Here is a 272,777-nt window from a genome sequence, read left to right on the forward strand (position 1 = left end):
CTCTCTCTCTCTCTCTCTCTCTCTCTCTCTCTCTCTCTCTCTCTCTCCAAAGGTCCTGACCCTGACTGTTTTAAACGTTCCCTAATATTATCCCTGGATACAGAATGAAAAGGGTGTCTGGGGGGGATTGATTATGAAAGCAAAGCCCCCACAAAAGATTCCTCATAGCTCAATTGTACAAGAGCAGAGGAGAATCTGCCCCTCGTGCTACTCTAGGTCTGAGGAAGAGACCTTTGGTTTTTCTCAGAGATCCATATATTTATGCTTTTAATTCATCCCTATGTTGGGTGCAGAGAAACATGAGGACCTGAGCCATACAGGATATATTCACAAATCAGTTTGGTAATGACTTGGAATAATCAAGTTCGATACTGTTCAATGCTGTAAGGGCTTATTGGATGACAAGAAACACCTTCACTCAGTCCCAGATCACAGAATGAGGGCTCGTGTTCCAAAGGGGATAGGCAGGAAGGGGCACTCAGTGTCTGGGGACAGTATACACTGCCAACATCAGAGAGGGGTGGAAGCTCCACATAGAAAGTGCTTGATTTAGTTGTGGCACATGGTCACCAAAGGACCTGCTGCCAGAACCAGCTGGTTTTCTCTACTGGAGAACTAGATGCCACCGTAGGTGCCTAAAACTACCAGTAGGCACCTGAAGGAAAATGGTACTCCTTTCTGAACCTCTTGGGAAACATGGGGATTTGCAGAGGTTGCCATGCCAAGGATTTATTGCCCCCTCAGGAAAATATGATTCCCCAAAGGGCAATGTCTAAGTCAGACTACAGAAAGATAGCTTTCTTGAATTGACATGTCTTTCTACCTCCCCTTTTCCAGAGCATCTCATCAACCTCTTCCTAATGCAAAGATGGCTAACCTCACATGGGGGGCTGTAAGTAAGGCCAAAGAAGTTAAGTGACATGCCACATGGCAAGTTAATGGCAAAGACATGAGGACAGAACCTAAGATTACTGAGTAAGTTACATATCCATGCACAGACTCTTGAGAATTTGGTGGACTTCACTTCCCTCTTTCCTTTTTGCTGCTTCACAAATCAGAAAAAAGACAATTCCGTTCCCCAAATGCAGATACAGATCTTCCCTTTCTCTCCACCCACCTCATTTTGTTTCGGTCTTTATTCTATTGTCATTTTGCTCACAATGCCCAATGTAACCTTTTCAGGTTCTCTGGAGAGGCAGTATGTGTAGTGGAGAGCACCCTGGACTTGGAGTCAGGGGATACTGGTTCAAATCCCAGGTCGGGCACTCACTGCCATCTGGCCTTGGGCAAATAACTTTTTTTTTCTCCCTTTGTGGATAACAATGCTTGTAGTACTTTACTTGGAGGAGAAAAGTGCTTTGAAAATCTAAAAGCATTGTCATCATGTGATTTATCATTACTTGTTATCTAGGAAATTGGTTCTAACCCAACTCATATTAACTCAACATTCAACAAGCATTTATTAAGCATTTACTATTTGTAGTGCGCTGTGCAAGCAATGAACGTCACAGGAATGTTTATGGTCTAAGAAGCATTTTCCAGCTTCTCTTCCACAGACTTTCTCACGGTGGTGTACCTGACCTGTTCAAGAGCTAGTTGATTTTAAGATACTGAGAAAATAGGTCGGTAGAAATGAAGGGGGAAAACAACTTCACTCTCAAGGCAGCCAATGTCCATGTCATCAGAAAGTGGAAAGCCTTTGGTCTTTTTTGAATTAAAGCCAATCTTGTCTGAGGAAGAACCCTGGCATTTACTAACTGTGGGATCATGGGCAAGTCACTTAACCTTTTAGCCTCAGTTTCCTCATCTGTAAAATGGGGACAGTAATATTTGTAGTAACTACCTTATGGACTGTGGGTTTTAAATGGCATATACATATATGTATGCATGTATGTATATGTGCCTTTTGTAATCTTTAAAACACCACCCATTACTTACTAGAATTTGTGTTTAGAATTTGTATCAGAAATTGCGTTTTCTCTGAGGACTGAGTGGGGCTTCAAATACTGTCACTAGATTTCTAGGGAACGATGCTATCACTTTCAAAGGCTTAGATTTCTCTCCCTAACAGAGGTTGCCTTGGAGAATTCCTGCAGAGATAGCAAGCACATCTACTGGTCTATGTCTGCATTATATATTTTCTTTTCTAAAATAGACAATAGGGAGATTCTTGTTAGCATTTTTATAAAGGAGGAACAACAAGCTCAGAGAGGTTAAGCGTTTGCCTAATGTCATGCAGATACTAAGCAGTAGAGCTTGGATTCTGTACTTCTAACTCCAAGCTCAGGACTTTCTCCCCAACACCAGGCATGCTGCACTTTGGGGAAGAAATATAAATATAGGCAAGTAGCTCATGGGGACCAGAGTTAGTCTGTTGTGCTGGAAAGAACCTATTATTAGGGTCAGGAGCCTGTGTTTATGTCTAGGCTCAAACATTCTCTAGCCCTGTGACCCTAGGCAAATCACTTTACTTCTGAGATTGTTTCTTTATCTAGACAATGGGATAATCATACTTGAAACTACTTATCTTCTATAGAATAGGAATTATTTCTAAGTTTGGGTCACGGTTTAATATCTATAAGCATATAATGGAATGTCTTAATTTTTGTACCATTTTGGAGGAGATGGGATCCCTGTCTTTACCTGTTTTGAATTTATTTGCTTTCCTCGTGGCTTGGGAAGAAAGGAAGTTAAGTCAGTGATTAAGAATGCAGGTGGCACTCCCAAGACTAAGTAAATCACTAGATTTCCTGATTAACTGAGAATGGGCCTGGAATTGCAAACTAGACCAATGAATCCTCAATCAAATGCAGTCACTGTAGTCAGTTGTAAATGACCCAGCCTTGGAATCAACCGAAAAGGCTAGGGAGAACAGCAAAGCCCTTTTACAGAATATGTCCACCGGACCATGGAACCTCCCTGCTTCTCTGCATTAGAAATAGCTGCCTAGACAAGATCAGAGATGTCTAGTGATAAGATTCATGTATGACCACCAATAAATACTGATTACAGTCAATGAAATACCTCAAATGTAAGAAGACCATACAAACAGAACAGAATTAAATTCTTACAAAGTAGTTGGGAAATAGCTAATTGAAAACAGCCAATTCTTCCCTTCAAAAGAGTAATGTTGGTCATACTTGTCAATGCATTTGGTTGGTAACCCCACCAACATAGTCAGATGATTCATTTTGTGGGTAACATAATTAAAATAAAGTAGCTTATTTCTCTCTTATGAAGTTTCTGAGGGAATGAACTTCCTAGTTCTGGGGGAAAAAGTTAACTCCACTAACATCACTGGGGAGCCTTATAAATATAGCAGGCAGCCCTGGGATTTGCAAAACAGAAATATACTTCCTTTATCCATGGGATGTCTATCCCTTTAGCCAATTTCCTGATTCAGCTGTAGAATCCCTCTGTAACTGTTCAAGGTACCCAGGGGCTGTACCAGGTGGTACAGAAGCAGAGAAAGGGCATCAGAAAGGGCTCCAAGGTAGCTTCCTCCTCAGGAAGCTACTGAGACCCAGTAACTCATTTACTGGCTCCCCTGAGAAGCACCTGTTGCATGGCTTAATCCCAATATTTTATGCCCATGGGGCCATAGTACTGGAGTCACTGAATGCCATCGGAGGAAGCGGCTTTGCAGTTAGCCCTGGCTCAGGGGACACTGCAGTTCAGAATACTTCAATTCTTAAGGGAGTGGCAATTTCATCAGTGTGGGTAACCCATCCCTCTCTACCCATTCAGTTTGAAACCTCTTTACATATTAATAGTGAGGGTCTTTGTGGATGGCTGAGGCTAAAAAATAATCCTTGCCTGGTGGTCAACTATCTGATGATGAGGCACACTTGGATAGGCTGATACTGACTGTCACTGGGAAAATGGGGTCCAGAATAAGGACAGTAAGAATGTGATAAAAAATGAGGGATTACTGAAGTTAGTTTGTTGCTTAAATAGCTTTCCCTCCACCACCCTCATTTGGATTCCTTTCCTTTCTCCAAGCACAACTAATTTTCTTGAAAGAAATTCTTAAATAAGATGGACATATTTTCTGTTGATAGCCACTCTGCTGGTGATACAACAGCCAATCTGGTAACACTGCAGAACCAGAGAAGAGTCCTAGATGGGCAAATCCAACTCCTAGAGAGGAAACCATACCCAGCTCTGCTCTGCTCAGAGGAATTTGTTCCATAGGGAGTGTGGATGAGGCATCCAGTCCAGTGGTGTGAATGGTAACTGAGTTTTCCCTGGGCAAGAGTTCCTTTAGTCCAAGGAATCACTTGAATTCAGGAATGACACCTTTTAGTTACATGTCTTCACTGTTGACTTTTTCAGGTCCATTCCATCTCTCCAGTGAAGAATTTGGTATTCTGCACACAAGTGTGTCTGCACAGAAAGATGGCCCTCATTTTCACAAAACTGAGGCTCAGTTTGAAATTAGAGGTTAATCTAAATAGCTCTCCTGAAAGAGCTCCCTAGGTACTGCATAGCTAACAATTACTGAGAAACTGAATGAATAGCTGTCTTTCCCACCCAGGAAGGACCCAGTAAAAGTGAAACTGGATGGCTGGTCTCCCTCACCCCCTCCCTATAACTGAACTTTGACTGTTGTTGACTTTGCTCTGAAATTGCCCACCCACAACATCAAGCTTCTCTTGCCAAAACTGTGTTCTGTTTACAAAAATATTCTACAGTATAAGGACCACAATAAAAAGAAAGGAAAAAAACAAACAAAAAACAATCAGACCACATCTAGCTTAGTCAAGGTAAAAAGAATGAAGCTGTTAATTCCTTAAAAGTCTGCCTTGCTCCAGCCTCAAACTGTCGAGAGGAGATTGTGGAATTAGGTCAGGGAAGGCTCTTCACTTCACCAAGCGTTTTGGTTGAAACCGAGGGTTTCATTTGTGTTTAAGTCACAGCCTCAACACATTATATAAAGTAGGACACATGCTAAAAATGACTGGTTGCATATGGAAAAACAGCAAGTACCCCTCTTCAATTTATGCTCTACAGATTCCATAAAAGTATCTCAGAGGAGTCCTTTCTTTGGGTTCCTTGTTAGAACTAAGTCAAGATGTATATAGATTCAAATTTTCATTCACATAATGATACAAAAGCATTTGTAACTTCCCATACAGTAACTCTGATTAAAATGGAGAAGCAGATTAAACAATTATAGCAAAAGGTGCATAGATATGTTGGGTTGATTCACTCATCAAAGGATGCTGGCAGTTATGTGTCAAATACCCACATACATATCTTTCTTGCCTCTAACCTTATTATTTTTGCTTTAAAAAAGCATTTCCTTTTTCTCCTGCTGGACAAAATACAAGATGCCTCCTTTCTGTATGTCTATATGTAAGCTTCCCTGTTCATCCTCTTTTGCTGTCTTCATTCTCATTATCAGGACTGGCAGGAGGGAGACTGTTGTTACACCAAACCACAGGGAGTGGTATTCATTTGTTGTCATACCAGAGAATGGTATGGTTTAACTCTACAGTGAAAAGAATCACCTAACCATCACTCATCCTGTGTGAGATCTGAGTACTTAGGAACCAACCAAAAAAGAACAGGGATGTTTGCCCCATCTCCCTTAGAATGTGGGCTGGCAGGCACAGCTGGAGTGACATTCCAGTGACTGTAAAAGTCACTTCATGCTCAAAAATGGAAGTTGGAAAATGAACATGTGGATGACTCTATTCTTCATTGCTGGCACCTACTGCCACCACCCATCATGGCTCTAAGGACAGGCCACTTTGCAGGAGCACAGCTGCTCAGTCATGTGGTAAGGACAAAGGTACATGCCCTTTCCCCAGTCCTTTCAGAAAGAGGGCTTGTCACAGAAAGAGAGAGAATGGAGAGAGATCTAGGTAGGCAGCTCATGATCCTCTTAACTGGAAAAAAAAAACAAACCAAAAAACATCACCTGGTAGACTTGGGCACACAATGGAACTTGATCACAAGGACGATTAGAAAGGCAAACTCCACTCACACAGAGCAGTACATGCTTATTAAAAAAAAAAGACATCTTCAGTACACAATGAACCCTGGGGAGCCAGGGCTAAGCCTCTTGTATCCAGATGTAGCTCACTACTCGTGTGAGATTGGCCAACCTTGGAAGGGCAATGTGCGATGGTGCATTGTTGCAGGGTAGTCCCATCTTGGGGGAACTTTGGATCTTAGCCTGAAAACCCAACCCCCATGTGGGAAATGCAGCAGCTCCTCCGCCAGGACAAGACACCAACAGAAGAATACAAAAGAAGAATGATCAGAAACCAACAAAAGAGTGACCCCAAACATCAAGGTTTCTTCAGGTTTTGTTGTCATCGTACATGTCCAAGGAAGGCTCAATCATGGAGAATTCGCTCTCGTAAACCAGGCTTCGAGGGGACAAAGAGTTCCGATGAAAGAAGTGCCCACCTAAAAAATAAAAAAAAAGAGCAGAGCAAAAAGATTTGATCAGAAAGTAGGCATAAATGTCACAGGGACAGAGGGGAGAAAGAGAAATGTATTCTCACTGAAGCATTACGTTAGTTCAAATATCCATTTCAGTTGCTTTTCACATGGGGACAACACAGAACTTATCTACACCAATACAATATAAGCATGCCTGCTACATTCATGACCCAACAGCTCACAAAGACTACTAACTCACAGAAGAACTGTGATCTCTGTTGGAGGAGAGAATGATCACACTGACAGAATCACAGAGCCTTGAAGTAAATGACATATACTAAAATCTCTAAGTCAGGGGGTGACCATTCAGCTTTACAAAAAGATTTATCCTTGCAGCCCTTTAAACAAGCAGCTTCTCTAGTGTCTTTAATGCAATTCAATTCATAAATAAGGTCTGCTCACACACCTATTTTGGCATATGTGGATCATGTAAAGTGTAACACATATACTACATTTCTGTTTCACCAAGTAGCAACTTTCAACATGCTTCCAAGGAGACACTGGGACCTAACATTGTATCTGTTGCATGTTATCCTAATAACCAGGTGAATGGGAATACCAATATTGGCTCTTTTTGTTATTATTATTTTTTTAAAGACTGGGTCTCTCTATCTTGCCCAGGCTAGAAGTGTAGAGCTACTCATGGGTCCAATCCCATCACTGATTGGCATGGGAGCCTTGACTTGCTCTGTTTCTGACCTGGGCTGGTTTGCTTCTCTTTAGGCAACCTGATGGTCTCCTGCTACTGAGGGCTCACTCTTTTAATGCCAAACTTAGGGCAGACACCTGATCAGCATAACCCATCAAAGTTGAGAACTCCCACGCTCAAGAGATCTGCCAGCATCAGGCTCCCCTCCCCTCTTTCCTTCCGGTAGCTGGCATTTACAGGAGTATGTCATTACCTGCAGCCTGTCATTGCTTCTAGCACCAGCTATGTTTTGCATTTCAGCTTACAAGGTGAGTTTATACAGAACTGAGAAGAAAGTTCTTCAATGAAGTTGAAGATCTTGGTGCCTTTCTTTTAGATCTATCAGAATAATCACTGTGCATGAACCATTTTTTCTCTTGGCGTATTCTGGGAGACTGCACACTATAACCCAATATAAACACAATCTCAAGACACTTGCCCTTTTATTAAAGAATATAGTTTCCACTGGAAATATCAAGGGAAAAATGACATTTTCATGCATATATTATTGTGCATGTTTAGTATTCAATGTGATGAAGAATTAAATGCTTAACAATGATTCCTTCAATGTTTAAAAGTCTATAGATTGTCTTTTTCCAATCATGACGGAAACAATCAAACTGCTTGAGCCCTTTGAGAGGTCTGCTTTGAGGGATATGCAATCTCATCAGGGTGGGTAGTTGTTTCACTGATGCATATTATAACATTATTTTGTGCATTTTCTGTTCTTGTCTTTCCATAAATTTTCCACCAAGGGACCACTCAATATGCTGAAGGTCTTCCTCTGGTTCTTTTATTATTTTATGGATACCAGTGTATTACTTGGGCTGTCCAGTCTTCACTTTTGCCCTTCTACCTCCTTTTCTGGCCATATACACCCTCCATGACATCATTTACATTATGTCTCACGTGCAAGTCATTTTTGGTAATGTCTGAGAGGTCATCAGACAAAAATGTGGAGTAAATCAGAACATATATATAGCTTTTGGAGCTGACTCCAAGCATAAGGTACATCTTGGCTATGTCTACTAAGGCACTTACACCTCAAGGTAGAGTGGTAGCCTCCTATAGGATTCACTACCAGTTGTAAATAGTTGGTGAGGACCAAAGCCAGGATCAACATACATCTCCCAAGACTTTTTTTTTTTTTTTTGGCATGTTCAACTTTTGAAACAAAGTCTAACCATGAAGATCTTATTTAGTAACATATACTGTAATCTTCCAATTGGGCACAGTTGATGTGTACAAGAAGAAAATAATTTCCTTGTATTTCTCAGGGATGGAGCAAGTGGATAAATTTTACAGGGAGAGGTGGGAGGTTTTATCAGGAAGCACAGACTATTTTTAGGTCCAAGGAAATATTGGAATGAGTACAGATCAAACTAAAGATTTCATGCTTGGTTTATCTTTAGCAGCTTAGCTTTATGGAACTGCATAATGTGGAACTTACGATAAAAATCATGAGGTTAGTAAGGCGGCAAGTATGCAAAGTGCAAGTACGATTAAGTTTCCAGATTATATGCCATATAGTGCTTCAATACATTGGCTATTTTGAGAATTTAGGGTCTTCATAAAAGCAACGGGCCCTTTTAAACTTAATCACCTAGATGCAGAGGTTCTAATACACAATCTATAAATGGTATTTATTACAAATTCTGGACAATGAAACTACTAGTTGTATATACCATTTTCTTATTTTAGACTCCTAGATGAAAAGAAAATGGCAAGACCAAAGTTTGCATCCAATGGGAGCACAGTTCCCATCCAGACTCTGTCATAGCATTTCTATGCATTTATCCAACCTAAAACATGAAGAATTAACATCCAAAAATAGCTCAAGGACTTTTTGAAGACCCTACGTATCCTACTCTTTACTCTCCTGAAGAGAGCAAGAAAACTAAAGAGAATGCCATCTACCTCATCTTTTCTTCAGGTATTTTTCTAGAGATTTTCTCTTTTGGCACCTTAGGTATATTACTGACAACCAAAACCTACAATGAAATAGGGTAGCTTATATAGGACACAAGGATTTCCAGAGGTCTGAATCAACTGCAATCAACTGGCTTAAGAAAAACTTCCACATTTCCCCAATCCCTAACTAAACACAAGAGGTTTGTTACATTTCAGAGTCCCTTCCTTTGTGGGCATCTTGTTTGTATTTGATTTGACAACTCCCTTCCCCCATTATTGCTTTGTCTGAAGGCATAGACTCTGCTGCACTTTCAAAATGCCATCAGTCTTTTGGTGCTCTTGAAGCCCACCTAGGCCCACATGAGATAGTTACATCTGCCTAGGCATAATGTGGTTTGGGTCCAACATTCTAGGGACTTGGCCTGAAACATGGTGGTGAAAATAGTTGACATTTAAAAATAAGTATTTTCTTAAACAGAAGCCTAGTTTGGGCCTTATTCTGTGAAGCCCTGTGGTTAGGGGGCCACCTAAGACCCACCTAGGGGTAGGGTGATGGTAGCACTGTCTTGCATGTATTTAACCTGTCGATTGGCCACACGGCCACTTATTTCATTCTCCTGGTGAACTTTCTCAGAGCATGACTTCCTAAGGGAGTGTTTCTTTTTCTTTCTGCAGAACTTGAAAGGTTCAGTTCTTGATCTTTTTCCACCAAAGTTCAGAACAAGTTGAAGCTGGCAAAAATAACAATAACTCACATTTCTATGTGATTTAAGGTTTACAAAGTGTTTTCCTCACAATTCTGTGAAGCAGAGTTAGACACTCCCATTTTAGATGAAGAAATGCCTATGGACAAAAAAAAAAAAGATTGAAAAGGATTGGCTAAAGGAATTTGTCATGTTTAGTTTGAAGAGAAGCCTTGGGGGGGGAAGGTAACATGATTGCTAACTACCTGCAGGTTTGTCATCTAGAAGAGGGATTGTAGATTTAGAGCTAGACCTTTGAGGTCATCTAGTCCAACCCCCATCTTTTTAAACATGAGGTCTAGAGAGTTTAAGTAACTTGTTCAAAATTACATAGGTATTAAGTGGCACACCGAGAATTTGAACCCAGGTCCTTTGACTCCAAATCCAGCACTCTTTCTATTCTACTAGACTGCCTTGGAGATGTTTTGCTTAGCTCTGGTGGGTAACTCTAGAAGCCACGGAATAAATTGCAGAGGGGAAAATGTCAAGTTGGTGGGGAAAAATCTTCCTAAAAATTATAGCTGTCTAAAAGTGGAAAGGCCTCAAGACATAGTGGATCTGCCATCCCTTGAAGCCTTCAAATGCAAGGTGCATGCTTACTTGTAATGCTGTAGGGCAATCATGTCAAACTCAGCTAGAAATGGACCACCTATCCACACATGAGGATGTAGCCTCTGCAGCTGCAATACTGACAGTTTTAAATGCAGCTATGTTTTGTTGTATTTTTATTTATTTTATTGAATATTTCCCAATTGTACTTTAATCTGGTTCGGGCTGCACATTTGCTGCCTCTGCTCTAGGGGTCTTGCTGTACAGCCGGACTGGATGACCTCGGAGTTGATGATCTGGACCCTAGCAAAGCCACGTATTTCAGCTGCATACAGGCTAAGAAATCATTATAATATTTTCTTATTGTGACCTTAAACTTCTATGGTCACAATCTCATTGCCAACCTATCAAACCCATTAGTGCAAGGCCCACATCCTAATTACTTTTGTAACTCCACCATCACTGGGCACAGTGCACTGCCCTGATAAGTGAATTCATTTGTCAGAGAAATGACATTTCTTCCTCTCCTGATTCACTTTAGTTATCTGAGGCTGCTGATTGGCATAAAATGAACTTTTTTCCTCCTGTGAACCCTGTGTAACATTACAACCTCTCAGTATAGGTACACCATGCAAGAGCACCCTTTCCTGGCAAAGACTACTCATTTTTAAAACACTGCACTTTGCAAGTATCTGGTCCTAAATTGTGCTAGGTGGAAGTCTCTACAAGCTGGGCCTTCAGATAAGAAACAATTTTATTGTGTTAAATGGATATTTAATTCTCTCACTTAAAAATGTTAATAATTATTGAACCTCACACATTTTGGTTCTAATTATAAGGCTGCCTCCTCGACTGATAGCATCTCATCTGTTCTGAATTAAGCAACAGTATTTAGATGTAGATTTTGGCTGCCATCCGGAATTTCCATGGTGCCAATTCAAAAAAATCTATCTCCATTACATTTTAAAAATTAAATTCTATCTCCCAAAAAGTTTTCTTGGCTACCTGAAAACTAGAATAAGCAAAAACTAAAAACCTGATAACACATTAAAAAACCCAAGAAGCACCTGTGGCGTACTGGAAAGAGTACTGGGTTTGGAGTCCAAGAACCTGGAGACATAGGATCATGGATTTAAGAGCAAGAAGGGACCTTGGAGGTCATCTAGCGAGAGGTGTCAAATTCACTGGGGATGGGATGGGGAGGAGGGTACCTAAAATGTGTTCAGGAACAAATTAAAATACAATTGGTAAATGTTTAACAAATTAAATAAAAATTCAATACAGCACAGTGTTAATTTGTGGTTTTCTAAGTCAATATACCGCTACAGAGATGCTTTTATTTGAGTTTAACACCACTGATCTAATTCATCTCCATTTCATAGATGGAAATAATTGAGGCCCAGAGCGGTTGTGACTTGTGCAAAAATCACAAAATAAGTGGCAATATTGGGATTCGAACCCTGGTTCCTGGATTCCAAAACCAGCACTAGTTGTGTAAACTTGGGAAAGATACTTCATTTTCCCAACCAAAGTCACAAACGACAGGTTCTAATTTTGATTACTGATAATTCTGTAGCCATGAAGTAGGTGAAGTAACCCCATATCATTAAGACTCATGCCTTACAGCCAAAACACTGAAGTTTTATGCTCAGACCTGAAGACAGGCCAAGCATATTTAAAGTTTGTTTACCTCTTGTTTACCTCTTACTCTCTGCTCAGATCCTAAAATTCAGGCATGAATACTTGAAATACTGTGAAAAAGGGAATGTTAGTCCTTCTCTGACAATATCATTAAGTATCATTGTTATCTTTATCAACAAGTTACCTTACTGAGGTTTGGTTTTATCATTTATAATGAAAAGAAGATACTTTAGTTCTCCATATGGTAGTGTAGGAGGGAACAGCAAAGGGAATAACACCTTGGCTTTCCATGGAAATAAAACCAGGTGTAGGAAGAAGTCGATTTGCTACTGACAACACTTCAAAGGACAAATAGATAGTGCCGATCTTCTGTGGTTACTGATGTAAATGGAAGAACTGTTGATTCCATTTGTATCATAAAGTCAAATGAATTCAAGATGGTCCATCAGCATCCTCCTGGTTGGCATGTGATAAGAACTACTAAGCCCCATCATTGACTGTATTGATTTCCACACAGGTACATAATTCAACAGAATAGAAGGAAAGGCTGACTGACCACTTGTTACAGATGCTTTAGAAGGGAATTTTAGGGAGGTCAGGTTGGGCTAGATGACCTCCAAGATCTTTTCCAACTGAGATTCTATGAAACTGGGAATATTTCAACTCTTTTAATCACCAAGAAGTTTCCCCAACATTGCATCTACTGGTATGAGAATGGATACAAAATGGTTCCAAATCAGACACGGTAAAACCTAAATTTTCTTGAATAGTGAAACTGCAGATACAAGTATGACAAAACATTGTACACAGCTGGAAATTTTTGTTATAGCTGATCACAGAATCACCATTTCTTTGAGTCATATTTGGCACAAAGTAAAAGTGAAAATGCCCCAAATGGCCGTGTAGATGGTCTTCTAATGATGGTCATAAACACATTCTTTCACAGAAAAACTGAATTAGTAATGTCATTTTTGACACTGCAATATCTCAAAAAAGGTGAGTAAAAGAAAATCCAACAGCAGCAGTTTTATTTTATTATTTATTTTAATACAAAGCTTTGGCATTAGCAATTTTATGAAAAAATAAAATGTACTAAAAATAAATGCTTGTGTGGCATGTTTGGTAAATGATGCGCATAAAAATAGATTCTCTCTCCAAAGCTGTCAGAAACCACTTCTTCCTTCAAAACCATTCTGCTCTGTGGGATGAAAGAAAGAGGGACAGAAGACAAGGATTAGTCAAAGAGTGGCTGACAACAATTAAAATAACAGAAACTGCCCAAGCGAAAAGTGAGAATAAAATTAATGCTAAAGGGGTGTGTGTGTGTGTGTGTGTGTGTGTGTGTGTGTATATATGTGTGTGAGAGTATATGTTTTTCCAGTACTAACTGCCACCATTTCTTAGCAAGTGATTATCTCTGGGTCTGATGCCCAGCGTCTTAGTAGCTTTAGGATACTTCAAAGATTTCCTGAGGGATTAGGAATATGATTATGAGTATTATAAATAGAGCAACATTTTCCATAATTTAAAATATACTTTCTTGCACAGAATATATTTTGCTCCGGGTTCCCATCATTTACACCATATCTCCTGAGATGAATACTTGTTTATCAAAAACAGTGGGTTAAGATTTGAAAGGTTTCAGTGGCAAACAAATTTATAGAATACAAAGCTCCCCTATAGCTATTCTACAGTCAGAGCTCTGTGCAGAGTTTAAAACACCCTTGGAAAAGTTTCCTAAGCTGATGCTCATGCTAATATTGAGAAGGCAACGGGAAGAGGGAAGTTAGTCCACGGTAACCACTTTGTACATCACTTGCCATGTGCTTGATTACTGTTGACATTTTAAATCCTAGTTCTAATTTCATCACTTCCCTGTTAACAACCCTTCCCTGGCAAACCGCTGACTACAGGATGATGTCTAAGCCCCTCGACTCGGTACTTAAGGTATACTGCACTCTGACCCTAACACATCTCCCCAGACTCATCTCCCATTTATCCTCTATACACCCTGGGGTCCAGCCAAACAACTGTGCACTCTCTGAATATTTCTTGGGCTTCGGCTTACACGTCATTTCTTTTGCCTGGAATGCCTCGTCACCATGAATATCCTATTCAGCCTTTAAGGCCCTGGATAGGATCTCTTTGATTCCTCTGAACAGCCTTTAACACTTTGTACCTCTCTTAAAGCATTTATCAAGTTTTGACTTTTACTATTACTTATGTGAATACTTGTTTTAACCCCTCTACTAGTTCTTAAAGTGAAAGGACCGTGCTTCATTTATCTTTGTATAATCTCACAGTATCTAGCAGAAGGCCTGGCAGAGAACAAATATGTTGAAATTTAACAAGAAAACCTTCATTCTTTAATTCCTCCATTTATGCCTTGCCATAACTTATGCTAGTCCTTTCCTCCTTCTGGGAAAGATGTTGAAGAAAAATGCCAAAGAAAGTGATGTTCTTCTGTCTGACTAAATGTAAGTATTTGAATACTAAGAGCTAAGAGGCTTTTTTAAGTTGGGACTGAAATTTGTAAACTTCCTCTGTTATCATGACACTGCTTTAAAATTAAAAATAAGTAATGTAGTTATACCATTTAAGGTGTTTCTGAATAATTTGTTATAGTTTGGGTGGCAAAGGAAGTACAACTACTATCTGGTAATTGAACAATATTACCTTTTACTCCCATCTTGTCATCATGTACATAGAACAAAGGATTCTCTTTCACTGTATTATTTCAAAGTGCTTGAAAAGCGATCACATGGTTTTCATGGGCCATAAAAGAAGCTTAGTGTTTTGAAAGGATCATGTTCACAACTCAAAATTCTAAACTTTTCTATGTGTAGAAAAGTTCTATGTGTAAAAGAAGCAGTCGACTCCTGACCCTCCCTCCCCCATATCTGAGCCTGTGGTGGGACAGCTACCAAGTCAACCTTAGGATGCCTGAATCATTGTGGTGAGGCTCTTCATACCACCCAACATTTTCATAGTATTCCATACTCTTTAAAGTGCTTTTACCTATATGATCTTTTCTGTGGGCAAATGAGCAGAAGGAAATGATTATCCATGTACTTCTTCATGACTGGAAGAAAGAAGGCCAGGGCGTTTTTGTGTTTGTGCATACGCGTGTGTAATCACACAATCTTCAAACTGGAATGGATATTGTAGGTCTAATCCTCCCATTTTTCCTTTTCTGGTGCAGACCTGTGTACTCACAGGTGTGGTAACTTCCCACTGATGCACTCTGGCTGCTCTTCTATAGCTTCTATTCTTCTGACTTGCCCAGGGTCACACAGCCAACCTGTGTCAGGGGTGGGACTTGACTTTAAGGCTGGCCCTTGGATTCACTATGCCTGATTGACTCTCCTAAGGCAATTAGTCACAGATAAAGAGCATCAATAATTAAAATAAATTCATTTTAAAAATCTGTCTTTCCTAAGAGTAACCGAAAGAATACGTGGGCTGATAAGTTTGGAGTGTTCAGTGGACAGAGTGCTGGACTTGGAATCAGAAGATCTGAATTCAAATCCTGCTTCTGACACCTACTTAGCTGTGTGACACTGAGCAAGTCACTCAACCTTTCTCAGCCTGTGTTTTTTCATCTATAAAATGGAGATAATAACAGCACCTGCCTCAATGGGTTGTTGTGAGGTCAAATGAGATAATATATGTAAAATACTTTGCAAACCTTAAAGCACAATATAAATGCTTGCCATTATTACTTATTAAGTGTTGTGATAATTAAATACTGAAGCAAGGGGAAAACTCCCCAATAACTTTCTTTGGAGGTGGCACACAACCTTTCTTTCTGGAGTCTTGGGGAAAGAAACTAACTAATTCTAATAATCATATGTATTTACCTCAGATTCCTGTGCTTGCACCCTATCATTAAGCTACCTTGGTTAAGTATTTCACTACTGAAGCCAACAGTTTCAAAATCAGAGAAGATTTCTGATATAGATGGTCAATGAAATTAACATTTTTGGCAATTAAATGAAAGCTGTATATGATTTTCATTTTATTAAATTAATTGCTAATGTCATTTCTAAGTGGGGTGCTTAATAATAGGGATCTAAATACAGAGATTTATAAAAATGGGTTCTATTTCTTTACCCAAATGGTTGATAAAAATGTTGAATTGGACAGGGCGAGCTGAAGATAGAGCCCTACATCCAGGGTGATATTGATACTTTCTGTATTTAGTCATTTAACCAGCTACAAAGAACCGAGATGACCTCTTCACCTTGCCCATCCCACCCACCTCTGGCACTCAACCAGCTCTGTAACCATGAACAAGACACTTAATCCAAGTTTTAGTTTCTTCACCTGTAAAATTGGGATAATAATACCAGTAGTACCTACACTTAGAAGGTTGTTGTGAGGCTCAAAATGAGATCTAGTATGCAAAAGTATATGCAAACCTTCAAGTACCATACAAATGTCAGCCATTACTACTATCATTGACCTCACATTGCTGTAGTGATTCTATCAAACACTTTGCTGAAATCAAGGTACACTGTTTGTTGTTAAATGTTTTCCCCATTTCCATTTAAACTTACTGTAGACATTATAAAATATTTAAGAGTCTACCTCCTGAAACAAACCCAGGAACTATATGAACACAATTACAAAACACTTTTCACACAAATAAAATCAGATCTAAATAACTGGAAAAACATCAGTTGCTCACGGGTAGGCCGAGCTAATATAATAAAAATGACAATTCTACCTAAGCTAATTTACTTATTCAGTGACATACCAATCAAACTACCAAAAATTATTTTATAGAGTTAGAAAAAATAATAACAAGATTCATTTGGAAGAACAAAAGGTCCAGAATATCAAGGGAACTAATGAAAAGAAATGCAGGGGAAGGTGGCCTAGCCATTCCAGATCTTAAATTGTATTATAAAGCAGCAATCATCGAAACTGCTTGGTACTGGCTAAGAAATAGACTGGTGGATCAGTGGAATAGGTTAAGTATGCAAGACACAGTAGTCAATGACTATAGTAATCTATTATTTGATAAACCCAAAGACCCCAGCTTCTGATATAAGAACCCACTCTTTGACAAAAACTGCTGGGAAAACTGGAAAAGAGGATGGCAGAAACTAGGCATAGATCAAAATCTCACACCATATACCAAAATAAAGTCAAAATGGGTTCATGATTTAGATATAAAGGCTGATACTGTAAGCAAACTGGGAGAGCAAGAAATAGTTTACCGATCAGATTTATGAAGAACAGAAGAATTCATGACCAAACAGGAGATAGAGAACATCATGAAAAGCAAAATGGAAAACTTTGATTACATTAAATTGAAAAGTTTTTGCACAAACAAAGCCAATGCAACCAAAATTAGAAGGAAGGTAGAAAGTTGGGAAAGAATTTTTACAACCAGTCTCTCTGATAAGGGCCTCATTTCTAAAATATATAAAGAATTAAGTTAAATTTATAAGAATACAAGTCATTCCCCAATTTGATAAATGGTCAAAGGATATAAACAGGCAGTTCTCAGATGAAGAAATTAAAGCCATCTATAGTCATATGAAAAAATGCTCTAAATCACTATTGATTAGCAAAATGCAAATCAAAACAACGAGGTACCACATCACACCTATCAGATTGGCCAACATGACAAAACAGGAAAATGATAAATGTTGGAGAAGATGTGGGAAAATTGGAACACTAACGCATTGCTGGTGCAGTTGTGAAATGATCCAACCATTTTGGAGAGCAATTTGGAACTATGCCCAAAGGGCTATAAAAATGTGCATACCTTTGACCCAGCAAAAGCACTTCTAGGGCTATATCCCAGAGAGATCATACAAATGGGAAAAGGACCCACATGTACAAAAATATTTATAGCAGCTCTTTTTGTGGTGGCAAAGAATTGGAAATTGAGAGGATGCCCATTGCTTGGGGAATGGCTGAACAAGTTGTGGTATATGAATGTAATGGAATACTATTGTGCTGTAAGAAATGATGAACAGGCTGACTTCAGAAAAACCTGGAAAGACTTGTATGGTCTGATGCTGAGTGAAGTGAGCAGAACCAAGAGAACACTGTACACAATAACAGCCACATTGTGTGATGACTAATATTGATAAATTTAACCCGTCCCAGCAATACAAGGATCTAAGACATCTCCAAAGGCCTCATGATGGAAAATGCTATCCACATCCAAAGAAAGAATTATGGACTTTGAATGCAGATCGAAGCATACTATTTGCTATTTTTTTTTTCGTCTGTTGAGTTTTGTTTCCTCTTTCTGGTGGATTGGTTCTAATTCTTCCTTACAACATCACTAATGTGAAAGTATGTTTAATAGGAATGTATATGTATAGCCTATATCAGACTGTGTGCCATCTTGGGGAGGGTGGTGGGGAGGAAGGGGGAGAAACATTTTAAACTCAAAAGCATATGGAAGTGATTGTTGATAAATCAAAATAAACTAATAAAAAAATGTTTTCCCCAAGCTACCAGTTTGATAATGCTACTGAAAAAGGAAAATTAATTCTATTATTTTCTTCTATGGTAAAGTACTTTAATTTCTGATGGACCTAAGAGGAATCCAGACAACACTTAAGATAACTTCTATTGCTGGGCATTATTTATTCTTACAAAAGAATATATCTGAATGTATATAGATAAATTTTTCCTGGAACTAAACTTAAGTAGGAGTTTACCAGGTGGGTTCTGATATAGAGACATTAGATAACATAGCAGAGAAGGTCTTTGATGAGTTTTACAAAAGACAGTAACATTGTTTAAATGTTTGATTCTTATGGTAACTCAACGAAGTTGTTTGTGTGTGTGTGTGTGTGTGTGTGTGTGTGTATGTTTATGTAAGATGGTACCCCTCTACAACTTAGCACACAGGCTTTGTTGGTTGTAGTGGTTGAAAAAAATCTGATGGCAAAACCTCTGGTGTGTCCATTTTAAATGGGCTGGTCTTTGAGTAACAAAGCTCATCTCACTAGACCTGCATGCAAAGCTTTTAAATTGACAGAATTTGGACTGTGTTGCCATAGATGTTGAGAATCATAATAATCACCATTTGCATAGGCCTTTAGAGTTTTCAAAGTGCTTTATATAATCTCATTTGAGACTTAGAGTCCTTTACCTCATAATAGGCCAGCTAAGTAGGCCCTTTGTGGAGGCTGATTTCTAATCATTTAATTCAATACAGAAATTGATCTTGGAGGATTTAGAAAAATGAATAGCTACCATGTCCATTAGACTGACACTCTTAAATATCAACTGTCTTTAATGGGCCTTTCACAGCTGCTGGGTGTCCATTGATTCATAATTAAATTCTCTAACAAATTTGCAGATAGTTTTTTATTTCTCAAGGCAAGGACAATATGCTTTGGATACCAGACATGAGGTAGTTACTCTTATCATGCTGCTATTTTAAGTCTAGCCAGAACTCTTACTCAAACAAAAGACTAATCTATTTCAGCATGTGTAGGCAGAAGAAGTAGGCCTGAAAGTAAACCTAAAACTTACTTAGAAAAAAAGCTCAAATTCTTAAGTACTTGTACAATTATGTGGTTAAGACCCGGGAGTTCTACAACTCTTCTGCAGTAAAGAGATAACCTTAGTTTGAAGGATGTTTTAAAAAGCAAGTGTTACTGACTTGTTACTTGCCTTATCTATAAGAGAACTTCAGTATGGCTATTATGGAATGTCTGATTTTAACTAAAATCACATCTTGTGGAGCCTGCCCAGCTTATGTGTTAGTTTCATATGTAATTCAAAATAAGCAAATTAATTGAGCTGGTAAATCTTATTTAAGATAGTCTACTTAAATGTTGTAAGATCCCTACCAAATAGCAATTGTGGTTTTGATATAACTAAAGAAAATTTTTCTTTTAAACAGTACAGACAGCCAACTGCTTAAGCCTATTTTTAGCTGAAAGAATAAAACCAGGTCATTTAGCATAGAGGAGGATGCTTATCTTCCTGGCTGCTATAGCAGGATGACATTCTTATATCTAATTAGTTTACTTAGTTGTTTGGATGTAAATGATGAAGTAGGATTAGGACACAGCTAACCTAAAATTTTGAGAAATTAGTTTTTATCCTAACCAACATGGGGCAAATGCTGAGCAATGCACAAATGTTGTTTTCATTTGTAAATGAGTCACATGGATGTTGGTAACAGTTTATATAGCATACCACTAATCACAATGAATAAAATAAAAATAACCTCTTGCTGTGGAAGGCTGTTCTTGGAAAATCACAGTATCTCAGAACTGGAAAAAACTTAAAGGAATTCTAGTTTGACTTCCCACCCAACACACACACACACACACACACACACACACACACACACACACACACACCCCACCCCACCCATTTATAATACCTCTGACAGTTTCTATTTAAGTCCAATGACAGGAAATTTGCTTATGACTACAACTACTTGAAACTTAGGTAGCCCTTTAAAGTTTGCACCAAGTTTTACAAATATGATTGCATTTGAGCCCCACAACCGCCCTGTGAAGTAGGTTGTTCTATAGGTATTATTATTCCCATTTTAGAGACTCCAGCCCTGGGCCTCCTAGCTCTGAGACGGGAACCTTTGCATTACCTTGCTGGGACCTTCCTTGATTCCACTAATCCCTGGGATCCCCGACTCTAACAGAAGTAAACCTTATTTTGCCAGGATGAAGACCTCCATTCCACTTCCAGCAGCCTGCTTGCCATGCCCTACATGTTACCCTTCTGCCTTGTTCCCTGACTGCTAGCTACCTTCTAGCTCCTTTTTATGTGCTATCTTCCCCCATTAGAATGTAAGTTCCTTGAGGACAGACATTGTCCTGCTTGCCTGCATCTATCCCCAGTGCTTAACATGGAGACTGGCATATAGTCAGCATTTACTAAATGATCCAGGAGTGACAGAGAATTTAATGATCATCTAATCCAAAGCCCTCATTTTAAAGGTAAAGAAACCAAAGCCCAGAGAGATGAAAGAGTTGACCAAGGTCACAAGACAGCAAGTGGCAGAGCTGCAGTTCTAACCCAGATCTTCTATCTGCCACTCCAGTGTTCCTTCCCCTACCTCACAAAATCGTTCCCAGTTCTCTATTGAGAGGTAAGCAATGTGTGCCCAATCCCTCCCTCATGCTGATGAGGGACCTGTAAGCATTTTAAGATTATCCTGTGCTCCCTTAGCCATGTTCATCTCCTGGTTTCCCAAGCATCCTTCAAGTCTCAGCTAAAACCCCACCTTCTATAAGAAGTCTTTCCTGATCCCCTTAATGTCAGTGCCTTCCCTCTGTTGAAGATCTCCAATTTATCCTGTGTACAGTCTGCTTGTACGTAGTTGTTTGCACGTTACTTCTACTATTAGACTGTGAGTTCCTTGACAGGAGGGACTGTTTTTGCCTTTCTTTGTATCCTTAGCACTTAGTACAGGGCTTGGCATGTAACAGGTACTTAATAAATGCTTGTTGCCTCAACTTCTCTAGGCTACTCATCTCCAATTCCCTTGCCTATTCCTCAAATGGCATTAATTGCAGATCCCCCTAACCATTTCAGAGGCACTGTCATTTTCTCCGTTTGTCTTCTAGTAATGCAACACAAAAAAGCACTAGTATTTTTTGGCTACTGCATCACATTACTGGCTAACAATAAGTCTGTGATGAACTAAAACCTTTAGGTCTTAACCACATTAACTGTCACACCAAGTCTCTTGAATTACTGATTTACGAACTATGCTCATCATGGTTTTATTAGCTATGTTGCCAGTGGTATCAGTTTGAAAATGGTGCTTGTGTTATGGAATCATGTTTTCTCAATCATTAAAAAAAATCATCCATATTTTTCTTATCACCCAAAAATGTAAACCAGAAGAACACAAACTGAACAATCATTACTTACTCATTAGCTTTCAAGCTAGCTGTGGCTCTGATGATCATGTAGCAGAGAGTGAAGGCGCTGAGGAGGCCAAAACTGGCAATAATAAACCATTCTTCTGTTGACAAAGGAAAGGGAGGCAATCACTCGTGGGAGAAGGCTTATGTCAAATCGATGTCAATATTTCTCTCAAATGCCATTGGTGGAGGCAACGCAGGTGTAAGCCATAACTGGCACAAGGAAGTGTAGCAGAAGAAAGTTTGCCAGAAAGTTACTAACTGGAAGAAGTTGTGGTGAGAAATACAAGGGGAAAAGGAAAGCAGGGCCCAGCCATTTCTGTCTGCCAACACCCTGAGGCTTGTGAGAAGGATGTAGTCACCAAACAGTGTGAAGTGAGAAACGTAAAATAAGAAAAAATATTCGTGGAAATAGATTTTTGTTAATTACAACTAAGTCAAACTGTCCAGCCAAGTTTCCGATTTTTTCCCTCTTCGGTGTGAAAACTCCATGCAGTCACCCCCACTTAGAGAAGACTTCAGCTGCAGAGAAAAACAATTCTCAAGAGCGTGGTCCACGGAGACTCCGGGCAGTCTGTGGCCTGAACTTTCCTTAGCTTTCATGATGACATTATGATAATCTCTATTATTTTCCCCTCCATATGCACACATTTACACTATTGAACAAAACCAACACAACATCTTGGTGTTTCATCAAAAGCAGTTGTCATTCATCCTGATTATTTTGGTGAGGTTTTTTTTTTTTTTGTCATGGGAAGTAGAAACTGATAAGGCAGATAGCCTGAAAGATAGCATGTAAATATTAAAAAAAATGAAAACCACCAGTATACGATTACAGAGTTGTTCAGATAATCAATATGTGAGGATTTTCTTTAAGCCATTTAATAATTTTCTTAATCTTGTAAGAGTCTGCATTTTATTGAAATGATATTCTAATACTCTCATAAAGCAGAGCCTCCCTATACATCTAGAGGCTATCAGAGGAGAGCCAGTCCAAATCAGTAAAAAGTTTCAAGCACGACATTCTCTTAAAGAAATGATGCTTTATTATTTTTAAGGACATACATTATCAGGCCTGGGCTAAAAAGATGTTGCTTGGTATAGGGCTCCTTGGAGACCTGCTCTAATGAATGGAAAATAAAGATCTGGGATGAGAATATCAATTGTTTGTATGTAAAAGTTGGTTCTATGGTATTGGATGACGTTCATAATATTTTTGGTTAAACATTTTAAACATTCTTTCAAAATTTTTGTTTATATTATTAAACTGCTCGATAGACTCTACAGAAAGGAAAACTACCACTTAGCTCTTGTAATTCACTTGAAGCTAGTAAATATTAAGTGCCTACTGTGAGTATTCCAAATTAGTAAAGTGAATTAATGAAGTTTTAGCGGATTGCTAATTCCCATTTTTTCACTAGTTAATTTCTGAAATTAGGAAAAGCTAGTTTGATAATCTTAAAAATGAAACAGTAATATTTAATAATACCAAGGAAATTAAGAACTTTTTTCTATGACTTCTGCATATGTAAAATATATAGATTTTAAGAGTTGTGATTCTGTTTAAATTACTTGATTCTAAATGAATGATACTCATTCGTGGGGCACAAATGTACTAAAAAAAAATCAGCCCAGATAAAGCAAATTTGTCTGTAGCTGTATCCTAATACAGTTGTATGATAGCAGCACCACAATGTACCATGAGCATACTTCATCTCTATCCTGCACAGAATGATTTCATGAAAAAGTACCACCTACAAAGCCACAGACTTTTGGATAAACCTTTGTCTTTTTTTTTATTGCTACTGGATCAGTGGCAATTAAAAAAATATAGACTAAAAAAAACCTCCTGCATACGATAATATAAGAAACAGGAAAAACAAAACAAAACATGCAATCCACTAATCTAGTAGTTTGTGATAAAAACTGAGTCTGGCTCCTTCTTTGTGATGGATGAATAAAGGATGCATCAATATCAGGCAATGATACTACAAAATGATAGTGACAGTAAAAAAAAAACCTGGAACTAGGTCTTATAGTGAGACATGTTACCAAATCAAATGGCACACATGCTTTATGGATCTGGATAGTTTAATAAAAAAAAAAGGCTTTGCTTTCTTCCTACAGAAGCGACCATCACATTGTGCTGACAGGCCAAAAAGAGCAATAGTCCTCACTAAAAAAAGTACACTCAACATACAGGGGAATATTATGAAATGTGCAGAGGGAAGTAGAAGTTGTTCATAAAAATTATGTGTAAGGAGTAGGGTAGGAAAGTGGCTGTCTTGGGACATGGATAAGTTTTTTGTGATGTCAAAATCAAATTCTTTGCTGTTCTCTGAAAATTTGCTTGTGGCTGTGACCATCTCGCTAACATTTAGGAAACCAGGAGATGTACTCAGCTCTGCTCAGTTGCCCAGCAGACTGCCCTTTCTTTTTCTACTGAGAGGGTCTTATAGAGAGCTAGATCAAAGGGTGTATTGCTAAGGGACCTGTACCACTTCAAGTCTTCTAATTTGGAGACTTTAATATCAAGCCAAAAAAGAAAGAAAGGAAAATAAATTAGCATAAAACATCAAAGCAAGAAACAACAAAGACTTTGCTAACAATTCCCAAAGATACTGAGAACTCATATTACATAAGCTCAAAGTCTAGACTCAACTCTTCACTGATGGGTCTTCTTTTAAAATTTATTTTTGGAAATTTGAGGTAACGATGCTAATATTTATAAACCATAACGGAAAAAAAGGAGGCTGGTGAGAGTTTGAAGTCATTTTCAGTTCTAATAATATTTTTTCACAATTTATTTTGAGAAATAATGATTTCAAAACATCAACTATTCATATATGTATAGAACTTTACAACTTCTAAAGCACTTACAATACATATTAGCTCATTTGACCCTCACAACAGCCCTGTGAGGTAGGAAGACAAGGTATTTTTCTTTCCATTGATGGGTGAGGAAACTGAGGTTCAGAAAAGTGAGTTGCCCAAGGTTAATATGTGGTAGAGCTGAGACTTGCCTTCAGGCCTTTTGACTAAGTCTACCATTCTTTCCACTACATCATTCACTCTGCCTCATATTTATAAACCAACGATTGTTAGGGACAACTAAGACTCCTACATTCAATACTAACACAATTAATTTCTGTATAGACTCAAAACTCCCATGGATTCAAGTGGGTCTTAAAATCATGTTATGCAAAGCATACACAGAGGATCTGTTTCAATGAAAGCATCTAAAAATTCCTCAAGTGGTTGAAGACATAGAGATATGTATTCAAGAAGCCCCAAGAATACCTGAATTGTCTTGCAGGGTTGTGCTATGTTAAGCTGAGGTTCCTGAACAGTGAAGGAAAAGCACTCAGCGCTTGAAGTGAAAGATTACCACTTACTTGTTACTGCAATGTTGATTTCTCCTGTTCGAGGAGTGAGCTCCCCATCCTGAGGAAGTTGAGACATCCCAGAAGTGCGAAGTGGCTCAAGGCCAAGGGAGCTGTCACTGGCAAGGTCACCAAGTGCTGATCTTCGATTAGCAGCTTGGCTTCTGGTAAGCCTTTCCATGTCAAAAGCTACATTATCAGTACATGGCAAATTTGGCTGAAAAATATTTTCAGATTAAAAATTACATATATTTATTTTTATAAATATGAATAAAATAATAAGATTAAAGATAAGAAATCTTAAACAGGGTTTTAGAGAATCAGTTTCTAAGTTATCTGGTGGGAAAAATATTCTCCCACCAACTTTTTTCATGTTTTCATCATTCTTTCCTTAAGAGAGCTTTGAAAATAATGAATTCTTTTAAAAGACCTAAAAATTTTTCAACAAAGGCACATTACTACAAAGTAACATCGCTATGCATTGCAGCACTGATAAAATTAGTTACTACACCTTTATAAGATGGTTACAGGCTTTTTTGGGGAATAAAACTAGAGTTCTGGCCCAAAGGTAGATTAAAAAGAAGCTGGAGTCTTCATTACAGAGCTGAAACCCAATGTGAAAAGCAAGAATTATACTAATTTGGCTAAATTATTTAGTTTGGTGGTGAATAATAAAGTGTTATTTAAAATATTCAAATTCATTCTATGATTTCTTTATCAATATAGATTTAAAGTAATGATTCATTTAGGGTGGTTAGACAAATACAACCATCCAAAACAAAAATTATAATGTGAAAAAGAATTCTGAGTGAGAAAAATAGCTGGTCCAAAGTCAAGGTAGTGGAATGAGAGACGTTGGAGTCAGGCAAGACCGGAGGCTGAATCCTACCTTTGAGACTAGCTTGTGTGAACATGCTTTCTGAGCATCAGTTTCTTAATTCTTAAAACAGGGATAGCAGCACCTGTAGGAGCTACCTCACAGGGTTGTTGTAAGGATCAAATGCAAAAAATATGTGTAAAGTGCCTTCCCAACCATAAAGTACTATATAAGTGGACTATTATTATTATTGTTATATTATACTGAGCTTGTAGTCCATGAATTTCTGAATTTCACAAAAACTGCTGTCTATTTCTGTCTACCCCATCTTGTACCTATGCATTTGATTTTTTTAAACCTAACTGTATCATTTTACATTAATCCCCATTAAATGCCATCTTATTGGATTTGGCCTATCATGCAAATGATCTAAAAATACCTTTTTAGATCCCAAATTTGTCATTCAGTATGTTAGGAATCCCCTATCAAGCTGCCTATCATCTGAAAGCTTAGTAAGTATTTCAACTATATCTTTATCCAGACCATTGATTAATATGTTGAACAGAGTAGGGTCAAGAATAGATAGAGTCCCGGGGCATTCCACTAACAATCTCCAAGAACACTGACATCAATCCATCATTACTATTTTTGGCATAGTCACTTAATTTATCTAACTTTACTTTCAGTTTACATCTTTCCATTTTACCCACAAGAATATCATGACATCCTGTCAGATCTCATGGAAATCCAGATATCCTATATCTAAGGTATTTACCTAACTCTAGTAATTCTGTCAAGAAAGGGAATGAGGTTAAATTGGATATGATATATATTTAATGAATTCAAGCTAGTTCTTAGTGCTTTTCGATTCCTTTCTTAGGACTCACAGACTATTCTTTAATAATACATTTTAGAATTTTGGGAGGAATTGAAGTTAAATTACCAGCCCCTGGTTTGAAGAATCCATTTCATTATTTAAAAAAAAAAAAACAGTGCACTTGTAATGTACTGTGACATAATTTTAAAAATATTATCTGTAGTGGCCCAACAATCACACATCCACAAGTTTTCACTTCTCTGAGGTATCTGATTCTGATGACCTAAATGCATTGGGGTCAACCAGGTAGTTTGGATTGCTTGTGAACATTTTTATTTTATATGTTTCATTGCCTTTTCTCCCTCATTTGTTGTCATCCTCCATAGTCATCCTAATTTTCTTTTCGCTCTTCCTCCCCCTCTCCCCCAAGGTACTTAAAGATTATTTGCTGTCCTCAATATTCACTGCAAACCTTAACTGATTCTGGGCTTTGGCATTCTTAATATTCATAGAAAACCATGCTACTTGTTAATAAAGCCTTAGTTTTCTGTCCATGCATTAATTTTCTATACACACTTTTCAGAAATGTGTTTTGGTTGATGAGTTCCTGCTGTAGCTACACATATCTCTTTGGCAACTCACCATTTTCTTCCTCAGATCCATCTGTTTGTTTTATCAGAATTTTGTTCTTAAGAACATCTCTCTTGAGCCAACTTTGACAGAATTTTAGGACGCAGGATCCTATCTGAGCTCTTTGAAATTGCCATTACCTGGCCATCCCCAAGCCACAGTGCCTGGTTCCACCAGAATTCATACTTATTCCCTTGGAACCCTGGGCTCTGGTGAGCTTTCATCTTATCTTACCAGGTCTTGGGTCTATAGTTCCACTTCCTGGAATTATGCTGCCAGGAAGTCTAACCTCCAGCTTCCTCCCCTTTCAGACCTTGTACTCCTGCCCCTGAGCAGGACCCTAGGCACTGATTGGTAAGCTTTCACTTTTTCTTACTGCGTCTTGGGCTACTATATAACTTCTTGGTTATCTCCAAGTCATGATAACCCCCACGCCCCCTTCCTTTTTGCTTTCCAATTTGTGTTTCTCCTCTACACAAGTTGTCTTCCTCATTAGAATATAAGTTCTTTAAGGGCAGAAACCATTTTGCTTTCTTTGTATTCCCAACCCTCAGCATAGTTCCCTAATAGCTGCTTATTCATTTATTCTTCTAAAACTTAGGGTGAAAGCCAGATGCTTGGCATTTGTTTATCATGAACGTTAAGCTGGTGTGGTTGCTTCCTTCTGAGTTTTTCATCCTTTCTCTTCTGGAAATCAGTAAATTTGTTGGTCAGAATATGGTTTTGTCTTCTAGTCTTTAAAAAATAAAATCAATATTGATGTAAATCAAGAATTTGTAGACTGTTCTATTTTTTTTTAAGCAAAATGAGGTTTTTGACAGAAGACTGATTAATGGCAGCCTCTTGCTGCTACTATTATGCCTCCTTATTTGTGATTTTCCATGAACTCATGCCTGTTTTCCTGGTCAGGTGGCCTTTTACCACAACATTGCTTTTGTTTCTCTCCTTAATTATATTTATGCAAATATTTTCCATTGCCCTTTTCCTTTTTTAGTTTGAATTTTCTCACAAGAGTATACCTTCTTGACATATAACACTATTCTACTATTGCTTTCATTTAATATGTTCACTGTAAATTATTTCCTTCGATTGTCAGATTTTATTCATGAAATCATATAATACCAAGGGTCAGTGATACCTATGAGACTGAATTTCACCTCCTTTCACTAAGATTTCTAGTTCAATCACCTAAACTCTATTAATTTGTACAGACACCTGAAGCCATGAGTATTTTTATTGTCCCATTTCTTGAATATTGTCTTCTCTAAATTACTACACCTTCTCATACCTGCTAGAATAGTTCTTTGTCCTTTTAACATTTCCTTGCAGCAACCCTGTCTGCTTATAGGACTGTGGGTTCTATCAAAAGGGTTCACGAACAAGTAATTTAATATCAGAATTCTCTACACAATGCTTAAATACAATTGTGCAGGTTTGTCACAGTTTCTGAGTACCAAAACCTTTTTGGTTTACTCCTTAAATGAGAAAATGCTCACCAGCTTAGAGCTAAGCTCCCCACTGGAGACTTTCTTTCAAGGTTATGTCAAATCATTAATGGCTGCTTTTAATGTCTATTTATTTCACCTAACTGTATTGTCTAGGTCATGGCACTTCATCATGTTCATGAGACAAGCATAATAGACTTTGAAGAATGCTTTGCTAAAAATCTAGATAAATTTTATTTATAGCATTTTCAAGTAATGGATTACCTGTACCTAAAATTCGTCTTCCCATTTTATTTGCTGCTTTATGTTTATATGCTGACCATGGTCTAACTCAACATACAAAAATGTTTCCTGTGCTAGAAACAAGAAAGACCTGTTTGAACTGTTTTATACTTAAGAAAAACAAATTTATTCCTATGTACAAACTTGCAAAGCCTGCATAACTGGTTTCTTAGATATCCAAGGCCAATGGGTTTCCACAGATGTTACAAGAGATGGGCTCCTACCCTCCAAACATGACTGAGCAGCTGGAGGAAATAAATATTGAATAACTTGACTGTTAACCTAAAAAATATCTTGCTTGTACCACAATACTCTGATCTATCAGCCCAACTCCTAAAAAAAAAAAAAAAAGGAAATAAGGCTAGTCTGGCACAACTATTTAAGCTATGCTGGCTTTTTGTAATCATTTCATCTTTATCTGGATGTTCACTAACTATCCCATTAATGAAATATTCTAGGATCCTTTCAAGAATCAAAGTTAAACTCACTGTCTAATAGTCTGCAGACTTCATTTTCTTCTCATTGAGACATGTTCTTTTCCAATCCTCTGGTACTATCCATAGCTCTCCAAGATGTTTCAAAGATCACCTCACAGCTTAGTGATCATATCTTGCAGTATCCTACTGTAGTTCATTGGATCCAAGACACTTGAATTTATCAAGGGCTGCTACCTGCTTTCTTAACATTTCCTTGTTTATTTCAGTAATTTAACTATTATTACCCATTTTAATTTTGTCTGTTTTAGTCCAAACACAATTTTCCTTGAAGAGAAAACAAGCAAAGTTGTCTTCTCTCCATTTAAATTGTCATCATTCTATCTATTCAAAGCAGCAATTCTACCTCTCCTTTGATCCTTTTCCCCGCCAAAGCCACCCTCCCCTGACAATTTTATTATCCTCATCTTTCCTTGCCAGTCTTGAGTCACTCTGAGCACTGGCAGGCCAAGATACCTTTCTTTAAGAACCATGTCACACTTTTATCTTCAACTTCCTTTACCTGCCTTTGATTCCATCTTCTGTACCAACATTTTTTCAACCAACAGTGGTGTATGAATTAATTTGGAGAAAGTAAAATAATTAAATTTACTTATATACAATAAACCTTACAAATTAAAAGATTTTTCAATATATACTATGTCCTTTTGCTGCAACTACTTTTTTTTGGTAACAATATTTGGCACTGAATTCACAAGACTTTAGCACATACTCTTTAATTCTTTATCATGAAATCACACTTAGTACACTGGAGATACTAAGTATATTTTTGAGGAATAGTCCATTTTCCCAAGTCTAGCCTTGATTAAATCCCACAGATTTCCAAAGTGGTTTAAATCAGGCAAACTCCCTGGCCACTAAAGCATGTTTATCTCCACCTCTTGCATCTTAACCTTTCATGACATGTCATGGTGCAAGGCTGTGTTGCTGTACTCTATCTCCATTTGGGAATTTCTATAATAATCCTGCTTCTCAATACATCATTATATTTAACTGGAAACAGTACTTACGGGCCAACTGGAAGCAAAAAAAATCCCCAAAGGATTTTTTGGGTGGATGTTATACAATCTGATGAAAATGCCCAGCTCTTAAAGATTCATGACAACAACTTGTTATAAAAGCCTTGAATGAAAAAGTGAATTTTATCAGTAAAAATGACCTTTCCCCAAACTTTAGTACTCTCATCTTTGTACTGTTATATCTACGACCACGGTTTTTTTCCTTCGCAGTAATAGTTGGCAGCTGTTTTATGAGTCTTCTTGCTGTTTTTCCAACTCTAATAAGCCTATGTGACATTGTAAAGGAATCAATAACAACCGCTCCAACTGCTAGGTCCTTCCAAAGATTTTTGCTTGTTTTCTGAGGTTTAATTTTTTTACAGCAATACTTTGTCATTTATTGGCTGTATTTTTCATTTTTGACCATACCTTCCTTTAAAAAGTTTTAGTGCAAATGGGTTTGAATGATCCTTGAAACACTTGATTTCCTCATACCAACAGCCACTGCAATACCTCTAACAACCAATGAAGTGTACTCTTTAAAAAGCTCCAACTTTTGCAAGTTTCCTCAGAATAACATCCAATCTTTAAGATCAAAGAGGTGGGACAGCTAGTTGGTGCAGTGGATAGAGCACTGGCCCTGGAATCAGGAGGACGTGAATTAAAATACAGCCTCAGACATTATTAGCTGTGTGACCCTGGGCAAGTCACTAGCCCCAATTACCTCCAAAAAAAAAAATCAAAGAGTTAAAAACATGAGATCAATGGCACAAAATCCAGCACTTAACTGATAGAGAGCTAACTGCAAGTAGGGAAATCAGCTCAATCTTGTTTCACTTGGTCAAGGACAAATGTCTCGTGACAACCTGGTGTCAGTAGAAGCAAACATGCATGACTGTTGCTTTCACAAAATGAAACCATATCAAAATCACTGTTTGTGCCAAGTAATTTGTATACCACTGTAAGCTGTTGATGAGTTCCCTGTGCATCCACATTGGTCTCTTGAGACAACTCCCCCTTTCTGTTCTCATCAGAATTGTTTTTCTTCTTGTCTTCAGAATTTCATCGTTGAAAGCTTTCTATCCCTCTTAGACTGGCTTCTCTTATAGAATTTTAGTCCACAGGATTTCACTTATTCCCTCTGTGAACCCGTTAAAATCTTCTCTCTCCAAATCTAGGTTACATATTAGACTATTCTTGGTTTTCCTCTCCTCTTTTACAAATTCTAGGGTAGAGTGGTCACTTGCTTCTATGGCTCCCATCATTTCTATACCAATAGCCAGTTCATCTTGAATAAAAGCTCCCGTTCTTGGTTACTCTGACTTTTGAAGGATGAAGTTATCACGAAGTCAAGTCAGGCTGCAGTGATTTTTGTAGAGATAGCTTGAATAGATGTCTGGATAATTGAAGTCCCCTACCATTATTCTATTATGCTTCTGTGCTAGGTTTGTGATGTTTCTCAACTTTCTTTCCCTTTTCTGTCTGAGTAGTCTATAGCAGTGATGTCAAACTCAAAAAATACAAAAAAAGGATCCCTGTGAGTTATGAGTTTGAGATCTCTGGTCTATTGTTACTGATGGCAATATCACTTCTATTTCTGCTTCTATTGATATTTACACAAGGACTTTCCCTTGTTCCCACATGGCTCCTGCTTTGGTTCCTGAATTTTCTGACACGAGTACATCTTCTTAACATACAATGCTACTAATACCCTTGCCCCCGCTTTATCAGATTTTTTTTGAATGAAGTATGTATGTGTACACACACACACATGTACATATATGTATGTATAGACACATATCTATAAAATATGTATATATACATATATATCAATCCAGCATCCTGTTCCAGTCATAGATTTCATCCCATCACATCTCAAGTGATACCTTCTCACTTTAAGCTCATCTTGCTTATTACTCATTCTATGGAAAACACTCACCAAGATTTGTATCTTTGTTCCAGTTTTACTTTTTTCTTGATGTCAGATTTAAGAAAGTCACATTTGCCCATTCTGTATTCCAGGCATTCCTGCCCTTTTCTTCTTCAAAGTGATATAATAGCTGTCAATGCTCTTCGGTGAGTATCATGAGATTAACTCGAGCTTTAAGTTACTTGGAAGAAAAGTGCTATGTAAATCTAATTATGCAGTTATGTGATAAACATTCTATTTCCCACTACTTGATGGAAAATTTAGGGATATTAAATGAATTTATCAAATAACTCTTGGAGTTTCCTGGTATGCCATTTATCCTGTTTCCTAAAAGTATCATAACCACTGTCTTCAAATTGAATTAATGAATGTGGAACACTTTTAAAGTACTATACAAATATAAATTATTATGTTAAATATAGAAAAGAATCTGGATACAAGAATCCATTAAGAAACATACCATAATTCCCAAAGCCTTCAAAATGTTCAGTTTGCACATAGGACAAGTACAATGTTCACTAAGCCAGGGGTCCACACAGGATTTGTGAAAAACATGCCTGTTAAATAAAAAAGAATCATATTACAGTAATCATATAGAATTAAACGTTAATAACCAGAAGTCAAATAATTAAATATGCAGTTAACTTTTTTGCTCCTTTTTGGAGAAAAAGGCAAGTCTTAAGAAGAGTAGTGTTAGGCATTCACTAAAGAAAAATTCTCAAGGAAATGTCTTGGGGTCAGAACAAAGGACTATCAATTTCCTTTATCTTCTACATTTGGTTTTGTAAAGGAGAAATGAAGTTCAAAATGATGATAAAAACCCTTTTAGAGAAGAGGCCCACTACTAGAATCAACTGTTGACTAACACTGATGGAATAGGCCCACTAGCTTAGCTGAAGTAGCAGGTCACCATAGGTGAGAGATGGGAAGCAGCTGGCAGCACACGCCAGATAGTTGAAATCCTTCAGTCCTTGACACCAAGCCTAAATGCCTAGGGGATAAAAGGGCCTGCCAAACTACTACCACTGCTTCTAGCCCAGCCCCAGCAGCCATACTCAAGGGGAGAATGGGTTACCATTCACTAGCACCAGCTACTGACCAATTACCACTTTGGGGACAGAGAAGTCGGCCTAGATGAAGTGGCAAGGAATTCTGAGGGAGAGAGAGGAGGGTGCTGCTATGTGCCAGGCAAGTCAAACCACCTTGACTATCACCTCTCCTCAGATGCTGGTGTAGACAGCCCAAGACCCTGAGCCCAAGAGCCCCTGGATTTGTAATGCCCAACAAACCAAGACCCTCTTTCCAGTTTGGCTCTTGTAGGCATTATCAAGGGGAACAAATCTTCTGAAGAAGGGGTTCAACCTCTGTGCTCCCAATACCATCAACCAGTGAACTGCCATGGATGAGCAGGTGGGCCCAAGAGCCCTAGGAACAGTAGCACCACAGACTACCAGTTCTGCTTCCAGTCTGGACCCTGAAGCCATAGTCAAGGAAGTAACTCTTGCGAGCATGCAACCTGGTAACTTCCTCTGCAAGGCGCTGCACCTCCCATTCTCTTACTTTCTTAGTAGCCACAGCTACTGAAGAGCCAGAAAAGCAAATCACCAAAGTTCTTGCCACTGACAAATGATTCAACACCAGAAGCTGATAGCTTTATTAATGGACATAACATTAAAGAAGATCTATTATCATCCACTTTGTTGCTGCACCCTAAGGACCATGGAGCCTCGTCATTTGATTTGCAGCTAAAACTCCTACATGTGTTATCTTCTCTAATTGGAATGTGAGCTCCATGAGAGGAGGAACCATCTTGCTTTTCTATTTGTATTCCCAGAGCTTAGCAAAAATACTCTGCATACACTAAGTGCTTGATGCTTTTCCATTTATAGTCTTGAGATAATTAAAAAGAAAATTCTGAACTTAAACATCAGAAAAGAACATTTCCATATGCAAAACAAAAGGCAAAAGGAGTATTTGATATGAAATCATGAATCTCCACTTCATATAGCTTGCTTTTAAAATACTTAAGAAATAAATCCTACATATTAATTTTTAAAAAATTTTTTTTAGGCAATTGAGGTTAAGTGACTTGCCCAGGGTCACACAGCTAGTAAGTGTCAAATGTTTGGTCTGAGGCCAGATTTGAATTCAGGTCCTCCTGACTTCAGGGCTAGTGCTCTATCCACTGCGCCACTTAGCTGCCCCATCTACACATTAACTTCGAAACTGTCCTGCTTGTCTGTGATTGCTCCTGAATTTCCTTTTGTGCACTGAAAAAATGGGATTTATTTTTTCTGGCATCACTATTGCTAACCTCTTTTCCCTGGTCCTCTCCTACCCTTAAAAAATTAGAGAAGAAGAAAAAGCCCCATAACAAATAAGCATGGTAAAACAAAATGAATCCACACAGTGGCCATGTCTAAGAATGTACATCTTTTTCTGCACCTTGTGTCCATCATCTCTCTGTCAGGAGGTAAGTAATATGTGTCATCACAGATACTCTGGAGACACTGCTAATCCTTCTTTGCTTTCCTATACAGTGTTGCTGTTCTTCTGGTTTTGCTCACTTCCTTCTGCATCTGTTCACACTACTCAGGATTCCCTGAAATCGTCTCTTTTATCATTTCTTATGGTATAATAATGTTCCATTACATTCACATACCACAAATAGTTTAGGCATTCCCTAACAGTCTAAGAGGAATCTGAGGCATTCCTTTAGATTCTAGTTCTTGGCAATATTTTTTTTCTTTTTACTTCTTTTAATCCCTCTCCTTCAAAATCAGGAAGTTTGTTTTGCTTGTGACTATTCTTTCCACAATATTGTCCTTCCTCCCTTTCTTTTCCCACCCCTTTTGTTTCTCCACTGAATCTGATGTATTTTCATACCAAACTATTTATGAGAGTGAGTGCTCAACCCTCTGTTTCCTGTTTCAGATAAAAGTGAGGTTCATCTCTTACTCTCCTTATCCCTTCCTTTCTGTTTGTATATTCTTCCTTCTCTCTGTCTCTCTAATTTTGAGAAACAACAAGTTTTTCCTTCTTTTTACACTCCCCAATTCCTCTCTTTACTCTCTCCCTCTTCCCCAAACCCTCAGCACAGAACCGATCCAACCCTAAGACCTACATTTTTCTTATTTGATTTTATCAATACCATTTGAAGATACTCAGGTTCTGAAGAGACACTTCATTCTTCTCCCCCTCCTCCCAACCCCAGAATGTCAGCACTACATTGTCTGCTTCCAGTCACTTAATTAATTTTACTTTTCCAGGTTTCTCTTGACTCATGTTTGTATTTCACTGTTCTTATGCTCAGCTTTGCAGGGTAAATTATTCTCAGTTGCAAGCCTCTCTTGTCTTTTGGATATATTGTATTTCAAGATGTCTTCTTGTTTAGAGTGGAAATTGTCAAATATTAATGATCCTGACTGAAGGTCCTTGGTACTTGAACTGATTCTTTCTGCTCGCTTGCTTTGATGTGAAAGCCCCGAATTTTAGCTGGGACTTTTCCTTTTGGGGTTCTTTTCAGAAGATTATTGGAAGATTCTTTCTATTTTCTACTTTGTCATTCTGAATATTTATCATTTATGGTTTTGTGAAATACAGTATTTAGGCTTTAAAAAAGAATCATGGTTTTTAAGGTAGCCAATGGTTCTTAAATTATTTTGCCTTCATTTGTTTTCTAAGTCTGTTGTTTTTGATATTAGATAGTAGAATGGAGTAGATTCGATATTGGATAAAGTAGTAATCATTATTATACATGTTTGTTGCAAGGGTTTTGTTTTTCTTTATCAATGGGGAAAGGAAGTGGGAAAAAGAGAAGATAGATTTTTAATTTTAAAAAAGTAGTCATAATAGGTTGATATCTAATCAGAAAGAGGTTGCTAACAGTGAAGATCTATCCTTCACCCTGTGCTATTTGATACTTTGGTTACTCAGATGAAGTCATAAAGGCATACTTTTCAAATATTCAGATGACACAAAATTGGGAGGGGCAGCCAACAGATTGGATGACAGCATCAGGATCCAAAAAGACTTCACCAAGCCAGAATGTTAGGTTATAGTAAATAAAATGAAATTTAGGAAGGATAAATGTAAAGTTCTATACTTGGGTTAAAAAAATCAGTGTCACAAGCACTAGGTGGGGGAGATTTAGTTAGATTATAAATAGTTCCCATGAAATTGATATTTTTCATGAATCATAAACTCTATATGAGTTATTTATATGACATGGCAGCCAAAGAAGCTAATGACATACCAGGCTGCATCCACAGAAGTAGAATCAAGGGAGGTTAATTGTTTCATTATACTTTGTCCTGGTCAGGCCACATCTGGAGCACTATGTTTGTTCTGGGAACCACATTTTAGGGCAAACTGAAGCTTCTCCAGAAAAGGGAAGGCAGAGACGACTGGAGATGTTATATGAGGATTGGTTGAAGGAACTGTGGGCATTCACCCTGGAAAAAAAGATGACTTGGGAAGACATGATAGCTGTCCTCAAATATCTGAAGGGCTGTCATATGAAAGAAGGCTTATATTTGTTCTTGACCCCAGAAGGAAGAACTATGAATAATGGGTGAAAATTAAAACTTTAGACATCATGTAAGGAAAAGCATTCTAACAATTAAAACTATCTAAAAGTAAAATGATCTGACCTAGGAGAGAAATCTCTGTCACTGGAGGTCTACAAGCAGAGGTTAGATGATGATTTGTTAGGAATGTTGTAGAAAGGATTCTTGATCAGGCATGGGTTGGACTGGTGGCCTTTTAGGTTTTTTCTAACACTTAGATACTGTAAATAACACTAAAAATTCATCCTCTAGGGCCAAGTGGAATGATTCTAATTCCTTTTCTATTTGACATCTCTTCAAACACCTGAAGATAGCTTTCATGTTCTTCTAAGCCTTTTCTTCTCCAGGATAAACATCCACAGTTTATAGTGTGGTTTATTTATAGTATGGTTTATGTCACTTTAATCCCTTTAAAAAAAAGACTAATTTATATAGCACTTTAAGATTTACAAAGTATCTTCTTAATCACAAACACTTTATGCTCTGGGGCAAGTTATAATATTCACCAACCTCCAAACCTGTCCCATATTTTCCCACTTCTCCATCTTTTCCCTTTATGTCTCCAAAACCTGGAATGCTCTCATTTCTACTTGTGGCAACATTACCCATCTTTCTCTTCACCCTAGCACCATGCTACCTTCTCTGTGAAACTTCTGATCTCAACTGAAAGTAATTTTTCAGTTATGATCTCCCAATATTTTTTTTTTTTTGGGTGAGGCAACTGGAGTTAAGTGACTTGCCCAGAGTTGCACAGCTAGTGAATGTTATATGTCTGAGGCTGGATTTGAACTCAGGTCCTCCTGACTCCAAGGCCGGTGCTCTATCCATTGTGCCACCTAGCTGCCCCAGATCTCCCAACATTTTGTACGTTTCTTAGGCACTTCTAATTTTATCATATTTATCTGTTTATGTACTTTATCGTGCAAAGCTCCTTGAGGAAAACAGACTTGTTTTTATCTAAACTTTGAATTAAGTCCATGAGCATGCTGAGCATAGATAGGATCATAGATTTAGAGGTGGAAGGTATCTCAGAACCCTTTTAGCTTCATTCCCCTCCCTTACAGACAAGGAAGTAGAGGTCCAGAAAGTTAACTGACTTGCTCGGGGCATTGTACTACACTGTCTGCCTTAAATGTCATAGCAGGCACTTATAATTTTACCTCTCTAGGACCCATGTGGAAAAATGGGTTGGGGGCTGGACTAAATAAATAGTGTTTAAGATCCCTTTCCAGCTTTAACATTTCATAGTCTATCATCTCAAAAGTATTCTTAATTTAAAAATTAAATTTACTTCCACAACAGGTCAAAAAGGGCTTACTTGCAGGGCAGAATTCGGACGATATCATTTTGCTTGTAGCTCTCTATGCACACAGCACAGTGATCAAAGTCTGGGTCTGTTTCCTGAAACAAATAGCACAACAGCAATAAATAAGGTGCCGAAATTACATTAGCAATGAAAGTGACATGGTTATTAGCAGACTTAGGATTCTCTAGTGGCTATAAAATATGCAAGTTGGTTATGAAACAAGATGCTATAAAAAAGGATCACAACCACCATTCCTTCACCATCAATTTTTTTCTAAATAATTTTCTCCATTTATTGGTTCTACTTTCTTAAACAATCTCAACTCCTTTAACCCTTGTTGTCTGGCTTCTGCTTCCATCATGGTAACAAAACTGCTCTCTAGAACACCAATACCACTTTAATATCAAATCTACTGAATTTCTCTCAGTCTTCACCTTCAACAACACCACTACAGAACCTGATACTATCAACCATTCTACTAACCCCTGCTTTGGCTGCACTTTCTTGGTGGTTCTAATTTCCTGACTGCTTTTTCCTCTATTTACTTCATCAGTACCTCCTCCTGTTCCCACCCCATAGATGTAGGTGTTTTCTAAAGTTTTAGGACTTCTTTCCAATTCTCTCCCATTTCTATAGCTTCAACTGTTACTTTTCTGTGAATAACTTCCAAATTGATATCTCTAGTACTGACCACATTCTCAGATTAATATTTACAACTACTTACTAGATGCTTTCACTTGGGTTTCCTACCAGCATTTACTCTACTTATCTAAAACTAAACACTAGACCATTAACTAACTTTTCCACAAATTAATTTCTTTAACTGAAATTTCTACTTTTATTACTGGCACCATGATTCTCTTTGTCAACCAGATTTGAAATAATCTTTGATCTTTCTTTATGCCTCTTTTCAACCATTCAACCAATCACCAAGCCTATCAATGCTTTCCCATTCCTTCCTATTGATTCCTCCCAACACCACCATCCTCACTTCATACCTGAGATGGGACCAAGAAAAGAGGCAGAGAGGGCCTGACTATTCCCCATAAAATGCAGCCTGGCTGACTGGCTACAAATCTGTCTGTTCTAATCATCCATTCAGCATGGGTTCTTGTTCTGTCAAACAAGATTGCCTTGGGGAGCAGTAAAAGATGGCACATATTTGTGAAGAGACAGATGGAGAGAAATACTGTTGGTAGAAGATCACAGAGTCTCAGAGTTGAAAGAGACACTATCTACCCCCATTTCCATCTCTTGCTCTGGGCACAGTTATCAAATCAATAAAGCCACTGATTCTGGAAACGGTATGTCAATCAGCCACCTTATGGATCAACTCACCATCTCTGTGACTTCTCATTCCAAAATTCCCTTACCTGGCTTTCACATTCTCTTTTATGTGTTGCCTCTCCCTATTAGAATATAAACTCCTAGTTTACTGTACACAGTAACAGCAATATTTGTGATGATAATCAATTGAGAAAGACATAGCTACTCTGATCAATACAATGATCAATAACCATTTCAAAGAACTCATGATGAAAGATGCTATTTATCTCCCAAAAGAAAAGTGATGAACTCTGAGTGCAAACTGAAGCATATTTTTTACCTGATTTTTCTTGCACTATTTATTCACTCATTTATTTATTTGTTCATTTATTTGTGTATCTACTGTAGTGTGGGTAGCATGGAAATATGTTCTGCATGATTTGATATGTATAATGGGCAGTGTATTTTTTACCTACTCAATGGGTGGGGAAGGGGTGAAAGGAGGGAAAAAGTTTGGATCTGAAAATAAAAATTAAACAACTAAAAAAAAAAGAATATAAACTCCTTGAAGGTAGGAACTATTTCATTTTTTGTATGTGTATTCCCAGCACTTAGTACAGTACCTAGCATACAATGCTTAATTAAAGCTTTATTTTTTGTTCATTTATTAATGTCCTCCCTCAGACTTTTCTTTTCCAGGATAAACATCCCTAGATCTTTCAATAAATATGACACGCCAGCATTTGATATGTTCTCTGGTCTTCTCACCATTTTGGTTTACCTTCTTCTGTATATGCTTCATTTTGTCAATGTTATTCCTAAAATGTAGCACCCAGAATTGAACTTCAGGTATGGTCTGAAGAGTGGAGGTTACAGCTGCCTGAGCTACCTCAGAAACTTACAGTAATCTGTACATGGTAGATATTTATTTCGTCAGAGAAAAACAATGTTTTCCAGAAAGAGGCAAATATAAGGTATAGACATTTGAATAGCAACACTCAAAACTACAGAAACATAGATTCGTAGATTTAGAGCTGGAAGAGACCTCTTAAACCCTTTAAACCAATCCTCTTAGCTTATTGATTTTTTTTTCAAATAACAAGGCATTTATTTATTTCTCCCTCCTACCTCCTACTGTTTTAATGGAAAAACAAAATCAAACCCTTAAAAGGAATATACATATTTAGGTAAAACAAATTCCAGCACTGGCCAAGTCCAAAAACATCTCATTCTACATATTGAATCTAACAAAGACCAAACCAACCCTCCCCTCTGCCAAGAATAATAAAGCAAAAAAAAGTATGCTGTCAAGAGGTAGGTAGCACAGATCCTTTCTGGAATTGCAGTTAATCATAGCACTGATCAGAGTTCTTAAGTCTTTCATAGTTTGACTTGACAATATTATTGTTATGAAAATGATTCTTTTAGTTCTATTCACTTAATTCCTTATTGGATTATACAAATTTGTAAAAATTTAATTACATTTATTTTCTCTTCCTCCACCCTACTCCCCATACATAGTCAAATGAATCCAATCCATTCACTGGCCATGTCAAAAAAGTATGGACTTTGAATCCATCATCTTTCTCTCAGGAGGTGGGCACTGTACTTCGGCTCTAGAATTGCCATTTGTTATAGCATTGATCAGGGTTCCAAAGTTTTTCAAAGGTTTTTTTCCCCTTAAATTACGTTGCCATCACTGCATAAATTGTTCTCTTGTCTCTGCTCACTTCCCTCTGCACTTGTTCACGCAGGTCTTCTGTTTCCTTTAAATGGCCCATGACTCATTTCTTACAGAACAACAATATTCTCTGTTATATTCACATGCTGTAGTTTGTTTAACCATTTTCCAGTAGGTGGGCACCCCCTTTGATTTCCAGTTTTTTACTACATAAAAAGATCTGACATAAAATTTGTACAATGGGTCCTTTTCCTGTTTCTTTTATATTTTGGGGGTATAGGCCTAGTAGTAGTATAGTAGGTCAAAGAGTTTAGTGACTTTTGGGTCATAGTTCCAGAATAAATGGAACAAATCACAATTCCATCAACAGTGCTTCAGTGTGCATGTTTTCCTATAGCCTCTCCAATGTTCATCATTTTCTTTTTATGATTTAATTAAAATTTAATTTTTTCTCAATTACATGCAAACAAACATTTTTAACATTTGTTTTTTTAAAATTTTGAATTCCAGGGACAGCTAGGTGGCGCAGTGAATAGAGCACCGGCCCTGAAGTCAGGAGGACCTGAGTTCAAATCTGACCTCAGACCAAACACTTGACACTTACTAGCTGTGTGACTTTGGGCACTTAATCCCAATAGCCTAAAAAACAAAAACAAAAAAAATTTTGAATTCCAAATTTTCTCCCTCCATCAGCTTCCCTCTCCTTGGGAAGGTACGCAACCTGATACAGATTATATATGTATCGTTACACAAAACATTTCCATAAAAGCTATGCTGCAAAAGAAAACAAAGACCAAAAAACCTCCCAAGAATAACAAAGCAAAAAAAAATATGCTTCAATTTGCATTCACATGCCATCAGTTCTTTCTCTGGAGGTGGACAGCATTTTTCATCCCAAGTCCTTCGGAACTGTTCTCTATCATTGTATTGTTGAGAATAGCTAAGTCATTCATAGCTGATCATCATGCAATATTGCTGTTACTGTATACACCATTCTCTGGTTCTGCTCATTTCACTTTGCATCAGTTCATGTAAGTCTTCCCAGGTTTTTCTGAAAGCATTCTGCTCGTCATTTCTTATAGCACAATAATATTCCATCACAATCATACACCACAACTTGCTCAGCCATTCCCCTATATTTACCATTTTTGCCAATCTGATAGGTGTGAGTCGAACCTCAAAGTTGCTTCAATTTGCAGATTTTTTTTTTTTTTTTGCTTTTTTGGTGAGGCAATTGAGGTTAAGTGACTTGCCCAGGGTCACACAGCTAGTAAGTGTCAAGTGTCTGAGGCTGCATTTGAACCAGAATTTCTTTAAAGATGAAGAAACTCAGGTCCAGGGAGGCTAAGTGGCTTGCCGAAGGTCACAAAAGGCAGAATTTACACCCAAGTCCTCTGAATCAAGAGCCAGTGTGTATTCCAATATACTACGCTACCTTCTTGTTGAGCCCTATCGAGGCTAGCCTTGAGGATCAATTGTCCAATTCATAGTTTATAGGAGCATGGAAACTGAGGCCCAGAGGAGTGAAGGGACTTACCCAAAGCCATAGAGACAGAAAGTGCCAGAACCAGGATCGGAAGTAATAAAATGTTATTAATTTGAGTTACAAGGGAAAACAGTCTGAATTAATCTGAATTACAGAATATGATTGGCAAGAAATGAATTTTTTTTTAACTTTCAAATTCATATAGTAAAGTGAAAGCAATGAGAAATTCTTGGGGGAGAATATACTTTAATGAATGGATGAGAATGAATTGTCTACACATAATGGGTACCTTTTGAGTATTTGGAAATAATTTTCCCTACTAAAGTGGGAGATATCTATTTCAAATTTGTGTACAGTGTCCCTTTAGAAGATATTTCTTCCAAATTGAGATAAGGTTGTGACCTCAAATCAACCCAGTCTGAATTACTCAATTTAATAAATTAAATGTCTTTAATTTGACAGGCACTGGGTACTGGGGATAGAAAGACTCCAAATAAATTAAGAATGCTGTATTCTTATTAGCTTTCACTCATAGAAGCTATGACAAGTTATTATGACAAATTTTGTTTAAAATTAAACTCTGAAGTCTTAAGTAAAATTATAAAACGAAGAAATATTTGGAATACGTCCAAATACACTATACATAATGAAGAATAAAAATGGTACATTTCTTTATAGATTTCAATGTCCCAAGAGCTTACACACACACACACACACACACACACACACATTATGTAACAAGCTCAGTCTGCAATTAAGAATTTTGGTATAAATTGACATTAAGAACAATTGCGAGCAGAGGAAGAGGAAGTACAAGGTATAATACATCACAGCACTAACAGTACAGGATAAGTATTTCTATATTTCAAAATAATTCTCTTTTCACATGTAGTATACTTGTACTCCACATATGTTAAGCCACATTATTGAGGAACACAAGTGGCTTTTTTTAAGGAGGAAAAATTAAAATAGTCAAATTAACAGTTTAATTAAAATTAAAATAGAAATTAATGGCATATTTTAAACTTTAGGTTAACAAATTAAAATAATGATCAGACTATAATCTAAGACTCGAGACCTCTTCTTTCAGTAAGGTTTCCATTATATCCTTTTATACTGAATCCCCTCAGCATAAATATATGATATAAACTAAATGTGTATTTATATACTACCTTAAAATGGATCTCTAGATTTTCCATGCATAATGACTACAAAACAATGAGCACATTTTTCACCCTATCGAGGACATAATGGATAGTACTAGGTCTGCAGTCAAGACCACCTGGGTTCAAATCCCATCGCTCATGCTTAGTGGTTGTGTTCCGTGGCCGAGTCATTTAACTTTGCTGAGCCTCAGTTGCCTCATCTGTAGAATCTAGAGAGTGGTATAATGGATGATTTATTTCTTCCTTCACAGGATTGTTGCAAGGGTAAATGACTATACATGTAAAACATTTTATAAGAAAAGCATGATATAATATTAGATGTTACAATCATCCCCCCATCTAGAGCGTAAGTTTCTTAAGAATACTAGTTTTGATGTTCCTTATATCATACCTTCCCAGATGATGCATATACAGTTAGACTAAAAGATCACTGAATTGCATTTTCTAACTTAAATTCCTGACAAAAAGACCCTTTTCTGATTTTGAACCAGGTTGCGTCATGGAAATCACTCTGTGATAACGAATTTTTCTATTTTAAAGATTTGTGGATAAAATGGATATCTGGTTATAACAAATCCTACTGCTCTTTATGACCAGCCTATTGCAGAAGAGCATCAAGATGCAGCCATCTTGTGGGACTATGTTATTCTTTATAATGTCATCATCTACAAATACATGCTTTCACAATGAAATGCTTCATTGTAGCCAGGGCCTTCTAACTTTCTGTCCCCTCCTCCACTCCACTGCCACCTCTCCAAAATTTTGTCTTCTGCCTTACGACCTAAACTCACCCTTCTCCTTTCTATTCCCAGAAATTCTTTGACCTTCCACCCCTTCTAGACTTCTGGAATACAGCATGATATAGAAGAAAAGAGTGATGGATCTGGGAATCAGATGATTTGACTATTTGAATCCTGGCTCTACTTTGACCACTGGGAAAGTCAATTATTTTCTCTGGGCCTCAGTTCCTCATCTCCATAATTAGGAGGTTGAACTAGATGACCCCTTTCAGGTCTAAATCTGTGATGAAGTTAGACATGTTTGATTCCCCATATCAACAAAGGAATGGTCTTTGTTAATAGTGAACATACACTTGGGCTAGATCAAATCAACAATTTTTAGGGGGATTGGAAGCTAATGTATTTACTGTGGTACATTTAATGGATTATGGGTAATTTCTGCATATTTTTTGATATTGGAATTTAACCTTTGCAACTATAACTTTGATACTGTTCTTTGAGTGAAGAACGCAGAAGGCCTTCAGTTGTGTATTTACCTCCCTGGGCTTAAGTGAGCAAACTAGGAACTTGGTTTACTTAAGTGTACCTGTAATGAAATCCACCCTTAGGCTCTCCTACCTAGCCCAGACTTGAAGAATGTTTAAGTAGTTCCCTCCTTTCAATGGTAGCAGGGAAAAAGATTATAACATAAGCTCTGACATGGTTTAAAGCAAGCAGGAAGAGAATTAAGTTCTCCTATCTGCCCAACAATTCTACTGTTATAATTATTTTAAAAAGAATATCAAACTTTAGCAGAAGGAAAGCCAACTCTACTTGGGAAAAAAAAAAAAGGAGTCAGAGAAGAGTTCAAATCTGGCCTCAGACAATTATCAGCTGTGTCACCCCAGGGCAAGTCACTTAGTTTGCCTCAGTTCCTTCATTTGTAAAATGAGCTGCAGAAGGAAATGGCAAATTACTCCAGTATTTTTATCAAGAAAAATCCAAATCAGGTCATGAAGAGTCAGATATGTCTGAAAAACAACTGAACAGCAACAACAAAATGGCAAGAGAATTAATCCTCTGGGAGAGCTAGAGACTTCTATGAAAAGTTTCTGAATGACACAATGGAGCCAAGACTTGAAAGGGATATGGAAAGGATATATTATATCTTTAAAAATTATAATAAATCAAACTCAAACCATAACAGAAGTATTTTTGCATACTAAAACAAAACTTAATTTTCATTTATTATATGACATTATAAAATTCCTTCATTTCATACCTTATCACCCTTCTTTACTGTTCTTGTTGTCAATTTGCTGATGGCTTTCTTGGCTGCATCTCCAAGGCGACGCTATAAAAATTGAAAAGAAAAGGCAGGTATTAAAATGTTAAGGCTTCAAACGATTTTTTCTTTTAAATAATTTAATTTGTTCAGGTACTAATATCCTGCCTCTTTCTCTCTGCCACATCATTCAGGTCTCAGAGTAGAAGATTCCTAAAAGAGTTTCAAATTTAGAAATGGGCAACAGCCAGAGTCTAGGAGTCAGATGAAGACAGACAGCAGCTGTGGCAGAACATCATTTATCCAGCACTGCTGTGACAGCAGACATCCCAAAGAAGTCAATTATTAAGAGAATCAAGTGTCAAGAGTTACCACTACATACATGTCTGTCTGGATTTTTTTGGATTCAAAATACCATGCCATGTAAAATATTTTTTTTGATATTATAAGAACTGCTAACACTATCCTAAACTCCATAAATTTTATTTACTTTCACTGCAAAATGGTAACACTAAGCACTATTATATAAATAAACCTTGTTTTAATAAAATGAAATTCCTAACACTCAGATTCTTTCCCATTGGAAACTACCCTCACTCTACGATTTCTAAAAACCATATGAGCCCTTTCTCTCTTTTTTTAAGGCAATTGGGGTTAAGTGACTTGCCCAGGGTCACACAGTGAGTAAGTGTCAAGTGTTTGTTCTGAGACTGGATGTGAACTCAGGTCCTCCTGACTTCAGGGCCGGTGATCTATCCACTGCGTCACCTAGCTGCCCCGAGCCTTTTCTCTAACAACGTTCTTTTCAATCCTTCAAGATGCAGTGGGCACATCAATCATTCTCATCTAAACAATCATACTTGTTTTAATTTTCTGTAGTACTATTCTCTCCTGGGTTTCTTTCCTATTTTTCTAATCTTTTTTTTTTGTCAGTTTCTTACGAACCTTATACATTGGATGTTGTCCAGGAGCCTTTATACCATTCCTTCTGAAAGAGGTCATCTACTCTTGTGGGTTTAACTATCTTTATGCAGATAACCTCTCTAACTTGAAATTTACTTTCTAATTTGAAAATACTATCAAATAGATATTCTATTATATATCAGAAACTCCTGACTCTGCTCTCTAAGGCACTGCTTTATGCTCCTCCCTTCTCCATATTTCTCCTATACTCCTATCCTCACATAGAATCCATTTTTTCCTTCTTCTTTTTCTGAGCTAAACTCATCACTCACAGACCACTCTGTCTCTTGACTTCTTCTGCCATTCCATATATCGCCAGGGAAGCTTCCCTGATCAATTCAGACATGATTCTATTGTACCTAACCTACTCCTTTTAGGTGTATATAACAATTATTTTTCTTCTAAGTATTTATTCTACACATCTATTTCTACTCTGATAATAATAGCTAGCATTTATATAATGCTTCAAGGTTTGCAAAGTACTTTATAAATATTGCTTTATTTCTCACAACAATCCTGGTAAATAGTAATAAGTATTATTACTATCTTCATTTTACAAATGGAGAAATTGAGGCAAAGAGAGGTTAAATGACTTAAACAGGGTCACACAGCTAGTGAGTGTCTAAGGCCGGATTTGAACTCAGGTTTTCCTGACTCTACATCCAGCACTCTATCCATTATGCCACTTAGTTGTCTATATTTGTCTATATTGTTTTTGTGCTAGAAGAACATTAGTTTCTCAATTGCCTGGATCACAACTACACAACTATACAAAGGAAATTAATTAGGCTTTCATAGAATTGAATAAATTCAAAAAGGAGAAATATAGACTAAGTATCCTGATGAACAGAACATTTTCAGTCAAGGGGATCAAAAAAGGCTATTTAGAAAAGGTAGCATCTATGCCAAGTGTTGATGGAAGATAAGGAATTTTTAAGGAAGCAATTACATTCCAAATTCTGGGAGACATATTGTAGAAATACAGGATGCCAGTGATGACATGTCTAGTTTGTGGAACAGCTAGTAGTATACAATTTGACTGAAATAGATTATATGAGGGAGAAGAACATGAAATAAAAGTGGAGAGGTAGGCTGATGTTAAGTCTAGCACTTTAGAAAGGGGTGGGGAACCTGTGGCCTCAAGGCCATATGTGGTCCTTTAGGTCCTCAAGCACGGTCCTTTGAATCCAAACTTCACAGAACAAAGGGCCGCACTTAAATAAAGACTAATAAATAGAGTAATAAATTTAGGATCTTAAATAAGAAGCTTTTATTTTATACATGAGGTAATTGAGAGCCAATGAAGATATTTGAGCATGGGAAGGGCATGGTGCCTTAGGAAAGTAATTTTGGAAGCTATGTAAACGACGGTTTGGAGAGACACTGAAGGAAGATCAATGAGGGGGCTGTTATAACAATGTGGGTGAGAGTTTATAAGAGTCTAAACTACAATAATATCAACTGGAGTAGAGAGATAGGGATGGATGCATGGGATATCATGAAGGTGGAATCTCAAGTGCTTACCAAATGACTGGCTACAGTGGGATGAGAGAGGGATGAATCAAAGGTAACTTAGGTTTTACCCCAGATGGAGATATTATCAACAATAAATGCTGAGTACTGTAATGTTGGCAAAATTTGCAAGCTATGCAGTTGGAGCTGTCCAGCACGCAACCAAAGTAGCAGGAGTAGTTTGGGGGCAGGGATCTTACACACACACACACACACACACACACATACACATGCACATACACACACTCACACCCCTCAGAGTCACCTTGTAGAGATGATAATGGAACTTATGAAAGAAGGTAAGATTACCAAAGTGGAGAGAGAAGAGGACAGGGCTCTGGGGGACATACATTTTTAAAGGGATGATATAGGTGATGGCCCTGGGACATGCCCACTCCTGATAGGGATATGAGACTCCCTGGAACACCCTTTCTCTTGTTCAGGCCTGCCATGAAGTGGGCTTCCTGAGCCTCCTCACCCAGGACACAGATACATTGGCTATCATGAAGTTAGAACCTTGAATCTTCTAATACCTGCCTTCTTTTAGTCAAATTCTCCTTATCCGCTGATACTTTGCTTAGACTTAACTCCTCATAGTTATGCTCTTATCCCTCCCTCCCCATCCCAGTGATACTAAGCCCCAACTGCCAAAGAATTCCACTCCCTAACTCTTGCTATCTGTTCTCTCATTCCTGTTCCCCACAACCGTTGACAGTGTTCCACTACAGTTTTGCTCACCCCTCGCACTGGGCCCTCTAGAATGCCTGCTCAACAATTAAACTTCCTCTCATGCTGAACCTCATTCTTGCTCCTTCCATCTTCTGTCACTCAATAATACCTGGCTCCCTCTGGAGGACACTACTTCTCTAGCAATCCTTTCCAGGAAGGGATGTACTTTCTCTCATAGCCATGAACTCATTAATTATGGTAGGGGAGTCAGGATACTCCGTGCTCATCATCGTACTTCCATACACTTCTACCACTATTGTTCAGTGATCTCTTTCATGGGGTTCACTGAGGTTCCTGCTATCTAAATTTACCTTCCAGTCTAGAGGCTGGTGGCCATTATCAATTGACAACCACCATCCTCTCCATAATGCCCCCCTACCCCAGAAATTCTTCCTTATTTATCTCAATTCTTGCCATAATACTAGGGGTGCTTCAAATATCCTAACTTCCTGGTTTCTCAATCTACTCAACTCTTATAACCTCCATTTCACCTCCACTCCACAGAAGGATGATACCACCATCACCCAAAAGTGTTCCACTTCTATGTTCAAAAACTTCAAAATTCCTTTATGTAATCATAATCTTTTATCATTCCATCTTTTTTTTTGTGTGTGTGTTGGGCCCCTAAACCTGTTCTTTATATTCACCATGACCTTCAAACTCTTTACCTCTTAGTACTTTCCCAGACATTCCTGTACTGGCTATATTCCCCTCCTTCCCAACCCTGATATCAACACCAGTTTAACTCTACAGTATGTTCTACCCTTGAATTCCTTACCAATCTTCTTGCCAAATCTTAATTCTGAATTACTCCCATTATCCACATCCTTTGCTCCTACTTACATATAGCTAAGTGAAGTTACAAAACCATGCTGACTGGGTCCATGGATCTTTGCAAGATTTATGTTATCTAATCTCAACTGGGCCCTCAGTGGTAAAAGGAAATGCTTCATTTCCCTTCTTAACCAATCCTCTATACCATTCACTTAAGCAGCTGTTCCAAACCTTCTCTTTTCTACTTGAGCCTTTCCCAGGCCTCTCAAAGAGGACCATGTTTTATATTTCACTCCCCCCACCCCAAAATTATGATACTATAGACAAGATCCAAGAGTTCTCTCTCTTCTACCTTTCTCCTTCATCTCATATTCCTTTGGCCCAATCCCCTACTCATTCCTCCTTCATTTCAGTCTCTGATGAAGTGGCCCTAATCCCTGTCAATGCCAACCTCTCTACATGTACCCTTGATACAATCTTCTTCTGCTTTTTCTAGCAGACTGCCCCCACTCTTTCTCTAATCTTCAATCTTTCCTTAGCCGTTGTCTTTTTCCTTATGGCCTATAAACATGCCCATGTTTCCTTTCTTAAAAACACCCTCACTAGATCCTGCCATTTCCACTAGCTATCAACCTATATCTTTCTTTGCAATCAAATATACTTTTTCATGCCACAAGTAAAAATCAAACTGAAAATATAAATGTAGGAGAGGAGTCTTTGGGTATTTATAATAAATTATTATCATTTTATCAACAAATGTTTTGATGCTATCTATTATATATGAGGGGCAACTAGGTGGTGCAGTGGATGGGCCTGGAGTCAGGAAGACCTATCTTTGTGAATTCATATCTAGTCTCAGACACTTACTAGCTGTATAACCCTGGGCAAGTCACTTAACCCTGTCTGCCTCAGGTCCATTTCTATAAAATGAGCTGGAAAAGGAAATGGCAAACCACTCCAGCATCTTCGTCAAAGAAACCCCAAATAAGGTCATGAAGAGTCAGGCATGACTGAAAAAAGACTAAATAACAACACTACATATATAAGACTCTGGGTGGGAAGAGGGTGGGTACAAAGACAAAGGCAGGGACTACTTTTTATAGGCCTTACAGGTTAGAAGAACAAGATGAATACGGGCACAAATAATTGCAATAGAAATCAAGAAGTAAAAATATAAGTCTGGTACAAAGAGCTATGAGACTTTTAAGACGGATGAGATTTTTTCTGGTTTGGGGGAAAATCAAACAATGCCTCAAGAATAAAGTACTTGATCTGGACTTGGAAAGTTTGAGTAGCAACTGAGCAGGTGGATTCAGTAGGTAAGAAAACAGCTTGTGAAAACATAAAAGTCAGGAAAACATGGACTATACTAAAGGAATAGTGAATTATCTCAGTTTGGTTAGACACAAGTAACATGAAGGGGAGTGGTGGTAGGTGCTAAGGCTGGAAAGGGATGACAGGGCCAAACTGTAGAGAGCCTTAAGTGCAGACAAAGGAGTGTGGATTTTATTTGATGAGCAATAAGGAGTCACTGGAAGTCTGAAAAGGGAAATGTGTTTTTGGGAGGATTAATCAGGCGATTTTGAAGAATGGATACTGAAAACAGGAACTCAAGAAATATTAGTTTAATGGAACTGAACCCAGTATTATCTAATTGCCTCATATAAGAAAGAAGTCAAAATTCCTAGGGGTTTTCATAGTATGATTAGCTGTATGCTTTCCATTTGTTATTCCCCTTAATGAGAACATGAAAATGTTTTCTTCCTACCTTCTGATATAAAAAGTCCATTTTCAAAGAAATTCTCCCCCTTTCTCCACATAGATAAGAAAAATGGATTCTATTTCAGTGAGTTTGAGACTCGTTTTTAAATTCTCTGAATACCACACACACACTGTCCTATGTATCATATCCCTAGCTTTACCAATATGTTTGAAAGTTCTGTTTAAGTATATTTGAAAAATATTTACTCAAAACCAGGATTTAAAAATCACTTTCGTTAAGGAGAAATTAAAAGTACAGGCTTTGATAACTGCCTCGACAACTGATAAGAGGAGATTTACTTCTTAATATCAAGGGATATTTTGGGATACTTTAGGATTAAAGGAAGATATCAGAAACAAATCCTCAAATAATTCATAAACAGAAGAAAAAAATGAAAATTTTAGAAAACTGAGACAAATTTCTAGAAAAATACATATGCTGTTCATCTTTATATCTAAAACGAGGACAACAAATTAGAGACATTCAATTTTACTTCAGTCATTATCTACTCTATGCTAAATTTCAAAATCTTTATCATAAACCTTTTCAATATTCTTATAAGAACAGCAAAATATTCAAACTGAACAATTAACTGAATCACCAAAATTTGTTATTTCTGCTTCCCTTCTATCACACACAAAATGCTTTCCATTCTCAACTGGGTTGTAGTATCTTAACGGGTTTTTCTTGACCCTTTCCCCCCTTAATTTCACTCTGCAATAGATTTGGTATAAAAAAAAATATCTGCTTCACAATGACATTTTGTCAGGGGAAGTCTAGCTTTGAACTCACTTCTCCCACTACTAACAGCCCTGGCTTCTCCTTTACAATACCCAAGTGTATTAAACAGAGTCTAGCTGCTGCCACTTTCTCATTAAACTTTGATAAGCTAAGCTTTTTAAACCACATAAAAATTTCATCATCTTTCTTCTGACCTTTGGAAAAACTAAAGGAAAGGATAAGGTCATAAAATTACTTTGCAGCAGAGTGGTAGGGCTTTCAAACGAGTCTACAATTGGTTGCAAAACAAATGCCCTAAAATAAATTCTGTACTTTTGTGGCCTGCACCAGATGGCAATTATATTTAATCCTTCATCATCCACAGGCACCATACTGAGTGCTAATTAAAGTACTATCATAGAATGACAGACTCCTGGGACAAACCATGACTTTCTTTTAAAGCTCCTTGGGATTGAATGCATCCCACCCACTGTTTTGGGATTCTACTGTTAAGACAAAATTTCCACCTCTGCTCCTAGTTTTACTTTCAGGGAATGATTCTAGAGAATTAAAGCTCCCCACTCTTCTTTGTAGAATCAGAATTAAGTTACCAAAATCCTCCACCCAAGTTGATGGAAGTCAGGAGCAAATCATTTGCAGTATAGTAAAGCACAACCCCCTCCACGCCTTAGTAGACAGTCATAATGTGAACATTCATGGCCAAAAATGTTTATCACCTGGTAACCAATCTAGTAAGGAGACTCTCTTAACCTTGCTGCATTTGGATGACTGACACACAACAGTCCATCACTGAAACAATATTTTTAAGACTTTCATATCTGGTAGACCCTGCTAGATTTTATGCTCCATTGGAACAGCCTCTTGAGAACTCAAGGGTTGCCTCCATGCCATGATGAGGCACCACAAAAGAACTTATAGTAGTACCTAAAAATAAATCCAAGAGTCCATTGTTTTTAACTTTTCTAACCAAAAGAAAAATCACCTCCCCTAACCTACTTCTAATGAATATATATTATAAAGAAAAACAAAAACAAAATATGCATATTTTCATTGATAAATGATTAAAATGGGCATTAAAAATAGTTTCTGATCTTCTATGACAAATTTAGGATACATCTTAATCTGCCATAACTGATGAAGTATCTAGGAACAAAGCATTGCTTGCTTGGATATCCTTCTATCCGTTTACTATACCTATCTTGTGAAGTGCAGTTCATTTTCGCTAACCTTTATTTCTAAGCTGACTGCCTAGATTCTGGAATGCTATGGGAGAACATATCTTTCTACTTAATGTTAAGTGTCACTTTTTAGGCAGATTGATCAAGTCAAGATATAAGTTCAAATCTAACCAGCACATGAGAATTTAGACATGGATCTTTAGACTTGATTTTGGTTGGCATCTATATTAAAACTTAAAACCTCCATGTTATCTGTTAGTTTTCCCAAGAAAGCTCTTCGTGACTATACCTCCACAATAACTCTCATATCCATCTCCTTTTATACACTTGCGCTGCTACCACCCTAATTTAGGCCTTCATCGCTTCTTAAATGAATTGGTGTAAGAGTTTATTTTCGTTTCCCTACCTCTAGTCTTTTCCGTCTCCAAACCATTCTGCTAAAATGCAAGGGTGACAATACATACCTCGCTCAGAACCTTAAGTGGCACTTCATTACACCAATGGGTAAGACATAGATGCTTTTGCTTGACATACAAAAGGCTCTATATAATCAGGATTCAATCCACCTTCTTAATCTTATTTCACAGTATCACCTCTAGGCTCAGTCTTCACCCGAGACTTTCCAGAGAACCCTGCATCAGCACTGAGTCCAGGCCACCTGCTTATGGCCTTTATCTTTGCTCAATGGTGATCTAGTGGCCATTCTTGGATCACATCTACCTCAAATTGTCAGGTCCTACCCTCCTGTCTGTACTCTCCCAGGCTGTATCTTCCCATACTCTGGTCTGCTCTGAATTGGCCCTCCTAGGACATAACATCACAACTTGCCCTGAGTTTAGATCTCAAAGGAGAACCTTGAAGAGTAATTACCTGTCTCCTTCAACAGACCCTTAACCAACGACTGATACTCTGCCAGGATTAATTCCTCAGTGATTAGTATAATTCCATCATACTCTCTCCATCCCAGTGATTCTGACCCCCCTCTGGCTATCTCTGTACAAACCTTGTTCCCCCCATCCCCCACTGCCTGTTTTCTTACTTCCATTCCCCTCAACTCTACCCTCCAAATATCCCTTACCATATCTACTCACCCCTTTCACTGTGCTCTCTGGAATACCTGCTATAGTTAACAAACTTGCCTTCATCTTCTACAATGTTGTTGTATAAATTTTTCTGGTTCTGCTCTCGATCCTGAATCATCAATTCACTAGTCTTCCCAGGTTTATCTGAATCCATTCCTTTTGTCATTTTTAATGGCACAATAATTCCATCATATTCATATACTATAATTTGTTCAACTATTCCCCAAATGGTGGGTACATTTTTAATTTCCAATTTTTTGCTACTTCAAAAAGAGCTGCAATAAATATTTTTGTACAGATAGGTATTTTTCTTCTTTCTTTGACCTCTTTGGCATACAAGCCTAGTCAGGAGTGGTGCTGCTTGGTCGAATGGTACTCAGTTTGGTGACATTGGGGATATAGTTCCAAAATGTTTTCTAGAGTAGATACAACAATTCATAGCTCCACCAGCAGTGCATTAATGTGCCTGTTTTTGTGTAGCCCCTCCAATATTTATCATTTTCCGTTTTTGTCAACTTTACCAATCTGATGGATGTGAGGTGGAACTTCAGAGTTGCTTTAGTTTGCATTTCTCTATAGTGATTTGGAACTTTTTTTTATATGGTGGATGATGATATCTTTGAGAACTGTTTCTTCATATCCTTTTACCACACATCAAATGGGGAATGGTTCTCATTCTTTATAAAACGGAATTAACTCCTTACAGATCTTGGAAATGAGATATTTATCAGAGAAATCTGCATCAAAGACTTCTTCCTAGTTAACTGTTTTCCTTCTAATAATAACTGTATTGATTTTTCCTAGACTCTACGATTAAAGGAATGATTAGAGGTTGCTGACAATTTAAAAAGGAAAAACGTGTGAGAGAGTAACTGCAAACAAAAGAAACTACCTAGTCCTGAATGAGGGAGGAGAGAGCAAGAAACGAACAATAATCTAAGGGAGTATGCATAATTTGGGGAACAGCTAGCCTGTGTATATGAATATAATGGAATACTACCATACTGTAAAAAATGACAGATGATGCCAGAGAATCTGAGGTAGTATAAACTGATACAAAGTAAAGTGAGCAGAACAAGGAGAACAACTTGTACAAGCACAATAATATTGTCAAGAAAAATATTTTTGAGAAAATTAAGAATTCTGGTCAATGTTACCCATTTCCTGACAGATGGGTGATGGACTCAAGATAAAGAATGAGTCATACTTTTTTGGACAGGTTCACTTAGGGATTTCTATTGCTTGACCATTCATATTTATTACAAGGGTTTTTTTTCCTTCCTCCAGGTTTTTTAATTGGAGGTAGGAGAGGTTACCAAGTGATGTTCCCACTCCCCTTTCCCCAAAAGAACCACTTAAATTTTTTTTAAAAAATACAGAGAAGACAACAGAAGGAAGTTCAGAAGGAAGCAGAGACAAGCAGGACAGTTTTGAAAGTAATGTGTGGAAAAACATACAATATGAAATAAACAATATAAAACAGAGATTCATAGTTTCACCTACAGTCCTTTTTTTGTGTTATGCTATATATGTGGAAATATTCTTTTTTGGTGTTTAAATTCAGAATTGAAAATAATATAAAATTAAAAGGGAAGTAGAGAGCCAGAGTTCAGTTTGGACAGGTCATTCTAGACCTACTTGATTTTTTCCCCCTTTTTTTGACATAGTTATTAGATTGAGAATGAATGAAAAAACATTTATTAAATGCTTACCATGTGCTAAGCACTGGTGACACAAATACAAAAGCAAAGAAAGTCCTTTTCTTCAAAGAGCTTACATTTGAAGGGGGAGAGGAGAAATCACATGTAGTAGAGTGGTAGGGAAGGAAGGAGGGGCACTTTGGTCCAGAAAGTTACAGGCAAAAATGAAAGGGGCTCTGAAGTAAGTAGCCTGACATACTCCATCCAGGAAAAATGGTAGAGGTGATTTGATCATATTGTAATTCATGGTTCTAGAACTCTAGGGGGATGGGGCATGGTTTTGGGGCACTTTCCTCATAAACCCCTTAAGGCCCACAAATGAGGAGGAAATACAGTAAAGCATAGGTGAGAGTTTCCTGAAACAGCATCCAAGGAGAGGCAGCTATCAATCACTGGGGATGCAGGGCAGAAGTTTCTCCTGAAGGGCACATTATTTATGGAAGTACATGGGCTCCAGGGACTTTCACTTACACCCCAGACTTAACTATTATTATTAGAGATCATAAGAAAAGAAACATTTATGTTTGCATGGCATTTTAAACTTTCATATCCATTACTTCATTTGATCTGATTCTCAAAAGAGTCCTATGAGGCAGACAGGGAATGGATGTTATCCCCATTTTGTAGATGGGGAAAACTGAGGCTCAGAGATATTAAGTAAGTTGCTCTGGGCTTTTGATTAGTAAAAAGCACAGCCAGTAGTAGAACCTAAGCCTTATAAGGTTTTATCAAGTTGTATTTCCATTATATTATGTTTACTCTTTAACTAATAGCATGGCAGCTGCCTGAATCTAAATGATATAACAAATTAGTCAAAAAAGGCCTTATTTTCTTAAGGGTCATAAGTTGAGATTTCTAAAGCAATTTAGCTTTAGCTGGTCTCAGTCAGAAAGGGAAAGAAATCAGGTTTGGGGGTCATAATTGATAACTTTTATTATAACTGTTATCAATGTGACTTGTGAACACAACAACTACTAAAATTGCTTGCTGAAAGGTTACCAATAATCTCTTGCTAAATCTGATTCAATCTTCTCAGGTCTTTGTCCTTCTTGATTCGTCAACACTTTTGGCACAGCTAACTACCTCTTCTGTCCAGATATTCTCTGGCTTCCCTGTCTATACCCTCTGTTACATTCGGTCAATTTCAATTTTTAAGGAGTTAATTTCTATTCAGTCATGAACCCAGGTCTGGTCCTAATCACATCTTGCCTGGACTACTGCAATAACCTCCTGATGGGTCCCCCTGTTTCAAAGTCTATTCTTTATCTGAAGCCATCCTCCATAATGCTGTCAAAACAATTGTTCTAAAGCAAAGGTCTAATGATGTTATTCCTCTGATCAAAAATCTTGAGCATCTCCTTGCCTACGGGACAAAATACAAATGCCTCAATCTGGTAGGCAAAAGCCTTCTACAATTTGGTTCTAACCAACCATCCAGGATTAAGTCACATCTTTTTTCTACATTCAATGTTCCAATCAAACTGTTCTATTTAGTATTCCCTCCAGAGGTGGGGAACCTGCCCCCTTGAGTGCAGCCTTTTGACTGAATCCAAGTTTCACAAACAAATCCTTTTATTAAGGGGATTTGTTCTATATGGCCTCAAGGCGGCAGGCTCCCCACCCCTGCCACCTGGACTCAACAGTCTACCTTCTTCCCTTTGCAAAGGCTGTCCCTGCCCAATACTCCCCCTCCCCAGATACTCCTTCTTGTCTCAGTTCAGATGCCACAAAGTCTTTTATCTCTCCAGTTGTTAGTGCCTGATTCACTCCCACCTCACCTCAGCCTCTTAGATCCTGGCTCAAATAACATCTTCCTGAGGCCTTTCCTGATCCTCTAAGCTACTAGTGCTCCTCTTTCCCCTACTTAAAAATTACCTTGTAATTGACTTGATATATACTTATTTAGGTAGACATTTTCTCCCCTAACAGAATGTAAGCTCCTTGATTACATGCACTGTTTTATTTTTGTCTTTGTATTCTCGGTACCTAACACAGTGCCTGGCACACAGTAAGCACTCAATAAATGATTATTGATTGATTTCTCCTGAAATTATCTTATATTTAATTATCTGTTTGCATTTGTATTCTCCAATAGGACACAAGCACCTGTCAGGAGGATTATTTTTTGTTTGTTTTTGAATCTCCTGCTTTTTGCACATACAAGTTATTTGATACATATTTGTTAAAATAAATGGTTGATATAGTAAAAAGATCTGGAGTCAGAAGACCTGGGTTCAAGTTCTGACTCTAGCCTTATGGTATGAATTCCTGTATGTTATTCTGAACTTCATTTCCCTCATCTGTACAATGAAGAGGTTAGACTAATTTATTTCTAAGCTTTTCCAGCTCTAATATTCTATAAAATTTGATCTTTTTCTTCATTGTAAGGCTAAAAGGTAGCCAACAAAGAAAGAAGCAGCAAGTGCTTCATATGACCCAACCTTAAATCAATGAAAATTTGCCATGTTTTAATTTAGTATCATGTCTAGACGTAATATGGAGCTAGATATGACTGTGAGGTTAATTTTTATAATGAATTAATCAGTAAATTATTTTTAATGATAAAGTCTGAGAGCTATTGGTCTATTAACATTCTTGTGGATTCAGAACTTCTAAGACTAATACAAGTTATTTAATAGGGATCTTAATAGAATGCTTTAAGGTTTACAAAATGCTTCGATGTCAAGGAACTTATACTCTGCAAAGAAATAAAACCTGGGTGGCTTGTTTCTTTGAAATCACATCTTCATATTAAAATTAACACTGTTACTGTATCATAAGTAGTTTGGTATAGAGGGTACAGGACCAGCCTTGGAATCTGAAAGGAAAATCTGAGATGTGTACTGGCCGTGTGACCATGGAGAAGTCATTTAAACTCTTAGTGCCCCTTTAGACTACAAATTACATAGAAGGGTTTAAAAAAATCTGTATCATGTGTCCATCAATTAAAGAGTGGCTAAAGAAACTGCAGTATGTGAATGTAATATTACTGTGCTATAAGAAATAACGAATGTGATGAATACAGAGAAATATGAAAAGATCTAAATGAACTGATGCAGAGTGAATTAAGTGAACTGGGGAAAAATATCACAGTGACAATGTAAATGGAAAGAAAAACAACTACAAAACAATAAAAAAATGAATGCTGCAAAATTATAAAGAACAAGCTGGACCACAAGGAAGAAATATGATATGACAATTCCCTTCATATTTTTACAGAGATGTGGGAGGTATCCATGCGTGTGGAACACTGCATATAATGTTAGATTTTTTCAACATATTAATAGGTTTTAATGAATTTTTTTCTCTTCTTTTCCTTAAAAAAAAAATTCTTTGCATTAAATGAAGACTCTCTTGGAGGAGGAAAGAGGCAGGATACAAGGGGAAAATCAAGGCACCATAAAAACAAAAGATAGCAATAAAAACCTATTTCAAAAATAAAATATATGCTTGATTTTAAAAAATCTTCGTCAGTTGAAAAAGTCTCCATACCAGGAATTCCCCATAATGATAAAACCACAGATAAATGACCCAATTACTGGGTATTTCTCTAGGCACAAAGGTATCTTTTGTTGACCTCCGAAGGGATTTATAGGCTGTATCTCCTTAATAAGGAGGGTAAATTTATTTATCAGTTTTTGGCAACAAACGTTTTTCTTTCCAAATTAATTTCTAGTGTGGAATAATATTTCAATGATCAATTTCAACATCAATACCCAATACTGAATGAGAAATGTTTGTGTTTAGTATAAACTACTTGCCTTCATATACATTAGCATTTATTTTCTAATCCTTAGTTGACTGTATTTCATGAGAATTGATAAACCAATCTCAACATAAATTTACATAAATTATAACATATAATAGTTCAGCTGAGGAGTGGTAAAAAATTAAGTCAGAGCACTTTTCTAGATGTATTAATCTTTAAGATCTATCTATTTATCTGTTTGTTTATCTGTCTGTCTAGTTAGCTAGCCATCTCCACCCTAAATCCTGCTTCCACACGTTTCTATGGCATAAAGGTTCTTAAGGGCTATACCAACAAAATGCAAATTCTGAAAGGTCCTATCAAGCTGGAAGGGCTTTGAAGGTAGTTTCAATAATGTACTATGTCTAATCTACGGAGGAACCTAAGTGCAATGAGGCTCATTACCAAAATACTGGCCACTGAGTAATGAAGTTTTTGGTCACAACAACTCAGAAAGATGGTTTAATGTATTCAGGAGTCGCAATCTGTGTTGGTGGAGGGAATCTGCACACTGATGAACTCATGGAACTCAAAGTACTAAAGTGAAGATAAGTCATACTTAAGAATAAAATTATTATTTTCTTCCAGAAACTAAACAGTGACTATTATTATTTCTAATTTATTGAAATATTTTTTATGTATCAGCATCCTTTAAAATAGGTAGATTTTGAATTTTTTTTTAAGTTACAGATGCAGAACAATTAGAGCCTAGTTGTAAGTTTAAAAACAGAAATAAAAAAATTTAACATTCTTTGTCACATAACATGTTTACATGGAACATGGCTCTCAAGCATTAATCTTGTAGAGAACTGGCAGCTCACCTGGTTCCTGTCCCGGGCATTTGTGTACCTAATCTTCTGTATGAAGTAAAATATCAGCCATGCTGAAGAAATAATCATCAAAACAATAAAGGATATTGACACGAAGACTAGAGAACCACGGCTGAAGTTCTTTGCTGGTATACGAGTCCCAACAGCTATTGTCATTTGTACAGAGATGTTCTTCTCCAGATAACTCAAAATGTCCTTACCCCTCAATTCTGTAATCATCACAGCAACGATATCTCCAGTTCCTGCAATATAAAAAGATGTGTCACTGAGCTGACATCTAGACTCAACATCAAGTTATAAAATAAACAAGTTATTTAAATTACTCTGCCATTTGCTGTCACCCTTTACAGTTTAAAATTTCAGATTAAATATTCAAAAGAACTGAAACTGTGATTAGTGTATTCTACTATGAAGAGGCAGTTTTATATTTGCTACCAGAGAGAGTAACTGAAAGGATAGACAGGAAGAGTATTTAGAAACCTCTGAGAGTAATAAAGCCCATGGAAGGTATAGAGCACTGAATTCATCAAGGAAAATCTTGTCAACTGGACTCTGAAGCCAAACTATCCTGAAATACTAGAATCATGGCCCAGTTTTAGGAGAAATAATACTCCAAGCTAGAAGCACAATATCAGAATGGGAATAACCTCAGACGACAAATACAGTGTCCAAACCAAAGTCTACCAGGCATCTTCTCTAAATTATCTTCAACATGCAGCAATAAATCTTCCACTGAAGACCTACAGCAATGGGGAATCTAATCTCTGCTGAAGAAGCCCAGACAGCTCTGTTAGGATTGTGCCTTATATCCACTTGAAATCTAAATATCTGAAACTCATATTTACTGCTCTCAGTTCTGCTCTCTTAGACCAAACAAAAGTCCAGACACCAGGGGTTCTTAACCTGAAGTCTGTGAACTTAAAAAAAAAAAAAAAACACCACCAAAAAACAACCCAACGATATCTGTATCTCAATATAATGTCTCCTCTGTAATCTTAAATATTTAAAAAGAATATTCTGAGAATAGGTCCATAGACTTCAACAGACTGTCAAAGAGCCTGTGGTCAGGACCTTCCACAAAAGCCTCCAAGATACTCCAAATACTCATTTTAATTTTAAATTAAATTTTTTTTCAATTAACTAAAAATTTGTTTTTCCTCTTTTCCCCTCCTCTAACTGAAAAAGAAAGAAAAGCTCTTGTAACAAATATGTATAATCAAAAGAAAATACATTAATGTATACTTTCTTGTATTCACTGTATTTCTTCTTTCCCCTCTTCAATCCCTAAGAACATAATCTACCCCCCATGACTGCCTTTTTTATTTACTCCCTCAATACATTTAGATTTTGAAGGGATACTTGATTCTTATCCTCTTATTAAAATGTTAGCATAATATCATCAAACAACTCCTTCAGATTATTCAAATGAATTTACCTGTCTAGGTTTTCCTTGATTCTCATATTTGCATTTCAAACTTCCTACTCAGTTCTGTTCCTTTCAACAGAAATTCTTGAAAAGTCCTCGATTGAATTAAAGATCCATTTTCCCCTGATAGAATTATACTCAGATTTGCAAGGCACGTTGTTCTCTGTCGTAAAAACATTATATTCCCAAATCTGCTCTTATTTAGGATAAAAACTGCCAGGTCTTGTGTGATCTTAACTATAGTTTTTTGGTACTTAAAACTATTTCTAGATGATTGTGGTATTTTATTTGACGCAAGAGCTCTGGATTTTGGCTATGACATTAGGACTTTTCTGTGATGGATTGTCTAATGTTGGCTACGTGCTATGTGGGGGTTGTGGCAAGATGGGGCAGGGACAAGATATTAGGAAGTAACCGGAGCTCACGCTCCCGAGGCAGGGGGCTGTGCCATGTGGAGTTGTGGTGAACTGGGGTAGGAACAGGATACGGGGAAGTAGCTGGAGCATGTGCTCCTGAGGCAGGGGGCTGTGCCATGTGGGAGTGGGACGGCAGAGAATGAGCTTCCTTTGTCATGTCCTCTCCCTAGGTGTAGCGCTAACCCCAGACGTCTCCTTCCTGTATCCGGGCCTAGCTTCCTGTCACGTCCTCTCCCTTGGTGCAGTGCTAACCCCAGACATCCCCTTCCGGTATCTGATCCTACAATCAATGACTGGTAGGCGGGCTGAGGAGGAGGGGCTAGGAAGGCATATAGGGGCGGTAGGGGTCGGAGCTCGCTCTCTCTTGCTCCTGCTCTCTTGCTCTTGCTTTCCTGCTTGGCCTTGCTGTGATGGCCTCTGAATAAAGCTCGAGTGTTTGCACCTCCTGATCAGCTCGTCTCTGTGTTTACCTGGGTGGGCTCCGAAGACTGGTAAGTATGACCCTGGCAGCCTGCTCCTTATAGGAGGAGAGTGCACGGCACGACCGGCACACTTTTCCTTCTGGAGATTCTTTCAGAAGGTGGATTCTTTCTATTTTCACTTTGTCCTCAGGTTCTAATAAATATACATAGTTTTTATTTATGATTTCTTGAAATACAGTGTCCAGGCCTTTTTTCTTTTAATTAAGGGTTTAAAGGAATTCAGTGATTCTTACATTATCTTTCTTTGATCTGTTTTCCAAGTGGCTATTTTTGATTAGATCTTAGATTTTGTTTTATTTTCAATCTTTTGATTTTGCTCTAATATTTCTTGCTGCCTCATGGAGTCACTGATTCTGTCTGGTCTATTTTAGTTTTCAAGGAGCCTGTTACTTGGGTAAAGTTCACCATTTTCTCTTTTAAACTATTTATTCTCCATTCAATTCTTTCTTTCAGAAGCTTTTATTTCATTTTTTAATTTAGTTGTTACTGTGTTACTATCTCTCTTTTAGGATGATCTCTAGTATTTACAATAATATTTCATCCTGGTCAGTATCTTCTTTGGTTCACTCTTCTCTACAATTTTAGTTTCTGAATTGAACCCTTATATAAAAGTCAAGTTCCACTCTCTGCTTTGGTTTTGGATTGGATAGTCAGCCCTACTTCTTCTCATTCTGGGTCCTTGTACTGACCTCCGTCTTCCAGAGTTAGGTCATCCTGGACTTCTGTGAGGTCTAAGCATTATTTCTTCAGGGCCCTTTATTATGTCTCAGGACAGAGTGCTAGGGAATTCACTTACAGCGGGGCGTAGGGGTAACCCAGTCTGTGCACTGCTATACCACAATGGTCACTGCTATTATGCTTGAATTCTAAGCCTGCCCTGGGGATTTCTCAGGGTGAAGTGCTATCCCCACTTGCTGTACTTGGAAAGAGAACCTTGTAAATTACATATGTCTCTGGCCTGTCTCTGGTTGCACTGGGGGATTGCTGGTTTATTTGCCAGTGCTGGTGCTAGCTTTGCTATCACTTCCCTTTCCTACTGGCTATGGTCTTTTGACTGCCTTTTCTGTGTGCAGTTTTGGGATAGAAAAAAATCATGTAGTCTCTTATTGAATTTCCTGGTATTATTAGGTCTGGTGAGAATTTCAGGTTTTTGTTGGAGTAGTTATGTAGGAGGAGCTGGGTAGTCTGCCTCTCTGTTCAGGCAGCCATCTTTGCTGGAAGTTGATGACTACAATACTGTAAAGTATAACTTAATCATGACCTTAAAAGACTTATGGTGAAACATGTCTGCCACTTCTTGGTAGAGAGGTGGATTAAATGTACAGAATGAGATATATATTTTAGACTTGACCAATGTATTGATTGGTTTTGCTTGATTATACTTATTTGTTACAAGGAAGGGCTTCTATTTGGCAGATTCATAGTGGTAGAATGTGAAAAAAATTGTAAAAGGAGGAAAAAACATCAATGAAATAAGAATATATGGAAGAAAACAAAAAATTAAGAGACATAAACATATGGAGTAATTATGTTACTACTTTGTTAAATTTAATACGCACTTAAAAATAAACTGTACAGCATAGAAACCTACAATTCCATAAACAACTTCTTTCTGGTGTGTGTTGTTTGTATTCTGAAATGTTTGTCAATTAGTCAACAAGTATTTATTAAGCACTTACTATGTGTCAGGCAATGTGCTAAGATCTGAGTATAGATTAAAAAAAAGTCCTTTGTCCAAGAAAAACTAATGGCAGACATAGCATGAAAATAATGTATATATGAAATACATAGAGAGCAGATGGAAAACAACCTAAGAGGGGAAGACACTAGCAGCTCTGGGGATTGAGGAAAGCCTAATATAGTAGGATTTCATCTGAGTCTTGGGAATCTAAGAGATAAGCTAAGAGAGTTAGGGAATCTAAGAGGCAAAGGAGGGCATTCTAGGCATGGATGACAGCCAATGCAAAGGCACTGAGAAGGGTGATGGAGCATCCTGTTCAAAGAATTCTGAACATTTGGATCAGTGTAGCTAGATCATAAGAACATATGGAGGGGGTAAAAAGTGCAAGATGACTAGAAAAGGAAGAAAAGGTCAATTATGAAGAGCTTTCATAGGAAACCACTGGAGGTTATGGAGCAGTGAAGTGACATGGTAAGACCTGTGCTTTAGAAAAAATTACTCTGGCAGATATATGGAGGACGGAATGAAGTGGAGAGACACCTGAGGCAGGGAGACTAATTAAAAGGCTTTTTCAATAGTACAAGCAAGGGGTGAAGAAGGTATAAACGAGAGAGATGTGAATGGAGAGCAAATACACAGAAAACATTGTGAAAGCAGAGACAATAAGATGGATATGGGGGGTGAATTAGAGTGAGGAGTCAAGGACCACTCTGAAGTTAAACTTGGTAACTGGGAAGGCAGTGTTGTCCTTCACAGAAACAGGGACGTTCTAAAGAGGGGAGGGTTTGAGGGACAAAATACTGAGTTCTTTTTCGGACACGCTGAGTTTGAGATGCCTACGGAATACCCAGTGTGAAATGTCAAAAAGACCTAAGTCGACATGAGACGGTGGCTCCGGAAAGAGACTAGAGCTAGATATACGGGTCTAGTAATCATCTGCACTGAAACAGTGAATGAATCCCGGGAAGCTGATGAGATCACTAAGTGAAACAGTACAGATCAAGAAGAGAAGAAGAGCCTTGGGGGGTACTCTTGGTTAGCTGGAATGACATGGATGAAGAACCCAAAAAGGAGACTGTGAAGGAGTAGTTGGACAGACAGAAGGAGGACCAGCAGACAGCAGTATAACGAAGACCGAGAGAAGAGAGTCTAGGGGAAGAGGGAAATCAATGGCATAAAATGCTGCAGCAAATTAAAAAAGGATGAGGATTGAGGAAGAGTCATTGGATTTGGCAATTAGGAGATCATTGGTCATTTTGAAGAGGGTGGTTTCAGCTGAATGATGGAGTTGGAAACCAGACTGCCATAGAGTTTAGAAGGTAATGAGAGGAGAAGTGGAGTCACTAAGCATAGAAAGCTTTTTCAAAGAGTTTAGCCACAAAGAGAAGGAGAGATATGACAAGAATTGTTAGGGATGTCAGACTGAGTAAGGGTCTTGTAAGGATGTATCTGTTGATTATGGTTAACAATACAATTAAAAAATAGTTGAGCCATTTTGTCTTCTCTCTGTTGTACATATTCCACTTCTGATTCATCACAAGCAGGGATCCTCCTTCCTTTTACTTCTACCATAGTCTGTTAGAAGCCCTTCAGGTTTTGAACAGTCAGTGTGTAAAATTCAGCCCATTCTGGTCTTTAGTATTCTTGATATCATTATAGAACTATGCCACTCTCTTTCGTTCATTCTTAAATTACCTATCTGCTTCTATTTTCTTTCTTTTTTCTTTTTTTATTCAGCCAGTTGGGGTTAAGTGACTTTCCCAGGGTCACACAGCTAGTGAGTATCAAGTGTCTGAGGCCCTATTTGAACTCGGGGCCTCTTGACTCCAAGGCCAGAGCTCTATCCACTGTGCAATCCAGCTGCCCCTGCTTCTATTTTCTTAACAGATCTTTTTATCCATCTAAATTGGTCTATGATACAACTAGTGTTCTCTCTTCTTGTACCTCTTTCTTTGGTCATTTGTTTTTGGACTATACGAATTTTGTTCTTGATAACTTTCTGTTCCTCTTCAGCAAACTGCCCCCTGTTTTGGGCCATGAAACCTACCCTTTCTCCACAGAACTGTAGATCTAGGGTTGAAAGGTATATCAGAGGCAATTAGTACACCTCATTCCCATTTTTAAAATGGGGAAACTGAGACCCCACAAGTACTGAACTCTCTGAAATTCACTCTCAAAATCTAGTAAGCACTTCCAGTAAAGATAATTGATCAGTGAGAAAGCCAGGTGACTCTATTCTTGAAACCCCTTCATTATCATGAAATACCAAGCAAACTTCTCAATGTCCCACTAAGCATAATGACAGAAGAAACAAAAAACAAAAAACAAACACAAAAAAGTAAAGTTGAAATAATCACTTGAACACAGGGAGGGACTGAAATGACAGCAGCTCCCTAGGGAGCTAGGGCAGTCTCATAGCCCTGGAGCTAAATCTAGCATGTGGGGCACTTCTATACATTTCCACGCCTATGCCCTCTCCTATTTCTCTGCTGTATCACTTTGGGGCATAGGGCAGGGACAAAGATTCTTGTTTCTTTTCACACTCCATTCTACCCCACTTCTTGCCCATAATTCATCAGATTTATTTGCACCAGTAATAGGACTGGCCCAGACCAAAGAACTAGGATTTAACCTCAGGGGAGTACAAAAGAATCAAATACTAAAAAAATATAAAGTTTTTGTCACTAGCTATGGTCATCGAAACAGTTATAGAGGAACTAAGATAGATTTTACTTCCTCTATAAATAAGAAAATGGCAAAAAATTACTCATTAAAATAAACATGAATTTTTTGGTCTGTCAAAAGAAAAAGATGTACAAAATGGTTCAAGAAACATGACCTATCAGTATGATGCTTATAGGTATCATAAAATAAAAAAATCTGTAATTAAACTTAAGAGTTTGGTCTAAATTATATCATGCTTCAACTATAAATTTTAAAAAAAGGAAGGGTGGCAGCTATGGTATCTGATAAAATGGAATTCAAGGAAGAAATTTTTAATAAGAAAACAAGGGCATTTTATAATGGTGAAAAATACACATATAATACGTAACAATTTACAGGCATGAAACAATTCAATACTTAAATTTATATAAGAAAAATTAACAGCATTTAGTAAGAAAAAACAAATATAACAGCAAGGAATTTCAACACTCTATCAAATGTGACAAAACACATAAAATGATTAAGAAAGAAATCAGAGAACTGAACTGCTTACTTTAAAAAGTTATATAGATATATGGAGAAAACAAAATGGGAGAAGCAGGAAATATAGATTCTTTTCAAGTATACATGGGAGGCCTAAAACAATGATCAATAGTAGGCCATGGAGAAGCCCTATATGAATTCAAAAAAAGGGAAACGATATACACTGTGTTTTCAGACTTTAATGCAAATGCAAAAAAATGAACAAGAATGAAGTTTGTAAAATTCTATGGAAACTGAAAAACAACTCAATAATGACTGGATTTTTAAAATGAGAAAAATAACATAATATTTAAAAGACATCAATACCATATATCTCAAAGCTTATAGGATGTAGCCAATGTTTTTAGAGAAAATTTTATATTGCTAAATGCCTAGAAACAGAAAAATATATATTAAGTTTATGCTGACAGCCTTGAAAAAGGAAACACAGCAATCCAAGCAAAGGAAAGTAAACAAATTATGAAAGAAAGATCAGAAAGAAATGTAATGGAGAAGGCAAGAACAAGAAAATGCAGTTGTTTTTTTTTTTTTAAAGAACAACCAAACTGACAAACTATTAGCAAATTGAATTTTTTAAAAGGAGGGAAAAATATAAGTTGGCAAAACTATAAATGAAAAGGGGGAAAAACAGAACAGAATCAAGAATATTATTAGGGAAATTAGAATACATACGTGTGTGTGTGTGTGTATATATAACAAAATAATTTCACTGAAACAGATGACTGTCTATAAAAACATAAACTGACCAAATTGATACACAAGGAAATTAAAATTTTAACTAGACCAATCTCTGAAGAAGAATAAGATATTCAAATGGCTCTGTGATCTTATTGATTTAGGAGTTCCCTTCAATGATGAATGAATGAATGAATGAAAGAAAAAGCATTTATTAAGTGTCCCAAACACTATGCTAAACTCTAGAAATACAAATACAAAAACAAGACAGCTCTGGCTCTCAAGGAGCCCACATACTAACAAGGAGAAATAATACAGACAGGAGATTTGGAAAGGCCCAATGACTATTAGAGTGCTGCAGCAAAGCAGAAGATAATGCATCTTCTTAGTGTCATATTTTCACGGATAAACCATATCACATTCTGATGTTGAGTCATCTGACAATGCCAAGGACTGATACAGATTGCAACCAACTCCCTGTAACTCCTGTTCATGTCTTCCCATAAGTTTGCTACACATAAGTACACTCAATGTGCCGAAAACTTTTCTTGCTTTTTCTTTCCTTGTTTTTTTTTTTTGACATCAAAATGATGTCAGTGTGACTGTCCACCAGGCATTTCTCACTCTCATCTTGTGACATGCCCATCTTCTCTTCTCATTATATCCTTTCTTGATGGGATTTTTTGTTTCTATTCTTCAAAGTTCTTCATTGGTTACATGGTATAGGCCCACTCACACACATTTATGGGCCACTTTATTGCCCTCTGAGTAATATTAAATTTTAATTTTTTATAGACTGTTGTATTCCATATTGTATTGCTTTTCCAAAAGAAAACACAAAATGGTCCTTGGTCATGTTGGAACCTTCTTCTACAGTGAAGATGGCAGAGTGGTGGAAAAGTGAGTCAAGGTATTAAGAATTACAGTTTTTAGATCAGTTATAAATTTGAATGACAATTTTAAGTGTGAGATATCTTTTCAATGATCAGTAACAATGGATATATATTGGAGGACCAGAATATCATATTGATTAACAATCTAAATCTTCAAATAATTACTCCTAAAACACATTTAGCCTAGATGGATTCAAAGAAAAATTCAAACTTTACAAGAACAAATAATTGCTATTATAGGTTACTCATAAAAAAGACAGATTATTCCCCAGTACTTTTTAATTAATTGATTTTTTTTTTTTGATGAGGCAATCGGGGTTGAGTGACTTGCCCAAGGTCACACAACTAGTACGTGTCAAGTGTTTGGTCTGAGGCTGGATTTGAACTCAGGTCCTCCTGACTTCAGGGCCGGTGCTCTATCCACTGCGCCACCAAGCTGCCCCTTCCCCAGTACGTTTTAAGAAATATGTAAGTTTGGCGACTTTTAAAACCAAATAAAATTACACTGAAAATTATAAACTGATTTCCCTAATGGATATAGATACAAAAATACTAACAATAAATATGAGTCAAAAGAATACAGCAATACATTAGGAAAATTATTACTTATGACCAAGCAGGGCTTAAACAAGTCAATCAAAGCTAGATCAACATCACAAAAACTACCAACATTTAAAAAAGAAAAAAAACACTAAGAACATAAGACAAACAAAATAAAACCCTCAAAAAACCCCATAAAATTTATATCAATAGATGCAGAAAAAGTCTTTAACAAATTTGAACACTAATGACAAAAGCAAAAAAATGGTAGTTATCAAGGGATTTTTCCTCAACACATAAAAGATATCTCTTTTTAAGCCAAGAGCCACCATAATATGCAATGGAAAATACTAAAAGTATTCCCACTAAAAATAGGTAAAAAGATGCTCATTCTCATTGCTTTTATTTGACACAGTATTGGAAATCTTAATAACTGTAATAAGCCAAGAAAAAGAAATTCAAGAGATTAACATGTGAAACAAAAAATTAAAAATATCATTACCTGCAAATAACATGATAATTATCTAGAAATCCAATTAGCTCAACCAAAATATTAAAGGAGAAAATAGGTGAGTTCCACAAGTTGTAGGACACATGATTAATCCATAAAATCAAGTAAATTCTTATTTATTTGTAATTAGACAAAAATATAAAAAAAATTCTCTTTTACAATAACTAGAAACTTTCAAATGCTTGGAAATTAACCTACCCGGGACACAAAGGACTTGTTTAAGGACAACTATAAAACTATAATGACCAAAAGAAAAGAGGACCTAATTAAATGGAGAGACACTCATTCATGGACAGGTAAGATTAACAGTAAAAATAATAATATTCCTCAAACTAATTTGTATAAATATATTTCCATATAATATGTATCCCATCATTTTGCAAGATTTTACAAATAAGTCATATTCTAAAGCGGTACTGATTCCAACACCCATTCCTCCCAGCTTGGTAAGTAAATTAAATGACGGAGGGCAGGAAAGGGAATGAGTTAAAGTGCAACCAATGCTCAAAAGGGTGGTAATGAGGGAGGCTGTGTCATCAGGAGAGAGCCAAGTCTCAGTGAAGAATCCGAAAATGTAAAGAATGGGAAGGGAAAAACTTTAAGATGAAACTAAGTTTGCTCCTATGGAGGAGACATTACAAAAAACACAGTGGGGGGCCGCTAGGTGGCGCAGTGGATAGAGGACCAGCTCTGGAGTTGGGAGGACCCAAGTTCAAATCTGGTCTAGACAAATAACACTCGCTAGCTGTGTGACTGGGAAAGTCACTTAACCCCAATCGCCTCACCAAAACAAAACAAAACAAAAAACCAAAACCAACCAAACAAAAAAAAACCCCAAAACACAGTGTAAGGGGTGGACAGTATTAGAGTAGGATGTTGGGAGGGCTGGTGGAGGGGGATGAAGATAAAGGAGCATGAAGAACAGGGTCTGATTAATGACAGCCAGGGGTTCAGAATCATTGGGATAGGCAAGGTATGAATGGGTAGGAGGTTGTTAAACAATGAAAGAGTTTGGTCAGGTAACTTATCAAAATCTCAATTAACTAAAAAAAAAAAATCTTTGTGGCAACTTTCTCCAACAAGGTCTCAAATTCCAAAATATTTAAGGAAATGATTCAAATTTATAAGAATAAAAGCCATTTCAGAATTGATTAGTAGCCTAAGGATATGGACAGGCAGTTAGAAGAAACACACACTGTCTACAGTCATATGAAAAAATACCGCAAATCATTACTAACTAGAGAAATGCAAATTAAAGCAATTCTGAGATACCTTCTCACAATAATGGAAAAGATGTCAAAAAAGTAGAATGATAAATTTTGTAGGGGCTATGGGAAAATAGGCACATGGATGCACTATCAGTGGACCTGTGAATGGGTATAACCATTCTGGAAAGCAATTTGGAATTATATACAAAAAGTTTCTAAACAGTGCACGTCCTTTGATTCAACTACGCCACTGCCAGGCCTATACTGAAAAAGGATCAAAGAAAAGAAAATATCCATTATGTACAAAAGTATCTACAGAAGTTCTTTTAGTGGTGTCAAAAAACTGGACATTAATAACTGAGGAATGGCTGAATATGTTGTGATATACAAATGTGATGTAGTACTATTGTCCTGTAAGAAATAAGAAAAAGACTTGGAAAGATTTATATGAATTGATTTGGAGTGAAGTGACGAGAAACAGAACAATTTATACCATAACATCAATATTATGAAAATGAATAACTTTGAGGACTTTTATAAACCGATAAAAAGTGAAATGAGTAGAAGCAGGAGAACAATTTATATAATGACAAAAAAGTGTTAAAAAAAAAATTTGAAAGCTTTAAGAAGCATGCTCAATATCCAAATCATTCACAATTCCAGAGGGCTAATGACAAAACATGCTATTAAGACAAGCGATGGATCCAGGGTACAGAATAAAGCATATATATTATTGTGTACAGTCACTGGGAAAATACATTTTGCTTGATTATGACTATTTGTTAAAATAAATTTGGTTTTTTTCCTTCTTTTTCAATGAGAGGGGGGAGGGAGAGATAAATATTTCCATTTATTAAAAAAAGAGAGGTGAGGGGTGCTATAGATGTGAAATGTGGCATGAACTTTTAGAGAGGTCACCATAATACTTGTTTTACTTATCTATCTTGCTTTATTACAAGAAACCTTTCATGAAGCAGGAATAATCTGTTAATGTATATAATTTGTACTTAATTCCAAAATACATCAATAAAATTGAAAGTTAAAAGAAAACAACTAAACTTCATTAATCAAAGAGATAAAAATTAAAACAATTTTGAGATAATACCATATCCCATCAAATTGGCAAAAATAATCAAAAGCAGGGAAACTGAACGGGTACTTATTCATTTCTGGTGGAAAAGCAAACTTGTTGAATCTTTTTGAAGAGCAATTTTGTAGTACACAGTAAAATTTGTAAAAAATAATCATATTCATTAACCCAATAATTACTCTGGGGAAACCATCTTGAAAGTATTTGTTCTCTTTTTGATTTTGATATCTTTTCAGAAATTTTTGGGACTGCTTCTAGAGCTCTTGGTCCACAGACAGAGAGGGGATCAAGTGGCTGATCAGAGAGGGACTGCAGTGATCTCTTTGCTGGTGCTGAGGCAGGATTATCTTGCTTTGCCAGTGCTTGAATCTGGGTCACAGTCCTGGGTGGTGGTCCTGGGGTAAGAAGGAGTGTTGGCGTGGTGGAGCTTGTGGTCGCAGTGGAGAGGGAATCCTCCTCACAGTTCCAAGGCAGAAAAGGTTGCTTGTGGTCTCTCATAGACCAGAGCCCAGGCCAGGAAAAGAGTAAACACCTTGCCCTTGATTGTACCACCTTGGAAGAACTGAAAATTTACAGGTCCCTAGAAGTATCTCTAATGCACAAAACCTCCAAATCTTGGGACAGTACATTCTCCACACTGGAAGCAGACTCCTACCTTAACAAAGAGTTTAAAATGCAAGTAATTGACTGGAATCGTGAGCAAAAAGCACAAAAAAAGTCAGACCATAGAATCTTACTTTGGAGACAAAAAAGATCAAAATATATAACCAGAAGAAGACAACAAAGTCAAAGCTCCTACAACCAAAGCCTCCAAAAAAAAGAAGAATCAGTCCCAGGCCATGGAAGAGCTCAAAAAGGATTTTGAGAAGCAAGTAAGAGAAGTAGAGGAAAAACTGGGAAGAGAAATGACAGTGACACAAGAAAATCATGAAAAACAAGTCAACAGCTTGCTAAAGGAGACCCCAAAAAATACTGAAGAAAATAACACCTCAAAAAATAGACTAACCAAATGGCAAAAGAGCTCCAAAAAGCCAATAAGGAGAAGAATGCCTTAAAAAGCAGAAATGGCCAAATGGAAAAGGAAGTCCAAAAGCTCACTGAAGAAAATACTTCCTTAAAAATTAGAATGGAGCAAATGGAAGCTAGTGACTTTATCAGAAATAAAGAAATTGTAAAACAAAACCAAAAGAATGAAAAAATGGAAGACAATGTGAAATATCTCATTAGAAAAAACAACTGACTTAGAAAATAGATCCAGGAGAGATCATTTAAAAATTACTGGACTACCTGAAAGCCATGATCAAAAAAAGAACCTAGACATCTTTCAAGAAATTATCAAGGAAAACTGCCCTAATATTCTCAATCCAGAGGGTAAAACAGAAATGGAAAGAATCCACCGATCACCTCCTGAAAGAGATCCCCAAAGGAAAACTCCTAGGAATACTGTAGTCAAGTTCCAGAGTTCCCAGGTCAAGGAGAAAATATTGCAAGCAGCCAGAAAGAAACAATTCAAGTATTGTGGAAACACAATCAGGATAACACAAGATTTAGCAGCTTCTACATTAAGGGACTGGAGGGCTTGGAATATAATATTCCAGAGGTCAAAGGAGATAGGATTACAACCAAGAATCACCTACCTGGCAAAACTGAGTATAATCCTTCAGGGGGAAAAATGGACATTCAGTGAAATAGAGAACTTTCAAGCATTCTTGATGAAAAGACCACAGCTGAATAGAAAATTTGACTTTCAAATACAAGACTCAAGAGAAGCATGAAAAGGTAAACAAGAAAGAGAAATCATAAGGGACTTATTAAAATTGAACTGTTTACATTCCTACACGGAAAAATATTTATAACTCATGAGACCTTTGTCAGTATTAGGGCAGTTGGAGGGAAAAAATGCATGTATAAGATAGATAGATAGACAGGTAGATAGATAGAGGGCACCGGGTGAGTTGAAGATGAAGGGGTGATATCTAAAAAATAAAATTAAGGGGTAAGAGAGGATTATACTGGGAGGAGAAAGGGAGAGGTAGAATGGTGTAATTATCTCACATAAAAGAGACAAGAAAAAGTTTTTACAGTGGAGGGGAAGTGGGGGAAGGTAAGAGGGTATGAGTGAATTTTATTCTCATCAGATTTGGCTTAAGGAGGGAATAACATGCATACTCAATTGGGTATGGAAATCTATCTTACCCTACAGGAAAATAGGGAGGAAGGAGATGGGGGGGCGGAGATGATAGAAGGGAGGACAGATTGGAGGAAGGGGTAATCAGAAGCAAACACTTCTAAGGAGGGACAGGGTCAAAAGAGAGAATAGAATAAATGGAGGGTGGGACAGGATGAAGGGAAATATAGTTTTTCACAACATGACTACTATGGAAGTGTTTTGCATGACTACACATGTATAACCTGTATTGAGTTGCTTGCCTTCTCAATGAGGGTGGTGGGGAGGGAGGAAGGGAGAGAATTTGGAACCCAAAGTTTAAAAAACAAATGTTAAAAACTGTTTTCACATGCAACTGGGAAATAAGGTGTATAGGCAATGGGGTGTAGAAATCTATCCTGCCCTACAAGAAAACAGAAGGGGAAAGGGATAAGAAAATGGGGGGTGATAGAAGGGAGGGCAGATTAGGGGAAAGGGTATTCAGAATGCATGCCATCTTGGGGAGGGGGGAGGGTAGAGATGGGGAGAAAATTGGGAACTCAAAATCTTGTGGAAGTGAATGTTGAAAACTAAAAAAATAAATAAATTAAGAAAAAAGGGAAAAATTTTTTATAGCAAAATTACATGTGACTCAAAAAAATAGAAACAACTTAAAAGTACAATAACAGAATGGTTAAATAAATTGAAGTACCTTAATGTAGTAGAGTATTAAAATGCAACTAAGACTGAATAAGCATGTGAAATATAAAGCAATCTGTAAAGATCTTTAAGAAATAATGTAAAGAAAAAAGGAGAACCAGAAGAATGGCATATACACTAACTACAACCAGATAAGTGGAAAAGTGAATGAGAAAAAAATATACAAAGACATCTGATGAGGATTTAGAGATTTAGTGAATAAGAAAAAAAATATAAAGACATCTGATGAGGATTTAGAGAGAGTGATTTAAAAATTGTGACACTTTTAATGTTGTAATTAATCAATCTAAATGTCAATAGTTACTAAGCAAGTTCAGTTAGTTGTACTGATGTTCAATATTGAGCTTTTAATAAACATTCAATTTAAAATGAAAGGCATCTCTATCTATCTTAAGATAGAGAGTTAGCCCTACAGCCAGGAAGACTTAGGTTCTGTCCTGTCTCTGAAAGATACTGTCCATTCAAACTCAGGGCAAGTAATATAACCCTCAGTGTCTCTAAGCCACTCTCTAAGACCACAGATCAGGAGTCAAAAGACCTGGTATAGGGAAGTTTCCTTATTGGAAGTTACTTAAACCAGTGAACCTACAGGATTGATTTTATTATTATTTTTTAACCCAAGGCAGAAGTTAACATTATGCTATACATATCTTTTTTCCTCATCTGTCAATTCTAAGATGTTGTTACCACTTCTCCACAGGACTTAGATCAACTATATTCTGGGCAACTAGATTTTCCTTATTGGTCAGAATCAGGTCCAAAATGCAAGTTTCCCCCAACTTTTTTTTTTAAGGCAATTGGGGTTAAGTGACTTGCCCAGGGTCACACAGCTAGTAAGTGTCAAGTGTTTGGTCTGAGGTCAGATTTGAACTCAGGTCCTCCTGACTTCAAGACCAGTGCTCTATCCACTGGACCACGTAGCTGCGCCTCCCCCAACTTTTAAAGAATAAAATTTGAACAAGTCAATTTATTACCTGTTCTGCAATCTAGCTTCTGACCTTATCACAACTGAAACTTCTCCACAGTTATTACTGCCAAATCTAATAATCTTTTTTTCAGTCCTTATCCTACTTGACTTCTCTGCAGCATTTGACACTGTTGACTAACCTCTCCCCCCCTGGGTTTTCAGGATACTGCTTTTAGTTTTCCTCCCAACAATCTGATTGTAGTCAAAGTTTCCCTAACAAGATCATCAACATCCATGTCACACCCACTAACTATGGGTGCACCCTAAGGCTCTGTGGGGTTCTCTTTTTTTTACTCTATAATCTCTCATTTGGTGACCTTACTAGTCTCCATTGAATCATTTATCATCTTTATGTAGATGACTCCCAGATCTTTATATACAAATGAAGAATCATTTATTTGGAGTTTACTATATGCTTACTTGCTATGCTAAACAATGGAGGTACAAATAGAAAAGTAAAACAGTCTCTGCTTTCAAGTAGCTCACATTCTAACTGGAAATGGCAATGTGTATGAGGCAGTGTCACAGAAGATAGAAACGACTAATGGTTCTTGGGGTGCACTGTCAAGCTGTATGAATAGCAATATCTGAGGTCCTGAGGGCACAACATCAGGGCAAATAAGGCTTAATGGTCTATTATCTTACTGCAAAGACTGCAGTTAATGATTCCTTCCTTATCTAAACAATGTAAGGAGCCAGTATTCCCAACGCAGAACTGTTGGGAATTGGGCAGCACTCCAGAAGCTGGGGTGAAGCTGAGTCTTTTGGTTACTTTTTCTAAGGGTAGGATGAGGGGAGAGGGTCAGCATCCAGCCAGGATGGGATGTACAGAACCTGATGGAAACTGGACAGTGGGAACTGAGGTGGAGGGAAAGGGAAAGGGTTTTCTAGGATCTTCTCTTGCTGGGCTTCTGGATATCCATGGGGATATGAATAGCAGGCAGTGAACTGAAGGATAGAAGGAGGTCTTAGCTATCTGAAGTACTTACTCCTAAGTGTCTCTTCTGAACCTTAGTTCTAAACCACTAGCTTCCTATTAGATATTTTTAACTGGATGACCTACAGGCATCTCAAACTCACTATCTTTAACTCCCCTCCTCCCCTTCCTCAAACCTAACCCTCTTCTGAACTTTCCTATTTCTGTCAAGGGTACCACCAACCCTCCAGTCACCCAGGTTCACAATCTTGGTTTCATCCCTGATACCTCATTTTCTTTTACCTCACACATCCAATCAATTGCCAAACAATATTGTTTCTATCGACAAAGTTTCACAATCATCCCCTTCTCTACACTTTTACACAGCCCCATCACTTTAGCTCAGGCCCTTAACATCTTTTACCCAGGCCATTCCAACAGATTTTTGATTGGTCTCTTTGCGTCAAAAGTCTTTCCTTACTCAATATTACTCTCTACACAACTGCCAAAGTGATTTTCTTAAAGCTGACAATATTGTCCTCCCACTCAATATAACTCCAATGTCTCTTTATTACTTCTAGGATTGAACAAACTTTTATCTGTCATGTTTCTAATCCTTCAGTCTTCTTATGCATTACTTCCCTTCACACATTCTATGATCTAACCATACTGGTCTGGAACTTACTGTTTCTCACAACACTCCACCTCCTTTTCCATGTGTTTGTACTGGCTGATCCTCATGCCCCAAAATGTTCTCTCTTCCCTTCCATCTCTTAGAATTCCTCTTTTCCTTCAAGTCTCAATGCAAGGACTACCTTCTGCAGGAGGCCTTTCCTAGTTCCTCCAAGGTGCTAGTGGCTACCCATCCAAGGTCTGCTTTTATATATCTTGCATGTACATAGTATATGTGAATACACACACACACACACACACACACACACAAACACTGTCTCCTCCAGTCAACAGAATAAACGCTCAAGGATTGTTTTTGCCTTATCTCTCTACTAAATCCATCAACAAGCATTGGGACCAGGGACGTAAATTAAAAAAATGAAGCAATTAATTCCAAGACAACTTTTCCTTTATGACCCCTCACAAAAATGTTATTTTAAAATTCATTAAACTCATCATTTTATAATGTGTTAGTGGGATACTACACCTTCAGGAAAGGTAGAATTCTAACTCTTTATGGTATGATCTGCAACTTTAACCAAGAAGAATAGAATCAGGGATTGGGGGCGGGGTGGATGGGACGAAAGGGTGCATCTATACTTCTAAATAAAAATTATCAGTATTATTAACTGCACTGGTAGAGGAAAGTAAAATGGTCTTCCACAGTGATTCAGTTTAGAAAATAATAGTTATATAAGTTCTTTCTTAGTTTTGAGGAAAAGGGAGAAATATAAGGTAATTCAAGGCCCTATGAAGGGCCGTGTAAGGGGCTACACTAACAGTCACATAAGGAAAATGTAATTTAAATGAAGACTGGAAATAGTTGTTACCTTTTATGGCTGTGAGCTCTATTTTAGAGTAGAAAATCTGAACATATTTGAACATAGAGTAGAACAATTTGCACATCTGAACATCAGGGAATGAAATTCTTAGAAACGTTACAAAGTCAAATTCTACATGCCTTATTAAAACTACCATGACCCACCATAATTGAGTGGGTATAAAGTAATTTTTTCAACTCTTACAAGCTATGACAGTTTTGAAATTAGAACTTCTATGATATTTTTGGTAATAAATAAGGTTAAATAGGACCATATTGGATTGCTCCTTAGTAATGATGTTTTATTGGCACTCACCAAAATAAAAAGTTCATTGGCTCAATACAGCAGACAAATGATACATGGCCAATGACTTTTGTTTCTAATTCTTCTTTAAAGTGATGTTTAACCACTGTTAAAACTGTTTGAGGTACAGGGCAAAGGTAATATCTTCAAATATTTAAAGACTCTCATATGCAAGAGCAAGTGGTCATTCTCTTTAGCTTCAGAGAGCATAACTAGGAACAATAATGGGGAAGGAGTAGGGGAAGAAGTAAAAGGTTGCCAGATTTTGGCTAAATATAAACTAGAGTTTCATCTAGGTCTAAATCTATGAGCCAATGAGTTTTGTAACAATTTTTAGAGCTACCCAAAAGTAGAATGGGATGCTATATAATAAACTCCCTAAAAAAGACATGTTTAAGCAGGGGCCATAAAACCATCTATCAAGGATGGGTTGAGGAAGGTATTTTGTATTCTGTCCTCAGCCTTGGTGAGGCTCATATAGGAAACAGTATTCAGTTATAGATAACACATTTTAGGAAGGATATAAGCAAGCTGGAGAGGAATCAGAAAAGGACAAAGATGACACTGAGAAGACTCAAAACTATGCCTTCTGATGACTGGCTGAAAGAGTTGGGGATATTCACTCTTCAAAAAGAAAGATAAATCATGCGTAAACATTGTAGAGGGAGATTCTTGCTCAATATAAGAAAAAAATTCTAATTGAGATCACTGGAGGTCTTCAAGCAGATGGTGGATGATCACTTCTAAGGAATAGTCTAGAAATAATTCCTGTTCAGATAATTCTTGGTCTAGGTCTCATGGAATCTTTCAATGAGGTCCCATGGAATTTTGTGATTCTTTGATTACAGTGGCAATTTGAGGCATATCAATTTTAAAATCATCTGCAAATAGGAGCATGTGGTAAAATGTCATTGTAAATAAAGAATCCTTCTGTTTGGACTCTGTATGAGAGCCTCCGCAACACTGGCAAACCCCTTAGTTGAGCATATGTCTTCCTGTTTTATGACTTGTTTAGTGTTAATTCTCTGAAGGTTGTCTCCCTAATCACACCTGTCACAGACTCCAGTATTATTTGAATATATTTGTGGTTCTTTTTGTTTAAGAAGAGCTACATTTTATCCTAAGTCAAAGAGACTTTCAAAATCCACAAACAATAGACAAAATGAGATCTTATATTTTTCTATACCTTTTAGCCACTTAATCAAAATACTGTTTTTAAAGTTTTCTCTATTTTTTTTTTTGGTGGTTATAGTGATGGAAAAGAGAAGGAACAGATAAAAACAGTTTTCCCATTCTATGGGAATATTCCCCCCTCTTTAAAACATCTTGAAAATTGATCTCCAAGTAACTTTTAAAAGTGTTTCCTCCAGAACACTCTTCTATATATCTTTACTCAGGTTCAGCTACTTTTCCTGGGTTCACTTTCTTAACTGCCATAGACAGTTATCAGATGGTGTATCTACTACTGAAGGTCAGATATATAGCTCCACATGTATGGCTCCAAAGTATGATGGCTCCATACTGTCACCAATAAGAAAGAGAAATGATAGTACATAATTTCTTTTTTAAATTCAATTTTATATTTGGCAAGAAAAACAAAACCCATTACAAATATGTATAGTTATGAAAAACAAATTTCCACAGTAACTCTATCAAAAAAAAAAAAGAAGAAAGAAAGAAGAAGAAGAAAATGTACATCAATCTGCACTCTGAGGCCATCAGTTCTCTGTTGGGAAGGGGACAGCATGTTTCCTCATGAGCCCTTTAGAACTGTGGTTGGCACTGATTGGATCACAGTTATTAAGTCAAAGGTGATTATCTTTATATCACTGCTGTTACTATATAAACTATTTTCCTGGTTCTACTCGCTTTACTATGCATCAGTTCATATAAGTCTTCTCACATTTTTCTGACACCAGCCCCTTCATCATTTCTTACATCACAATATTATTTTATCACGTTCATATACTATAATTTGTTCAGCCATTCCCCAATGGATGGGCTTCTGCCTCAGTTCCCAATTCTTTGGCATATCTATTTTAAGTTTATCTGGTGTCCTCCTTCAGGTTTCATCTGTAAATGATCTCAGGCTAATCTAGTTAGATTTCATGCTAAGTTTCCTACAAGCTCTTTCCCTCAAATGTTCTTTGCAATTTTGTAAAGGTTATATTTCATCATCACCATCACCGTTATCATCACCTGTAATGTTTGTAAATGAAAGCTCTGGAAGAAGAATTAAGTACTTAGCACAAAAAACACAAAAAGTCACCCAAGCAACAGTGTCCCTGAAAATTAAAATGGTTCCAAGAAAAGTTAATGACCCTATGAGCCAATAAGAAATATTAAAAAAAATCAAAAGACTGAAAAAAAGAAGAAAATGTAAGGCAGCTCATATTAAAAAAAAAACAAATGACCTAGAAAATATATCAAGGAAAATAATTTCAGAATCACTGGACTACCTGAAAGTCATGACCAAGAAAAGCCCATAGACATCATATTTCAAGAAATCTTAAAATAAAATGGCCACATCTATTAAACCAGAGGGCAAAGTGAAAATAGTAAAAATCTACCAGTCACTTCAGGAAATAAATCCCAAAATGAAAATTCCCAGGTACATAACAGACAAAATCCAGAGCTCTTAGGTCAGAGAATACTTCAATAAATAACAAAGAGGTAAAATCATGATTACATATGATTAGCAGCTACCACCTTAAAGGGGGTAGAAAGCTCGGAAGACAGTATTTCAAAAGGCAAAATACATATAGACTTACAACCAATAATAACTTACCCAGTTAAACTGAGTATAATCTTACAGGAGGGAAAACAAAACTTTAATGAAATCAAGGACTTCCAATTATTCCTTAGAGAAAGACTGGAACTGAGTAGAAACTTTAAAATACAAAGAAGTCAAGAGAAACATGAAAAGGTAAATTCAAGTGAGCAATTGAAGGAACAAAACAAAGGTAACTGTCTGTATTCTAGTACGAGGAAATGAAACAAGTATCTCTTCAGAACCTTACTGGAATGGGGTTTACTGAAAGAGTTAAATGCTTAAGTGCCTAAGAATCATTGTGTTGTTTTGATGATCTTAAAAGAAGAAAAGGGAAGGGAAAAGAAATACACTAAGAAGAAGGGGAGGACAGGTAAGGGAACTTATCTCACAAAATTGAGGTACACAAGTGGAAGACTATACAAACAAGGAGGAAGATGTGGAACAGGTGTAACTGAACTTCACTTACATCTGAACTGATCAAAGGAGGGTAGAATACCCACACAAAGTTGGGTAGAAAAATACATAAAACTCAGTAGGGAAATAGGAGTGAATATGGAGGAGGAAGAAAGGGAAATAAGAGGGAAGGCATATTCAGTGAGGGAGTAGCCAAAAGCAAAACAAACTCTAGCCCCTAATGGTGGATTATGAAGAAGGATATAAAAGGAAAGAAAGAAATGTCTTTCTGTGATTAAGCTCTGGGCAGGTAGAGAGTAGGGAAGAGAAAACAGATTCCATCTTTTCTCTTATCTCTCCTTTTGTAAGGAGGGGTCAGGGAGCAAAGAGTATAAAAAGAAGGAAAAAGTATAAAATAATAGGATGGAGGAAAAAACATGAAGAACAAGAATAAGTATGACTGAATGGAGTGAAATCACCCATAAAACAGAAGGGGGTAGCAGAATGGATTAGAAAGCAGAATCCAGCAATATATTGTTTATTAAAAAAAACACACTTGACACATAAAAGTTCACACAGTTAAAATAGGTGGCTAAAGTAAAATCTTCAGCTGAACTAAAAAAAAAGCAGAAGTAATCAGAAAACAGCAAAAATAAACAATTAGAAGAGATACACAGGGAAATTATATTATGCTGAAAGGTACCATAGAAAATTAATATCAATACTTCACATATATTCACCAATAGCACAGCATCTAAATAATCAAAGAAAAAGCTAAATTATAGGGAGAAATTGACAGTAAAACTATGATAGTAGGGGATCTCAATGTAGCCCTTTCATATTTAGACTGCTCTAACAAAAAAACCAAGAATTTAGAAACTTCAATAGAATTTTAGAAAAGTTATACATGATAGACCTTCTACAGTTGTTGAATAAACATTTATTAAGCACTTACTATGTTCCAGGTACTGTGTAAATGTATTATAACTATCATCTCATTTGAATGAATGATAACAGAAAGAAATATACATATTTCTTAGCTGTACTTAGCACCTTTACAAAAACTGACTATGTATTAAGACAAAAAAAACCTTACAAAATTCAAAAAAAAACCCAAAAAACCAAGAAACAAGAATGAAAAGACCTTTATCAAAGAAATGTTCTGTAAAGATTTTCTCCCCAGTTAACTGTTGTCCCTTCTAATTTTAAATATGGTTTTATTTGGGCAAAACCTCATTAATTTTATGTAATTAAAATTGTCCATTTTATGTTTTGTGATCCTCTATCCCTTGTTTGGTCATGAACTTCCTTTCTACTCATAGCTACGAAAGGCGCTTCCTTGTAAAAGATAAGATCTTTTACAGTTAAGTAACGTATCAGTTTGGAACTTATCTTGGTATGTGGTGAGAATGATCTTAAAATGATCTAGGTCCCTGGGTGTGGCCTTTTGACTGAGTTCAAGTTTTACAGAACATTTAAGGTTAGAGTCGGAGGATTAGAATCCGTGAAGCATTTAGGGTTAGAGTCAGGACCTCAGAGGCCACATGTGGCCTTGAGGCTGCAGGTTCCCCATCCCTGGATCTAACCTGTGCCAGACTACATTCCAGTTTTTCCAGTAGACTTATTGAAAATTGAGACCTTAGCCCAGGAGTTCGCATCTTAGCGTATTAAACTATATGGCACTAAACTAAAAATAAAATTTATTTTTCTATATATTGTGTACTTAATCTGTTTGATTTATCTATTTTTTAAAATCAGTACCAAATAGTTTTGACTGTTATTGCTTTGTAGTATTGTTTGAGACCTGGTACTATTAATGCTCCTTTCTTTTATACTTTTCTTTTTATTTATTATTTCCTTTGAGATCTTTGATATTTGGTTCCTCCAGATGAATTCTGTCATTTTCCCCCCTAACTCTACAATGTAATCCCTTGGCAATTTGATTGATAGCAGCTGGGTGGCCCAATGGATACAGTGACAGGCCTGGAGTCAGGAAAACTCACCTTCCTTAGTTCAAATCCAGCCTTAGACACTTACTAGCTATGGTGACCCTGGGCAAGTCACTTAACCTTGTGGGTCTCAGTTTCCTCAATTGTAAAATGAATTGGAAAGGGAAATGGCAAACCATTCCTCTAGCTTTGCCAAGAAAACCACAAACGGGGTCATGAAGAGTTGGACATGAACAAAAATGAAAACAAAAACAAACAAAAAAAAGAGTTGGACATGACTGAAAAATGACTAAAACAACAACAAATTTGATTGATAAGGCACTGAATAAGCAAATTACTTTAGATATTTAGGATTTTTTTTATTGGTGTGGCCTATTCATGTGAAATTAATGCTTTTCTAATTACTTTGGTCTGTTTCTATATGGAGAATTTTATAATTTTTTCATATAATTTCTATGTGTTTCTTGGTAGATAGGTTCCCAAATAGTCTATTCATTATGCAGTTACTTTGAATAGAATTTCACTTTTAGCTATTCATGCTATGTTTTATTGGTAATATAAAGAAATGCTGATGATTTATGTGAATTTTAAAAAATAAACCTTGCTGAAGTTGTTTTTATTAATTTCTTGTTAATTTTTTTGAATTCTCTATATAAACCGTTATGTTATTTTTTGCTTTATCCTTGATCTTACTGGAAAAGCCTCTAGTTTTTTCCTTATTGCACACAATTGTCTCTGGGCTTTTGATAGGTTCTACCTACCCAGATTAAGGAATGGCCATTTATTCCTATACTTTCTAATTTTTAAAAAACAGAAATGGATGTTGGATTTTGTCAAAAAGCTTTTTCATCACATATTGTTATACTCACATGGTTTTTATTATTGATATTGCCTATTATGTTTACAGTTTTCCTTAAAGTAAATCAACTCTACATGCCCAATATAAATTCAACCTGGTCATGGTGAAAATCTTTTTAATGTGTTATGTCCTCTTTGCTGATATTTTATTTAATGTTTTTGCATTAATTTAAAAAAGAAAGCTGGCCTATGGTTTTCTTCTGCAGCTTTGTTTCTCCTTGCTTTAGGTATGAAGATCATTCACAGAAAAAGTTTGAAAAGCTCTCTTCTTTCCAGTGTTTGCTGTTTATGTAACATTGGAATTAATATTTCATTTAATGTCTGATAGAATTCACATATAAATCTATGTGGTCCTGGTCCTCCCAACCCCCACTAGAGTTTATGGATTTTTTTTTCTGATACTGAGTTACTTAAATAATGCATTTCTTATTCCATTAAACTGAGTATCTTATTTTTTTTATTTTGGTAAATATTCATCTACCGTATCCAATTGATCTGTTTTAGAGTATATCATTAGGCAAAATAATTTTTGATAGTTTATTTCACCTTCAATTGCTATGAATTCCTTTTCACTTTTGGACATGAACAGTTTGGTATTCTCTCCTTTAAAAGGTTTTATAAGTCTAAAAAAAAAAAAACCAAACAGTACCCAGCTTTATTTGTCAATACAAAGGGCTTTTTTTTTTCTGCTTTCAAATTTTTTAAACTCTTCTTTGATTTGTGGATTTCTAATTTAAGTATTTATTTGTTGGTTTTTTGGTTTTTTTTTTTTTTGGCTAGGAAATGGGGTTAAGTGACTTAACCGGGGTCACATAGCTAGTGGGTGTTATGTGTCTGAGGCCAGATTTGAACTCAGGTCCTCAGGACTCCAGGGCCAGTGCTTTATCCACTGCTCCATCTAGCTGTCCCAAATGTCTACAGAGTCAAGTGGGGAGAAGTCCTGTTATATTTTACGGTGGCTTTTTTTGTTTGTTTGTTTGTTTTGTTTTTTAGTGAGGCAATTGGGGTTGAGTTAGTTGCCCAGAGTCATACAACTAGTGAGTGTTATATGTCTGAGGCCGCATTTGAACTCAGGTCCTCTTGACTTCAGGGCTGGTGCTCTATCCACTGCACCACCTAGCTGCTCCTGGTTTGTTTTTTTTTTAAATGTGTTGCTTTTCTAGTTTTTAGCTACATGTCAGATTCCTTTATCTGTTCTTTCTTTTGTGATAAAAGTATATAGCGACAAACTTTTCCCTTAAGAACTGTTTTAGCTACAACTCGTAAGTCATGGAACACTGACTTGATGTTTCTTCTGGTATAGAAGCATACTTAAAGAAGGTTTTGGGGTCAGTGCAGAGCTAGAGTACACATAGCTCAGAAGATAATGGTGGAGACAGGAATTTGTCTTGATTAACTCAAGACTTATAAATTTTGGGTATCCTGAGATGATATGAGTATTGCTTTTCCTGACTTCTGTTTTCTTTCCCTCTGTGTAGGTGGGAATGCTAACATTATTAATGCTAAACAGTAAATTCCAACGTGAATCTTGCTGGCAAATGAGTCCGCTTAAATGAAAACAGTTCACGGTGCTTCTGTGACCAGACTGAAAAAATTCCTAATGACTTTGCCACTGCAATTAACATTCATTTAAACACCTTAGGGACTGATGCTTGCAACCTAACTACATGCTATGATAAAATTAATCCAATGCACTGAGCAACAAATGGAGACTAAGCAATAAATAAATTCTCAATTCTGGCAGTTTTGAGCAGGCTTCTCATGATTCTAGCAAAGCTACCAGGATGGGTCATTAGCTATAAAGGGAATGGGAATTTCTTGCAACTCCCCTGACTTGAGTCAAAAGATATGAAGTTGTTACACTAATTATTTAATAACCATCTCAGTACTTATTATTTAAAATGTGTATTGTCCCTTTTAAGAGAAAAATCTTGGGGGAATTAATTTAATAATGCTGCCACTGCTTAAACCAATTGTAATGCCCCCTGGGGGGCACAGTGGATAGTGTGTTGGACTTTGAAATCAGGAAGATTCAAGTTTCAATGCTACCTCAGATATTTACTGACTATAGTTAGTCAATTAATGTCTCTGAACCTCAATTTCCTAATCTGTAAAGAGGGGATAATAATAGCACCTATCTCATATGATTACTTTGTCAAACGAGATAACATATGTAAAGCATTTTGTAAATTGTAGAGTTACATAAATACTAGTTATTTTTAACTACCTAAAAAGCCTGCCACAAATTCCTTCAATATCCCTCAGTGGTGGAAAAATCTTCATTTTTTAAATACTCAAAATGCATTTTTTAGCTAAGTCTGATGAATATGTTGGGTGATCAACATAGACCGTTTTGGGTTGGGTTGAAGAAGAAATGTGACAATAAATGATCAAAAATGATTCTCTCTCTGGTAGAAATTTCCATACATGAATTCCAAAAACATTTTGGCAATGGCAGCAATATACTTTGCTGATTTTTGGTGTTGTGCTGTCGTGTCTGACTCTGACCCCATTTGAGGTTTTCTTGGCAAAGACACTGGAGTGGTTTGCCATTTCCTTCTCCAGCTCATTTTATAGATGAGAAAACAGAGGCAAACAGTTAAATGACTTGCCCAGGGTCACACAGCTAAGTAAGTGTCTGAGGCCAAATTTGAACTCAGGTCTTCTAGACTCTGGATGTGGTACTCTATCCACTGTGCCATCTAGCTGCCCACACCTTGCTGATAACATCCCCATAATGTGAGGCTCAGGTAGGGACAGTATATTACATGAATCTGTAAGGATATTGTGATCTTATTGCTGCCTCATCAATAAATAGATACCAAATATCTTTGGGAGTTTAACCAATAGTAATAAAAAATGAGGTACTACTTCTTGCATGGAGCAAAGATTCACTTCTCCCCTGCTTCCCTGATTTTTAAGGCTTGAGGGAAATATAAAAAGAAAGGTCAGTATTGGCTACCTTTAATCTGACATTTTTTCCTATAGGACTAGACAGAGTGTTAAGACTGACTTATTTCATATATTAAAAAAAGATCCCTAACACTCTGTATCTATCAGATGTAACAAAAACAATTTGAACTGAAGTTTTGGGTTTAATCTTTATCCAGGCCTCCATGGCACTCCTAAACATCTCTGTAGTCACATCTTTCCCACTTGGACTTTGGCCTATCACCTCCAATTCCTTCCCACAAGAAACTTTTCCCCAGAACTTCCCTGGGTCAGCTCTGGCCTTCCCTTACTAGGTTTTAGGCATCCACAGCTCTCCCTGGACATTAAAGCCAATCCACTTCATGTATTTCCTAAACCCCTCCCCTGCCATGTTGCACCACCCCCACCCCAGCCTCCAGTTCCTGTTTATATATTGTTTCCTCCATCAGGACATAAGGTCTTTGAGGGCAAGGACTGTCTAACCTGTTTTTTTATTTGTATCTACCATGCTTAGAACAGTGCTTGGCATATAAATATGAATGTAACAAATGCTCTCTCTTTCTTTCTCATTCTCCTCTCTCTCCTCATAAAATTTCATGTTCTTAGGTACGGCCCATCATTCTGGATTACCAAGATTCTGTTACTGAACAAATAAGCAATCTTCAGCTTCATGTCACCTACAAATGTGAGAATCAGAGAAACAGAAAATATTGAAGCTAAAAGGGGCCTTAGAGATAGTCCAATGATATTATTTTGCCAGTGAAGTAAATGAAGTCCAGGGAGTTGAGATTTCATGAGTAAATAACAGAACTGGGACTTGAACCAAGGTTTTCTGATTCTAAAGCTTTTTTTTTTCTTTTTTTTTTTACTATGACTTGCCAGCTATGTATATGCCATGCAACTAAGGAAGGTTCAAACAATGTGACACCACCTGGAGCTTCAGGCAAAATATACCTAAAACTTTACTTATTGTTTGGTTCTAGGGCTTTGGCGCATTATTGTAACATAGTAATGTTCTAAATAAATATCAGGTTCTGTTTGTTTAAGAAATTGAGAAAATTCTTTTAAAAGAGAAACAAGATGTGGGGGCTACTGGTATGGAATATTGTGTATCGTCGCAAAGAAGGCTGGAGTATTGGTTTTGCTGCACTGTTTTCTTTCCTCTTTCTTTTTAACCTATTTCAAGGAATAACTCACTAGATAGAGGAAGGAAAAGGGATATATTTTTAAATGAAGGTAATGTAAAAGGACAAGTTATCTATAAAAAATAAAAAGAGGAAAATGAAATGAACAATAAGCATGTCATTCTACACTATCCATTTTCTTAACATACTCATTTTAAGAAAATAGGGCAAAAGTAATTACTAATTAGCAGAGAAAATGTAATTATCTTTTCATATATCTTGCAATACTTTCATTCCTGATAGTTTATAAAAAGCTAAGAACCCTTTTGTGTAATATCACTTCCCCTCCTTCAAAAACAAAGCAAAGCATCTACAGTAGGTTCTCTATCTGGGGAATTTGGTAAGGAAGCTAATTTATTCTCTTAAATGAACCAAAAGGATACTAAGAAGTACTAATGTATTGGGATACCAGCACACATTATTAGAAATGACACTATTGTGGAATACATATATTTTATTGTATATTCCTCTGAACTAGATTTTTTTAAATAAATGAAGAAAACACCTACAGACTCTACAGAATTGAGATATAGAAAGAACTGCAAAGAAATTTTAATTTTAGCAAAAATTTTACCCTAATTTCTTCCAAATAGGGGAAGTTGGCACAATCTAAGAGAAGAAACCTTTTATTTGAGGCAAACATACATTACTTTCAACTCTCCAAGAGCCAGTACAAAATATGTTACCCTGTAGTTTCCCCTTTATCTTCCCCACAAGAAGACATTAAAAATAATTTATTCTGCTAAGCTAAGGTAACATGCAAAACCACGGAATGAGCTGCCTTCCTGTCAATGATGTCACTGAGACTGTCGGGAAAGATGTCCTTTGCTCAACCAAAGGACATTAATAAGAAGAAACAGAATCTAGCTCAGTGTAATGGAAGAGGGCTATGAAAAAAAGTGTGAAAATTTTTAAGAAATGTATATGAATTTTTAAATGTAAAACAGTGAATTATTTTAATGTTAGCTTAATTTTTTTTTCAAACTACAAAGCAACCAACCAGCTCCTTAAGTGAGATAACAGTTGTTTTCACTTCATATGCTGATGGAATACAAAATAAATGTGTGTTTTTTTGGGCCCTATTTTCTGAAAGTGTCACAGTAGCATTTTGACAACCTCAAGGTAGCACCTGTAGGGCTTTCCAGGTTGGGCAGCATGTTTTGAGGAGACTGAGGCTTCTGATTCTGGATTAAATCCTTAAGGTGATCTCAAATGCCTCAAATGATTCCAAATACCATTTTCTATGCAATCTGAAATAAGCCAATGCAATTCTGAATAAGATAACATGAGGATACATTTTGTGACAAGTCAGCACAGATCTGCTTATTGTCTTTTCTAAAAGCCTTCACATTAAGGCATAAATTTCAATGGAAAAACCAATGTGATGATCTATGAATTCACTGTTCAATGCAACTTTAGGAATGCAAAGTTGTTTCTCCTTCCTAAGGGGTCCTCTATTCTGTAAACTTATTTGATTCACTAAAGTTGAAGTGATGTTTAATATGGTTTGGGAATTCACATAACAAAGAGCTATTTTAAAGGTATTCACCAAAGCATTTTGATCATCTGCTTTCATAGTTTCAACTATTACCTCAATCACTGGATGCCTTTAAGTAAAGGTCAGAGGGATGACCTCTTATTGGGGATATTGTAGATGGGAGTAGATGACCTCTTTGTTTTCTTCCAAGTCAGATTCTGTGGCTCAATGTCAATATCAAACATGGCCATCTTTAGGGGCCCAGCTCAAGTTCTACCTCCTCAATGAAGCCTTCTCTGATAATGTCAATGCAGATGGGTCAAATCCATGGCCCACAAAACTCCCAAGTGTAGCCCACACCAGATTCAAATGCAACTGGGACATATTTAACGAAATAAAAATAAAATAAAATATGCAGCCTGCATTGTCCTGCAACACTGCTCTAAGGTATAGCTCAAGCTTTAGGATTCTGTACTTATCAAATTTATAAGAAGTTCTCATTTCCCCACTATCTTATGCAGAGGTTCCCAAATGTATTTGGCCTGCTTTCCACTTAAAAAGAAAATTAGTCTATGCCCTCCTGGAAATCTACTTTCTTTAACCCTTTAACTTTTTTTTTTTTAATTTGTGTCATTTCTAAAAAAGGCTAAATTTTTTTTAAATGAAGCATCTTAAATTTAATAATTTATTGTAAATTTGTGTTCTTTTTTCTGCATTGAAATTTTGATGATACAATATTGCATCATGTAACCGTATAATGCTGTGTTATAAACAAGTCATTACACACACATATTCCTGCCAACGCATGCTGGACTTTCCGACAATGCACAACACACTCGCCTACCAACACTTGCTTGTTAAGACCTGTTGGCAGACCTCACCGCTGATCAGTTATAACCTGCATTTTGTGTGTTTATTTGGAAAATAATGTAATCACTATGACTTTAACTGTTACACAACAGATGAAACATTTACAAATGGTTTTTCAAAATTTTCTTATCTTCTCTTCTTTCCTTATGCTTCCACTGCCCCCTTCTTTTTATTCAATGCTTCCTAATTGCACTCGAGGATATTACTGCTCCCATGGATCATTCTAGCACTCCCCCAGGGGGGTGGTATCACCCACTTTGGGAACTTATGTACAGTAGCACCTAGTTAACCACTTAATTTTTCTCCATTAATTTCATGTGTTACTTTTGCCTCTCCAGCACCTAGAATACAAGCAGAGGGCATGGATGTTATTCTTCTTACATAGCTTACATAGTGCCTATCAAAAGCACTGGCTACTGGCACATAGTAGTTAATCCATAATAGGGACTGACTAAATGTATTTTTGAATCAAGCACAAGCAGTTTTCCATTATGTGCCAAGTATAATGCCAGTTGCTGGGGATACAAATACAAAAATAAGAGCCCTTAGCTTTAAATTTATATCCTAATGGGGGATATTATGCACAGACAGGGAACTAGGGTATAGGAAAGAGTTTAAAGATAGGGCAAATGGTGATAAATGGTCAAAGGATATGAACAGGCAATTCTCAGATGAAGAAATTAAAGCCATCTATAGTCATATGAAAAAATGCTCTAGGTCACTATTGATTAGAAAAATGCAAATCAAAACAACTCTGAGGTATCACACCACACCTATCAGACTGGCCAACACGACAAAACAAGTAAATGATAAATGTTGGAGAAGATGTGGGAAAATTAGAACACTAATACATTGTTGGTAGAGTTGTGAAATGATTCAACCATTTTGGGGAGTAATTGGGAAATATGCCCAAAGAGCTATAAAATTGTGTATACCCTTTGACCCAGCAATAGCACTTCTAGGGCTATATCCCAGAGAGATCATACAAATGGGAAAGGGACCCACACGTACAAAAATATTTAAGCAGCTCTTTTTGTGGTGGCAAAGAATTGGAAATTGAGAGCATGCCCATCAATTGGGGAATAGCTAAACAAGTTGTGGTATATGAATGTAATGGAATACTATTGTGCCATAAGAAATGATGAGCAGGTGGACTTCAGAAAAACCTGGAAAGACTTGTATGTACTGATGCTAAGTGAAGTGAGCAGAACCAGGAGAATGTTGTACACAATAACAGCAATATTGTGCAATGACAAAGTTAGATAGACTTAGCCCTTCTCAGCAATGCAAGGATCTAAGACATCTCTAAAAGTCTCATCATGGAAAATGCTATCCATATCCAAAGAAAGAACTATGGAGTTTGAATGCAGACTGAAGCATACTATTTGCCATTTTTTTTTCTTCTAAAGGTTTTATTTTGTTTCCTCTTTCTTGTGGTTCCTCCTATTGGTTCTAATTCTTTCTTACAACATCACTAATGTGAAAATACATTTAATAGGAATGTATATGTAAAGCCTATATCAGATTGAGTGCTGTCTTGGGGAGGAAGAGAAAAATTTTAAACTCAAAAGCTTATGGAAGTGATTGCTGATAAATCAAAATAAATTAATAAAAAAAGATAGGGAAATTGGAAGTTTAAAGATAGAGAAATACAGAGACTGTGAGCAGAACCACAGGACAGTCAACTGTCACCCTTTATAGCAGCATTGATTTAACTACTGTTTCTAGAATAAGCACAAGAAGTAGTAAATCAGAGAAAAATGACAGAAAGGCAGATGGCAAGATTGAGGAGGTCCTGGTTTCCTGTGGGAGAGTTGGATGAGATGTGAAGCATAAACATGAGTCCAGATAGATACAGTGGGCAAGGGAGTTTTCATTTACTCACTCACCAACTGGACAACGCAGCTGAGTACATGAACATTAGGGAGCATGGGGACTTCCACTTGGTCTGTGGAAGTCTGGGTCTGGAGGGTTTCTGTTCCTAATGTGGGAGGGGGATAGCAGCTGGGCAGATGGCAAGATGCCAGCACAGGATAGACCACTCTGGTGGATGGCTAGGAGGAATGTGGGAGGATGTGGAGCATGGTCTGAAATCAATTTAGCTTGTTTCGCACTAAATACTTTAGAAATAAAGAAAGTGCAAAAAAGAGGGTCAAGGGAAGAAGTGAAACAAAACAGCTAGCTGTAAATATTAAACACAAGGATCTTGCTGGCAATACCTGAAGGAACTGATTTTAATGGTCACGACAATATGCAAGACTGATATCTCTCAGTATTAAAAAACATTAGTCATCCAAATAACTTATATGCTAATGATAAAAACAAATGAGGATATGTATTGCTTAAGAGCCCAAGGAATGAGCAAACTGTTTTTAGTTTATACATGGGGCTTCATTACTGCTGCTACTTCTCTCTAATGTGCAAAAATAAGCATATAACATTCTAAGAAACAATTAAGATTTTCTGACTGAGTTTTCTATCTCCTCTTAATTCATGCCTTGGACAGTTCATCTGTAACATTCTCATGAACAAAAGCACTCTTCATGCCATGGAATAAAGTGAGGTTCTGTATTTTTAGTTTCCTCTCAATACTTTCAGGAACATATCTACATTACTAAAATGGAGTAGGCATATCTAATATAGTTTTTTTTTTAAATCATAGATCTCAAAGCAGTGTGAGAATTAAGTTGATGAACATTTGATTCAAACCCTCACATAAAAAGTTCCACTTGTAAAATTTAAAGGGGATTAAAGATTCAAAAAGTGGTATAATTTGTAATTAAAGCAGATGGACACATTTTTTGTGATCATCATCATTAAACTAAACAAACCATTAAGATGAGATACCATTTAGTATGAAAAATCTAAAGTGTTGACACTTATGTTTTAGCAAATAACTGCCTAGAAACCTGAATATCTGATTAAAGTCCATTCCTTAAATGTTATTAACTTTTCGGTTTAAGATTTCTCTGAAGGTAATGTTGAATTTTGTGGTGAATTATCAGACATTTGAGGACTAGTCTCACTTAGCTCAGTAAGATTCATCATCAGAAGGTTGGCCACAAGATGATGCATTTATATTCTGATATAATAATGGATAAAAAACAATTTTCTATGATAGAAAGAAATTACAATCCACATACCACAATGCTGAAAAAAATCTTTTTATGTACTTTAAGTAGTGGAAAAAGTATTAGATTTGGAGTCAAAGGATCTAAGTTCAAAACCTGTATTTGCTATCTGTTTGACTATGGACAAGTCATTTAACTGTTTGGGCCTTAGTTTCCTCAATTGTAAAATAAGACTTGGACTAAATGATTTCTAACTTTAAATTCTATAAATTCTATAAAACTCTGCAAATGTGAGATAAAAAGTCATCAGAAAGTCAATTTTAACACAGATCCTGGTGAAGAACCACTTTTTCCTCCACACTGGCAGCCCACCAAGTCCAGGAATCACTCACCTAAATATCCTGGGCAAATGATTCTATAACAGGAAAGACTAAGCAATACAGACTATCTGGAAAGACTAAGGACCCCAACCAACTTGAGAATTTAGAATTTAAACACCTTAAAATTTATAACATTTTAAAATTTTAGGATCTAAATAAAAGAAAACCTACAAAAAAGAAAACATATATGATACTTGGTGACCAAATAATAACTAAATATGCATTTATAAACGAAGGATTATGTTCAAAATTCACAAATGCTGTATCTTCAACAGGGTATGTTAAGGTAACCACAAGAATGGTAAGGGCAAATGATGTGGGGTGGAGGGAGAGAGAGAAAAAACCATTTAAGGGAAAAACATTTCCATTTTTATTTACCTTGGTGAGTCATAGTGACTGTCTCTTCATTAGATTTATTGTTATAGATGACTACAGCAACAGCATTGTGGAAAGCTGCCCGTGATATTTTCTCTTTAAATGTACAATTTCCTCTCTGCAGCAAAGCAATCCATTGTTTGATGTCAGGTGGGACATGGAACCGTGTTTGGGGATCACAGCCCAGATGATCTGCAACTTAAAAAAAAAGATATTTCAAAGATTTGGTCAATTTTTTGTTTTTTAAACAAAATGAAATAAGTCATTTTTTGGCCAAAGTGACTACCCAGTACACAATTTCTGAAAAGCTTCTGGGCATTATATACACAAATAGGTGAATAGGTTTCTTGCTTTTAAAACATTCTTAGACTTTTATGTAATACTCAACGACCCCATATGCTACCAGGATAGTGAATCTGTGCTTGAGGAATCTTCACTGACATTTTTAACTCCTTCAAGTGATGATGCAAGGCCACACTGAAAAACACACACACACACAAACACACACTCTATATTAAAATGTTTCATGTACACAGATATCACCATGCAGTTCACTTGTACTGGGAAATACTGTTTTCTTAAGTAGTAAAATATATTTTTTTTGAAAAGTTAGAACAAGTACATGATTAATTAAATTTATGAATTTTTACTATGTAATATATTTGTAACACTTAAAAATAATCATTTCTTTCTCTAAAATTTTCTCATATTTACCACTGGAAGAGGAGGAAGAATCTTTTATTGACATCAATAAATAACAAACATAACGAAGTTCAGGCTCTTTCAAATTCTTTGCATGGTATGATGTGGTCAAAATTATCCAAGGTAGTACATAAGACAGTTTTATGTAAAACATTATCTTTACAGTGAAAGATCATGCAATGAAAAATGAATTATTCAGCATTGCCTACAGTTTAGAATTCATCTTTCTAAATGAAAGGTCTTGATACATAACCAAAACCAAAGAAAGCCTCTTTATAATCCTCTGCCTGCCAAGCAAACTGAAGGTTTTTCCTCCAGAAATCCAATCTTAGTCAAACTGAAGAAAAATAGAAGACTACATTAAGATTATATTAGTTGACCTGTTACAGTCAAGGTAGTTTTTAAAAATGTGATCATTTTAAAACCGACTACACTAAATCTTGGAGGAGAAAACCTGAAACAGATTGTTTTGCTTTGGGGAAATGTGTGTGTTTCCTACTATAATCTCATGTGTTCTTTTTATTATGTGACCATTTTTGAGTAATATTATCTTAGCATTATGATCTTAATTTCAGCATGTCCTAAGAGGGAAGAAACGAAGAACTGATTTCTATGATTGTAATTGGACTTTTAAAAATTAAGTTTGGATAGATTCTTGATTTCATTGGTATAAAACACAGATGTAGATCCCAACCCTCTCCATGTCTTCTCATACTGTTATTCTCATCTATGACTTTCCATAAACAGCCCACAGAGGGCCCACCCAAAGTCCTTGGGATCATCTTTTCACAAAGTATTTTAATAATGGGATATCAGATTGTCTATCTACTGTCTTTCATCACTACACAACCAGTCTGCCTCTTTTTCCTATTCAAAAACATCCTTGAGATGTCTTAAATAGCACTGTGATTCAAACAAAGAGTTATTAAATGCCTACTATGGGTAGGGTGATGGGGATGCAAACATCATCTTAGAGCATAGTCTCTGCCTTTAAGGAACTTACAATCTAACTGGAAGAAGGGAGGAAAAAGCAATATAGCAGAGGGGACAGAACACTGAACTTGGAGTCATAAATAAATGAGTTCAAAACCTTCATGAGTTTATTATCTGTGAGCACAAGCAAATAAGTTACAATCTTTCAACTTTAATTTCTTCCTTTGTGCAATGGGAATAATACCTTTAGCATTTACTTTGCAGAGTTGTAGCGAGACTCAAATGTCAAGTGCTTTGTAAGTGTTAAAACACTATACAATTGCCAGTTATATTTACATATACTAGGAAACTGGCCACTTGGTGATGAATTCTTTGCCCATGGGATTCCAAGAAAAAACTCAATTATTATTATTATTACAGAAACAAGTACTTAATGAAGTGAAGTGTTACAAGATAAGAGGAAAAGGCTACACAAAATGATATGAGAAATATGAGGGATAGACCATATTTTCAAGAGAGTCTGACCAGATAATATGCTATGGAAGACATAGTAGCTGAAGAAAGGGGTGTTGAAATTGTATCTTGTTCTGGTTTCCCTGACTACCATTCCCAACCTCTAGTTAGTACAAGTGAGTCTATAAGTAGCTGGTATGAGGTAACAATAGTAGGAAAAAGAATACAAAAAAGAACACAGAAGTCACTTACAAACTATCTCATAAATTAAGAGCCTAGAAGCCATTTTCAACTGCCTCATAAATTAGCTAAGGCCACATCCTGAGACTATGCACTAAAATAGGGGAAGCCAGCCAGGCCCCAAAGTAACGGCCTCTTAGTTCCACTAATTGCCCTCAGTCTGTAAGTTGCAGATAAGCTCCAGACATGTGCAGTAAAACCAGCAAAATCCTATGTAAATAAGGGAACCCTAAGGTAGTGTTGATAACTTTAAGATGATGTAGCTATATTAATAAACTAAGCTTCAGATAGCATGAATAAGAGTTAGTCCCTCCCTTATCAAAATCCTTAAAACTGGTACCTCAAAATCATGTCCCTATTCCCACAGCACTCTTCCATCTGCTACCAGTCCGTGCTGCCCAAGTGCTCTCAGCTCTGATCTGTGGTTACCTAAGTGACTGTGCCCCTTTCCCTCCTGCTCTCTTCTCCCCTATGCCTCCACCTCCCACCCCATGCCTTTGGCCTCTGTGTTCTCTATGCCTTATTAAAGTGTTATTGATGAATTACTCCTCTGCTTGCTACCACCATAGTCTCCCAAGTTTACCCAAATCCAATGAGACCCCTTTGCTGTTCCCTTCCTATGGCTCATAAACTGGGAGGCTCTAGGCTAAAACTATTTGTTCTTAGCCACCTCTATCGTGGACAAGCATGGCACTGTGAATCCACTGTTACAAAATAAGAATGGACAGAAAATCTCATGCCCCACTCCCTCAGAAAGGATCCCCTCATTGTTGGATTGTAGTAAGCCAGTCATTCAAAAGGAAAGAATTCCAACAGGTAGAAATGTAGAGGGAATGTTTCAGGTAATGAGGAATCAGGTGACCTGTGCAAAGATTAGTGAAGTGCTAGATTAGATTAGGGAACAATTATCTGTCAGGTTTGGCTAGGACATATATGTGAAGAAAAGCACCATGAAATGTGACTGGAAAGGTAGTTGGAACAGGACTACGGACAGCTTTAAGTATGAGGATACAAAATTCGTATTTTTATCCTTTAGATCAATTGGTGACTCTCAAAGTAGGGGCTGAAGACCCTGGAAGTCTGTAAGACCTTTATAGGGAGTTTGTGAGGCAAAAATTACTTTCATAATAATACTAGGACATTTTAATATCTAACATAGTAAATATCAATAGATTTAAGCCATATAAACAAAAGCTCTTTGGGGAGCCCTCAATAATTTTTAGGAGTGTAAAGCATTCCTGAAATCAAAAAGTCTGAGAATTGTTGATGTAAATAACAGACATCAATGTCTGTTTGACACAGTAAGACCTAAATATTAAGACAGATTAGAAAAGGTAGAATGTAACGGCAAGATGAGCTTCTATGAAATAGTCTAGATGAGAGGCAGGGAGTCAAGTCAACAAGCATTTATTAAATATATACTATTTGCCCAGCACTGTGTTAGCCACTGGGGATATAAAGAAAGGCCAAAAATTCCCAAAAAACCAAAACCAAAACCAAAACCAAAACCAAACCAGTCTCTGCCTTCAAGGAGCTTGGCAAAAGAGCTCTTTCTCCTCTACAAGAAGAGTTAACAACAATGTATGAACAAAATATATACTGGAAAAACATGAAATAATCAATAAAGGGAAGGAGCTAGAGAGAACTAGAGAGGCTTTCTGTAGAAGGTGAGATTTTTAGCTGGGATTTACAGGAAGCCAGGAGACTAGGATGAAGAGGGAAAGCATACTAGGTATGAAGGACAGCTAGTGAAAATGCACTCAAGAGATGGAAGGTCTTATTCAAGTGAAAGAAAGGAGGCTAACATTACTGGATTAAAGACTATGCATGCGTGCGTGCGTGTGTGCGTGTGTGTGTGTGTGTGTGTGTGTGTGTGTGTGTGTGTGTGATGGTAGTAGTTTAAGGTATAAGAAGCCTGGAATGGCAAGGGGCCGTAATTAAAAGCTCTGAATGCTAAATAGAGAATTTTATATTTGATCCTGGAAGCAATGGGGATATATGGGACTTTACTGAATAAGGAGATGAAATGGTTAGATCTGTGCTTTAGGAAGATCAATTTGACAGCTGAGTGAAGGATGGTTGTACTGTAATGGGGAGAGACTTGAGGTAGGAAGACTAATCAGAAGGCTACTGTTATAGTCCAGGAATGATGGAATGAGTCTACACCAGAGAGGTAGCAGTGTCAAAGGAGAGAAGGTGGCATATATAAGAGGTGTTACCAAGGTAGAATTGATCGGACTTGGCAACCAATTGGTTATGGGAGGTAAGAGAGGATGAGGAGTCAAGGATGATCCTGAGCTCGAGAGCCTTTGTGACTGGGAGGATAGCCTTGACAGTGACAGTACAGTTAGAAAAAAGGAAGGGTTTCAGGTAAAAGATAATGAGTTCAGTTTGGCACATGTTGCATTTGAGATGTCTAATATGTAGTCGCAGATGTGTGCTTGGAGGAGATTAGGCCTGGACAAACAGATCTGAGAGTCATCTATATAAAGATACGAGAATCCATGAAGGCTGATGAGATCATCAAGCGAAATAGTGTATAAAGAGAGAAGAGGACACCCAGGACAGTGCTCTGGATAGCACCATGGTTAACAAGTGAAACCTGGATGAAGATCCAGCAAAGAAAACTGGGAATGAGCAGTCAGAGAGGGAGCAGGAGAAGCAGGAGAGAACAGTGTCATAAAAATCTAGAGAAAACAGAGTTATCAAGGAGAAGACAGTGATTGATGAATAGTGTCATTGGTTGTAGGGAAGTCAGAAAACATGAAGACTGAGAAAAGACCACTAAATTTGACAATTAAGTAATCACTGGTAACTCTGAGAGAGAGCAGTTTCAATTGAATAATGAGGCTGTAAGCCAGATTGCTTAAGAAAAGAGTGAAAGGAAAAGAAATAGAGGCACTTGTTGTAGATGGCCTTCTCAAGGAGTTTAGCCATAAAAGACAGAAGAAATATGGGATGATGGCTAGCAGGAATGAACAGAGTAACAGAGTTATTGAGGATGTGAGATACATGGGAGTATTTATAGGCAGTAGGGAAGCAGCCAGTAAACAGTGAAAGACTGAATATTAGTGAGAGAGTAGGGAAGATAAAGGGAGGAAACCTGCTGGAGAAGATGGGATGGAATGGGGTCACTTGTACATGTAGAGAGTTTGAAAGAGCTACTTCTTCATGTGAGATAAAGATGAAGGAGGAGGTTGTGGTAGAAGACATCTGGGTGATGTGAGCAGAGGATGGAAGAAGGAACTCTTGGTGAAGGTTCTCAGTTTTTTTCAGTGAAATATTAGGCAAGGTTCTCAGCTAAAGTAGTGGGGGAAGGGGGGGCCATGAGATTTTTGAAGAGGGATAAAAAGGTTTGGAAGAGCTAACAGTGATGAATGGGATAATGAATCAATTAGGGAGGTATAAAAGGATTACTTAATAGAACTGAGGGCCCAATTGAGATTATGTAACATAAATCTGTAGTGGACCTGGTCCAACTACATTAAGCAACACATGAATAGGAGCAAAGACAGTGGATGGTAGGAGTTAATCCTAGGCTATGACTTGGCAGGGTAAGATCACTGATAGGACAAGGAAGTAGACTTAAGAGAAGAGTACAGAGATGAACTGGTTCCCCAAGTAATCAAGATGGTGAAGACAGAAGAGTGTAGTACAGGAGTGATGTACTACACAGAGTGTAGTACAGTTCTGGGAAAGAACTGAGGAGGTGGAGGGACTGGAGGTTATGGTGAGGATGATGAACAAGGATGGAGGTTTTCAAGGCAGAGGGAGAAGTGGAACAATAACAGATTGTGATCAGATAAGGCATTTCAGAGTTCATAAATGTGAAAGTAGAATACCTATAGGTGGTGGTGCTATCAAGGGTATGACCATCTCTGTCTGGAACTGAAGCGGGATAAAAGGTTAAGTCGTGGAAAATGAATAAATTGAAGAGGGCCTGAATTAGGATAGAGGCAATGTGAGTAGACAAGATAGTGTGGTAGGGAGTCTTCTATGAACCACTGAGGGCTCAGCTGAGGTTACACAGTATAAACTGGGGGCTGAGGGTGGAGTCAAGATGACAGAGGAAGAGACAGCAATTTTTCCTTAACTTCTTCACAACCTCCTCCACAATAACCCCAAAAATGTGCTAAACCAAATCTGGATTGGGAAAGCTAAGAAAAAATCACAGTGAGTCATTTTTCCAACCCAGGGCAGCTTAGCAAGACAGATAGATCTAGGGGCTGGCTAGGAGCATAGAGTAGCAGTGCAACAGCAGGTGAAAGCAGCAGGAGCAGCCCAGCACCCAGGGATGGTAAGGGATAGAAAGAGATCCCAGGGGACCCTTTTACTAGCATTGGGAGCAGGAATGGGTGCCATCTGGTAGCTCTGTTTCCTATTATGCAGTTTCAGGTCATGGTTCCAGGGTGCAGAGGAATAGTCATGGTTGCGAGGAAGCATGGGCCTCATCTGTTCAGGGACCAAGAAACAAGTTTCAGAAACATAGCTATGTGGCTCTGAGCCCAAGAGCAGAGTACAGACTCAGTTCTAACCTTAACCCCACACATAAGCCTGCAGTGGAATAAACCAGGGCAGGAGACCAAAACCAAGAGTCAGAAATTCAGTCACTCTGATTCTGCAGAATGTCCCAAAGGGCTAACTATACTCAAGTCCAGCAGTAGTCTAGGGAACTCAACCACACACAAGCCAAAAGACCGAATATGGGTCAGGAGTTTGCATAGTACAGATCAGAAGGGTGGTGAACAGATCTCTCCCTGGATCACACCACTTTGGAAGCACCAAAAACTTACAGGTCCCCAGACTGAGTTGTGAAAGCAGTAGAAGGACATTTAAAAAAGCTGAGGCCAGACATCTCCTCTCACACCAGAGGAGAGCAGAGCCCAACACAATTTAAAATTGAAAGTCAATAAAAAGATTGGAAAAATGAGCAAACAAACAAAAAGAAAAAAACCTGAGCATGAAAAGCTAGAATAGTGACAGAGAAGTGCAAGATACAGAGAAAAAATGACTTGAAAATATCTATACACAGAGCCTCAAAGAAAAATGCAGATTAGTCACAAACACAAGAAGAATTCCTAGAAGAGTTAAAAAAATTTTTTTAAAAAGAGCAAAAAAAAAAAAGATTTCAAAAATAAAATAAGAGCAATGGAAGATAAACTAGAAAAAGAAATGAGAACTATGCAAGAATATTATGAAAAGAGAATTAAGAGCTTGGTAAAAATGCTGAAGAAAATAATCCCTTAAAAATCATAATTGGACCAATGGAAAAACAGGTACAAAATCTCACTGATAAAAATATCTCCTTAAAAAATTAGAATTGGCCAAGTGAAAGCTAATGACTCCATGAGATATCAAGAAACAATAAAACAAATGTAAAATGTAAATGTAAATGTAAAATAACTCACAGAAAAAAACAATTGACCTGGAAAATGGATTGAGGAGAGATAATTTAAGAATCACTGGATTACTTGAAAGCCATGAACAAAAAAAAGAGCCTAGACATCATATTTCAAGACATAATAAAAGGTATCCTAGAACCAGAGGGCAAAGTAGAAATTAAAAGAATCTGTCAGTCACCTCCTGAAATTCCAAAATAAAAACTTGCAGAAATATTACAGCCAAAATAGAACTCTTAGGTCAAGAAAAAAATACTGTTAAGCATCCAGAAAGCAAGAATTAAAATATTGTTAAGCCACAGTCAGGATCACAAGAGATTTAGCAGCTATTATAAAGGAGCAGAGGGTAAGCCTTCTGGATGATTTTCTGTAAGGCAAAGGAGCTAGAATTATAACCAAGAATAACCTACTCAGCAAAACTGAATATATCCTATGAGTGGAGGGGGAGCGGAGAGAGGAATATGGTCATTTTAATGAAACAGAAGACTTTCAAAAAACTCCAGATGTAAAGACCAGAGCTGAATAGAAAATTTGATATTCAAACACAAGACTCAAGAGAAGTATAAAAAAGCAAACAACAGTGAGAAATCATAAGGGATTAAACAAGTTTATATTAAGATGATACATGTAACCCCTCAGAATTTCATCACTAGGGCTGTTAAAAGGTATCTACTTAGAAGGAATGAGTATGAGTCTATTATATTGGGATGATCTTAAAGAAGAATGGAAGGTGAGAAAGAGGAATACACTGGGAGAAGGAGGAAGGGAGAGGAAGAATAGGAAAATTATTTCACACAAATAAGGCAAAGAAGAATTTATTACAAGATTAGGAACAGAAGCTAGAAACACAGGTGTTTTCTCAAATGGTCTTTCTATTTTGGACATGCAGTGTATTGCATTTCAGACACACAGACACACATAGACACACGCACGCCAGTTAGCTGACAAGCTGACAATTAAATGTGAGGTTTAAAAACAAAGTGTTCAAACATACATACGCATGCAAACCAAAAGGCTGATCATACAACATGTAAAGTTTACAAACAGTAAACTGTATTTTGTGGCAGACAGGATTCTTATTTTTTTATGAGTCTAACAATAATTCTGTTCATATAATTTATTTGTAAAAGGCCATCATCTTTGACTATATTATTCATACCAGAACACTAAAGCTTGGATAAAGCGAGTACAGTATTCTGACCTACATTACATATACACATTAATAACCATATGAGATATTACTTACTTAGTGCTAGTCTAACAGGAATCCTTTGAAAAGTGCAGTATTCAGAGAGCAAAGTGAACCCATTTCCTTTTAAATACTCACATGGCAATAAAAAACTTAGCATACATGTTAATAAAATCATGCACAAAGAATTATCAAGGTGACTGTCTAACAAAACCAGTTAAACTATCTTAAAGTTATTACCCCTCTCCCCTCACATCCCCCCCCCAAACAAACCTCTTTGGGCCTTTATGGTATTAGAAGTGGAATACAATTTAGATTCATTGTAGAAAAAGTCTGACTTCGGGCCAAACTTACATTTACAAAACTACTGTCATCCACAACAGTAACTAACAAAGGCACAGACTCAATTCAGGTAAAGTGGACCAGTCTATTGGCTACTTTTGCATTTGGCTTTTTAAAAAGGTTAAAAAAAAAAGACAAAGCTTTTAAATACTAAAATTGACACTAAGGGTAATTATTTGTGGCTACAGGCACTAGACATCAGGTATCTCTCCTTGTATATCATTAACATCATATTACATTCTAAGTGGAGTCGTTCTGATCTTTTTAGTGAACATGCTAGAGTGGCTGCATTGGGAAATGTTAAAAGGAAAATCCACATACTCAAGAAAAAGCACTAGGAGTAATCAGAAAATAAAATAACAGCTAATACAACTGACAACTGGATTCAAATTGCCCTTTGTGTATAGTTTGTATTGTTGCTGAGTGTCCAATATTTTAAGTCTGTAATTCACTTTATTATTCATAACTCTAGAGATGAATAAACCATTACATATCCTTTAACATTCTGGATCCTCCACCTACCTTTCAGCAAGCGATCTCCTTTACAATCACAACATTCAATAACAACTTCTATAAGCAAGTGGATTGTGAAAAACAGAAGGTTAGAAGCCGATTTTGCCTCTTGACAGAGTACCCTAGTTTGGCCTTATTGTTGATAAAGGACATAAGTCTTGATGAGAAGAGGACACCTAAAGACTAGCACACCACTAACTCAACCTGGTAAAGAGAATTCCTTATGGGTCTTCTTGATTGCTTGAATTAATAGAGCCTTGAAGCTTTCCAATTGGCAAAGAGATGCAATCTTCTCACCAGCATCTGCCACTGGATGCTCTATAAAAGTGGCATATGGCAGATTTGTGGACCAGGGATTCCATCTGTTTACGAAGGAGGGACAGTTTTGCTTATCCCACTGAATTAAAATCTCAAAACCTTCTCATTTATTCAGTGATTTAGGAGGAAATTCAAACTCTCCACAAGAAAATAATATCAATTGCATTTAAAGATATTCTAATCACCTGCTGGCATCAAAGATTAATTAAGTCATATTTACAGATCAGCAGGGATTAGTCTGTGATGAGATCCAGCCATTTCTTTTCATCGTTCCAATGGTCAATCTCCGTCAGCAGCCCCATGCCCTGTACCTCCGCATCCTCCGTCGACAGGACAACTAAACTGATCTCCTCTATAGCTTGTTCAATGGTTTCAGGCACAGCACATGGAGGTGTACATGTTGAGGGGCCACAGCATCTGACAGAGTATAGTTCTGTCCCCGACCCATGCCTGAGCCCTATGCCCACTGCTGCCACACCCATGCCCCTATGAATTAGGACCAGCATTGTGGGGCTCATGCCTGCTGAGTCCATTGAATCCTGTAGCTACAGTATGGCTGGCCTTGCTGCTACCCCCTGATGCTGACCCAGGCCTGGGGCTGGCTGTGCTGATGAAGAGAATTTTAGAAAAGTTAGATATGACAGACCTCTGAAGAATAATGAATGAAAACAGAAATGAGTATGTTTATGTATCATCTGTGCATGGCACCTTCACAAAAAATGATTGTATTATGGCATAAAAATGCCATACAAACAAATGCAAAAAAGCAGAAATTGTAAATGCATCTTTTTAAAAAACATATTGCAGTAAAATTACATTCAATAAATGGTCTTTGAAGCATAGATTAAAAGTTAATTGGAAATTAATTAACTTAATTCTAAAGAATGAGGTCAAAGAATAAATCATAGAATCAATAATTTCATTAAAGATTATGACATCAATGACAGAACATAACAAAATTTGTAGGATTTAGCTACTGCAGTATTTAGGGGGAAAATATATCTCTAAATGCTTACATTAAAAAAAGAGAGAAAAAAACAGATCAATAAATTGGGCATGCAATTAAAAGAAACTAGAAAAACAAATTAAACCACCTCAATTAAACGGCAATACAGAAATCCTGAAAATCAAAGGAGAGATTAATAAAACTGAAATTTAAAAAGCCACTAAACTAAGAGATAAAACTAGGATTTTTTTTGAGAAAGTCAATGATTTATTTATTTTATTGGTTAATTTGACATAAAAAAGAAATCAAATTAACAGTATCAAAAATTAACAAAGCAAATTCACAACCAATGAAGATGGAATAAAAGTAATTACTAGGAGTTATTTTGCTCAGCTATATGCCAATGAAACTAACAATCTAAATGAAGTAGATGAACATTTACAAAAGTATAAATTGTCCAGATTAACAGAACAGGAAATAAAATATTTCAATAATCCTATTTTAGAAAAATAAATTGAGCAAGTCATAAATGAATTCACTAAAAAAAAAGACAAACAAAAAAGGACTAGCGGGATATACAAGCAAATTCTACCAAATATTTAAAGAACAATTAATTCCAGCACTATATAAACTGCTTGAAAAAAAATAGGTAAAGGAGTCCTACCAAATTCCTTCTACAACACAAATATGGTCCTGATGCCTAACTAGGGAGAGCAAAAATAGAGAAAGAAAACTACAGACCAATTTCCCTAATGAATACTCATACAAAATTTTTAAATAAAATATTATGAAGGAGATTACAACAAGGTATCAAAAAAGATCATATACTATGACCAAGCAGTATTTATACCAGGAATGCATGGCTGGTTCAATATTAGGAAAACAATAAGCATAACTGACCACATAAATAACAAAAAATCATGATTATTTCAATACCTGCAGAAAAAGCTTTTTACAAAATGCAACACCATTTCTTGTTAAAAACACTAATAAGTATAGTAATGGAGTTTTTCTTAAAATAATAAGTAGTTATCTATCTAAAACAAGAACAGGCATTATCTATAATGGGGATAAACCAGAAGCCTTTCTAATAAGATTAGGGATGAAGCAAGGATGTCTATTACCACCACTATTACTCAACACTGTACTAGAAATGCTAGCTATAGCAATAAGGCAAGAAAAAGCAATCAAAGGAATAAGCATAGGCAATAAGAACACTATCACTTTTTACTGATGATACTATGATGGTTTACTAAGAGAACTCTAGAGAGTCAACTAAAAAATAAGTCAAAACAATAATATTAGCAAAGTTGCAGGTTATAAAATAAACCCACATAAATCATCAGCATTTCTAATAATTGCCAACAAAACCCAGCAGAAAGATAGAAAGAGAACGTCCATTTAAAATAACTACAGACAGTACAAAATAGCCAGCAATCTACCTGCAAATATATACACAGGAACTATATGAACATAATTACAAAACATTCTTCAAACAAATACATATCTAAATAATTGTAAATATTAATTGATCATAAGTAGGCCAAACCAATTTGATACAAATAACAATACTGCCTAAACTAATTTACTAATTCAATGCTATACCAAACTACCAAAGAACTACTACTTTACAGAGCTGACAAAAATAAAAACAAAATTCATTTGAAAGAACAAAAGGTCAAGAATATTAAGGGAATGCATTAAAAAAATGGAAGGAAGCTCAAAAGTATATTATAAAATTGTAATCATCAAAACAATTTGATACTGGATAAGAAATAGTGGTTGATCGATAGAACAGACTAGGTACACAACATAAAGATACAAATGAACACAATAATCTAGTGTTTGATAAACCCAAAGATCTCAGATTTTGGGGGAACAAATTCATTATTTGACAAAAACTATTGGAAAAACTGGAAAGGAGCCTGGCAGAAACCAATATCTTACATCCTCTACCAAGATAAGCTCAAAATGGGTACATGATTCAGACATAAAGGGTGATATAAGCAAATTGGTGGATCATGGAAGAAATTTACATATCAAAACTATGGAGAGGAGAACAGTTCATGACCAAATAAGAGATAGAAAAGTTCATGGGAAGTAAACTTGATTATTTTGGTTACATAAAATTAAAAAGGTTTTGTACAAACAAAACCAATGTGGCTAGAATTAAAAGGCAGGAAAATGGGAAAAAATTTGCAGCAAATTTCTCTGATAAAGGTCTTATTTCTGAACTATAGAGGGAACAGGGCTAAATTTACAAAAACAGGTGCCCTTCTCCAAATGATAAATGGTCAAAGGATATGAACAGGTAGTTTTCAGGGGAAGAAATCAAAGCTCTCAATAGTCAAATGAAAAAAATGCTCTAAATCACTAATAATTGGAGAAATGCAAACCCCAAAAAGATCAAAGAAAAAGGAAAAGGACCTGTATGTACAAAAATATTTATAGGAGCTCTTTTATGGCAGCAAAGAATTGGAAACTGAGGCATGCCCATCAACTGGGGAATGGCTGAACAAATAAAGGCACATGAATGTGATGGAATACTACTGTGCTGTAAGAAATGAGAAAGGAGACAGTTTCAGACAAACTTGGGAAGACTTATACGCACTGATACAAAGTAAAGTGAGTAGAACCGGGAGAATAATTTACACAGTAACAGAAATATCATAAAGATACAGAAATATTATAAAGATATCGTGAAAGACTTAGTAACTTCAATAAACACAATGATCTACCACAGTTCCAGCATAATGAAAAATGTTATCCATTTCCATATAGAGAACTGATGGACTCAGTGCAGACTGAAGCATTATTTTCCTTTCTCTCCCTCTTTCTCTCTCTCTCTGGATATGGTTAATGTGAAAATTTGTTTTGCATCACCTCATATTTGTAATGAGTTTTGTATCTCCTGCTTTTTATGGGTAGGGGGAAGGAGAAAATCTGGAATTGAAAATAAAATTGAACTTAAAAAAAAACAGAATGAATTTGTAGTACTTCCAAACATTATGGTTATTCCAGTTGCTGTTTCAGAAGCAAGAACAGTAATGGTGGGTGATGGTGACAGAATTAAGGATTAGAAGAGTGGGGAGATAGGGAAAGGATAAAAGAACAAGTGATTCATGGATACAGCACATTAGAAAAATAGAGTCAAGACAGTGGAGGAAGGGAAGTTTATCCAAAACAGAAAGAGATCAAAAGGTGAAGGGGAAGCACAATTGGGAGAACTAAAATACCAGAAGACAGTGATTGGAGAAAGAAATTTCAATAGTCAAAAATTGGAGGTAGCAGTTTCAGGTGAGGTTTCAGGACATGTCAAACTGGTTGTCCCATTCAAACACATGTCCAAAAATGAAACTCATTAATTATTGGCCCTCTCTTCTGAACTTTTGTTTTCACTGATGGCAACACCATCCTTCTATTCCCCTACTTTTATAACCTTAACATCATCCTCAAATCCTCATTCTTCCTCACCCCACATGGTCATAGGGAATACAAAAGGAGTAAATGTAAGGCAGTGTTTGCTCTCAAAGAGCTTAAAATCTTGTTAGGTAGGTAAATGGAAACAGACAACAATATAATAAATTATATGATTGATTGTCAAAATGAGTGGCACTGACTAAAAATGCTTAAAAGTTTGGATAAGGGAAAAATTGTGAAGAGAGAAGTCAGAACAGACTGAAGCAGAAGGTTGGTTAGGAGAACAAAAGGAGACTCCATTGAATTGGTAAATGAGGACAGATTACCAAGGGCTTTTAAAAAGCTGACTTGAGGAGTACAAACATTACCATGTAGGCTAGGAATTAGAAATGTTATCAAAGGGGTTGTGTTGCCTAGGTTCTCAACTGGCTTCTTCCGATATTCCAGAATGGGTGGGGTAGAATCATGGGAGGCTAAGAGCTGGAAGGGACCTTATCCATTGTCTAGTATGTAGGTTCCCAAAGTGCGTGGTACCCCCCTCTCCAGGGGCGGGCGCTGGAATGATCCAGGGGGAGCAGAAGTAGCCTCCACTGCAATTGGGGGGTGTTGAATAAAAATAAGTGGGCAGTGGAAGCATAAGGAAAAAAATTTTGAACCATCTGTACATATTTCATCTGTTGTGTAACAGAGTTAAAGGTACTAATTACATTATTTTCCAAATAAACACACAAAATGCAAGTTATAACTATCAGGGGTGAGGTCTGCTGATGGGTCTTAACAAGCAAGTGTTGGGTTGTGCATTGACAGGAAGTACAGCACGCACTGACAGGAGTATGTCTGTGTAATGTCTTGTTTACAATATACTATACAGTTACATGACAAATAATGCATCATCAAAATTTCAATGCAGGAAAAAACACACAAATTTATAATAAATTATTAAATTTAAGATGCACCTTTTTTAAATTTATAAATGATACAAATTTTTTAAAAAAAGTTAAAGAAAGTAGATTTCCAAGGGGGTGCTGAGAATTTTTTTTTTTTTGAAAAGGGGGCAGTAGGCCAAATAAGCTTAGGAACCTCTGGTCTAGTGCAATTCCTTTATGGTAAAGATGAAAAAACTGAGGTCAAGGGAAGGGAAATGATTTGCCAAAGTTCTAAACTAGAGGACAAAGAATCAAAAGTCTTGGATTCTAATTTAAGCTGTCCCAATTTACTTACTAGCCACATGACTCCAGGCAAGTTATTTAACCTCTCGGCCTTCATTTCCTCACCTGGATGATAAGGATAATAATATCTGTTCTGGTAAATTCACCAAGTTAAGAAAATCAAATGAAATAATAGATGACCAAGCACTCACTCTTGAAAGAAGGATAATTACTTTTACTGGGTGTGGGAGCCCTCTAGATGGATATAGTGGCTTATGAAAGCTCCCTCACACAAAGACAAGACCCAATTTTAAAATCTTCAATCAATATTTATAAATACCTTGTTGATTCTACTTCCTCAACAACTTTGTTATCTACTCCATTTTCTTTATTATCTATTCTATTAGCAGTGTCAAACTCCCGGCCCCAGATTAAAGTGTCATTGGGAAATGTTTAACAAAATAAATAAAAATACAATACAACATAGATAATGATAACTTATGGTTTTCTAAGTCAATGTTTCCACACACACACATTTCCCCCCACCCCCAATCCACTTCTGTTTGAGCCTGACACCACTGATTAGTGTGGTGTAGATCACACTACAAGCCACATTAGTTCAGTCAGGACTTCATCATTCCTCCTCTCCCTATAGCCTCCAATTTGTCTCCCTGCTTCAAGATTTTCCCTTTCTAGTTCATCTTCCACACAGCTGCAAGCCACTGGTATTTGTAAAGCACAAATCTGACCATATCACTCCTATGCTCAACAGGCTTCAGTGGCTCCCTCTAGGATCAAACAGAGATTTCTGTTGAGCACTTAACATCCTTACAATTTGGCTCCCACCCATCCTTCTTGGTTATACATTCTTCCCCACCAGCTCCACATACCTATTCTATTCTTGAGCCCAGAAACTTGTTTATTTGCTCTTCTCCCCTTATGACGTTCTGTCCCTCATCTCTGGGCAAAGGAACAGGCAGTCAACTAGTCCCTCATGCTTGCTATGCTCTTCTACCTCCTGGAATCTCTAGATCCGTTCTAGGCTCAGCTCAAATGCCATCTTTTTCATGAAACCTTTCCAGATTCCTACAGTTGTTAGGGATCCCTCTCAATCATTTTGTATTTCTTTTGACTATTTCCTGCATTTACTTATCTGTGAACATGTGGTATGCTCCCAATAGAATATAAGTTCCTTGAAGGGAGGCACTGTTACATTGTTGTACTATATTCCTAACATATACCTAGCAAAGTGCATGGCACTTTAGTAAATACCTAATAAATGTTTGCTGGTTAAATAGACTGAATTTATTAAACACCTATGCTATATTAGGTGCTGGACATACAAAGATAAAGAAAATTAACTTTGATCCTAAAATTTGTCACAACTGACTGAAATTTGACTTCCCTCCACCTTTTAAAAAACAAACACTTCATGGAATGACCATCAGTCACTTTCAGATGGGAAATTATTTTAATTAGTCTAACAGACACCACACTTAGCAGGTCTGATACATGGACAGTTTTCAGAAATCATAATAGCATACTAAGAGATAACAATGTTGAAAACTAAAAATAAATAATTTTTAAAAAGAAAGATTATGATGTATAAAAAAACTATATTTAAGCAAAAAAAGTCATAATAAACTTTATTTCATGCAAATAAATGATTCTTCTACACAGGAAAGGAAACAAATCTTCTAAAACAGGGGTTGCATTTTCATTTTCAGTATGTAATAGTAAATAAATGTAAGAACAGGTCTGATACACTCTCTAAAAAGATGTCAATTTTCTTTAAACCTGAATAAAAGGTAGCTAAACTCTAATATTAAATCAACTCCCAAGTAGAAAACATTAAATATTGAAATGTGAATCTAAGTAGTCTTCCAAAAAAAAAAAAACCCAACAAAACTCCAAGCCCCACAAAATCCTAAGTAGTAGAAAAAACTAACAACATTTCCACTCAGATTTATATAACCAATTACTAACTACTTACAGTGCTAGAAACTGCTTTACAAGGCCTGTTCAGATACTATGAAGCTGTAGTGATGACCAAGTCCCTACATTTATTAACTATTACATACTAAAAATACAAATGCAACCCCTACTTTGGAAGATTTTCCCTCTTGCTTCCACCACATCTAACTGATTGTAAAGCCTTGTCAATTCTACCTCCAAATAATCCCTCCCCTCCATACCTTTCTCCCTATTTACATAGCCACCACTCTGGGTCTCCCTTGTTCAAATCCTGGACTATTTTAATAACCTCCTCAAAAGTCTCCCAGCTTCTGGCCTCTTCCTCCTTCATTCAGTTCTCCACACAGCTTCCAAAACAATCATCACATGAATGTTATTTCTCTGCTCAAAACCCTTCAGGGACTCACTGTTGCCTTTACCATAAAATACAAACTCCTCAACCTAACATATGAGAGCCTCTATAATCTTGCTTCATCCCACTTTTCCAACCTAACTTCACATTACTCACTTTCACACACTCTACATTCCAGCCAAACTAGATGACTAGCTCTTTTCCCAACTTGACCTTCCACCTCTTACCCTCTATGAATTCACACAAGCTTTCTTCTATGTTTGGAATGCAACCTCTCATCTTTACCTTTAATAATCTTCTAGTGAGGCTTGACTACAAGAAACCTTCCTTGAGACAGACCCCTTGTTGGTACTTTCTCCTTTCTCAAATTACTTTGTGTTTACTTATCTTCATATATAAACGCCATATATAGCACCCCAATGGAATTTAAGTAACTTGAGGGTAGGAACTTTCTTGTTTGTATCTTTCTATTCATAGGACCTCGCAAAATATGTTGCACACAGCAAGCATTAAACACATATTTGTTAAATGAAATGAAATTATATTTATGTATCAAATTTGGAAAGAAAGGAATAGTATGAAGAGGCTTATTTCAAAATTAAGCTCAAATATACTGATATACCCAGAAAACACAAATGCATATGGCAGAAAAATAATTTCCCTTGGAAAAATCCTTATCAAAATGAAAGCATACCCATACCAAAAGTATATTTATTTCAAAGCATCTACTGTTTATTTTCAAATACAAAGTGTACAGGAAAGGCTTCTTAATATCTTTATTAGCATTAAAAATGTTTTAAAATGTACTCAAGAGAAATAAGATCTTAGAGCAAATCATTACCCTTTCTTATTCAATGTTTCACCAAGAACAGAAGGCTAAAATATCATCTATACACCTACCGTGCTGAACATCTCAATCTATACTGCAAGGACCATAGACAATTGAATCATGTCAGCAGGTTTCAGCATCAATAGTTGTCCATTATCATCTGTCATCTGTACTTTGGTACCGTACATTACAAATGGATTTTGATTGTTTTTCACATGCTTAGAACTCAAATTTATCAGCTGGATATTCTCCATGACATAATGAAAAGCAACTTAAGAATGATTTTAAATGATGGCTAATACAGATCACTTTTCATGAAGAGATGATCAAAAATAATTTCTATCATAATTGATATTTTATATACTTTGTAGAAGTGATTTTAAAATGCTCTGGAATAACAGTTTAATACAATAAACGATATTAAACCGGATAAATGAAAATTCTATGCAAGGTCTGTTATAATACATTAGAAATTCTTCAGCATAAACAGGGGTTAATTAAGTATAACTACTCCTCAACAGTGAAAATGCAATACTAAGTGTAAAAGAGATCATTAGAGTCAGATTTTCTTATCTCCTATGTTTTTACTGTACAAACACAAGGAAAAATTATTGGGGCATAGGGGATTTTTACTGGCCATAATCCCTACAGATTTACAGCAACAGACTTGGGAAACACTTCACCCCTTATTCCTGTGTTTTCATGTAAAACGGACAGATCTCCTAGCACTGCTCTTACTAAACACTCTGGTTTGGTCATTTTTTTGTCCCAGTAGAACTCAGTCCCCTGTTGTAGTGGAAAGGATACTGAATTTGGAGTCAGAGGAGAAAGGTTAAAATTCTGAACTCTGATCAGTTTAATGACCTGCACCACAATTCCTCAGGACCCATGATGAAACATATTACCAACTTCCTAAGAGAGGTGATGACCTCAAGGTGACCAATGAATTATATATATTTTTTGACAGGGCCAATGTGGGAATTAGTTTTGCTGGACTATGCTTATTTTTTATAAGAATTCTGCTTTACTTTTTTTGGGGGGGGGAGGTATTGGGAAGGACAGAAAATAGAATTCTGTTAAGCAAAAAAAAATTAAGTGAAACATGTAAAAATTTCACAAATAACAGAGAAAACAAAACAAAACAAAGTCTATGATCATAAACTGAAGGAGCCTGGCCACTATGAAGCCTAACGATTTTATCATGATGTCGAGTATATTCTGCAACCCTAACAGAAACTTATGAACTTCAATCTTTCTTCTCATTTACATTCAGACTTTACCATCACGTTAAATTGAAAAGATAAGTCTAAAGGACTGAGAGAAGCACTCCTTGTGGTCAGCAGTGGGGAATCTCCCATCCAGCTCTTCAGGCTTCTTAGTTACCCTTAAACTCAATATAACCCATCTACAACAGAGGAAAGGGAAGAAATGTATTAGGAAGAGAAAGGTGCAGCAGGAAGGCCTTTGTTGGCAACCAGAGCTTTGGCTGAGCCCAAAGAAGGCCCAGAAAATACCCTAACCAGATGTGCTCAGTTCTCTCTTTGAGCCTTTGCACAGGACAACTTAAAACCCTAATTTGAGTCTCAACCTAAGGCTAGAAAACAATGTGCTATAGCAACATGCTGACCTTTAGAAAATCTTTTTTTTTTTCCTTTCCTTGAAAGCTGAGAAAGTAATTTTAGGCCTGGATTTCAGGGTTGGCTCTGAAGACAACAAAATACATTTGTCCACTCCACCCTAGTTCACTTGGCACTCATTTTCTCAAAAGTATTCCAATAACCAACTGGTTTTCTTTTCTTTTCTTTTTTTTTTGCCAATTGATTTTCTACATGTTTTTGCTGGTTGCCAAAAAAAGGGTAGATGGTGTGATGACAAATCTTGCAGGGTCTTTCAGGACCCTACATACTAAGAGACTGCTAGTGGAACTGTGAAATAATATAGTCATTCCGGAAAGCAATTTGGAACTATACTCTTAAAGACACTAAAGTGTGCATAACCTTGGACACAGCTATTTACCCTTACTAAGGCCATGCCTCAAAGAGACCAAAGAAAGAGGAAAAGGATCCAAAATAAGAAAAAATATTTATAGCAATCCTTTTTGTGTGGCAAAGTACTGGAAACTAAGGGGGTACCTATTAACTGGGGCATGGCTCAACAAATTATGCTATCTGAATGTAATGGAATATTACTGTGCTATAAAAAATGATGAAAGCGAAGGTTTTGGAGACTCCTGGAAATATTTGTTTGAACCGATGCACAGTTAAGCAAGCAAAACCAGATAAATAATTTATACAATAATTACACTGTAAAAATAAATAACTTTAAGATATTTAAGAACTCTGATCAATGCAAAGATCAACTATCCAAATGAAGCATGCACCCACCTTCTGACAGAGAGGTGATGGGATTCAAGGTTCAGAATAAGATAGATAATTTTAGACAGAGACAATGTGGGAAATAGTTTTATTTTACTATGTATATTTGCTTTTATAAAAAGGGTTTTCTTTTTCTTTTCAATTGAGGGGGGAGCTGGGAAGGAGAGAAATTTTTTTAAACTGAAAATAAAGTTTAAAAAAGGATCTGATGCAGCACTTTGTTCTGCATTTTTGTAGTGCCCTTAGCTATAATACAAAATGCTACATATTTGAGTTTATCCCCTTGCTAGACTCTAAGTATAAGGATGCAAGTCTTTTTTATTTTTATTTATTTATTTTTAGGCAGTTGGGGTTAAAGTGACTTGCCCAGGGTCGCAACACTTAGTAAGTGTCAAGTGTTTGGTCTGAGGTTAGATTTAGAACTCAGGTTCTCCTGACTCCAGGGCCAGTGCTCTATCCACTGCGCCACCTAGCTGCCCCCTAAGGATGCAAGTCTGATCTAAACTTTATACCTCCTCCCTCACCTACCACAGTGCCTGGCACACAGTAACCTATTATTAAATACTTCTTGAATGACTGAAAAGAGAACAAAAAAATTGCAAAGTTCCTAAAGTTGTCACAGATCAACTAATCAACCAACAAGTGTTTATGAGTCATATTAATAATGTGCCTGGTGACTATGCTAGTAACTGGGGATACAAAGACAAAATTAAAATACTTGCCCTCAAGGAGCATACATTCTACCAAGGGAGACAATATGTATATAAATAAATATATAAAAAATAAACAAAGTAAATTTTGAGAGGAGTATGTAGTCTATTGTAGATCAGCAAAATTTTCATGAAGAAGGTGGAACTTGAACTGAGTTTTGAAGGAAAGAAAAGATTCTACAAGGTGGAACTGAGATAGCAGCACATACTAGGCACTGAGGATAGCTAGGGCAAAGTGACAGAGACAAAAGATGTAATATCCTTTACAAAGATAGCAAGTAGGCAAATTTGGCTAGAACATAAGATTGTGTGAAGGAGAGTAATGTATAATAAACCCAGAAAGGTAGCCTGCAGAGATTGTGAAGGTCAATCAGTCAATAAGCACTTAGTAAATACCTACAACATGCCAGGCACTATGCCAATCACTGGAGATGCAGAGGCAAAAGACAGTCCCTGATCTCAAGGAGCTCATATTCTATCAGGTGAATCAACAAGCAAATAACTATGTACAAACAAGCCACACATAAGATAAACTGAATATAATCAACAGAGGGAAGGCACTAGAATTAAGAGGGATTGGAAAGACTTCCTGTAGAAGGTAGGATTTTAGCTGGGACTTAAAATAAGTCAGGGAAGACAGGAGATGAAAATAAGGATGGAGAGAATTCCAGGCATGAGAGACAGCCGATGAAAATAAGGATGGAGAGAATTCCAGGCATGAGAGACAGCCATTGAAAACGCCTGGAGCCAAGCAAGACATGGAATGTCTTGTTTAAGGAACAACAAGGGGGGGGCAGCATCATTGGATCTAAAGGTACATAGATGAGGGGGAAAGATGTAAGTGTAAGAAAACTAAAAAAGATGTGTGGGGTGGGGAGAGGTGAAGGGGCTTTGAATGCCAAACTGAAGATTTTATATTTGATCCTGGAGGTGATAAGAAGTCACTAAAATTTACTGAGTGGAGGGGGGTACAATGGGAGGGGATGACACAGTCACATTTACACTTAAAAAAATCACCATGGCAGATAAAGAATAGACTGGCATGGGAAGACACTTGTGGCAGGCAGACTATCCAACAAACTACTGCAATAGTCCAGAAGTAAAAAAATGAGGGCCCGAATTACAGTAGTGGCAATCGTCAGAGGAGAGAGGGGGGCATAATTGAAATATGCTGCAAAGGTGAAATCAATAGATCTTGGCAACAGATTGAATATGGGGGAAGTAACTGAGGATGATGCCTATGTAGAAAAATCGGGGGACCAGAAGGATGTTAGTGCTATCAACAGTAATAGGGAAGTTTGGAAGGGTAGGGTAAGGTTTAAAAGAAAGTATTTGCGGGCAGCTAGGTGGTGCAGTGGATAGAGCACTGGTCCTGGAGTCAGGAGGACCTGAGTTCAAGTGTGGCCTCACACCAAACACTTGACACTTACTAGCTGTGTGACCATGGGCAAGTCACTTAACCCCAACTGCCTAAAAAAAAGAGAATGTATTCAATTTTGGAACTGCAGAGTTTAAAATGCCTACAAGGTATCCAGTTTAAGATAATAGGCAATTGGAGATGTGAGACTGGAGGTCAGCAGAGAGGTTAGGATTGGATCAGTATATTTGAGAATTATCAGCATAGAGATGACAGCTGAATCCATAGGAACTGATGAGATCACCAAGTGAAATCGTATTAAGCAAGAAGAGAAGAGGGTCCAGGACAGAGACCTATGGGCCACAGCTGGCAGGTATGGCCTGAAGATCCAGCAAAGAAGACTGAGAAGGAGAAGTCATAAAGGTAGAAGAACCAGGAGAGACTAGTGTCTTGGAAACCTAGAGAGAAGAGAACAGCAAAGAAAAAAGCATGATCGACAATGTCAAAGGCTGCAGAGAGGTCAAGAAGGATAAGTATTGAGATAATTGGCAATTAAGAGAACACTGGTAATTTTGGAAAGAGCAGTTTCAATTGAATGATGAGGTCCAAAGAGAGGTCTCTGCATTTTATCCTAGAGGCAATGGGAAGCCTCTAGAGTTTTTGTTTTTGAGCAAGGTAGTGACATGGTCAGACCTATGCTTTAGGAATATCACTCATTTTGGAAGCTGTGTGGAGGATAGATTACAGAGGGGTGAAATTTGAGATAGGGTGACCAATTAGGTCTAGGTTAGAGTAAGGGCCTAAACTAGAGTGATGTGTTAATGGAGAAAGTTGATGTATGCAAGAGATGTAGTGACGGGTGAACCTGTAAGATGAGCAATGATTAGATGGGGCAAGGGCAGGTCTGAGCGAGAATGTAGAGCTGAGAGTGACTGAGGTTATGAGTCTGGGTTACTGGAAAGATAATGCTATTCTTGACAGAAACAGAGAAGTTAGGAAGACAAATGGGTTTTGGGGAAAAGATAATTAAATAGAAAGCAGTTGTTCCTAATATCTAGGCACTAACTCCATACCCAGAACTGTAGAATTTTAGAGTTGAAAGAGACCTTAGAAATCACCTAGTCCAACTCCACTGTTTTACACATGATGATATTTGCATTTCTATTCATTGTAGAGGCACAAATTTTATCAAGGTATAGGGGGAAAGAATCTGGGAGTTGGTGATGTGGGGTCTAGTTTTGCTCTGCCACTAACTGCTGTGTGACCTGAGGCAATTCACTTCAATAAATATTTTTTAAGTGACTATTAAGTGCAAAGCACTGTGCTAGGTGGTTTACAAAACTTTTTAGCCTCCTTGTCCCCAATTTTAAAAAAATATAAATTAAAGGGATTGGATTGGATAATAAAGTCCCACTCAACCCTAACAATCTATGATTCAAAACTGAACGATTATGTTCTATTTAATATGCATCAACAAGATCACATCAGCCCTAGTACTCAAACTTCATCTGTACCCTCTGCTTCTGGTACCCCTCTGAATGGAGGAAGGAACAGGAGAGCTCCTCCCACAACGTCTATGTAAGGACGGTGCCTAGGCCAGCCATCTCTTCTTTTCCTAGCCAGCTGTGTGTACTCTCTGGATTGTCTATCATGCCCCCAGGGCTATTTGTATCCCCATCATTTAGCATAGTGCCTGGCACATCTGATTGTTCACTGACAGACTGACTCTTGATTGGTTTCCTTGCAGTTAGCCTCTTTTTTCTCTAAATCCACACCTCACACAGCGGCCAAACTGATATTTCTAAAGCACAGATCTGATTATTAAACTCCCTTCTCAAGAAATTTCAGTGACTTCCCACTGTCTTTAGAATAAAATATAAATTTCTTAGTTTGACCATTAAAGTTCTTCATAATCTGGATCCAACCTTTTTTCAAGCTGAGTTCGTATTACAAGCATTCTCTTCTGCCAAATTGGACAACTTGCTGCTCTCTGTAGGTGACATTGTATCTCATCTCTATGTCTTTACGGAGACCATGCCCCATTGATGGAATACTCTCCATCCACACCTCTCTGCCTCCTAAAATCCCTAGCTCTCCCCAAATGGGACCACAAAGAGTCAGGCACAACTGAAATAACTGAATAATAACAACAAAGTCATTGAATGGTCATTGCCTCAGACAAACTGAGGTTTGGAAAAGACCTTCATTTAGAAAGGCCACGGTCATCCACTGTATGCCAGACCACTGCCAGTCGTCTTGACTTCTGTCTTGCCACTGGACTTTGATGACACTGGAGGAGAGAGTAAGCTGACAACTTTGGGCAGCTCTGCATCACTTAAATCTAATTTCGAAGCAAGTTAAAACATCACCCTTGTGATGTCATTGGTCCTCTTCAAGAAAATGAAGAACTAAGGACCGGACATACAACAATAATTTCAGGCTGCCTCTAATTTTGAAACTCACTAATTAAGGTTAATAATGGTTAAATACACAAACTTTTCCTTACTTTTTTCTTTCAAATTTTGTCAGCTATGAATTACTGGTTAAAGAGATATCTTGCCAACATATTTGTTTTCAAAACAACAGGGTAAAAGACATTTTAGGGAAGTTCATAGCTTTAGAAATACAATTACAAACAGTTCTGAATCACAAATTTTCACTTACTGCTAACTACTCAGTTTGCCCTCCCCACAGCCTCCACTCTGGCTCCAAGAAAAAAAAAAAAAACCTTTTGGCTTTTTTCTGCAGGTTAGGAAACTAAGGAAAAGAAGTGGCAGTGAAAAGTAGAAGCCAATTGGTATGGCTGCTCCTCTGCAGAAAAGACTCCAAGAAAGCTGATTTACCTGTGATTTTGCCTCAAAATAGTCTCCTCCATATTGGCTGAATTTATTCCAGTTCATTCAGTTATAGTCTTTGAACCCACCATTTTAATAAGGCAATATATTGGGAATGGTATTTAAGAGTCTGAGAACCTGTATCTGAATCTTGGTTCTGCTATTTACTACTACCTGGTTCTACTATTTACTTGTGTGACCCTAAGGAAATCCCAACCTTTCTGGGCCTCTGTTTCTTCATCGGTAAAACAGAGTGGGTAGGGAAGGGTAGAATGAATTGGACTGAATTATCTGAAAGTCCCCTTCTAATTGTACATGCTACTTGGGGTTAATAGGTATCCTCTTGTAAAACCAGAATTAAAGAGTCAGCACTCATTCACTCATGATTGTAAGATTTCTTTCCTCCTAATCCCCAAACCGAGATTGGCTATATCAAGGGAATCAAAGCTCCAGCCACAGCTGAGCTACCATATAACCTAAAACTGGACTGGAGCTATTTTGTATCTGTAGCTTCGATTGGTCAAGAAGTCCTTCCCAGGATAAACTGGGAAAATCTCATTACTGTGTTTCATTCAGTCTTGGATACACTCAACACCTTTCAAAGTCCCTGGGTCTTCTTCCCTTCCCATTCTTCTTGCCCACTCTCGCACTGGAGACCTGGAGGGTTGGAGCACTCAACTGCACTCAAAGCTTCCCTTTAGAGAGAGTAGAACCTGGACCTTTCATCTGCAGCTCTGGGAAGTTACAAGATGCTCTTGGGCTAGGTATGCCTGGTGTCCTCCCCCTACTTATTTCTAGTGTTCCTCTGTGTGTTATCTTACCCCGTTAGATTGTAAGCTCCTAGAGGGCAGCAATCATTTTTCATTTTGTTATTCATATCTCTAGCATTTAGTATAGTGCCTGGCACACAGTATGTACTTAATATATGTTTACTGAATTAAACTGAATTGAGCTCCCAGCTCAAAATTTTCAGGGATTGGAAGACTCCTACTCAGACAGACCTTTATCACTGCATGGGTATTACCTCAGTCAAACTGAGACCTGTTAAAGACCTCAGCTTAAAATGGCCAAGGTCTCCCACTGCATCCGGGGATCTACATCCTGATCTATAGCTCATCACTGGACCCAGATGGCTCTGGAGGAGAAGGTGAGGCTGGTGACTTTGCACAGCTCTCCCTCACTTAAATCCAATTCACTTGTAAGTCATGGTATCACCTTCCAGATGTCACGGTCCTCTTCAAGAACAAAGGACAAACAACAAACTAACACTTCAAAGAGTACGATGAAGAGGGAGAGAAGAATGAAGAGGCTGCCCCAACAGAGTATCGTTCCAAATTAGGGGCCTCCCAGTTTCACCTACTATCAACCTATCACCCCCTATTCTTCTGTCCTACAGCTGGGGTAGCTAGGTGGCACAGTGTATAGAATACCAGGCCTAGAGTCTCAAATCTGAGTCCGAGTTCTCTATGAATTCAAATCTGGTCTCAGATAATTACTAGCTGTGTAACTGGGCAAATCACTTATCTCTGCCTCAGTTTCCTCATCTGTAAAATGAACTAGAGAAGGAAATGGCAAACCACTCCAGCATCTTTACCAAGAAAACTCCAAAAGGGTCACAAAGAGTCAGACATGGTTGAAATGACTGAACAACTGTCCTACAGCTAGCAGACCCTCACATCTAGTTCCCTTAGTTCCTATGATTCAGAGTCCCATCTGGCAAGGCAAAAACATCTTTTCCCTGCTACCTTTACCACTATCTTGTCCAACTTAGTCCTTCTCTTCCTATTCCTGCTTAGTCCTTATCCTCCTCTGAAACACCTTTATCTTAACAAAATCCTCTTCATGCTAGACCTTTGATTTCAAATGCTCTTCATCAGCCTGTGGAAACCTGGCTTTCTCTGAAAGACATCTCAATCCTGACCACCATCTGCATTGCTAGCTGCTTGTTCTCTCATGCTGAGACACAGCGGCCCAGACAGAGCTGTTTGACCCCTTTCTTTCCACCACTGCTTCTATCCCCTTTCTCTGCTACCGTCACTCAGCAACATCCTTTTCTGTGAGGGTCTCCACTAGACTGTCAGGGTCCTTGTTGCAGTCATCTATCTGCCGGCTTTCTGAAGAGGTTTGAGACCCGGCTCGTGATCCTCTTCTTCACAGAAATTGCAGCTCTCTGAAACAAGCCCTATAAACTCTGCCTGTCACATTTAGGGGTTTCAACATTCACACTGAGGTCCCTTAAAACACTGTATTCATCAACCTCAACATCAGGCCCTACATTTTCACTTTATATCAGCCACCCAAATGGGCAGCCACACCTTAGATTTCATCATCCCGCAAAGTAACTTTCAATCACAAGATACTGAAAGAAAATCCTCCGATCATAACTTCTTGTCCTTCCACCTCACTCTTTGCCTCACTCCTAGTACTACCACAAGTCTTAGCAGGAGCTTCTGTATCTTCATTCTTTCTTGTTCCCAGAGTCCACCAGTACTTCTTCCCTCCCTCTGAAGCCTTTTTTTCACACATCAACTAGGCACTATATTCTGCTAAAGTGTCTTGTCCCCTTTCTCTTTCACCATTCATACACTGTCAACCCTCAGTCTTGGACCATTCACACCAACCCCTCTATGATTAGAGGAAATCATAAAACTGTACTGACTGCATTCATTACAAATTCACATTAGCTAACTTTAACTGGGGTTTTACTGATACACTGAAATCCCTTCACTTTTTTCTGAATAATTCTCTATCATGAGCTACACATTCACTTTCAAACATTTTCAAGCCAACAAAGCCACCCCGCCACTTTTTAAAAAAACACCTCTTCTTTCACTTTACTGAAAAATCACAGTCATTCACTGTTAAGTTCATCTCTCCTGCTCCACAATTCAAAACCTCTGAGGAAGAAGCAACCCTTCTTGTCAAGGTTAACCACTGTATTTCGACCTTTGTCATCTATAAACCTGCTCTGATCTGTCTCTCCATCCTTTAAAAAAAAAACCAAAAAAACCTTTTTTTCATTCTCTCAAGTTACCCTCTGGAACCTTCCTCCCTTTCACTGTTAAAATCCCTGAAAGTCCATGCTCTCAGCCTTTTCTTTCCTAATATCCAGTCACTTCCTATAACCTATTGTAACCTGGTTTCAACCCCTCACTCTACTCAAACTGCTTACTAAACATGTCTTAACAGCTAAATGTGATAGCCTTTTTTCATTCCTCATCTTTTTTTTTTTAAATCTCCCTTCTGATTTTAATATTAACATACCTTCCTTCTGGATATTCTCCTCTCCCTTGGCTTCTCTGGTACAATGCTCTCCCTCTGGTTCTTCAACTTTTTTGATGGACCTTCCCAAATATTCTGAACTGTATTATCATCTACCTCCATAGCAGGAGTAATCTCTAAGATTCTGTCCTGGCATCTTTCTCCCCACTCCCACCCACTAGCATAGGTTCAATTACCTCTATATAAGGTGACTCCCAAAGCTATATATCCTAATCCCTCTCTCCTGAGTATCAGTCTCAAATCTTGAACTGTCTATTGGGCATCTTAACCTGAATATTCTGTTCGTATTTCCAAAACTGAACTCATTTATCATATTCCCCACTAAATCCAGGATGCCTCCAAATTTCCCTATTTCTATCAAGATCACCTCCATCTTTCCTGTCATCAGGTTGTTACCTTGGAGTCACTCCTTCTTCCTCATTCCCCATATTCAATCAGTTGCCAAATATTGTGTAAACTATCTTCATAACATTTCTCCTACCCCTGCCTTTCTCTCTATTCACTAGACCACCCTTCTATTTCAGGCCCTCAAGTCCCCTTAACTGGGACTTCTGTAATGTTGTATTGTCTCCCTGCCTCTCATCTGTCTTTCACACAGCTGCCCAAATAATCTTCCTAAGGTACAGGTCTGACCACATTACTCCCCTGCTCAAAATCCTTCAATGGTTCACTGTTGTCTCTAACATAAAATAAAAACTCCTCATTCCAGAACTTATGGCTCTCCACAATCTGGCTCCAACCTACCCTTCCCAGCACTATTTCACATAACTTCCTCCCTTCATGCATTCTACATTGCCATCAAACTAGAATAACTTTTTCCAAACTTTTTCTAAAATCCTTCTCCTGCCTCCATGAATTTGCACAAGCTGTGCACTCTCCCTAGAATAAATGAAAAAGTATTTATTAAATGCTTACTGTGTCTCAAATACCGTGCACTACCTCCTTACCTCAGCCTTTCAGAATTCTTATCTTTCTTCAAGGTTCAGCTCAGGTGCCATTTCCTCCTAAAAGCCTTTTTCTGAGGCATCAGTTGTGAGTGCTTTCTTCTTTCTCAAATAATCTTGTGTTATATAGGTACAGGTTGTATACACCCAATAAAATGTAAATGAGGACAATTCTGTCTTATTTATGTCTTTGTATGCCCAGTGCACAGCACACAGTAGGCACTTAGTAAATGCTAGCTGAATTGAACTAAGTTGACTGGGAAGAGGTGAAGAAGATAATTTGTGGGCATAATGCACTTAAGGAGGCATACTAGAAGAGCAGCACCATGACACTGGTATTGAAGGCAGAAAGGAAGAGGAGGTGGCCAAGGAAATTTATTTGCTAATTTTTTCCCTAAAATGGTGTCTGTACTCAGGAGAAAGAGAAAAAGGCTTCCTGTTCTTAGGACTCAGTTTACTATTATTTGTAGTAGGCTTCAGTTATGTTATGAGTTAAACTTTGAAAATGGCTGAGGATCCCAACCAACTTTGACTAATTTTACCTAGTTATATTTATGTGTCATATTAAAATATTCTATTTTTACTTCTACTACAAAAACAACACAACCCCTGATATATTACATACAAACACATAGACATATGTATATACACATCCATCTACAAACAGCCAGCTGAGAATGGCTGGTTGTCACAAAAATGTCTTTTGCCTCCCTCCTCCCTTGATGCTTGAAACTTCTTGCAAAAGAGGCAATTTTAGGTTTGATGCGAAGAAAAACTTCTGGATAATTAGAGCTTTCAAAAGTGGAATAAGCTGCCTGGGAGGTAGTGGGCTCCCCACTCATTAAAAGTCTTCCAGCAATGGCCAGATGGCCACACATCCTGTATATATGTTGTGGGGAAGACATCTGAGTACGGGCTGGACTAGATAGCCTCTGAGATTCCTTCCAACTACTTCTGTGATTGTGAAAATAAAATCCTCTCATCCCTTTACAAAATGTTATCTATATACATCAAATCAACCAAACAAATTACCTCTCAGATTTAGCAGTTATGGAGAAATTTCCTTTAAAAAAACCAGTATTAGAATTCTAAAGTATTATAAAACCGTTACTAGGCCCCCAAGACTGTCGACTTCATTTTAAGACAATGAAAATGAATTTAAAAAATACACTTTTCAGTACTGTCAAGTAGAGTTTAGGTTAGATCACTACCTTTCAAAAGTGTGCACTTCATAACCCATACTTTGCAACTTAATTTTCGGCGAAAAACTCTTAGTGATCTGTTCCTAATATTTGGTTCACACAATATGACATTAAACTTTTTTCTAAATGTTTTATTCCCTCAGTCTCTTTGTCTGTAAAATAAGAGAGCTGTGCTAAATCTATGACTCTATGATTATTCACTCAGCCTGGACGACAGTCGAACATCAGGATAAGGCCAAAAGGCTCGAATAGCACCACATACAATACAATTACTCAAAATACCTTTTAGGGGTGGGGGTTGGTAGGCATGCATGGCATCACAAGACATGGCTGAAGAACTGCCAGATAATTCTCTATTTCATCAAAAAGAATCTTTAAGAGGGCTGTAGGAGCCAAAAGCAATTCGGAAAATGTCAAACACCACCCACCCCTTAAGCATTTATAAAAAATGGGAGGGTAGAAATGGCTAACGTCATGGTCCAATTTAGCAGAGTATTAAGCCCCTTATTTCAGACCTGCAGCGTCTGAAATGTGGTTAAAAGCTCATCCATCATGACATTTTCCTCCTCTCTCCAAAGACCTCCTTTGTCTTCTCGGTCCCTGCCTGCACACAGGCAGCTCTCACAGTCCTGGCAGCACTTGCGCTTGGAAACCGGCCACCGAACTGAAACCGGGCCCTAACTTTGATTCCTTACAAATACTGCAGATTTACAGAATCCTAGAATATCACAGCTGGAAAGAGTAATTTAGAGATCATCCAATCCAACCGTCTCATTTTGAACAGTTATTACCCCAAGGAGGGCAATAACTTGCCCAAGGTCACTCAGCTGGTACAGAGTAGACAGACCTTGGTACTCGAACTCAAGGCTTCTAACTCCAAGCACAGAGCTCTTTTCACTCTATCCCTGGCCACCAAGTAAGAGGACCTAGCTGTCGTTTTAAGCGCTCCGAGGGACTTTGGGCCAGGTGTCCACACCGACAGCGCAAAGGACTGACGTCTGCTGCTCGGTCAGTGCCTCAGCACACCTGCAAGCCCCAGACGTGATGAAGCGCCCGAGGCAAGGCAATCACTATTTATTACGCGCCCCCTGAATGCCGCACCTGTGCCAGGCACGGGGTGGGGAGAAGAGAGAGGGAGACCCGGCCTTTGCCCCATTTACCTCCATGCAGCGGCAGGGGAGCCAAGACCTGGCCCCTGACCTCCACCTTGGGGGAGTCGAGGCCGTAGCGGCCGCGGTCGATGCGGAAGGTCCAGGGGCCGCCCCGACCGGGCTCATGCACGGTCACGTTGATGAGCGCCGTGTAGTACTCCTGGCTCGCGATGTCCGCCCCGGCCGCGCACAGGCACCAGTGCAGCGCGGCCAGGAGGACCAGGCCAGGCCGCCGGGCCCCCCTCCAGCGGCCGGCCATGCTCCGAGGGCTTGGGAAGGGGCCGGGGACGAGGCCCGGGGTCGGGCCGGGATGGAGGAACCGCGCGGAGAGGCCGCGCTGCGGGCAGGCCGGGGCGAGTCCGCGCGGCCCGCGGGGCCCGGAAGCGGCTCGGAGCCTCGGTCGGCGGGCCGGGCAGAGCCGGTCAGGGCAGGCGGCAGCAGCGGGCGGGCGGCCGCTTCTCAGCGCGGCTGCTGCCGGCCCATTCCCCCGCCCCGTCGGTCAGGGTAGGGAGGGCGCGCCGGGCCGGCCCGCTTCCCCCGCAACACCCAGGGCACGGATCGGCGACAGGTCCATGGAACCCAGGCGGGCGACGAATCCGCGGGGCCGCAGCGGCGGCGGCTCCTCCCTCCGCGCCCCGCCTCACTCAGTGCCTCTGCCTCTGGGCGGCGCGGCTCGGCGGCCACTCTGGCTGCTCGGGGCAGACGGCTCAGCTCCGGCCCCGGGCCAGCGGCTCCGCCTCGGACGGGAAGGCGGGACCGGCCTGGCAGGAGCGCCGAGGGGCGGGGAAGGGCGGGGTGCTTCTGGGGGCGGGGCGGCAGCGCCTCCCTTCTGGATTCTCGGGAGGAAAGCGAGGGCGGGGGTGAGTGAGGAGCTGGGACTGAGGCGCGGCCTGCGCAGCTGACCCTGCGACTAAAGCGCCTCGAGGACCGGCCCGAGGCCGCTCCCGAAGGGAAGCAGGGAGAGCAGGGCCGAGGCGGGGGGTGGAGCGCGAGTCGCCCGGCTGGCTCCAGACGAGCCTCCACGCCCCCCAGGCCCGACAGCTGGCGCGCAGGCGCAGTGGCCTAGAACTGCCCTTACCTAAAGCCACGAGGAATCGTGTGAAAGGAGCGGTCCTTGGGGGCGTCGGAGAAAAGCGCCCTAACTTAGAGCCACCGCCTGCTCGTGTACCAGGTTGCCCCGGGAACTGACGCGAGGGAAGAGAAGGGGCGAAGAGGTTAGGATATGAAGTGGCAGGCGAAGAGGATGAGCAGCTCTCACTATAAAGTAATATAATGGATATCGGGTTTGAATCCTGAGGACCAGTGTTCAAGGTCATGTTCAGCTGCTTGCTAGTTTTAACCTTGGCCAAGTGGCTGAGTCTCTCGACTTTAGTTTACCTATTTGTAAAATGAGGACATTGATATAGAAGTGATGGGGAGGGTGATTTCCAACTATAAATTTTGTGGTTCTTCCGGTGTGGAGTGGCCCCTCACTACCTACCAACTCTAGTTAGGGAAACGCTCCACTCTCACCACCGACCCCCCTCCCCCCCGTTTGGATTTGATGGATTTCGTGCCTTGCACTCCACACAGGCATTCTGCCAACCCAGCTTGTCCCATTCAAATAAAAAAAAAAAAATGTGTTCAACCAAAAATGGCTTATTCTACTTTTCCACGGCCGTTGCCAGTGTTGGTGACCAGATACAGTAAGTGTTAGTTGAGCTGCGTTGAAACATTTGCTGTTAATGATAATGTTGACTGGAGATTAAACAAATCAGGGATAGGGAAGTCTGTTCAATTTCCCTCAAAAGATTTGGGGGTTTTAATCCCAAAGCTCAGTGGAATTCTCAATAACCTTGCTCTCAAATAAGCTAAAGAGTCAGTGGGCAAAACTTTATGTTGCTTACAGTACCAGCCACTGTGCTAAAAGCTGGGGAATACAAAAAAACACCCCAGAAACAATCTTGACCTTCAAGTTCCCATTTTAGTGGAGGAGATAACATATAAATAACTAGGTACATTCAAAGTACATTGATAGAGAGCAGATGGAATGTAATCTGAGAGGAGATGGTATTAGCAGCTAGGGACACCTGAAAAGGTCTGCAGAAGGTGGGAGTTGAGCTGAGTCTTGAAGGAAGTTGGGGAAACTAGGAGTCTGGTAGGAAGGGAAAACATTTCAGACACGAAGACTCCAAAGAACTGGGAGATAGAATGTTCTTTTCAAAGAACAGCAAATAGGTGATTGCAGATGGATGATAGCAGTTATGGAGGAGAGTGAAGCATAAGAAGATTGGAAAGGTTGAAAAAGACCATTTAGGGCTTTAAATACCACAGAAGTTTAGATTTAATCATGGAAAAAACAGGGGGCCACTGGAGTTCACTGAAGGGGAATGGTGCTGGTGGTGACATGTTAGGGAGGTAATTGTGCTGCCATTCTCTGTTCTCATAAGACCCTTTCTACAATACTGTGTTCAATTTTTGGTGCCATGTTTTAAGAGGAGTCTTGACCAACTGGAGCCTCATATATAGGACAGGAAGCAGGATTCACACTTCTATCCTGACTCTTTCTTTTTTCTCTTTCCCCCAATTTTTAGTATTTTGTTTTTCCCCAGTTACGTGTAATGGCAATTTTTTTAATATTCATTTTTAAAACTTTGAATTCCAAATTCCCTCCCTTACTCCTCCCCCCCCATTGAGAAGGCAAGCAATTCTATATAGGTTATACACGTGTAGTCATGCAAAACATATCCATGATACTGACTGTTTCTTTCTAGAGAATATGCATGCATGGATAACTTAACCAGCTCTGGAAAAATCCCATAATGGCACCCTGAAAGACAATAGTATTGAAGAGAGGGAAGGCCTTGAAGTCTAGAAGATTTAGGTTTGAAGTCCTGTCTCTGACTTATATTAATTAGCTATGTGACCGTGGGCAAGTCACTAAACCTCTTACTGTTCCAGGCAACTAGATAAGTTACAGATGAATTGCTGATCTTCATTGGTGGAAGGAGTTCCCACATTTCTGAGTTTAAGTAATGTTTTGCTTTTCTGTTTATATCCTTAGCACTGAGCACAGTGCTTTGCACATAGTCAGCATATAATAAATGCTTTCCTTCATTCGGAGTCAGATGAAATCACAGGTCGAATGAAACTCATGAAGGGTGGTTTAGGAATAAAAGTTTCCTGCTGTTAATGTCCTTTTTAAGGAGAGACACTGGTCATTTGTTGAGAATATGGTAGATATTTGGATACTGGCTGGAATAGATAACCTCTCATGTTCCAGTCATTCAGGTTATGAAGAGTCTAGAAACTTGACATATGAAGAAGAGCTGAAGGAACTGGGAAGCTTTAACTTGGAGAAAAAAAGAAAATTAGAATTTATAGTTGTCTTCAAATATTTAAAGGAATACCATGTAGAAGAGAATAGATTCTGGGTGACTCTGGGGGCAATACCTGGACAAAAAGAGACATACATAAAGGGATCTATGTAAAGTGCTAAAAAAAAAAAATCGGAGGGATGTGAAAGGCATAAAAGCAAAGTCTTGTACTTGGGTCCAAGAATTTTAGAAGGTAGAGTCCTTTGGTGAATTATACTTCCTTTTCCTAGAAGGGGTGAAAGGACAGTTTAACTCAAGGAACATTTATTAGGTTCCTGCTACAAAGATGAAGAATAAAAGTCCCTGCTTTCAAGGAATTTAGGATCTACTGAGGGGATATGTCTACACAAATAATTACAATAATACAAGGAGATATGTCTATACAAATAATTATAGCAATACAAGGTAAAGTATGACAGGGACAAAGGAGGCAGCTGAACAGATTTAGGAGAATTTCAGCTAAAGAGTCAGGAAGTGCTTCAATGAGGAGGAAAATTGGGTTGAGGTTAGATACTGAGGTCACACTGATTATAGGATCAGAGTGCTTGTCCTCCCATCAGCAAGCTCTCTCTCTCTCTCTCTTTCTTTCTCTCTCTCTCATATCTCTCTCTTCTCTTTGAGGAATACATACACAAGCCCCTTCTCTAGGTTTAAGGGTGATAATGATAACCAGAAATTCTAAAAAAAAAAAAACAATTGAATTGACCAATGAGAATAACTTAAGATCTAATTTTGATCTTAGAACTAGAGGAGAAAATCAGGAAATGGAGTAGTGAGACGCCCAAGATCATACAGGCAATTAGTGAATGGCACAGTCAGGCTTCAAATCCAGGTCTAGTGACTCCCTAGATCAGCTCTTTCCATCACATTATAATCTGTCTCTGTGCCATCTCCTTTGGCCACTTTGATTGGCAAGGTGAGCACTGGCTAGATCTGGGAAGCTTTTCAGCTCCTTTCTGGTATGCTATGTGTCTAAATTAGCTGCTGGCCATAGCAATATGTTGAGGAGGCCCTGAATTAGGCGCCACTATCCAAGAGCATATGAGATCTCCACAGCATATATTTGCTAGTTGGCTAACATTGAAGGAATAAAACCACTCATTTTGTCTACAGCATGTCCTAAGCTGTAAGTGACCTGGAGAGGCCCTCAGAAAGAGGTATGTGGAGTCATATGAGGTATTAAAAAATTTTTTTTGGAGTATTTGTTTTTAAAAGTTGTCTAGTGACATGAACTGAGTGCTTATAAGTGTAAGATGTCAGACGTTCCAGTAGGGTGTGTGTCTTAGGTTTCTGGGTGAGGCCAAGGTAAATTAGGTAAGCTGGCATAAGTATAAGGGAGGTTGATCAGGAAAGTCCCCTGATTAACTGGATGAACTTCCAGGAGAGTGAGCCTTTGCCTAAGACTTTTGAAAGTGCCTTTTCTTTTAGATTATGGTCATGAGCATTGGCACATAAAAAGAAAAACACAATTCCTGGTTAGGTCTAGGAGACTGAGGTTGCCCCAAGTTAAAATGGCTGGTTTGAAGCTATCCCTTGACTCTTCATGGAGACTAATGATTAGAGCTGCCCCAAAATGATTTGGTTGGTCAGAGGTCTGGGGAAAATGAAAAACTGTTATCATTCCTTTTTTGCTTTCCCTCTTAGGGTGAATCTTGCTTCCAGTTTAGGAGAGGCCTGTGTGTCTACATATCTTCCCATAACCAGGAGCTGTTAATGGATTGAAAACAGATTTTTTCTGGCCCCAGAAATGGCAGCAACCAGGGCAATGGTGAGTATCCTGTAGGTGCACATACCAGAGGCACTGAATGGCCTTGCTTGGATAGCCTGAAAGGAGAGTTTATGTGTTCCTTAACCCCAACTTCATGTGTAAAGGAAGAAGGATCTTGATTTTCTAATCATTACATAATGACACTAAAATCTAGCTTTCTAGCCAGAGAAGACAGCTTTCTTAGGCAGCACCACCAGCCTCTACCCCAAGAGGAATTCCAAGTTAGAGAGTTCCTGAACAGCATGCATATTGGGAAGAAAAGACTATTCAAGTGGTCCCTCCAGCTGAAGGATCAATAAAGGACCACAGTCACAACTGGGGAAGCAAGAGATCAAACCTTTCCCTCCCCTTGGTTTTCACTATTACTAAAGCAAGTTATTATGTAACTAAAAAATTACTATAGAGTTATTATGAAACTGTATAGTTATATAACTATACTATTACCATAGTGAGTTATTATATAGTTGTTACTATAGTTACATGTGGTATAGGGTAAAGGAGCCCGTCCAGCAGCCCTAAAATGTGTTTGCTTTCTGATGAAGTCTGAATCACATAGAAGCACTTTGAGTTTGGGAGACACTGGTGGGTTAAGATCCTGTAAAAGAGAGATTTTACCAGAATATCGAGGTGTTACCCTGCTCACATCCACATTTTAAATTCCCTTCTTAGTGGAATTTATGGACTACTTTGAGACCTTTACATGTTATGTGATCCTGTGAGTCCTATCATTTTCTGTGGGGTAATGGTTTCTTTCTGATATGCATTTGTTACCCAGAGGGCATATATATATATATATATATGTATATATACACACACACACATATCAATATATATACATATATACACACATATATGTATGTATATGTATATGTATGTCAAAGGACCCTGTTACCCACATTTCTAGACATAAGCTTTATTTTTTGGAGATTTCCCCGAATAAATTCTGGGTGGGGATCTAATGAATGAAAAAATACATTCATCTTTTAGGGCTGTCCTCCCAGACAAAACAGGTTTGTGTGATCTCAGAGCTGGGGATACGAAGAAAAAGTACCAGGTTGCAAATTCTGTAAGGAAGAATTACTTTCTAACAATTACATCTATTTAAAAATGGAATGAGTTGCCTTTTAAGGTTCTGAGAGCAAAATCGCTAGAAGTTCTTAGGGAATAGATGATGTTATAGAAAGGATACCTGCATTGGATGAGAATTTAGACTAGATTGACCTCTAAATATCTTCCACCTCTGCTGTCCTTTGCTTCTATAGAGGCAGTTTCAGAAGTGAAAATAAGGGGAATGTGGAACAGATGACTGAGTTAATCACCAGGAGATATACAAATTTTGACAGAATTCTGACCCATATACTGTGCTAATTGTTGTTGGGAGATAGGGAACTGAAAGCTAGGGTATACTCCAAAACAAAAATATTAATTTATTCCAATGGCATTTCCCAGAGCAGATGGGATCCCCTGAAGCCTTAGAAATGGTCTTTTGGCACCCTTTATCTCACTGTAAGGAACACTTCACCCAACAATGCCTGGAAGGAAAGCTGACAGTCATCCTCTATCAGCTGCATAGTGAAACAGCAGGAGAGGCCTGGGAGAAGTGAAAAAATAACTTAGGTAATTGAAATTACAAGAAAACTTAAGGAGAAGGGAATGTAATTACCTGAATTGGAGTGTGGCCAGGATACCTATTTTGTCCATGTCTCATTTAGGAATAGTATAAGTGTTCAAAGAAACTAGGTCCTTTCTTCAGAAGAACCCAAAATAAAGCAGAGGGACTATTTTTCAGATTGTTAAAAAAGTGAAAATATGAATTAAAGTACTAATTTTCATAAAACAAAACCGAACAGAAAGCTAATGATTCAATCTGTCAACCCAAAGTAGAGCTGTAATGGTAAATATGTTGCTATATAAATAATACCTTAGAGAATAAATTCTTTGATGATTTAACAACTAGCTCTGGGAAAATGCCACTTAAATTGTTAATATTTGGTATCCTAGTTTCTGGGGCCTCTCCTGTTATTATTTGTAGTGTCTCACACCCACCCTCCCCTTTCTATGACCACCACCCATGCCCAGACCATTATCACAGAATTTTAAAGTTGGAAGAGGCTTTAGTGTCTATCTAGTACAACTATACTCAAAATGCCTCCTTGCTACCTGACAATTGGTCATCCAACCTCTGCTCAAAGACGTTAGGAAGTATTATTTCCCAAGCCCTAACATCAAGCCTAAATTTGTCTCTTTGAAACTTCTACCCATTCTGCTATTACTTCTCCTCAGGGTCAAACAGAATAGCTCTAATACTTATCCTACATGCCAGCCCTTCAAATACTTGAACAAAGTTATGTTTGCTTACCTTCCTCCCCTTCTTAGTCTTCCCTTTTCCAGGCTAAACATTTTCAGTTTCTTCAACACATTCTTAAATGCGATGGAAACAAGGCCCTTCATCATAGTGGTTGCCCTCTTCTGGATGCTTTTCTCCTTGTCAATGTCCTTCCGAATCTTTGATGCAGAGAACTGAACAGTGGGTTTGTGTGAGGGACTACTACCACCTTATTTATGGAAGAAATGCCTCTAAATGCATCTCAAGTTCACGTTAGTTTTTTGGGCTGCCATATCACACTATTGCTGCTATTGAATCTCCAGTCCACTAAGACTTTCTGATTTCAGACAAACTACTGTCTAACCTTTTGTTTTCTCTCTTCTACTTGTGTAGTTGATTTTTTTTTTTTAAATATAAGATTCTGGGGCAGCTTGGTGGTACAGTGAATAGAGCACTGGCCCTGAAGTCAGGAGGACCTGAGTTCAAATCCAGCCTCAGACCAAACACTTGACACTTACTAGCTGTGTGACCCAGGGCAAGTCACTTAACCCCAATTGCCTAAAAAAAAAATTAAAAAAAATATGAGATTCTACATTTATTTCTATTGAATATCATCATCCTAGATTCAGCCTAAATACTCTAGCTTGTCAAGATTTTTTGGGATCCTGATTCTACTATCCAGCTTATTAGCAATCTCTCCTAGATTTGTATCACCTGAAAATTTGATAAGCCTTCCATTTTTTTCTTTAAGTCATTGATAAAAACGTTAGTCATCACAAGGCCAAGCACAAACTCCTGGTGCACTCTACTGGAGGCCTGCCAAGTTGACATTGGACTATTAATCACTACTCTTTGAATCTGGCCATTCAACAAATTCTAAATCCATCTAATCGTATTATCATCTAATCCATATTACTTCACCTTTTCTACAAAAATAATGTGGGATATTTTATCAAATGCTTTGCCAAAATCTAGGTGAACAGTATCTATAGTATTCACTTTATCCATTTAGTTTAGTAACTGTCAAAAAAAAAAAAAGGAAATAAGGTTACTGGAATATAACCTGTTCTTGATGAAGCTGTTCTCTCTTTCTGATCACCTCTTCCTTTTTAGATATTTGCTAGCTATCTTTTCAATGATCCATTATAGAATTTTCCCAGGATTTGAAGTCAAACATATTAGTCTATATAGTTTATAGACTCTTCTCTTCCTTTTTTTTTTTTTTAAAAAAAGACATCTGTCCCCTCCTGTCCTTTAGTACCTCTCCTGTTCTCTGTGACCATGCAAATATTACTGATAGTACCTCAGCAGTAATATCTGCCAGTTCTTTTTGTATCTGATATACTTCCTCTTGGCACAGTGGTTCAAATTTATCAAGAATAAATAGGTATTCTCTTACAATCTCCTTGCTTATCAACTCCTTGTTAGCCATTTTGGTCCTATCTTTGGCAGTAAAGACCCTTTGTAGGACTGCTTATATTTTGCATTCTTCTCTGACCTGCATTCATCTGAGCATATTACATAGTAGTTATCATGAAAAGTTGGCTAGGTCTAGATCTTCTGGAACTGGCTTTAGGTCTCTATTTGCAGTGTAATCCTTTGAGAAATAGCTTGTTAAATAAATCTCTCTCAAAGCAGCTGGTATTGGACTTTGGAACTCAGGAACTCTTGAGCTCAGGATTATTCATGAGGTAACCCCTAGGGCTTGAAATGTTTATTTTTTCAAGCTTTGTAGCTGCTGACATGTACTCAGAAAACAGGTATCAGAACTCCAAGATCAAGGGAATACATTCATTCATATTCATTCTCTCTCTCTCTCTCTCTCTCTCTCTCTCTCTCTCGTGAGGCAGTTAGGGTTAAGTGACTTGCCCGGGCTCACACAGCTAGTAAGTGTTGAGGTTTCTGAGGTCAAATTTGAACTCGGGTCCTCCTGATGCCAAGGCCAGGGCCCTACCCATTGCACTACCTAGCTGCCCCAAGGGAATTCATTCTTACACTGACTGGGGCAAATATATTCTGTGCCAATATGTGCTTCTGCTAAAATTCACCATTGCTGATGGGGATGAGGAGGTGGGAAGAAAAACTCCCTCTGGCTCCCTTGCTGGACATCCAAGGGAGATAAAGCCCTAGAAAAGAGTCACAAAGCCAGGACCATTTCCACAAGTCACTTGTAAGCCATGAAGTAGGGAGTTCCCCCCAATAACAGTCCATACCACTTGACTCATAAATCAACTTCAACCCAAGCCGAGTAACTGGGAACCAATTGAATATTCTCTGTGAGTCCCTAAGAAAGGTCTCATGCTCATGCCCATGCCTAGTTATATGGAGTTGCTCCCTTCTGGCAAAGGTCTGTCTCCCATAGATTGGGAAAACTCAAATTGATTAGACTCTCCTGATCAACACCTCGTTACATTTCTTAAAAGGAAAAAAAATAAGAATGAGCGGTTCTGTCTTCTCTTTTGTCAGTTATTTTTGTTCTGTCCATCTTAAAGCTGCAGTTCTTTCTATCCTTTGATCCTTCTCTTTCCCCCCAATATAGTCAAACAAACAAAAAACCTTCCTTTGTCTTTAGTTTCCTTAATCAGCCTCAGTACATTCTGAACTTTAGCAGTTATTCTGGGCCAGGTCTAGCTTGTGTCAGACCAGTGATTCAGGTTTGGGATTAGAATGAAGTAAGACACTGTGGACTATAACATGTAATAAAAATAACTTTATTTAAAATGAGATTAAAAAGATACAGTTTGTAAAATTTGAAAGTAAACTAATTCAGGTAAAATGCTTCTCCCTTTTACCTCCACAATTACCTTTGAAATCAGAAATGCTAGGTTAGAAAGGTGTCCCCAGAGGACCATGGAAATTCCTCAAAACTTTGGACACCAACTCCTTATAGGATGGATCTTTTATGCTTGTAGTATCAAGGAAGCCAAACCAGTATTTATCCCATAAATGACCTCCTTGCCTTCTTAAAGGGAAAAACCATCCTACCTTAAATGAAACAATTAACTTCATCAGAATTGCAGGATATGAAATAAACCCACATTAGTCATCAGCATTTCTGTATGTTATCAACAAAATCCAGCAGGAAGAAATGGAGAAATTCCATTTATGATAGCTACAGAAAGTATAAAATAAGTGGGAGTTTACTTGTCAAGGCCCACACAGGAACTATATGAATACAATTACAAAATACTCTTTATACAAATAAAGACAGACCTAAATAATTGGAGAAACATTAATTGCTCATGGGTAGATCGAGCCAATATAAAAAAGGACAGTGTATTTAAATTAATTTACTTAGTCAATGTCATACCAATCGAACTGCCAAAGGATCTCTTTGGAAAAAAATAATAAAATTCATCAAGAGAAGCAAAAGTCAACAATCTAAAGGGAAATAATGAAGAAAAGGTGGGAAGGAGAAGGTCCTAGAAGGATCAGATTTCAAACTCTATTACAAAGCAGTAATCATCAAAACAATTTGGAAAGACAGTAATCAGTGGAATAGATTATGTACATAATATATAGAAGTAAATGAGCATAGTAGCCTTGTTGTTGTTTAGTTGTGTCTGACTCTCTGTGACTCCATCTGGAGTTTTCTTGGCAAAGATTCAAGAATGGTTTGCCATTTCTTCTTCCAGATCATTTTGCAGATGAGGAAACTGAACCAAACTGGGTTAAGTGACTTACCCAAGATCACAGAGCTAGTAAGTATCTGAGGCCAGATTTGAACTCAGGTCTTCCTAACTCTAGGCCCAGTGCTCTATCCACAGCACTACCTAGCTGCCCCAACAGAGTAGCCTAGTGTTTGACAAACCCAAAGATCCTAACTGTTGGGGTAAGAACTTACTATTTGACAGAAACTATTGGAAAAACTGGAAACCAACCTGTTAGAAACTAGGTATAGACCAACATCTCACACTATATACCAAAATAAACTCTACATGGGTCCATATCTTTAGACATAAAGGGTGATACCATAGACACATTGGAGAAGCAAAAAACAAATTACCCTTCAGATCTTTGGATGAGGGAAGAGTTGATGACCAAACAAGGAATAGAGATGGTTACAGAAGTTAAAAATGGATAGTTTGGATTACATAAAATTAAAAAGTTTTTGCACATACAAAACCAGTGCAGCTAAAATTAGAAAGGAAGCAGGTAACTGGAAAAAATCTTTGCTATCAGTTTCTAAGATATGTAGGAAACTGATTCAAATTTATAAGAATAAAAGCCATTCCCCAAATGATAAATGACCAAAGGATATGAAGTCAGCTTTCAGAAGAATAAATCAAAGCTATCAATAGCCACATTTTTGTTTTGTACTAGGCAATGGGGTTAAGTGACTTGCCCAGTGTCACATAGCTAGTAAGTGTCAAGTGTCTGAGGCCAAATTTGAACTCAGGTCCTCCTGACTCCAGGGTGCTCTATCCACTGCACCACCTAGCTGTTCCACAATAGCCACATTTTTAAATAAAATGCTCTAAACCATTAGTAATTGGAGAAATGAACATTAAAACAACTCTGAGGTTCCATCTTACACTCATCAGATTGGCAAACTTGACAAGAAAAGGAAAATGTCAAATGTTAGAGGGACTGTGAGAAAACAAGTGCAATAATGTACTCTTGGTAGAGATGTGAACTGCTGCAGCCATTCTGTAAAACAATTTGGAATTCTACTCCACAAGTTATTAAACTCTGCATATCTGAGATAACTGAGTGGTGCAGTGGATAGAATGCTGGGCCTGGAGTCAGGAAGACCTGAGTTCAAATCCAGCCTTAAATACTTTCTAGCAATGTGACCTTGGGCAAGTCACTTAACCTGTGCCTCAGTTTCCTCAACAGTAACATGAAGATTATAATAGCACAGTTCACGAGGTTGTCATGGAGATCAAATGAGATAATATTTGTAAAGCATTTGCCCCGTGCCTGGCACATAGTAGCATATGGCCTGGCACATGATGAAATGTAGTGGGAACTTAATAAATGCTTGTTCACCCCTAACTGACCCAGCCATACTAAACCTGTACTCCAAAGAGATAGAAGAAAGAATTGACATATGTACAAAATTTTTAATAAATATTCTTTTTGCAGTGGCAAATAATTAGCAATTGAGTGGCTGCTTGTCAACTGGAGAGTGACTAAACAAGTTATGAAGCAAGAAGAACTAGGAGAACAAGTTATACAATAATAACATTTGACAGCAAACAACTCTGAAAGACTTAGGAACGCTGATCAACACAATGACCAACCATTACTCCAGAGAACTCATGATGAAATACGCTGCCCACTTCCTGATAGAGAAGTGAGAATCTCAGAATACAGATTGAGACATATTTTTTTTGGATGTGGCCCATGCAGGAATTTGTTTTGTTTGACTATACATATTTGTAATAGAAGTTTTAGTTTTCTTTCTTCCTCAAAAAGTGTGTGTGAGTAGGGAGAGTGGAAGGAAAAAGGATGGATTTTCATTAATTGGAAAAAATAAAGTTTAATTTAAAAAAAGAGATGCTATTTTCTACTATATCTCATTTCCTGGTGGCATAGTCCCCAGATTTTTTTAAGGTGCTTTCCAACACTAGATTAATCTTAAATCAGTCCTAGCATAAGTTGCGCTGAATGAGGGGCTTAATATATATAGTAAAAACATCAAATATAAACAGTCTTCTGAAAAGTACAATGTATACAGTGGAGTTGGTGTGAGGGGAAGTTCACATCAGTCGTCCTAATATAAAAACAACCATTCCGATCAGGAGAAATACCAGGAACATCTGGTCCAGAGCAGTGATGACATTTCCATCGCTGTTGTCAAACCTCATTACGACTCAGTATTTGGTAGCAAGATAGCTAACTAACTGGTCATAAGCCTGTTGCATGCAACCTGGTGCTTGAGCTAGTAATGGGACAGCCTCTACCTTCACCAGCTCAATTTTTCCTGACCTATCAGCTTAAACTATGTATCCTTGGGAGTTCCATACTACATTTTTGCTCCTCTAGAGGCTTTTAATGAGGGGTTGCCCAGTTCTTGAAAGGCTGGATGAAAACTCCCCTTCACTTTCATCTAGGAACTCAGGATTACCACCAAGCTAGCTAAGGCATCCCCTTTCTTCCAGGTGAATTCTCCAGACTTTCCCATCCCTCTTGGGCTTACTTCCCCTGTAGAATTCTAGTTCATGGGATCCTAAATATCATTCTCCTGAACCCTTGAAACTCTGTCTCCCCAGATTTAGGGCGTATCAAAGTATACCCAGCTTTCCCCTCCTCTGTCACAAACTTTGGAAAGGAATGATCACTTCCCCCACACAGTTCTCATCATTGCCACCCTCGCAACAAGTTTCTCTCTTTTAGTGAGAATTTTATCTAAAATATAATTTCCCTTGTTGGTGCTTCCACATTTTGAAGAATGATAATATTAAAGCAAATCAATGCTATCTTTGCTTTTGGTGGGGGTGGGAGGAGAGAGAGAAAGAGAGAGAGAGAGAGAGAGAGAGAACTAGAGAACTAGCTCCAGCATATGTCTGGATAACTGAAGTCTCATAAAGCCATTTCATCATGCCTCTATGCTAGGCTTATGATCTGTTTCCCAAACTAATCTATTTCTTCTTTATTCCAAAGGGTCTAATATATTCTGATGAAGGAAAAAAAAAACCAAAACTCCTGTTTCTCCTTTCATTGATCTTTGCTGAAATACTCTCCATTATGCTTCTTAGTTCTTTGCTTGAATGTATTCTTAATACGTAACATTATCCCCCTTACACCCTTTTATCTAGCCTGTTTCTTTTGAATAAAGTTTAACCTATCTAGAGTCATAATCTAAATCATGAATTTTATACCACTAAGTCTCAGTGAAACCAATGAAGTCATATTTGTTTGGTTGGGTTTTTTTGCTTTAGGATCTCCAGTTCTTCTTTCTTGTTGACTAAACTTTGGGACATTTGAGGCTATGGATTTTTCCACTGGCTCCTGGAGTTTGTGTCATGTGAACTTTGTCATCTCATTGTGGCTACTCCCTATGGTATCTAGCTTGGGAGACATAAGTAGTTTTATTTGTTCTCCATCCTTTTTTATTTTAAAAGTCTTTTAGTTAGATTTCCAAGATATCTGCTAAATGTATTCTTACTAGTCTTTGTTAGGTGTACTCCATCTCTGGCCAGGAATAAATCATCTCTATATTTTAAGCTGTTGTCCAGAAATTCAAATCTCATTTTCAGAAATCACATCCTTAGCTTGATGTTCACTTACTAAATAATTTTTTTTCTTCTGTATCCCTTGCCTTCAGTGAGAAGTAATGAGGAAAACACAGCCTGTACCTCTGTGCTCTTGAGTATCTTGCCCAAAACTTTATATTTGCAAATATTTTCTGGGTTCCTTCTGACAATACTATTTGTACCCATGTGAATCACCAGAAGTGGGTAGTGGTTATCCCAGTTCAATTAGACTAGTTGAACTATTACAATAGTTTCTTAACCTGCCTTCTCACCTCTAGATCTCTTCCCTAAAGCTTTTTTACTTTTTTGCACATTAACTCTTTGATTAAAAAGTAATAAACTAGGATTTGGGGCTGATTGGAGCTGATGAAGACCTTAGAATTCTTCTGCTCCAAGATCTTCATATTTCAGATGGTAAAGTTGATTTTCCCAAGCTCAGACCACTAGGAAGTAATTACTAGTGGAAGTGGAAACTTGGAGTCTTTTGACTTTACATCAAGTGTTCCTTTCTATTCCACTGTAGGAAAGAATAAGCATTTATTAAGTTCCTACTATGTGTCAAGCACTAAGCACTTTACAGATATTATTTCATTCGATCCTCACAATAACACTGTAAGGTAGGTTATCCCCATTTTGTGGTTGCAAAAACTGAAGACAGAGGTTAGTGCTCAGGGTCATACAGCAAGTAAGTGCCTGAGGCAGCATTTGAATTCAGATCTTCCTGACTACAGGTCTAGCACTCTATTCACTGTGCCACCTACACAAGACTGCCTACTCCTTAACTCCTAAAGCAATGATTGTGTCATTCATTTATCACTCAATACTGTGGTTCCCAGCTCGAACTATAAATTGAACTGAAAAGATAAAGAAATTCTCTGTTTGGGGTTGCAAAAGAGAGCATCTTGTAGGTAGGGGAATGGGGACCAAGAAAGGAGGAGTCAGGTTTTGTTTTTTTTTTTAGTTTTAAGATGAATTTTTGATAGGAAAAGTTTTGTGAATGTTTCAGAAGTTTTGCATTTGTGGAAAGGACCAGAATTTACAAATACTGATTTAACCACTTTAAAAAATTTAAATACATATGTCTTCTGCATGCTAAGTGCCTCGAGAACAGGAACTGTTTTGTATTTGTTTGTCTGTGTGTGTGTGTGTGTGTGTGTGTGTGTGTGTGTGTGTGTGTGTGAGAGCGCGCGCGCATCCTGCAGTATCTGGACGATCGTGCTCAACAGTTGTTGACTGTTCTGCTGCTGATTGTACCCTTAGTCATTAATACACATGAAATTATTGTAGAGAGAAAATGTATTCTGTACAGATCCATCTTGTTTCTTTGATCTGAATGACTGAAGCTGCCTAAAGAACGAGTTGCTTGTTACTTTTAAAGTTCTCAGAGAGGCCAAAAAGTAAAAAGCTAGCAAGGAATATCAGGAAACATTTAAAAATGATAGTGAAGCATTTCACTTTTACATAATTTAAAAAATCTTTTGCATTTGAAATATTACTTGAAGGATATAACTTATAACTTTAACAAACTAGTCCCACTGAACCTGTAGGAAAGGATCTTGTATTACAATAGCAATTATAAACCACTTATTTCCTTGTATAACATCTCCTTGTCTGGATTTTTTTTTCTATGCATTTTCCTGACCTCTCTGGGGTTACAGAGCAACAGAAAGTATTGCAAGGAATTGCCCAGGGGATGTTAAAGTAAAAATCAATTTCCTGGGTTCATTCCAGTGTCACACTGTGAAGGGGACGTTGAAAAAAGAGTAGCCATGAGAAGGCACCAGTTGTCAGAGGACACCAGAGGAGGGTGCCTGAGAAACTTGGGAGATCTATAGGAGGAGATGCTGATTTGGCACTTGAACATGAGCCAGCCCTTCAGTAAACAGCTTGTGAAGAATCTGGCAGCAGCTTTATATATGTGTCATTGCAACTCCTGCCAGATGGGAGGTAAAAATAACGAACTGAGACAGTCTACCTTGCACCCTTCTTTTGGAAGCCAAAATGCCAGGGGATGCAACTTTCTATCAGTATGATCTGCAGGTACACCTGGGAAACACCAACCACAGAAGATTGGGTGGCAGAGTTGAAACTTCAGGCCTCACTGGCAGACAGTAAATTTTAAAGCTGATTCTGTTCATTTTGTTTCCCCTATACTAAAGATCCCGTTAAATCCACATGCGAATGAATAATTCTTTTCAGTCAAGCTACTTGGGGAATAGATTGAAATCCTTTGGGACCAGGGGCAAGAGTATAACTAGTTTTGATTCATGATGAGATTAAATCATACCCATAGGTAAAAGCTATAGATGGAAACTAGGGTAAAGTACATGCCCAGGTGTTAAATTGCTTAGGACTGGGCACCTAGGGACTTCTCATGCACACAAAGCAAAAGTGAGCTGGAGTAGCTCAGCCATGAAGCATTATCTTTTTTTTTTTTTGGATAATTAATTATTTTTAGTTTTCAACATTCACTTCCATAACATTTTGAGTTTTAAGTTTTCTCTACCTCCTACTGCTCCCCCCCCTCCCATGGTGTAAAATCTGATATAGGCTCTACATATACATTCATGTTAAGCATATTTTCACATTAGTCATGATGTAAAGAACCATTAGAACTAATAGGAGGAATCACAAGAATGAAACAATAAAACAAAACAAAGGAAAAGGAGAGCAAACAGTATGCTTCTATCTGCATTCAGACTCCATATTTCTATCTCTGGGGGTGTGGATAGCAATTTCCATTGTGAGTCTTCTGGAGCTGTCTTAGATTCTTGCACTGCTGTGAAGAGCCAAGTCTATCAAAAGTCAGTCATCGCACAATGTGGCTGTTCCTGTGTACAATGTTCTCCTGGTTCTGCTCGTTTCACTCAGCATCAGGTCATGTAAGTCTTTCAGGGTTTTTTGAAGTGCGCCTGCTTATCATTTCTTATAGTACAATAGAATTCCATTACATTCATATACCACAACTTGTTCAGCTGTTCTCTAATTGATGGGCATCCACCTCGATTTCTAATTCTTTGCCACCATAAAAAGAGCTGCTATAAATATTTTTGTACATATAGGTCCTTTTCTCATTTTTATGATCTCTTTGGGATACAGACCTAGAAGTGGCATTGCTGGGTCAAAGGGTATGCACAATTTTATAGCCCTTTGGGCATAGTTCCAAATTGCTCTCCAAAATGGTTGGATCATTTCACAACTCCATCAACAATGTATTACCAATTTTCCCACATCTTCTCCAGTGTTTATCATTGTCTTGTTTTATCATGTTAGCCAATCTGATAGGTATGATATGGCACCTTAGAGTCATTTTGATTTGCATTTCGCTAGTCAGTAGTGATTTAGAACATTTTTATATGACTATTGATAGCTTTAGTTTCTTCCTCTGAAAACTGCCTGTTCATATCCTTTGACCATTTATCAATTGGGGAATGACTTGTATTCTTATAAATTTGACTTAGTTCTCTATATATTTTAGTAATGAGGCCTTTATCAGAGATATTGGTTGTAAAAATTCTTTCCCATTTTTCTGCTTCCCTCCTAATCTTGGATGCATTGGCTTTATTTGTGCAAAACCTTTTCAATTTAATGTGATCAGAATTGTCCATTTTACATTTCATAATGTTCTCTGTATCTTATTTGGTCATAAATTCTTCCCTTCTCCGTAGATCTGAAAGGTAAACTATTCCTTGCTCTTCTAGTTTGCTTATAGTATCAGTCTTTACATCTATATCGTGTACCCATTTTGACTTTATCTTTGTATAGGGTGTAAGATGTTATTCTATGCCCAGTTTCTGCCATACATTTTTCTATTTTTCCCAGCAGTTTTTGCTAAATAGTGATTTCTTATCCCAGAAGCTGGAGTCTTTGGATTTATTAAATAGTAGATTACTATGGTCATTGACTGTTGTGTCTTGCATACCTAATCTATTCCACTGATCCATCACTGTATTTCTTAGCCAGTACCAAGCAGTTTTGATGATTGCTGCTTTATAATACAATTTAAGATCTGGTACAGCTAGGCCACTTTCCCTTGCATTTCTTTTCATTAGTTCCCTTGATATTCTGAACTTTTTGTTCTTCCAGATAAATTTTGTTATTGTTTTTTATAGCTCTGTAAAATAATTTTTGGTAGTTTGGTATGGCACTGAATAAGTAAATTAATTTAGGTAGAATTGTCATTTTTGTTATATTAGCTTAGCCTACCCATGAGCAAATGATATTTTTCCATTTATTTAGATCTGACTTTGTTTGTGTGAAAAGTCTTTTGTAATTGTGTAGCCATGGAGCATTATCGAGAAGCTTATGCAGATATTGTATGCAAAGCAGCCATTCCGGTTCCACCCTTCAGGAAACACGTGAAGCTCAGGCCTTGCCTATGTCAAAGTGAAACATGATATTTCAACTATACTTCTTTCATTGAAAGGGATGTGCAATAACCTTTTCATATGCCGAAAGAACATCATATCTGCATCTGAGTACAATCTAATTGGACAGGCAAATAATAACTACTAAGGCTTACATAGCACTTTAAGATTTATAGATGATCTTGCATATATTATCTCATTTGATCTTGACAATAGGTACAATAAGGTATGTAGGTACTATTGCCCCCATTCTACAAATAAGGAAATTGAGGTTCAGAGGTTGTGACTTGGCCATGGTTACAAAAATATTCTGTGTCAGAGGCAAGAACAACTGCTGAAATAATAATATTCCTAAAGTATAGCTCTGACCATGTTGCTGCCCAGCTCAGAAAATTCCAGTGGCTTCCTATCACTTCTAGGATCAAATATAAACTTTTCTGTTTGGCATTTAAAGCCCTTTACAACCTGGGTCCAACTTACCTTTCTGATCTTACCATGCATACATTACTCCCCATTCATGCCCTCTTGTGTTCTTTTTTTTTTGTGAGGTGGTACTTCAGAGTTGCTTTAATATGCAGTTCTCTAATCAATAGTGATTTAGAGCATTTTTTTATGTGACTATAGATAACTTTGATTTCTTCCTCTGAACACTGCCTGTTCATATCATTAAAATTTTTTAATATACATTTTTTATTTTAAACTTAAATACAAAATGAGAAAATAAAAAAATATAACATTGCCATTTACACAGCAGCCCACAGGAGAGGATTCAACATAAAATAATACATTTCCATTTCAAGAAAACCTATTTAATAAATACTACACATTGTTTTCAAAGCTGCCTACCTTTTCTTTGCTTCCTTGTTGGTTTTCTTTTGTTCTCTGCTGTGCACTTTCTACTTTTTTTCCCCTTCTCCAAAGAAGGCTACAATTAGATGTGGATATATATACATATACATAGTTATCTGTAAACATACACATATATGCACATATACACTTGTACACCTATATGTAAGATGGCACTATGCTTATTTCCATCTGTCCATCTGTTTCTCTGAGGGTGGGTAGCATCTTCCTTCATGAGTCCAAATCTTTCCATGTTTTTATAAACCAATCAACTTATCATTTCCTGCACTATAGCAATATTCCAACCCAATCACATCCTATCTGAGAGATTGTCTATGAAGGTTTTTTTTCCCCATTTTTCTACATTCCTTCTATTCTTGGCTACATAGGTTTTATTTATACAAGGAAATTTTAATTTAAAATAATTGAAATTATCCTTTGTACACTTTAACAATGCTCTCCTTTACAATGTAGTTTACTGTCTAATGCTGCTGAATCTACTTTATTTACATCTTTTTTCTTGGTTTCTTCGAAGTTCCTGACCTTTTACTCTTTCAAATGAACTTTGTTATTGTTTTTTCTAACTCAATATAATAATTTTTAGTAATTTAATTGGGGTGGCATTGAATAAATAGACTAGTCAGGTAAAATTGCCGTTTTAAAAATTATATTGGCTTTACCTACTCATGAAGAACAAATATTACTTCAGTTATTTAGATCTGAGTTTATTTGTATAAAAAGTGTTTTATGTTTATGTTCATATAGTTCCTGTGTCTGTTTTGGCAGGTATATGCTCAGGTATTTTATACTGTCTATGCATTTTAAATGGTTTGACGCTATGTTGAAGAATATTGCCGACACATAGTGTAGTTTCTCTATTTTTCACTTTTGATTAAATCTATTTTAACTTTAAATTTGTCTGAGATCATGATTACTACCCCTGCTTTTTTTTACGTACTAAATTCTACTCCTGCCCTTTATTTTATCTTTGTGTGTATCTCTTATTTTTATAATGTTTCCTCAAAGCAATATATCATTGAATTCAAATTTTAATCTGCTATCCATTTCTGCTTTATGGGTAAATTTGTCCCATTCACATTCTAAGCTACAATTAGTTGTTGTATTTTCCTCCTTCCTATTTTTCCTCACTATCCTTCTCACCCTATTTACCCTATTTCTCCTCACTCCTCTGCTTTACTTCTACCCATTACCTTGCCCTCCTATTCCTTAACCTACCCACCCCTCTAAGAGTCCCTCCTTTATCCTCTCTCCCTACCCTATCCCTTTGCCCTTCTATTTCTTTCTGAATTTAGAAGACTTTTATACCCCTCTTGACATATATTGTTCCCTCCTTAACCCATTCCCAGAGAGAGTAAGGTTCTAGCACTACCCACCCTCCCTCCTACTGGCTTCTTCTGTATCAATTTTTCCTTTTATGCCTCATTTGTATGAGATAATTACTCCTTTTTATCTCTCCCTACACAGTTTTATTTTTCGAGAATCACCCCATCTCATACTCAGCTCAGCCTAAGCCTTTCTTTCAAGCTACCTAAACATAAATGATAGTTATAAAAGAGCTGATAATATTTTTGCGTATAAGAAGTGAACAATTTGATCTTACTGAGTCTGTTATATTAGGTCTTTAATATTTGCCTTATGTTTCTCCTGGATGTTATGTGTCAAATTTTCCCTTAAGTTCTGGGGTTTTTGTCACAAAAACCTGGAAGTCTTTGAGTTTGTTAATTGTCCATTTTTTTTCATTCGGGATTGTACTTAATTTTACTGGGTAAGTTATCCTTAGTCATAACCCCAACTCTTTTGTTCTATGAAATACAGTATTCTAAGACCTATGTTCCTTCAACAGAGTAGCTGCTAGGTCTCATATGCTTTTGTAGCTCCATGATATTTAAATTGTTTTTTTTTTTCTTGTTGATTCCAATATTTTCTTCTTAACCTGGGAGCTTTGAAACTTGACTATGATATTCCTGTAAGTTTTCCTCCTGGGACCTCTTTCAGGTGGTGATTGGTAGATTTTTTTCTATTTCTGCTTTGCTTTCTTGTTCTAGAACTTAAGGGCAATTTTTCTTGATACTTTCTTGTAATATTGTATCAAGATTCTTTTTTTATCATAATTTTCAGGTAGTCTGACTATTCTTATCTGACTTATTCTTATTCTCCTTGATCTGTTCTCCAGATCAGTTGTTCTTCTGATGAGATGTTTCACTTTCTTTTCTATTTTTTCATTCTTTTGATTTTGTTTTATGATTTCTTTGTGTCTTAGAACATCATTAGCTTCCCCTTGCCCAATTCTAGTTTTCAAGGAATTATTTTTTTCTTTAAGTTGTTGATTCTCTGTTTCCAGTTGGTTGACTTTCTTTTCATAATTTTCTTGATTTTCTTGAATTGTTTTTATTTTTCTTCTAATTTTCCCTCAATCTCTCTTATTTGATTTTTAAAGTCCTTTTAGAGTTCTTCCAAGAACTCTTTTTGTGCTAAGAACTATTTGACATTTCTCATTGAAAAAGGAGTGTCTTTTTTTTTTAGCTCCATTATCTTCCTCTGAATATGAACCCAGATCTTCTCTAACTCCATAGTTACTATGTATACTACCTATGGTTATGGTCGGGTTCTTTCTCGTTTGCTTACTCATTCTCTCTCTCTCTCTCTCTCTCTTTCATTTTATTTTTTTATTTTTTATTTTAGCAGCTATTAGTGTAATCAAGTTGTAGTCCTGAGGTATGGGGAATGATGCCCCCAGCCTCAGGTCTGTCTCAGGGTCCAACCTTGGCTCTCTTCTCTGCTCCTAAGCCACAGCTAGGGCCCCCAGCCACACTGTCCTGCAAATGATCTTGGCCCCTGCTGCTCATCTGGTGGCTAAAACTACAGTTGTCCTCTTTGCCCAGCTAGGGACTCTGCTTTCCTGCAAGTGCCCACAGCCAACAGGGTCCCTGCCCCTCATTGCTGTACTCACCAGGTATGTGGTAATTACTTCTCCCCGCAGTCACAGTCTAGGATTGGTCTGGTCAGTGCAGCTGTGCCGGCATCTATCAATAGTGGAAGATCTTCAGTCTTTACCTACTCAGGTAAACGTCCAAGATGAAGCCAAGAACTGAGTCCACTGGGTGCAGGTTGCTTAGGACTGGCTTATGGAAAAGAGATGAAAAAAAAAGCCTGTTTTTCTTTTGGATGGTATAGGGCAGATCTCTAGAGAAGGAGGATCGGCAGGAATTCAGGGTAGGTGCTTTGTCTAGGAATAAAGAAAATATAATTGGCTGGAGGTTCCCTTGTGCCATTCTTAGAGGGGATACAGGGCTGCTGCAACCTTTTAATTATGATAAAAAGTATTCTTTCCATTTGTCAAAAAGACTTTGATAGAATCAATGAATGACAAAGAAGGAAGTAAGCATTTGTTAAGCACCTACTATATGCCAGGCACTGTGCCAAGTACTTTACAAATGTATAATTTGATCCTCAAAGTAACCCTAGAATGTAGGTACTATTAGTATTCCTATTTTACAGTTTAGGAAACTGAGGTAAACAGAGATTAAGTGACTTGCCCAGGTTAACACAGCTAGTAAGTGTCTAATACTAGATTTTAACTTAGGTTTTCTTGACTCCAGGTCCAGGCTCTATTCCTTGCACTACCTAGCTGACTTTAAGATATTATGACATGCCTACAAATATTTACTAAGACTCTGGAATATACCTCATCTGTCCGAGTGTTACCATTTCTATGAGAGTTCCTAATGTCAACAGGATATTGGACTTTCTGATATATGGATGTGACTTAGTGTTATAATTTCTGTACTGCTAAATGGTACAATACTTTAACAAGGGAATTGGGGAAGTCTTAGAGGATGACTCCCTTGTGAGAGTGTTACCACTTCCTTTATGTTTCAAGTTATATTTTTTCTATTTCCGGTTAGAGTGCTTGTTGCTCATCCGTTCCTCTTCCCCAAAATACACTCTCTCCCTTCTCCCCATAGGAGTCCTTTCACCTCCATTCAATCCCCCACAAAATAATTAAGCACTATGAGCAAAGCACTATACCAGACTCAGGTTACAGATGGACATAGTCCCTGTCTTCAAGGAGCACATATATGCATGACATCTAAATAGAGGGGATTATATACGTATATTTGACATATATTGCATATATGTATATAGTCCCCTCTACTTAGATTATATATGTATATACATATGTCTCTCTATATATATTCATATATGTACACACACATGTACATATATGCACACATACACACAAATACCTCAAATACAAGTTTAGGATGAGATGTGTCTAGAAGAAAAGCAGAAAGAGGAGAAATCACCAAATGTTAGTGTTAGAAGGGATTTCAGAGGTCATCTAGTCCTTGCTTAAAGACTGCTGCTGGGGGGAATTTATGAGTCCATTCCACTTTCGGAGAGTTCCAGTTAGGAGTTTTTTCTTACATCAAGTCTAAATTTGCTCCTTTGAAATTCTCACTATCCCTCCTCATTTTGCTGTCTGGATACAGCCAGATCCAGGCTAGTCCTTCTTTCATGGGACAGGCATTCAAGTTCTTGGCATAGCATTTGTAACTCACAGGGCAGATCCCCTAGAAATGGCTATCCCAGGTGTAAGACGCTCTTTGGTCTACATCCACTCAAAATTGTAGCTCATAAGCTCCCACTCATGCGTTTGTTTGTTTGTTGGTTTTTTTTTTGTGGTCAGCCAGAGGACACAGTTCAAAATAAAGAATGGCAATCTTAAGGAAAGGAGCGACTAAATATTTCTCCTACAAATAGGGCAGCACACTCTTCCATAAATGAACCATCATTGTGGGAAGAGTAGACATACATAGGAAATAGGCAAGGAGAGGTCGAGCCTTTGGCACTACAGGATGACTGATTCCATCTAATGATGTTATCATGCTGCTCCCACCAGGCTTGCTCCCTCCTGGACCTCTCCCCTTCTGTTGCTCTCTGGACATACAGTCTCAGCCCCGCTTTACTCTGCTTGAGGCTATATGAATGATCCCTTTTTTCAAAACATAAGCTTTGATAAGCTTGGTCACATAGGTCTGGCACTTTAACTAGGATTTCCTGAGTCATGATGGCCCAGGAGGACAGTCAGCATCCGCAGATCTACCGGCAGATTGTCATAACCTGAGCATGCGGATGATTTGGGAGGGCTATCGGTCTCCTATGAGCGCCTTCTCTTACACAGAGGCCTTAAAAACTGGAGCGGTACATTGAAAAGGAGCTGCCCGTGAGTCCAGCCTGACCCTGAAGAGAAGCGTTCTCTGACTCTCCAGTGTTTCCCAAAGTCCAGCTCCATCCGTCTGGATCATCATCTGAGCTGTTTCTAGCTCTGACAGTCTCTGCTGTAGATGAACAGGTTCTTCTTTTCAACAGTTGATGAAGTGACTGTCCTACTTTTACCTGTTTAGGAGGAAGTTTGGCTGAGTCCCTTTTAGACTTTAGATTATTCATAGCTCATAGGTCTGGAGCTGAAAGGACCTCTGAGGCCATCCGGTCCACCTCCCCCTTTATTTTACAATTGGAGAAATTGAGGCCCAGGAAGGCTTGCCTAAGTCAATAGAAGCCCCCACTCTCTAGGATCTTAGAGGCCTTCACTGCCTTTTGTCTTATATACTCTTGTTCGTTGATTTTTGGTTTATAAAGAGTCACTGAACAGGGAACCTCCATGAAGAAGCAACAGTACAGAGGGTCGTAACAGAATTATAGAGGTAGTAGGTTTGGGGATTGCAGGAAGAGTTAAGTATCAGGGTCCCTTTACCGTAGTCACAGAGGATCTTTGGCTAGGCTTTCTGAAACTAGCCCTGAGGCTAAAAGAGGTGGGAAGAAGGGATGACAAAAAGATGGGGGTGGGTTGGGATTTGTAGCTGAAGGGAAAGGAGTCAGTGTGAAAAGCTACTGCCGAGTAGGCACACAAGTGGGTTCTGGTTTGGGCAGCATACCTCTAAGTGAGCCCCCTGAGTACAAGTCTTGATGGGCTTGTTGGAGCAGAAGGAGGAATTGCTCCGTAATGCCAACGCAGAAGGCTGTAGTTGGATTGGAAAGAAAAATCATTTTAACTTAACAAATATAGTTTGAGGACTCACTCTTTGCAAAGCCCTTAAGTAATTCAATTAAACAAGCATTTATTAAACACCTACCCTGTGCCTGTGTGCTAGGGATATAATGATGAAAATGGAAGTCCCTCCCCTCAAGGAGCTTATATTCTATGGGGCTAGAAGAGGGGGGAGTTAAGGGTGGGGGTGGGGTAAGGGACAGCTGGGAAGAAGGGATAGGGAATCCATATGTATACAGATAAGTAAATACAAAATGTGTACAAAATAATTTTTGGTTGGGGCCAGGAAAGCTAACAACTGTGGGAATTAGGAAAGGCTTCTTATTGGGGGCAGCATTTGAGCTAAGACATAAAAGGGTTTAGAGCAGGTTCCCCACCCCTGGTTTAGAGGTTTTAAGAGGCAGATATGGAGGAGGGAGAGCATATCAGGCTTGGGAACACCTATGTAAAGGCTTTAAGTGGAGAGATGCAATGTCATGTGTGGGAAATGGCAATTAGGCCTGTTTTGCAGCAGTATCAACTTTGTAAAGGAAAGTAATATGAAATGTCTATAAAAATAGATTGGAATCAGATGATTAAGGACTTTAAATGCTAAAGAAAGGAATTTGTATTTGATCCTAGAGGCAATAGGGAACCATTGGAGCTTCTTTAAAAAAATACATTTAAAAAATACATTTTAGTTTTTCAGTTAATGAAAATGAGCTCTCTTTTCCTCCTACCTCTTCCTCTATTGAAAAAAAAGGGGAAAAAAAAACACAACCCTGTTACAAGTATGTATAGTCAAGCAAAACAAATTCTGGCATGGGCCATATACAAAAAAAAATATGTCTCAATCAGTAGTCTGAGTTTATTCCTCTATCAGGAAGTGGGTAACATGTTTCATTATGAGTCTTTTGGAGTTCTGGTTGGTCATTGTGCTGATCAGAGTTCTTAAGTCTTTCAAAGTTGTTTGTCCTTACAATATTGTTGTTATTGCATAAATTTTTCTCCTGGTTCTACTCACTTCACTATGTAGAAGTTCATGCAGATCTTCCCAGTTTCCTCTGAAACAATCCTCTTCATCATTTGTTATGGTAAGTGGTATTCCATCACATTCATATATCATAACTTGTTTGGCCGTTCCCTAATTAAGGGTCAACCCCTCAATTTCTAATTCTTGGCTACTCTAAAAAGAGCTACTAGAAATGTTTTTGTACATCTTTAATTAGAGTTTGTTTTGCTTGGGACTAATTCCTTCCTTAATCTTTTTTTCCTTTTTTTCCAGTCATTTTTCAGTTGTGTCTCACTCTTTTTGACCCCATTTAGGAATTTTTTGGCAGATATTGGAGTGGTTTGCCATTTCCTTTTCCAGTTCATTTGACAGATGAGGTTAAGTGACTTGTCCAGGGTCACACAGCTAGTAAGTGTCTGAGACCAGCTGTGATCTTAGGAAGATGAGTCTTCCTGACTGCAGGCCTGGTACTCTGTCCACTGTGCTACATAGCTGCCCATCTTAACCTACCCTCCATCTTATTCCCTTCTGTCCCTTTCCCCATTTCCATCCTGTTTCCCTGGTAAGCAAAATATATTTCAGTATTCAATTTTTTTGTGCATTCTTCCCTCTTTTTACTAAGTCAGATGAGAATAAGGTTCAAATGATACTCCCCCAACTGCTTCCTCCTTTTTTTGTATAGATTTTTACTTGTACCCTCCAATTATGTGAAATTTTCATTTTAGAGTTTCTTTCTGGAAATGACCAGTGGATTCTTTTTATTTTCATTTTGGCCTCTGGTTCTAATACAGTTTTCTTTTATGATTTCTTGAGATATGATATCCATGCTTTTTTTTTGGTCATGGCTTTCAGGTGGCTCAATGATTTTTTTTTTTTGCTTTTTGGTGAGGCAATCAGGATTAAGTGACTTGCTGAGGGTCACACAGCTAGTAAGTGTCAAGTGTCTCAGGTCAGATTTGAACTAATGTCCTCCTGACTCTGAGGCCAGAGCTCTATCTACTGTGCCACCTAGCTGCACCTGGCTCAGTGATTCTTAAATTGTCTTTCCTTAATCTATTTTGTAGGTTAGTTGTTTTTCCTATGAGATACCTGACATTTTCTCCTATTTTTTCCAGCTTTTTGATTTTGTTTTAATATTTCTTGTTGTCTCATGGAATCATTAATTTTTATTTGGTCAATCATAATTTCTAGGGAGTTTCTTACTTTTCACCTCTTCTCTCTCCTCCCCCCTTCCCAAGATGGTATGCAATCTGATATAGACTCTACTTATACATTTATATTAAGCATATTTTCACATTAGTCATGATGTAAAGAAGAATTAGAACTAATGGGAGGAACCATGAGAAAGAAGAAACAAAACAAAACAACAAAAGAAAAGGAGAGCAAATAGTATGTTTCCATCTGCATTCAGACTCCATAGTTCTTTCTCCAGATGTGGGTAGCATTTTCCATCATGAGTCTTTTGGAGTTGTCTTAGATCCTTGGACTGCTGAGAAGAGCTAAGTCTATCAAGGTCAGTCATCGCACAATGTTGTTACTGTTTTCAATATTCTCCTGGTTCTGCTCACTTCACTCAGCATCAGTTCGTGTAATTCTTTCCAGATTTTTCTGAAATCCACCTGCTCATCATTTCTTATAGCACAATAATATTCCATTACATTCATATGACACAACTTGTTCAGCCATTCCCCAATTGATGGGCATCCCTTCAATTTCCAGTTCTTTGCCACCACAAAAAGAGCTGCTATAAATATTTTTGTACCATAGCACTCATTTCTTTTCCAATTTTCCTCTCTAGCCTTCTCTCTTAATTTATTAAAATAATTTAAATAAAAAACCTCTTGCTTCATCTCTTTCATGAATTCTAATTCAGTTTGTGCCAATGGGGTGTGTGTGTGTGTGTGTGCATTGAGGCTTTATTTGTAGATATTTGAAATCATTCTCTTATTCTGGTTTGTATCTTGAGTATCCTTGTCCGCCTAATAGCTCCTTATAGTGAGATTCTTTTTTTATTTGTTTATTCTTTCAGCCTATTTTCTGACTTTACACTTTTTTGTTAGGCTGGCCTCTGTGCACTTCTGGAAAGAATGTCTGGACTGACCTTATATCCTTCTTGCTACTGCTTTCTTAGAGATATGGAGTATTGTGTTATTCCAGATCAGCTCAGGCTAGGGACCTGTAAGCTCTCAGTGCTCCCCAAGTGATGTGGTCTAGTGTAAAGTCTAATCAATGTCCTGCTTTGAGTCTTGTAATTTTTTGTCCTGGGATTGGGTCTGAGCAACACATCTATGCACTTTCCCTTTTCGGAGTTCCAGTAGTCTGCTGCTGAACTCAGCCACTATCAGCCCACTCCGCTGGTTCAGAGAGACCAAACTGCAGCCCCCTTTGGTCTGGAATTCCTATTTCAGTTATTCCTCTGTAGGCTTCCACCTGGCCTGGAGCTGAAACAAGACTCTGATCTGCTTTTGGGGTCAGAGATATATATCTCTTGCTTCCTTTTGGACTTGCTCCTAGCTCAGGACACAGCCTAGTGCCTCATACACACCTTACCTTAGATTGCTACCCCTCAGCACAGATCTCCTCAATCTTTCCTGTATCTGTGACCCAGAACTGGCATGTGAGCAGCAGAATTGTCAGTTTTCACCTATTCCTGTACCCTGTAAGAATTGAAAGGGCTCTGTGCTGGATTTGGAACCTATTCTTGACCTAGTGCATTGCCTTTCTCTGGGCTATAATAATGCTCTGTGTGGTGGTTCCTAGCTAGATGCCCAGTGTCCACAGACCTCTCTGCCTATCTCTCTATGTAAACCTGGGCTGGAAAATTACTTACTATGATTTTTTTCCCCCTTGAATTTCCCAACTTGGACTTGATCTGCTGCATTTTCTAGATCTGTTTGGAGGAGTGTGAGGTAGTCATGGTCAGACCTGTGCTTTATTTATTTATGTATCATATGATATCAGTTATATTTATATAAACAAGTAAAACAAATGCTTTCATTGACCATGTCTAAAAATGTGTATCTAAGTCTGCACTTCAGTTGTATAGTAGGTAGCATGCTTTTTCATCTCAGACTGTGCTTTAGGAATATCTATTTGGCAACTGTGTGGGAAATGGTTTAGAGAAAGGATATAGGAGACCATTTAGGAGTATTACAATAATCACTAATGAAGAAACATTTCCTGCTTTCAAAGTGTCTGCAATCTAGTAGGGAAAATAAGACATGTATACAAATAACAATAATAAAAACTAGAAAATTAATCAGTGTATAGAACTAGTCTAAACCAAGTGCCGTGAGATTTCCAAGGAAGGAAAGTTTACTTTTGGCTTGGGGATGTTAATAAAAGCTTCATGAAGAAATTGGTGTGTGAGCCTACTTTGAAAGATGGAGTTGATTTCAATAGACTAGTTCTTTACCTGGGGCCCATGAACCTTTTTTTTGTAAAATTTTTTATTTTAAACTTAAATACAAAATGAGAAAAGAAAAAGATTGCCCTGTACAAAGCAGACCATCAGAGAGGATTCAATATAAAACGATAAATTTTCATTTGAAGAAAACCTATTTAATAAATACTACTCATTGTATTCAAAGTTGCCCAGCTTTTCTTTGCTTCCTTATTGACTTTCTTTTGTTCTCTGCTGTGCACTTTTTACTTTTTTTTTTCCCTTCCACCCCCCACCATCCTAAAGAAGGCTACAATTTAGCATTGAGATACACACACATACACACATATATATATATAGATATCTATTAACATAGACACATGTACACATGTACACTCATACATATACATGTATGTAAGACCACACTATGCTTACTTCCTCCTATCAGCTGTTTATTTGAAGGTGGATAGGATCTTCCTTCATAAGTTCAAGTCTTTTCATGTTTTTCTAAATCAACCAGCTAATCCTTTCCTACATCACAGCAATATTCCAACACAATCATATCCTATCTGAAAGATTGTCTATGAAAATCTACCCCCCCCCCCAATTTTCTGCATTCCTTCTATGCCTGGCCACATAGGTTTTATTTATACAAGAAAATTTTAATTTAAAATAATCAAAATTATGCTTTTTACACTTTAACAATGCTCTCACCTCATAATATAGTTTAAGGTCTAATACTGCTGAATCTGCTTCTTTTACATCTTTTTTCTTGGTTTCTTTGAAGTTCCTGATCTTTTACTCTTCCAAATGAACTTTGTTATTATTTTTTCTAACTCAGTAAGATAAATTTTAGTAATAAATAGATTCATCAGGTAAAATTTTCATTTTAAAAATTGTATTGTCTTTACCTACCCCTGAAAAATAAATATTACTTCAATTATTTAGATCTGAGTTTATTTGTATAGGAAGTGTTTTATATTTATGTTCATATAGTCCCTCTGTCTGTTTTGGCAGGTATATGCTCAGGTATTTTATATTTTGGCAGATATATACTCAGGTATTATATATTTTATACCATTTTATACTATTATTATACTATATACTATTTTATACCTAGTATAAAATACTAGGTATTTTAAATGGTCCAAAGCTACATTGAATAATATTGTGTAGTGTAGTTTCTGTATTTTTCACTTTTGATTAAATATATTTTAGCAAGTTCCAAAACATTTACTTAATACTTTCTAAGTCCCAAGTAGGGGAGGGGGAGGATATATATCAAATGGGATCGTGCAGTTTAATCTCAAAAGTGTGTTTCGTGTACATTTTTTTTGGGGGGGGAGAAACGATAAACATTTATCAGCACATCCCTGCTTCTGGGACTGCAGTCTGGGCCATTAGAATAGAGAGCTGGGTGATGGCTGGCAGCTACAAGGGAGGACAGGAGAGATCATGGCTGGGACGGAGGAAGTGTCCAGACACGGGTGAGGTTCACATGGACTATGAGAAGAAAGGAAGGGGCCATGCAGTGCGCAGGCCAGGACCTGGGCTTCTCAATGGCAAGCCGGTCAAGCAGCAACCGTAGCAGATTCAGCCGCATCAACATCAATGTCACCCTCAGGCAAAGACTGTACCAGCCTTGCCACACTGCATGGCTTTTTGGCTCATTTTCTTATAAATCTCTCTGTCTTTCCATAAAAAGGTCTAGGGTATGATTGAAATATTTATGCACCCTAGAAAATCATTATTTATAGCAAGTATTCTCACTCTCCATGGTTCTATCCCTATCCAGCTTGTGCTGGAAAAAATATCTCCTTTCTCTGTTGGATTTGGCTTCTGTTCTTTTAGTTCTGTTTTGTGTATTCACATTAAAAGGAACTCACATTAGATGACCATCTAGTTCTTTTTTTTGTTTGTTTTTTTGAGATTGGGCCTCCTGATCTTATGTAGGCTAGAAGTGCAGCGGCCATTCACAGGCCCAGCTCCACTACTTGACCTGTGCCAGTTCGCTCCTCCCTAGGCAGCCACAACCACACCAAGGGCTTACCATATTGTTACAGGACTTAGTAGAAGACATCCGATCAACTCAGTGAACTGTGGCTCAGAACTCCAGAGTTCAAATAATCCTTCAACCTCAGCCTCCTTCAGTAGCAGGGATTATAGGCATATACTAGCCAATCATCTAGTTTTTTGTTTGTCTGTTTAATATTAGCTTCAAGTAGCATAGAAATTAGAATAAGCAATTAAAAGAATAAAACTGCTGAATGTCAGCTGCTTTTGCTGCAGCCAAGAGGGGAAATACAGGTGCTTTTGCAACACCCTTCTTCTCACCAAGTTGGACAGGAAATGGATAGGTAATAGAATTAGGCTTCTCCACTCCAGTAATAAAATCTCAACAAACTCAGTCTACCCAATCTGCTCTCAGTTCCTCCCACCCATTGTAGTTCATTTGAACCTCACCCACATCTAGACACTTCCTCTGTCCCAGTCATGATCTCTACTGTCCTCCCTTGCAGCTGCCAGCCATCACCCAGCTCTCTATTCTAATGGCCCAGACTGCAGTCCCAGAAGCAGGGATGTGCTGATAAATGTTTATCATTTCTCCCCCCCCCAAAAAAAGTACACAAAACACACTTTTGAGATTAATATGCATGACTAACATTTTCCCTATCACTCTCTTAAATCTAGACAATCAACAAAACAATAAATAAAGTCCAAATTTGTGGAATTTGCTAACTTCTAAGGTGTAAATGTTCACATTGAAAATTTAACAAGCAGTTTTTGGGAGCGAGCTCAAGCTGGTTCTAGCATACGCCTTCCCAGAAGGCTCTCTGTCCTGAATGTCTGTCCGTCTCATGTGGTGCCTTGGGTTTTATACTCTTAGGAGGGCCCTCAACTTCTCTGCAGAAATCCTGTCACAGTAAAAGAAAAAAAAAACCAACAACAAAATACCACAGGAACTTGAACAACTCTGGGTAATCCCAGGTATTTGTGACCTACTAAGTCTCCATGGTAAGGTCTCTAAATCCAAAGTGATTTTCCTAAAGCCCAGGCCTGACCATGTCACTCCACTGGATCTTCTCTCCCTCCATCCCCAGCCTCAACTCAATAAATTCCAGTGGCTGCCTCTAACCTTTGGGACCAAATGGAAAATCCTTTGTCTGGCATTTAGAGCCCTTCACAATGTGGCTTCTTCCTACCTTTGCAGTCGTCTTATACCTTAACTTTCTTCACACACTGTATGATCTAGCGACACTGGCCTTCCTGCTGGTCTTTGAACGCAACACTTCATCTCTGAAGTTTGACCCTGTGCCAGACTGTCCCCCAGGTCTTGAATACTCTCCCTTCTTATGTCCTACAAGACTCAGATCAATGCCTACCTTCTGCAGGAGATCTTTTCCAGTCCTTACCACTGTTAATGCCTTCTCTCTGATACTATCTTTCATTTAACTTTATATATCTTAGATATACTTAATTATTTCTCATATTAAAATGTGAGATCCTTGAGGGCCAGAAACCATATTCTTTGCTTTTCTTGATATCATCAGCACTTTGCAAAATGCCTAGCACATAGTAAGTTAATGTTACGTTTAATAAATGTTTGCTTAATAAATATTTGCTGGCTGACTGATTGACTCTAGGGAAGGGCTAATCTGCAGAGACAAGGGCTATAATTTATCTGCATTCTGGAGGCTAATACTGTCGGGAAACAAGGGAGCTTGGTGTGAGGACAGTGCAGAAGCAAGCAACGCAGACATTCATCCAGGCCCTAATTCTTTTGTCCTCTGAGTTATTTTCCTAACTCAGCTATCTCAGCTGATGATTGGTGCCACTTTGAGGCTCAGCTGTGTGGATGGCCCATCTAACTTTTGATGGGTTTGGGTTTTTATAAGAGAGGGCAGCACTTCCATGAAGTATAGCGGATTGCTTGTGATCTGTGACCATTCTACAGAATTGACATACTGGAGACATTTGGATGCCAGAGGGGTTGTAATATCAGTGGGCTTCAGATATGACGGCATTTGGGTACTGGTGTGCTGATGACCAGGTATCTGTGGTTATCTGATGTAAGCAATTAGTTTTTGGTTCCCCACCTTGTAAGAAATCAATAATTGTTCCTACCTAGAGACCTTTGAAGGTAATGGAGTCACTTAGCACAGGTGGAGGCTCTGCCAGAAATATCTGATAGTCATAGAAATATGTGACTGAAATTCAGGAGAGAGATCAGGACAGCAAAGAGATTTGGGAGTCATATGTATAGTGAAAATAATTGAAGTTATGAGATTAGCTGAGCTTTCCATGGGAGAGAATGCTTTGCGTATTTTAGGCATTTAGTAAATGTGTTTTGAATTGTAATTAAAGAGAAGAAGGTCATCAGCCTTGAGAGGAACCCCCATTCAGGGGGCAGGAGAAGGAAGAGGAACTTTAAAGGAAATAGAGAAGTGGTTAGAAAACACATGATTATATTATTGCATACAGGAAAAGTCTTTAACAAAGTTCAAAACCCATTTATGCTAACAGCCCTACAAAGCATAGATCATAGAAAGGCTATTTTTTTAATATGATAATATTTAATATGATAAAAAGTATATCTAAAATCAAAGGTTAGCATTAGCCACAATATAAAAAACCTAGATTCCTTTCCTCATTGTTATTTGACATAGTTCTAGAAATGCTAACAATAGTAATAAGATAAAATTAGGAAATTAAAGGCATATATATGGGCAAAATAGAGATGAAACTATACTTGTATGCCATTGATATGATAGTTTACTTAGAAAATCCTAGAAAATCAGTAAAGAAACTAGTTGACTATAGCTTTAGTAAAGAAGTAGGAGAGAAAATACGCCTCACAAAAATCAATAGTATTTCTATGTAGCAACAGCAAAATACAAAAGAAAATAATAGAAAGAGAAATGGTTAGAGAGCTTTGAGGTGAACCAGGAGAGAGAATTGTCATAGAAGCCAAAGGAGGAGAATTATCAAGGAGGAACTGTCAAGTGTTTCAGAGAAACCAATTAGGAAGAGGACTAAGAAGTCTGTATCTACTGATCAGAAGTCATTGGTGGTCATTGAGATAATAGCCGAATGTTGGGAATGGAGTCAGACTAGCTGAAGAGTGAGCTGGTAGTGAGGAAGTGGAGGTAAGTAGGGTCTATTATTTGTAGAAGCAGAGCTCAGTGGGGAAGGGAGGGAGAGAGATGATTGGTTGGCTTAAGAGAGTAATAGGGTTGAGGGAAGGGGTTACCTTTAGGATATTTCTCCCCTTCCAGTTACTAGTGCCACCTGAAATTACTTTGTTATTTACCTTCCATATATTTTGTATTTGACATTGCAGGGCTTACCAAAGAGATTTGTGGTCACTCAAAGGATTTTAACCTATCATCCATTCTATAAAGCCTGAATGGATGAAGAATATCTATCACCTGGATTTCAACATGTAACTGAATGGACATTCTATAGCGCTTATCCAACAGAATGTATACTGAGACAGATAATACAGATAGACAAGCTGGGCTTGGAGCTGAAAAAGAAGAGGGGATTGAGGCTGGAAAATTGCAAAGCACTTTTACTGACCCCAAATTTTCCATAACATCTAAGGTCCATCTTTTCAATGCAAACCTTTTACCAGTGTTGATGAATGGTAGCAAAACCTAGAACACCACTGTCTCTGAAAAACTAAAGATGAACATACACAGAAGACAGTGGAAAGGCACATGATGGGTGCTTGCAGGATATAACATATAAGCAATGAGGAACTCCAAAGAAGAACAGAGTAAATGATATCATTCAAGAATCATATGATAGAAAGTAAAGATGGGAAAGAGCAAATGATGGCATGTGGAGGGTCAGAGTGCTTCACTGGCACTCTCCAGATATAAGGGGAAAATGAAGAAAACTTCCTGTGTGTTAGATGGACCCCCTGTGGTAAACTTTGGGGAAGACATGGGAGAATGTCACACAGGATGGGTCATAATCTGCATATTTCATATGCATAGTTCATTTAGGTTAATGAAATTTAAGTAGATGACCAAATGCATTTAAATCTGATTATAGAATCTTAGAAGTTTAAAAGGGAAAGCACCTCAGATATCATCTGAAACAGTCCCCTCATTTTTAAAATATTAAATATTGAAATATTGAAAACCACAGAGAAAAGAACAGAAGAAAATTCAGACATGGACACAGACAATCAGGGCAGTGCTGGTACTATAGTGTTGAATTAAATATATTTTTAACTATATAATAGAGATTCAGCATTTCATATATATCTCTTTTTCTGTTCTTTGAATATGGAAATGTTCATGTTTGTTATTGTTGATTAATAATAATAATAAAGAATAAAGAAAAATTTAAATGATAATCCCTACACATAAGAAATTTACAATTTGTTAGGAGGACAAAACATTTATATTAATAACTCTAACACAAGTTAGAAATGATCTACCCCATACTCTAGCCCTCTAGTCATAACTTCTATTGCAGTGGAGGAAGGTTGGTGGCACAGTAGATAGAGAGAGCTTGACCTGGGTCAGGACAAATGATTTCAAAACTGACCTGAGAAACTTACTAGCTATGAGACCTTGGGCAAGTCACTTAACCTCTATCTATCTCAGTTTCATTATCTATAAAAAACAGCACCCTACCTCCTAGGATCATTTGTAAGGATGAAATAATATTTGTAAAGTTCTTTACAAACCTTAACATGCTTTATAAGTGGTAGTAGTATTAGCAGCAGCAGCAGTAGGAGTAGTAGTAGTAAAGCAATGGCAATTTCCCTCAATCTCCAAAATGGCTCTGTTTTAAGCTCCCCACTTCCCACTCAGCTCTCTGACTACAGCTACCTCAAAGCATCTTTGATCCCTCTCTATAACCCCCATAACAAGGCCAGAGCTAGAGTCAGGCCCTCAGGCCACATAAACTGAAGAGTCTCCAGCCTCTGACTTCAGTCTCCAATATCAATCTTTCAACCAATCAAAAAACCAATGACCAAACACCTACTATTAGGTGCTAGGGATGTAAAGACAAAAACAATAAAATTTCTGCCTTCAAGGAGGTTACAGTCTTTGGGGAGGGAAACAACAAGTATTCAAATGAATTTGTTATTTCATTAAATTGTGCACTCCTTCCCATATGCAGATTATGACCCATCCTGTGTGACATTCTCCCATGTCTTCCCCAAAGTTTACCACAGGGGGTCCATCTAACACACAGGAAGTTTTCTTCATTTTCCCCTTATATCTGGAGAGTGCCAGTGAAGCACTCTGACCCTCCACATGAACTATGAACTATGCTGTAGTTCATAGTTTGACTTGAATACACAAAATTGTTAAATATATTTAAATGAAAAAAGTTTCATTAATGTTCTTCTCCCCTTTTTTGTGCCTTTATCTTTGCCCACCAGTCCTCTCTGCTGTTCTCCCCTCCTAAAAAATAAAAGCCCTCTCTTGTAACAAATAAGTGTAGTTAAGCAAAATTAGTTTGCACATTGACTGTGTCTGAAAATGCACATTTACAGACCTCTTTTTCAAGAGGTGGGAGGAAACCTACTTCTTCATCTGTCTTCTGGAGTCATGATTGGTCATTGCATTGATCAGAGTTCTTCAGTCTTTCAGAGTTGTCTCTTTTACATTATTGTGGTTATAATGGGTCTGGTCAATGAGGGCCAAGTACTTAGAGCATGTGAAATATGTTCTGCCTGCTGCTGCTCCATAGTGAGATAAAATTTATCCAGGGAATGCATTAATGAGGTACTGCTATCAATCATCAAATCAACATGCAGAGATAGTCATCTGCAGATTTTGTTTATATATGTAGACTTATCTGTATGAAAAGTCAGAGAGTCCAGAGCATCAGCTTCTGTAACCTTATATAGAATGTGAATACATAAGCAGCATAAAAAATGGAATTTTATAGAAAGCAGGAAGGGAAGATAAGGGTATACATGTCTGGAAACAAGTAACCGAAGGAGGCAGATAAGCACACTTGCCAGCTGGCCAGAACAGGAGCTATGCCTTCTTTCCCAGCCTTGATTCTGCAGGTGTTACAACCTTCAGGCTTCTAAGAACAGTGTTCGGAAGCTCAAATGGAGATGAGCACTGTCCTCTTCTTTTCATAGTGGTAGCAAAGTCTGAGCCAGAGTTTCTTTCCCATTACCGTCTTTCTTTTATCATAGCGGAAGCAAGAGGCCTGAGCCAGAAATTCTCTTGCCACAATAGGGAGGCTCGATGAGCCTGTTTCTGGAACTGTGCAGTGGAGGGGCCCTTTCCTTCCTGCTTCAGAACAAGCTTAGGTATTCTCTGTTTCCTGTTGGTTTACTGACTTGTTCTGTCTTTGTCTCTCTTTGTCTCTGACTTTGTTTCTGTCTCTGTCTCCCTTTCTTTCTCTCTTTTGGTAGGGCAAGAACTGTTATAAGCCTCTTGGTGAGGAAAGGGGGCCAGGACTCTATCTCTCAACTAGCTGCTATGTGTCAGTGAACGCATAGTATCTGTGTCTCTGTCTTGATTATGCATCATTCTTTCCTGATTTTGGTTGACTAAGTAGCAGAGACAGAATAGAGCAGGATTAAAACTCTGAACTTTGAAGGGTCAGAAGAGCCGTCAAAGATCTCCTCTGTGGCTGGAGACAGTAGTGTCAACCACTGAGGAACCATCTGTTTGATCTAACCCAGCAGTTGAGACAGTGTGTCCTGTAAACAAGGGGGCAGTTCAATAATTGGTTACCCACGCCACCCCAGAATGGAATTTGGTGGTGGAATGTTTTATAGCCAACACTTTGAGTATGACTCCATCCTCCCCAGAGACCAAGGTAGAAGAGGTGGGTTCCCAGTTTGGGAGGTGGTTGTACTTTGGTCCTTGCTATACTTTTTCGGTAAATATCCTTTTGTAAGAGCTACCTGATATTAATTGATTAAGTTATATTGGGGAAAGTATTAACTGATGCTTGGTATTAGAGGAACATGCCAGATTGGAACTCACAAATAATACTATTAGACTAACTCCAGCCCTTTAGGGTTACCTAGGGGAGAAGTAGCCAAACTCTGGGTTTGGCTAGTGGGGTGGGGGAAGGAATAAGCATTTACTAAGCAAGTACCGCCTGTGTGCCAGATGCTGTGCTAAGCACTTTACAAATTATTTCATTAGATAATCACAACAACCCTATGAGGTAGGTATGTACTATTATTATCCCCATTTTGCAGTTGAGGAAACTAAGGCAGAGGTTAAGTGACTTGCCCAGGTCAGTGAGTTGTCACACAACTAGTAAGTTCTGATCCCAGATTTGAACTTAGGTCATCCTGACTCTAGGCTCAGCTTTCTATCTACTGTGCCGTCTAGCTTGCCTCTGGGGGTTGGGAGAGTGAGCCCAGAGTATGAGCTACATGGTCATTATATGAATTGTTTTCTTGGTTCTGTTCATTATATCCTGTATATCTGAATATTTTTTATAATGCAATAGTACTAAATTACATTCATATACCACAGTCAATGTTTCCCAATTGATAGACACTCATGTGTTTCCAGTTTTTTTGCTTAAACAAAAAATATTGCTATAGGGTTTTATTATGATTATTTTAAATATGGATCCTCTTTCTCTCTATCTCTTTAGGGGTGGGGTACATGTACAGTAGTGATATACATGGGGAAAAGGAAGAGAATCTGTAATTTTCCAGCTTTGAATATCTGGCATAGTGTGCTGCACATAGTCAACATTAATTTAAAAAAGTGTATTGAATGGCTGAAGAGCCAGTGAGAGGAGAAGAAATGGAGGCAGTGAGCATAGACAGTTTTATTTTGTTTTTTTCTAAAAGTTTGGCCAAGAGAAAAAGGAGAAAGAATGGAAGGAATAGTAGGTTCTAGTGAAGATTTTTTCTTTATTTGTTTTAAAAACTGAGGGATAGCTGTGTGACCCTGGGCAAGTCACTTAACTCCAATTGCCTAAAAATAAAAAAAAGTAAAAAAATAAAAACTGAGGGAGCATAAGGCATGTTTAATTGCATTAGAGAAGGCACCAGTTGGTTGGGAGAAGTTGAAGATTAGAGAGGTGGCTGACTGAGGTAGTAATCCGCTAGAGAAGTCTGTAGGGGATGAGATCAAGGGCACATGAAGATAAATTGATTTTGGCAAAGAGCAGGGCCACCTCAATGTCAAAGATTAGGGAGGGGACAAGGAGGGAGTGTAATGTCAAGGTTATGCACCATGCATGAATTTATGGTAAACGTCCAGCCTTTTATTTTTTGGTACTCCATTGAAAGTTTGATCTTCACCCATATCTATCTCCCCCTTTCCAAAAAAAAAAGTTCTCTCTGATCCTTGTAGGCTATTTCATAAATAAGCTAAACAGCTCAAGTGTTTGAGTTTTGAAAAGTAATAGCAAGTCTGAGCTTATTGAGGGAGAAGTAGTATATAATCATCTTAGTAAGAATCTTATAAAGATCAACTCTGGAGATGTCCTGTTTCTACTTCTTCAGAGTAGTTTATTTTTATGTAGCATATCTATATCTAATTTATATGTAATATATGACATGTAATATAATATGTAGATGTGTATGTATGCATCTATATACATGTAATGTACATCTACATATATCTGTACACACATAACATATAATGTATGTATATGTACATATATATAGATGATATGATGATATAATTTATATAATGTTTGGGATATTATGTTATTAATAAAATGAAGCCATGGAGAGAAAAAAAAATGTATCGAATTGAATGGGATGCTCCCCAGGAATAACCCTTTTCCTTTCTTCCTCTCATCTTTCTGTTCTGCCCACCCTACTACTTCCTTCTCTCATTAGTTCCAGCACAGAGCTATAACTAAGAGTTTGGCATCTGGGTCAAATTCAACCGAGTGTTTGTGTGTGGGCAGTTCCTAAGGTACAGTATAACTACTGCTGTGCATTGTTGAAGACAGAGATCATGGGAATTGAGGAGGCTGAGGAATTTGGAGACCAGGATCTTCAAAGGGGGCCAGAGTTGGAATGGAGACTTTCTGCCTGTCCTGAAGTTGAATGCTAGTCTATGTATTATCTCCCCCAATTCAATTGTGAGTGCCTCAGTACTGGGTATAGTGCTTGGCACATAGCAATTATTTAGTCCATTCTCTATTCATTCATTCATTCATTCACCCAAAGGGAACTGATAGCCATGAGACCCTAAGGAATGGCAGCCTAAGGCCAAACAAGGGAGAAGATCTGTCAGTGGACAATGAGAAGGGTGGAGTGCCCTCTTTCTCCCTTTCTAGGCTAATTCTGGCTCTGTTTCAGGTTTTTGTTGTTCGATCATTTTTTCCAGTCACTTCAGACTCTTTGTGACCCTGTTTGGGGTTGGCAAGAGTACTGGAGTGGTTTGCCATTTCTTTCTCCAGCTCATTTTACAGATGAGGAAACTGAGGCAAACAGGGATAAATGACTTGCCCAGTGTCTGAGGTCATATTTGAACTCAAGTCTTCCTGACTCCAGGCCTGGTGCTGTACCCACTGCGCCACCTAGTGGCCCGTTCTGTTTCAGAACCCTTGTCTTAGAATCAGAAGACCAAGTTCCCTGTCATAGAGTGACCACCTGCAAATCACTCAAACTCTCTGGACCTTAGAGAACCTTAGGTTCCCTATCTATAAACTGGAAATAACATTACTTGTACTAACTACTTTAGCTATGTTGTGCATGAGGAAAGCTTTTTGCAAAGCTTACACCTCTATATAAAAGTGAGTTCACTTGAGGGGAGTAAGACTGTAGAACTCCCAAATGGCTCCTCCTTCTTCAGCTCTGCATCAGATAAACCACGCAGAAAATCAAGAGTGACCTTCACAACTTCCATCATATTGGTGAAACTTTGGGGTTTTTTAATCCTTCAAGTTTCTTGGCCTACTTAATGTTGGTTTAGAGGTTTCGAGTTGGGAGAGCTTGTTCAGGTGTGAAATAATTCACTTAGATCCTCTCTGTAACCATTGGGAGCTTTATTGACGCAAAAGCAGTGGACTAACCCTGGAAAGAGGACTAACAACTTAAAAAGGGACAGGGACAGTTTTATAAGGACAGGATGAAGAAGATGGTTTCTTACAAGATAGTTTTAGAAGTTTTATGGGGATTAAAGATTAGAGACAGGTCAAGAAAGGATTTTATGACATAGGATGAGGGAGACAAAGGGAATTCTTTATGGTTTACAGGGCATGAGGGCACAGGTTAAAAATTAAAGGACAGGGGGAACATAGACTAGGGGACTGGTTCAAGATAAGAGGGAAAGGACTTTAGGATGCCTTTCAAGTTACCGAATAAACAAGGGTTTCACAAAGTATTGGAAGAGCAATATTAGTATGCTCTTAACCCTTTGGGCACTGTGTGTCTTCTGCTTCATTAAGGCTGTGCAGAGCCATGCAGAGACCTGAAGTTCTGTACGCCTAAGGCAATTGGGAATAGGTGGAGTGCAGGCAGGATTTGAGTTTAAGGGGACAGGCCATGCTGTGATCTACAGACATGGTGAGATAAAGTGGAACCAACTCCAGCGTTTCCAGTCTATCATGTAATACCCTGTTGTATTGTATGTATGCATCTTTGTATATATGTGTATATATATATATATATATATGGGTGGATGGATATATACATACACACATATATATACAAGCACGTATGTACGTGTGTGTGTGTGTGTGTGTTTATTTTTTAACCATAGGGACAATGTAATGGCTCCTAAGATCTACATGGCTCTCTCCTACTTGGCGTTAGAGAGTTTAGATGAAAAGTTATAGGTTCAATCATAATTGTTCTAAGCTTCCAGTTAGGGAAATTCCTAACACTTAGGCAGAGTTTGGGTTCTGGAGTCAATCAAGAAGTGACTTTACTTAATAAAGGTAATTACTATTAAGTGGGTAGGATAATGATGGAGGCTCACCCTTAAATTTATTTCGTCTGAGTGGTTGCCTAGGATATCTTAGCAGGTTCCAGACTCACTAAGTCCCTTTCCTTATTTGTTCTTCCCGTCTATTGGCTGGGAAGAGGTGGGGGAAGAAATAAATAAAAATGGGACAGGAATAGATCTGCTTAGCGGTTTTTCTGCAGCTTGCTATTTGAAAGCTCTTGACAGTTTTGTTTTGCTATGTTACCATTGAACAGTTAACTTTACTGTGTTCTAATAAATCACTCAATCCTTAAGGAAATAATAAATTGTCAATCTCTATGAATAGTTAGTTATGAAAGAGAAGAGGAGTTTCCAAATATGGGAAAAAGGAGCTCAGAGATAAATTGATTTTTCCTATTTTGGGCAATTTAATGCACATTTCAGGTCACAACTTCTGATTCTACATAGAATCCAGAGCATGGTGATGGTAGTGGTGGTGGTAGGGGAAGAGAGGGGGATAACTAGCTTATTTGTATGTAGTTACAGTGCCATCTCGTGATCATTGAGAAAGACTGCAGCATGAAGAAAAACAGTTTGTCCACTGATTATCCCTGATGTCACTGGGCTGGTGGCCCAAGAAAAGTTCCAACTGGTAGACAAAATATATGCTTCCCCTCCCCGGGGTTGGTTGACCAACAACCAATTAATTACTTGGTACTCCATGGTGTACCAAAAAAAAAAGTCAAGGGAATGAGCCAGTTGTGGGTGGGTATAATTTGGAACCACCAGTATGTAAATATTTACTTAATAGTCATATGACCCTGGGCAAGTCATTTAACTTCTTTGCTGAGACCTCAGGTAACTTGCTCAGATTTATCTACTAAGTCAGTGGTTCTCAAAGTTTTTGGTCTCAAGGTCCCTTTATACTCTTAAAAGTTATTCAGTTATTGGTTGTATTTATCAATATTTGAAATGAAAACATGTTAATATTATGATGAAAATAGTTTTGACTTTGAAGACCCCCAGAAAAAGTGTTGGGACTTCTAGGTGTTCGTGGGACCACACTGTGAGAATTGCTGTACTAAGCCATAGATGGGCTATAATTTCTATAAATGGAGGGCATTCTCATACAGGGAGTACCTAAATTGATGACACCCCTTTTCATATTCAGTAGAGCTTTACACTGAGATCAAAAAAAAAAATCTCACTCTCAAGTACAAGGTGAGGGAGCAGTGGATAACAGTAATTCATTTGAAAAAGATTAAGGGGGTATGTCAACAACATTTTATGATAGCTGAAAAACTAAAATTCGCAGGTGGCATTGAGTGGCAGAGTATCCAGAAATAAAGAGATAATGGTGCCAGTGGACTCTTCCCTGATAGGACTGACTATATCTGGAGTTCTGTGTTTAGCGCTGGCTACCACATTTTGGGATAGACCCTGATAAACTGGAGAGTGTCCAGAAAAAAATACAACTAGTATATTGACTGTCATCCAGTTGATTGCACATTAAGATCAGCCAGGTGAAATATGTTTGCTTATCCTGGAGAATAGAAGACTTGGGTGGTAGCTGTCTGGCCACAGAGGGCAGAACAAGGAACAAGTGGTGTGACTTGAATAGAGGTAAGTTTAGGCTTGATCTATGTTAAAAACAAAACAAAACAAAACAAAAGCCAACTTTTTTTCTAACTGAGCTGTCCAAGAGTCTGAATAGGTTGCCTTAGGAGATAGTGAGCTCTTCCACACTTAAGGGTTTCGAACAAAAGCTGGATGATTGTGTGATGGGTATGCTATGTAGGTGTCTGTTGTACTATCTGACCTCTGAGGTCCTTCCTAAGAAATTCAGTCTTTCTGAGTTTGGACATAGCCAAGAGAACGTTCTGGATCTGCCAATAGGTTTGGACAGCCTAAGATGGCGGTAGACAATATGGAAGAGGTTTGAGACCTGTGCTTTGAGTTAGAGAGTAATTGGCACAGGTTAATGGGCCTTTGCCTCCAGGTAGCAAAATCTGGGGTGGGGAAGCATGATTTCTCCCAGTGGCAATTGCCGTTCACAAACTGTCTCAAAATCCTCTATTGTCCTGAATTACCTTGAAGAACAGTCACATTTCCATCCCAAGGACTTCTCACTTGAGCTGCTGTGTGGCATGGCTGCCTCTGGTGGAGTCACAAGGTTGTAACTCACTTTACTTGGGCCTACTTTTGCCCCTCTATGACCTCTTCGGGGTAGGGCCCTTTCCTGGTATAACTATTCCTATGACAATGCAAACCCCCTGCGCACCCTCCCCCCATCTGCTCTTTATGCATTTTGCACGTATCTTTTATTTACATATTGTCTCCTTTAGAGTGAAAAGTATATGAGGGCAGAGATTATTTTTTTTTCCTTGTGCCTGGCACATAGGAAGCACTTAATTCATACTTGTTGACTGACCATCTAACAGTGACTGACACTTTTTTCCTCCCTCCCCCTCTCCCCATCTGGATTTGCCCAGGTGAGAGCGTTTCTGCTTATAGGTCTACCCTGTGTGCACAAAGGAAGTGCTGCCAACTGGATCTCCTTACCTGGAGAGGGTTTTCTTTTTGTCTTTTTATCCCAGTGTCTAGTGTAGTACATGACGCCTAGTAGGAGCTTAATGTTGGCTGAATTGCTATTTTCAGACCTCCAGCCAAGATGGCTGCCTAAACAGAGGCAGAATGCCCAGTTCTCACATACCAACTCCAGCAAAAACTTAAAATTTGCACCAGACCAAATAATAATCAAGAAATCCAGTGAGAAACTATAGCAACTTCTTCCAACCCAGAATTGCACAGGAAGTCAGACAGGAGCCCCCAGGCAGTAAAGGGGGTCGCTGACAAAGCCAGCCTAGCACAGCCTCTCAGTGTGATCAGAGATGGACCAGAGATATGTGTAGTCTGCAAGGCTCTGTGATCAGAGGCAGTAAGAGCAGAGAAGTACCCCTAGAAAACCCCAAAGTGATCAGGAAGCTATAGGGTGGTCAGAAATTCCCAAGCTTGTCAGAAACCCACAACAGGGATCTTGGAAGTCTCAGGGAGTGTCAGTGACAAGTATAGTGTGATGGAGCTCAGACTGGGCATCCTACGCGCCCAGGGCTCTCTTTGTACTGAGTTGCCATAGAGGAGCATGAAGATGTAGTGCTATGAATCTCATAATTCAGAAGGATCTTTGATCTAGCCCTAAACAGCTTAGAAGAGAAAGTGGTAAGCCTTGATCAACAGACTCCCTGAAAACTAAAAGAGACTAATGAGAAATCAATATTTCATTATATGAGATAACAGGAAATATTAGAAGAAAACCAAAAGATTGAAAAACAAAAGAGGGAAAATATAAGCTATCTGATATCAAAACCACAGGAGCTGGAAAACATATCGAGGCTGGATAATTTAACAGTCATTGGTTAGGTGTGGTAATATACTCCTATAATCCCTGTTACTGGAATAAGCTGAGGTTGGTGTATCTCTTGAGCTCAGGAGTTCTGAGCTGCAGTAGAGCTAAAGCCAATTGGGAATCCACACTGAATCTGGTATCAACATGGTGAGCCCCTGAGAGGGCAGAGCCAGGAGAGGGAAAGGGGATACTAGATTGCCTAAGGAGTGGCTTATAGGCCCAGGTTGGAGACAGAGTAGGTCAAAGCCTTTGTGCTGATCAACAATAAGATTAGGTCTACCACTGGCCACTGTAGTTCTAGCCTGGGCAAGATAGAGAGACTCAGTCTCAAAAAAAAAAAACAAAAATAAAAAACCACTGGATTTCCTGAAAACCATGATCAAAAAGGAAAAAAAGTATGGACCCCAAAAGGAAAAGTCCCAGGAATGTTATAGCCAAAATACAATGCTCCAATATCAAAGGGAAAAAAAATAATGTAAGCATCCAGAAAAAAATACTTCAAGTACCAAGGAACCAGAAGTCAGAATCACACAAGTTCTGGCAGTTTCTATTTTAATGAGAGGCAATCTGGGAATATATTTCTTTTTAAATTTTCTTTTTTTTATATTATAGTAATTTTTATTTATTTTTTTGTTTTCAACATTTACTTCCACAAGATTTTGAGTTCCAAATTTTCACCCATCTTGCCCCTCCCCCACTCCAAGATGGCATGCATTCTGAATACCCCTTCCCCTACTCTGCCTTCCCTTCTATCTCTCCCCCCCTTCTCTTATCCCCTTCCCCTTCAATTTTCCTGTAGGGCAGGATGGATTTCTGTACCCCATTGGGAATATATTTCAGAAGGCAAAAGAGGTAGGCTCACAGTTAAGAATAACTTACCCTGTAAAACTGAGTAGGATTCTATAGGAGAAAAATTGGATTTTTAATGGAATGGAAGATTTTTAAGCATTTCTGATGAAAAGACCAGAGCTGAATAGGAACTTAGAAATACAAACACAGGAGTCAAAAGAAACTTAGCTTAATTTGAGCAATTGGAAGGAGCTGTTTAATGATATAGTAATGCTAACATTCTAAAGGAGAAAAACAAATGTCATTTCAGAACCTTACTGCCTTCAAAGTGTATGGAAGGACTTAAAAGAGAAAAACCACAGGGCCTGTGGATAGATTGCTTCTGAACTGAGGGTTTGAAGAAGGGAAATAGAAGGGAGGGCAAAAGGAGTACACTAGTGTAGAAAGGAAGAAAAGGAGATGAAAATCACTATTTCTTGTAATTGGGGTGTATGAGAAGACACATATACAAACATGGAGGAAAGAGAAATGAAAGTGGCCATTAGATGAACTTCACCCTTATCTGAAATAGACAAAAGAGATTGAACACACATACACACACACACACACACACACACACACAGAGAACTCAATATAGAAATTCATCAAACTTGACAGAAAAAAGCTGGGTTGGGGAGGTGCGTAAGAGAAAGGACAATACCAGAGTAAAAATAGCATCAAACAAAGCAAACTTCCTGATCCAGAAGGAGGATTAAAAAGAGTGAAAAAGAAAAGAATTAGAATCTAAAAGGGTGCCCAACAATTGGGGAATGACTGAACAAATCATGATATATGAATATAATTGAATATTTTTGTGCCATAAGATATGATGAAAGAAATTATTTTGGAAAATTCTGGCCAGTATGAACTGATGTAGAGTGAAGTAAGTAGAACCAGGAGAACAATTTATACAAAGAGAATAACAATGTATATAAAAAAAAAAAAACTTTGAAAGATTAAGAACTCTGTTTAATGTGAAATCAACCATATCTCTAGAGCACCTATAATGAAGCATTGTACCCACCCCACCTCTTTCATTTATAATTTTTAATTGAGGGGAGGAGGGTTAAAATAATGATTAAGAATAAAAACCATATTCATTATATAGGCTTTCTTGAAATGGAAACTTATTGCTGTAGATTTTGAATCTTCTCTTATATTCTGCTGTGCACATGGCAATGCTTTTTTTCCTTTTCTTATTTTGTATTTAAGTCTTATTATTTAAGTTTATAATATATTTCTTTTTCTTTCTTATTGTGTATTTAAGTTTAAAATAAATTGATAAAAGAAGAAACAAAAAATAAGAACCATTTGAAATACTTTTAAAAATTCATGAAGGAAATTTAGAAGGAAGCATAGACAACACAGATAGTTTAGAAAGTAATGTGTAAAATTTATTATATACTTTTAAAAAAATGCAAGTGGTATGAAATGGTAATTCATGGTTTCATATACAATCCTCTTTTTGTGTTATACTATTTATATGGAAATGCTCTTTTAGGAGTTCTAAGTTCAGAATAAAAAAAAATAAAATTATGAAAAAAAAACCCAGGGTAAAATCCATGTCATAATGAGGTATCAGAAGGGGACTTCAGTAGAGGTAGATATAGGATAGGGTAGGGAATGGTGACTAGACTTATAATCTCACTGGTATAGGGACTTTCTGAATGAGGAAACTCACTTTACCAATGCATGTTTGCACCTTTTCTTCAGTTTGTAGTCTTGGACAGAGAGACAGTGGATTCAAGGTGCAGAATGAGATATATTTTTGGAGCCAGCCAGTGTGGGAATTTGTTTTGCCTGGCTGTGCATTTTTTGTTACAGAGGTTTTGATTTTTTGGGGGAGGGGGGAGGGAAGAGTGGGAAGGTTGAAGGGAAAGGGAAGGCTAGCATTGGGGTTGCAAAAAAAAGAAAGAAAGAAAGAAAAGAGGGCCAGTGAAGAATTTTTTTTAAATTCACAGACAAGTTGGACAGCTTTGAAAGTTACATGTTGAATTTATTATATCCTTAACATGAAAATCAAGCTGTACATAAGTTACAATTTCATCTATAGTCTTCTTTTTCTGTTCTATTTTGTAGTTGAAAATGTTCTTTTTATTTAGTGTTCATTAAATTCAGAATTTTAAAAAATGAAAAAAAAAAGGATTGATATCTCCACCAAGATATCATGCTGGCTTCTTAGACCTGAGATGAACAAAATCAAAATTATTATCTCCCTCCTCAAATCAGCTCCTGCTCATGACTTAATAAATACTTCTTGTAGTTGAGGTTATGGCCAGACAGAGGAGTTTCAGAGGGTTGGTTCAAAGAACTGGGAGTGTTTAGCCTGGGAAAGAGAAAACCTAGGGATACACACACAGTAGCCATCTAAAGTGTCTGAAGGTGTGTTATCTGCAAAGGGATTTTTAGATCTGTTTCGCTTGAGCTCAGAGAATTGTGTAAAGGTAGATTTACATCTAAAGCAAAAACTTCCTTAACAAAAGAGCTATTCAGAACTAGGATGGGCTGCCGCTGGAGGGTAGAGAGTTCACCTTGATTTAGCCCTCAAGCAAAGACTTAATGACTGTAGAAGGTCAGCTGTAGAAGGAATTATTGTTCAAGAATGGGTTGGACTAGATGGCTTCCGAAAATGTTAGATTTTCTAAATTGGCAAAGCTACAAATCTGGTGTGGATTTATTGTTTTGTTGATTGTGTAGATTTAAGAAAGTGATGGAGAGGTAACAGTGGAGGCAATCTGCTGGAGAAGATGGGAAGCAAGAATAGAGTCAAGGGTTCATGTAGAAGAGAAGGATAAATTCTTTATGCAAGACAAAAGTTAAGGAAAAGATTTGACTTTTTATATTGGGAGCATATATCCATTTTGAGCTTTTTTTGGGGGGGTATATGGAATCTGATATTACTCTAAACCTGATTTCTACCAGACTTCTTTCCAGTTTTTATAGCAGGCTTTTTTTTTTTTTTCAAATACTGACTCTTCTCAATAGCTTAAATTTTCAGATTTATGAAACATATTATGTTCATTTAGTAATATGATGTTTCTGATACTTTATGAGTATAATGGATGTTATTATATGCTTGTTTTTGGATCTTATTACCTATTCTGTTCTACTGGTCAATTTTTCAAAATATTTTAACAAATAGTTTTAATCATCACTGTTTTGTAGTATAGTTCTTTATTGTCTTTGTTCATTCCTTTGATATCTTTGTTTCCTCTAATTGCTATATTTAGAATTTGTAGAACTAAATCAAATAATAATGATAACAATTAATACTGTTGATTTACTGGAGTAAAGCAAATATCTTATTAAAGTAAATATGTTACCAGAAAGAATTTTAGTGTTTTTTATAATAGATGATGCTAGCTAAAGATTAATTTATTAATGATTTCTAATATTTTTTAATATGAAAGGGTTTTATATTTTGTCAAAATATTTTTCTGCACCTATTTATGTAGTTATGACTTTTATTGTTTTTATCATTAAAATGATCATGTTTATAGTTTTTCTAATTTTGAACTAAACCTATATTCCTAGTGTTAATTGAACAAGTCATAGTGTATAACCAAGTTCTAAGTGGTCCTTTCTTGAGCTAAACTGCCAAGCATTCAAACTCTGCTCCAGAGAGCCCAACTCTGATGGACTGACCACGGTGTTTGAATACAAAATGTAAACTTGCCAACAAGACTGTTTTACAGAGAACTCACACAGGGCAAGTGTTCACTTGGTGGTCAGAAGAAGCCATACAAGGACACTCTCAAGGTCTCTCTTAAGAACTTTGGAATTGATTGTGTGACATGGGAGACACTGGCACAGGACCACTCAGCATGGCGTGCCCACGTCAGATAAGGTATTGTGCTCTATGAGCAAAGCAGAATTGAGGTAACCTAAGAGAAATACAAGATACACAAACTCAGAGAATCCACCCCAAAGGTTCACATGGACTATTTTTGCCAGACCTGTGGTAGAACATTCCAAGCTCATATTGGTCTGATCAGCCACAGTAGGACACACTGAAACTTGACTCTGGCATGGTGATGTCATTTTGGTCGTCTTAGAAAACAAAGAACAACAACACACACAGTATATAATCTTTTAAAATATGTTACTGTGGTCTTTTTGCTAATATTTTACTGAACATTTTTGTGTTGATATTCACTATAAACAAAGAAAATGATGTTAGAAAATGTTAATTAAAATGAATATTAAACTTTCAAGTTTGCTGGATATACTTTTTTTTTTATCCCAGAGAGCTGGTTGTTAAACATTTACTAGCACATCTGTGCTTTAACTCTGATTCTATGATAACTTTTCAAATTTCTTTTGTATTATTCCTTTTCACTCAACATTCCAGCCAAACTGGCCCAGCAGCTATTCCCTGAACTTGACACACCATCTTTCCACCTCTGTGCCTTTGCTTAGGTTGTTTGTCCCTTGTGTCTGAAATTTACCCTCTCCTCATCTTTCCCTCTTAGCAGCTCTAGTTTCCTTCCAAGTCCAGCTCAGATACCATCTCATATTCAAAGCCTTGCCAGATCGCCCCAGTTGTTAGTGTTCTTTCCCCAAATTATCTCATATTTACTTATCTCTGTACATGTTGTGTTCTAGAAGAATGCAAGCTTCTTGAAGGCACAAACTATTTCGTTTTTTGTCTTTCTGTCTCCCCAAACCTAGCACAGTATTTGCACATAAGAGGCACTTGAATGTTTGTTCAATAAAGTACTAGGGGGTAAAGAAAAGAAATAGCTCTTAGGATCTCTGACCATATCTAGCCCTGAATGTGCCCTAAATGGGGGTGGGGGAACACTACCCATAAGACATTGAATAACTCATGTGATGTCTCTGGGCTTCTCTGTAGAATAAAGCAGATGGAGTAGATGATCTTCAAGGGTTCCTACAACTCTAAATCCTATGCACATGGGGCAGAGTACGATCATTCCCAGCCACAGTTTCACAATTGTGTGTAAAGCCCATCCCATACTCTTTTGTTGTTTAGTCGTTTCAGTTGTGTCCAACTCTTTGTGACCCCATTTGGGGTTTTGTTGGCAAAAATACTGGAGTGGTTTGCCATTTCCTTTTCTAACTCATTTCACAGATGAGGAAATGAGACAAACAGGGTTAAGTGACTTGCCCAGGGTGACACAGCTAGTAAATGTCTGAGGCCAGATTTGAACTCATGGAGAGGAGTCTTCCTGATTCCAAGCCCAGTGCTCTATCCACTGGGGCCACCTACCTGCCCTAGGACTGACATATCCAAAATAGCTTGATTTATGATTCTATAAGCGGATAAATTGAACCATCTCCATTTAGAGAGGCAGCACAGCTAGTGCTTAACATGCTAGGACTCTGTCAGGAACACCTACATTCAAATCCCATCTCTGCTACTGATTAACTGGGTGACCCTGGGCAAGTTGCAAGTCTTTCTGAGCCTCAGTTTACTCCTCTGTAAAATGATGATACCTTCCAGGGTTGCTGTGCCGTTCGAATGAGATATATAGAAAGTAACTCATAAATTGTAAAGTGTTCTATAAATGTCAACTCTCGTTTTAATCATCCTTCCCAAAAGCTCCAGTTTACTTTGGCCTCTGTCCTGTCTTCCAGGCAATGGATGACCACTGGTGTCAGAGTGCCCTCTAGTGCCTTCTGAGAAAAGCATCCCAATCCCTGATAAATCCCTGGGGTTTTTTTGTTTTTGTTTTTGTTTTTTATTGTCTTTACAATTTTCTCAAGGTTGCTGAGAACTTCTGGAAAGATTTAGGAAACACAATCAACTTTAGATCACTTTAATTTTAAAAACAAGCATATGGATTGTGACTTTGTGATGCAGTAGGGCATAGAGAGCAGGCCTGGGAGACCTGTTAAATGAGGTAATGGGGGTTTGAATTTCTTCTCCGATAAGCTGCAGGAAAGAAGGCAAGACTGAACGAATCACTAAAAGTGGCTTTAAATAGATTTGGAAACAAACAAAAACCTATCAGTTTGTGTTTTACTCACTGGAAACTAATAACAGAGTTACAAAAAAAAAAAAGAGCATAAGGACTTGGATGTGGATAAGAGAGGGGGATAGCTCTTGGGCCCTAGGAGCAATGTTAATTTTTAAAAAGCGTAAGTTAAAACTACATTCCATATAACATCATGGGGGAAGAGGGAGAGAGGATGGTGGCAGATAAATCATAGAGAGGGTGGGTGTGGTTCTTCCTAGGATCAAGGATTTAGAGCTAGAAGGGGCCTCAGATACCATGCAGTCACTTCGTTTTGCAAATGAGGAACCCAGAGATTTTGAGTGACTTACCCAAAGCCACACAGGTAGTGAGTGATGTAACCAGGATTTATACTCAGATCCTCTGCCTCCAGATATGGCACCCTTCCCACTGTGCCATGCTGCTTCTCATTCCCCAATGCACAGCTGTGTGCTTTGCTTCACAAGAGTAAATATGGACAGCAAAAGTCACTGGAAAGTCATTCAGACCATGGTGTAATAATAGGTGGATTTAGAGTCTGGAGACCTGGGTTCAAAATCTGAATCTGTCACTACTGCCTGAGTCAAATCTGAGCCTCAGTTTCCCCTTCAGCTCATCCTTTAGCTCTTAATTTATGGTCCTATGTCCTATATTGACTTTCAAGGATTACACAGTCTAGTTAGGGAGACAAGTCATCCATGAAACAATAACAAAGGATGGAGATATATATATATATGCATATATAATACATATACATAATATATGTAATTAGGTTCCATATTGCATGATATAGACCAGAGGTTTCCAAACTTATTTGGCTTACTGCCCCCTTTTAAAAAAATTACTAAACCCCCTCCCCAAATCAACTTTCTTTAACTCTTTAATGTTTTTATTTTTGAAATTTGCATCATTAAAAAATTTAAATATTTTTTAAAAGAATGATGCATCCTAAATTTAATAATTTATTGTAAATTTGTGGGTTTTTTTCCCTCTATTGAAATTCTGATGATGCAATATTGCGTCATTTAACCATATAGTATCACATTGTAAACAAGTCATTACACAGACATATTCCTGCTGATGCATGCTGGACTTCCCCACAATGTGAGACAATCCAGCCTGCCCAACACTGGCTTGTTAAGACCTGTCAGTAGACTTGACCACTGATCAGTTATAACTTGCATTTTGTGTGTTTATTTGGAAAATAATGTAATCACTATGACTTTAACTCTGCTGCACAACAGATGAAACATGTATGAATAGTTTTTCAAACTATTTTTATATTCTCTTTTTCCCTTATGTTTCCACCACTGCTACCTTATTTTTATCCAATGCCCCTCAATTGCACCCAACATAACTACCGTACTCCTGGATCATTCCAGTGCCCACCAGGGGGTGGTATCACCCCCTTTGGGAACCTCTGATAGACTAACTGCTTGAGTTCAGAGAAGGGGAGCTCAGGAGTGGTTAGGATAATCTGGGAAGGCTTCATGAAAGAAGTGCCACCCAAACTGTGTTCTGAGGAACTAAGAGCTAGGGTTTAGTTAGGCTGAGGGGACAAGGGAGGCATTCCAAAGGAGGATAACCTGAATAAGGGAAAAGAAATAGCTGACATTTTTAAAAGTATAGCAATGGTGCATTGTTGCTATTATTGTTGTTTTTTAGGTGGTTGAATCTGGCAGTTGAATTTGACTAAGCTGTTGCAAAGTTTTACTATCAATTATACTGGAAACACAGTGGGAACCTCTTCACTTTATTAAGTCACACAAAACCAAAATCCAAAGCAAGGGAAGTTGGTTGAACTTTTTTGAACTTGCTGAAAGATCTGAACTTTAAACAGACATCAAACAGCCTCTTCTCTTACGGAGCCTATCCCGGGCACAGCCCTGGATGGGTTTCATCATCACCAAACAGGGATCGAAGGCCTTTGATTCATTTGATGGAATGCCCGTCCTCCCCATCTCTGCCTCTTGGAATCCCTAGTCTCTTTCCTTCAAGGCTCAACTGCAGCCAGCAGTCATCCTTTGACATGAAGACTTCCAGAGCCTCCCAGGTGCCAGGACCTCCCCTCCCCTATCTCCTCCAAATACCCTGGTATTTATTTTATGTATACTTGCATAGGTACATCTCATCTCCCCAGATAAAACTGAAGGTCTTCCAGGGTAAGGACTGTGTACCCTCAGAACCCAGCATAGTGTCTAGTCCAGGGGTGGGGAGCCTGAGACCGCGAGGCCACATGGAGCCCACACTTGAGGACCTAGAGGGCCACATGTGATCTCAAGGCCTCAGGTTCCCTGTCCCTGGAGTCCATGTTCAGTCCTTTTAGACTCTTCGTTACCTCATTTGGAGTTTTCTTGGCAAAGATACTGGAGTGGTTGACTAGCGGTCACTAGTAAGTAACCAAAGGCCAGATTTGAACTTGGTTTCTTGACTCCAGGCAAAATGTTCTATCCAACTCTTCACCTAGCTTCCTTAGAGAGTCAAGAACAGAGAGCTCCTGGGACAAATTTCTTAATTACCTGAAAGGCTGTGAAGTGGCAGTCTAGTTTTACAGATAGAAATAAGACCTGAAAGTACACAGTGAAAGAGAATGTCAGACACAGCCCAACAGACCTCTTCCCTCAGACAGGCTCAAGAGTACACTGTAGGTCAAATTGGGGCAGTCAGAGCCCTAGATTTGGAGTCAGAAGAGCTGTGTTTTTTTTTTGTTTGTTTTTTAGGCAATTGGGGTTAAGTGACTTGCCCAGGGTCACACAGCTAGTAAGTGTCAAGTATTTGGTCTGAGGCCAGATTTGAACTCAGGTCCTCCTGACTTCAGGGCCGGTACTCTATCCACTGTGCCACCTAGCTGCCCCCCAGAAGAGCTATGTTTGAAAACTGGCCACTCACTGCCTGGGTGACCTTGGGCACTTCTCCCTCTTCTGGGCCTCAGTTTCCTCGACTATAAAAGAAGTTGTTGTTCAGTTGTATCTGATTCTCTGTGATCCCATTTGAGGTTTTCTTGGAAAAAGATACTGGAGTGGCTTGCTATTCCCTTCTCCAGCTTATTTTACAGATGAGGAAACTGAGGAAAATAGGGTTAAGTGACTTGCTCAGGGTCACACAATTAGTAAGTGTCTGAACCTAGATTTGAACTTAAGAAGATGAGTCTTCCTGGTTACCAGCCTAGTGCTCTATCCACTGTGCCACCTAGCTGCCTGTAAAATAAGTAGTTTAGATTAAATGATGATAAGCTCATAGGTTAGCACTGGAAAGGACTATAGAGGTTGCTGAGTTCTACTCTTGCATTTTACAGATGAGGAAACTGAGACCCAGAGTACTTTAAGTTTTTGCAAAGTGCTTGTCTCATTTGATCCTCACAATAACTCTGTGAGACAGGTGCTATTATTATTTCCATTTTAGAGATGAGGAAACTGAGGGTCAGAGATAGTAAATGACTTACCCAGACTCACATAACTGGTATCTGGGTGAGATCTGAATCTAGGTCTTCCTAACTTCAACTCTTTCCACATTTTCCCATATGGTTTCTTTTGCGTGTGTGTGTATGTGTGTGTGTGTGTGTGTGTGTGTGTGTGTGTTTTGCTTTTTTTTGGTGAGGCAATCGGGGTTAAGTGACTTGCCCAGAGTCACACAGCTAGTAAGTATCAAGTGTCTGAGGCTGTATTTGAACTCAGAGCTAGTGCTTGATCCACTGTGACACCTAGCTGCCCCTCCTACATGGTTTCTAAGGAGGGCCTTTCAACCTCAAACTTCCATGATACAGTGAAATGTAATATGTCCATCATAATAATAACTTCCCCCAATACCTTGCTTTCATGCCAACAGTGTGTGGGTGATCCTGGATTCTAGAAGGTTCTGCCAGTGAAACTCAAGCTCTGGAAGATCCAACCAACCTGGATAGGCTTTGAGCACAGCCCTGGTCATGGACAGGCTGGCCTAGAAACTCACCCCCAGATCGGCTCCATGGGGCATGATTTTTTTCAGCCACAGCAATTCTCAAAGACCCCCACTAAGTCACAGAGAAGTTGCCATAGGTACTAGTGGAGGGAGCACTGTACCCAATGAAGTCACAAGTTCTTAAAGAATGACACCAATACTTAACTTCTTTTCCATTAAACTTTCTTGAATTTTATCAGTTGTGTGGATATTTTTCCATCTTGGCTTCTAGTCAGAGAAAACATAAGTTTTTATTTCCCAGGTGTTTTCACCCTGATGCAAAAATCTCAAAGGAGGCTGTAGAGAAGATGGGGGAATGTGGAACTTGGCAGTAGGAAGACCCAAATTAAATGAGTTCATCTAGTTCCATGGTTGCTGGTTAATAGTCTGAGAATCTCATGGGCGTTCAAGCTAAAAATTCTTAAATAGCACTGTAAGCAGTAAATAATTGCCCAATTATGTTACTATAAGCATAATAGTAAGCATATGAGGTCTTCTTAGATTTCTTCTTTTAATTCTTGTAGGATGTCACATAAAACATTCATAATTATTTTATAATTAGTTTTATAATTTTTATGTTGAGTTTTCACAATTATAGGTAGAATAAAATTTATATTCTATGATTATATAGTAAATATATTATGATACAAAAGATAAATCTAATAATTATACAACAAATTTTTATTTGGAGCTTTTGAGGGAGGCAAAAGTTATCATTGTAGTTATCATAAGCACTTAATGAGGAAATCTAAAGGAATATTATGAGTAGCATATTAAATTACCTTGGGGTTCATAACATATCCTTTTGATTGTTGTTGGTGAGAGGAGTTAGAGGAACCAAAAAACTTTGGGAAACAATGTCCTAGTTCAGTTTAATGGCGGAGCTAGATGAGCTTTTAGGTCCTTCCCAGCTCTTCAGGTCTATGCTTCATCTGATCATTCTTGTCCAGGGGATGGTCTCATATCTGCTTTACTTCCACTCACCTTAGGGTTTTTAAAAATCCTTCAACCAATCAGTTATTACGAGTCAACTACATGCAAGGCAAAGTGCTTGAGACTCCTGTGGAACTTAAACAAGGTTGTTTCTAAACAATAGTGACCAGCATCTTCTCAATTAGCAGGCAGGCCAATCCCCGTGCCTGGGCCGGCTGATCCCTAGAAGGGGAATTTGTCTATGGTATTGTTGCCATGTAGTTGCCTGTAGAGAACCCGGCTCCAGAGCAGCCTGGTACAATGGAAAGAGTTAAATTTGAAGGCAAGAGACAGGAGACAGCAAAGTAAATGGTGGCTAGAGGTTTGACTTAGAGTAGGAAAGACGGGTTCAAATCCTCCCTCAGATACCTACTAGCTGTGACCCTAGGAAGTCGCGTTACTTCTTTCAGGCTGTTTCTTATATGAAATGGGGAAAATGGCACATACTTCACAGAGCTGTTGTCAGGATAAAAAAAAAAAACAACCTATGAAACTTTAACACTTAACATTTCTCGGCCTCAGTTTAATCATTTGGAAAACGAAGGGACTGGATTTAATGGCCCCTGAGATTCTTTCTAACTCTAGGCCTATGACGCCGTGAACGTTTCTGAGCCTCCATTTCCTCATCTGTAATGAGAGGGTTGACTTTGACGGCCTCTAAGGTCCCTGCCAGCTCTTCATCTTTGATCTTGTGGCTTCTTCCAACTCTACCTATGACCAAAGGAGGTAGTTCTTTCTGAGGAGGAACACATTTTTTTTTTTTTTACAGGGTTACAAACGCACAGCCCTACCTACAAAGTTGCAGACCCCACCTTGCCACCGCTGGAACTGAAGGAGGACTTCAGGCAACAGATGCCTGTCCTTACAAGTCACACTGTGTTCAGAATCTGCTATCTTCTAAACTGTAACTGGCTTATATGAGCCCTTCACAGAAAATTCACCAACTTCAGAAGGCAGCTGAGACTCAAAGGGCAGATTTCGCTGGTACTCTTAAGTGTGGCAATATTATTGCCTATCTATAGAACTTCCCAGTTTCCCCTACGTGTACATAACACTTGGCATTGTTTCTGGCACCTCGAAGGGGCTCAGGTATGCTTGCTTGTTTCTGCTACAGTCGGTGTCCATGATGACACTAATATGCAATACAGAGGTCCCCCGTCACTGAGGTTCTTCTCATCTTGTCATGGAGGTGACCCTGAGTTCTCCAAGGCGGTGGTAACATAGGCTAGCACACTCTGTAGGGGGCCTACCAGGGTAGAAAAGTTTTAAGCATGGGTCAGTGGCTTACTGTGGCTATTCTCTGAGAACCTGCCTAGCTGAAGTTTGTATTTTAAAATTTTAATTTAATTTTTAAAAATTCTGAACTTAAACATAAAGAGAATATTTCCATACACACAGAAGAGCATGCATAAAAAGAAGATTCTGTGTGAAACCATGGAATCTAGCTAAGTTTGGAGAGGTGCATCAACAAAAAAAATGATAACTAGACTTTTTTGTTTGTTTGTTTTTTAACCACCAAAGTTCACAAAGACATCTGAGGTCTGTGTCAGGATGGTGAAGACCAACCTGTACTGATAGAATCTGGTCTTGAAGTCTTGAAGCCTATGGTCACTTTCATGACTTTCCATTGCCTTGGGCCTAGGTTAGATGAATACTCAGAAACCAAGGAAATTGGGGTCTCTGCCTCAGGAGCCCCTCTGCCTGTCTAGACCTAGCACTCAGCCTCCTACCTTCCTCCGCAATCTGTCCTGCTTTCCTCTCAGAGATGGACCTGAAGGCTCTTCTGGGAGGGTGGGGTTGAAGCAAACTCTTTTCTCTCTGGGAAATCATAGCCACATAATCAAAAGCTTTGGGCTAGAATTTTTTTGGCTCTCTAATGAGCCTTGTGGACCCATTAAGTGTTCTCCAGGAAGCTTTTCCTTCCAGCCTCTGACCTCAGCTTCCTGATCTAGGCTTAGACTGATGCATCACAGGTATGATACCCAATCAGACCTAGTCATCTTGGTCAATCCATCCATATCCTGGGTATCCTACACCCTGGCCCTAATGGGCACCAGGAAAGGTGCTCTGGATAGGGCAATCTCTTCTTTGCAAACCTGACATCACCTTTCTTCTACTAGATCTGTTGCAAAATTTGCTTTACCTGATAAACCAACCTGAAAAAAATGGCACCCAGGTTGGCCTCACAGCCATTGTGAAACCTGGGAACTCCAATTTAAAAGTTAAGTTTGAGTGCCTTAATTTCTTTGCTGCAGAGTCAGAGAACTTCAGAGTTGGAACGGTCCTCAGAAGCATCTATTCAAACCCTTATGTGAACAAAAATGCCTTCCAGGTATATGTGTTAAGGGGTCATCCATCTTTTGCTTGAGGGACTTCAGTGATAGGGAACCTACTACCTCCTTAGGCAGCTGCTGTACTTTGGGACGGTGTAAGTTGTTAGGAAGTTGTTCTATCACTCCTAAATTTGCTTCTTTGTAACTCCCCACCTAGCCCCACCATTGCTTTCTTTCCTCTTCACCTTTGCCTCCTCTCTCCCTTTCAATTCTCATTTCTTGGAATCCTTAGCTCCCGTCTAGACTCAGCTCAAGATGCCTTTCCTAACTCCCTCCATTTTAAGTGCACCCTTCCCCCGATCCTAAGCAGACTTATCTGTGAGCATGGTGTATCCCCCAATACAGATATTAGAAAAGTAACATGTGGAGAAAAACATAGAAGGTAAGAACCTTAAAGGAAGTGACTGTCACTTTCATATTCATATCCATAGCACTTAGCATTTTGCTGAAGAAAAACTTGCTTGCTTATTTCTAGTTCTATTCTTTAGGGACAAGAAGAATTAATCTAATCCCTCTCCCATGTGACACAGTTTTAAGTATTTGAAATTCATCCTGTGATGTCTCCTTCCCCTATGACACCCACTTAGTTGTCTTCTCTGTAAGGCCAATTCATCTCCAGCAGTTGGGTGTGGCAGGCGTCTGCCACCTTCCTGGCATAGCTCCTGGGAGTTTCAGGATACTGAAGGGTACACTCAGGATGTACAGATGTATGAGCAGGGCCATCTCCAGTCCACTGGGCCCAGAGGGCTTCAGAGGTGAAAGTGAGGTTGGTGACTTTGCACAACCCTCCCTCACTTAAATCCAATTCACTTGCACGTCATGGCAGATGTCATGGTCCTCTTTGAGAATGAAGGACAAACAATAGAGATGTATGGGGTGGATCCAAGGTGGGATTCCCCATGAAAATAAGAGTCTGGTGATCTGACATTTCTATCAGTTGGAGGTAGGGAGTTGAATCCTAAAAACCCAGAAGATTTTAAGCCTTTAAGTTCTCCCAGGGGCAGGAATAAGGTTTGTTTTGTGCACTATGCCCCCTGCTGGGTGCCTGTAAATGCTTAATAAGTAAGTTTCAGTTGTAATGGGCTTCCCATTAGGCAGCACATCTAGATCCAGGGTTTCAAAGCTCCCACTCCTGTGCTTCTGCTGAACCATTCTGCATCCAAGGCAGGGCTACGTGGCCCAGGCTGCAGAGAGTTGGGGAAGTGTATGGAGACAGTGTTCCTTTTGTAATGCAATGTATGTTTAACATTTTCATTTGAGTAAGTATCACATGCATGTCAGGGGTGATTGTATTGAGCAAAAGACTGACATTCCTATTTTACTCCAGACCTTGACCCTTTAGAATGAGTAAGGCTGGTTTCAAATCTGAAGGCTTTCTTGATCTCTGTCCCCCCTGCCCTCTTTCCCAGCTGCTAGTGCTTCCTCCCTCTCAAAATCATTTCCTGTTTACTTTGTGTATATCTTGGAAATTGTGTTTGTTGGTGTAATGGATAGAGAATTGACCTCAAGGTTAGGAAGACCTGTCTCTGATACCTATTGTGTGACCCTGGGCAAGTGACTTAACTTTCAAGTTATCTTGCAACAATTGCTTAGTACTTTCAAAAAAACATTTTTGTAAGGCAATTAGGGTTAAGTGACTTGCCCAAGGTCACACAGCTAGTAAGTGTCAAGTGTTTGGTCTGAGGCCAGATTTGAACTCTGGTCCTCCTGACTTCAGGGCTGGTGCTCTATCCACTGTGCCACCTAGCTGCCCCCTAAAAAAACATGTTTTTAAAAGGTGGTTCCCCCCCCCACACTTAGTACATTCTTGTGTATGCAAGTAGAAGAGGAGCTAACATCAAAAGGCAGTGATTATGCCATTCATATGTATTTTGGAGAAGAATGTCATCGTATCACTTTCCACACAAATCATCAACGTCACTAAGCAGACAAGAGTTATGCTTCCATTCCAGCAAACCTTGACAGTGATTAAAAAATGTGATCTCTTAGCCAATCCACCAGTTGCCAATCAGTATAGAAAACATACAGACAATGAGGGTTATAGACTCAGAATAAATGTATTCAATGCGTTATAAAGTAAAAATATAATCTGGAGGAAGGATATCAGATATAACAAAACCTTTAGTTCTATACACAGAAGCCTGTCCCGCAAGCACTCATTATGGCATGGAGAGTATGGGAGGGTAAAGGGAATATCTTCTGAGAAGGAACGTTCTGGAATTCCAGGTGGAAAAAGACCATGTGACATTGGAGGAGATGAAAGAAAACCCACAGAGTGTTTGTTCTTAAGGTCTCTCTGTGAATGTTCCTGGTGGGCTTCTGTAAAGACATTTTGCGATGGTCTCCTCGGTCCATAAGAAGATGGAGGGGAGAGGAGATAAGAAGGAGGTGGGGGAGTGAGAGAGGAGAGGAGTCTTGGTTCTCAGGATGGCTTTCAGATGCCTCTAAGGTTTCATTGGTTCCAGATGACAGTGTTTCCTCATTAGAGCATCACCTTTCTGAACACCATAGTGGATGGAGCTCAAGACCTCATCCATAGGAAATGAGGCCAGAAGCTTGATTGGGGCCTCTGTGAATGAGGCATAACTTTGGGAACTTCTTTTTGGTATCCTGACTGCTGGGACAGATTTTGTTACAACAAACTCTGTTTGGAGTCTTTTGTTGTGCTGAAATTTTGTTACATCCAGGACTACTAAAAATTTTTTTTTACATTAGAAATCTTTTTGTTAGAAACTTTCATGTTGTAATGGTATTTGATGTTTTGTTTCTGAGTTACAATAGCTGTTTGGATTCAGATATGCTTTTCCAGGCTCTGTTTCTGCTCTGAAGTTTGTTGAAAGGAAGCTCTTGGTTGTGGTGAAAACTGTCCCTAAATTTGCACATGCAAAATTCCATCTCTTTGGATAGGATCTGTCTTCTTTCCAGCAAACATTCACGACAAGTTAATGCAGTCTCGATTTAGCTATCTTTAATAACATATTTGTCACTGCCAAGATGACTGTCCACGTGGTATGGAATGGCCAGTTGTGATATGAATTAGCAGGGTGAACAGAAAACAAAGGTCTTTTTCTTTCCCAAGTCACAGAAATTCCTAATTTGCCATTTTAAGATAGCAACGAAGATATCCATGTCTCCTATAGGCAGTATCTCCTCATAAGAAGCATCCTGGGTCATATACAAAAGGATATTATGATGGAGAAGGGGCCGGGGCATTTCTGAAGGGTTGGCTTGTTTTGCTGGAGTCTAGAAAGGTCCCTGGTCTTCCTTGTCTGCCTGAACACTGTGGTGTCTGTTCAGGCTGTGGACACGCTGTGTTAGTGCTGCAGTTGTTGAGTTTCTGGTATTTGTTTTCTATTTTGCTGAGCAAAAATTACTCCCCTCTAGGAGTAATTGAAAAATCCAGGGAAACAGTAAATCAGGAAGAACTCCAAGACAGAGAAGCTTGGCAACTACCAGGTCTTTCCTCAAATTGCCTCCAAAGACTCCTCATTCTTGTTTCACGTATTAGGCAGGCAAATAGTTCGATCTTAAGCATTTCCCCTTCCTCCACTGCCAATGACTTGGTCATACCACACCCCCCCCCCAAAACACACCCCCAGGTGTCTCTGTGGTTTGATCACTTCTTTAATACTGATCTGAGAAGGAGGCTTGGAGGACTGGGGGACTAGCTGCCTCTCCTGGAGGGGTTGAGCCGCCATCCTCAGAGGGTTCTGACAGGTCCCCATATTCACTGTTATAAAATGTCTGACCGGCAGTTGGTATCTGGTAGGATGGCCGACATCTGCCTCTCAGGGCTAATTGCTCTCCTGTCTGATCCATGTTTTTACCAGAGCCTTTACAGCTGCAAAAGAAAGAGAAGAGGAGCTTAAGACTTTCCCAGTTGGTTCAGATTCATCTAAACTTCTTGGACTCAAAGGGTAGGACACTAAAGTGAAGACTGTGCCCTTGAAGACAATGGTGGAACATGCCATTCAGCAGGAAATGTGCCCGTCTGGCTTCTCCAATCCATTCAGCATGGCTGCCAGCTTAATGTGATCACATTCCTTAAAAATCTGCTCAGAAGAACCCTCAGAATCTTCAGTGGCTCTCTGCCGCATAGAGGAAAATGTCCTAGCTCCTTTGCCTGCTTATCTTAGTGTCTTTTTTTTTAAAATAGAAACTTTTTAGAAGGTACTACTATCTTATATTTATATTACTTTAATTTCTCACTATTCCATTCCTTGATCTCCTACCCAGAGTCATCCCTCATAATGAAGCATAAAAGAGAAGGGGAGGAAAAAGTTCACAATATATCAACTGTTCATGTGGTACATGTAATGTTCTGTACCCAGTGTTCCCCCACCTCTGCAAAGAAGGGAGAGGATTGTATTTTCTCATCTTTCCTCTGCTACCAAACTTGGTCATTATAAGTACAAAGTATCATTTCCCCCCTTTTTTTCTTTCTCTATTTGCATAGTTGCTCTCATTGAATTTCATAGGATCTCAGATTTAGAGCTAGAAGGGATATTAAAGGCCAGTGAGTCCAAACCCTTCATTTTATCAATGAGGAAACAGGCCCAGAGAGGTTAAGTGATATGCTCAGCATCACACAGCTAGTGTCTGATGTCCTGTGCTTTTGTTTTTTTTTTTTAAAAAAACAGTATCACATACACAACAGATAAACAAATCTATTGTGTTGACCTAAGTTATGGGAAAAACATCATGAAGATGCTGGAAACAATGAAACATACCTTCTCCCGTATATCAGGGAGGTAGGGGCTACTAGGATAAAATATCAGATATCTGCAGATGTTTTTGCTTACTTGTTTTTCTTTATCACAGGGAGGGAGGATTTGATTTGCTCAGTGGAGAGTGACCATGATGAAAAGACAAAAAGCATGAATAAAACTTAATTAAAAAAAAAATTTGCTGAGTTGAATTGAGTTACCCTCTTTATATAGTCGGAGAGGGGACCATGTTCAGCGAGAGAGGATCCTCTGCTGCTCAGACTTGGAAGTCTATCACTGACTACGATGTAGACAAAGAAGAACATATTCAGGGCTGGTGAATTGCAGTTACCTGAATCCCCCTTCTTTTCTGTGTCTGTTTTCTATCCTCTCAAATTCTTCAGAGGCCAAGACCATTCCACTATCAGTTTGGTTTTCCTATAGAAAAAGAGGAAGCAAGCTTCATCCTTCTTATAGGTTTTGGTTTGTCTCCTCAAACAACTCTACACAGAAGTACACGTGGGGAAGAAAGGCAAGGAGCGCCCATTTCATGAAAGGATCAGGAAATCACAAATCGACAGCTGGGGGGGCCTCAGAGACTATCTAGTTATAGAAAGGGAAACTGAGGCCCAGGTAGTTGTAGTGGCTTTCCTAAGGTTAAAATAGTAATTATCAGAGGTGGTATCTGAACGAAGGGGCCTTGGGCTTCAGAGACAGTGTTCTTTCTACTTTTTGGGTCAGGCCATCAGACAATCAGTCAGCAAGCATCATGAAATGCTAAATAATCAGGCACTGTGCTAAGATACAAAGACAAAAGTCACAGGGCACTCTCAAATGACTCAACCTCAGAAATGGATTTAGCTTTGTCAATGTAGATGGTATGAAAATGTATTACCATCTGCTTTGCTGCTGCACCTTAAGGACCATAGGACTTCTCCATCTGACTTGAGGCTGAAACTTTCTATATGTATCGTCCCCTTATTAGAAAGTGCGCTCCTAGAGAAGAGGGTTTGTCTTCATTTTCTATTTGTATCCTCAACATTTAGCACAGTACTGTGCACATAGTATGTACTGAATGAATGCTTTTTTTCTTCCTCTCTCCACCTCCTTCCCTCCCTTCCTTCTTTCCTTTCCTTCGTTCCTTCCTTCCTTCCTCCTTTCCTTCCTTCCTTCCTTCCTTCTTCCCTTCCTTCCTTCCTTCCTCCCTTCCTCCTTTCTTTCCTTCCTTCCTTCCTTCCTTCCTTCCTTCCTTCTTCTTTCCTTTCCTGGACTATTGCAGAAGCCTGCTGGTTGGTCTTTCTGCCTCAAGTCTCTCCAGGATGAAATATAAAATATTCTAGACGATTTTTAAAGCCTTTCATAACTGGCCCCATCCTACCTTTCCAATCTTCTTCTACTTAATAATACATGAATTCTATGATTGAATGACTCTGGCCTTCTAGCTATTCCTCACACAATCCTTGCCACATTTCCCAACCTGGGGCATTTTCTCTGGCTGTCATGGATGCCTGGAACACCCTCCCTCTTCATCTCTGCCTCTCAGTTTCCCTGATATCCTTCAGGTCTCGGCTAAACTCTCACCTTCTACAGGAAAGTTCTCTTGATCCCTCTTAAAGCTAGTACCCTCCCTCCTTCCCTCCCTCCTCTGAGATTCATTCAAAATTATCCCATCTGTAGATCATTTGTAGCTGTTTGAATGCTGTTTCTCATTAGACCGTGAGCTCCTTGAGGGCAGGGGCTATCTTTTACTTTTCTTTATATCCCCAGCACTTAGCACAGTGCCTGGCACATAGCAAGTGTTTAATGAATACTTGTTAACTTGATGCAGAAAGCTCGACCAAATTCTGGTTCCAGGATAATCTGGTGGTAACACAAGGGAGGAAGGGAGCTATTCAAAGGCTTAGGACTCACCCCCCAAAAAAAGGTTTTTTCTGAGACAGCCTGAGATACTTTTTGTCATAACAGCCCACATTTCTTTCCTCACAATTACTCCATGAATTAGGAAGACAGGTATTATCTCTCCACATTACAGAGGAAATGACTTGTCCCTAGCTAATAAGCATTAACGGACTCCAACCCAGGTCTTCCGACGCCAAGGCCTGGGCCAGCTCCAACTAGATTCTCTGCCTTTCTCCTCTCCATTGTCCTTATTTATTAATATAGAAATATCTCTTCACCTTCCCTTTCCTCCTACTTTTAAAGTAAATCATTAGTCTATGGATATAATTCATCATGGTAGAAGAAAATGGCTTTCCAAGACTGAATTCTGATCTGAGTGAGCCATTGGACTCCATCCTGGGAGGGTCTGGAATGATCATTTGATCTAAAGGCATCCTTTAGAAATGAAGATTAGGACTTGGTCACTAGTGGACTCCATTCGTGGGGTCAGAATGAGATACCCTCTCTGCAGGATGAGAGTTGGAAGAGAAGGCCACAGGGACAGGGTGAAAGACTGTTGTTTCCAGGGGGATACTCTTTTGGGGCTCAGAACACTCCAGAGAGACTGAGACAGAGCTGGTGGTGTTGACCTTATAATCCCTGACCTCCACAGCAGGAGGGGGTGCAGGCCTTTTGTAAATAGAAATCACTTTGTATAGCAGGTCTGAGAACTCTGCTGGCAGTTACTGTTTCCTTACTGCTATTTGGGACTTCAATCTTTATTTCCAAATTCTGAGACACTTGTTTGCTGCGAAAGGCCTTATCTCTATTTCCAAATAGGCATTTCCTGACCTTTCATAAATCTAAAGCCCAATTTCTCTTCCCTCTGCCTCCACTTACCGGATGTGCTTTAGAAGATGTATGAGTCATTGGAAATTCTTCAAAGGTTTTTATTCTGGATGGACACCTGATTTGATTCCCTCCAGTCAAACAACTCGGAAATGATACACAGTTATAGTATCTATTTAAAACAAAAATACATTCTCTTAGGCTGAAGACATTATTGGAAAACCCAAGTTGACCACAATACTAAATGTCCTAAGCCCCCTAAAAGCTCCCGTTTTGTTCCTTGCCCATGTGTGGGTAAGCCCCTGGCAGCTAAAGAGTTGTGCAGCTGGAGGAGGACAAGGGGGGCCAAGGGGAATACCTTCCGTGGGGTCACTTTTCCATCCTTACGGTAGAAGGCAGAGCATTTTTGCTCCTGGAATAATTTCTTAAGCAAACAAATAGTGTTAACTGCTCTGGTAAGCAGGAGGACTGAAGGATGAAGGATGGATGGTGATCTCTTTAGTAGACTTGGAGATGTCTCTGTTGGACTTAGGATGGTGGGATTTTAAAGATGGAGTGGACCTTACAGGTCATCCAACCCACCTATTTAATTTTATATATGAAACTGAATATTTCTTGAGAAAGTTTTCAAGGGGGCGGGTCTTATTCAAGTTTGGTTTGAATTAGATGGTCTTTGACGCCTCTTGCAACTCCAAAATCCTGTGATTCTGACTCTGTGACTTGCCCAAGGTTGTAGAGATAACAAGCAACACAGGTGGGATTCTAACCTATGAGCACTGTCTCCAAAGCTCAGTGCTTAGCACAGTGTCTGGTATACAGTAGGAACTTAAAAAATGCTTGTTGGGGCAGCTAGGTGGCACAGTGGGTAGAACTCTGGCCTTGGAGTCAGGAGGACCTGAGTTCAAATTTGACCTCAGACACTCGACACTTACTAGTTGTGTGATCCCGGGCAAGTGACTTAACCCTGATTGCCTCACCAAAAAGCAAAAAAACCAAAACAAAACCAAACCAAAACCAAAAAACCAAAAACATAAGCTGCCTGTTTTTAGACTGTTATTGCATTTCACCTCATTGTATCCCCTCATCCCTAGAGAGGGAACTGACCTTGCTGCTAAACTATGGCAATGGAGTCTCAGGTCATATTCTTCTGCATCCAAGTTGTGATGGGCAGCAGAAGGCCCCTGAGAGAAGCCGTCATCCTCTGAGCTCTGAGAGTCATTCAGGGGAATGTAGTCCTTTCCCTCCTGGAGAGAAAGCATCGGTTATGTCAAAGATGTGGAGCGTCTGATGCTGAGCACATTGTCTATCCTGATCCACAGGCCTGCAGCTGAGGTGTAAAGCAAATGAAAGTCCTAGGCCAATACTACGGAAGGACCCTTAAGAAGTCATCTGTTCTAGGGCTTTCTCAATGCCTGGGAGCTACTATAACATCCTAACTGCTTCCTCTCTGCTTTTGATCTAATTGTCCAATACCTTCTGGCGGTATCACATTATCAGGGGTTGTTTTATTTTAGTCTTTGTAACCCCAATACCTAGCACAGCGCTGTGTCTCAAGCAGGTGCTTAATAAATGCTTGTTGATTGACTTCTGCAAGAGAACTTTCATCTATTTAGTACCAGAGCAAATGCTAAGGCTACTTAAATTGATGGGCCAAGGGAGGTATCAGGAAAGGAAAGAGAAAAGGAAAAGCATTTAATGTAATCCCTGTATCTAAAAAAAAAAAGAGAGAGAGAGAGAGAGTTATTTCTCTTTCTAGATAAGGGTAGATTACTGGCCATCTCTCTATAGGTGATAAAGAAGTAAAAGCATTTATCAATAAGCATGAACATATGTACATGCACATCCATACAATGACCTAAATATATACTAAGCCACTTATATAACATATGCACACACATACACACTGATCAGCAAGTATATCACATCAATATGTATACTATACAAACACACAAGACTCATAGACACATGTGTATGTGCATATGTGTATAACACACATATACACATGTCCATCGATGAGCACATACATTCATATCAACACGCACACCCACACACAGACAGACCAAAGATACACAATTTCTTCTTCTCTCTGATAAAGTGGAAAGAAGTAATATGTGTTAGGTGAAAAAGGGATTCATCTCTGAAAGCAATCCCCAGGTAGGCAGGACCCAGCAGGTCCAGGCATGGAGAAAAATATGGATTCACCTGCTGTACATTTTCCTGAAGCAGATCTCCCAGGATCTCCACCAGGTCAGAGAATGCCGGCCTCTCCTTGGGGTCTCCTGACCAGCAACTCAGCATGATGTGGCGGCTGTTAAAGGGAAACCAAACATGTTTTTTCCCATATTTCTTTCCCTTGTCTCAGTATGTGGTTAAGCAGTGGCCTAATTCTCCAGAAAGATGGGGATAAGTTTTGGGGTGGAGGTGAGAAACTTACATTTCTGCTGTGGCGTACTCTGGAGCTCTCATCCGCGTGCCATCCTTCAGCCTTTGGCAGAATTCTTCATTGATGTGCACACCAGGGTAGGGAGAGGCCCCTAGGTGGCCACACACAAAGGTGGTTGAGAACAGGAAGAATAGTCAAGACACAAGAATATACTAGAGGGTTCCTCTCTAGGTCAGTGGGCAGTAAGTGGCTTTCTTTTCCTCTGTGGGGTTTGCTGCCACTCCCCTTCCTTCTTGCCATCAGAACTCCTTGCATGCCATACCATGGTGCTTCTGCCTCCCAAGCAGCCCTGAGGTGCCAAGAGAACTCAGACCCGCCTCACTGACTTGGACTAACAAGGGACAGGCCAGAGAAGTCTGAATTGTGATATTTTCTAAAAACACTGCTCATATTTTCTACCTTTCCTGATGATTTCAAACCAGTCTGCCAAAGTTCATTCATTTAGATCTGACCCTGAAAGGCCCTTGGGGAGATGCTCTAATCGTGAGACTGTTTCATTACTACAGCATCATTAGTTTTATGTAAATGAGGGTTTGATCATGTATGAAGATAGTTTGAACCTTAAATATTTAAACATTTTCCTTGTAACCTTGCTCATCAGAGACTCATAGATTTAGGCCTGGAAAAGACTTCGGAAGTCATCTATTTCAACTTCCTTGTTTTAGAGTTGAGGAAACTGAGGTCCCGAGAGGATAAGTATCTTGCCCAAAATCACACAGGTAGTAGGTGGCAGAGTCTGGGATTCAAATGCTGCTTAAAATTTTGGCTTTACATCCAGAGCTATCTATATTTTGTCACACTGCCTTCCAATAATTCTTTTAGTTTTTACTCCCTGTCTTATAGAGGGAAAAGGGCTGGGCTGAGACTTAGAGTCTAGTCATAGGATCATAGGTTTATAACTGGCAGGATTGTAGAATCATAGATTGAGACCCAGAAGAGACCTTAGGGTCACCTTGGTCCATCCAGACTACTCATTTTACAGAAGAAGAAACTGAGACCCAGAGAAGTAGATAAAATGATTTGCCCCAAGCTCACAATGCTTTTTCCACCACACCACATATGACCCAGTTTTTGCTAACATGCTATGACACATTGGGCCAATTGTTTCCTCCTTTGTAAAATGAAGGGTTTAGACTACGTGCTTTATGGAGTCTCTTTCAGTTTAACATTCTACTTTCCATGTTCTCTTAATGATGGAAGGGCTGATACTAAGGCCCAGGCCACATTCCACAACTCCTCTGAATTCATGAGGTTTAGCTATATTTGCCTTAAGTTCAATCTAGGTCTCTTGCTATGTGACCCTGGACAAGGGTCCCTCTTCCACCTCAGTTTTCTCATCTGTAAAATGGGGATAATAATAGCATTTATGTCTCAGGGTTGTTGTGAGGATTAAATGAGATTACCTGTGTAAAGTGCTTTATAAATCTTAAAGCTCTCTAGAAATTCTAGCTATTATTATTAAAGGCTCAGGCCTATGGCCACACAATCCACACAACTGTAGTCTGAATGAATGACATTTAGCCACATTCTCCTTATTCTGCCTCTCAGTCTTTTCCTTTGGGAATCTGGGTACTTAGCCAGCCTTCAGTACTTACCTAAGGAAAAGATCTCCCAGAGCAAGACTCCAAAGGACCATACATCACTTTGGGTGGTATAGACCTTGTCAAAGATGCTTTCTGGTGCCATCCACTTTAGAGGGAGCCGAGCCTGTGATATAAAAGGACGCTCAAAAAGGAGCAGAGGGGAGGGGGACGTCGCTCTCTTCTGACTGGTGATGCAAAGGTGAGGAGTGGGATGTTCTCCACATCTCTCACTATGTCCCCATCTCTCTACCACTCTAGTTCCAGTCCCTCATCACCTCTCACCTTGGCTACAAAAGCCTTTTAATTGTCCTCCATTTCTCAAGACCCTCCCTTCTCCATTGCACCACATAGCTGTCCAAACTACCCAAAGCATGGCTCTGATCGTATTGCCCCTATCTTCTCTCTCCCGTAAACTCAAGTGACCCCCCTATTGGATCAAATATAAGCTCCTCTGCTTGGTGTTTAAAAGTCTTCACGGCCCTATCCTATCTCTTCAACCTTATTACATAATGCTCCTTTATGTGAACTCTATGGTGCAGCCAAATTGACTTACTTTCTCACAAACAGCATTTAATCTCCTGACTCTGTGCTTTTGCTTTGGCTGTCCCCATACCTGGGATGCTTTCCCTCCTCACCTCTGTCTCTTCAAATACACCAATCCACTTCAAATCCTCCAAGTCTCAAGCATTCCCTTCTACATGAAGCCTTTCTGGTCTCTCAGCTTCTAGTGCCTTCTGCCCAGAAGGTTACTCTGTATTTGTTCTTTGTGTGTTTTGTATATATCTGTCTGTATGTGGATGTGTAATATATATCTATATGCAAACATATATAAGTAGGCATCTGTATACAGACATCTAACTATATATGGGCATATAATGGGCATCCATTAAAATGTCAGCTCTTTGAGGGCAGAGACTGTTTCATGTTGATTTTTGTGTGTTCAGTGCCTAGCACAGAGTTTGGCAAATGGTGGGCACTTACTAAATGCTTGTTGATGGACTGATTCTAGTTGAAAACCAGGCTTATTGTATAGTGAGCCTATATAGCCTCTTCCAGAAGGAGCCTTGTGTGTCTTTCTTTGCCCTTGGGGACAACTGTCATCCGGACTACTCCTTTCCCGCAAAGGGCTGGCAGTGCTCTTGGCCAGGTACAGAGAAGGTGAGATGTGTCCCAACCTTATCCCAGTTTTGTCCTTCAGAAGCATCATGCCTTTGTGCATTCTCAACTTTTGTGTACCCTCCAGGCTTATTGCCAAACCTGACATTATCCCTGGGTATGTTGGTCACCAAGCCTCACACTCACACTGCCCTTCCTGACGTAATCAGGGTCTTTATAGATGTCCCGGGCCAGTCCAAAGTCACAGATCTTCACCACGTTGTTCTCTGACAACAAGATGTTTCGCGCGGCCAAGTCTCTGTGAATGCACTGGGGAAAGAAAGGAGAGTGAGAAATCAGACTCTGGCCAGTGATGATGGGTGGGGTTAGTCATTGCCAGCTCAGGGCACAGAGGAAGCTGGCAGACAGAACACAGGGGATTTTTATGTTTGGGAATCCATATACCAACTATCTGAGTTCATTAAGTGTCTTCCCAGAATTGAAGGGCCATTGACCCCATGACCAAACCAACTTTCAACATAGCTCAGGCTATGCACACATGCACTTATAAAAGCCTGTTGTCCTTTTCATACATCAAAAACTTATTCTGTGACATTGGGAAAAATGTAGATGTTGGTGGGATAGAGAGAGAAAGAGAAGGAAAGAAGAGAGGAGAGGAAGGGAGGCGGTGTTCCATGGAAACATTGTTATAAATAGGTGATCAGCTGGGTTTTATAATAGTTTAGTAGGGTTCAATGTTATAATATATCACATTTATAGTTTGCCAGTGAAGCTATTGCAAAAGGACATGAGTTTAGGCAATGTATAGACAGGATGTGCTGGGCTGGGCTATTGGCTGGCTAGCCAATTGTGCACTGGGGGTAATGGTGTCTTATTCAGCTTGGTGTACTTCTGACTTCACTGCCCTTTCCCACTTGTGCCAGATAGCAAACCAGGGGAATACGTGGAATTCAAACCAATCAATGACTACTTATTAGCCCATCTGGCTAAAGGCTAGCTTATGGAAGAGAATGAAGTTAACATCTAAACGGCTGGTTTTGGATCATCTGATTTTGGCTTATTGGTGTCACCTTAATTAGTTTGGAGAATGAAAGTCAACTGTTTTAACATCATAGGATTTGTAGCCAGAATTGCTTCACGAACTCCTCTGGCAATGACTTTTTATTTCCAAATAAAAAGCTGAATGTTTCTCCAGGAGTAGGCGGCACAGTGTATAAAGTACCGGACTTGGAGTCAGAAGACCTGACTTCAAACATGACCTCAGACACTGGTTGTGTGACCCTGGGCAAGTCACTTAATCTCTATACCTCAGTTTTCTCACCTGTAAAAAAGGGGATAATACCACCTACTTCTCAGGGTTGTTGTGAGGAGCAAATGAGATAATAATTGTAAAGTGCTTAGCACGGTTCTTGGCACATACTAGCTGCTATCTAAAGGTTTGCTACTGCTATTATCACCAGAAATGGCAAAAGAGCCCTGGATCTGGAATCCGAAGTCCTGGGTTGGATCTTGCCTCTGACTCCACCTTTCCTCTGTGACCATGGACAAAACACGTTTCCTGGACCTTAGTTTCCTCGACTATAAAATGGGATGGTATGGATGGCCTTTGAGGAGCCTTCTGGCTCTAGATTTAAGACTCTATAATCTATGATATTCTTCCATTCATTAATAGCACTCATTGAACCTCTAAGCATCAGGGCTTCAGTGAAGCCACAGCTCCATGCTCTACGTTGTTGCCCTTCCCCTGCCAACTATACTTAGAATCTGCCTATCTTAACCTGCGGCCCATGGGGGAATGTGAATTTGCTTTCTTTTTTGGAGTGGGAGGCTTCGTATAGTGGAGACAGCATTGGTCTTTGGGTTATAAGATTTTCAATCGGAAGGGACTTCAGAGATCAATTACTCTAACACCCCAATTAGTCTAACACAGTCATTAGAGTGTGAGCTCCTTGAAGGCAGGGACTGTCTTCTACCCCTTTTTGTATCCCCAGTGCTTGGCACAGTGCCTGGCCCATAGTAGGAGCTTAATAGAAATGCTTTAAAACCTTATTTTATACATGAGAAAACTGAGGCTCTAGGAGGGAAAGTGATTTGTTATTTGACCACAAGGTCACACAATTAATGAGTAGCAGAGCCAGAATTCAAACCTAAGTCTTCTGATTTCAAATCCACTGCTCTTTCTATTAGCCTATATTTCTACACTATATTGCCTGAAGGAGATTTGGATTCATATCTCAGATGTACTCTGGGGAGACCTTCCCTGTGTAAGTGCTAAGGGCAACCCAGAGCCCCACTGGCTGAACTGTGTGGCCTTGGATAAGTCATTTCATTTCACAGAGCCTCAGTTTCCCCATCTGTAAAAATAGAGATAATACTTGCCCCACTCCCACAGAGGGCTACTGTGAGGACAATGAAAACAAAACACTTTGTACTGGAAAAAAAGTTATTACTAAAACATTATTAATTGGGTCCATGAAAACACGGCCTTAGGCAAAATGACATCACAGTGGGCAATTAGGTCCATAGAGTGATATTATGATTGTCATTTTGTATTATTGGTTTAGTGGAGGAGGTGTTAGCTCTGGAGTCAAAGGATCTGGGTTTGAATATTGCTTCCCGTGCTTCTTAGCTGAGTGGGCTGGGACAAGCCATTCGACTCCTCTGGGCCTTCCTCTACTCATCCAGAAAATGAGGAGGTTGGATAAGATAGCCTCTGAGGTCGTTTTAGCTTGATCAATGAGCAGCAGAAAAGCATCCCTGTGGGCCTTCATTTGGTTATTAGGTGCTAGCAATGTGACTGCAAAATGAAATGATGTTAAGTGAGGTATGCCCACAGAATGGAAGTGGTTGCCATCATTGTTCTTGTTCCTCTTTGCCTGTTTGCTCAGAGAATCCCAAATGCTTTTGCAGAGCCAGCCTCTTTCAGAAGGGTTAGCAAGGCTTCCACCCTTCCCTCACCTTTCTTGAAGCGAGGAACTCCATCCCTCGGGCCACCTGGAAGCTGTAGCAGATCAGGTCTTCCATGGTCAGGGGGCTTTGCCACAGGTCATCCTCTGTCCAAAGAAAACCAGGAGAAACGCATGCATCTGACTCTATCTGAAACCACTGGGGCTTGCCCGGGACAGGTTTGCTCTCTTCAGCTCAAACTCCATGCATAAAGAGGGAATGATTATTAGTCTTGTCTTACGTGCTTCTGAGGTGTGACAGGCTGGGTTTCCCCCTCTGCATTTGCGAAAAGAACTAATTCACCTTGATTTGAGAGGGGCCATTCATTGCCCCCCAGGGTGGGATTCTGGTATCCTCTCCATCCCCTCCCTGCCTTTGTATCTACAGGAGGTCTGAGTGCGATTTTAAGCTTTAGCAATTTCAGAAGTATAAATTCTACAAAAAATATCATTAAAAGTTTATTGAAATTTTTATACTGATTTTGTTGTGTGAATTCTGAATGATGGATTTTTAATTTTAATTTTTCATTTCATTCCCTCTTATGGCCAGGATCTTAAGGACTAGGATTACAAATGCAATCCTTTCCATCACTGACTAGCAGCTGATGAAAGCTTTAACAAAGTTTGAAAATTGACTATAACAGTGAATAGTACAAGATAGCAGTAAAATTGAATTTTATTAAGAAACACATCAATATTTTAAAAACAAATAATTAACCTTTCAAATGTTGTTTTTTGTAAGTTTATAACATACATACTTCTGAAGTTGTTAAAGCATAAAACACCACTAAAACTTTTAGGAAACCCTATAATTTGTATCTGTCTCTCATCTCTCTCCCCTCTCCTCTCCATCCCTCATCTGTCTCTATCTCTGTCTCTCTTTCTCTCTGTCTCTGTCTCTCTCCTATGGATAGTCCTCATAGACTGTAAGCGTCTCTGTTTCAATTTTGTATCCTATCTCCAGCATCTAGCACAGTACCTGACGCCTAGCTAGTACTTACTGGATGCTTGTTGTTTGACTGACTGATTGCTTGATTGATTCAATACTCCTGGGAATTGTTAGAGCAATCGTGAGACTCCAAATTTTGAATTTCCACTGGGATAGTTTCTGATGATCAGTGTTGTCTGTGGAGTGGGTGTTCTTGCTTTTCTATAGAGGAGAGGGGTGGTGGTGCAAGAACTATGTCATGGTGGAAAATGTGCTGGATTTTGAATCCAAGAAGCTGGGTTCAAGTGCAAGCTGTGTTATTATATGACCTTGAAAAATCACTTCTCTAAGCCTTAGCTCTTCAGCTCTAAAACAAGTTTGCTGGTCTAGATGGCCTTTAGGGTAATTTCCAGCTATATATCTATGATCCAATCCAGGCAATTCAAGGTTTCAGTGCTTCCAGAGGTCATTAAATCCATTCCCTTGCCTCCAGGGACAATTTGCTAAACCACTTTAGCTTTTTAATACCAAATAGTCAGAGCCCATGAATACATCTTTGGCAATGTTTCCAAGGAGTTCATAACCTCTGGAGCCAGAATATTTTTCTTACTGTCCAGTGGCACTTAGGAAACACAATTCAACCAAAGTGACCCTTTTTGGTCAGTCAAATGGTACAATTGACCATTGATTGGTCAATGGTAACCAATCCCTGATTATCTTTTCATTAGGCCAAATAACTTTGGAGTCATTGAGTATTTTGGGAGGTTAATAAGACCTTAGAGCTAGGAAGGACTTTGGGGGTCACTTACTCCAACTCCCTCATTTTATAGATGAAGAAATTATGGCCCAGAGAGGTTGAGTAACACAAGTAATAAATGTCAGAGCTGGGATTCAAACCTGGGTTCTCTGATTCCAATTCGTTCTCAGGTCCCACATACCACAGGACAAGAAATCAATTGGTTCCCTTATCCCTAAAGATGTGCCTGTTCTTAGGATGGTACCTCTCTTTGTTCTTGTAACTGTGCCTGCCTCTCCTCCAGATCCAGGGACAGAAGAGCAGTGATCATGCTGATGACCTCAGAACTGTGGGCCCAGGAGACAAAGTGGTAGACTTCAGAGAAACCAACTCACTTACCATCTTGGATAGGCTGGGCCTGGGAAGCAAGGCCTTTTCCCAGCAGAAAACGGGTGAAGATTGCACTGTCACTGGTCCCAGTCCGACTCCTTCTGTCTGCCTTCACGGCCTCCACCATGGAACGGACCTGGTTTCGAAGCCTGGGGGACTTTTCCTGGGGAAACAAACAGAGATGGGGTGAGCCAGACAGAGCTCAGAAACCTTCAGGTCCCAGGTTCCTTCCGGAGTGAGGGATGCTCAGAGCTCCCACGTGACTTGTCTTTCTGATGGAGAATCCTCACTCTGAGCTCCAGCCTCCTTCACACTCTCCATGCTCCTCCTTCCAATGCCTGGGCAAATGGAAGAAGGAGCTGACCCTTGGCAAGGAGATGAGAAAACAGGGTTACTGCACGCAAACTACATGTACCTAAGTGAAGGGAGCTGAATGCACTCACCTGAAGTTGGACCAAAAGTGCTCCCTGAGGCCATCTCCAATCCTGCCTTCTTTCCCAGTCTTCCCACAGGCTGATACCCTTTGGGACTCTGTGTGTGTGTCGGGAGCAAGGCCTGTGCACTGTAGTGAGGACCAGCCCCATAGCAAATGTGGACCCCACTCCATCAGCCCCAATGCAATAGCAGATGACCTCCAAGGAAAAGTAGACACTCCTCTCTAAAGCTGGTTCTAGGGCTGCCGTCAATAAATCCCAGATTTTTAAAGTTAGAAGGGGCCTGAAGGCTAAATATCTCCTATTCCTCCATTTGATCTTTATATAGTATGAGTTCAAGTTCCCTCACCATGCTAGTCACTTTTCTCTGGGATTCTTCTAGGGTCCACCTGTATTCAGGTCAACCTGATAGCAAAGAGAGTGCCTGGCCCAAGGTTGTGGACAAAGAGGCCTCTGGAGATTATTTTAACATTTCCTCTTGTCTATTCCTTTTTATAAGCTCATTTACCTTGGTCCCATGGCCTCATAGTAGGTTCTACAGGAACACGACATCAAGGGCCAACCAGAGACAGAGAATTTGCCCTCAGACACTCCCCAAAGGCCGAAACCACCTACTCTGTAAGGGCTGAAGTCTTCCCTCTTGGTCCGAAGGTAGTTGGAAAGATTCCCATATTTGCAGAATTCCACAATCACCATGAGAGGGCCTAAAAGAGAGAGAAGAAAGTAAGGGAGAAGGATCACCGTGGGAGGCCTAGAGAAGAAGAATCTGTAAATGGTCAGGGACGTGAACACACAGACAAGTCACAGTTATGATACTGTAATAGTAATTAATAATAATGTAATCTCGAAGCCTGGGGAGATATCCTGAAGGACTGCTCTGTGACACTGAGTGTTGTTGGAGAGGGATGACTCCTGATTGGCTGAGACACTTAAGTGTATGTGTAGAGAGATTTTGGAGGAAAAGTGAGGGTAAGTGGAGAATGGAATTGGAAGACACTGGTGGAGAGAAGCCCTGATCTTTTGAAAGACCCAGGGGAGTTCCCAGAGCTAGGGATGTAGAGGGAACCTGCCCTTCAACCTCGTGCTTCCCAGCTGCTGCAACCCTAGAGAGGGCTGAGAATGCATTTCCCTGGAGAGGTGGTTGTCACCTTCGTAGATGAGCTGAGATTTTTATCTTGTTCCTCAATTGAAGAGCTCGTTATTCTTTTGTCTATTATGTCTACCCTAACACGAATAACCTTCCCAATTTCTGTTTAATTCTTACTTTGATTAAGGGGTTTAATAGCTATTTGTGATTGTAATTTTTGTTCCAAGTGTTTGGTGGGGGAAGCCAGACTGGTGAATGAGCTAACGATCACTCTCCTGGTCTAGAGCAGGTCTACTTTCCACCCAAAATAACCAGGGAAAGCGGTGTTATTCTGAATCCCCAAAGAGTCTTACCCCTAGGCTACCAGTATTTGAGGTGTGGTAGATAGCTCTAACACCTCTCTTGGAGATAAGCCATTGAAGGAGAGAGTTCTCAGCCAAGACTCTTCTCTTGCTCCTCACAAAGGCAGAAATCGTAGTTCCCCTTGCAAACAGGGGAGGTCAGATCCCAAATCAGATAGTTATCTATCCGTTCCACACATGAGCCAGCCATGTGTATATTACACAGCAATAATAACAAGTATTTATGTAGTGCTTTAATATATGCAAAGAGCTTTCAAATAATCTCTTCATCTTCACAACAACCCTGGCAGGTAGGTGCTATTACGATCCCCGTTTTATCGATGATGAAACTGAGTCAGACAGCAGTTAAGTGAATTGCCAAGAGTAACACAGGTAGCATCTGAGGCTTGATTTAAACCCAGATCTTCCTGACTCTAGGTCCAGCGCTCTATCTACTGCCTCACCTACCTGGAAAGTCCATGCATCATCCAGGCTATGTTACTTATGGATTAGGAAATGACGTCTGGCTACACTAAATAATAGTTCACATTTATATAGCATTTTAAGGTTTGCAAATTGCTTTACACACATATTTTTCATTTGATCCTCACAATCCTATTAGGTCAATGCTATTATTAGCCCCATTTTATAGATAAGGCAACTCAGAGATCGTATTTGCCAAGAGTCTCACACCTAGGAAGTATCTAAGGCAGAATATGAATTCAGATTTTTCTGACTCTTGGTCCAGAATTTCTATCCTCTAAACCACACTGACTATTGGTTCAACTCATCTGTGACTGCTGAGATTTAAAAGAAAATTTGTTTTTGACTGCTGAGATTAAAAATTAGCACGTGCCACTCAAATTTATTAGAAGCTAAAGGGAGGTAATAATAACAGCTAATATTTAGAGAGTGCTTTAGGCTTAGAATCAAATCATCTCATTTGATTCTCATAACCACCCTGGAAGATAGGTACTATAATTATTTCCATTTTACAGATGAGGAAATGGAGGCTAAGAGGTTAAGTGACTTGTCTAAGGTCATATAGCTATTCTGAGGCAGGATTCAAACTCAGACCTTGCTGGCTCCAAGTCTAACTTCCTATCCACTATACTGGATGCGATGGATTGACTGGAAGTCCCCACTGCCTCAGGTGCAGACCTGGGCTACAGCTCCCTGACATTTTACTGAAGAAACAGAGCCTGAGATCATCTGGGTCAGTGCAGACGGTGCAGGAGATACTACACATCCTCCTGCATCAGTATTGCGCTCCCTGAGAGGTGGAACATAAAACTGCTCATGTGTAAGTAGGATAATAAAGAAAAGATTGTTCCACTCAGTCTGAGAATGAAGAGGTTTGGCTGTGGGAGGAGATATGAGTCTTAAAAAGAAGAGATATTTATATTTTTGTTTTGCTCTCAACCCTTGTTTTGCTTAATGGTTGCTTCTATAGGCTATCAAAACTAAAAGCTTATTCTAATCTAAATGCTTCTCAAATCTTCAACTTCTCCTAACCTTTTGCTTCCTTCCCTGCTGCCTCCAAACACAGCTAGGCCCCCTACCTCCTGAAAAAGCACTCACTTGACCCAACCATTCCCTCATGTTGTTGTCCTATATCTCTCTTCCATTTCAGTCAAATTCCTAGAAAAAGTGGTCCATGTTTGTTGCCTCTACTTTATTTTATATATTCTGTATATATTTAAACACCTTTTTTTTTTTTTTTGTTAGGCAATTGGGGTTAAGTGACTTGCCCGGGGTCACACAGCTAGTAAGTGTCAAGTGTTTGGTCTGAGGTCAAATTTGAACTCAGGTCCTCCTGACCTCAGGGCCAGTGCTCTATCCACTGTGCCACCTAGCTGCCCCTATTTTGTATATTTTTTATAAGCATTCATCTCCAATAGAATAATGATAATAACTAGCATTTAGATAGCACTTTGAGGTTTGCAAAATGCTTTGTGTACGTTATCTAATTTTAATAGACTGGAAGCCCCTCGAGGGCAGGGACTTTTCCTCGTTGTCTTTGTATCCCCAGTGCCTAGCACAGTGCCTGGCAGGTGACAGATACTTAACAAATGCTTGTTGATGGATTGTTTAATTGGTCACCGAAGGTAAATTTGTCCTTTGGTTGCTCCGTTAAGTCACGCTTATCTGCCACTTCCCAGGTGTCTCAGAGTCAGCCAGAGAAGAGAAACAAAGGAATCTTTCCCAGCTTGTGCAGTCTCTGTCCAAGACTGCAGTTAGACAGTGGGAACTTCCAGCCAAGGGCCTGTAACATGACTCACTCATTAAAGAGATGGAACTGAATTAAAATTTTGTCTAGAGAATGTTATGACACCTCCAGTGAAAAGAGGTACCACAGTGAGGTGCTAGTCCACTAAGGTGGGAATCTAGTCCCTTCCTCCTTCATATCTGCCACGCCCATCAATTCTTCTCGCTCCATGTATGCCACCCATACCTCGCTGTCCATGTTAGTCACCCCCCCTCCCCCATGCCACCCCCTTCAAGTCAGACACTATCCTTCTTCATGTCATCCTCTCTAGGTCTAACGCTACCCTCCCAATGGTGCCCCCTCTGTATCTGGCACTCCTCCTCCCCTAAAGCCTCCTCTCCATGTCTGGCACTCCCCACCCATACCTCCCCTTCTGTGTCAGGCACCCGCCTTCCTCATGCCATCCCTCTCCATGTCTGGTACTTATCCCTCCTCTGAAGCTCCCCCTCCATGTCAGGCACTTCCCCCTCCCCCATGCCACTCCCTCCATGTCAGACACTCTCCTCCTGCATGTCAACCTCTCTAGGTCTAGCACTACCCCCCTCAATACTGGCCCCTCCATATCTGGTATTCCCCCTCCCCTAAAACCTCCCCCTCCATGTCTGGCAGTTTCCTGCCCTTCACATCATCCTCTCCAGGTCTGGTCCTACCCCACCTCAATGCTGCCCCCTCTGTATCTGGCACTCCCCTCCTCCCCCACCTCGAATGGCTCCCCTTGCTGGCACTAACCATTAGGCTTGGTGCAGGCACCCAGGAGGTTGACCACATTGAGATGGTTTCCAATGTGTATCAGAATCTTCAGCTCTGACATCAGTGCTTTGTGTTCACTGGCAGTAGCCCCCTCTGGAAAGAAACATGGCATGGAGCTGAAGGCTTCTCTGGCCCAGTTAGCCTGAGTTACTTCTTTTCCACTTCTCTGCCCAGGGGCCTGGCTCAGCCATCCTCACCCTCCCAGAGCAGCCACAGCCAAGCTCTAATACCCACTGAGAGGATGTAGGGGTGTGTGTGTGTGTGTGTGTGTGTGTGACTTTGCAAGGCCTCCTCAGTGGCCAAGCCCTGCCATTGGTGGCCCTGGCTCCAGTCCCACTGGGAATACCAAGTCCTACACCAATTGTTTCTCTTCAGAGGGGTTGGTTCTCCTGTCTTTGGTCAGGCAGGGGCAGCAGAGCTGGCCTGTGGTCTAAGAAAGGCTGTGCTGGGCCTGGACAACAGCAGAGATTGGCTACTTTCTTGTCCTTCCATCCTAATTGTGTGCAAGATGCTTCCTGTATGTCTGCCCTGACTCCCTCCTTCCTTCAGCTGTGTCAGAATGAGGATCATGCTCGCTCAGGTTCCTTTGTGTTCTGGGATCTGTCCCAGTGCTGTGCTTTACAGATCCTGTCACCTCCCTCCTTCCCACACAGGGTCACCACCTGACAGCCCTGGTTCAGTGGAAAGAACATTAACTCTGGAGTCAGAGGATGTAGGTTTAAATCCTGCCTCTGACCCTTAATGCCTGTGGGATCTTGGGCAAATCACTCTTTGGGCCTCATGTCCCTCATCTGTAAAATGAAGGGGTTGGACGAGATGACTGCTAAGACCTCTGAACCCAAGTCTGTACAGGCCCACTCGACCCCAGGCCCTTGCCTCTGGGGCTGCTTAGGCAGGCTTTTGTTTCTCAGAGAGCTCCAGCCTCCCTTCCTTTGCAAAATATCATAGTGGGAAAGGGCCAGGGAAAGGACCCTTTTCTTCCCTATCTTAGTGAGGACCTCACATTTAAACAATGTTTAAAGGTTTTTAAAATTTAAAATTTTTTTTTTTACTTTAAGGTTTGCAAAACATTGTTTTATTTGATCCTTGAAACAACCTTGTGAGGAAGGTGTATTATTGTTCCCATTTTAAAGATGAGGAAACTGAGACTGAGGGGTTGTGAGTTATCCAGGCCAGTGTCTGAGGCAGCATTTGAATACAGGTCTTCTTGATTTCAAGTCTAGTGCTCTCTACTATACCACCACCTCCAGAGAGTAAGTAACTGTCTGCCCTCCCATCCCTCAGATGACCCCCGGTGGCCAGCCTACCTTTCAGCATTTTGACTGCCACCGTTTCACAGCTGTTGCCCTTGTTGATCCCAAAGGCAGAGGCTTCGACCACCTTCCCAAAGGCCCCGTGGCCCAGGACTCTCCCTGTTGGGCAGAAGGGGAGAGGGGAAGGGAAAAGGAGGGAACAGGTCATGGGCGTTGGATGTGATGGGAGAGGTGGAGAGGTAGAGAGCGTGCAACAGCTTGGGTTACAGGGCATCGGGGGATGGCAGAGAGAGGGGACAGAATAGGGCAGGATGGTAGAGTGCAGGCATGGGAGCCCAGGGCCAGACGACTGAGTGGCGCTGAGTCAGCCGTGGCGTGCCTGCCACAGCACGGAGAGGAAGGTAGAGCCAAAAACTCAGATGAACTGTGGCCAAACAGGAAGGAGCTGGGGGTGAAAGAGAAGGACCAAAGCAGAAGAGGAGAGAGGGGAAGAGGAAGGAGCCAGCATCCTCTCCCTCCAGGTGCTCACAGCCCTTCTCTAACCAAAGGCAGGAACGGAGGCAGGAAACAGCTCACTGGGCTCTACAGACCCACTGTCCCGGACTCCTGGGGGGCATGGGAAAGGGGAGCTCTGTGCCTGGGGGACTAGGGGTCACACGCCTGGATAGGCGCGGCCAGGATGAGTGGACAGATAGGTCTGTATTTCCGGGATGAGCTTTAGGAATGGAAGGAATTTCACATGTCCCCAGGCAGGTGTGGAGGATGAGGACTCCAAACTCTTTCCCCATTCACTCCCCACAAGCCCTTCACTAACCACTGTACTGATCTCTCCTTTCTTCCTTCCCACGCCTTTCACCCAAAGCCTCCAAACCAGCACTGTTTCACAAGCCACATATCTCGCAGTGACTCTGCCACCCATTTCTGAGTCCTGGCTTTCCAGACACTAGCAAGGCCACACAATCCCTTTGTCTTACCCAGATGGAGCCTTTCTCGGGGAAACTCCCATTTGCTGGAATCATAGGGCAAATATTCACACTGGTCCTCCAGGGCCACCTCGCCTGGGTCCATGATGATAGACAGATATCCCGTCTTGATGTCCGCGTGGGCAGGCTTCAGGGAGTGGGGGAAGAGGACAGGGGAGAAGTTATCATTTCTCTTCTCCCAGAAGATGCCACCTTCTAACATGTTCAATTGGGTCCATGAAAACATAGCCTTAGGCAAAATAACATCTCAATAGAAACAGATATTATAATTTGCATTTTAGGTGACTGAGACTAGACTTAGAAAGAGTATTGGCTTTGGAATTAGAATTCTTGGGTTCAAATCTCACCTCTGATGCTTATTAACTATGTGACCTTGGTCAAGTCACTTAGCTTCCTTGGGCCTCACTTTCCTTGTCTGTAAAACGAGGGTGTGAGATGAGATGGCTTCTAAGATCCATTTCAGGTCTAAATCTATGAGCCTATGAACCCTCCTTCCCTCCACCATTCAACCTTATTTATCGAGCCTTCTGTGTTCAGGGCCCAGTGCCCGACTCTTCTGGAAAGACTCCCTGGAAGAAGGAGATGGTGGGGTCCATTACGTGAAGGCATTCACAGAGTAATAAGAATGGATACTAAAAATTCACATGAGATCTTTTATACCGAGTTCCAGAGTGCTTTGAGGCTGGAGAGAAAGCAAGGAGCATTTCAGAGAGGGGTCTCAGGAATAGCATCTAACTTGGGCCTTGAGGACCTCAGAGGCAGAGAGCAGTTGGACCAAGCCAGGGGTGGGGTGCAGTATGGGGTGCAGAAGGCAGAGATATCTTGACTGAGACAACACCTAGTGATTTCAGGCAGGAGAAATGTAATGATCAAAGCTTTAGAAGCAGGCATGACTGCTAAGGAATGGCTAGGTATCTAGTTTGGCTAAAGTATAGGTTGTATGAAGGAGTAAGAGGTTAGTCCAGAAATGTAGATTGGGGTTAGAGTACAGAGGGTCTTGAAAACCAGGCAAAGGAGTTTAGAGAGAGTATATAGAGTAATGAACTTTGGAGTCAAGAACACCATGGTTCAAATCCTGTTACAGACCTTAGTGAGTTATTTAACTGTTCTGGGTCTCAGTTTCCTCATCTGTAAAATGGGGGTGCTGGACTTGAGGGCCCACCTCTAGCTCTAAATCTATGATCACTTTCTCTTGTAGACAATAGGGAAACAATGAAGCTGTGTGAGAAAGAACAGAATGGGATCTAATCTGGCTTTTAGAAGATTAGCAGAGTTACACTTAGAAATTTTTATGCCTTGGGAAAGTATTATATCCAGAGCCTGGAACAAGTATCATGAAGTGTGCCCTTAGTTGGGGCATGGGGTGGAGACAGACCCTGGAATACCAGTGCAAAGCCACAGAGGGGGAGGCAGAGCAAAGCTGGATAGAAGAGGAACTCACTCCAGCCATCTATTTGGTGAGAATCAAGTTGACAAATCAGGAAGCATCTATTAAATGCCTACTATGCACCAGATGCTATGCTAAGTGTTGGAAAATTTTTAACTAATTAGTTTTGCTAATTAGAGGTTAAGATCTGTTGTTTCTACATTGCTGAAAACTGTAAATCCTGCTAACTTTTGTTCTCTAGACAATCTGAAGATTGGCCTTTTTCTGCTTGGCTCTAGAAGGCAGAGTTGAGAGAAATGGATGAAAATTATATTGGGGCAAGTTTCACAGGATTTAAAGCAACAGATCTAAAGGGAGAGTTCAAATCTGGCCTCAGACACTTACTGGCTGTGTGACCCTGGGCAAGCCATTTAATTCTGTTTGCCTCAGTTTCCTCATCTGTAAAATGAGCTAGAGAAGGAAAAGGCAAGCCACTCCATTATCTCTGCCAAGAAAACCCCAAATGGGGTCACGCAGAATCAGACATAACTGAAAGGAATTAACAATAACAACAACAACAAAGAGATCATCTTGTCCAAGCCCTTCATTTTATAGATAAGAAAAATGAGACCCAGAATGACTTGCCCAAGATCACATAGGTCATCAGTGTCATAGCTGGTGTTTGAAGCCAGGTCATCTGAAGGATGAAACATTCTCTCCTAAAAGCTGAAGAATCTTGGAAAGGGAAGACTGTGCCCTATTTCTATGGTCTATCTGAAGGTTTCTATCCACTTGTGTTTCTATCTGTGTGACTGTCTTTCTGTTTATCATCTTTCAGTTTATATTAGGCCTTCTCAACTTCTTTCATTTTAGAATTTAAAAGTAAATGTGTGTGTGTGTGTGTGTGTGTGTGTGTGAGAGAGAGAGAGAGAGAGAGAGAGAGAGAGAGGGAGAGGGAGAGGGAGAGGGAAAGAGAGAGAAGAGAAAGTGTGTATGTGTGAAAGACACAGAGGGAGACAGAGACAGAAACAGAAAGGGAGAGACAGAGAAAGACAGAGATTCAACAGAGAGTATGTATGTTTGTGTAAGAGAGACAGAAACAGAAAGGGAGGGAAGGAGGGAGAGGGAAAGAGGGAGGGGGAGGGAGAGAGAGAGGGAGAGGGAGAAAGAGAGACGAGATAGAGAGACACATAGAGAGAGACACAGAGAGAGAGAGAGAGAGAGAAAGAGAGAGAGAATGGGAGAGGGAGAGAGTGATAGGGGTGGGGAGAATTAATTACTACGTGGAGAATGGAGACTTGGCAGGGAAAGGAAAAGGGTAAACTTCAAAGAAAAATAGACTCAATGGTAATAACAGAGAAGGAGAGAGAAGAGAGATGAGTGGCCAGCACACAGAAGGCCCAGGGGCAGGTAGGAGGGAGTGGATAACAGTCCCTCTGTGTCTGGCAGTAGGATCATATCTGGGCTAGCCCCATCTAGTTCCAGTATCAAGAGGAAATAATCCATCAATCAACAAATATTTGTAGATTTTCTACTGTGTGCCAGGTGCTGTCCTAGGTGCTGTAGATAAAAAAATAAAGATGAAATAGTTCCGTGTGTCAAGGAGCTTCCATTCTGCTGGCAGGCTAAGGGGGGCAGTGAGGCCTGCATGATCAGGGGTACAAGGCATTTGGCATCTTCTCTGGCTCTGCCCACCTGCTACACCACCCTGGGCTTCCTTGCAAGCCGAGCTGCCTCTGAGCAGATTTAGGAGTGGCCGGAGGCAAGCCTGGGGGCCCTGGTCTGCCTTAGACTCACCCGCTTCATGTTGCAGAAGATGAGTATCAGAAGGATCCAGAAGAACACAGCGATAACCCCGGTGCCAATGAGGATGACAATCTCCATACTGCCTTTGTCCTCGGACCCTAGGAAGTGAGGAAGGGAGGGAAAGGTCAAGTTCAGTCCACCCTCCTGGGCCCGATGCTGGGGTACACCCATGAAGAAGGATGGTAAGAATTCCTGGGGCCTCAGCCTTATTTCTCCCCAGCCCTCTAGGTGGGGATGATGCACCTATTCTCCCAGCTCAGGGCCTTCGTTTTCCTGTGCCCCTTGCAGCTCAGCAATCAGGATGTCTCTGAAAAGACCCACATGCCCTCACCAGTCTCTTCCCCAGACCAGTAATAACAGCTACTAGCATTTATATAGAACTCTAATATGTGTTACATATAGTTATCTCATTTAATCCTCACCATGAATGAGTGGTTGACACTATAGTTACCCCTAGTTAATAGCCTGAGGGAAAGTAAGTGATTTGCCCCAAAAGTCAGACAGCTAATAAGTGTCTGAGTCAAGATCTGAACTCAAGCCTTCCTCATTCCAAGTCCAGCACACTACCCACTGAGCCATCACACTGCTTGAACATGAGAATGAGAAACAAGATTGGAACATTCTATCTAGTTGGAAAGCCTGGCTCTGGGCAGAGGCCTCAGAGTCTATGCTGGGCCTTCAAAGACTCCCAACCAGAACCAGAAGACCTTTGGGGCTCAAGGCAAAACTTAAGTACTGTTTATTCTTCCACCCCTGGCCCCCAATTTGAAAATTGTTCCTCCCAAATATTACTGTCCATAGGAGGCTTTGTGCCATCAACATAACATGTTGAAATCACAATATAAAGACCTGTGGGTAATGGAGTGGGGCTTTTCTACATTAGAAATACATGCATTAATGATTTTGTGCCACCTATGGATTGTGTCCTAAACAGCCGCCCGTCCCCACTTGTGGCTCTCCTACCTTCCACAGACACACTGGCAGAGGAATTAACACAGCCCTTGGCATTGCAGACACTGCACAGGTATCGGCCTGCATCTTCCTCCCGCACCCTCTGGATGCTCAGTCTTTGGTTGGAATCAGCCAAGTCAATCCCTGGGAGAGAGGAAGGAAGTTGTGATGGGAAGGAGAGGGAAGAATAGCTTTTTCCTCCTCCCCCCTATCCAGCAATACGTTCTCTAGCTATTCTCTTGAAGGCTCTCTCTGAGACCTTCAGGACTGATAACAGCTGCCTCTAATCTTCAGAACCTCCTTCCACCCTGATAGCTAGACTGTGGTCTAGGTCAAGAAAGAAAGGTCTGTCTTGCATTCTCTGTATCACAGGGTCCTGCACGTTGTGGTGTTCAATAAATATTTGTTGAATAGAATTTAACTGAATTGGTCCTGGGTTTCAGATATGTGCATCCTGTTGCCTCACAGAGATTGTGAGCTCCAAAGGCAGGGGCCATGGCTTATATTGGAGTCACTTATCAGTCAACCTTGACACCAGAAAGGAAGCGAACGAGGCATATGAGCAGCCAAAGTCAAATACTTTCCTTATAGAAGAGATCTTCATTCAGAGACCAGTTACTCTTGGTTAACACACAATGCTATCACAATTCAACATCTGGTTTCTCAGCCCACAGAATATTAAGACAAGCAAAATCATATGGGAATAAGGATGGCAGAACACAGAGGCAGGTACAGTGACAGCAGTGAGAAGTGAGCTACGGTGAAAGAAAAGAGAGAAAACTCTTTTTTAAAAAACCTTATAAAAATGGACATGAGAACTCCACAAGATCAGTGGGCAGGGGCCCAGAGAAACTCACTGTATCTCAGCCAAACACAGTCCCTTAGGTTTACAGTGATGAGATTAAAAAAAGAGGTTAAATTATGTTTATTATCATCTGGTTAGGAAGGTAGATATATACGTGCTCCATTTTAGAAAGATTCCAACTACAGTGGTTAAAATTAAAGTTTTAGTGCTGAAAGGGGATACACACTAATATTTGCTCATATGAAACAGGCTGTCCCTGACAGTACTGGATAAATTATGCCTCCTTTTGTTTTTCTGCATCCACCCTAGGACCCTACAATGTTCAGAGCAGACTTGAATTCAATGGAACTGAGGGGATACCACTACCTCTCCCTTCCACCTCACTCCCCTTCCCAAGACACGCAGGCCTTGTCCTTGGTCTTTGCTCTGGCCCATTTACCACATGGAATTCAATGTTCTCCAGCCAAGAGAAACCACATGTTTGGCTTAGCTGAGTTGTGAGGGACAGAGACATCCTTTGAAGTATCCCTTTTTTCAACCCAGGTGACAACAATTTCTTCCTAAATTCAACCTTATCTATGGACAGCTTCTGGGAGAAGCTGTCCCTAACCTTCCCTGGGGACAAAGGAGGTACTTTTAGGCTTGCAGGATGCTCTTTGCTGACGTTTCTCCCCTGGGTTTGCTCTCTAATGAAAAAAAAAAACCACACCAAACATCCAATCTAACTAAGGAAGCGGGCAAATCAACCTCTTCCTTTAGGGAGGAAACTAGGCAAGGGAGTATAAGGAGGGCCTTTGGGGGCAGGATTGTCTCGCCCTAGTGAGCCTGTGTGTCCAGTGATAGGGCCTGGGTCAGCTGCTCCATAGACAGAGAATCTTTTGTAACACAATTGGATTCTCAATTCTTGGATTTGCTTCTTTTCCCTCAGTTTCTTAGTAAAGATCCCTTTGAAAGAGTTCAGACTTGTCCAAACTAAACCAAGGGGAAAAGGGATTGTCTCTCATCCACATCTGGGCTCAATGGGCAGTGGGCTTGGAGACCTTTAGGGAAGAGGCCATGAGACAGGAGCCAACCCTCCCAGAGTCAGAAACAATCAAGAAACGAGGAGACAGAGGGGTGAGAACTTAGAAGGGGGTCGCCAGGACTGTGGATCTTAGTCTCCTGCCTGGGACTTTCCTTTGGATCTCCCCAGGCCCCCCTCCACTCCCAGGTTCCCCCCCACTCCCAGGGCCCCTCCATACCTGATTCCTCTTCCAGTGGCCTCTCATCTTTGTACCAGACGATGTCTGGCACATGGGCCCCGGCCACCCGACATCGCATCTCGATGGAGTCACTGACATTCACCGAAAGGTCAGTCAGGTTTTGTGTGAGCTGGGGTACCTCCAGAGCTGGGGGAAGGGCAATGTGTGGGGTTAGCTGCAGGGGATATCCCCACAGCTAAAAGCCTGAGAAGGTAGCAGGGAGGGAGTGATATTGAGCTGGGGCAACAGGTGACAAAGAAGAGAATCCTGCCTTTTTCTCCTGGTGAAGTGGTTTGATTGGGGGGGTGGTGGGCAGAGAGAAAAGATAGTGACAGCAGTGCTGTGTGAATGTGTGTGTGTGTGGGGGGGTGGCTTTCCTTCCATTACAACCTAAGCTCCTTGAGGACAGGGGCTTGTTGTTGAGTTCATGTCCAATTTTGCATGACTTGGCAAAGATATTGGAGTGCTTTGCCATTTCCTTTTCCTGTGTCCGTATTTTACAGAGGAGGAACTGAGGTAAATAGGGGTTAAGTGACTTACACAAGGTCACACAGCTTGTAAGTGTCTAAGGCCAGACTCAAACTCAGGTCTTCCTAACTGCAGGCCCCGTGCTCTATCCTCTGTGCCACTTAGCTGCCCCACCATTATTATTAGCTATTATAAAATACTTTCTGATTTGAATTTAATTAAATGACTTTTGAATTTGTGGTGGTATCCATGTGTTTGTGTGGTTTTTTTGTGGGTGTTGCAGGTGGAGAGAGGGAATGTTCCCAGGCCCACGAAATGGACCCCCACAGAGAGCTCTATAAGGCTCTAGCTCTCTCCTCGTAGCCCATCCTCCCACGGATTAAATCCACAGCCCTCACTGTCTATTCTGCTGCCTTCCTCGGTCTGGACTCTGTATCCCTCTTCCTCTTCCTCTTCCTCTCCCTCTCCCTGACCTCTGGCCCCAGCTGTCCTCGGGGGCTCCTCACCCTGCACAGAGATGTATTTCTTGTGGCAGTGCTTCTCGTGGCTGTGCCGGTCTTGCACTTCACACACATAATCGCCCTCCTCATCAGGGGCGATGCGGGGCAGGGCCAGGCGCAGGGTGGCATGACGGGAACCTGGTGTGGAGCTCAGTTGGCCCTCCAGACGCGTGGCGTACAGGTGCACATTCTTGCAGTCGAGCAGGAGTGGGTTTCCCTGAGCGTCATGCAGCGTGGACAGGTTCAGGCGGTACCACTGGAGATTCTCGTAAGTGTAGTTGTCCGCCTTGCAGCTGAGGGTCAGGTCCTGACCTTCCACGGGCTCCTCAGACGGCTCTGACTCGATGGTGAAGCCGTCGGGGATAGCTGCAGGAAAGAATATGTCAGGTGGGCTGCCATCCCCACCGCTGCCCCGAGGCCTCGCCCGCCTGGATTACAAAACCCAAGGGCCTTTTCTTCGTCCTTATCCTCCTTGACCTCTCTGGACCATTTGGCATTATTGACCATCCTCTTCTTCATGATGCCCTCTTCTCTCTTGGCTTTCATGACATTGCTCTCTGATTACTCCCTCGCTGATGGCTTTTTTAAAAAAACCCTTCCACAATCTAAATACAGGACTCTCCTAAAGTCCGAGCCATAGCCTTCTTCTCTCTCTGTCTGTCTCTTTCTCTGTCTCTCTCTCTCCTTTTCTCTCTTTTTTGCCTTGGCAATCTAATTCACCCTCACATTGTCAAATATCACCTCCTATCTTCATCTCTGCCCTCAGGTCTCATTGATTTAAGCGTTCTCATAGAATCAGACAGGGTCTTGTAAATAATTTAGCCCAGTGCTATCAAAGTCAAATAGAAACAGATTCGCGTGAGCAGCACACTGACTTAGAAAAGCACAAATTAACATTACTGATGTTGTATTTGTATTTATTTTGTCAAACATTCCCCAGTTACATTTTAATTTGGTTTGGGCCTTACTGGGGAGGTTTGGGGGCTGCCTGTGGACAGAGGCCTTGAGTTTGACACCTTTCATCTAGTTTATCCCCCCCTGCCCCCCTCCACTTTGCAGAAGAGGAGAACTAATTTGCTTAAGGTCACATAGATGGGTAATAACTGAACAGGGACCAGAGCCTGGGCCTTCTAAGTCTTAGTCATGCACTCTTGCTATAATTCAACATCATCCTCTACCTTCTGGCATTACTCTCGGATGGCCTTCAGGAATCTCAACTGAACATGTCATTCATTTTCCTTCAAACCCAACCCCTCTTCCAAACTTCTCAATTTTGGTTGAAGTTACCAACCTTCCACCAGGTTTTCAATCTTAGAGTCAACCTTGACTCTTCTGTCTCCCTTATCCTCCCCATCTCCCGTCCATTTCCAGCTTGTTGATTCTGCCTCCACAACAGCTCGTGAATCCATCCCCTTCTCTCCACTCACCCAGCCTCTACAGACCCTCAACCCCTCTTGCCTAGATTACTGCAATGATCTCCCACTTGGCCTCCTTGCTGCTTGTCTCTCTCCTCTCCAAATCATCTACCACGCAGCTGCCAAACTGACAATTCTAAAACAGAGATCTGACCATGTCACTTGCCTACTCAAAAATTAATGGCTCCCAGTGGCTTCACTGATAAAATACAAAGTCCTCAGCCAGGCTTTCAAACCCACTTTCTCCTACCTTCCCAGTGATCTTATTTAACTTCCCTTCATGTAGATTCATTTCAGTCAGATTGATCCCTCCCCGACCTTCCATCTCCTCATACACCTTTGCACAGAGGGTCCCCCATTTCTGTAATGCGCTCCCCACCTTACTCACTAGTTACGTAGAAGTAGATGAGCCGCTCATCCTGCCCCACTTTGTTGAAGGTGACACACTTGTACATGACAGAGACATTGGCCTCCTGGATCACCAGCTTGCTCACAGTCTGGAGTGGGAGAGGACAGACTACTGAGATTTCTTTTTCCAACCAATGGCCCCTTCCCCTAGGCTGGTGCCTAGTTGAGTGATAGAGAAATAGCCTGGGGGGCATAAAGTAACTGAGGCTGTAGGGTAACACAGTGGGCTAGCAGGAAACATTTCCCAGGAGTCCTGGTCTCCAGCCCTTCTCCTCATGGGACAATACCCACTTGCTTTATTTCCTTAAAGAAACCAGGAGCAACCAGGTAGCAAAGGGGATAGTCAGGAAGATTTGAGTTTAAATCCAGCCTCAGACACTTCCTAACTGTGTCATTGGGTTGACCAGAGTTCTTAAGTCTTCCAAAGCAGTTCGCCAGTACAATGTTATTTTAATTACATAAATTGTTCTAGTTCTGATCACTTCACTCTTAGGTCATAAATTCAAATCTTCCTAGGTTTCTCTTTTGTCATTTTAATGATGTTTCCTTTTGTCTTTTTTTTTTTACAAAAACCATCCCTTTTGTCATTTTTAATGGCATTTCATTCCATTAATATCATAATAATAGTTAGCATTATATAGGGCTTTAAAGTTTACAAAGCACTTTACTTGTGTCCGATTGATCTTCACAACCACCCTTCAAGGGAAGCACCTTTCTTATCCCTACTTTAGAGATAAGAAAACTGAGGCAATAGAGGTTAAAGTGACCTGCCCAGGGTCACACAGCTAGTAAGTGCCTGAGGCCAGATTTGAACTCAGGAAGATGAGTCTTCCTGATTCCAGCTCTGGCATTCTATCCACTTTGCCACCTAGCTGCCCCATTTACTAAGTAAATGCTTAATAAATGCTTGTTGACTGGCCGACTAGATCCTTGCCTAGGTCTCTTGCAGGATTAGATTTCCCCGATATGCTTTAGTCTTGATGGGAAATAGGATGGGAGGTTTAGGGGAAGTAAAGATGAGAAAATACAGTGAACAAAGATGCAGGGATGGAAGGTGAGAGGGATGCCACCCACGGCATTGGGACCAAGCCACGGCTGCTGCAGTTCTTTGCCCGCCCCATGGCCCAGTGCAGTGGGCGCTCTCTCTTGGCAGGTTCCATCCCTTCCTTTTCCCTCCCATTCCCTTTCCATCCCCCTCCTGGCCCTGAGGCCACTTCCCGATGGGCCTTTGAACAGGAAGCATCTTTGGAGGTGTGTATGAAAACAGGAAGTGACTTGAGGAAATGGGAGTCCTTTGTTGTTCTGGGCCTCCATTCCCTCCTCCCCGAGTGTTGTTCTCTGGGCTCAAGCCCCCTTTGGGGGCACGGAGTAGACAGAGCAGGCAGACAAGAGGGATGAGAGGGGGAGCCATCCTCTTCAGCTACCGTTAAGGGCAGAAAACAGGGTATCGGCCTCAAGCATATAGGCACAACCCAGGCATATCCCGCCCCCACTTGTCTTGGCAGCAACTCCTGCATCCTCCCTCAAATACATGGATAATTTATGACTGGAAGTTGTCAATTTTTAATATTCCTCCCTCATCCTAGGAAGATGGACCTGGGAGACAGCAGAAGCTGCTTTGAGATAAAGTGGTGAAAGCCTCAGACCTGGACTCAAAGGGCCTGGGTTTGCATCACAGCTCTGCTGCTTACTCACTATATGCCTTTGAACAAGTCACATAAACCTCAGTTTCCCCATCTGCATAATGAGGGGCTTGGACTAGATGACCCCTAAGTCTCTTCTAACTTAAAATCCCAAAATCTTGTAAGTATAGATCAGGCAATCAGTGAGGCCTGAGTGTGGCCACTGGGCAGGGAGTCAGGGCATTGTCTCCCTGCTTAGGGCTCCATCCCCAAGGTCAGAAGTAGGCTGCTCTCCAGTGTATGTACATGTGCAGAGAAGCAGGAGGTGAGAGGCAATGAGACAATAATTTCTTTGAATTTCCTCCTAGGAAGAACCAACATTTACCCTGAGATAGAGGCATATGTGGTTGGGTATTAAAGTGGATAAAAAGCCGAGGGCCTGGAAAGGCAGTGTGGTATACTACACACACACACACACACACATTCCTGACTTGGAGTCAGGAAGACCTGGTTTTAAATTCTACCTTAGACATTTACTAGTTGTGTGACTCTGGACAAGTCACTTAACGGTCTAGGCCTCAGTTTCTTTATCTGTAAAATAAAGGGGTTGAACTTATTGACCCCTAAGATGTCTTCTACTTTTATGACTACTAACCCACCTGAAAGGACTGTTCTGAGGAAAGTACTCAGAAAATCATAACGCATTATATAAAAATGAATTGTCATTTTATTATTGTCACTTTGCATAGGGGGGATATGAGGCCCCCAAAGGTGTTTGACTTTTACAAAGATCCTAGTTGTTGGTAGGAATGACCTTAGAACCCAGGTTTTTGGACTTCAAGGCAGGCTGGTGGTGGTGATGGTGAGCTGCAGGACTGAGTGTTCCCTCCTGCCTTTACTTCCCTGCCTCAGGACCTCAAGGTTGCCATGGTACCCAGCTAAACACTGGCCAGAGCAGCGTAGCGCCAGAGTCTTTCCTTCTGGCCTCCTTCATTCTTGTCAGCTGACAGTCTGGGCAGTGCCTAAAAGGGGCTACCCTGTCTTTACTCTTGACTTTGTATCTCCAGCCCCACCCTGGCACATACCAGGTACTTAATAAATGCTTGTTAATCGATTCTGTCCTAGGCTTGGCCCTCACCTTGTTTTTGCCTTCCACAGATTCAGTCCAGGTGTCCAGGCTCTCGATGGGGTTCACAGAATCCTGGGCTGAGACTTCCCTCCAGTCTACACACTGGGGCATTCGGTCTCGCTGATGCCGCCCTCCTGCTAGCTGCCTCCTGTGCATTCACAAGAGAGTAGGGGGAAATCAGTTTTGGGGGGTGTCTTACCCCTCTTAAGAGAGGAGAAAAGTGCCAGGTGACTCCCCTCTCTCTTTCTTGAAGTCCAGAGCCCAGAACATGTCTGGTGGTCTTGACATGGGTGGTGAGAGGAGCAGAGAGAGGGAGAGGAGACTGATTTCTCTTTGTTCTCAAGGTAAAGTTTCCCACATTCAGGCAATCAGTCCTAAGTGCCTTCAGATTCATTCTCCCATAACACAGATGCTCAAGTCCACTTTGCATAGCCAATAGGTGATGACTTGAAAAAGATTAGCCCACTCCTCTGCTCTACAGCCTATGACAGTTGCTCATTATATAACAAAATAAGTTTAAACTCCTAATTTTGGTATATAAAATCCTTTACCGTCTGGCCCCAATAAACCTACCAGTCTTAGCTAGGCTCCTGTCTTTGACCCTCCTTCACACTAACCTCAATGTCTCCTCTCTGATATTAGACTTGGTGACGTCCCTTTCCACAGCAGGCTCCTTGCCACTCCCTCCCCACACATACCAGGCTCATTGCCCCTTCTAGATCTTTGCTCTGTGGTTCCCTGGACTGAAATGTCCTATCTTCACCTATGTGAAGCTTATTATCCCTTCAAGGCTCAATCTGGTCCTGTTCCTTCTGTTTCCTTCAGACTATAAGTTTCCTGAGGGCAAGCCTTGGCTCATTCTCTGACTTCCCTAGACTGTGACCTCCTTGAAGACAAGCCTTTTTCTCTGTCTCTGCACTCTTTTTCCCATTTCCACCTCTTTCTTTCTAAGACTGTGGGCCCCTTCAAAGCAGGGATTGCTTTATTCCTTCTCTCATTTTAGCCCAGTTCAGCTCTGGGTATTATTTTTAATAAGGATAATTGAATTGAGTTGAATTGAATGCAAGTGAGGGAGTGATGGAGAGCAGAGCTACAGAACTACAGACAGCTGTTTGGTTGTGGTGGCAAGGTGCTGCCAGGCATCCTAACAGGGGACTGAGCCACCTTCTGGCCTTTCCTCTCTGAAGGAGCTTGTGAATGGAGGGGTCTTTTTGAAGCCCTTGTGGGTGGGAGCTTGGGCTTTTGGGAGGGAATAGCTGAGGAAAGGAGTCCCAATGCTGGGCCACTGAGGCCTCACTAGGGACTTAGTCCTGGGCAATTTGAGGCCCTGCTTCTATTTATCCTCCCTCCTCCTTTCCAAAACATTTAGGGCAGATGTCAGAGGAAAGCATGATAGATGACTGGGATTCCAATCCTGGATCTGTCATTTATTATATTAGTAACCCCGAGCAAACCAACTAACTTCTCTGGGCTTCAATTTCTTTACCTAAAAAATGAGACGGTTGGCACTAGATTACCTCAAAAATGCCTCCTAATGCTAAATCTTTTATCCTATGGCTAAAATTGGGATTTCTTGGGAAATGGCAGGGCAGAGGCTGTCCCCTTGGATAGAATGCAGACACTGGGATGGGGTCAGAGAAGCAGGGGCTTGCCCATAATAGCCAAGGAGAAGGTGATCAGGCACAGCAGGGAGCAGGAGAGGGGCCCTGGTGGGGGAGAGACTCCGTCAGAAGATCAACGTAAACAACAGGAAGGAAATCAGTCAGGAGCATCCAGAGCCAGGACTCATTGGCTTTGGACACAACGCCGCTACTCAGCACCCCTTTAGTTTCCTATTGTCAAGATCGCTAGAGGCACTAGGCCTCCCCTCTTTAGCTGCCTTGAACAACCACCAAGGACCAAGACCCTTATTGTCTCTCACTTGGACTAACGTAACAGCCTCTCCCCACTGTCCACATTATCTTTCTCTCCTCTCCTCTCCTCTCCTCTCCTCTCCTCTCCTCTCCTCTTCTCTTCTCTTCTCTTTCTTCTCTCCTCTCCTCTCCTCTCCTCTCCTCTCCTCTCCTCTTCTCTTCTCTTTCTTCTCTTCTCTTCTCTCCTCTCCTCTCCTCTCCTCTCCTCTCCTCTTCTCTTCTCTTCTCTCCTCTTCTCTCCTCTCCTCTCCTCTTCTCTTCTCTTCTCTTCTCTCCTCTTCTCTTCTCTGTTTCTCTGTCTTTTCCCTCTGTCTCTCTCCCCTCTCTGTCTCTCTGACTCTCACTGTCTCTCTATCTCTCTTCCTCTCTCTTGTCTCTGTTTCTCTCTCAGTGCTCTGATCACATTATTCCTATGCTCCAAAAACGTTTCAATGTCTCCCTTTTGCCAAAGTTCAAACTCTTTAGCTCGGCATTTAAGGCCCTCCCAACCTACCTCGTCAGCCTTATCTCTCACTACTCAATTTTACGTGTCTTACACTCAGGTCAATCTCCTTGCTGTTCTCCAAACGTGGCTCATGCTTTAATGATTATATCCTTGCTCCCTCCCTCCAATGAACTCTCCCCCACCTCTCAACTTATTTAAATCCTATCCCCCCTTCAAGGCCCAGCTTGGGTCCTTCCTCCACAAGGTCTCCTCTGAACACCGCAAGGTAACAGTTAGGTAGGGTAAAGGTCAGGATGAAGGTTGGGGCTTGGGTGCAGATTAGGGTCAGGGCCAAGGTGAGGAATGTGGTAATGGCTAAAATCAGTCCTGAGAGGCGATACTCACAGGCTGCGTCTGGAGAACATCTTGCAGGGGGTCCAGGGCCTCCACTGCCACTGGATGACATCAGGTGGTGGTGCCCCATACACAGTGCAGGTGAGGGCCTGGCGGCTGTGGCGAGAATAGATGCTGGGTGATGATGCCTCCTTCTCAAGGATATGGGGAGGAACTGTAGACAAAATAACAGACAGATGGATGCAGGTGTTAAGGACACCTGTAGGCTTATCCCATTGGCGTGTGCGGCCTCCCCTCCTCTGCCCATCTCCAGCTTTTCCACTATAACTTTCACTGTCATGGGGGGTGGGTGTGTGTAGAGGGCTGGCTGGCCAGGGGAACTCCCAGAAACTAGTCAGGATGCCTCTCAGGGGCCACTCAGTCCTGGGTATGGGTGTGTGCATGTGTGTTGGGGGTGGATTTGATTCTAGCTCTGACCCATATTCCCTTGGGGAATTCACTCCTCCCCCATCAAATAACATCCCCTACCCCCATCCTATCCCTTATTCCTGTCCTTTCCAGCTCTTCTTCTACTGTCCTTTCCTTCCACTGCCCTGTTAGTTGACCTCTCCTTGGCCGCATTTTCCCCTGCAGCCCCGGCCCTCATCCCAGCCTCTCCCTGGCCCTTATTCCCTTTTCCTCCATCCATTCTCCTGCCTCTACTAGTTCTACTCCCCTGCCCAAATCTGGTTTGCCCCATGCTAGCCTGGTCCAGTCCCTCTCCCTTGGCTCATACCGTTCACTACCAGCTCCAGGCTGATTTCACGTCTCAGGCCAGCCTGCCTGTTCCACAATGCCAGGGTGTAGGTGCCTGCATTCTGTTCTGTCACCTCCTTGATTACTACTGAGTGTGGAGACTGGCGCCCAGAGACAGGCTTCCCATCCTTGTACCTGGAGGCATAGGGGAGCTCAATCCTGCACCTGCTGGTATCAGAGCCTCACCCTGCCCCATCCTTGCTCCTGCAGGGCTCATGTTGAGTATGGCCCTGGTTCCAGACTGGGCTGAGGGGAACCAGAGGATCACAGATAGAGAACTGAGAAGGACCTTACGGGTTATTTAATCTAACCCCCTCATTTTACAAATGAATGAAGCCCAGACAGGTAATGTCAATTGGTCAAAATCATGCCATTATTGGTGCCACGGCTTTTCAGAAGGAGTTTGGATGAGCCTCATCGAAGTGTAGCCAACAATAATCCCAGTTGCCCCAGCTATGCACTTGCAGCTCCCTTATCCTCTTAAACTAGGATATGATACTGCCACTGAATCATCCAATTGTATTTCCTGGTCTCTGGGACAACTCATGCACACCACTTCCTCAGCCACTTAGAGGTGGCCTTGGTATTCAAGATGATGTTGATGTTGTTCCTCTCAAAGAGGACTAGTGACATCATGGGGTGATGTCTTGACTCGTGAATGAACTGGATTTAAGTGAGGCAGAGCTGCACAAAGTCATCAGCCTCACTCTCTCCTCCAGAGTCATCAAAGTCTATGACAAGACAAAAGTCAAGAGGCCTAGCAATGGCCTAGGATGCAGGGGTGACCTAGGCATTTCTAAATTAAGGTCTTTCCCAGGTCTCAGTTTGTTTGAGGCAACATCCATTCAATGACTAAAGGCTATGTAAGAACTGGGACAAAAGATACAGTCAGAAATAAACCCAGTGTAATTGGCCTAAATCAGAGGTAGAGCTATAAAAGCAACAAGAAAGATGGTCCCCTTAGGTTGCATAGTGGATAGAGTAACAGTCCTGGGATCAGAATGATCTGAGTTCAAATCTAGCCTCAGAGGCTTTCTAGTTGTGTGCCCTTGAGCAAGTCTCTTAATCTCTGTCTGCTTTGGTTTCTTCACCTGTAAAATGAGGATAAGAATATCTCCCAGGGTTACACAGAACATCAAATGAGATAATTGAAAAAATGCTTACCACAGTGCCTGGCACATAGTAGGTACTAGAACACACTGCTAGAACAAACTCTTCTCGGGTAAGGGAGGAGTTATTTGCTGATTGCTCAGGAAAATGCTACCTGTTCATTGATGGTGGTGTGGGAATATTTCTCTGTCAGGCTAAAGAAACATTATGCTTGTGCTTCATGAGGGCAGATAAGGGTGCTCAGAGCTGGGTAGAGGCCCACCTGGGGAAGGGGTCTGGTGGGCAGTGTTGCCCAAGTGATTAGGGAATCATATGATGAATGTAAGTTCCTCGAGGGCAAGGGTAGTTTTATTTTTGTCTTTGTATTCCCAATACCTAGTATGGTGCCTGGCACATAGTAGGTGCTTAATAAATGCTTACTAATTGATTGATGGGGATAATAAAGCATTTATGAAATGTTTACCATATGCCAACTGCCGTGCTAAGCACTGTATATACAAATACAAGCAAGGCAAATAACTTCCATTCTAATGGAGGAAGCCAACCTATAAAGGGGAGCAACAATTGATTGATTGTTTGAGTAGGGGCATATAATACAGTTCAGACAGATTAAGGCTAAATCTGTACCAAATGTTAGGGCTGGTATGGCTCTTCTGGTGAAGTGGAAGTTGCAGTGAAGCCTGTCGTCTGAAAGCACCTGGAAGCTGAAATCATCAGCAGTGACTGTCCATTAGAAATCACCTTGAATAAAGCCATGTGCATCATGGGTTGTCATGGCCAAAGAGACACTACTGATCTACTAATGGAAGAACTGAACAGTTAATATTGTTGTTCTCATGGTAAATGAACCCGAAGGCAAGGAAGTTGCAGCCAACTGGAACAATGGCTTACATGGGCTACTTGAAGAGTCAAAGGGATTGATGGTGTCGGTTTTGTCTCACACTCAGGGTAATAAAAAACATCATTCATAGGACACTTGTGGTCTCGCCTTACAACACTGATGATGAATACAAGAAAAAGTTGGTCATGAAGATAACCACTGCTTATGTATCAATATCTGGTGCAAAGGATGAGAAAGTAGGGAAATTCTCTGAAGAAATTAAGCATCTGAAGATGCTTCAAATTAAGTCAACTTACAGTTTGAGATTCAATGATTTCAATGCAAAGATGGGCACAGGTGAGGAAAGCCAATAGGATGTCAGAAAATGTGGTTCAGAGTTGAGAAACTAAAGACTCCAAAGGCTTGTAGAATATTCAGAAATCTTAAACACTAATTTTTTTTTTTCCAGGAGAGAGTCCAAAGGTGCTGTTGTTCAGTTGTCTCAATTGTGTCCGACTCTTTGTGACCTCATTTGGGTTTTTTTTTGACAAAGATACTGAAGCTGTTTGCCATTTCCTTCTCCAGCTCATTTTACAGATGAGGAAACTGAGGCAAACAGGGTTAAATGACTTGCCCAGGGTCATACAGCTAGTAAGTGTCTGAGGCCGGATTTGACTTCAGGTCTTCCTGACTCCAGACCAGTGCTCTATCCACTGTACCACCTAGCTGCATCCAAAGGTGCTAGACATAGTGTATCTAGAACATCATCATGAAAAAAAGTTGATTCTATCTTATGAGAAAAGAAATGATTGATTATTGATGTTTAGTCATATAAAATTCAGCAGTCTGTGCAGTCCAATGCTATGGAGGAAGATGATAGAAGATTCTAGGTAAGATTGCCTATTTAACGAAACTTAAAAACTGAAAATAAAAACAAATATACAGAAAGCCTGGACTAAGTTGCATCATTCCAAGGAAATAATACAATTTTTTCTTAAGTGTTTCAGCCAATTATTCATTTTAAAATGATTTGAACTTGTGAAAAATGAGTTTCTTTTAGACATTTTGCCTTGCCATTCATTCAAAGATGAAAGTGGAAATGAGAGCAACAAAAAGAGTGAATTGCCATAGTGCATTCATCTGCATCCAATGTATCATTGCCATAATGATCCACTTCATCATCAATGACAATGGCATCAGCATATTTGGGCCCTGACACTTCAATGTGCAATGTGCTACATGAGGCAGTGGAAATGGCTCTTAGGAAGATGGAATCAGCAAGAGTGGCTGGATTGGCCCAAATAAGTACACACTAAGAAAATCTTTGCTGGGGATAACACAATCTTAAAACCACTGTGGAATCGTTCTTACAAGATATCCCAGGAAGGAAGAGGTGCTCAAAAGCAAGAGGAAAAATCATGGACAAGAGGATGCTAATAACAGCTGAACCATATGCCTATTCTCTCCTGTTTACAAAATCTTTATAAGAATGATCTACGCACATATTAAGGGTATCCTTGATGAAAATATAAGAAGAGAACAAACGGTTTTCTTGAATGATGTTCCATAGAGTAACACAGCTTGACAGTCACACAGTTGACTGGTGCAAAGAATATAAGCTTCCTTTGTGTGCCCTTTTTCACAAATTATCAAAAAAATTTTGATTTGGTTGAGCAAAATGCAACCTTTCAAGACTCTCTTCTGACAAGCAATCTCTCATACATACCTTGGGACTGTACAAAATTCCTTGATAAATGCAACGACACAAAACATTATTCAACGACCCTCTGATTATTATTAAGTACAGCTGTACAAAAAGAGATATACGCTATGTCTGCCACTGTTACAGATGAGGTTCTATGCAGGGTCCAGGCTGAAGAAAGGTTCCCCATAGATAAGGGGGTCCTCCACATGACATCGTGCAGTTTATTGCATCAAGCTCCAGAACATGAAAAGAAAGAGTCTCTTTAATGGAATCCATGATTACTTAAAGAAATCAATATATAGTAGGGGTGAGCAAACTAGGCCTGGGGGCCAAATTCAGCTCTCTGCCTCTTTTTGTATGCTCCCCAGCTAAGAGGGTTTTGCATTTGAAAATAAAGTTTAATATAAAAACAATTCTTAGGTGGGGGTGAGTAGTGTACAAAAAGGTGAAGAGCTAGATTTGGCTCCCAGACCAAGTCCGTGGTCTATAGGAAAAAGGCAAATGGATGAAAATGCTCATTATCCAAACTATGACACGCCCTTGGAAGGATAGTGCATTGAATCTCTATACCAGTAAGTATATCTTTAGGCACTGCAGAAGGCCAGCAATTTGGGCACAGCGTTGAATAGGAGAAAGAGAGCAGACTGGATTGCACCGGGGAAATTGTGCAGTGCTTTCAATATCCTAAGCATAAAACATATCTCCAGCATAAAACTCCCATCTTTTTAACATCAATGGTCTCCCAGAGATGCAAGGTGGATGCAGGTGGACTTTAACATATTTTCAATAAAGCCTCATGTGGAAGACGTAGTAAAAGGCTTATGGACAAAGAAAGGTATCATCAGTAAAGGCAGTGGTGGCCCAACCATGAAGTAGGAGTGAGAGATAACAGATGGACAGCCTGAATGCCGCAATGGAACCCATGGGATATACAATGCCCTGGAAGAAGGCCTCCTGCATATTGAGTAGATCCTCTGTGAAGGACCTATGGGACAGCATAAGCAAGAATCATGTAAGATGAACAAGTATGGATGGGTCTCAATCTGTATTGATGGAGGGAATACCTACATTGATGAGATCACAGAGCCCTTGAAATAAGCTTATATGGAAGCAAAAACAAATGTGGTCACTCTGTTGTATGAAATCAGAAGGTAACCAATCATCCTCCATAACTGTTGTCAATAAGTTGTTATCAGGTGAATTTCTGTTAGACTGTGAGCTCCTCAAGGGCAGAGATTGCATTTTTTCATATTCATATTTCTAGCATTTAGCACGAAGCCTTGCGTAGAACAAGCACTTGATAGAAAATTTGTTGAGTTCATAGAAGGGATTCCTGTACAGGACGAAGGCTGGACTACTTACTAATTAATATTAATCTTCATTTTACTGGTAAGAAAATTGAAGCATAGAGAGCTGATGTGACTTGCCCAAAGTCATTCAACTAGTAAGTGTCAAGCCTGGAATTTGAATCTTGATTTTCTTGACCCCAAGTTTGATTCTCTTTACCATAACAGCTGTTGTCGGAAGCTCAGAATAGCAAGAAGACTTTGGAGACGTTGAAACAGACTCTGATTTATTTAGCAGTTTTAAGAGGCTTTTCAGAAACATGTGGCAAAATAAATTCTTATTCTACTGAATTGAAATGGTACGTCAGCTACTGATTTGGCTTGTTTCTTTACAAGAATATGAGTGTTAAACATGCTAAAATATAGCCTAGTAGAAAATGAATTAAGAAAATGAGTTTGTCTTTTATATGCAAAGAATGTCTAGTCATCACTTGGATCTTGTATACACCCACACACCTTTTTGGACAAGTGTTTATGTCACGGGCAGTTTATTAAGACCTAACATGGTTAAAGGCTATGTGGAATACAGAAATGACTATGGAAAAGCTTTTACGTAAACTTTCAGTGTGTGCCAAGATATAAAAATAGTGTTTACAAAGTAATGGAAAAGTGTCAAGTGGGAAGGAAGGCACAGGATGAACTGAGAGGGCCAGGATTTTTGAAAAGAGCCTGATTCAGCCAATTAAAGAAAAAAACCTGGTAGCCTTCCTTCAGAGGAAAGTAAATGGTTCAATAAGTAGAACTTAGAACAGTTTAGGAATGATCAGATTACAGGTTTGGTACTTAGGTGTTTGTGTTTCTTTTAATACTTTGTCTATTTGTGTTATTTTGCTCATATGAAGAAATTAGAAGTTAGTGTTATTTTCCTAAGAGAGACATTATTTGTAGGAAAAACACAGCTAAGTAGTCATGAGCTATATCACCATCTCTCAGTTATCCATTCCCAAAGGAAAATTTGCCTTTAGACCTATGCTAAAATAAACAGGGACCGTTTGGTGGCAGTTTTCCAAAGTTTAGACAAAGTACCTGGAAGGATCCTATCACCTTCCATAGGGCAGACTTGACTCCTCTAACCAATTTTACTGAAGGAAACATCAAAGAGGATATGAGAGGCTGGGATTTGAGATGGCTGGGGTGTGATATGGGATCGGATATGAGGTGGCTAGTATATCAGTAATCCATTCATTCCTGGGCTCTGCCACATTCTGCATTGCACAAAGAGGTACAATTAGAATTCACTCTCATGCCTGCTGGGCAAGACTTCCTATCTATTTGCCTGATCTTGGCTTGCAATGAGGGAGTGCTGTTTCTGATCTCTCAGATCTCCAATCTGCCCCTTTGAGCTTTGGAAGTTCCTGCAAAGAGTGGTGGTATGGCTGAGGTTAAGGAGCTAGGGAATGAAGGGGAGTCGAAGGGTGTTTTTGGAGGTGGAAAGGGGTTACCATTGGAACTCTGGTGGGGGGTATGCTGCCACCTTCACTGGAAGCTTCACCAGCTCATCTCCTGCTGTGGCCTCGATCACTGGGCCCTTCAGCCAGTCCACACTAATGAAGGGTTTGTCTGTGAGATGGAGAGAACAAGAGTGAGGCAAAGATCTTGATCATGCCCAAAGATGAATTCTCACTCATTCTTTTAAAGCCCAACTCAAATGCTAGCTCTTCCAAAAGAGAATGTCTTATTCTCCACTATACCATATTGAAGGCAGTGAACATATTTTATCTGAACTTCTAGCACTTGACACGACTCTCTGCATAAGTGCATACGTGTTTGTTAATTTGCTTTTAATGACCATCAAATTCCTCACCAGCCTTAAAAGGGAAAAAGGCTCTTTAACCTTGTTGAAGTATGAAGAATGGAAACACTGGCCTAGAGAAGGACCAAAGAGCAGGGATGCTGGACAGGGAAAGTAGACTTGAAAGCCAAGTCCTTGGGAATGGATGTAGGTTGGAGACACTAGGAAGAGACATGGAACAGAGACACAGAGCCAATCTCCAAAGAGGACAACAGAACTGGAGCACAGAGCAGGCACATGGGATAGAGACACTGACTAAGTAGTGTCACTAAGCTGAGTCAGCGAGCAGGGACTCTATTCCTTTATGTGATTCACAAACACACATACGTATATATATGTATATATATGTATATATGTATGTGTATATGTATATATGTATGTACACATATGCATGCATACATACACATACATATATATACACACACAGAGGCCTCAACAAAGGCTTCTGTTGAATGAATGAATGAATGGATGAATAAATGAATGCATACATTGATGGTTAGGTTGGGGATTTGTAGCCTTTATGGCTATGGGCAGCACACATACCTGCAGTTCTGAGGTCTTATTAGGGGGAGGGTTAGGATGGGGCTAAGGCTGAGGGAAAACCTTCTCTGTGGGTCTCCCTTCCTTCTTCCTCTTCCAAATACTGCTCCCATGGGCCTATCCTCTCCCCCAAGAACCCACTTGTAGCCATACCATGCACGATGACCTCAGTGCTCTGCCTGAAGCTCTGGACACCATTGCTGGCTTCACACACATACTGTCCCAGGTCTTGTTGGGTCACGTTCTGGATGACCAGGATGCTAGATAGTTCTGTGTGCGTCTGTTGGGAGCGGCGCTCAGGTGTCACTGCCCCAACTCGTTCTGTCTGCCAGTGGGAGGGAACAGGAGAGGTCAGCATCCTGCCTCTGTCCCCTTCTCTAATTCTGATACCCTGTTTTGTTCCCAGGGGAGAGGGTCACCAGGCAGTCCCTTATTGTTGCTGTTTGTCCTTTGTTCTTGAAGAGGACCAGTGACATCAGGAGGGTGATGTCTTGACTTGTAAGTGAATTAGATTTAAGTGAGGCAGAGCCATACATAGTTATCAGCCTCACTCTCTCCTGCAGAGTTGCACAGCCCCACTGCCCTCAGATGAATGGTGGTGGGCAGGTCCCTTGGGCTGGATAGGAGAGAGCTATGAGGGAAGGCCTAGGACAGTTGTCTTTTTTGAAGAAGGAATACCCAAGAAATAGGTCATGTAGGATTTCCTCAGGAGTCTGAATTCAGTCCTTGGTGTGCCCTTTATGTTGCGTGACCCACCAGCATCTCCTCCCAAGGGAGTCTCCCATAAACATTAATGGCCTAAAATTCTATAAGGAAGTTGGCCCAAGAAGTGTGGAAAGCTCTTGATAATAACATTTAACACAAATGATTTCATTATGGTAAAAAAGAACAAATTGTTTAAAAATATAACTGTGGCTGCACCAAGACCTCAGAAGTCAACTCAGAAAAAAGAAATACATAGGAGATGGGAAGAAGAATGAATAAAATGAGAGAATGAATAACATGAGTGGTGTGGTCCTGTAGGAAAAGTCTCAAAAGTGGTAAAGCTCAGAATGAGCTGAGGATACAAAAACAACTTCTTTTTTTCTGTTATATAGGGAATAAGAGAAAGAGCCAAGAGATAGAATGGTTACTGACTAGGGTAGATGATGAAAATGAATGACCAGAATGCAGAACTGCTTAACATTTATTATGATTTTTTTTCTTTTACTAAGAAAAAGATTTTCTGATTGGAAAGAATAGATTTGTTTTTACTTGTCATATGACTCTTTTTTGTTGTTGTTAATATATTTAACATTTCACTTTTTCCCAAATGACATATAAAAACAACTTTTAACATTCATTTTTTTTTTAAATTTTGAGTTCCAAATTCTCTCCCTCCCTTCCCTCCCCCTTCGTTGAGAAGGCAAACAATTTGATATAGGTTATATATGTGCAGTCATGCAAAATATATTTCCATATTAGTCATATTGTGAAAGAAAACACAGACCTAAAAAACCCCTAAGAAAAATAAAGTCAAAAAGTATGCTTTGATCTGCCTGCAGATTCTATCAATTGAAAGAATAGATTTTCAAAAAGGTTTACCGGGAGCTAAATCTCAAGAAAAGTGAGGAAATGGTAGAAGAGCCTCTAGTTATCCTTAATTAGTTCAAGTCATTAGGCCTTAAGCAACTGTATTCTAGGGTATTGAGAGAGCTGAGCCACTGTAAGTGATGCATCAACAATGATGGAGGAGGAGAGAAGATCAGAAGTGGTGGGTACATGTTATATATATTTAAAATTTTTAAAATATATAAATATAATTTATTTAAATTAAAATATGAAAATATAAAAATATATCTTTTAGAAAGTAAAGAGGACATAGTCTCTAAAATACAGTTTTGGTATTATTAAGCGCATGACTTGTGATTATTTAGAAAGGGAAGAAATAATCATCAAAAATTGGTATGAGTTCATCAAGAACAGATTCATAAAGAACCTCACTTCCTTTTTTGATATAATTATTTGGTTGGTAGATCAAGGGAGTATCACAAACATAATATGCTTGAATTTCAATAAGGCATTTATAAAAAGTTTCTATGAAATGATAAAGAATTGAAAGGCACTAAGCAACTGGTGGGATCCGTAAGGATAAAGAAGGAGGGTAGATGTTATGATGCGGCTTCAAGGAATCAAGCTAAGCACCTCTGACATTCCACTAAGTTCCAGGGAGAACATTCATTGTCATCCCCTGGTACCTTGGTAACTTCCCTTAGTTTTCCAATTTCTCTAGCTGTTTTACCTTGTTGGCCACAGTAAAAAGCTAAGAAACCCTCTCTAGGGCTGTTTACTGCTTAAGGGATGGGGAGGAGCAGAAGGAGGAACAGGAGAAGGAGAAGGAGGAGTAGGAGGGGAGAGGAATGCCAGGGCAGGGGATGCTGGGATGAAATGTCCTGTCCCCTAGAGAGATCAGGAGGATCGGGGCTTGGGAAGGAGTAATTGGTGATGGACATCAGCAACAGAGAGAAGAGCTGGAAATCATATCCTGGGCTTAGAGGAGGGAAGAATATTGGTTATACTGGTCTGGGAGTGAGAAGTGCTCTAGAGTTTCCTTTGGCCAGTAGAAATTAGCCAACTAGCACTTGCTAATCACCTATCATGCCTAGCCTCCATGCTCAGTACTGAGGATCCAAAGACAGGACCCGCTCCCTGACTCATTCTCTGGAGATCCTGGTGCTCTCCTGGATTTCTGAGGCCTAGGAGTTTCTCAGGCTGCAGATACAGTGTGAGGACTGAGAGAGTAGAATGTGTTTGAAGGCAGAGACCATTTCAATTTTGTCTTTGGCTTCTTCTAGCTCTAGCACATGCTTTATGAACAGTCAGAGAACAGTCAGCAGGAGATGAGAAGGACACTGAAGCAGAATCCCCGGTTGGCAATGCTGAGAAACATGTATCAGCTTCCTATGTAGGTAGGTATTTGATGAACATGATGGGATGGGGGCCACGCCAGGGGAACAGTCATGAAGAGACTTCTCCTTCTTCTTCTTTTGAAAAGGAACCTGACCATGAGGAACAGCAGCATGGATGAATGGACAGGGAAGTAGACTTGGGGTCAAGAAGACCTGAGTTTGTATCCTGCTTCTGATGCTTACTAGCTGGTTTTGGACAAGTAATTTAACTTTTCTGTGTCTTAGTTCCCTTGTGTGTAAGAGAAAGGGGCCAAACTCTCTTACTCTAAGGTCTCTTTCAGCTCTAAGTCTATGATTCTATGGTGAGTGCTAAGACTATGGCGGTGCCAACTAGCACATTCAATGTCAGTTGGCACAGGATAGGCTATTTCTAGAGTTCTATAATATAATAAGAGAAGTAGTTTTTTGTTTGTTTTAGAATGTTTCCTCAGTGAGGGAGCGAGTAATTGAGTTAGCCTTCCTTGATGAAGAAACAAGGGATGTTGCTAAGTCTGAGCCTCTTGCATGAGCCTCAGTTTCCTTACCTGTAAAATAAGCATATTAATCATTGCCCTAGCAAGACTGTTGTAATGTTGAAATGACATAATATATATATGTAAGAATTCTGTAACCACAAAGTATAACAGAAATGTGAGGAATCATTATTGCTTTTTCTAGTTTTGGGGAGGTATGGACCTATGATTTCATCGGTATAAGACTCTCCCAACAAGGAAGCTTCTTTATACCAATGTGAACTGGCACCTACTCTGTAACTTATAGCCACAGACTACAGAGAGCTGGTTTAGGGCAAAGAAAGAGTAAGTGATTGGGCTAGGACCACATTACCAGTATGTGTCTGAAGTAGAATGGAAACCAGGTCTTCCTGACTCCGAGGCTAGCTCTTTCTATCTTCTATTCACCTTGGCCTCCATGATTAGTCATGAGTTATCATATTAATTATAGAAACATAACTGCATCAGAAAATAATTAATATGATATCAATTATTAACTAAGCCAACATGGGTTATGCCCAATGGACATAATAATGATTATATCAGTTATATTAGCGTGAATATAGTTCTATTAATTATTATTACTGTAACTTAAGAAAATTGAGTTTGGGCTTTCCTGTGAGGAGCAAATGTTTAATTTCAGTCTCTTTTGCCTCCTGAGACCAGTGTAATGATCCACATGAACCTGTGGGTTACTCTAAGGAGCAAGGTATTGGTGGACATGGGATGATTTGAGGGACTTGAACAAAGAGAATTCCCAGGTGATAGATGCTCCTTACCAAAGGGAAGGGAAGGTGGGCATAGAAGGTGTGGAGGGAAGGGACCAGAACCATGGTGGGGAGAGGGATGGTTGTGATAGATCCATGGGGAGCAGAGCCCTATCCATTCCATGGAGACATACCAAGGAAGGGCCAGCCCACTTTGGAGAAGGATAAGCAAGGGGGTTCCATTGGACCATGAAGGATTGGAAGGAAGAGGGAGGCTAACCTGCTTTCCGGGATAATCCCACTGGAAGGTGACTCCTGAGTTGAATTCAGCCCACACAGTACAGTTCAGGACAAGCTTCTCCCCCACCAGCAGCTCCAAGGCCTTCTTGGGATACAGCTGAATGTCATATAGCTCATTCCCTGAGGGACACAGGCAAACACATAACACAATAGTAACACAGAACATACAAGACACCACATATGCTCAGTAACATAAAACATATAACACACAGTTGACTCAGTAATACAGCAAAGTAATAGAGCACAAGACAATTCTTACAACACATAGCACATATGACCAATATAGCAGACAGAAAGATGCATGCATGCATGCACACAGCAATATGCACAAATGTTCACACACACAGACACATGCATATATAAAATGGTTCCAAAACCCTAGCTCAGGTCCAGTCCCTGGGGCTGCCTTCTAATCCCTCCTCTTCCCTGCTAGCCCCCTACCCAACACCACCAGTGCCAGGGCTGTGAGCCCCAGCAGAAGTGAGGAACACATCTCTTTTCCTGGTTTCAGGGACTGGGGAAGGTTTCCATGGTTCTCATATTTTGGTGGTACCTCACAAACAAGGGCTCAAGGCCAAGGTAGGAGTGAGCCCCTCTGGAATGGACATGAATACTCTATGGTCTGGCAGGAGTAAGCTGTTCCCATCATACCAGTGATATGGATGATGAAGACGTTGGAATGGAAGGTTCGGCCCCGGATGATGGTCTCACACTGGAGGAACAAGGTGTCTCCGAGGAGTGGCGTGGGCACCAGCATTCCCCTCCTGTCATCCCACACGATCTCTTGTCCATCTGGTCGGATCACCCTGATTTGCTAGGGGTGGAGCGGATTGTCAGGGGTTGGCTGCCTCTCCCCTCCCCACCATAACTGAGGGGCAGCTGGAGTCATGGCTTCTTCTCCAGGAATGGTCACTAGACACTTCCAGCTCTGATTCACTGGGATAGGAAACCCTGGGCAGGTAGGAGGTATCTGGAGCAGGACAAGGGACATAGGGGGTGGTGGTGAGAAAGGGAGAAAGGGAGTGGTGGTTCATACCGAATGCAGAGTGACGTTGAGGTCCGGGATGGACACCAGGCAGGGTACCCACGTATGATCCTTGCTGACCAGGAGAGTGTGTGGCCTGTTGATGAAGGGCTGCTCGAAGTCTGAGGCCAAGGACAGCCATCCACCGAGGAAGAGGGAGAGAGGAGAAATGAAGAAGTGGAGAGAAAAGAAAGAAGTGGAAGAGGGAAAGGAGAGAAGGTTGAGGAGGAGGGTAAAAGAGGAGAGAAAGAAAGAGAGGAATGAGGGAAGAATAAGGAGGAGAAGGATGGGTATGAAATGGAAGAAGAGGTGGGATGTAACAGGATAGAGGAAGGAAAGGAAGGAGAGGCAGAGGAGGGAGAAGGAAGGAAGAAGAAAAGGAGAAAGGATAAGAAGGAAGGAGAGGAAAAATAAGACTTCCTGAGTGTCTGTTTGGATGAGTAAGGTGGCAGGGAGGGGGTCCAGGGCAGGGATAACATGCCAAACCTCAAGTAATATCCCCATGTTCAGTTCCCCATCAGCCATGGGCCTTCATGGCCACAGCGAGGTTTTCAGATCTGTTTTCTCCAGTTGAGTTCTGTCTTGCTATAACCCAAGTCCCTCTTCTGTACTGAAACAGGGAGGCTGGAGTTCCCTGATTTGATATGCCAGCTATAGGATAAGTACTATAGTAACCAGGATTGTTTTCATTTATACTGATACAGCACTAGGTTAGCACTGTGCTATTACAGATTAGATGAAAGGAAAAAGAAACAGAATGGATATGGGGGTAGGACCACTTATGCTATAGACTGCCTAACAAGACAGCAGATGTGGATGATGTTTTCCTAAAAATAGATTATAGAACTGGCATGGCAGCAAGCCATCACTGTGATGGAGAACTTAAACCTTGTGATAAATGCTAAAAATAACAAAAAAGTCTTTTAAAAAACTATGTTGTGACTAATGTGGAAATATGTTTACATGATTGCACATGTATAACCTATATCAGATTGCTTGTCATCTTAGGATGGGAGGATGCAAGGGAGGGAGAAAAAATGTGAAACTCAAAATCTTATAAAAAATGAATGTTGAAAACTATCTTTATATGTAATTGGAAAAAATAAAATATTATTTACCAAAAAAAATAACAAAAATTAAAAAAGAAACTATGTTGGGCTTTGAAAGACTTAAGACCTCTGATCAATACAATGATCAATCATAACTCTGGAAGACCATAACTAAGCAGCATTCTTTTCATTTTTTTTGTTTTTGGTGAGGCAATTGGGGTTAAGTGACTTGCCCAGAGTCACACAGTTAGTGAGTGTTATGTGTCTGAGGCCGCATTTGAACTCAGGTCCTCCTGACTCCACGACTGGTGCTCTATCCACTGTGCCACCTACCTGCCCCCCTTCTCATTTTTTGATTGAAGTCCAATGGACTAGAGGTGCAGAATGAGACTTGCATTTTCTGATTAAGTTAATTTATGGATTTGTTTTCACTATGCAAACTTGTTATAAGAAAAAGGTTTTTAATTTTTTGGGTGGGAAGATGTTTTTTTTTATTTTTTATTTTTTGGAGAAAGGATTAGTGATGGTGATATTCTCTCTCTCAGAAGAAGAAAAGATTAAAAAGCATCAATGAAGCCTTTTTAAAGATGCACTACAGAAGAAAGAGAATGGGATAGCTTTGCAACTGTTGAATTTAATACTTAAAACAAGTTATATGTAATAGAGATTAATATTTTCATATATAACTCTCTTTTCCTATCCTCTGTATATGGAAATGTTTATGTTATTGGTGTTTGTCAAGATTGGAATAACAAAAAATGAAAAAAAATTAAATAAAAAAGAAAAAGAAAAGAGAAATCATAAAGAATGGGAGATATAACATGGCAACAACTGGATGCTATTTCAATTTTTTGAAAAGGGGGAAAAAGAGTCTGGAAGTTATGAAAAGGGGAAGTCAATGTAAAAATCTAAAAGATTCCAGAAAGGATTATTAAATGGATGGTCTATGAGCATTTAGAATTCAAAGATCACTAGGAACCAAGATGGATTGATTAAGAACTGCCAAACTAACCTCATTTAAAAAAATACGTTTGTTGAGTCAAGAAGCATTTATCAAGAACTTACTAGGTCTGGCTACTGTGCTAAGTGCTGGGGACAGGCAAAAGGTTTGTTAGATCAGCAAGAGAGTAACATATTTTGATTTTAGCAAAGGATTTGAATACTCTTGTGGATCAGATGAGGAAATGTGGCCTGGACAACAGTACAATTAGGGAGATTTGAAGCTGGTCTCCCTTCAATATATTTATGAATGACTTAGGTAAAGGAAGGCATTGAAAACAGATTTAATAGTTCTGCAGATGGCTCAAAGCTAGGAGAGAGAGACTCAAATGATCATGACAAGCAGGAACACTGTGTTGAAATGATCAAAATGAAATTGAACAGGGCAGGTATCTCAATACCTGCCAGTTTGCGGTGCTGAACTCTCCCTTAAATGAGTTACAAACCTGATGGGGCATGAGACCTGCCCTCAACTCCCAGGTTGCTGCTGGGCAGTGCTGGGATATGGGAACTCAAGATTTCATTAGAAGGCAACTCTCCTATCACTTAGGGTTGTGCTGTTGCTATACTAGCCAGAAATTATTACCAAAATCAGGGAGACAAGGCAACCATGTGCTAGAGACAAGGCAGCAGCTGCTTCCGAGAACCCTAGGAAAGGCATTAGACTTTCTATCACTCTAAAGCTGCCTAAAGAAAGTGGGGAGAACCAGAGACTCTGGGCTGGTGTTTGTAATAGCCTGGCCCATTATAATAAGTTTGTAGAGATGATTGTCTGGGAAAGAGAGAAAGAAAGACAGGGCAGATGAGACCTCTGTGTAGGACAGCAGTGAGGATTCAGAGACCTGATATTCCTGGGTGGCTTTCCCCATTTTTCTTTGTTTTCCCTTGCATTGTGTGTTTTCCTGGAGAAGTCATGTGTGCTGGACTGTGCTGAGGACTGCCCAAAGTTTTGAGCACAGAGAACTTGGAGGGTCTGGGCAACAATGACTTGAGTCATCAGGTCATGAGATTGGCAGTAGTTGCATCTTTGACCACAGCTTTGAGCTCTTCCCAGCTTTTTTTTTTTTAAATTCTATTTCATTTCATTTTAAGTTCCAAATTCTCTCCCTCCCCTCCCCCACTACTGAGAAGGCAAAATATACAAAACCCATTACAAATATGAAGTCATGCAAAACAAATGTCTACGTTAGCCATTTTCTGGGGAAAAAAAAGCAAGAAAAGGAAAGAAAAAAATATGCTTCAAACTATACTCTATCTGGAAGTGGGTAGCATTTTTCATCATCAGTCCTTTGGAATTACAGAGGGTTATTGTACTGATGAGAGTCACTAAATATTTCACAGTTGATTATGTTTGAACTATTCCTGTTACTTTGTAAATTGTACTCCCGATTCTGCTCATGCCACTTTGCATCAGTTCATATGAGCCTTCCCAGGTTTTCCTAGTACCAGCCTGATTTTTAAAGTAAGTCTATATCAAGGGGCATGGGACCCTGATAGTGTAAGGCAGGAAAGCACCCCCTGTTTTACTTATATTCTATCATACCCATCATACAAAAGGATGCCCATTGTACAAAAATCCATGCTTGGGACACTGTCCAATAGGAGGTTGTTTGTCCATTCTAAAATTCTGTCAGATTTTGCCTGTATTTTTCCACCTGGGAACAACGTTTCTACTATTATCTAAGGGAAATTTAGGAATAGTTAAGACTGTTCTGCTTGAGCCACATCAGGACACCAGTGAGGCAGAGATAGAGAAAGTTTTCCAGCATCCTCAAGGTCCAGGGAGTTGAGAGAGATGGTGAGACTCTGACCAGTGTTGGGGGAGAATCTGGTGAAGAAACCAGCTCTTCTCAGGGGCCAGGTGTGGAAAGGGCAATGCTTAGGGGGCTGAACAATGAGATATGAAATGAGGAAATCCCTAATGGAGTGATTTTAGGCTGAACACTGTAACTAAGCTATGTCCCTGCAATTATTGACCTGCACACTAATGCTGATAGCACCTTACCCTGATCATTAGCACTGAATGACCAGCTAATGATAACACAGAGGACATATGGGCAGATGGAAGAAGCAGAAGCCCTTGTCAGTGCTTATTTGATGTTCACAGACAAGCATTGAAAAAAGCAAGAGGCTCCCCAGTTTTCTTCCCTTGTATTTCCCCAGGATTCTGGGCGAGCGGCTGCCTTCATGTTAAAGATCTGGGAAGATCCTGGAGCAATTGTTATCTCCTACCGCAGTCCCAACACACAAAGCTCTGGCCTTGCAGCAAACCTTAGAGTCCTCTGGCAAAGTACTCATTGTATCACAGATCTAGAGCAAGATGAGATCTCAGAGATTATCTAAAGTGTTGCTCTCTACCATTTTACAGGCAAGGAAACTGAGGCTCTGGGAGGTGAAATGATTTGTTCCTATTTAAACACATAGTATATAGCAGAACCAGGATCTGAACTCAGATCTTGTTACTCTAAATTCAACACTCTTTCTACTGTACCATCTGCTTCTCACTCCTTTCTTCCCTATGGCTTCCCTCTCAGCACCTGCTTGATAGTAGAGAGAGCCCTGGATTTGGCACTAGAAGGTCTAAATTCACAACCTGCCTCTGTTGGGCACTTTAAGCCTCAAGTGTCCCCCTTTGTAAAAGGCGAATAATACATTTGTACTGTATACCTCTCAGGGTTTTGGGGAGGACAACACCAAATAGATTGTAAAGGTCTACGGAAAGGTAAGGCTAGCTAGCTATTACTTGTGGGTGAGCTTTAGGTAGGCCCTTTAGCTCTAGATGTTACTGCTCCTCCCTCGACCAGTCCTCTCAGGTCTCCTTCCCTCGTGTCCCTCCTAGGGAAGTCAGCACCCAAGGGGGTCCCTGGATGGTTCTCACCTCTCACAAACACGTAGGTGCTCACTGCAGTGGTGCCCTCGATTCGGGCCTTGATGTATTTGTAGTAGCAGGTATAGGAGCCGGTGTCATTGGCCTGGGTCCTGGTCAGCACCAGCACCTTGCAGTAGGGCCGGTTGTCGGTACCCTCACAGTCTTGTTCAGCTGTGACCTCGGCTGGCCCCCCAGCTTTGCTCTCCTTGTCACCTTGTCTGGGCTCCTCCCCGCCCCGGGGCCACGCCCACTCCAGGGGGTGCTGTCCTCTGGTACAGGGAGAAGAGGAAAAGAGAGGAGTTATGGCTGTGTTATGACAGGAACCATTCCTGGACCCAACTTCCTTAGGGGTGATGGGATGGGAAGGACAGAGAAGGGGAGTGAAGAGGGGAGATATAAAGGTGAGGGACTAGGGACCCTGGCAAAGGGGCTAAGGAAAAGAGAGTCCTGGCACTTACTTGAGGAGACCAGAGGCCTGAGCCATGGTTGGCAATGCCGAGCCTGGCCTGGGTGTCCTGCTCTGCTAGATAGGGGAGTTCTTTGTATAATGGGGGAGTGAGAGTTTCAAGATTCTCAGGCAGCTCTAAGGCCTTGGGAGGGGCCGACTATGCACCTGATGAAAGTCTTTGGGGTCAGAGACTTCTAAGCCAGATGGATGGGGAGCATGGTCTCCAGAAGCGCAAAACTTGTCAAATTCTTAACGAATTGGCTTTCCTGGGCCAGGCCAACAGGCGTGACCTGGGGACCAAAGGTGTTCCGTGAGATCCTAAGTAAGACATTTTTCCCTCCTCTCTTGGTTTCCTGACTCCCTGAGGATGATGGAGAAGCCTGGCTTCTCCTGCAAGGTTCCAAATAGCTGGGGTTAGGGTCTGCTAGCCTGAGTACCCATTCACTTGGGCTCTGGGTGGCAAAGCTTTCTTTGTGTAGAAAGGAAACACCTGAAGTGCAGATAGTGAACCTAGGTGCCTTCTGAGAGACAGACAACAGACTTCAGCACTTTGTACATCCAAAGGTTCCCTTCTTCCATTCCCCCATTAGTAGGTGTGTAACTCTTTATCTCCCCCATTGGGACTACGAGGTGGTGGAGAAACATTGTACAGTTGTATTTCTCTAAGGGGTGTGTGTGCTAATTAGCAGTAGCCTAGGGTAGAAAAAGGAGGGGACGGGGACTGGAAAGAGAGAGGGGTTCAGGGAAGAAGCTAAGAGTTATTCAAAAGTAGAATGGCCTGTCTTGACAGATAATGGGATCCCCCCTCACTTGAAGCCTTCAAAGTTAGTTGACCATTTGACAAGCATGTTATAGATGGAATTTTTGGCCATTAAGGCTCCTTGTAACTGCAGTCTTGTGGAGGACATTAGGGTCAAGCATTACTGGAACTGGAGTAAACTAAGGGAGGGACCTAAGAGTCCACCTAGCACAACCCTCATTTTATAGAGGAGGAAACTGAGGCCTAAAGGCCCACAGGTGTTCCCATAGGAGGGAAGATCTAAGACAATCACTTACTTCCCTGACTCCTTAACCTTGGTTATTCTATAGCTTTCTCAAGTTTGTCAGGAAAATCTTGAAAAACTCTCAACAATCAACCAAACATTTATTAAGCACCTACTATATATGCCAGGTATTGTACTAAACTCTGGGATTTAAAAAAAGGGCAAGAGATAGTCTCTGACCTCAAAGAGTTTATCATCCGGGCTGTGATTCTTCTAGACTTAGGCATGGGTGAAGGTAGAAGAGGGAGGAGGGAGGCTGAGCAAGGCAGAGAAAGCTGGGAGGCCAGGGGCCCAATCCCAAAGGCAACAGGGAAGAGGAAAACTTATTGGTATGAGTAAAAGTAGGCAGTTGCTTCAAGAAAACAAGATGGTCATTCCCTGGGGCTAGAGAAGGCAAGAGAGTGCCCAGGGACAGACATCTCCAGGAAGTGGAGAGAAGGAAGACAGGAAGAGAGGATTTCACTTTGGATCTTTCCTTTGCATTCAGAGCCTTATATAATTTTAGTCCTTACACAATCTGATAAAATAGTATCTTTTCATATCTATCAATCAACAAACACTTATTAAGGCCTGACTGTATGTCCTAGGCATTAGAGATACAAAGACAAAAGTGGAATGCTCCTTGTCCTCAAGAAGGTTACATTCTATCAGCGAACAGTATGTACATATATAAAGGTATACAGAATAAATGCAAAATAAATAAGATAGTTTAAAGAAGGGATCAACTAGCCTTTGGGGAGATCAGGAAAGGCTTCATAGAGAGACAGAAATGATTCTATGGGGCAGAGGAGAGGAGGAAGTGCAGCCCGGGGGGCAATCACCACTGCAAGGGCAGGAGAGGGACTGTCGCGTGGGAGGGCAGCAAGAAGGCCAGTTTGGCTGGACTATAGAAGGCAAGAAGGGAAGTAATGTATATCAAGCCTAGAAAGGTAGGTTGGAGCCAGGTCATGAAGGGCTTTAAAAGTCAAACAATGGCGTATTGTACACCATTCTTCACTGCACACTAAACTGGACCACCTTCTGTTCCCTGAAATTTTCCACCTCTGTTCCTTTGCTCATATTCCTTATACCTTTTCCCAATCTGGCGTTTAAAGCCCAATTGAAATGACCCTTCCTCCTTCAATCCTTTTTTTTTTTTTTTTGGTGAGGCAATTAGGGTTAAGTGACTAGCCCAGAGACACACAGCTAGTGAGTGTTAGGTATCTAAGGCCATATTTGAACTCAGGTCCTCCTGACTCCAGGGCTGGTGCTCTATCCACTGCACCACCTAGCTGACCCTCTCAATCCTTTTTGTCAGTAACCATCTTCCCCCAGGATGGCAAATGCCGTGTCATTATAGTCTCTGAAGTACATATGGGTTTATTTGGACCAAATCCATGATTTCATTGGTATAAGGAACTTTCCAGGAAGGAAATTCTCCTATGTAGATTGGCCCCTTCCCTATAGCATGTAATTTTAGAGAGTATCCTGGGGAGACAGGGGATGAGTGACGCCCAGGGTCATATAGCCAGTGTATTTCAGAGGCAGCACCTGGACCAGTCTGAGGTTGGCTCTTCATCCACTATGAGATGCTGTCTACTTATGATGTAATGCTATGTTTTATAGTGATCTGTGTTTACATCTTATCTCCCCCACTAGATATTATTCAGTGGATAGGTAGGACCACGTTTTATCTAAACTTCATACATTCCCTAGCAGTAAATTCTTCCCTTAACAAACTGCTCTACACTCAGTATGTGCTTAATAAATGTTATTGAATTATAATTTGTATTATATTTGTCTGTGTCTATGCCATATCCTCCCAGTGAGCTCCCAGGGGACAGATATCATATCTTCCTTATCTTTTGTCTCTCCTAGTCTAGTGCCTAGAATAGGGTCTAATAGTTGCTGAATGAATGATGCATTGGGGGAAGGAACTTCTTTCTGAAAGATACCTGCCCATGAAGAATCAATTGAACAATCAATCTACAAGCATTGATTAAGTGCCTAATATGTGCCAGGCACTATGATAGGCTCTGGAGATACAAAGACAGAACAGTCCCATCCTCAAGGAGCTTACATTCTATGGGGGGAAGGGAGGTGAGTAGGAATCACATGTACATATATGGGTCTATACAAAATAAATAAAAGATATTTTGGGGGAAAAGGCACCCGCAGCTGGGGGGTCAGGAAAGGTCTTGTGTAGAATTGAGGGGAGATTAGATTGAAAGGACACTAAATTTTAGGTGGCACTAGGAATACTTTGGGACTAGAGGGAGGTAGAGAGTCTACGAGAGGGAGGTTGGTGGGGTTCTACTAAAGGGCATCTAAGAAACCTACCCCCAAGGCTTTCACTGCCTCAGAGAGAAGGGACCCCTTCAGAACAGAGAGCAACAGAATAATCCCCAAGAAACATACAGCTTCTGTCTAGTCTCATGTCTGAACAATTTCCTGAAATTAGAGATCTCCTGTTAGGTTACATTTGATAGACTATCAACTCATTGAGGGCAGGGATTGGTTTCATTTGCCTCTGCATCCCTGGCACCTAATAAATGCTGGTTGAATGTGGGATGAAAATTGAAGAAAGATGATCTATTCTGTCTCCAGAGGGATGGCTCACAGCACATTTAAATGCATCCCAGAGTAGGATCAACTGGTGAAATAATTGACTGTCAGACCTGTAATATCCCCCTAGAAGTCATCTTGTGGGGCACGTCTCAGAGAAGGCAAAGCAGGGAGTTATTTAACTTTGTGCTGTTTGTTACTGTTGTTTAGTCATGCCTGACTCTTCATGACCCCATTTGGGTTTTCTTGGCAGAGATACAAGAGTGGTTTACCATTGTCTTCGCCAGCTCATTTTACGGATAAGGAAACTGAGGCAACCAGAGTGAAGTGACTTGCCCAGGGTCACACAGCTAGTAAGTGCCCGAGGTCGGATTTGGGCTCAGGAACAGGAGTCTTCCTAACTCCAGGCCTAGGGTTCTGTGCACTACGGCGCCACCTAGCTGCGTTATTTAACCACGCCTTAATCCCCTCCACATATTGTCCATATGTCCTTGCTGTTCCTCTCACACAACACTCGTCTCTGAGTCTTTTCACTGGCTATACCCTATGCCCGGAACTCTCCTTCTCCACCTCCTGGTTTCAAGTGTCAAATCAAGTCCCACCTTCTGTGAGAAGCCTTTCCCAATCCCCCTTCATGCTAACGCTTCCCCTCTATTATCTCCAGTTTATCCTGTGTATACATCTCATTTGTGTGTGTTTATCTGCCTGTTGCCTCTCCCATTAGGGTGTGAGCTCCTTGAGAGCAGGGACCGTCTTTTTGCCTTGCTTTGTATCCCCACCGCTTAGCACAGCGCCCAGCACACAGTAAATGTTTAATAGTTGATGGGCCCGTCTATTCTCCTTGGGAGGTCTGGCTGATCCTCACATTAAACCCCTAGATTGGGGCTTCTTAACCTGGGTTCTGCAGACCCTCAAGGGGCCCATGGATTGATATTTCAGGGGTTCCATGAGCTTAAACGGGAACCTATGTGAATCACTCAGCCTCAGTTTCCTCATATGTGAAATGAGGGGGTTGAGTTTGACGGCTTCTGAGATCCTTTCCAGTTCTAGGCCCAGGATCCCATGATCACATGGCACAGTGGCAAAAATAACTGTGGCCAGGGAGAAGTTGGTCCGGCCTCCAAAAACTCCCAGATGGGGGTTGGGAGGGAGCAGGAAAGATGGGCCTGGACACAGGGACACAGGCCACGGCAGTGTGATGGAGGGGTCTACGGCAGGCGTGGGGAGACTGCGGCCATGAGGCCACGCGGGGCCCTCTAGGTCCTCAAGTGCGGCTCTTTGACCTAATCCAAACTTCACAGAACAAATCCCGGGTTTAGCTTAGGGTCACAGATCACAGATTTAGAGCTGGGAGAGACCACAGAGGTCCATCCAATTCAGTTCTTCATTTTACTGATGAGTGATTGGGATTGGCAGCGAACACTGAGCTAGGATTTGAACCTTAGCTGTTTGGTTCCAAAGCCAGCAGTCTTTGCCCTGAACAACATCACAATCCTTGCCCTCAGCGCCTGCCTGTGTTAGCCTGTGTTAGAAAAAAGTCTGTCTGGAGGGACAGAAGGTCTTAGAGACTTCTGGCTGTGCAGTAGAGAGTCCATAAATGCAGCCAGGTTGGGAGCTCAGGAAGGGTTTGGAGGGCTCGGCTCCATTTCCATTTCCATGAGCTCCGGCGGTATCATTTCTATGAGAATCTGGAGGCTTCAGGCCACTTTATACCTTTCTTTCTGTTAGTTTCAACCCAGTTTGTTTCTCCCTAGCAGAAGTAGCTTTGATTATGTATAGGGGAAAGGGTTACCCTGGGAACCTTCACTTCATCCAATGGGGGGTCAGGGGTGGATCAGTAAGTGATGGCTGGCTGAGTGGGAGCCATTTCCCTGGAAGACAAGAGGATGGGGTACCCCAGGAGGTCCAGATGCTCATCTCTGCCTCAGGCCACACAAACATTAATCTCTCCATGGAAGCTCAATCCTGGGATTCCCCTTCCCCATGCCTCAAGATTCCCAACCACCTTCCCCTGGCAACACCCAGCCTTCCTGCTTCGTGGTGATGGGAAGTGGCCGGGGTGACTGGGCCTGAGCTCATGGGAGAGCCTTTACCTGCAGGTGATGGCTAGGGTATCCTCGGTGTCAATCACCAACTCTTCTTCTGTGACGTTCAGGGTCGGAGGAGTCATAGAATAGGTGCTGACGAGGCCTGGGGGTGAGGGGTGCGGGAGGTAGAGAAAAGGAGAAGGGGAAGGTCAGTTTGAGGCTCAGATTGGCGGATCATAACTTCATGGAATTTAGGTGGGGAAGAGCCTAGAAGATCATTTGATCCAGAGGTGTCAAGTAGGGGACCCACTCACAACATTCCTGAGTGTGGCCCAAACCAGATTAAAATGTAATTGGTAAATATTTAACAGAACAAATAAAATACAACAAAATATTGATAATATAACCTTTTAAAACTAAGTCAATATGTGGACCGCAGACATCCTTGCCTATAGTTTAGTGGTCACTGTTTTTGAGTTTGAGATTACTGATTTAGTCTAACTCCCTAATTTTGCAGGGGGAACAGGGCTTGGTCAGGGCTCTATCATTTCATCAGCATAGGGTCTCTCTCCACCCTCACACCACCCTGACCCACGGATGCAGATCTGAAAATCGTTATCTTAAAGAGTTGCCTGGGACATGAAGGGTTAAGGGACTTGCCAGGGTCACTCGGTCATTATATGCTAAAGGCAGGACCTGATCCCAGGTCTTTCCTGACTTCAAGATAAATTCTATTCATTTTATGATGCCATCTCTCCCCTAACTGAATGAATGAAACTGGAAACTGTGGGTCTGAGAGCTAAAGTGACTTGCTCAAAGTTACACAGGTAATAAGCAGCAAAACTGGAATCTGAACCCAGAAGTGGCATCCATTTCTGCTCTCAATGACCTCACCGAGGGCACCCCCAGTGGCTAGCCAGTATCACATCTACTTCTTTTTTTGGGAGGCATTTGGGATTAAGTGATTTGCCCAGGGTCACACAGATAGTAAGTGTCTGAGGTCACATTTGAACTCGGTTCTTCCTGACTCCAGGCACAGCACCACCTAGCTGCCCCTATTATCCACTTTTTTCAAAGAGGATTCTGGATGGTTCCATCAGCGTTTGGAGGACATTTGGTGTTAAAGAAGTAAAGGCTCATTCCACATGAAGGTAATGATGAGGATAGCTGACATTTATTTTATATAGCTTTAGTGCCATCAGAGTCATTTCCATATTTTATATGCTTTGACTTTCACAAAAACTCTGTGAAGTAGGTGCTATTATCATTTCCATTTTACAGATGAAAAAACTGGGTGAATAAGTGACTTGTACAAGGTTATATACAGTGTCTGAGCTAGAATTCAAACCCAAGTCTTTCTGACTCACAAGCTCAGCCCTCTATGTACTTCTCACTGCCTCTCAGACTGACTAAGTACCCACTCACAAACTGACCCCACACTCCAATGACAAGACAGACCCCTGGACCCAGCTGCATACTGACCTCTAGACATCCTCCTGCCTCTCCTGGAGCTCAGCAGGTACAGATAATGAAAATGAAGATGAGTGACTGATGCCTATCAGAAGAAACAGATCTGCCTATGCCTTTCCTATCCAGCCTAACGGAGGAATGGGGTAAGTGTCACCTCTCAGTGACACTCCCAAGTCAGCAGGTACTGATGGATAGACATCAACATGTCACAATACTGACATTTGGAACCATGCTATTGTTAGCCTCAGTTACCATCATCAGAAAGACACAGTCATCATCTCACCAGGTCACCTGACCATTGCATGTGTCCCCTGCTTTTTTTGGTCTTCATAACTTCCCTGATGTACCCCTCAATCCCCACCCTCAGAATGACAAAATTAGGTTTTCAGAGTTGGAGGGAAACTTCTCATTTTCTTTTTTCTCCCTCTCTCCCTCCTTCCCTCCCTCTTTTCCTCTTTCCTTCCTTCCTTCCTTCCTTCCTTCCTTCCTTCCTTCTATCCTTCCTTCCTTCATTCCCTCCCTCCTTCTTTTCTTCCTTCTTTCCTTCCTTCCTTCCTTCGCTTCCTCCCACCCTTCCTTCCCTTCTATTCCTGTCCTTATCTCCCCTCTCTTCCCTTCCTCTCTCCCTTTCTGCAATCTGTGTTTGATCCCACTACTCTACTGAAACATTCTTCAAAGTTACTACTGAGCCCTTATAGCCTCAGTCTGATAGTCTTTTCTCATTCCTCATTCTCATTTATTTCTGCAACTTTTGATACTGTTGACTACCCCCTGCTGGATTCTCTTCCTTTATTTAGCTTCTGTGACATTGCTTTCTTCTCTTACACATCCGTCTTCTTCGACCATGTTCAGTCTCTTTTGCTGATTCTTTATCCTCTTGCATGAGTAATACCTAAGGGTTTCTTTTATGCACCCTTCTCTTTTCTCTAGATGTCTCCCTTGGCCATTATTCTACTACCTCCTTGGATATGGCTCTAAAATCTGTAAGTCCAACATCAATTTCCCCTGAGTTCCAAATCTCCATCCGTACTTGGATGTCCTACCTGCACCTCAAGTTCATCATATCAAAAATTAGACTCATGTTCTTTGCTCCAAGCCTGTCCTTCCTCCTAATTTTCCTTTTGCTGTTCATGGTACCAATAACTTTCCAATCCCTCAAGCTCAAGACCTTGAGTTCTCTTTGATTCTTCCCTCTCCTTCACCTTCCACATCCAATCAGTTTATCAAATCCAATTTATATAACTTCCCCATCTCCTCCAACTGTTCTCTTCTCTCCATTCACATGGTCATATCTACTGCTTCAGGGCTTATTACTTCACACCTAGATTACTGTAAGTCTCCCTGCCTCCCAAGTCTTTCCTCTTCAATTCACCCAACAAGGAGAATAATCTGCCAGAATAATCTTCCTAAAACATAGGAGGGGCTACATCAGTCTTCTGAAGAGGAGGAGGAGATTGGCTGGCTTGCCTTTGGGAATTGACACAGTACTTTTAAAAACCCAAGCCTTTTCCCTGAAAAAAAGGCCAATTTAAAAATTTTTAAACATCAAGTCTTCCAGTGATGTTGTATAGATACAAGTAGATGCCACAATCTCTGGAGAATTCAAATAGCAGCATTTTAATTTTTGGGGTGAAAAAGTTTTTCACCCAAAAGTTAATGCAGAAGCACAGGGTAGAAATGAATAGTTTGTATTTCCATTGAAATGGAAAAGCATTTATTGAGTACTTATTACATGCAGAGCATTAAGCTAAGTGCTGGGGATATAAATAATCAAATGAGATAGTCCCTCATCTCAAAGAGTTCACATTCTAATTGTGGGGGACAAGATGTATATGGAAGGTTAAGCTGGGAAGCAGATGTAAAGGCCTTGTGGCCCAAGGAGTTCAGCGGCAAAGGCAGATGTTGAGGTCCAATGGTCCTTAGGATCTGGTGGCAAGGCAGATGTTTAGGTATAGTGGTCCTCCTTCTCATGAGAAGGATTGTATTTGGTAACCCTCCCTGCCCCCCAACAAATTTGGGTAGGAGAAATAGCATAGAAAATATCATCAAGGAAATGCATTACCAGAAAAGGAAGTGAGGCAGTACCATCACAAGGGTGAGGGAAAACCAGTGGATGATGGTGTACTCCACTGGCCTCCGCACAACATCAAGAGATCTTGTGGAAAGAGTTAGCACACTGGGTGGGCCCCCAGTGGCGGATTTATGGGAGGAAATGGACAAGTCACACAGGATGAAAAGGCGTGTATGGATTTCAATTGGCGCTGGTAGAAGGATGAGATCACACATTCATTGAAGTACTAAGGCTCCCCTTGCCTACACAAATACAAACTCCTCAGCCTGACATTTCAATCTCTTCACAAACTGGCTCCAATCTACCTTTGCAGTCTTATTTCACATAAGTCTTCTTTATGCCCTCAGCTAAGCTGGACTATTGGCTGGTCTAATCTCATTCTTCAAATCACAGATTTGGAGTTGGAAGGAATCTTAGAAGGTGTGGACAAGTGCCCGTCCTTTCTTCCCTAAGTGCATTCACTTGGGTTTGTTCCTCAAGCCTAGAACACTGCCCTTCCATAATTCTCTCTACTGAAGTTCTCAGCTTCCTTGAGAATTCTTGGCAATCTCATCCACTCTCATCTGAGCCTCTACGGCAGAGGTGTCAAGCCCCCCACTATGGACCTGAACCACATTAAAATGTGATTGGGGAATATTTAACAAAATAAATAAACATACAACAAAACAAAGATAACATTACATTTTAAAACTATGTCCATGTGCAGCCTATGGGGATCCTTATGTGTAGATTAATGAATCCATTTCTGTTTGAGTTTTACCCCACTGCTCTATAGGAAGCCTTCCTGGATATCATCTAGCTGAAAGAGATGTCTCCCTTCTTAAATTTCTTAGAGAACTTTGCTTGGGTTGTTTTTTCTTTTTCTTTGTATCACTAGAACTTAGTACAGTGTCTAGAAAAGAATGAGTGCTTGATAAATGCTCACTGATTGAAAGACTCTCTTTTGCCCTTATCGCTTTCTATCTTGTATTATGCTTATTTGAGCACCTGTTATGTCCTTTTTATTAGACTGTAAGCCCCCTGAGAGCAGGGGCTATATAATTTTCCATCTCGATATCTCCAGCCCTAGCATAGGATCTTGCACACAGTAGGTACTTAATAAACATTTGAAATGAATCAGACATCAAGTCCAACCTCCTACCCAGTACAAAACTACACTCTATATCCTCCTTGACAGAGCTGTCTAATTTCTACTCAAACTCTTCCAGAGATAGAGAACTCACTACTTCACAAAAGCAGCCCACTCTACTGTTGGAAAGCTTTAATTTTGGGGGAAATTTGTCCTATCACTAGTGGAAATCTACCTTCCTATAATTTCCTTCCATGGCTTTAGTTCTGCTATTTTGGACCAAGCATAATAAACTAAGTTTCCCTTCCACGTGAAGCCATGGTGTTTCCAGGAGAGAAGCCAGGCAGCTTAAGGATATGTCTGGGATCCCTAATTCTTCTCTGCCTCTCTCCCCACCCCCCCCCCCCACTTTTCATTCAATAGATGCTAGTGCAAGCACCCACATGTTGATAGGAAGTATTTGAGGATAGATATGAACTCACAAAGATGAGTCTTCCTGACTTCTCCTGGGCCGCCTCCCTAGTGGCCCAGGCTCTCAAGCGCCAATTGTTAAATTTTCAGTGTGAGCGTTTACATTCTGGAAATCAGCAAATGCTACAAATCAGGGTTTGGGTTATTGTTTTGTTGATAGTCATGATTGAAGAAAGTGATGGGGAAAATGTTAATAATTCGGGTTAAGCTTAAAAGTATGACACACATACACTTTTTTTTTTCCCCAGAGAGATGGTTGTTAAGCATTTATGAACCAACTCCTGACTATGGGGGCAATAATACTGGTAAAGGACAACAATGATTTTTTAAAAAGTATTGATGGGGCAGCTAGGTGGCACAGTGGATAGAGTATTGGCCTTGGAGTCAGGAGGACCTGAGTTCAAATCCCACCTCAGACACATAACACTTACTAGCTGTGTGACCCTGGGCAAGTCGCTTAACCCCAATTGCCTCACCAAAAAAAAAAAAATCAAAAAACAAAAAACCAAAGCATTGATAAATTTTTTAAAAAAGGAAACTGTGGGAAGAGGTCTGAGATTTGTGCCTGTGCAGTGCAGTTCTCTACTTCTATGACCCCATGGCTAGGCGTCACACTGAGAGGGATCCTCTCTGTGCCACCAGAGTGGAGAGACTAGGTCTCAAAATGTTCCAGCCAAGCCCACATCACCCTCTTAGAAAACAATATTTGAAAAAAACAAATATTTATTAAGACCAGGAGCCATTCCCAAATAGAAACATGGTCAAAGGATATGAACAGGCAGTTTTCAAAGGAAGAAAACCAAGTTATCAACAGTCATGTGAAAAAATACTCTTTGAGTTCTGCCTGACACCTATCAGACTGGCAAAGATGACAAAAGAGGAAAGTGACAAATGTTGGAGGGCCTGTGGGAAACCAGGCTTTTCATGCACTGTTGATGGAGCCACTCTGGAAAGCAATTTGGAACCATGCCCAGAAAGTCACCAAACTGCATATCCTTTGACCCAGTTTCATCACTATTAGGCCTATACCACAAAGAGATCAAAGAAAGAGGAAAATGATCTATATGTGCAAAAATATTTATAGAGATTCTTCCGGTGGTAGCCAAAAATTGAAAACTAAAGGGGTGTCCTACTGGAGAATGGCTGAACAAATGACAACATATGGATACAATGGAATATCACTGTGCCCTAAGAAATTATGAAAAGGACAATCTCAGAAGAAACTGTGAAGGTCTTTATGAACTGATGCAGGGTAAAGGGAGAGGAATGAGAACAATTTATACAATGAAACAACAAACTGTGAAAGACTCATAGAATTCTTATCAATACAATGATAAACTATGAGTCCAAAAGAATGAAGATGAAACATACTACTCGTGTCCTGACAGAGAAACTTAAACTGCAGAGAGACACATGCATCGTTGGATGTGGCTAATGTGGGAATTTATTATTCCATATGTATTATTAGCTAAACTCCTCAATGTGCGTGTGTGTGTAAGTGTGTATGACTGTGTATGTGTGTGAGAGTGTATATGAGAGTGTGTGTGTGTGAGTGTGTGTGTGTGTCTAGATGGGGGTAGTGGAAGGGACAGATTAAAAAATATACTGGTTACTTGAAAAATAAAAATAACAAATTACATTGAAAAAGTGCAGGTACCAGGGCTGGTTAGGCTGGGGCTGAGGCCAGCCTGGGGGCAGGTTTTCTCCCCCTGTGGCCCAAGGCTAGCCCCAGCCCCCAGACAGGTCAGTCTTGAATGTGGTACACATTTCCTCTTTTTTCCCCATTGTTTTACCACTTCCTTCCCCAACGTGTCTGGGGAATGGCCTAACCCTCTCATAAAGCTGCCTCGCTAGGGTGGTCTCTTCTGCCCCTGACAGACACGGGTGATGCTATTATTCCCTCACCTCCTGTTCTGGTGCCCAGGGATGCCAGCTGGGCTAAGGGAGAGCTAGAGGCTGTGCTGCTTCTGGTCACTGGGCAGGGGTGAGAAGTGGGCTCAGGAGGAGCTGGGCAGAGCCCCAGAGACAGGGATAAAGGGTATATGTGCGTGCATCAGTGTCACTGATGTGATTTGTGGCTGAATCTGGGTGTTTTCATAGGATCATCCATTCAGAGCTGGAAGGAACCTCTGAGGACACCTGGTACAATCCCCCTCATTGTGCAGATGAGGAAATTGAGGCCTGGAGGCATTAAGTGATTTGGCCAAAGCCACACAGGTGGTAGGTGGCAGGAACTGAACCCAAGTCCTTTGACTGCAGAGTCAGTGGTCTTTCCACTGGACCATGCTGCCTCTCATGAAAGCACAGATGTGTTTGGGTTTGTTGTTCAGACTTTTTTCAGTTGTATCTGACTCTCCGTGACTTCATTTGGGCTTTTTTTTTTTTTTTTTTTTTTTTAGTTAGGCAATGGGGTTAAGTGACTTGCCCAGAGTCACACAGCTAGGCTAATAAGTGTTATGTGTCTGAGATCCTCCTGAATCCAGGGCTGGTGCTCTATCCACTGCGCCACCTAGCTGCCCCTATTTGGGCTTTTCTTGGCAAAGATACTGGAGTGGTTTGCTATTTCCTTCTCCAGCTCACTTTACAGTGAGGAACTGAGGGGAACAGTTAAATGACTTGCCCAGGGTCACACAGCTAGTAAATGTCTGAGGTCAAATTTAAACTCTGGAAGATGAGCCTTCCTGACTCTAGGTCCAGCACTCTGTGCACTATGGCGCCACCTAGCTGTCCCTTGTGTTTGGATGCATATATGTTATAGATGACCCTCAAGAATAATACAGGTAACAGATGAGGAAGGGTGAGAAAATGAGGGAAAACTGTCTTTCTATGGGGAAGAAAGAAGGATCTGGGCTGTAGGCAGAGTGACAGAAGGGGAGGAATTAGCAGGAGCAACAAAAGGCTAAGAAACTCCTCCTTTTCCCTCCTGGTCCCTCTAACGCTCCTTGGAAAAAGATTTTAAGTCCATATAACAAATGGCAGTTTGTTTGGTAATAGGACAGGGGTAAGACTGAGACATCATGGTGTCAGGCATAGTGGATGAAGAATTGGACTTGGAGCCAGAAGACCATGGTTCAAATCCCACCTCTGACACTTACTAGCTGTGTGACCCTGGCTAAAGTTACTTTCTCTAAATTTTTTCATATGTTAAATGAGGGAGTTGGATTAGATGAACTCAAAGGTGTCTTCCACCTCTAGATCTGTGCTCCTATAAGACAAGCCTCCAATGACGGGAAGTCAACCATACCGACAGCTGAGTGAGCTCTTATCCAGCAAGGGAGACTAGACTAGTCCTGCTAAGGCTAGGGAAGCCAGCTTTTGTCAACACTCCGGCTTGCCTGGAGGGCATTTAGAACCCTCTATTCCTGCTCGCCAGCCTTATCACCCATTACTCCTTTTCATGAATTCAACCCAATGGGCCTTCCTGCTGTTACACACACACACACACACACACACACACACACACACACACACACACACCCTCTACCTCCCATCTCTGACCCTTAAAATCCCATCCCTTGTTTCCTTAAAAATTCAACACCAATGCTGCCTCCCAAGGCTTTCCTGACCCCCGCCCCCCAGATGCTGGTGCCCTCCTCACTTGATTACCTAGTATTTATGTAACATGCCTTTCCAGCACCACTCCCCTCCCTTACATTTATTTTTCTGGTCTATATTTATTTATTTATTTATTTTTTAGGCAATTGGGGTTAAGTGACTTGCCCAGGGTCACACAGCTAGTATGGTCTATATTTCTAATGTGCTCATATATATATATATATATATATATATATATATATATATATATATATATATTTATATATATATATTTATCCTGTCTCCTCTGGCAGAATGTAAGCCCCTTGAGAACATACACTTTTGTTTTGGTCTTTGTATCTCCATGGTCTAACACAGTGCCTAGTACATAGCAGGTGCTTAATAAATGTTTATTGATTGGTTGTAGACTGTAGACGCTTAGTCTCTTTTCTCTTTTGGGCACATTCTCTTCCACTCTGGCTTGGAAAGCAGGGAGTGATCTCACCTACAGACGGTCCCAATGAACATGGTTGGATCAGCATTTCCCCTACCCAGAGGAAAATAGAAATGGAAGGGGGGCTCCCAGGCGAGGCCCCCCGAGAGTCTTGGAAACAGCCACCGTGGGCGGATGACAATGAATTCCTGCAGAGGACAGATCCTCTATGGTCTGTCCATCTATTCGTCCAGCTGTAGGGCAAAATGGGGGAGGGGGCATTGATGGGCTGGTAGAGGTGACAGAAAAGCTCCAGGGGGCAGGTTTGGGCCTGGGGTTCCTGCAGATGTATCCTGCCCAGGACCATCCCCCAGACAACAGGAAAGGGAAGGAGGGCTCGGGCCGGATGGGCCACACCAGAGGCTGCTGTCCCCAGGTCCTGGCCCCAGCTAGGCAGTCACTGTCCTCAGTGTGGACGGGATGATCTGCTCCTCAGAGGTATGAGGCCTGCTGTGTGTCCCTCTTCCTGGAGACAACCCCACGCCTTCGGGAGAGGGACCTGGGTCCTACCAAACTTCATAATGATATCCTTCTCCCCACTCCTCGCCTCCTGCCTCATGCCCTGATCCCACAGGTGAGCTCCGTTTGGGGAAATGTCTGGCTCATCCTAGTAATTTGTATTCATTATAATCATAGGATCATAAATAGACCAAGGACCTCAGGGACCATCTTGCCCAACCTTCTCATTTTACAGAGGAGGAAACTGAGGCCTGGGGAGTGAAGCGTCTTGCTCAAGTGGGATTTGAACCCAGGTCTGCTGACTCCAGGATCAGTGCTCTTTCTACTATACCAAGTTGTTTCCACTATAGGGAGCTTGAGAAGAGTCTGGTTTGGGGATGGGGAGAGATGATATTCTTTACTTTCCACACCCCACCCACCTCCCAATTCCCTTCAGGATGGTTTTATGCTCCAGAATAATCCCTGATCTGCCTCTTTCTGTCACCTCCTGCCTGCCCCTAGTGATCTAAGACCTTAGGTCCCTCTCCTGGCTGTGATTTCCATAACATCCCTCCTGGGCATGGGCCAGCTGTTTCCCTGGAGGATAAGAGGGCCTAGTGGTCCAGCCTCAGAAGCCTCCATCTCAGCCTCCTCATCAGCTGCCAGGATTTCCTGAGCACCCTTCCTATGCTGATTGGGGCAGGGGTTACTAGGGGAAGAGACCACCTGGCCCTTGGGAAGCACACAGGACTGAGGGGGCAGAGCAGGGCTATATTCATCCTTTGACCTTGTACGCCCCTAAGTGACACAGCTTAGGAAACCGGGAACTGCTGACCATCTGATTCTCCCGCCCCCGCTTCCAGATTGCTGATCATCTCTGGACCAAGTCACGAAATTGACCAGAAAACTCACTATCAATTTATGGTGCAGAAGCTCAGGGGGGCCCCCATTGCTGCTTGACAATCCTTTCATTCTTTTACTAATCCCCTCTTATTTTTCACAGCGGCCCCTTATCAGCAGCATGGCGTGGGAGAATTTGCCCCGGAGCTGGAGTTAGAGGACCTGGGTTCAAATCCTCCTCTGATATTTATTATCTCTGTGACTCTGGGCAAGTCACTTAAACTCCCTGGGCCTCAGTTTCCTCCCTACAAAACAGGAGGGTTGGACTAGATGGTCTCGAGATCCCTTTTAGACCCATTATCCTGTTCTAAGCCCTCTGGCTCCTGATCCAATCTGGCAAATGTTTCTCATCCCCATATCCCATAATTATCCACATGACCTAGATTCCTTCTTCACCGGGAGGACTGAAGTCATCTGATGCAAACGCCCCAAGCTTCCCTCCTTCTATCCTCAGAATTCCTCAGCAGCATCACAACATCGCAATGCCTCCCTAGTCTCTTTCCCAGGCCCAGAGAATGAGGTATTTCTACTTCTCACTCTAAGGGACCTGTGCCTTTGATGCCAAACCCCATCTGCTTAATTGAGGATTTTATTCTAGCACATGTCACCACTTTCTCTTACCTCTTCAACCTCTCCCTTTCCAATGGTTCCGTACCCCCGCCTCCGACTTCAAATACATTCTGTTCATTGATCAAAAGTTTCAGTTATGTCCAACTTTTTGTTACCCCATTTGGGGTTCCTTCTCCAGTTCATTTTACAGGTGAGGAAACTGAGTCAAACAGGGTGAAGTGACTTGCCCAGGGTCACACAGCTAGTAAGTGTCCGAGGCTGGATTTGAACTCAGGAAGATGAGTCTTCCTGACTCCAGACCTGGCCCTCTCTATCCACTGCACCACCTAGTTGCTTTCAAATATGCTCAGTCCCTCTCAACTTCACAAGAGCCTTCCTTCCCTTGACCCACCTATCCCATCCAGCTGTCATTCTCTTTCTCCTCCCCTTCATGGCCAAATTTCTTGAAAATGTCTATGCTCAACGTACCCATTTCCTCACCACCAATGAGGAATTCACCCTTTCAATAATTCCGTCCACTCCACTCTCTCAGGCGCCAGCAAGCTAATCAGCAAATCCAACAGCTTTGTTTCTATCTTTGTTTCCTTAAGCTCTCTGCCCTGTTGAACATTACTCTGTATGGAAGACAGAGCACTGGACTTGGAGTTAGGAAGACCTGGGTTCAAGTCCTGCCACTAGCACCTACTGCCATGTGATCTTGGGCAAGCCAATTATCTTCCCTGGCCTCAGTTTCCTCATACGTAAAATCAGGGATGGAAAGCAGCCTAGATGGCTCTGGGGTCCCTTCCACCTCTAGATTTAGGACCGTTCGTCTCCTCCAGGAAGCTTTACCTGATCCTCTCAGTCAGCAGTGATCTGGCCTTCTCTTGGGAGGGAGCACTTGATTACCTATGTGTGTCATATCCCCTTATTAGAATATAAGCTCCACCTGTCTTGACTAGACTTCTTATCTCCCCCTTATCACCTCGCCTGGTGGTAGGTACCTAATATTTGCTAAACTGAACTGAGAATGGTACACAGAGGATTCCTCAGCTTCTCAAAAAGAAACAACAAATTTTCTTTCTCATCTTAAGTGAATCATACCTGTCCTTCAAGGCCCGGCTCAGCCCTTCCCTCCCCCAGGAGGTTTCTTTCTGCAGCCGCTTCCACTAATTCTGATCCCTCCCTAAGCAGACCATGTAGAAGCACAGTACGGAGTGGCGGATCCAGGGCTGGTTTTGGGTCAGAGTACCTAAGTTCAAATCCAGGCCCTGCCATTAACTACCCCATGAACGCTTAAAAATCACTTATCCTTTCTGGGACTCAGTATCCTCATTTGTAAAATGAGAGCAGATTGGGATAGATGACCTCTAAGGTCCCTTCTGTATGGAAATCTATGTTCAAAGGATTTAGAGTCAGGGTACCTGACACTAATTTCAGACAGAAACTTGGGCAAACCTCTTCACTAGTATAAGCCTCCATTTCTTCATCTGTAAACTGGAGAGAATAATCCCTGACCTATCAACTTTGTAGGGCTGTTGTGAGGACCCAGCGAGATCCTAGGTAGAGAGAGCTTTGTAGCCATAAAACTCTCCAGAAATATGAGTTGTTTTTGTTGTTATTATTATCAAGTGACCTGAGAACCTAAAAAGAATCAAGAGAAAGACTGTGGTCAAGCAGAGGATGTGACTGACTAAAGATGGCCCTTACGGGACCATTTATAGGATTTCAGAGCTAGAAAGGTCCTTAAAGGTCTAAGGCCCAAAGAGGTAAGATGACCTGCCCAGGGTCACAGAGGGAATAAATAACAGAGCTGGGATTTGAACCAAATTTGATGCCAAATCCATTGTACCACACTGCTCCCTCAGTTTACAGATAATGAAACTAGGGACCAGGGAAGTGCCAGGATCATTTATTTAATGCTGGAAGGTCATAGATACATATTTATTTACTATGTATACTTGTTTACTTAAGGGGCCTTAAAGGTCATCATGTCTAACCTCTTCATAGATAAGGAAACTGAGGCTCAGAGAGGAAGTCACTTGCCCAAGATCACATGGTTATCAGACGTCAGAGTCATAATGAGATCCCTTTCAACTCAGATTCTGTGAACACAGGTCTTCTAACTCCAAACCCAGTGCTCTTTCCGCCACATCCGCCGAAGACAGGTAAGAGGAAAAAGAATTGCATTACAGTAGGAGAGATTTAGGCCAGACACTAGGAAAAATAGTTCACTCAGTAGGGTGAGATCCTAGAGGACATTACCCAGGGAGGTTGTACTCTCATCTGTGGAGTATAGGCACTCCTCAGCTATGAACACTCAGCTTCTGAGCAGCCTATATTCATGCCTACATCCATCTATATCTAATCTATATCCACACAATCTACATACATGTGTACACACATGAAAATATACAGATGCATACACCCATATATGCATATATACACACACACAGCTGGAAGGGGGGTAGATATACACTTGTTTACTGTATATACCTATTTACTCAATAGACCTTAAAGGTCATCGTGTCCAGCCCCTTCATCTTAGAGATAAGAAATCTGAGGCTCAGAAAGGGAAGTGATTTGCCCAAAGTAAATATACATGTGTGTACATGCTTATGTGTGTAATCTATCTATCTATCTATCTATCTATCTATCTATCTATCTATCTATCTATCTATCCAGTGTGTGTGTGTGTGTACTATCTAGAGGCTGGAGGGAGAAAACTGTCACCAAATCTCTTCCCCTCCACCACTTTTCCTCCCTTTTCCTTCTACTTCTCCCTTTTCCTCACCACTCACAATTCACCAGTTCTGCCTCAGTTCATTCTTCTGCATACTCAGCCTCTTTAGCCCTTATCTCCCACTCATTTGTCCTCCTCTTTCTCTTCATCCTAATTTCTTTCCCTTCCTTTCCCAACCACTCACAAGCTAAAATACCACCCTAAACTTGATAAGCCAGCATCAAGAAAGAGGAAAGAAAAGAGTTTTGAAGGAAGTGTGACATAAAAATGACCCAGGACCATCCACTGCTGGCCCCTGGAAGGGATTAAAAAGGCATATGAATGTAATGGAATGTTATCTCACAAAAACAAAGGACGAGTATGAAGGATTGTGAAAACATGGGTGGACTTCATGCAAGTGATGCAGGGTGAAGAAAGTACAACCAGAAGAAGAATATATACAATGATTGAAATTATGTAGATGAAAACAACATTAAAAAGCAGCTGAAATAAATAAGGTTAATTGTAATGACCTGTCTCAGTCACAGAGAAGAGCTGATGAAACACACATCCCTTGTCTCCATAGAGAGATGGACGTTAATATGGACTCAGAATGCTGTAAACACTATCAGAGAGTTTGTATCAATTTTGTTCATGATGCCAAGGATATTTTGGAAAACGAATGTGGTTCAAAAAACAAAAAGTATCAATAAAAGTTCAATTCTTTTTTGTTTTAAAAAAGACTCCTTTGAGTTCCCTTCAGAAACTTCCTGGAAGTCTCTCCTTAAGTAGACTCAGATGTAGGGCCTGTCACGAAATAACTGTGTGACCATGGAAAAGTCATTTCGTTTCCCTAAATCTTAGTTTCTTTATCTATATACCTGCACTACCTACCTTACAAAGTTGTTTTGAGGAAAGCATTTTGTAAACTACAAAGCACTGTAGAAGTATGCAACTATTGTTATTATTATTATTTCTTCAACTAACAAATTCCTTTTAAGTTTCATCCTGACCAGAAGTTAGCCCTGAGTTCTCAAGAGCTATGCTAATAGATGGCAACCTATGTTGTATCAGAAATCTGGGAGGCCTAAGAATAAAAGTCCTTTTCATGCCTAACTCATCTCTAAGTTGGGTCAGTACAGGATAGGTAGTGATTGTCTGGGGACAACTTAGAATCATATAATCATAGAACACCAGAGCAGAGGGGATGTTAGAAACCACCCAGGACAACCTACTCATTTTTCAGATGGGGCTTAGACAGGGTAAGGGACTTAGCCAAGGTCACACAGATAGTTAGCAAGGGAGAACTGAAGGTTCTGGGCTCCCAACTTAGGGCCTTTTCCAGATACTATCATACTACAGTTAGAAGCCAACTCACCCCAAATTAGGGGAAAGGACCAGATGGCTCCCTGTAGCTCTTCACATCTCGACACTCTGAGGACTGGCTGTGTCTACTCTGTTCCAGGATTTACAGCCATAACCCATGAGGAAAGTCCATCCTTTCTATGGGTCCCTGTCTCTTGTTTTTGTCTGTCTGTCCCACTGCTCCTTCAGCAGGAAGCTCTCTCTCATCCTCACCCTCTGCCAGTCTTCCTGTCCCTCCTGCCAGGCAGACCTGGCTTTTTCCTTTCCTTTCTGTCCCTTAATGCCTCCCTCCCCAATTCCTCTCCCCATTCTAGGTTGGGGGGAGGAGGAGGCTGAGCCAGCAATAGCCCATCAGGATAGACAGTGTCTGTACAGAGGTCAGCCAGGTCACTGTGCAGACCTCCTCTCCCATCTGTGTTGTCCCCGCCCAGCCTCGGGTCCCTGCACGGCTATGTCTTACTCCCCTGCCTGAAGCGGGGTGGAGGCCTCCCTCATCAGGAACACACTCAGCTTCATTCCAGGCCAGTGAGTTGGGGGCAGGGTGCAGGGGGACAGCCTGGAGCTGTTTAGAGCCCAGGTGTGTCCTCATTCTGGGAACCAAAACTGAATCCTAGCTGGATGGGACAGAGCAACCTTGCACCAAATTCTCAGCCCTTGAGTCAGGACACAGAGATGAGAGCAGGGAGAGCTGAGAAGAGCGACTGTTTTGTGCGAGAAGGGGGAAACCGTGAAATAATGGTCTAGGCACTTGGGAAAGTCATTATGCTGAAGGCAGAGACCAATTTCACTGGTCTCCACTGAGAAGAGATGGGTTGAAATTGCACTAAATGGGGACATAAGGAAGGGTGTGAATTGCACTAAATGGGGACATAAGGAAGGGAACATAGGATAATTTCTCATTGACTGAGATGGGTTATTAAGTAAAACCCTTAATGGAGGCAGAGGGCTGACCTCTAATAGTAGCCTCTGGCCTGAGGATCCAAGAGAGGGAAAGTGTCCTGGACTGGAGCCAATCATGGCTATTCCTTCCTCCTAGGCCAAAGAGGGGATCTCCCCTTGGAGGGAAGGGTTGGAAATTCTAGATTCCAGAGGCAACATTGTGTAGTAGGTGGGAAAAAAAAGTACTAGAGCAAACTCTTACATTATTGGTGGATGTGTGAACAGGTATAATTTTTTGGTAGAAAAATCTGATGACATATGAGTTGTGCCACAAAATTGATCTATCATAGAATCAGAACTAGAAGGGACCTCAGAGGTCAACTAATTCAACCTTTTATAGACGAGGGAACTGAGGTCATAGAAAGTTAAGTAACTTTCTCAAGGGCACACCAGTGGTAGGTGTCAGAGGCAGCATTTGAACCCAGGTCCTTTGATTCCAAAGCCACTACTTTTCCTTCATTTTATAAATGAAGAAACTGGAGCTAACAGACATTAAGTGATTTGTACAAGAAGCTAGTGGTGGAGCTAGGATTTTAACTTAGGTCTTCCGACCCCCAAGGGAATTCTCTTTCCTTCATTTTATGGAGAAGGAAACTGAGACCCAGAGAGGTTCAGTGATTTAAAAAAGCTTGCTTAGGAGACAAGACTTGAAACCAAGACTTGTGACTTTAGATTCAATATTCTTTCCCCTACATTACACTGCCTTTGTTTGGATAATGGATCCCATTATTAGGACTATTCTATAAATGACACTATTGACTGGGGAGGGAAAAGGACCTATTTGTACAGAAATATTTCTAGCAGCTTATCCAGTATTTATAGTAGCAAAAGAAATTGGAAATAACCTAAAAGTCCAGACACTTAACAAAATGTCTCAGTAGTTCCCAAATGATTACCTTTAGGATAAAATACAAATTCCTCCATTTGTCATTTAAAGTCCTTCACAATCTGACTCCCACTTTTCTCTCCAGCCTGATCACACATTTCTCCCCCACACACACTTTGCATTTCGGTCAAACCAGCTTCCTTGCATTTTCTTGAATACTACATTTTCACTCCTGTCTCCATAGTTTTGTATAGGCTCTTCCGAAGCCTGGAATGCTCCCATTCTGGGATCAACTCAAGTGCTTAATCCCTATAAGAGGCTTTTCTTAATTCTACCAGTTTTTAGGGCTTTCCTTGGCCCATCAAAATCACTTTCTATTTATTTTGTGTTATTTTATCTCTGTACCTATTGTTTTACCCAAGTAGAATGTTAGCTCCTCGAAGGCAGGAACTGGTTTATTCTATTCTCTGTACTTCCATCCTAGCACAATGCCTAAGGCAGAGTAGGGACTTGCTAAGATCTTGCTGAAGAAAATTGAGAAATTTGTTGAATTAAATAAAAATCTCAGTTCAGTGGTGTTTTATTGTGCCATTAAAATGCCAAATATGAGGAATACAAAGAAATGTCTAAAGACATGAGGGAAAAAGGCAAAATGAGAACATGCATATTCAATAGAATGACATCCAAAAAACAATACCATAATTGAAACATTCCAATACTGTAGTCAGAAAAGGAATCGGGAAAGCTAAAGGGAAAACACTGGTATTGCTATTATTTGGTCAAAGTTTGTATTTTTTTAATCAAAATAGAAATAGGTTGGAGTTTATCAGGGATTTTATTTCTTATTTTGTTTGATTGTTGGTGTTTGCTGAGACTTGTTTTTACTACGAAATTGTTCGTGTTGTCGTTTTACATTAAAAAAAAAAAGACTTGGCTTAGGAGTCTGGATTTTGGTATTAGCTTTGCCACCAACTTCCTGTGTGATTTTGAGCAAGATATTTTCCTTCTCTGGACATCAGATTCCTCATCTGTCAAGTGGGGATGGTGATCCTTAGCCTCTACCCCACTGAGGGTTTTGATGGGGCTCACATGGGAAGAAGCGGTGCATCCATTGTGGATTGTCGGCATCCCAGGGACCTGGCAAATTGGAACAGCTAAATGAGGCTTTTCTCTCCAGCGCCCTCCTGTTTTCTGTAAGGTATGAGGTTTGATTCTGTCAGTGATCTCAAAGGGCCCAGGAGCTGCGGGGGCCTAGAGTCAGCCACAATCCCTGCTAGCTGGAGCAGGCGCCTGGGGGTCCATCAGATTGAGCTCACTTATAGCTCTATTAAGCATAATTCTCAGGAATGAGTCCTAAACTGAGAACCAAATTGCGGAAGCTCAGCCTGCAAATGCCAATGCTTCTTCATAGTCTCATAGGCATATCTAAAGCCGGGGGGAGAGTTGGAGAGGGAAAGACCTCTTCTTTTAAGATCTTTGGATCCCCAGTCAGGAACTCTCCGGTGGCAGGGCTTCCTGTATCCAGGACTTCAGGAACTTCTAGTTAATAGGTACACCTGCATCCAGATGATGGGCAGACACGAAAACTGAGGCGAGCTCAGTTTAAGGCCAGGAAGTCAGGCAGTACCTTCTTCTCTGAAACAACCTCTTCATTAAGGGGTGACGATCAGCCCAGTCCTAAGACTCTTGACAAAAATTGCAAGGAGGAGGTGGGACAGGAGATCCCATTCCTCTATTTGAGAAAGGGGGAAGGGGCGGGGCAACATCTACAAATTTTTTTTTTGTAATTTCCAGGGTTGGTAGAAAAGGTGGAGTCATAGGGAAGACCTCTCCCCACCCTCATACTCTACCTATTGTCCTGTCCAGGGCCTGTCATTCATAATTCAGTATAGGCTGGTTGGAACCCAATTTTCCTACAGGCCAGGATGCTCTGAGGGAATGAGTTTTGGTGCGGAGCAGGGAAAAGAGCAAATTCCCCTAGCTATTTAGAAAAATAATTTGGAACTAGATCCCAAAAGCCACTAAACTGTGCATATTGTCTAACCCAGCAATACTAAGAGATTGAAGAAAAAGTAAAGGACCTAATAGTATAAAAATATTCCTAGCAGCTCCTTCTGTTGTAGCAAAGAACTGGGAATAAGGGAGTAGCCATTCATTGGAGGATGGCTGGTCAAATTATGGGATATGGTTGTAGTAGAATGCTACTGAAACACAAAATGATGAAAGGGATTATTTCAGAGAATCCTGAGAATGCTTGTATGGAATAATGCAGAGTTGAGGGGGTAGGACCGGAATAGTGTGTAAAACAGCAATGGCACTGTAAATAGAAACAGCTTTGAAAATCTTTAGAACTCTGGTCAACAGAATGACCGACCATGATTGCAGAGGACCAATCCTGAAACATGGCACCCACCTCCTGACAGAGAAGGTGATGGATAGATGTTGGTGTGCAGACTGAGACATATATTTTTGGACATGATGAGAATGTCAACCCATTTTCATTGAATCTGCTTACTGGTTACTAGGGTTTTTGGTTTTGTTTTTGTTTTTAACTGGGGGAATGATTTGGGGTAGAGAAAGGGGTTGGCAATAGTGATGCCGAAAAAAGAAGACAATGAAAAAAAGGCCTTAGAAATGTTGTTGTTATTGTTTTTTAATGCATAGAAGAAAAGTTCAGAAGGAAGTACAAACAAGCAAGATAGCTTTGAAAGAAACTTGTCGGAACTTATCACATGCATTTAAAAAAATCAAGTTGTAGAGACTAGAGATGCATGATTTATATACGATCTTAGCTTCTACTTTGTATATGGAAAATACCCATTTTGGGGTATTTGTTAAATTCAAATAAAAAATTAGATTACATGAAGAATAAAATAGGAGTAGAAAGGTAAACGAACCACAAACTACCCCACCAGATTGCTGTAAGGAAAGTTTCATAAGTCTGAAAGCTCTATAGAAATGGGGGGGGGGGGGG

The 272,777-nt window shown here is 39.9% G+C and overlaps 2 protein-coding genes and 1 pseudogene across 7 annotated transcripts in view; all 3 read right to left on the reverse strand.

Moving 5' to 3' along the window:
- Nucleotides 1-4,757: 4,757 nt before the first annotated feature.
- RNF130 (ring finger protein 130) lies at nucleotides 4,758-129,051 on the reverse strand. Of its 5 annotated transcripts, none has more exons than XM_027867312.1 (9): nucleotides 128,722-128,986; nucleotides 96,103-96,297; nucleotides 61,156-61,406; nucleotides 46,143-46,214; nucleotides 38,555-38,637; nucleotides 33,129-33,225; nucleotides 25,268-25,472; nucleotides 21,880-21,973; nucleotides 4,758-6,420 (listed from the first exon to the last, which is right to left on the reverse strand). In XM_027867312.1, the coding sequence occupies exons 1-9, from the start codon at nucleotides 128,969-128,971 to the stop codon at nucleotides 6,348-6,350; spliced, it is 1,320 nt and encodes a 439-aa protein (XP_027723113.1). In that variant the 5' UTR covers nucleotides 128,972-128,986; the 3' UTR covers nucleotides 4,758-6,347. The 5 variants fall into 5 exon arrangements, with proteins under 5 accessions (XP_027723113.1, XP_027723110.1, XP_027723111.1 ...); XM_027867310.1 differs by lacking the exon at nucleotides 4,758-6,420 and adding an exon at nucleotides 13,024-13,186 and having other exon boundaries at nucleotides 96,103-96,291; nucleotides 128,722-129,051; XM_027867308.1 differs by lacking the exon at nucleotides 4,758-6,420 and adding an exon at nucleotides 13,025-13,186.
- Nucleotides 105,960-128,037, reverse strand: LOC114046758 (annotated as a pseudogene).
- Nucleotides 129,052-191,157: 62,106 nt separating the features above from the next.
- FLT4 (fms related tyrosine kinase 4) overlaps nucleotides 191,158-272,777 on the reverse strand; it is a 104,584-nt gene continuing 22,964 nt past the window's right edge. The window contains exons 2-30 of one of the 2 annotated variants that reach the window (XM_027867097.1): nucleotides 253,023-253,119; nucleotides 246,904-247,163; nucleotides 241,990-242,099; nucleotides 241,605-241,767; nucleotides 240,934-241,073; nucleotides 236,661-236,832; nucleotides 235,618-235,735; nucleotides 229,175-229,329; nucleotides 228,451-228,613; nucleotides 225,718-225,856; nucleotides 222,938-223,046; nucleotides 221,141-221,500; nucleotides 220,167-220,313; nucleotides 218,133-218,264; nucleotides 217,161-217,267; nucleotides 213,989-214,124; nucleotides 213,069-213,173; nucleotides 211,741-211,854; nucleotides 207,930-208,018; nucleotides 206,890-207,043; nucleotides 204,840-204,934; nucleotides 202,068-202,190; nucleotides 200,778-200,889; nucleotides 199,174-199,273; nucleotides 198,942-199,047; nucleotides 197,844-197,983; nucleotides 196,791-196,911; nucleotides 194,365-194,450; nucleotides 191,158-193,147 (exon numbers count right to left, since the gene is read on the reverse strand). In XM_027867097.1, the coding sequence (XP_027722898.1) occupies nucleotides 192,931-193,147; nucleotides 194,365-194,450; nucleotides 196,791-196,911; nucleotides 197,844-197,983; nucleotides 198,942-199,047; nucleotides 199,174-199,273; nucleotides 200,778-200,889; nucleotides 202,068-202,190; nucleotides 204,840-204,934; nucleotides 206,890-207,043; nucleotides 207,930-208,018; nucleotides 211,741-211,854; nucleotides 213,069-213,173; nucleotides 213,989-214,124; nucleotides 217,161-217,267; nucleotides 218,133-218,264; nucleotides 220,167-220,313; nucleotides 221,141-221,500; nucleotides 222,938-223,046; nucleotides 225,718-225,856; nucleotides 228,451-228,613; nucleotides 229,175-229,329; nucleotides 235,618-235,735; nucleotides 236,661-236,832; nucleotides 240,934-241,073; nucleotides 241,605-241,767; nucleotides 241,990-242,099; nucleotides 246,904-247,163; nucleotides 253,023-253,119 (4,070 nt within the window). In that variant the 3' untranslated portion in view covers nucleotides 191,158-192,930. The remainder of the gene's footprint in view (nucleotides 193,148-194,364; nucleotides 194,451-196,790; nucleotides 196,912-197,843; nucleotides 197,984-198,941; nucleotides 199,048-199,173; nucleotides 199,274-200,777; nucleotides 200,890-202,067; nucleotides 202,191-204,839; nucleotides 204,935-206,889; nucleotides 207,044-207,929; nucleotides 208,019-211,740; nucleotides 211,855-213,068; nucleotides 213,174-213,988; nucleotides 214,125-217,160; nucleotides 217,268-218,132; nucleotides 218,265-220,166; nucleotides 220,314-221,140; nucleotides 221,501-222,937; nucleotides 223,047-225,717; nucleotides 225,857-228,450; nucleotides 228,614-229,174; nucleotides 229,330-235,617; nucleotides 235,736-236,660; nucleotides 236,833-240,933; nucleotides 241,074-241,604; nucleotides 241,768-241,989; nucleotides 242,100-246,903; nucleotides 247,164-253,022; nucleotides 253,120-272,777) is intronic. The other variant, XM_027867098.1, reaches the window with a different exon arrangement.

Source organism: Vombatus ursinus, unplaced genomic scaffold (genome assembly GCF_900497805.2).
Source record: "Vombatus ursinus unplaced genomic scaffold, bare-nosed wombat genome assembly UNPS02014785.1, whole genome shotgun sequence".
Taxonomy (NCBI): domain Eukaryota; kingdom Metazoa; phylum Chordata; class Mammalia; order Diprotodontia; family Vombatidae; genus Vombatus; species Vombatus ursinus.

Bases quoted from the DNA above. Each gene is read 5' to 3' on its own strand.
- RNF130 (XM_027867312.1), bottom strand. From the start codon at position 128,971: ATGGCCGGCCGCTGGAGGGGGGCCCGGCGGCCTGGCCTGGTCCTCCTG. The intron at 96,298-128,721 runs GTAAATGGGGCA...TTTTTTTTTAAG, and splicing joins TCCCCTGCCGCTGCATGGAG to TTGCAGATCATCTGGGCTGT. The intron at 6,421-21,879 runs GTAAGTAATGAT...TTTATTTTTTAG, and splicing joins GCTAGCTTGAAAGCTAATGA to GTGGGCACTTCTTTCATCGG.